Source organism: Magallana gigas, chromosome 7 (genome assembly GCF_963853765.1).
Source record: "Magallana gigas chromosome 7, xbMagGiga1.1, whole genome shotgun sequence".
Classification (NCBI taxonomy): domain Eukaryota; kingdom Metazoa; phylum Mollusca; class Bivalvia; order Ostreida; family Ostreidae; genus Magallana; species Magallana gigas.
Window position 1 is genome coordinate 52,779,023 of NC_088859.1, and position 243,793 is coordinate 53,022,815.

The window sequence follows — 243,793 nt, forward strand, 5'->3', positions numbered from 1 at the left end:
AACTTGAGGAAGTGGCACTTACAGGTCAAAATGGATTAGCTCTGGGTACAGTTTAGATGACATGGATAGGTATAAAATGCCATTTGAAGTACTGTCAAACATACAAGACTATAAATATGATAGAAATAAAGGAATCCATCACACCATCTTTGATACAGCAAGCAGAAAGTACTTACAGAAGTTATCAAAATGTTTCAGAAAAACCAAAGGCCATGGAACAAAGGGAGGGAACTCTGCCAAAGGAAGCCGCCCAGCAGGAGGTTTTTTCGGCAAGGTAATACTAACAGATCCAAGGCTTCATCAGAGGACCAAGAGACAACTCGTAAACGCTCCTTTGTCCGGCTATCCGCTGGGGACCATGCCCTGGTAACACGACCAAGTTTAGACTGCCAATCCTACATAACTCCCGACTGTGATGGGGAGAGTGGATCCTCGTGTATTCTTCGGCCACGGTCAGAAAGCTGCAGATACCTACAAAATGCTAACAGCAATGAATATGAAGGGGGACAACGTGTAGTGAGTGAGGAGAAAATGATAGATATGATGACGAGCACAGCCCATATTCATCAGACTACTTCAAGCACCTGCCCCATGCCAAATTTTGCTGTACTCGAGGCAAGAAAGCTAGGCATCTCTTGGAAGTACAAGATAAAATGCGCAAATTGTCCGTTTACCTCTCCGACATTCAACCTGTATCATGAGATTCATCAAGAGGGACCAGGCCGTAATCCATCAGCAACCAACATCGCTCTCGCATATGCCATTCAAGACACTGCCATCGGGGCCGAAAAGATAATTGAACTCCTCACCTGTTTGGACATACCTGCTCCCAGCAAATCATTCATGCAGACACTCCTGTGCAAAACAAGCAGAAAAATGACAGAACTTAACAAACTGGACATGAATGACAAGATACAAAAAGTCAAAGAGGTTAACGTTACTCGAGGACACCCTGAAAATATCATCAACATTTCAACAGATGCAAGGTACAACAGCAGCGTCATGTTTAGTCGGAAGACCCCCGGCCAGAATGCCAGTCAAGCCTTTTCTCTGGCAGTAGAAACAAATACAGATAGAAAGTACATACTTGCCTGTGCTGTACAGAACAAACTCTGCTGGACTGGTGCATGGCTGCGCGGCAAAGGCATGGAGGTGGACTGTCCTGGCGGTCATGCGGAATGTACTGCAAACCTGTCTCCGGCTGCTCCGTTCTCGGAATACGAGATGGGAAAGGATATCGGCACTCAGCTCGGCCTACAAGATGTTCTAGTCCGGTATGTTACCACAGACGGCGATGCCCAAAGGTAAAAATAGTGGTATGTGACCTATTGCTTATGTTCACCGCCGTTTTCTGAATAAACGTGTTGTGCTAATACTCCGGAGTTCGGTGTGTACTGATTGGCGTGGTGGCAGCGGATTCGTCCTACGTCTCAGAGAGGAAAATAAAATCCTGCACCCGAGGAACTAAGAGGTGTTCTTATATAACTCTGTGAAGAATTCAACAGGTCTAGGCAACCTCCGTTTTTGGAGGATAGCTCAATTTCAAGATGGCTGCTGATTTTTACCATATATGGAAAGTCACTTTGCATTGTGGGTGAAATTATCCTCCATTTTTGGAGGATAGCATGGGTATATTTCAAAGGCTTCGTGCATATCTTTAATGAGAAAATGCAAGCACCAGACCATATGGGAATTAAAGTTAAGGGAATAAACTAATGATTGTATGCGGCGATTTGAAATTCTATGTATAGTATTTTCACAATATGCTTTGAAAGTGTGTACTTCCTGTGTTCAGTTTTACAAATGACATAGACTATTTACATGTTTCATTTAACTGTTTAATAAAAATCACAAAATAGTGATGTTTATTACTCATTAAAACATTAATGAGTTCATTCACGTTTAGAGACACACAATAGATATCTTGATCTGCTATATTGTACATGTACAAAGTAAATGTTTGCATATACCTTAGGAACTTTGTAGCTCTTATTCTAATTAATTCACATGTTATTAAGTATCATTTAAATTTAATCCCTTCACACAAAAAGACATTGTTAAATTTTATTAATCAAAATGATACCATTTATAGATATCAATTATCCAGAATATTGAAAAAAAATGTGAGAGTCTTCACATAAGATATTTTTCTTTAAAATCAGCCCTGCAATTATTTAAACTTAAATATTTATTAAATATTATCAATAATCATAATTATTAATAGCTAAATAAGGTGATATTTTTATAGTATAATATTTATATTTTATTCATAGTTAACTCCCTTTGTAAAAACAGAGTTAATTGCCCTTCATCTGAAAAGATCCACCAGGGGGCGCATACATCTATCCTCCAAAAACGGAGGATAAAATCTATCCTCCAAAAACGGAGGTTGCCTAGACCTGTTCAACGCACAACGGTGAGGTAAATCATGACCACTGTTCGCGCGCCAAAACAATGGCCTCTCGGAAAAGACGAGACTATAAATACATTTCAAAATTGGAAGCAGAACATTTTATATACACTTTCCCTCGATCCAAACTTCGCCCCTTTCTTGGTAGGCAACTTCCAATGGCAAAAGAAATCAAAGAACGCTCCGTACCGCGGTTTTACCGACGATGGAGAAGATGTGGCCGAACGAAAGCGAAAAACAAAAGAACAAAAAGCAACTTTGTTAGAACTAATGTTAGGGCAGATAGCGAATTACTGCCCATTAATCTCTAGAAATTCCATAGTGGATAAATCGACCTCAATGGAAGAAGTCTGGCAAAAAATACGATTGCATTACGGTTTTCAGTCCACCGGTGCACATTTCATTGACTTCACCAACATCAAGTTAGAACCAGGAGAGAAGCCAGAAGACTTGTACCAAAGGTTAGTGTCATTCGTGGAAGACAGTCTACTGAAGCATGGAGGTGGTATCTCCCATAACGGTGACCCTATTGATGAAGATGAAGAACTTACACCTACACTTGAAAATTTCATCGTACTAACGTGGCTGAGGCTTCTCCACTCCGACCTGCCAAGACTCGTTAAACAACGATACGGCACGGAACTACGATCACGAACTCTCACTTCCATCAAGCCTGAAATTTCACAAGCCTTACATTCATTATTGGAAGAAATTCACACCATGAATGATGCAAAAGTGATGAGATCGCAACTCCAACCGTTCACCAATTCTCCCAGACACCGACAACCACGTCAGGTACAACTTACCTCTCGTCCGTCGCTACCTAAGAAGTGCCCTCTGTGTAAGGAAGCAGGAAGACCAGATAACCACTTCCTCAGTAAATGTAAATTCCTTCCAGAACGCGATAGAAACTACCTTGCTAAGGCCAGACAAATCATAGGCTCTGATTCAGATGATGAAGAGGACCCCTCGTATCAAGAAGATCTACAGTTGACGGTTTGCTGTTCTCAACAAAAACCGACTCAAGCCTTTCGGGTACAGATCAGACAGTCCCCCTACTTGGACACATTTCATAAACACCACCATGTACGCCTAACCATAGATTCAGGTGCTACGGGCAATATGATACGTTTGTCTACCGCCGTGTTACTCGATGTGAAAATCCAAAGCACATCTCAGTCAGCTCACCAGGCTGACGGTTCCTCTCCATTGAACGTTGTTGGTGAAACTAGACTGTTCTTCACTAGAGATGATCACTCATTGTACTTTGAAGGCTTGGTTGTTGACAACCTTGACGTTGACATACTAGCTGGAATTCCATTCATGGAGTACAACGACATATCAGTACGCCCAGCCAAGCGACAACTCGTAATTGGTGGACAACATACTTACCCATATGGTTCAAACTCCGCATCAGCTTCGCAACACTCGATCCGCCGTGCTATAACAGTGCGTGCTGCGTCTACCACCACCATATGGCCAGGAGAGTACATCGAAATTAACGTTCCAAGCGATTTGGCTTTGCCTGACCAATGCTACGCCATCGAACCTCATCATCCTTCGCCAAATCTTAAAACTAGTGACAGTACTAACATGTGGCCGTGTCCTGACATACTACACAGTGTTTCAAACAAAGTGAGGATTCCCAATCTCACTCCAGAACCACTTACAGTCAAGCGCCATGAACACCTTTGTCAGATCCGACCAGCCGTGATATCAGACAACATCACATCTGAAGTTGCCGAATCGTGCATTGGCTCCAAGAATAGTGAACAACAATTGCGCCCAAAGAAAACCCTGACAGCGAAGAACAGTGTACCTTACTCTTCTACAGTACAGTTGGACCCGCATAATGTTCTTACCAAAAATGACAGACAGGCGTTCCTTGACACTCTATCAGAATTTGACAATGTTTTTAGCCCGTCATTACCCGGTTACAACGGTAAAGCTGGACCGTTCCAAGCAACAGTTAACATGGGACCTGTATTACCTCCACAGCGCAAAGGAAGGCTTCCCCAATACTCGCGCAACCAACTCTCCGAACTCCAAGAACAATTCAATCTACTAGAGGAACAGGGCGTCTTTATACGTCCAGAGGAGATTGGAGTAACTGTAGAATATCTGAACCCATCATTCCTAGTCAAGAAACCAAATGGTGGATTTCGCTTGGTAACGGCCTTCGCAGATGTGGGTAGATACACAAAGCCACAACCATCCTTGATGCCCAATATAGACGGTATTTTGCGACACATAGCCCAGTGGAAATACATTGCGGTATTAGATCTAACAAAATCCTTCTACCAAATCCCATTGTCCAAATCATCTATGAAGTACTGTGGTGTTGTGACACCGTTTCGAGGAGTGCGCGTGTATACCAGATCGGCCATGGGCATGCCTGGATCAGAGACCGCGCTCGAAGAATTAATGTGCCGCGTACTCGGAGACTTACTAGAGGAAGGCGTTGTTGTGAAACTAGCTGACGACTTGTACTGCGGCGGCAACTCACCTGAGGACCTCCTAAATAATTGGACAAGAGTCCTTGCCGCCCTTCAAAAATGCAATCTGAAACTGTCACCAACCAAAACCATCATAGCTCCAAAAACAACCAACATTCTCGGATGGGTATGGGAAATGGGCAAACTCAAAGCAAGCCCTCACAGGATAGCAACATTATCTAGTTGCTGCCCTCCTGAGAAAGTCTCTGGACTGAAGTCATTCATAGGTGCTGTGAAGGTTCTTAGTCGAGTCGTCCCTGGCTGTGCTTCTCTCATTGCCCCATTAGATGATGCGATCGCTGGACAGGATTCAACAAATAATGTCAGGTGGACCGACGAATTACTAGCAAACTTCAAAACCGTACAAGACGCTGTTTCCTCCCATGAAACAATTCACCTACCACGCCCAAACGACATACTGTGGATTGTTACTGATGGTGCAGTTAAAAACCATGGAGTAGGTGCTACATTATATGCTACTAGAGATAACAAGCTACTTCTCTGTGGATTCTTCAGTGCGAAGCTCAGAGGAAGACAAGCCTCATGGATCCCCTGTGAAATAGAGGCACTTTCCATAGCCATTGCCGTAAAACACTTCAGTCCTTACATCATATAGTCCAGCAGCAGAGTGTGCATTCTAACAGACAGCAAACCATGTGTCATGGCATTTGAAAAACTGTGTCGAGGTGAATTCTCTGTCAGTCCTCGAGTTTCCACATTTCTCTCCGTGATCAGTCGGTATCAACTATCTATACGCCACGTGAAAGGTGCCGCAATCTTACCATCTGATTTTGCAAGTCGTAATGCTCCGGACTGTGTCGAAGCAAACTGCCAACTATGCGCATTCATTCGGGAATCCGAAGATAGTGTGGTGCGCCAAACTTCCATCGATGAAGTCCTTAATGGTACCTCCAAGCTCCCTTTTACTGGACGATCCACTTGGCTAGCTATTCAAACTGAATGCCCAGACTTGCGTCATGTTTGTGCTCACTTAAAGCAGGGTACCAGACCATCGAAGAAATTAAACAACATTCGCGACGTCAAACGATACCTACAAGTAGCCACTATTGCACATGATGGCCTCCTTGTTGTAAAAAGAGACTCGCCATTTTCTCCTACACGTGACTGTATTATTGTCCCAAGAAACGTCCTACATGGCATACTAACTTCATTACACGTTCAGCTGAACCACCCATCGTGTCACCAGCTCCGCACAGTGGTAAACAGATATTTCTTTGCCTTAGACATGGATAAAGCTGTTGAAATAGTCTCCGAAAACTGCTTCCATTGTGCTGCTTTACGTAAAGCGACACACACAGCAACAGAACAGACAACATCAGAGCCCCAAGTCGCCATAGGCGTCTCATTTGCTGCAGATGTAATGCGACGAGAAAGGCAATTCATCTTAGTCCTGCGTGAATGCGTTACTTCATATACATCTGCCATCATTATCGACAACGAAAGAAAAGATTCTCTCCGAGATGGCCTCCTTCGTCTGTGCATTGAACTCCGCCCCCTAGATGGCCCAAATGCTGTCGTTCGTACAGACCCCGCACCAGGATTCCAGTCTCTTGTTGATGACCCTCTGCTCAGGAAGCATCGCATAATGATTGAAATTGGTCGCATCAAAAATAAAAACAAGAATCCTGTCGCAGAAAGAGCCATTCAAGAACTACAAGAAGAAATCCTTCGCCAGGATCCTATGCCAGGCTTCATAACGCCATTGCTATTGACTCTTTCCGTTGCCACGCTCAACTCTCGCATACGAAACCGTGGTCTCTCTGCACGAGAAATGTTGACCCAGAGGGATCAGTTCAGCAATATGCAGCTACCAATAAAGGACAGACAACTCATCGAACAACAGCATTCAAACCGCATTGAAAACCATGCACACAGTGAAGCCAGTAAAGCTCCTTTATCTGGGTTCAGACCAGAACCAGAAATCCATGTCGGGGATCTGGTGTACTTATACAGTGATCGCAACAAAACACAAGGACGCGATAGATACCTCGTGGTTTCTTGTGACCAATCATGGTGTAACGTGCGCAAGTTTAAGGGTAATCAGCTGAGAAAAGCATCTTATCGTGTAAGAAAGAATGAATGTTACAAGGTTCCTTGTGCCATCTCTTCAAGCCTCTATTCCGAACATCTTGCTAACATTGCGTCATACTCCTCAGAGGAAGAGGATGAAAATCTTCCACGGACTCCTGAAGAGCCCCAACCTCCCAGCCTTCCAGATATACCTGATGAGATACGCTTACCCCCAGAGGAGGATATCTACCCAGAAGTAAGGGACGACGGAGTCACTCCTGATCTTCATTCTGACAACCACACTCCTGATGTACTTGATCAGCACACTCTCTCACAAACTCTCCCACATGTCGCTACCAAAGCAGTACCATCTCGTCCAGTCAGACAGAAAACCTTACCCTCATATTTACAGGACTATGAACTTTACTAGTTTTTTTGTATCAGTTTTTTTTGTAAGGGGCAGAATAATCCCCTATGGTTTGAAGGTAGTCTACCTTATGATAACCATTTATCTCTATGTCAAAAAAAAAAAAAAAAAAAAAAAAAAAGAGATCACGCCAGTATTTATGTTATGTTTATAAGTCGGGCTCGACATTCTATTATCCCCCTTTTGTGTATTGCTTATGTTCACCGCCGTTTTCTGAATAAACGTGTTGTGCTAATACTCCGGAGTTCGGTGTGTACTGATTGGCGTTAGATGAGATAAAGATATTTTACCTAACTATTAAAATTTTTAACCTTTAGTTGAGTGGTTCTGATTCTTTCTTTTTTAAACACTTATATATATTTAAATAATTTATGATTTACATGCTGGAAATGAAAGAACATTAACCCCCCTCATGACAAAATAAGTCAACTTACTCATATTGGTCATAATTCTCCCTTCTCCAGCCATTGAATAAAATCAAAGATTTTGAAAATTTTAGAATACCAAATCCATTATCTTCTTAATCATTTGTAATCCCATAAATCATGTAATCTTGTTTCTAAGCAAAATACTATTTTGTTTTAATAACTAAAAGAAAGCTGCGATTCTGTGAATCCTCTAGTGGATTTTATCTCATATTCAGGTGGACTTTAGGGCCCTTGGGCCTCTTGTTTGTTGTGGTATATATATAATGTCTTCCTAATTCTTACTTCTGAAGTGCCATAGAGGTGTTATATGCTTTTTAATTAACATATTTCATATGCAGGTATTGCTGTGACGGTCTGAGTGTCTACAACATTATAGATGTAATTGGAAGGACTATTTGCAGATGAAATACAAGTAAGTAATCAGGTAATAAAATTCATCAAAGAAACGGCAGTAACAGGTTATTAAATAATTTATTAAAACAAAGTCTGCATAGTAAGAATTATAAATATGCATTGAGTTATTATTTTAAAAATTAAAAAAATCAGCATAATTCATAATCACAATTTATTTGTATGTAATATCTTTAACAGTCTGTTTACTATATACTGTAGTATATTCATTTGCTTACATGCAGCAGTATACAATGAAGTATAAATTATCATGATTATAGAGATTGTTCACCTGTAATTTATACAGCCATGTTGTTTACATGTACATTTTCTGTTATTAATATACACACACTTTGTTTACATATAATACATACACATGGTTTGATTGTATATAATACATATACTGTATTTATATATAGTTCATATCAATGAAACATACCCACAGTATACATATTTGTTGGTAATACACACAGTTTGTTTATATATGTAGATATACACACAGTTTGTTTATATATGTAGGTATACACACAGTTTGTTTACATGTAATACTGGATTCTCTTCACTTTACCTGTGTTTAGTTCACCCACAAAGAGGTTGTCTCTGGTGTCCACACATAGACCCCATGGATTCTGTAAATGACAGTTGTCAATGTAGCGGAGGAACTGTCCGTCTTGATCCAGGATGTGGATACGGTCGTTGTTATAGTCTGCTGTCAGGATCCGACCCTGGCTGTCTGTTGTGATTCCGTATGGACTAAATGATCCCTTGGTAGTAGAGGGAGGACCAGTGTAGGTAAACCGGAGTTTCCCGGCCTGATTGACCACCACTACTGCACGGGCTTCATAGTCTGACACACAGATATCTAGGTTCCTGTTCTCACTGATGTATTTAGTGTACACACCAGATGAATAGAGAGGTTGTCCTTTGTCATCGTACTGAATACTTTGTTTCTCTGTGGAGCCAGAGTAACACACAACTTTTGTTTGTTTATAATCATCACTGACCATGACAACCAGGAGGTCACCAGAGGAGGTACTACAGACACCGTCAGGTCTCCACCCCCGTAGTCTGATCACTGTCTGTATCTGTGTATTCTTCACTATGTTCACAGTTCTATCATTGTAATCAGTATAAACTAGATCCCCACTCCTTGTCACTGCTATGTCTCGTGGTGTGTTCCCTGACTTGGTTTGGACTGACTTCACTAGTTCTCCCTCTAGGTTGTACAGTCTCATCTTGCTGTCATCACCACGCGTCCATAGTTCTTCATCCCTCAGACAGGACACATTGTATAATCCATTAGAGTCTCCATACTCGGTGTTTATCTGTGTGATGATCCGTGGTACATCAATGAGCGGTCTGTCCGGGGGAGAGGACTCAGCACCGGGGGAATCCATGGTGTAGACTTGTTCTTCTGTTTTGATAGATGACGCTGACAGAGAACCAAACTGTTGATAAAGCTGTTCTTTGTTGATCTTCTGAGGGGTAAAACTTGGTAAGGACACTGTGAGTTTATGAGGCAATCTTCTGAATTCAGCATTCCTGGATTTGTAGGCAGAGACAAGACTGACATCATTAGAGTCGACTAACTTCTTCAGTTCAGTAATGCTCTGTGTGATTTCATCAATGGTGCGTGTAATTTCATCTTCCTGTTTGTTGAGGACGGCCAGGTGTTTGGTGTCCATTTCATTGAGATCAGATTTCAGTTTGTGGATCCTGGTGTCTATTTCTCTGTGCAAGGCTTCTCCATGTTTGTCTATTACTGATGTCAATTTCTGGCTGTTTTTATTTAGAGCAGCTTTCTGAACTGGGATATTAGAGGCAATCTGTTGATATTTAGGATAAATGGAATTTTCTAATTCTTGCATTTCTCTCTGTAAAAGTTCTTTTTTGCTTTCAATATGTAAAACAATGTCGACTGGTTTATGTCCTAAATGTTCTCCAGAAATACAGAGTGCACAAATAGGAATGTCACATTGTTCACAGTGAAGTTCACATTGTTTTGTGGAATGTTTAGGACACTTAGGGTAATTTGGAGTAGATCCCCTCTTTTTAAATGGCAGCACTTTGTGTTCTTTGGAATCATCCAAGAGATGTTCCCCAACACATGCTTTACACAGATGTATGTGACAAATGTCACAATACAAAGGGGGGCCCGGGGTCTCACAGAGACGACACCGTAACACATCCTGGGCCCAAGTCCTAGGGTACATGGTCAGGCACACGATGTAAATTACTGGAGTACTAGATCCTGAAATCAAATATCTATGATTATTTATCTCTTAAAACTCCCAATGCTTTAGTGCCTATAAGAAATTTAATGTTTGTTATTATGACTACATACCTATTCTGTTATAAAGTAAACCGCCTGTGTGTATCATTCATATTTATCTTTAGTATATATATACTTTGACCTTTTCCTGTCCTTGCATGTTCTTTACAGTGTAATTGTTAAAATTGATATCATAATTATAATATAAATATCAAAACACTTTCTTGGTCTAATGAATAAAAAGATAATTTCAATATTTTTTATCCATTCAATGTAGAATGTATATCTGTTATTCCGATAGGTACAAACTGATTTACCTTAAACTTCTATCATGGCGGCTCCAGGTATTTACTCTTCCTGGTCTGGTTACCTGCCTAAAGTCACGTGATAGATTTAAATGTCAGGGACAGACTAAATAGATGACCTATTTCTTTTATTCCCCCTCTGTCTGTCCTGTGTTGGGGATCATGTGAAAACTTTTATTAAAACATTGTAGAAGTCTCTGAGTATGTCAGCCACATGATTATTTGTGACATATTCAAAGAATTTTCTGCCAACAAGTGAAAATTGAATTTAGAACGTTAATACATGTGTAGATGGCTGAAAGAGAATTAAAACCATATACAATTTCTTTATATCAAAACTGAACTCCATATACCTAATTAATGTCGTAGTTGAGGTATGAAATGATTTAGTTCCACAAAATCGGCGTTTTGGCATGAAAATTTGGGTATTTCCAATATTTTATTAGAGTGGGGGACATGAAAGGGTGTGTTTGCTTCAACACCATTATTTATTGTGAAGTGTGACAAAATAAAAAATAATGATGCGTGGGTTTGTGTACCGGTACATGAAGCTGAAACAACCTTGCGCTCTATTCTCGGGGAAGCCAAAAGTACATTCATAAATTAATAAAAAGAATGTCATAGGGGACAAGTGGTCTTTATGTTGGAGTCAAGTTCGTCTTGACTGGTGGGTGTTGTCCTGAATTGGGGGCAGGTTGTCTCTTAAATGGTGCATGTCTCTGTGGCGACATGTTTTGGGGAGAGCTTTTCTGACCTTCATATCAACCACCAAAGACAGCACTTTACTAAATGTAGTTACCTCTCTCTCTCTCTCTCTCTCTCTCTCTCTCTCTCTCTCTCTCTCTCTCTCTCTCTGTTATCCATTATTAGGGCCTCGATATACAGGTGACTTATAGTCATTAGTCTATTATTCCTTCTATCCATCATTCCATCCATCTGGATGTCCGATATCACTAGTACAGAGCATATAGTTTCTTTTCTCTTGGCCCAATCTGGGTCATACTTCACCCACAGAGTGTTTTGGGGTAAAGGATGTGCAGTGACTTTGAACAAAGTATGATGGTCACAGCGGTCATAGCAAACCTCTGTGTAAAGTCCCTGTCTTGAGACTTTGCCATATATAGTTTCTCCTTTCCCCCAAGTCTGACCTGAGTCTGTGCGCTGCTGTTGTTAAGTCAAATCATTCGCCATGGCATGAAGGCACATTAAGCCGGTGCTTATCCACAGCTTGCGTGGTGCTAAGCAGATGTGAGTCATTGACTCGATCCCTGAATGGGTCATCAGTCCATTGCAAGTAAACTCCTAGCGTAAACTGGTACAATTTCAGCTGGGTGGACTTAGAAAATGTAGAGCAAGTATTCCTTGACTATATGCACAACACATGACATCATGAGACCACAGAGGGATTTGAATCAGTGACCTTTTGTTTACTGGTCTAACGCCTCTGACCACTGAGCCACGTGCTCCACCCATGCAATGTAGAGGAAGTTTAAATCAATCACAGATTAATCAAAGCATAGTTCACTTCAAAGTTATAGAATAAACCTCAATTTAACAATGTAATCATTACTTTTATTAAATGTGTCATTTCATAGGCCAATCACTGCTTGATGATGCATTTGTAGGCTGTGGGTTTAAACATATTGTGTACAGTCATATGCAGACAAATTAGATTAATGATGATACGGCTTAATTTGTCAGTGGCTATACATGTAGTAACTCAAATTTCTATAAATAAAGAAAAAAGTAAGGGAGGAAATACTGGTTAGATGTTAATATCATGTTTTACCGAAAATCTTGGATTTCCTCTGTTTCTCATTTTTTTATTCCGTCTACTCTCTCCTATGTTTTAAGATGCTTAAATTACAACATTTGAGAATTCATTAGAAACTTTAATGCTTTGTCTTTTTTGGTTAATATGTATAGTTTGCAGTCTGAACTTTTAAAATTATTTTGTTCCCTTTCCTTCAGTCACATAAAAATGTGTTTGTTCTTGAAAAAGAAAATATAATATTTAATGCAGCTCAAAGGAATTAAATTAAAATCAGATTCATAAACAAATAATATAATAGGTCTATACTTTCTGGTAGGATAATTTGAATATTGGTATTACGGTGATCAATAAGAAAATAAAATGATAATTTAATGTTTTTCTCTTCCATTGCTAAAATTGAATTATGATGACTTATGATTATCTCCCTTGAGAAAATTCATTTTTCCCGCCATAACATCGTGAAATATTTTTTCCGGGTTAGCAGCGCCACCAACAGGAAGTTTTGGTAAAGTGGAAGTAGAAAGCGAAGGTGCTGTACTTCACAAAACAGCATGATGCTATGGACTTATATTTAGTGTAGAAGATATTAACTATGGAAGAATGATGCATTAGTTTCCGCCATATCATTTCAGCACGGCATTGATTGCGTTGGTCGAATCGTAAGTAGAGCATTAAAATGTGTTGCCCCTTGTTACACAGCTGTTATAAGAGAAGAGACTAAATATTCGGTTGTTGCGGCCTGTTGGTTAGCAATTCTCAGTTGTTGGTTGTTTTTGCTATTTACTTAATGTCTGTGATGCGAATACACGCATATTAGATTGACTGGAGTACGATTATCTCGTTGTAAAAATATCTCTCTCTCTCTCTCTCTCTCTCTCTCTCTCTCTCTCTCTCTCTCTCTCAACTAATGCTTTGGTAAGCAATGGAATGATATTGGACATTTTAAACTTTACCTTTCACTTGTCTGCATTAAGAGAGAAATCAGAGAGTGTAATTACATGCTAATGGACAAACTTGTTGAATTTGACCTTAAGGGCTGTAACTGATTGACCTATATAATAAATAGTATCACTGATCATTTACATTGTTTGAGTTGCTTTAATTTATTCAAACATGCAAATATTCTTGTCCCCATTAAACAATTTAAAATTAAGGTCATGTTGATAATACTTACCAATTGTTGACATATCTATGTCAGCTATACTGTATTGAATTTCATGGAAGAGAAAACTACACTGTACAAAATTATTTGTGTTATTGATTTACATTTGCACTGAGCAATGATTTTTTTTTGCGGGGGGGGGGGCTGTCTTTACAAAACTTGTTGTAGTCAAAAAATGCATCTGTTCCTAAGTTAACTTTCATGATTTTGTGGTGGGTACCGGTAGTTAGTCGCTGATACCAGTGTTGTATGATATGATGTACTGTGATGTAACAATATACAGAGGAAGGAGTATTCTACTTACTGATAAACAAGACAATGATACCAGTTCATTGAATGTCATTCTCCACCTTACAACACAAACATTATTACACACATTAGATCTATGGAGAAGGAATAGGGAACATCTGGGAAGCAGTGATTCGGCAAACAGTTAATGTCCCAATGTTGTTAAAACAAAGGATATATACACAAGTTGTTTGTGTTTTTGTATTCCTTGTTGTGCAGAGATTTAGTAAAACATCGCTTCTCTCTTTCTTCAAAACTCCTGTCTAGATTTTTTATTTATATTGGAAGAAAGAAAAATATAGATGTGTGTATTTTGATTTCTTATCAACCAGTCAGATCAAAACATCCTCAGCATTCAAGATTAAAAACTGCCATTCAGCGGAATTCTACAAGACATTTTGTAGATTCTCAGTGTGATTGGAACTCAGTAGTGATATGATAAAAACTGTGTGTTGACTCTGCTCCCAAGTATCTGGTGTTGATTACTTACTGGAGGGGGGTAGGAGTGAGATGTTTGGGGTACCAGGATGCCGTGTGTACGGTAGGGGGAGGGATTGACTGGCATGAGTCATGTGATCAGTTTGTTTTGGCAGCGGTAAGATAACGGGATGACAGCAGACTGACAGACTGGAGTCATCTTAGATATTGTCAGGTCATCGTAATAATCCAACTCCCATTGGAAGTGAATTCACTATATATATATAAACTCCTCTCTATCTTAAACCACCATAATCTGTTCATCTGTGAATCAGTTGAATCTGTCTTGTACCAAGAGAATTGAAATTACATACATCATGTAAAAGATATAAAACCGTTAAATCAGCAGTTCATTTGTTTTATTTAAATGTTGACCAATTAAGTCCATAATCTAAGGAAGAGGAAGAAAGAGTTAGAAACTTAGAATTAATTAATACAGAGAAATAGCTTTATTGTAACCAAATAGCTGACATCTGTGTAAGGTAATTTAAAGTATGTAGATAAACATGTATTTTGAAATTTTTAGGACAGAGACATTAAACGTAAAATACATATCAGTGATTTTTAGAATTGAAATCCTTTGTAAAGTTGTCTCTCACACTCTGAAAGTCTCAATGAACATTAATCTAACGGAGCGACCGTGAGGTAGAAAGCGTTACAACTGAAGTATGGCCAATGATTATTATGAGGAAGTTGTTTGTGAACACTCAAACATTCTTGAGTCTAGTAAAGTATTTATCAACATACTATTTCCTTGTGCATTTCTAAATCAGAGAAAACATAAAAATAGATCTATTGCCTTTAACTTACCCTGGATTCCATTTGATCTAGAGGTAATATGAGAGAAAGTCTGTAAACGTGGTAAAGTTTTGGTAAAAATGTAAAATGTGTAGTGAAATTTTCATTGTATTAATATTAAAGTAATAAAATTCATCATTTAAGGATTGCGTTAGTTTTTAAACCAGATGTATTGAATGAAATTTTAATATGAGTTTGAAAGGTTTTTTTTATAGGCAAATATTGTTCTCTTACAGTGTTATTTTTACTCTAACAAGTACAGTAATTATTTCATTGTAATGCTTTCAAATTAACGAAAATTCATCATTAAAACAAACTGTTAATTATGTTTGGTTTGTGGGTTACAGATCAGTAAGAGTCCACCATGTTGCAGCAGATTCTCCAGACGATGACGGTCGACCCTGACCTCCTGTCAGAGCTGTCGGATGAACAGAAGGCCATACTGTTTGTCAAGATACGGGAGGTGGGTGATGTACCTTAATCTGTACCACAAACAGATATACACATGCAGTTTTATATGTATATAATACTGAAGGTCATAATGTTTGTCAAGAATTGGGAGGTGGATGATGTACCTTAATATTGTGTATACCACATACAGTTATACACATAGAGTCATACATATACATCATACAGAAGGCCATAATGTTTGTCAAGATTTAGGAGGTGCGTACGCGCATAATTTTCGCGCATGTAACAATTTTTAATGTTACCCGTTGCTAACGCTGAGGGTAATAGAATGGATTATGAACTGCTTATTAACCAATCAGATTTCAGTATTTAACATGAAAGTATAACAATACAAATCGTTACATGCGCAAAAAATTATGCGCGTACGGTTCGCTGTAGAATTCACGTTATTCCTATATGAAAGCAGTAAAATTTTCTTAAAAATTAAGACATTCAGTATAACAAAATAAATAGTGCCTGTTTGGGAGGATAACAGTTGAAATTGACACCCCTCGAAAAACCATTGTCAACCTCCGCTTCAGGATGTCAATTTCAACTGTTACCCTCCCAAACAGGCACTATCTATATAGTGTTACTCATTGCCAAGTGTGTTGCTAACGCAATCAGATTTCGGTATTTAACATGAAAGTATAATAAACCTTAATATTATCTGCACCACATATAGTTATACATGTATATCATACAGAAGGCCATAGTCTGTCTAAAAACAGCAGGTTGGTGATGTTCCTTTAACATTTTATGTTCAATTGAAATCAATATACCAAATGTAAACATTCTATGTTCAATTGAAATTAATATATCATAAATGTATTACATTTGGCTGTGTATTTCATTAAATTAGACTAATTAGTGGTTTTAGTAGAGAGCAGCTTCTGCTAAATCAGGTACATTTCTAAATATAATGTATACAGATATTTGAATAAATGCATTCAGAAATGTACTTAATCAAATCTTTGTTAGCATGTAGAAAAGTGAATTTCTGCAAAATATCAATACTATAAAAGTGTAAAAGAATATATTTATGCCAGTTTTGCTTGAAGAATTTTATAGTATAACTGTTAACTTTTTATAAATATTGATAAATGCTGATCTAATTAATGGCTTATTATGTGAGTTGATTGAATCTGACAAATGTTGTCTTATCTTTTAACCCAGGAACAAGTCCGGAGGTACAATGAGTTTGAGAAGAAGAATCAAGATGACCGGATCCCAAGGAAACCCAAGAAAGGTATGCTGTAACACAACGGTTGTATGCTATATGTTGTACTGTTATCCAGGACGTTATACTGTTGTTAATTACTGAAATTACCGTTTTATTGTTTCGGTACAAACCAATGCCCTAAGTTTGTCATCATACTATTCTAAAGATTTCAATGTAGAAATTGTGAGATATGTTGATGATAAACTAAGAGTATTTCTTTCCACCCTAACAGAGAGGGTGGTCTGTTTTAATGGCTTCCTGCCCTAATTACAGGTTAATGTGGTGGTTCCCCGGGGTCAAGGTATTGACTTTAACACCTTGGTCTGAGTGTCACAGTGTAACTCTCATTTAATTAAACTGATTTCACTAACGTCAGTACTTCCTGATTTTAGACCATCAATGATCTTACAGATAATTAATGCTTTAAGTGTGTATGTGCAAGTAATTAGTGGCTGATTGGAGAACTCATAGCAATCTATCTTTAAGTGAATGAACTCTCTAACGATACTCAGGAAATTATATATCTGTATTAATAAGAATTAATTATGAAGTAAAATTTAATAAAGGAAGAGAAGCCATTTGATAAAGCAAAAAATATCATAATTTTGGCCAGGAGCTTACAATAACTTCATTTCAGTCAAGATAGCCAGTTTTGTAGGATTTATAATGTTTTAAAGGTTCATGAAGGTCAGCATTTCTAAATTTTCAAGTATAGATATAATTAATGAAGAAAGATTATGTTTCACAAGTTTTTAGCTCAAGTGAGCTATTCTGATCACATTTTGTCTGTCGAGCTATTCTGATCACATTTTGTCTGTCGTCCGTCTGTCTGTTTGTAAACTTTTCACATTTTCAACATCTTCTCAAGAGCCACTAGGCCAATTTCAACCAAACTTGGCACAAAGCATCCTTAGCCTAAGGGGATTCAAAGTTGTGAAAAATTAAGGACCACGCCCTTTTGCAAAGGGAGATAATTAGGAATTTATGAAACTTTTTGAGAATTTTTCAAAAATCTTCTTCTCACAAACCTTAAAACCAGGAAAGCTGAAACTTGTGTGAAAGCATCGTCAGGTAGTATAGATTCAAAGTTGTGAAAATCATGACCCCCGGGGGTAGGGTGGGGGCCACAATAGGGGGTCGAAGTTTTACATAGGAATATACAGAGTAAATCTTTAAAAACCTTCTTCTCAGAAACTAATCAGCCAGGAAAGCTGAAACTTGTGTGAAAGCATCCTCAGGTAGTGTAGATACAAAGTTATGAAAATCATGACCCCCGGGGGGTAGGGTGGGGCCACAATAGGGGGTTGAAGTTTTACATAGGAATATACAGAGTAAATCTTTAAAAATCTTCTCCTCAGAAACTAATCAGCCAGATGATTCTTTAAAATTGTTAAGACTTTGGCCCCAGGACAATTATTTGGCCTCACAAGAAGGTTCAGATTTTGATGTAGGTTTATATCCCATATATAAACTAGTGTTAAGGATCTTTTTGAGAACTGCAATACTCAACATGTGATATGACTATAAAATCATCCTGTTAGAAAAGGGACTAATGATTATAAACATAAGAATATTCAGGGGGGGGGGGGGAAATGGATTTTGTTTATACAGGATCTACATGTATTATTGTACATTGTCCAGATAGTTTGTATTGTGACTCCATTAAGCTGATTTTATCATACCTATTGTTCCTCAGGTGAGCAATGTGGCCCATGGGCCTCTTGTTTGCATTAAAATTGATGGTGAAGGGGTGCCATTAAAACTTAATGAAAATTGAGCTACCACAATCTTTAATGCTTTCACGGATTTATATGATCCAAATGATAGCTTTAAGTTCTTAGACACAGCACCGCTTAAAGATTAATTCATTTTTCCGCGTTTTTTTTTTATACACATGGTGTGGACTATGGAGCAATTGCAGATACAAACTTCCTTTCAGTTAGGTATTTGAAGGGAGACAACTTCAGGCCCCGTAATTGATCTAAACAATCAAGTCACTTAATAGTTCATTTATATGTCAGAGCTGAAATTCAAGGAACATGTACAGATGGTAGCTATCTTCCAAGTTCTCTGTGTATTTGTGCATCTTTTTTTGGTTTGTTTGAGGTGGCTATGATTCTGGTTGTCATACATGTATGTTTTATTCTGATCACTTTTCCCATTTATTTCATCATAGCTTTGTTATTAATGCATCTGATTTGTTGAGTAGGTAGAAAGAACGTGGACTTCCTGTTGGGCAAGAATGGCAGGGAGTTGGTCTGGGTGATGGGAGAACACAAAAACGACAGGTCTATAGAGTAAAAGATCGAGTTAGAGATCCAGGAGAGGGCACTCAAGGAGGCCGAGCGTGAGATCGAGGAGATCAGGTGAGATATAGGAAAATCAGTAATTACATATTGAGTCCTTGTAGTGGGAAAACACAAAATTGACAAATCTATAGAAGAAATAATCAAGTTAAAGATCCAGGAAAGTTAATCTAAGGAGGCCAAGTATGAGATCAAAAGATCAGTTGAGGTATAGTGAGATCTGTAATAAAATATAGGGTCTGGGTGATGGGGATCACAAAAACGACATCTCTATAGAAGAGATGATCGAGTTAGAGATCCAGGAGAGGGCACTCAAGGAGGCCGAGTGCGAGATCGAGGAGATCAGGTGAGATAAAGTGAGATCAATAATGACATGCTGAGTCTTGGTGATGGGGTTCGTAAAACATAAGTGTGTTTTTGTGATACAAAGACTCATCATCACCTTTGCTTTTGGGAGTGGCTTCAGAGTAGAAGTGTAAGAGATGTTTTTACCATTTGCAACCAAACCCTTTATGTTTTAATTTTAAAAGTATGAATTGTATTTTAGAAATGAAATGTGGTGATAATAAAAAATGTTCCAAAGTCCAAAGAAAAAATGCAAAACAGGAGCAGAGCAAACATGGACCTCTACAAAAATTAGAGGTAGGATCAGGTGGCATGAAGGAGTCAGCATTTTCTGCTGAACAGTCCTGACATTGTATGACGTTTGGAGTTTAGTGTTTGATTGTGTAATTAATGCAACAAATCTTGACTCCTTAATGATTTTATGCAAATGTCAACCGCTGCAAAAACAATTTACCTTGGAAAATTTGAATGCCTCGTAAACATCATACTAAGGTTTTTTTGGTCTAGAGTCAAAAGACCTACATATTATGTCATTTGTGTAGTTTTAATTCTTTGTTTAAAATGGGTTGTTTAAGATTTCATTGATATTTAAATGTTTATTTTAATTCTTATTTTGTAGTTTTAACTTGTTAAAAGTTTATCAATAACATGTACACTCATATGAAAAGTTACGGTGATGAAATTTTTGTTTTGAGTTGGTCAGACGAATCAGAAGTTTCATGTACTATTTGATTTTAGCCTATATTTAAGCTTTGGCTTTCTGATATATCATTAAGCAATGTCAATGTCATAGTTGGAGTCAAGGATTTCAAATGTCCATATCTTCAATAAGATTGAAAGTAAGGTCATAATCCTCATCCAAGTTAATAAGTCTACACTACATGAACATGTGTTATATTCGGTGTGTTTCAATTTTTTGCATTGAATCAAACTTAATATTTCATTTTTTATATTTCATTTTAACGAAAAAAATACACTTAATGTGAATATTTAACATTGAGTTTTGACTTTCTTTTGCAACCATAAATGTGTATTTTTCCACTTTGAAATACCCTCTAAGTAAATGCAGTGCCAGATGCCAACCTACCAAGTTTCATCTGAATCATATCAGGTATATATGTGTGTACATATCAGGAATCAATAAAAAACATGATTTATATGGTTGATATCTATTCTTTTTGGGAATGTATTACACCTTTTAAGAATACATCAATGCCATGGAAATAATTCAAATGTACACCATGGTCTAGCAATTGTAAAATGTTCCTATTGTTGATCTGTTTGCAACGTAGAAGAAAGTGATAAGTTTTACATGTAGAAATTTTACCTTTGTTGATATATTTTGTATTTTCAACGTACAGAAAAGATGTGATTGGTCACAATTTATGCATACAGTAAATTTGAAAATAAAAATAAGACGTTTAAACAATGGTTACATTTGAAATGTCTTTTTTGTGATAAAACACCAACTTAGATTTTGTTTTTATTTTTTAATAAATTCATTATCGGCACATTGCTTCTTCAACGAAGTCACATAGTGGTTTTTCTCAGCATGGAAACACAAAATCTGCGTTACTTGAAAAATTGATACGTATCAAATTACATACACTGTTGGGGCACAAAATGATGAAAATAATATAAAAATAGTACGAGAGAAAAATGACTCACTTTTATCAAAATATCATATAGCTGCATATTTCAATGGGTAAGTTTATTTCTATCCTGAAAATCTCCTGTAAAGAAGAAATTAATTCTTGTAGAATTCTAAAACAAACGTCATATCATGAAGCAAATTCAGAACGCTTGTTCAGAGTGGACTATACCTTTGTTAACTTGACCGCTTTGCTTCCTCTGTAGCACCACCAAATGTTGACCACCTCCTCATCTGATGGTTGTGTACAAGTTCACCAGCTGAGCTCAGGGGAGCCCATTCCTGTTTCATCCTTGAAAGTTCATAATAATGAGGCCTGGATCACAGTTTCAGTTACTGAGACACCAATGTTGTCTGCACAGGTTGGCATATTTACACAAATATCTAGAAATTTTAACAGTCCATAATCATCCGAACTTCAATAATTTTAAAGGAGGTTTTTATCTGTCTTAAATTGTTCTTGTCAAGATATCAACCTTCTTGATTAGCATGGAGTTGCATATTTACTGTTTTGAATCTAAGATATTGTACATTAACCGATTATTCTGCTGTGTATGTTTTGTTCAATACCATTACATAAGAAACCTTAATATATAAATTTGTAGGTTTGATGTTAACTAATGGGCTAGAATATGAAAAAGTCTTCTTCACTAATACTCTTCAGTAAAAGGTAGGTCTCTTAATAACCTAGCTATGAAGGAACATACTACACTACATGCAGATATCAGCAAAATAATTTAATGATTTACATATACTAGTTTTAATAAATACATGTATGACACAGTAAGTTTTGTAATTTTGCAAGATTTGGTAAAAATAAAAATCCATTTAAGGAAAATTTGTATTTAATTTTCAAACAAACAGAAAAATTATGTCTATTATAATGTTACTGATTTTAATGTCAATATTTTGCTAATATGAAGACATGAGATGGGCATGTGCAGTATTTAGTATTGTCCAGTCAGAGACCATCCACTTTATACAGGAAGGAAAGAATTATCCTTTATACATTATAAATATATACATAAATAAAATGTTTTTTATGTCCTAAATATGTGTATCACAAATTATCATTTGTATGTCTACAAATAGTTTTCTCTCTCCTTTTTAGCAACAATTCAAACATAAGACTGCATGCATTGTTGATGAGACATGTTAATATATAGAGGTGTGTTTGTGTTGTAGCTATGATGAGCACCTCCTTGCGTGGAACTGCAGACAGATGAAGCATCCACTGGCAGACACACATTTAGGCGGGACATCTGTAGGGTCAATTGGCACCCTGGTCACACACAGCCACGATGTACAATGGTTACCATGTGGTGGACACAAAATATATCTCAGGTAATAATACACCTGTAATTAGTGTCATGAGGGCCACAATGTACAATGGTTACCATGTGGTGGACACTGAACATATCTCAGGTAATAACACACCTGTAATTAGTGTTATGACGGCCACTATGTACAATAGTTACCATGTGGTGGATACTGAACATATCTCAGGTAATAACACACCTGTAATTAGTGTCATGGCGGCCACTATGTACAAGAGCTATGATGTAGTGTACACTATACATAATGTGGCCACTATGTACAATAGCTATGAGGTGGGGGAAACTATGCATATTTTAGGTCATAATGAACCTGTAACTAGTGTTCTGCTGGCCACAGTGTACAATAGTTACCATATGGTTGAACAATTTATTTTTTCTCATTGGTTGTAGTTTACAACATAGAAAATATTACAAACATATACACAATTTGTAAACACTTTATGAGTGAGAAGAGGAGAAATTATTCTGTACAAAATATATATGAAGTATAAATGTACATTTTTTATGGAGATAAATATATAGGAATTAATAGCCTTCATGTTAACAATACTGATAAGCTCACATTGTTTGAGGAAAAAAGCTCGTTAAATTGACAATATTTGGTCTATAAAGATAAACATTTTGATATATATTTTTTTTCGTTCGTTTTTCAACACGGTGCAACACAAAATAAAGTGGTGGACACTAAGCACACCTCAGGTAATAACACACCTGTAATTAGTGTTATGATGAGAACAATGTACAATGGTTACCATGTGGTGGACACTGAACACATCTCAGGTAAAAACACACCTGGAATAAGTGATCTCATAGCCACGATGTACAATGGTTACCATGTGGTGGATGATTCTGGTTCATAACATGCCCGTAGTTTATATCCAAACTGTCACCTTGTACGTAGGTTACCATGTGGTGGTCAATAAACATACCACAGGTAATAACACACCTGTTATTAGTAGTAATTGAAGGTACTTTCCTGAGAAAGTGAATATACAATAAAGAAAATCAAAAGATATAAAAACTGAAAATTTCCACATTTTTACCATTAGTTGTGTCTTTTTTGGAGGAAATTCAAAACAATTTTGATGTTTACATTGAATCAAAGTGCAGACTGATTATCTACTGTTTGTCAGTATATATTCAGAATATTCATTTGGTCACACATATATCGAGAAATTCTTTATTTACATTGCTTGACCCATATCTCATTAATATCTCTAGATACACGTTTTTGACAGTGATAAAGGTCATGGTTTAATATCACTTAGGGCAAATGTCTTCAGGGTTGCTAATAAAGCCTTGTCAATTGGTTGTAGAAAAGGAACTTATTTAAGATTTACAAACATATCTTGGGTTTTTTTTCATCAACTTTAACCTTTTTTTCTACAGATGGAAATATGGATGTAGTACAACACTATGACAGAGATGTTTCCCTTGGTTACGGTGCTGATTGGTGTCATAGCAACGTCTACAACAGCCTCGTAGCAACGTGATCATTTTATAATTATTCCTTGCAATTATGGAATTTTACAATGAAAAACTAGGATGTTGGATAAATAAAAGTAATTTTGGAAAAAAAGTGTATTCTTTTCTTTTGGTTGTTATTTTCTTTCAATTTTGCAATGTTAAAAAGATCACAGTTCCAATTTTGTTTGTTCCAAAGAAATTTTTCGTGAGGATAACTCCGTGGGTCCAATACATATTATATAACTTTATGTAAAGTTATGGAAATGTTTAATGATATTGAAATAGTATGTTTTAGGGTTATCTTTTTTAAAGATTTGGCTGAATTCACAATTGTATTACGTGTGTAATGTTGCATTAAAGGCATCTTTGTATTGCTAATAAAATATTAGGAACGCCCACTTAAATAATCTGACCAAAGAAACATTTAAATGTTATATTTACATTCCCCAGTGTCTTGTCTGTAATAGCAATAAAAATCAAATTTGTAATGTATAGTTCAATAATTTCATCAATGACGCAAATGACGTACTGTTGGGGCGCAAGCTGGAGTTTACATGCTGGTATATGAGATAAAAATAACGTAAACATGTCACTGATACATGTATATATATATATATAGGATCTCTCATGATTTGCGATGGTGTATGATTTTTATCCAACGAGTTGTGTGTTTTGTATCCCCGAGCCAAGACGTAACAACTTTACGCATGGAAAAAAGTTCCTTGAAGTTTAACAAACAAACATTTCGCTTTCGAACATTTTTTATGAATTCATGAAAAATAATTGAAACAACATTAAATGCTTCACATTTATAACTCAACACTTTTCAACTGAATATTATTATTTAGTTTTTTATTATACGTCAATCAACCGCTTAAACCTACGCAATGTTTAATTATGACGTCACGTCGCGTAAGAACACACAGTGTAATATCAAAAATTAATCTCATGAGTGATACCCAGCGTATATTGAGAAAAAACATTTAATAAATATTTAATCGTACAATTGCTTGAAATAAAAAGGAATCATTTCTGAGTACTAATATCGAGAGGCATTACGACCAAAATGATAACCTCATAATACTGTACTCAAAGAATGATTTCTGTTCCTTAGATATACATAAAGTAACCATTACAAGTATGAAATAAGACCCCATTTAACAATGTTAACTGTTTCTCCTTATCTAAGTCATCTTTGAGGTAAGCTTCAGACACATTTCCTGGGACTCGTAAAACTATCGTTTTCCGTCCTCAGATTATGATTGTAGGGGTAACCAGGGGTGATGCTACATTTCCAGACTGTATTTATACCTTGACAAATTTTGGCCATGAGAGCTACCGAACGCTGAGTACAGGAAGGGCACACCCAGGGGTATCCATTGTCAGCTTTGGCCAAGGTCTCTAGAACTGTAGGCAGTTATTTTACTCTAAATTTGTTCACAATTTTACAACAAGATATGAGATGAAATTTGGCCGTTAATCCTACATCATCATGTTGAGCATCCGACGATAGTTTTGGTAGACTGATTGATTTATCTAGGCATAGGATGTGTAATGGCAGTGCATTAAATTACATAAATGATGAAAGTCTATTAAATAATCGTGTATCCTTGAGTTTTAGTACCGTCTCTGTCAAACAAACTACAGAAAAATGCACGTGTTTTGAGAAGGGTTGCTTTATGAACGGGTCATGTTCAATGTCCTCACTCTCCTACTATTGTCTCCTTTGTATCTAAATTCATTGACATGTGGACGAAGATCTTGTAAACAATACTCATCGGACATTGATATCTATAGTGACATGAAGTCTTTAGCAGTTTACAAATGAAAAAACTCTGTATTATTTAACCGTCTGTAAAAGTAGACAGTGAAATGAATTTTCTTCGAGCCTAGATTGTTGTCGATCCCTTTTCTTTGGTTAGTTCTGCCCCTACATGCAAAATAAATTATGTCAACATGCAAGATATTTATGTTGACATAATTTAATTTATCTTGCATGTAGGGGTCAGCAATATGCCACCATATTTTTCATATGGGACACACAGTATGCTTTATCCAGGACATAGGCCAATGTCACGCTAAGAATATCCGTAAAATGTTCTTCGAATATATCATTTTGAATAACTTGGGACGATTTTTTCTTCAAATAATTAATGATAAGAGGGCTATTGTTTATTTAAAAAATTAAAAATGTTACAATGTATAACAGACTCTAATTATAATCTTAAGACAGCTTGTGTTTTATTGTAATTAAATACGACGTGTTCCTGGCTGTCTGAAATATATCTTATTTTTAGATTTGTGTTCCACAGGAGGAGAGAAAATTGTGTTCATCAACTACAATACGTTAATTTATTCCATGACAAACAAATGTATCTGAATGGACCTTTAACAACAAACAACAAAACCTTTTTATTTCATTTATAATACACAGAAAAATTGTTTTCAAAAACCAGATCGACAAGAAAGTGTTTTTTGGGGTTAAAAATAGATTTATTTAGGATATAGAGGAGGAAATAATCAGAGGATCCAGCAATGAAAAAGGTTTAAGATGGCCAACTTTATAGTTGCTTTTGATGATTCCTGTAAAAGTAGATGTATTTGCACCTTTTCAGAAATTATTATATTTTTTATATATTTTTTGATTTTTGAAAATTGGAACACAATTAACAAAATACACATACATAAAAAAATTTCGTTCTGAATTTTTTTATTTTTCCGTGGCGTCATTTGATGGGTGGGGGGGGGGGGGGTGAAGGGGTGTTGTCGTCGTGATTTTATGATGGAATGATAAAATGAAGCTTTCTAGATGAATTGACATAAAATAAAAAGTAGAAATAGTAAGCTTTAGAAATTATGAAAACAAAAATATTCTCTCCTTGTCATGCTTGTGGTTAATTTTTCTAATTTTCTAATGAATGAATTCATTGTACCAATCTACGTTTGCAATACACTCAAAATAAATTGCAAATTTCGTGCATTAATTTTTGATATCTTGAGATGACTCAATTTAATTACCAGATGGTGGAATTTATGTTGTAGACATAATCAAACAGAATGAATAAATCGATCATTTATAAACCTCACCCCCGAATTAGAATCGTGAGGATAGGAGGAGACGGAGTTTTTTGTTTTTGTTCTTTTTTTTGCTTTTTTGTCTTGTCAAGATTTCGGATAAGGCTAACCCCCCCCCCCCCCCACTTTCAATTTGCTTTCGACGTCTATGTATTGTAGCATTTTTTGATTTGAAGTGCAAAAAATTGCAACTTCCTATAAACGTATATCCCAATCGTAAATGTGCCCATATTTTAAGAGGACCCCTAAATAAAAACAGATGGTAGATTTTCCAGGATATTTGCAGGTACACTAGGGTTGGTGTACATTGCACAATGTTAAATTTTGAAGTTTTGGTGTTGTAGTTCTTACGCAAAAAAATTTAAAGTCGGCCTGCTTAATTACGTTGATTTTTTTTAGACGTTTCATTTTTATTTATTTTACATGATAAAGGTTTATTTGATAAAAAGATATGTTTCAGTTCCTCATAAAAATTAATCACCAATATAATTATATAATGTTCGTTTTAAATAACCATCAGGAATCAGAAAAACATTTATAAAATAAACATTTATAAAATAAACTTTAATAAAATAAACAACTGTGTGGAAGACCTTGAACAAGTGCCATCACATTTTGCAAGAACTTATGTGTATCAAAATACTGAGATTTTTATCTATTATTATTTGAATTACGAGCATTTTAATCTTTATCATTGAAATCTTTTAATGAATGCCATTAATATGCTGTGTCTCTTGTAGCAATTTAGCGTCACAGAAAAACGATCGGGATCGAGATACAACTTTTGTATAAGTAAAACAGACGATATTATTGATGTGAAGATTTATTGCTTTGAAACCCATTTCTGTGGTAAATAGGCTATCAATGCCAAATATATTCGTACTGAATGAATACAGTACATAAACTGAATGCAGTTTCGCTGTAGAGTATTGATGTCTAGTCATGTCTAAGTTTTGTAGCAATTTATTTTTTCTCAAAGAATTCAGTGGTTTTAAAATAAATTTCTTTAAAATATAACACGTTAATATATCACATTTTTTTCAGAAAACATGCAGGAGTGAAATGAAAAACTAATAATATTGTTAAGATACAAAACAATTAAATAATGCAAAAATTTAAACAAAAAATATTTATATGCTCCGAATATTTCAATGGGCTATTTGTTTATAATGTGTGACAGGGATGTGAAAACTAATCACCATGTTTATTATGACTAAAAAATTCAATGACAATTATAACATTTTAACATAACTGAATAAATTTTGTAAGTCTGAAACTCTTTATTCTTCTAAAGGATGTCATTTCTACAAGAAATCTACAGATACATTAAATACAGGGACAATTTAACATGACTGAATAAATTTTGTTACTCTAAAACTCTTTCTTCCTCTAAAGGATATCATTTCTACATGAATCTACAGATACGTTAAACTGGTCCTGTTAAATACAGAGACAAGTGCCAACCTACCAAGTTTCAAACAAAACAGATCAGGTAAACCTTTGTGTAGGTATCAGGAACATGGACAACTGTGTGTATTCATTTATATAGATTTATAACTGTTTAAACAAATTTGATCAATAATATTCTCAAGAATGTACCTCACCATTTAAGCATTCATCAATGCCATGGCAATGCTTCAATTGTTATTGATTTACACGTTTATTTAATTTTAATCTGTAGAAATTGTAAAATAAATGAATTTTACAGTATAATAAGGAGATAAACTATATACAAATACAACACAAACAGGCTAGTTATCTTATATGTACAAAACTGTATTAAACCCTAACAATGTATTAAAACAAGAGTGAATATTGTAGGGGAGAGAACTTTCGATACGCCGCTGCATTTGGACGGTTTCCTGTGAGGGGCAGAGAGAAGTTATAATTCTAACCAACGTGACCATGTGGAGGTTCGTACTTGTACAAAATCAGAATAATTATCATTGTAAAAAGCACTATAAGTAACCTCCCTTATTAGGTCACCTGAGTGACTTGGGTGACCTACATGTATTGCGATGCGTTTTCGTTCATCGTCGTGCAGTCGTCCTTCGTGCATTAGTACTCATTAATTTTAAAAATTTTCAGCGTTTTTTTAGCCTGCTAGCTAGGATTACCTATCCTGACTATATTTAATGTGTTAATGTGTCATATAATTTGGGTAAAAACTGTAAAAATAAATTCAATTTTGAAAAATTCCCTATGTTGTCGAACATTAAGCAGTGTACATGGTTATGATATGCATGGATGCCAACAAGAAAATTGTAAATTTTTGGCCGCTGGGTCCGGGGTTGTGTTAAGTTTGGTTTTTAGCGTCCATATACTAAATATGGATTCTTTGAGGAATTTCCTCTCTACTACTGAAGTATTAGCAGTCAAATTATGTACGTAATACAGATGGAGAAGGAAGTCTGTACCAAAATTGTGAAAATTTATACCCTCTCAATCAGTGGTTCTGGTGTTATGGTGGGACTCTTTTTGTAATATAGTAAACATATGGCAAATCATTGAAATTTTATATCATACTACCTAGCATCTTGCAGAAAACTAAGTTCTTGGTTTTGTTGATGACTTTACTGAGTCAATGTCGCTGGTGTTGTGCGGGATGAAAATATTTTTTTTTGTGGTGGGGGGGGGGGGGGGGTGACTGGTCATCTAAGTGCAGTATGAGGATCAACCAGAAGTGTAAAATGCATGACCCTTCGATTAAAGATTCGTGTGGGGGGAGGGGGGGGGACAACAACAAAAACTGAGCAGGTGGTTTAGATGAGATAAAGATATTTGACCTAAATAGTAAAATTTTTAACCTTTGGTTGAGTGGTTCTGTTTCTTTCTTTTTTAAATACATATATATACATATATATATATATATATATATATATATATATATATATATATATATATATATATATATATTTATATATATATATATATATATATATATATATATATATATATATATATATATATATATATATATATATAGATAATTTATGATTTACATGCTGCAAATAAAAGAACATTAACCTGCCTCATGACAAAATAAGTCAAATTACTCATATTGGTCATAATTCTCCCTTCTCCAGTCAATGAATAAAATCAAATATTTGAAAATTTCAGAATACCAAATCCATTATCCTCTTAATCATTTGAAATCCCATGAATCGTGTAATCTTGTTTCTAAGCAAAATACTATAGTCTATTTTGTTTTAATAATTATAATTAAGCTGCCATTCTGTGAATCCTCTCCTGGATTTTATCTCATACTCAGGTGTACTTTAGGGCCCTTGGGCCTGTTGTTTGTTGTGAGATAAATCTATTGTCTTCCTAAATCTTACTTCTGAAGTGCCATAGAGGCATTATATGCTTTTTAATTAATATATTTCATATGCAGGTACAGCTGTGACAGTCTAAGTGTCTACAACATTATACATGTAATTGGAAGGACTGTTTGCAGACGAAATACAAGTAAGTAATCAGGTAATTAAATTCATCATTACTCAATCAAAGAAACGGCAGTAACAGGTGATTCAATAATTTATTAAAACAAAGTTTGCATAGTAAGAAATATAGATATACATTGAGTTATTATTTTAAAAATAAAAAAAATCAGCATTATTCACAATCATAATTAATTTGTATGTAATATCTTTATCAGTTTGTTTACTATATACAGTAGTATATTCATTAATGCTTACATGCATCAGTATACAATGAAGTACATGTATAAAGTATCATGATTATAGAGATTGTTCACCTGTAATATAAACAGCCATGTTGTTTACGTGTACATTTTCTGTTATTTATACACACACTTTGTTTACATATAATATATACACATGGTTTGTTTGTAAATAATACATATACTGTATTTATATATAGTTCATATCAATGAAACATTCCCACAGCTTACATATTTGTTGGTAATACACACAGTTTGTTTACATGTAATACTGGATTTTCTTCACTTTACCTGTGCCGTGTTCAGCCACAAAGAGGTTGTCTCTGGTGTCCACACATAAACCATATGGACCCTGTAAATGACAGTTGTCAATGTAGCAGAGGAACTGTCCGTCCTGATCCAGGATGTGGATACGGTAGTTGTTATAGTCTGCTGTCAGGATCCGACCCTGGCTGTCTGTTGTGATGCCGTATGGATCAAATGATTCCTTGGTAGTAGAGGGAGGACCAGTGTAGGTAAACCGGAGTTTCCCGGCCTGATTGACCACCACTACTGCATGGGCTCTCCAGTCTGACACACAGATATCTAGGTTCCTGTTCTCACTGATGTATTTAGTGTATTTACCAGATGAATAGAGAGGTTGTCCTTTGTCGTCGTACTGAATACTTTGTTTCTCTGTGGAGCCAGAGTAACACACAACTTTTGTTTGTTTATCATCATCACTGTCCATGACAACCAGGAGGTCACCAGAGGAGGTACTACAGACATTGCGAGGTCTCCACCCCCGTAGTCTGATCACTGTCTGTATCTGTGTATTCTTCACTATGTTCACAGTTCTATCACTGTAATCAGTATAAACTAGATCCCCACTCCTTGTCACTGCTATGTCCAGTGGATCGTTCCCTGACTTGGTTTGGACTGACTTCCTTAGTTCTCCCTGCAGGTTGTACAGTCTCATCTTGTTGTCCCCACCACACGCCCATAGTTCTTCATCACTCAGACAGGACACACTGAATAATCCATTAGAGCCTTCATACTCGGTGTTTATCTGTGTGATGATCCGTGGTACATCAATGAGCGGTCTGTCCAGGGGAGAGGACTCAGCACCGGGGGAATCCATGGTGTAGACTTGTTCTTCTGTTTTAATAGATGACGCTGACAGAGAACCAAACTGTTGATAAAGCTGTTCTTTGTTGATCTTCTGAGGGGTAAAACTTGGTAAGGACACGGTGAGTTTAGGAGGCAAATATCTTCTGAATTCAGCATTCCTTGATTTGTAGGCAGAGACAAGACTGACATCATTGGAGTCCACTAACTTCTTCAGATCAGCAATGGTCTGTGTGATTTCATCAATGGTGCGTGTGATTTCATCTTCCTGTTTATTTAGGACGGCCAGGTGTTTGGTGTCCATTTCATTCAGATCAGATTTCAGTTTGTGGATCCTGGTGTCTATTTCTCTGTGCAAGGCTTCTCCATGTTTGTCTATTGCTGATGTCAATTTCTGTCTGTTTTTATTTAGAGCAGCTTTCTGGACTGGGATATTGGAGGCAATCTGTTGATATTTAGGAGAAATGGATTTCTCTAACTCTTGCATTTCTCTCTGTAAAAGTTCTTTTTTGCTTTCAATATGTTTAACAATGTCAACTGGTGTATGTCCTAAATGTTCTCCAGAAATACAGAGTGTGCAAATAGGAATGTCACATTGTTCACAGTGAAGTTCACATTGTTTTGTGGAATGTTTAGGACACTTTGGGTAATTTGGAGTAGATCCCCTCTTTTTAAATGGCACCACTTTGTGTTCTTTGGAATCATCCAAGAGATGTTCCCCCACACATGCTTTACACAGATGTATGTGACAAATGTCACAATACAAAGGGGGCCCCGGGGTCTCACAGAGACGACACCGTAACACATCCTGGGCCCAAGTCCTAGGGTACATGGTCAGGCACACGATGTAAATTACTGGAGTACTAGATCCTGAAATCAAATATCTATGATTATTTATCTCTTAAAACCCCCAATGCTTTAGTGCCTATAAGAAATTAAATGTTTGTTATTATGACTACATGTACATACCTATTCTGTTATAAAGTAAACCGCCTGTGTGTATCATTCATATTTATCTTTAGTATACATGTATATATACTGTACTTTGACCTTTTCCTGTCCTTGCATGTTTTTTACAGTGTAATTGTTAAAATTGATATCATAATTATAATATAAATATCAAAACACTTTCTTGGTCTGATGAATAAAAAGATATTTTCACTATTTTTTATCCATTCAAAGTAGAATATATCTGTTATTCCGATAGGTACAAACTGATTTACCTTAAACTTCTATCATGGCGGCTCCAGGTATTTACTCTTCCTGGTCTGGTTACCTGCCTAAAGTCACGTGATAGATTTAAATGTCAGGGACAGACTAAATAGATGACCTATTTCTTTTATTCCCCCCTCTGTCTGTCCTGTGTTGGGGATCATGTGGAAACTGTTATTGAAACATTGTAGAAGTCTCTGAGTATGTCAGCCACATGATTATTTGTGATATATTAAAAGAATTTTCTGCCAACAAGTTCAGAAAATTGAATTTAGAACGTTAACATGTGTAGAAGGCTGAAAGATAATTAAAACCATATACAATTTATTTATATCAAAAGTAAAGTCCATATACCTGATTGATGTCATAGTTGAGGTATGAAATGATTTAGTTCCACAAAATTGGTGTTTTGGCATGAAAAATTGGGTACTTCCCGGATTTAATTGGTTGGGGGGGGGGCATGAAGGGTGTGTTTGCTTCAATACCATTATTTATTGTGAAGTGTAACAAAATAGAAAATAATGATGCGTGGGCTTGAGTACATGAGGCTGAAACAACCTTGCACTCTATTCTCGGGGAAGCCAAAAGTACATTCATAAAAAATTAAAAAGAATATCATAGGGGACAAGTGGTCTTTATGTTGGAGTCAAGTTTGTCTTGACCGGTGGGTGTTGTCCTGAATTGGGGGCAGGTTGTCTCTTAATTGGTGTCTCTGTGGCGACATGTTTTGGGGAGAGTTGTTCTGACCTTCATATCAACCACCAAAGACAGGACTTTACTAGATATAGTTCTCTCTCTCTCTCTCTCTCTCTCTCTCTCTCTCTCTCTCTCTCTGTTATCCATTATTAGGGTCTCGATATACAGGTACCTTATAGTCATGAGTCTATTATTCCTTCTATCCATCATTCCATCCATCTGGATGTCCGATATCACATACTAGTACAGAGCATATAGTTTCTTTTTCTTGGCCCAATCTGGGTCATACTTCACCCACAGAGTGTTTTGGGGTAAAGGATGTGCAGTGACTTTGAACAAAGTATGATGGTCACAGGCCATAGTCAACCTCTGTGTAAAGTCCCTGTCTTGAGACTTTGCCATATATAGTTTCTCCTTTCCCCTAAGTCTGACCTGAGTCCGTGCGCTGCTGTTGTTAAGTCAAATCATTCTCCATGGCATGAAGGCGCATTAAGCCGGTGCTTATCCCCAGCTTCCGTGGTGCTAAGCGGATGTGAGTCATTGACTCCCCCTGAATGGGTCACCAGTCCATTGCAAATTGGTACTCAATTTCAGCTGGGTGGACTTAGAAAATGTAGAGAAAGTATTCCTTGACTATAATTTGCACAACACATAACATCATGAGACCACAGAGGGATTTGAATATGTGACCTTTTGTTTACTGGTCTAACACCTCTGACCACTGAGCCACGTGCTCCACCCATGCATTGTAGAGGAAGTTTAAATCAATCACAGATTAATCAAAGCATAGTTCACTTCAAAGTTATAGAATAAACCCCAATTTAACAATGTAATCATTACTTTTATTAAATGTGTCATTTCATAGGCCAATCACTGCTTGATGATGCATTTGTAGGCTGTGGGTTAAAACATATTGTTATACTTTCATGTTAAATACTGAAATCTGATTGGTTAAGACGCAGTTAATAATATTTACTATTACCCTCAGCGTTAGCAACGCACTTGGCAACGGGTAACATTAAAAAATGTTACATGCGCGAAAATTATGCGCGTACGGTTCGCTGTAGAATTCACGTTATTTCTATATAAAAGCAGTAAAATTTTCTTAAAAATTTTAAAAAAGACATTCAGTATAACAAAATAAATAGTGCCTGTTTGGGAGGATAACAGTTGAAATTGACACCCCTCGAAAACCATTGTCAACCTCCGCTTCGCGTCGGTTGACAATGGTTTTCTCGGGGTGTCAATTTCAACTGTTACCCTCCCAAACAGGCACTATTTATATATTGTGTACAGTCATAAGCAGACAAATTAGATTAATGATGATACGGCTTAATTTGTCAGTGGCTTTACATGTAGTAACTCAAATTTCTATAAATAAAGAAAAAAGTAAGGGAGGAAATACTGGATAGATGTTAATATCATGTTTTACCGAGAATCTTGGATTTCCTCTGTTTCTCATTTTTTTTATTCCGTCTACTCTCTCCTATGTTTTAAGATGCTTTTACAACATTTGAGAATTCATTAGAAACTTTAATGCTTTGTCTTTTTTGGTTAATATGTATAGTTTGCAGTCTGAACTTTTAAAATTATTTTGTTCAATTTCCTTCAGTCACATAAAAATGTGTTTGTTCTTGAAAAAGAAAATATAATATTTAATGCAGCTCAAAGGAATTAAATTAAAATCAGATTCATAAAAAATAGTATAATAGGTCTATACTTTCTGGTAGGATAATTTGAATATTGGTATTACGGTGATCAATAAGAAAATAAAATGATAATTTAATGTTTTTCTCTTCCATTGCTAAAATTGAATTATGATGACTTATGATTATCTCCCTTGAGAAAATTCATTTTTCCCGCCATAACATCGTGAAATATTTTTTCCGGGTTAGCAGCGCCACCAACAGGAAGTTTTGGTAAAGTGGAAGTAGAAAGCGAAGGTGCTGTACTTCACAAAACAGCATGATGCTATGGACTTATATTTAGTGTAGAAGATATTAACTATGGAAGAATGATGCATTAGTTTCCGCCATATCATTTCAGCACGGCATTGATTGCGTTGGTCGAATCGTAAGTAGAGCATTAAAATGTGTTGCCCCTTGTTACACAGCTGTTATAAGAGAAGAGACGAAATATTCGGTTGTTGCGGCCTGTTGGTTAGCAATTCTCAGTTGTTGGTTGTTTTTGCTATTTACTTAATGTCTGTGATGCGAATACACGCATATTAAATTGACTGGAGTACGATTATCTCGTTGTGAAAATCTCTCTCTCTCTCTCTCTCTCTCTCTCTCTCTCTCTCTCTCTCTCTCTCTCTCTCTCAACTAATGCTTTGGTAAGCAATGGAATGATATTGGACATTTTAAACTATACCTTTCACTTGTCTGCATTAAGAGAGAAATCAGAGAGTGTAATTACTTTCATTTTGATGACATTGTCAGAATGGGATGACTTGAAGATTGTCATTACAAGCTAATGGACAAACTTGTTTTGAATTTGACCTTAAGGGCTGTAACTGATTGACCTATATAATAAATAGTTTCACTGATCATTTACATTGTTTGAGTTGCTTTAATTTATTCAAACATGCAAATATTCTTGTCCCCATTAAACAATTTAAAATTGAGGTCATGTTGATAAAACTTACCAATTGTTGACATATCTATGTCAGCTATACTGTATTGAATTTCATGGAAGAGAAAACTACACTGTACAAAATCATGTGTGTTATTGATTTACATTTGCACTGAGCAATGATTTTTTTTGCGGGGGGGGGGGGGGGGGGGCTGTCTTTACAAAACTTGTTGTAGTCAAATAATGCATCTGTTCCTAAGTTAACTTTCATGATTTTGTGGTGGGTAGTTAGTCGCTGATACCAGTGTTGTATGATATGATGTACTGTGATGTAACAATATACAGAGGAAGGAGTATTCTACTTACTGATAAACAAGACAATGATACCAGTTCATTGAATGTCATTCTCCACCTTACAACACAAACATTATTACACACATTAGGTCTATGGAGAAGGAATAGGGAACATCTGGGAAGCAGTGATTCAGCAAACAGTTAATGTCCCAATGTTGTTAAAACAAAGGATATATACACAAGTTGTTTGTGTTTTTGTATTCCTTGTTGTGCAGAGATTTAGTAAAACATCGCTTCTCTCTTTCTTCAAAACTCCTGTCTAAATTTTTTTATTTATATTGGAAGAAAGAAAAATATAGATGTGTGTATTTTGATTTCTTATCAACCAGTCAGATCAAAACATCCTCAGCATTCAAGATTAAAAACTGCCATTCAGCGGAATTCTACAAGACATTTTGTAGATTCTCAGTGTGATTGGAACTCTGTAGTGATATGATAAAAACTGTGTGTTGACTCTGCTCCCAGGTATCTGGTGTTGATTACTTACTGGAGGGGGGTAGGAGTGAGATGTTTGGGGTACCAGGATGCCGTGTGTACGGTAGGGGGAGGGATTGACTGGCGTGAGTCATGTGATCAGCTTGTTTTTGGCAGCGGTAAGATAACGGGATGACAGCAGACTGGAGTCATCCTAGATATTGTCAGGTCATCGTATCAATCCAACTCCCAGCGGAAGTGAATTCACTATATATATATAAACTCCTCTCTATCTTAAACCACCATTATCTGTTCATCTGTGAATCAGTTGAATCTGTCTTGTACCAAGAGAATTGAAATTACATACAAACATCATGTAAAAGATATAAAACCGTTAAATCAGCGGTTCATTTGTTTTATTTAAATGTTGGCCAATTAAGTCCATAATCTAAGGAAGAGGAAGAAAGAGTTAGAAACTTAGAATTAATTAATACAGAGAAATAGCTTTATTGTAACCAAATAGCTGACATCTGTGTAAGGTAATTTAAAGTATGTAGATAAACATGTATTTTGAAATTTTTAGGACAGAGACATTAAACGTAAAATACATATCAGTGATTTTTAGAATTGAAATCCTTTGTAAAGTTGTCTCTCACACTCTGAAAGTCTCAATGAACATTAATCTAACGGAGCGACCGTGAGGTAGAAAGCATTACAACTGAAGTATGGCCAATGATTATTATGAGGAAGTTGTTTGTGAACACTCAAACATTCTTGAGTCTAGTAAAGTATTTATCAACATACTATTTCCTTGTGCATTTCTAAATTAGAGAAAACATAAAAATAGATCTATTGCCTTTAACATGTATACCCTGGATTCCATTTGATCTAGAGGTAATATGAGAGAAAGTCTGTAAACGTGGTAAAGTGTTAAATTTGTAGAGTTGGTAACAATGTAAAATATGTAGTGAAATTTTCATTGTACATGTATTAATATCAAAGTAATAAAATTCATCATTTAAGGATTGCGTTAGTTTTTAAACCAGATGTATTGAATGAAATTTTAATATGAGTTTGAAAGTTTCTTTTTATAGGCAAATATTGTTCTCTTACAGTGTTATTTTTACTCTAACAAGTACAGTAATTATTTCATTGTAATGCTTTCAAATTAACGAAAAATTCATCATTAAAACAAACTGTAAATTATGTTTGGTTTGTTTGTGGGTTACAGGTCAGTAAGAGTCCACCATGTTGCAGCAGATTCTCCAGACGATGACCGTCGACCCTGACCTCCTGTCAGAGCTGTCGGACGAACAGAAGGCCATACTGTTTGTCAAGATACGGGAGGTGGGTGATGTACCTTAATCTGTACCACAGATATACACATGCAGTTATATATGTATATAATACTGAAGGTCATAATGTTTGTCAGAATTTGGGAGGTGGGTGATGTACCTTAATATTGTCTAAATCACATACATGTAGAGTTATTCATGTATATTATACAAAAGGCCATACTGTTTATCAAGATATTGGAGGTGTTTGATATTATATAAATAGTGTCTGTTTGGGAGGGTAACTGTTGAAATTGACACCCTGAGAAAACCATTGTCAACCTCTGCTTCGCGTCAGTTGACAGTGGTTTTCGAGGGGTGTCAATTTCAACTGTAATCTTCCCAAACAGGCACTATTTATTTTATTATATTGAATGTCTAAATTTTAAAGAAAATTTTACTGCTTTTATATACATGAAGAAATGAAGTGAATTCTATGGGGAACCGTACGCGCATAATGTATAAGCATGTAACAATTTGTTGTGTTACCCATTGCCAAGTGTGTTGCTAACGCAATCAGATTTCAGTATTTAACTGTTTGGGAGGGTAACTGTTGAAATTGACACCCCGAGAAAACCATTGTCAACCGACGCAATCAGATTTCAGTATTTAACATAAAAGTATAATAAACCTTGATATTGTCAGTACCACATACAGTTATACATGTATATCATACAGAAGGCCATGGTTTGTCTGTAAACAGCAGGTTGGTGATGTCCCTTAAACATTTTATGTTCAATTGAAATCAATATACCGTAAATGTAAACATTCTATGTTCAATTGAAATTAATATACCATAAATGTATTACATTTGGCTGTGTATTTCATTAAATTAGACTAATTAGTGGTTTTAGCAGAGAGCAGCTTCTGCTAAATCAGGTACATTTCTAAATATAATGTATACAGATATTTGAATAAATGCATTCATAAATGCACCTAATTATGTAGAAAAGTCAATTTCTGCAAAATATCAACACTATAGATTTAAAAATGAATATTTTATGCCCATTTTGCTTGAATTAATTTAGTTTAACTGTTTATTTTTTATAAATCTTCAGAAACGCAGAATTAATTAATGGTTTTTAATGTGAGTTGATTGAATCTGACAAATGTTTTCCTATCTTTTAACCCAGGAACAAGTCCGGAGGTACAATGAGTTTGAGAAGAAGAATCAAGATGACCGGATTCCAAGGAAACCCAAGAAAGGTATGCTCTAACACATCGGTTGTATGCTATGTGTTGTACAGTTACGCTGGCCGTTATACTGTTGTTAATTACTGTTATTACTGTTTTATTGTTTCGGTACAAACCAATGCTCCAAGTTTGTTGTCATACTATTCTAAAGATTTCAATGTAGAAATTGTGAGATATGTTGATGATAAACTTTGAGTATTTCTTTCCACCCTAACAGAGAGGGTGGTCTGTTTTAATGGCTTCCTGCCCTAATTACAGGTTAATGTAGCGGTTCCCCGGGGTCAAGGTATCGACTTTAACACCTTGGTCTGAGTGTCACAGTGTAACTCTCATTTAATTAAACTGATTTCACTAACGTCAGTACTTCCTGATTTTAGACCATCAATGATCTTACAGATAATTAATGCTTTAAGTGTGTATGTGCAAGTAATTAGTGGCTGATTGGAGAACTCATAGCAATCTATCTTATTGAACTCTCTAATGATACTCAGGAAAATACTGTATATATTTGTATTGATAAGAATTAATTATTAAGTAAAATGTAATAAAGGAAGAGAAGCTATTTGATAAAGCAAAATATATCATAATTTTGGTCAGGAGCTTACAATAACTTCAAGATAGCCAGTTTTGTAGGATTTGTAATGTTTTAAAGTTTCATAAAGGTCATCATTTATAAATTTTCAAGTATAGCTATAATTAATGAAGAAAGATTATGTTTCACAGGTTTTTTGCATTAAAATTGACGGTGAAGGGGTACCATTAAAACTGAATGAAAATTGAGCTACCACAATCTTTAATGCTTTCACAGATTTATATGATCAATGATGGCTTTTAGTTTTTAGACACAGCACCGCTTAAAGATTAATTCAATTGTTCGCGGTTTTTTTAAAAATACTTATGGTGTGGACTATGGAGCGATTGCAGATACAAACTTCCTTACAGTTAGATATTTGAAGGGAGACAACTTCAGGCCCTCTTTTTACCCGTAATTGATCTAAATAATCATGTCACTTAAAAGTCCATTTATATGTCAGAGCTCATGTTCAAGGAACATGTACAGATGATAGCTATCTTCCAAGTTCTTTGTGTATTTGTGTGTCTTTTTTTGGATTTGTTTGAGGTGGCTATGATTCTGGATGTCATACATGTTTTATTCTGATCACTTTTCCCATTTATTTCATCATAGCTTTGTTATTAATGCGTTTGATTTGTTGAGTAGGTAGAAAGAACGTGGACTTCCTGTTGGGCAAGAACGGCAGGGAGTGGGTCTGGGTGATGGGAGAACACAAACACGACAGGTCTATAGAGGAGATGATTGAGTTAGAGATCCAGGAGAGGGCACTCAAGGAGGCCGAGCGCGAGATCGAGGAGATCAGGTGAGATATAGCAAAATCAGTAATGACATATTGAGTCTTGGTAATGGGAAAACCCAAAATTGACAAATCTATAGAAGAAATGATCAAGTTAGAGATCCAGGAGAGGGCACTCAAGGAGACCGAGCGCGAGATCGAGGAGATCAGATGAGATATAGTGAGATCAGTAATGACATATTGACTCTTGGTGATAAAGGAACACAAAAGGTATCATGAATGAGATATAGGGTGTTGGTAATGGGAAAACATAAAATGACAAATCTCTAGAGGAGGTATTCAGGTAAGTACATGTAAGGGGGGCACTTACAGAGTTTGATTGTGGGAGTGGGGAGATCAGTCAAGATAAAGTGAGATCCCTGATGAGATAAACTGACAGGTTGAGAAAAACAAGCTAGATAGAATATAGTAATTTCAGATCAAATGTGGAGCTGTTTTGAGAATTAGTTATATCAGATGGAATAATAGGACAGTCAGAGGAAATGCTGACAGGTAAAGTGATATCAGACGAGTTAAAGGAACAGTTTAAGAATTCCAGGTGAGATATAGTGAGATCAAGTATGAAACATAGGGACTGGTTGAGCGGATCAGGTGAGATACCTTAGATCAGAATTTCTGTTTGGACATCTTTAATATTGTGAGATTTTCAATGAGATAGGAGAAGATTAAACTTTATGAGATCAGTAATATGTTGTTCACTTGCATTATTTTATAAGGATGAACATCTAGTTTTAGGTTAAAAATGATTTATAAATATAGTTACAGAAGAGTGAATATATTTGAAGGAAAAGTATTTTACCTGTGAATGATTTTTTAGTCTCGCACATTGTATACTTAAAAAAAAGTAATTGCAAATTATAAAGAAATGGTTATTTTTTACTTATTTGAAATATAAATTCCGTATCATAATTCACATTCATTTTTTCACCTCTCTAAATGTTGTGTTTTGGCCATACACAGAAGGCAAGAAGAAGCAGAGCTGGCCAGGAAGTTAGAGGAGGAAAAAGAACGCATGGAGGGAGAGCAGCATCAGAAAGAGGAGGAGCTCAGGTTGTCAATCAAATATACATCTGATGTCAATCAAATATACATCTGATGTCAATCAAATATACATCTGATGTCAATCAAATATACATCTCATATCAATCAAATAATACATCTCATGTCAATTAAATATTTATCTCATGTCAATCATATATACATCATATGTCAATCAATTATACAACTCATATCAATCAAATATACATCTCATGTCAATCAAATAATATATATCATGTCAATCATATAATTCATCACATGTCAATCAAATATACATCTCATGTCAATCAAATATACATCTGATGTCAATCAAATATACATCTCATGTCAATCAAATATACATTTTATATCAATTAAATATACATCTCATGTCAATCAAAATATACATCTCATGTCAATCAAATATACATCACATGTAAATCAAATATACAACTCATGTCAATCAAATAATTCATCACATGTCAATCAATTATGCATCTAATGTCAATCAAATATACATATCATGTCAATCAAATATAGAATCAAATATACATCTGATGTCAATCAAATATACATATCATGTCAATCAAATATACATCTCTTGTCAATCAAATATACATCCCATGTCAATCAATTATACATCTCATTTTGATCAATTATATATCTCATGTCAATCAACTAATTTTCTGATGTCAATCAAATATGCACCTGATCTCAATGAAATAAAAAGTGTATACCAGATATACACCTTATGTTAAAAATTTTATATCGTATGTCAAATAAAAAACACACCATATGTCAATAAATTATACATCTTATGTCAAATAGCTTGAAAAATCAATTTTCTATCATAAAAAGATCTTGTATAAACCTTTGTAAATCAACATGATGTATACACTTTATGTCATCCACTTTGTGTTTACCTCAAATAAATCTTATGTCAATCAAGGGTGACATGTCATGTAGTGCAAGAGTTAATGTACCGTGTCAACTTATTCTGTTAACTGTAATTGTAAATGTGTATACAATCTGTTTGTAGGAAACAGAGGGAGGAGGCTGAACTGTACGCATCGCTAAAGCAAGCCAGGGAGATGGCGCGGAAGCTTGAGGAAGAAAAACAGAAGGCTGAGGAAGAGGAGAAAATCCGTGTTGAGCAGCTAAGGGTAAATATAAAACACTAGATATATATCACTGGGCTCAGGGTAAATATAGGTCACACTGTATCACTGGGCTCAGGGTAAATATAGGTCACACTGCATCACTGGGCTCAGGGTAAATACAGGACACACTGTATCACAGGGCTCAGGGTAAATACAGGACACACTGTATCACTGGGCTCAGGGTAAATACAGGACACACTGTATCACTGGGCTCACTGCATCACTGGGCTCAGGGTAAATACAGGACACACTGTATCACTGGGCTCACTGCATCACTGGGCTCAGGGTAAATACAGGACACACTGCATCACTGGGCTCAGGGTAAATACAGGACACACTGTATCACCGGGCTCATGGCAAATACAGGACACATTGTATCACTGAGATCGAGTAAATACAGGACACACTGTCTCACTGAGCTCATGGTAAATATAGGTCACACTGCATCACTGGGCTCAGGGTAAATATAGGTCACACTGCATCACTGGGCTCAGGGAAAATACAAGACACACTGTATCACTGGGCTCAGGGTAAATATAGTTCACACTGCATCACTGGGCTCAGGGTAAATACAGGACACATTGTATCACTGAGATCGAGTAAATACAGGACACATTGTATCACTGAGACCAGGGTAAATACAGGACACCCTGTATCACTGGGCTCAGGGTAAATATAGGTCACACTGCATCACTGGGCTCAGGGTAAATATAGGTCACACTGCATCACTGGGCTCAGGGTAAATATAGGGCACACTGTATCTCTGGGCTCAGGGTAAATACAGGGCACACTGTATCACTGGGCTTAGGGTAAATATAGGACACACTGTATCACTGGGCTTAGGGTAAATATAGGACACACTGCATCACTGGGCTCAGGGTAAATATAGGGCACACTGTATCACTAAGCTTGGGGTAGATATAGGATTCACTGTATAATTCAGCTTGGGTAAATAAAGGATACACTTTATCACTGAACTCAGGGTAAATATAGGATACACATTCACTGAGCTATATATTTTGTAAAGCATACAAAGAAGCCTCTTGTCTAATTTTATCTTTGTTGAAGCAGTATGTTCGTCTAATATTGTCAGTCTACTTTGCTGTAGCAATGTGCTACATGACATTATCAGCCATCTATGCTGTGGGCAGTATGCTTTCTGACACTGTCAGTTTTCTATGGTGTGGCAGTATGCTGTCTGATACTGTCATTCTTCTATGCTGTGGCAGTATGCTGTCCAAAACTGTCAGTTGTCTTTGCTTTGGCAGTAGGTTTTCTGATACTGTCAGTTTTCTATGCTGTGGCAGTATGCTCTCTGATACTGTCAGTCTTCTATGCTATGGCAGTATGCTGTCTGATACTGTCAGTCTTCTATGCTGTGGCAGTGTGCTGCCTGACATTATCAGCCATCTATGCTGTGGCAGTATGCTGTCTGATACTGTCAGTTTTTTATGCTGTGGCAGTATGCTGTCTGATACTGTCAGTCTTCTATGCTGTGGCAGTGTGCTGCCTGACATTATCAGCCATCTATGCTGTGGCAGTATGCTGTCTGATACTGTCAGTCTTCTATGCTGTGGCAGTGTGCTGCCTGACATTACCAGCTAACTATGCTGTGGCAGTATGCTGTCTGACATTGTCAGTCTTCTATGCTGTAGTAGCAGGCTGTCTGACATTGTTTTAATGTAAATAATATTATAGTTAAAAGTTTTGTAATGCAATTATTGACTGGGTATAAGGGCAATATATGATTTGTTGCACTGAAGTCAGAAATGTTGCTCAAGGACAAAGGCTGAGGATAACATTTCTGACTGAAGGTCCAACTAATCATATGTTACCCAACTTCCAGCCAATAACTATTTTGTTATACCCTTCGCTACAGATAGTATCATCTAGTAGCATCCAGCCATTCATGTTGCACAGCCCAGATCTGACAAATATTTTAAATTACTTGTAGCTGTGATGTAGCGATCTAACAATTTGGATGTTGCACTGGCAGACTTTTTGTTGATAAGAACTATATTGAAGGATATTTTAAGGGTATAACAAGATATTTTGTTTATCTATGCTGTAGCAATATACTTGACGTTTCGGTAATATCTTAAATTCTTTTTATTTATGATAAGATAGTTGATTTGTTTGTTATTCGGGAAAAGGAGAAATGTTGCACTGTTATAAATTCAATTAACTAGCTTTTATTTAAATAACACTGGTCAGAAGCTATAAGATGTTACTCACTGACAAATAATTTAATGCTGGTTGTAACACGCTTTCTGATTGGTTGAAAAATTTATTTTATATCGTATAAAGAATGTTGCCTACGTCATAGTAAGACAAACGTCAAAAACGTATCAATCCGCCTGACGTTACGTTTGAATTTTGTACAATTTGATGTCATTTTATAGATCAAATGACCGTTTTTATCAACAATTGATAGCAAATAAATTAGATTATAAGGAATGAATTCAATATTTTTAAGTTTTATACGATATAAAATGGTTTGGAACAGTTTACGCTTTTTTATAAACCGCTTCGCGGTTTATAAAGCGTAAACTGCCCCAAACCATTTTATATCGTATAAAACTAAAAAATATTGAATTCATTCCTTAAATAAAGAACTATTTTTGTATGTTATTTCCACATCTTACTGCTTCTCCGCCTTCTGTTTCACTGATATATTGACACTTTATCTATTGTAATGCAGCAGAAAGCGTGCCGGAGTTGTCAAGATTTAGATGCTGTGGAGGTACTGTCAATTTGGTGCATGTGTACTGAGATTCTAGAAGATACTACTGGCTTTGTCCTGTCCAGATTTAGTCATCTAAATGTGTCCAAAAGAGTTGTCTCCCATAACCTATTACACAATGTATACACGAATCTAACGGTCCTCAGTCTAACAAGACTTGATTATATTATTAATTTCTTATTCCTAGACTTAGATGACTAAGACTGTCTTTTAACGTAATGCATGCATCATTTGGTGAAGTTGTGTATTTTTTGTGTGCAAGTGTGTTTGTGTGTGTGAAAGAATTTACAAGTGGTAGATGCAGTGAACTAATGGTGCCCGTGTAGTGTTAGCATATGTTCGGTTCATTGAATAAATTAGTTCTACCGATTGAATGATCTAGTTCCCCCTACATGTAGCTAACACAAGGGCTTTTGCTGTGCACCAGATCATCTTAGAAGGCATTGGATCCATCATTTACAGCTGGTTGTAGTTCATTAAATGTCTTCACTTTTGGTGGTCACCTCCTCAATAATGATTTCAGTTTTGTGTGTTATTCGTGATTGCTTTGTAAGAAGCTGGTGATATAACATGGTGTGTTTGGCTGTAGACATGCATTGCCTGCTTTACAAATATTATGTGTTGTAAATGTCAAGTCATTTATTATTGATACCTAGGTGTATTTATAATTTATGAAGTAAACACCAAGTTTTACTTTCTGAGGTATTTATGATTCAATTAAAGCATTCACTTAAGCATAAACAAATTTGATCTATTTCTTGTATTTCTTTAAATTTTCAAAACACATGGTTTGATTTTGATGAGCAATGATTTTAACAAGAGGTCCTTTTGGTTTTTAGTGTGACTTTGGAATGATAGCATGGTGTTTACATGTGTTAATTGAATAAGGATATCTTAACTGTAATTGAAAAAAAAACATTTCTAAATGAGTACAGCTTTTTCTTGCACAAATCAATAAATCATTAATACTACAGGTGTAGGCTGTTGATACACCACTGGCCATAAGCACATCTGCACCAAAAAATTGCAACCTATTATCTGATGGTATTATTTGACGTATATACTATATTCAGAAATATCTTTTTATCAATCGTTTACAGCACAGGTTTGCTGAGGATCAGAGACGGTCTTTAGAAAGACTCGTAAAGGACAAAAATCGTCGCAGTTCGGAAATCTTCACCGAGTATATGTGTAAAAGAGAGGAGATGGAGAAGATAGCAGAGCAGAACCTACAGGAAGTGGAATTAAGCTGGCAGGAGCAAGGTGCTCTTCTGACATTTGTCACACCTAAGTTCTGTATACAGGCTTATTTTTGCCCTGTGTTATTTTCGCCTTTCTTCACTTGCAAATGATTTGCCCCATCTTGAATTCGCCCAGACAAAGTTGTGTTTAAAGAGAAATAATTTGAACACCTGCAATTCACCCAGTATTAAATTCATCCGCTGACAGCGAAGGCAAAAGGTGCGAAATTGAAATGGGGCAAATACCGGTACTTCCTTGTACATAGTATTCCTCGTATTGACATTACACACCTAAGTATTCTACTGACATTAGTCATACCCCAGTATTTTGTTGACGTTACAGGCCCCAGTACTGGCATTAGCCACTCGCTATCTTTCTACCTGCTGTGACATGCCCCAATATTCTTTGATTGACATTATCCGTGCTTACATATAATGTATAATCATTCTGTCTAAATTAGTTACACCTCTCTAATCTACCTTCATTAGCTTCACTCTACCCAACATTGTACGTAATTGTATGCATTAATTAATTGTTAATTTCAATGCAGAGAAGAAAGCGAAGAAGGCAGAGGAGGAGGTGAAGGAGTTGGCGAGGAGGGCCAGGATAGAGTACAAGAACTCGCTGCGACAAGGCATGAACGTCCTGAACGCTGTGTCAGCTTTCTCAGGGAACGGGACCAATCAGAAGCCACCGGTACCCCCAAAGTAGGTCACAACAAATATCTTCCAATAAAATCAGAAACCACCAGTACCCCCAAAGTAGGTCACAACAAATATCCTCCAATATAATAAGAAACCACCCATTCTCCCAAAGATGGTCACAACTCAATGCATCATCAAAAAAGCATGCAAGTTGTCCGTCGTCCGTCCGTCCGTCCGTCCGTCCGTCTGTCCGTCCGTCTGTAAACTTTTCACATTTTCAACTTCTTCTCAAAAACCACTGGGCCAAATTTAACCAAATTTGGTACAAAGCATCCTTATGGAAAGGGGATTATAAATTGTTAAAATAAAGGGCACAGCCCTTTTCAAAAGGGAGATAATTGCGAAACAGTAAGTTTAGGGTGCATGTCTTTAAAAATCTTCTTCTCAAGAACCACGGCACCAGAAATGCCAATATTTACACAAAAGCTTTTATATATAGTGAAGATTCTAAATTGTAAAAATCGTGACCCTCGGACCAAAACTGGGGCCCCAGGCGGGGTTCAAAGTTTAACATAGAAATACATAGGAAAATGTTTAAAAAATCTTCTTCTCAAGAACCACTGCACCAGAAATGCCAATATTTACACAAAAGCTTTTATATATAGTGAAGATTCTAAATTGTAAAAATCGTGACCCTCGGACCAAAACTGGGGCCCAAGGCGGGGTTCAAAGTTTAACATTGAACAACATATGGAACATGTTTAAAAAATGTTCTTCTCAAGAACCACTGCACCAGAAATGCCAATATTTACACAAAAACTTGTATATATAGTGAAGATTCTAAATTGTAAAAATCGTGACCCTCGGACCAAAACTGGGGCCCCAGGCGGGGTTCAAAGTTTAACATAGAAATACATAGGAATTTTTTTTAAAAATCTTCTTCTCAAGAACCACTGCACCAGAAATGCCAATATTTACACAAAAGCTTGTATATATAGTGAAGATTCTAAATTGTAAAAATCGTGACCCTCGGACCAAAACTGGGGCCCCAGGCGGGGTTCAAAGTTTAACATAGAAATACATAGGAAAATGTTTAAAAATCTTCTTCTCAAGAACCACTGCACCAGAAATGCCAATATTTACACAAAAGCTTGTATGTTTAGTGAAGATTTTAAATTGTAAAAATCGTGCCCCTCAGACCAAGACTGGGGCCCCAGGCGGGGTTCAAAGTTTAACATAGAAATACCTTAGGAAAATGTTTAAAAAATCTTCTTCTCAAGAACCACTGCACCAGAAATGCCAATATTTACACAGAAGCTTGTATGTATAATGAAGATTCTAAATTGTAGAAATCGTGCCCCTCGGGCCAAGACTGGGGCCCCAGGCGGGGTTCAAAGTTTAACATAGAACTACATATGAAAAATGTTTAAAAATTTTCTTCTCAAGAACCACTTCACCAAAAATGCCAATACATACACAAAAGGTTGTATACATAGTGAAGATTGTAAAAATCGTGACCCCCGAACAAAAAGTGGGGCCCCAGTAGGGGTTTAGATTTTAACATATGTAGGAAAATGTTTTAAAATCTTCTTCTCAAGAACTATAGTGCAACTGTTTGGGATATTACTATGCATACATGTACATCCTTAAATAATGTAGATTCAAAAAATTGTAACTCCCAGACAATTGATGGGCACCAAGAGGGGTTCAAAATTTAAACATTTTAAAAAACATAAAGGAAAAGTTTAAAAATTTTTTTCTCAAGAACTACAATGTTTTAGTTTGTGGAATTTCTATGCATGCATCCTTCGATTATGTAGATTCCTAATTGGTAAAATCGTGACCCCCGGACCAATACTGGGGCCCCAAGATGGGGTCAAAATTTATTAAAGAAATATAAAGGTAACATGTTAAAAAATCTTCTTCTCGAGAACTACAATGCTTCAATTTGTGAGATTACTATCATGCATACAACCTTGGATAATGAAGGTTCGACAGTTTTAAAATAGTGACCCCTGGACTAATACTAAAGACCCAAGATGGGTTTAAAGTTAAATGTAGAAGTACCGGTATATATGGAAAATGTTTAAAAATCTTCTTTTCGAGAACTACAATGCATCAATTTGTCAGATAACTACGTCAGCACCCTCAAATAGTGTAGATTCGAAATTATAAAAGCCGTGATCTCAATCTAATACTGGGGCCCCAAGAGGTGTTCAAAGTTTAGCATAGAAATATAGAGGGAAAATGTTGAAAAATCTTTTTCTAGGGAACTATAATGCTTCAGCTTGTGTGATAACTAGGCAAGCATCCTTAAATAATGTAGATTCCAAATAATTAAAACTTTAGCACTGGACTAATACTGTGGCCCCAAGAGGGGTTCAAAGTTTAACATAGAAAGATATATTGAAAATGTTTTTAAAAAGTTTTCTCAAGAACTATAATGCTACAGTTTGTGAGATTACTATGCAAGGATCCTCAAATTGTGTAAACTCTAATGTAGTGGAACCAAGAGTTATCTTTCTTGTGTTCTGTACAGTCTGAGAGTTATTCCTCTTGAAGTGGAACTCTGCTATGTTCAGTTTTTCAGGTTGTGTACGTGCGGTCCCACCGCAGTGCTTCACATTTTCATTCCTATGTTACTATTTATGTTGTTCAAGCCAACCATAAACCTCGGACCATAACTGGGTCCCCAGAAAGGGGTTCAATGTTTAAAATAGAAAAAGCATATGCTACGAAATGTAATGTTACAAGGAACTGCTGTTCATGTGAGCGATGTGGCCCATGGGCCTCTTGTATCTTCTTATACTGGAAGAATGGAAGATTAAAAAGGAGGATGTTTGCTCTTCTAATACTGGAAGACGAAGATTTTAAAAAGGACAGTGTTTGATCATAAAGAACATTCAAATGTATGAAACTTTAAAAATGTATGCAAGGCACATGGATCTGACACGAGGCAAATTGCAATGTGTGATTTTGTAACCAATGCAATGTTTACTAGATTATTTTAACTTTACTAATTCTATAATGTACAACAAAAAGAATGAAAGCAGATTTTCACATATTTTTCACTTCATGTTTAATAAGAAATGATGATTATTTTACTGGTATTAAGCCTTAACCTTTTATGTCTTCTATCATTCGTATATAACAGAAGTGACGAGTTAAGAAAGAGTGCAGCCAAAGTGATCAAGAAGAGGCCACCCCGACCCCCCAACAAACAGGCAGTGGTCAATTGGTTCCTGGAGGAAGAGAGACCCAAGGGGGTGGGGACTGACCCCTGCACTGGTAAAGTGGCCCAGTGGTTCCACGGTGAGTGTACCATGCTGTGGTTTGATTCCTTAAAGGAACAGAACTAATATTTTAGCCACTCATTTCATACAACTATAGATAAGGTCATCATTAAATTCATGCTCTGAGGATAAAAAAATCCATTAGCTACCCATTATATACAAGGACTGAAAAGGTCTTCACCAAATTCATGCAGCATTAATTTAAAGTTTTGATGTAATGTCAAGCATATGAATATGTTGTGCATTGGCATCATATTGCTAGAACATGTCGGCAAGTTGTGTATACAATACAGATATAATTGTTGAGCCAATCAAATAAGGTGTTACAATTAAAACTCAATAAACATGGTTTTTGATTAATTCATTTAAAGGAATTTTCTATACATAAGGATAGGTTGCCCTAATGAATGATAATTAATGGGCCAGAATTTTACCATTATGTCAAGCAGACTAAAATATTGTGGTCACAAGGCATAATATAGGCAAATCATATTACACAAACTTTTCAATTTGTACATTACAATTTAAGTATACATAAAGTTGTAAGATATAAGGAATCTTCGTAATCAAAATGTTAAAACTCAAACCAAAATAAATCATCTGTCTTGCCAGTTACCACAAAAGATTAGTTAAAATTCTACAGCTTTCATACAGTCATTTATTGATGCTGATGCTTTTTTGTGATTTCAGGTGTTATCTCTCGGCTAGAGGCGGAGAATTATTTACTCAACATGACGTTAGGCAGTTACCTGGTGCGAGTGAGTGAGCGAGTTTGGGGCTACACGATTTCCTATCGCGCTGAGGACCGCTGCAAACACTTCCTGGTCGATACCTCGGAACAAGGCTACCAGTTTTTTGGAGCTAATCAGCTTGTACATAGAAGTCTAGCCGACCTTATCAATTTTCATAAGGTAAAATTTGACACAACATTGCGACATGTTATTTAAAAGCTAATTTTGCTGTTTAAAATTACTAGTACATGTCAAGATACTGTGGAATCATCAATACTTGTGATGGTTGAATTTCCTTGGAGTTTGGTGGTAACCTTCTACATCATGAACAAATATAAAATTTGAACTCAATTTGTTTTTCATAAATATGAATTAAGTTTATAATGCATGAATTCGACAGTAATCAGCGAAGTTTGATTAAGTCAATGTCAGAATCGTTGAAATGACTGATGTGTAATTATTACAGTAGTCCTGTTGTTATAAAGAAAAGAAAAATTTATTAAGTTTCTGATGTAAAGTTTTCTGAATTCTTTTAAAAATCTCTGTTTGGCTTTTTCAAAAGATGGCAGCATTTTCTGTTTAAAAAGTTTGATGTTTGGAAAAGGAAATAATTTAGAGAAATTTGGAAATTTTCAGAGTAATCCAATCACAGTGACAGGGGGTGAGTTACTGCGTTCTGCGGTCGGCCAACTGAAGGACCCCCCGGACTACCATGAACTGATGAGGCCCCGCATAACGGAGAGCACAGCTTTATAAAAAAAAAACTACAGAAACTAGGCCACCGAATCTACTGACCAATCAGGAAAGACCTAACATCACAGGCTGATGGAGAGGGACTAGGATAGGTTCGACCGTGATATGCTGTAAGGAAAATCAGCAGGACTTGTCACCTTGTCTGATGCCTTGGTATCTGCAGTAAAGGAAGGTCACTCAATCCATACAGAGCAGGGCTTTGCTCCAGGTGTAATCCTGAAAGATATTAACTTCTTTTTCAAGTTTCCACCTACATATTTATCCATTTTTATTCCCTTGATTAGATTTTTTTGCGATACTTGCTCACATTTTCATACTTTTCAATTTTGACACCCCCCCCCCCCCCCCCAACCCCCCCCCCCCCCCAACCCCCCAAATTTGTTTTATTCCATTTGATATTTCCCTTAAATTTTTTATTTGTATGCATGTGGAGTTCATGGTTGTAGATGAACAACAGAGCTGTGTTCAAATATATTTATTGTTCTTAGATGACATAGTATCATTTTGATTACGTGTGACATATGTTAATTTTAGAAAAATGCTTTCTGATAACTTAAGATGAATGTTGCTTGTCAAAGCAGGTAATTATTGATTTGATCAATTGTTGAGTGAATAGTAAAGATCTGTGTCAAATTCTTGCTCACGAGCCCACCCAGTGGTTCCTGTAACTTGTTCAATACTATAAATTCCTAATTAAACGTGAGGAATTTATATCCGCGTAAAACTATAGAAAATATGGATAAATGTTCAGTGTTCGTGATTTGATACAAAACAGCTGGATCACGGATTTAAGTACCCGCGTATAATAAGGAATTTACAGTATCAATAGCGGTCTAGGGTAGATTTTGTGTAATCCTTCGTTATTTGTTGAGCAGCGAGACCTACTGTTTTATATTATACAATCCAGTTAACCGTCGTATCTTGTGATATGAGTTTGTGATTAATGTACCAAAATCACAAACTTTCGTGATATTGTACAAACCAGATTATTGTTTTGATAATCAAAATTGGAATGATCTTCCATTCTATGCACAAACCTACCGCTAGTGTTGAACCTGCTTATACATACATTTTCTGTAATTTGATCCTAAATTTCCTCTCTTTTTAAGCCTTCAATATGGAGACATTTTATGAATGTATTTGCAAAATAAGATTTAAATACTAATTACAATCCATTCTAAAAGCAATCTTAACAATTAGTATTTGTCAAAGTGTAGAAATAAAATTAGTATATGAACTGTTGGACAACTGATTTGCCACTAGGTGGCACTTAGAGAACTGATGTCAAACTGACATCAGCCTAGTGGCCTTATTTACTAGTTTATATTTCCTAAAATATTGCGACTGCTGTCATTCAGAACAAACCGTGATTCTGTATCAGTGGTTGTTATGGAGATGTCCACCATGTTATTTTTTTCACTTTTGTTATATTTTTTGTAGAGTACAAGTGCTGTTAAGCTGAGGTAAATGTGCGTCTATAGATTTTTACCAGGTTGTACCCAATCTTATTATCTCCATATCATTTTATATAGCATTGTGTCAATTTTAACAAGCCGAACTGCTTGACCTGAGCGCCCCTTGTAGAGAATGATATACCACAGTAAGGGAGGAGGAAGCGATGGCTCCGTATATCACTAAAACTGATTTACTAATAGGTGCAGATTCAGCTTCATGTGTTTTCTTTTTTATTGTTTCAAACAAATGTGAACAAGGGTTGTGAGGTTGCTAGTATGTGTTCACTGAAACTTGGTTCTTTCTGATAAGCTGAAGTAATTTTCTTTCATCTAACAGTTCAAAGTGTTTCATTGTTTTTTTTTCAGTCTGATTATAAAAACAAAGACTTTTATTTAATGCGAGGTCTGTGTGTTCACTGAAGAGTGTTTCTTTCTTTTTTATTTTTTTATAAGTAAAAGTAACTTTTCACTGATTTAACAGTTAAAAGTGTTCAATTAGCGGGGTTTTTTTCAGTCTGATCATAATTACAAGGACTTTTATTTGATAAACAGGAAGTATAGAAACGTTGAAAGGAGTGGTAATATCCTTGTTTTAGATTCAGATTGTATTAATTTTTTTCTAGTCATTTTTTTCTCATTTGCAATTTACTCTCTTCTTTTATATCTGTGCTATCAGATGAGAGTTGTAACAATCCATGCCCTGTGTATCGGCTGTATATCGGCTGTGTATCGGCTGTGTATCGGCTGTATATCGGCTGTATATCGGCTTGATTTCTTGGAGAGTTTTATCTGTTTATTTGAGTGGGAAAAAAGATCTTTGGAGTGTATGTGAATTTCTATTTTTATTATGCTAATGGGCATATTTAATATGAATATTATATATTTTTCACATTTGGTTCATATTTTGCTTATGTTTTGTAAAGTGAATCAGTTTTCACATTTTACAAGCAATAAATACATTATATTTATAACTAAACTCTGGTTTTCTGTCACCCTATGCGCAATCTTATTAAAATTAAAAACAAGAAATTCTACCACAAATGTAGTGTAATGTATATATTTGATAAAAATGTTTATACATTTTTAGAAAATCATCCACAGAAATTTCAGTTTATGGTACTGACTTATATACAGTTTTGTTTGACTCTACTGAATTGATGGGTTTTTTTACCCGTTCACATTATATTTTACCCCCTTTTAAATTCACCTTACTGTAACCAAATTTTGTTGAAAAAAGATCAGATTTTTTAAGGAGGGCTTAATCGTTGTGGCCATTTTTAGACCATATCAATCTTCTCAAGAAGAAGAGCTCTAAATATAGATATTGATAGTATAAAACATGGTGAGATTTTAAATCTAAAAACATTAGAAAAACACCAAAAAAAAAATTGCCAGCTGAAAATTAGACCAAACAATAAAATTTCTTTTAATGTTTGTGAAAAATTTATGCCCCCCTCCCTTGGAAACGCCCATGAAGAAAATGAACGGACACTGCAATGGGGATTTGTTCTAGGTCCAAGGGGCATAACTCTGTCAAAAATTGCACGATCCTACCCAAAATCGAACTTGACCTAGATATTATCATGATAAATCTTTATACCAAATTTCATTTTAATATGTGCAACCTCTGCGAAGAAAATGAATAGAAACTGCAAATCAGTGGAAGTTTTCTGATTTCAAGGGGCATAACTCTTGTCAAAAATTTGCTCGATTGTACCCAAAATCTAACTTGACCTAGATATTATCATTATAAATCGGTATACTTAATTTCTAATTTTAATATGTGCAACCTCTGCGAAGAAAATTAACAGTAACTATTGGTGAACCGACCGACAGAGAAACGGACAGCAGCAAAGAAAAACACCAAAAAAAAAATTGCCAGCTGAAAATTAGACCAAACAATAAAATTTCTTTTAATGTTTGTGAAAAATTTATGCCCCCCTCCCTTGGAAACGCCCACGAAGAAAATGAACGGACACTGCAATGGGGATTTGTTCTAGGTCCAAGGGGCATAACTCTGTCAAAAATTGCACGATCCTACCCAAAATCGAACTTGACCTAGATATTATCATGATAAATCTTTATACCAAATTTCATTTTAATATGTGCAACCTCTGCGAAGAAAATGAATAGAAACTGCAAATCAGTGGAAGTTTTCTGATTTCAAGGGGCATAACTCTTGTCAAAAATTTGCTCGATTGTACCCAAAATCTAACTTGACCTAGATATTATCATTATAAATCGGTATACTTAATTTCTAATTTTAATATGTGCAACCTCTGCGAAGAAAATTAACAGTAACTATTGGTGAACCGACCGACAGAGAAACGGACAGCAGCAAAGCAATTTGCCCTGCCTTCTTCGAAGGGGGGCATAATAAAACATTGTGGAGAAGATTACTGTGTAAAGGAATACAGTATTCTTATGGAGTCAAAGGTCATCTCTTTTTTCATTCATGAAAAAAAAATCATGCAAACAAATTTCCATATTTATTTCTTACTGAAGTATGATACAAGCACCCAAAGAGTGAAAAATACACATTAATATAACAAAACAACATCCTTTAACAATTATACAAGGTTCAAGTGTAAACAATATTTAAATAGGTTTCAATACTGAATAATCAATAATTATGCAAACAATACTGGATATGTGTATATAAATGCATTTATCATATGATCAGGAGAAGTTTGAGCAATTGGTGTGAAAATGAGGTTTAACACAGCAACTCTTGGTGCATTGATTCTTTTTGCATAGAGCAATGGTTTTCCCTATCAATTCAGTCTAAACTCTTTTTACAAAAAAGTAATCACCAGCTAGACTTTTGCTTGAATTTCCAGTAATTAATGGAAGTATGAAATTTTAAAAAACCATGAGTCATCTCCCTTTTCATTTCATAAAAAATAGTTTGCAAAAGTTGCTGATGTGCAATATTTTACATAGTACTGTAAAAATGGTTATTTATGCATGGGGGGGGGGGGGATTTACACAAGTTACGCTGTAAGCTTTAAACTGCAAAAAATACCCCCATACACATGTTTACAACAATTCAAACTTAACAGTGGTAAATAATGCAACCGCGTATTAGACACCTATCTGTATTGTTTGATGCATACTTAACTACCAGCATAAATAAGCACTTTAACAGTTAATCGACATTGCATTGCATTCAACTTGGTAGAAAAATAATATAATACCAGGTAGAAACTAATAAGGATTTTTTTCTGAACCAACATAGTAATGATGCTTGGTTTGGAACACATTGAACACTGAAAGAGATGAAGCTCTGTAAGAAAATAGAGAGAAGGCCCCTGATTGGTGCACTCTCGGAATGATCACACACAATAAATAGATAAATCATCAAATAAATCTCTCTCTCCCTTTCTCTCTCTCTCAAAGCACTGGAGTATATGTTTTGTACATAGCCATACATGTGCAATATGCCCCATCAATTTACATTTGATTTAAACTAATGGTTTTCTGATGATTTAGATTCACACTCATTGACTTCTACTGCATGTAAAGTATTTCACTGTTTAGGTTTCTTCTGCTGTGGATGAACAATTTCCTATTTCATTTTCTACACTATACTATTCCAGTCAATAGCTCTTTGAGCAAAACTTTCTATTTAGCTATTACTCTAGATGTTTAATTGCACACGGCATGCAGGTAAACTTTCCTGGGTTGCTATTAGTAATAATAAATGAAATCATTTGACACACACGATCAGTATGTGTTTTGACTAGATTTCATAGAAGAACTCCTATACACAAGCCTATACGAGACCAACTGTCTGGTTACTCCTATACACGAGCCTATACAAGACCAACTGTCTGGTTACTCCTATACACGAGCTTATATGAGACAACTGTCTGGTTACTCCTATACACGAGCCTATACAAGACCAACTGTCTGGTTACTCCTATACACAAGCCTATACAAGACCAACTGTCTGGTTACTGGATTACGAGCTGTATTGGTATGCTGTCATTTTCAGAACAGTAATTATTGCGTAGTTTATCATCAGATATTACTTATATTCTCCTTAATTCTTTAATACATTACGAGCAGTCCAACAGTATATTTCAAAATGAAGAATAATCTATGTAGAACTTTTTTTCAAATACAGGAAAGCCATAAAAAAAAAAAATAGCCGTAGTAAAGTCTCAACGAAACTCCTGGCATCAGTTGATATTTCCCGAGTCACCATAATGTTCATGGAATCACCTGTATAATTTTCCTGTAAATTCAAGATTCATGCAATTACAGTCACCTTTCAGTTCACTGTGATTTCATTGTCCAGTCAGTTTCACACATGATTTAAATTGTAGTCAGGTAGATTCACTATTATTGTCTCTGCACTGAATAAGTTCTAGAAGTTACGCACACATTTCTACAGTCACCTCAAGATTAGAAGAATCTCCATACAGTGTTGCCTCATTACAACGAACTCTCCAATCAGATTTAGGTCTGTGGTAATACTGATAATACTGATACATCGGAATTATATTAGATCACTGGTCGCCTAGCTACAGAATCGGTGAGTGAGTATTATTCATTGGGAAATAGAGAAGACCGTTAGCAGACTCTGCCATCACTGAGAATTTAGATAGCAACAGATTTTTAGTCAGCACCATTACAGCAGGATGACGTACAATTCTGCATCATCAATAAATTACTGGAATCCTAAATCTACTGACCCTGTACTAAATTATTCTAGACTTATATTTTATACCAAGTTCTTCACTTTTAGCATAATGTATAGGATACATCACATACAATAAATCTTGCTCTTGGAAGAAATATTTGGATACAAGTACATAAAACATGTACAGATAATTGTATGAGGAACATTAATTATATTATCATGAAAAATATAAATGATTGAACATCTTTGCACAAAACAATCAATTCCACTTCCAAATTTTGCTCAAGAAAATGCATTCAAAATGGCTTTGTTTTCTTGCTGGCAACAGTCGGACATTTACATACTTTGAACGACTGGATATGAAAATACAAGTACATGTAGTCAACACAAAGTCCACAGTCTACTTATTCCACATTCTCCTCCTGTGAACATCGTGTGTTGCTTTTGTAGAGGTAAGGCTCGGGAATCTGACAGACTCCTGGGATATATCCACGTCGTATTATCAAGACTCCAGGAATATATCTATGTTTATCAGACATTAGGGAGATTGCCCTCTTTCCCATCAGAACTCTGAGCGTCATTCTACAAGTAGTCAAATTTATCAACTCATAATTACAAGTAGTCAAATTTATCAACTCATAATTCAGAACAATCTACCGATTCAATGTAGCGAGGGATTATCACAAGAAACCTACGTCCTGTCTAACATATGCTTAGTAATACTGACCATGGGCCAACTCAATGAATATTTCTAGTTATTAATTGAACAATGCATGCCTTTTGTCCATTGGGCACTTCACATTTTTGTGAAGAAACACCAACCAATCACATCATTCCTTACTCTTGTTTCTGTTAATGACTGCTATTTTTATAAATTGATCTTCATAAATTGATCTTCGTTTTAATAGTGTATCTCCAAAAACTAGAGTTTTTGTTTCTCATTTGAGGATTTAGAATACCCGGTAATAAGTATTCGTGTAAACAAAAAAAGTTCAATGAGTTGGCTTAAGGTCAATAATTGTAAATGAGACTGACTGTAGGTTTCAAATGATGCTAGATAAAAGACAACTTGCTCAATTTTTCACAAATTTTTATTCTATCCAAGTATAATAGAAATACATTGAAAGGATTGAACAGCAGGCAATATATCTATATACATTTTCTGCTTGAGGACCCTGGACTTACTGGCGTTCCTGAGAATGGGTCGATGTTAGTGATGTGAGGTATGGTGGCTACAGAGGACCTCTGCAGGGAGTGGTTCTGCTTCAGTTTGGTTTTAGTCGGATGAGCTGCAACAAAACAAGAGATTGTTACAACAGCCCGCTCTATGTCAATGCATATAAATACAGATAAATAAAGATGTGTCCTTGACCTGACTGACCTTCAGCACCTTTGACCTCTGGTAGGGTTATGAACTCCTTCTCCCTTTTGTCGGGACTCTTGGCCTTCATCTTTTCCTGCACCTTATCATGGAGGAAGCTTCGCTCGGACTGAAGGGGCTGGGGACTGAGGGTGGTGCTGTGGTGACTGGTGATGGGGGTCTTCTTACTCAGATTGGGTGGCGGCTTCTTGACCATCTTATCACTAACCCTGAAAAGGGCATCAATGCATGCATTATCACTTGGTAGAAGAAATCAATATGCGGGGAAATTCACCAAGGAATATAACATTTATTTGACTGATAAAATAAGAAATATGATTTGACTCCAATTCACTTTAAGCTTTATAAGTGCAAAATTTTTATTTTATTAAATAGGTCATAAATTAAAATGTTTGATATAAGTATGGCCATTCAAATATTTTTTTTGTTCCAATTAATGACAAGATCAGTTTTTAAACACGGCAGTAAGTTTCAATGTAGATAGCATTTAAATTATTGCAGGGTCACATTCAACATAAGCACATGCTGAACTCGTCAATGGAGTTTTTAATATGCTGATCGAGTGAAGAATGCAGAGTTACAATGATTTTGTATTAAATTAAAACGGTAAACGTGATTCTGATCTTGATGACTGTGCCTATAAGGTTTAGACTATAACGACTCTACTGTGACATGATTCAGGCTGTTACTGAAGACTCAAACAGTTATATTCACAGACAGAGGACGGGTCTCCCTCTCTCATACTCACCAAGCCTGGGACCAGATATCCCTACATGACAGAGTCACAGCAGTCAACAAAATTATCATCATCTCCATCTCATTTAACATAGAAACAAAGCTAATCATGTCACCTACGAGCCACCTACATGTGGCCGAGATATATTGCTAAACGAGCCACCTACACGTGGCTGAGATATATCGCTAACTAAAAATAATAAAAATCTAGGAATACATCACTAAAAGTTAGTCAGAATGAGAGTGGTGAAAATCTGTGTCCACTGGGTATAGATGTTTTAGAAGACTGGAATTATTTATTCATAAAAAGGTAGACAATAGATATATGTATAGAAAGTGTGACAACAACTTCAATTTGTAATAAGGTGTGCAATTTACAACTGCTCCATGAAAAAAATACTAAATTTCAGCAACAAGAATATGTAAGCAGAGTTTGTCTCATAAACATGTAAAACTGAATTTTTGAGATTGAGTTTTACCCATGGTAAATTTCCCTACAAACATTTTAAAGGATTAAAATATGACTTTTACTGGAGATATAAGAAATGTAACTAATGATACTCAATTCGATAATTTCAACACATCTCAAATAGTCTATTTAAAAAATCAGATATTTCCAGCAAATCGATCACCTGTATCTCATTTACATAAGTAAATACAATGCTTAATTTGATTGGACAAGAGAGAATTTCTGCTGCAGCATGATTTGTTAGTTGAGCGTTAGTAGTCGAGTACACAGCGGCTGTTAGTGGCATGCAGAAGGAGAGAGTGAGTTAGTGAGCGGCCACTACTGAGATAATTGTCCCCTCACTACAGCTTACCTGAGCGGGGGAGGACCAGAGATGGAAGAACTCATTAAATTGGACAGACTTAGATTGTTTGCAGTATTGAAACCCATGGTTGGACTGCAAGAATATAATGGCAGCATGTCTTAATTCTGACTTTCAATTATTTCCCAAATGGAGCAATTCAGGATAACAGAGAGGGTATGGAGGAACAACATGTTTTCAGAAACTTACTGTATTACAATTCACTGTGTTCAAATATTTTATTCATCATATCAATAGTTTATTGAATTTTTTTTTAAATAAAGTTTATTCAATAAAAAAAATAATTTAATGCATGAATTGGTTTTGAGGTTTGATTAAATGTGGGTTATTTTGTGAAAATAATTTGTACCCATTTGAATTTGATAACATTACAAGAAAAAATGAAGCTCCACTATATATAATTTGGTAAATATTGTAAAAAAAAATATGGTATTTATGCATGCTGTGAGTTCAGTATAGGGTGTGTTACATTGCTTTCCATAAGAGACACCCTCTATAAGCTCCTCGTACGGTGTAGCCTCTACAGTCAAGATGATAAACCATGAGTTCTATATAACTAGCAGTGGTCTTAATCGTATCAACATGTTTACATCTATCCTAGGTACGGCTGTACTCACCCTGCTTCAGTGACCTCTACCCTCAGGTAGACACCACTACTTTATACGAGACGCCCGCTAAACGAGAGGACCTAGACCTATAGACAGAGGACAGACACCTACCCGCAGCTAATGTTTGTAGACATGATATACACCAGACTAACTAGGAGCTTGTCTAATGTCTAGATTGATATGCCTGTATACACTAAGTCCTAAGCCTACCATAGTTTGCTGATAGTTTACCTTATGGAGAGGGCTAGGGACAAAAAATTCACAATATATAAAGACAAGTCTGTATTGATCTTGACTCTTGACAAAAACAGCTTAATATATGGTAAAGAAAACAGCCAAGCTTACATGCTACATTATCACAATCAGTTATACATCCACATATAAATGTAATATAGAAAATATATCATGTCATATTAAGAGTATAAAAAGAAAAAAACTCTCAGTTGTTGGTACAATGTTAACATGCTATTCTATAGTGTTATTGGTTTTGACTAGAGTTATGATCTAATTTCTAGGAAGGGAAATCTGTGTACAAACCTGGCAAGACTTAAGTACTGGGATCTAATGACTAGAGGCTGTCTGTCAATAAAGGTCAAACAGAGGCTGATATCAGACGTCTTGTTATCATCAATAATTCACAGTGAAACAGAGGCTGATATCACTGACGTCTTGTTAACATCAACAATACAACTTAAACAGAGGCTGATATCTGACGTCAATCTAAATGTTAACATCAATAATTCACAGTGAAACAGAGGCTGATATCACTGACGACTTGTTAACATCAAATTTTCAAAGTGAAACAGAGGCTGATATCAGATGTCATGTTAACATCAACAATACAACTTTAAAAAAGGCTGATATCACCGACGTTTTGTTAATCAACAATTACCAATATTGAGACATAAAACCATGAATATAAAGATATGTGCTCAGTTAATCAGACAAACCTCAGAGTTAACAGCCCGCTTCTCATTATTTTTAATAAACTTGATAGATATTAGCCTGTTAATCGTGTCCAAAAGACCTCGTTAAGGAATATTATCATTATTACATGTATAGGATTTTCCTCAAGTGATTGGTGCATATCTTAATTCCTATTCAATTAAATGAGTACCAGTACATATACATCTTCTTCAATAAGATCTAATAAAATAAATCTTATACCATATAATACTAGTGGAGGATCAGAAACATTTCATCAATAGTGAACATTTGGCCTCTTTCATTTTATATCTCACAGCTAGTCCAGTCTGATAAACTTTCACACAAATGTTATTTTGAAAGTACCGTATACCAGGAAATATTCACCCCCGTTTTATTTTTGCCCCTTTTGCGCTCGTTGTCGAAGGGTGAATTTAAGACCGGGTGAATTCTATATTGCAAATAATATCGATGTTAACAAAACTGCATCTAGGTGAATTCAAGATGGGGCAAAACCATTTGCAATTGTTAATGGGTGAAAATAACACGGGGCAAAAATAACCCTGTATACAGTATCATTCAAAAAATCAAAAATTTATTACTAAAAAAGTCTCTATCTGACTTATATCCATAAAATCTCTCACATCACTCCCGAGTCCCGACCCCCTACTTCATATCAGAAAGCTAATCCTGTCTTGACCTTAAAATGGACTTAGATAAAAGCCTGTTTATAATCTAGAGCAGTGAAGACCTATGATACTTTCATTGATGCATGTATAACTGAATCTTGCATACAGCACTGTGCCGAGTTTGGTAGGTTTTTTTGTTTGACCTTTGACCTTTGGCATACAGAAATGGGCTGTCACAGAGAAGCCCTGGACATCTTGTCTGTTGAGGTGACTGTCAGACATGTCTGTACAGTAGGATTAGGGTCCATTACACCCTTTAATGACTCTATAATCAGAACTTAAACATACTAGATAAAGGCAGCATGTAATGTCTCACTAGATTAACTGTCTACCTACAGGTTGTCCTTTACCAGGCTGAGGTTGTGTGTAAACAGAGGACTGTCAGAGGGAATTCAAGGCTCCCCCAGACATCTTTGCAAGGGATAAAAAGCCAACAATTATGTGTCAATGACTTTCCTTCTTCATCAATATTAAAAACTAGTTATGTAGACTATTTGGCTCTATATTCTGTAGGAATCGGGCCGATATTGATCTGGCCGAGTTAAAGGTCTCTCGTCCTGCTTACCTGCTGATTGCGGGCATTGATGGGGGGGTGGATACATGAACGGTGTGTCCTGAACTGTTGATGGGGGGTATACTGGACGAGGAAACAGCAGACACAGTGCTGTCCTTGTTATTCTCCTTGTCTTTCTCGTTCTCTTTACACTCAGACTGTTTATCATCCGATTTTTCCACTTTATCGTCCGATTTCTTATGATCCTCTGCTTTTTTACCGTCTTTTTTCTCACTTGTCTCCTCAGACTTTCGTTTATTTTCCCCCGACTTCTTGTCGGATTTGTCATCTGGTTTGCGGTCATTTTTGTCCGATTTTTTGTCCTTAATGTCCACTTTGGCCTCGTTGACCGAGCTGTCTGACTTGTTTTTGGACTGATTACTAGGACCGGGTAGGGACACATTACCAGTTCCATTAACAGTGTTTGGATTTGCTGCTTTTTTCACAGTCTTTTCATTATCTTGCACCTTTTTCTTTTTATCTTCTGAAGCTTTGGAATCCTTTAGAAAAACAATCTAAATAATGGGTATGTACATTCATGTATCATAAACAAACGACATGTACAAAAAGTGGAAGATGAATTTCAATGATGTATTTACAGCTTTTGTATTTGTGAGGCAATGGGCCATTTTGGATATCCTCAAGAAACGTGTCCACACCAAAATAAGTATGATTTTACCTTATTGTTGTCTGCTTTCTTCTTCTTTTTGTTGCCCTTGCTGTCATCATCATCTTTGTCACTGGGAGTTTTCAGCGGGTTGCCTTGATTCTCCCGCTCTATCCTCTGTTTTAAATCGTTCTGAAAGCGTGTGGTGAAGTTGTCTTTGGAGAAGAAGTCGTGTTTGATTAGTTGAGAACATGTTGGCCTCTCATCGGGATCAAGTCGTAAACATTGCTAAAATCAAACAAAGCAATAAACAGTGGCAAGAAATAGCATTGATACACCTTTTATTAAATTGCACAAATTTTAATAAAGTGAAAATGTCTCTTATTTTAAAGGACCAAAGTAGCAAAGAAGTAAAGGAAACTGATGTCTTAGTGAGAGGGTTCTGGTCTACGATGAAAACAAGCCTGCCCCTGATGCTGGCTGCATTGTCAGGTGGTGCTTGTTATCTATACAAACCTTCATTAATTCTAATGACTGGGGTGATATCCTAGTAAATTTCTTTTCTAGTGGTGAAATTTCTCTAACTTCTGGTAGTCGCATCCCGACAAATAATGGGTTCCTGAGAAATACCTCCTTATGCCTGGGGGTCAAGTTACCTAAAAAAGACAAAAGGAAATGCCCATTTAATAATTCATATTGATGATGACTCAATTAATAAATGCTTCTTGATGTTAAAATCTTCCATAACTTACCGAAACATTTGACGATATGGTAGAGCTGGTCTATATCGGAGTCCCCGGGGAAGAGGGGTTCCCCGGTCAACATCTCCGCCACCAGACATCCTATTGCCCAGATATCTACAGCCCTACAACATCAAACCGAGGCTCTATAACCACTCATAACTACGTGTATACACACTCAGGTGTGGGCAAATCACAGTTACAGGTAAATGGATCAACTGTTAGCATTATGATAAAGAGATTTGGGGGTTATATATGACTGATGGGCAACTGTAGGGTAAATATACCCAGAGAGGAGTAGGTGTGATGAACCAAAGAGTCTGGCAGGGGGGCCATCAATGAATTGAAATTTAATCACAGAGTTATGAGAAGTAATATATAATTATGTGAAGTAGCATCAGAGATGATTTAATATACACCATTTATCAACAATAAGTACATAAGCAATTTGTACCTGAGGTACTGAAGATAAATTAGCTATCAGCTGATATCACAAACTTCAAACCAGTCAATGACAAATTGAATTCAGTTCTTGAGATATGATGTGGTAATTGTACTTAGTACTGTTTTCAGTGTGTTGATTTATAGGTGGATTAATTCATTAGGTGTCACCTTGTGATGGCTGGTAACCCTGATATCAGATAAGCTCCTGTGAAGGAACCAATCACTGATACGGTATCAATCACTGATCGAGATCAATCACCTACACAGAGCAGGTGCTCTTAGTGGACTCCTAGCTACTGGGTCATTACCTGCCATACTTGGTGTCCCCAACCAGACCAAGCTACTGGGTCATTACCTGCCATACTTGGTGTCCCCCACCAGACCAAGCTACTGGGTCATTACCTACCATACTTAGTGTCCCCATCCAGACCTAGCTACTGGGTCATTACCTGCCATACTTGGTGTCCCCAACCAGACCAAGCTACTGGGTCATTACCTGCCATACTTGGTGTCCCCAACCAGACCAAGCTACTGGGTCATTACCTACCATACTTGGTGTCCCCCACCAGACCAAGCTACTGGGTCATTACCTGCCTTACTTAGTGTCCCCCACCAGACCAAGCTACTGGGTCATTACCTGCCATACTTGGTGTCCCCCACCAGACCTAGCTACTGGGTCATTACCTGCCATACTTGGTGTCCCCCACCAGACCTAGCTACTGGGTCATTACCTGCCATACTTGATGTACCCCACCAGACCTAGCTACTGGGTCATTACCTGCCATACTTAGTGTCCCCCACCAGACCTAGCTACTGGGTCATTACCTACCATACTTAGTGTCCCCATCCAGACCTAGCTAGTGGGTCATTACCTGCCATACTTGGTGTCCCCCACCAAAAGTTCTGGGGCTCGATACCAACGGGTCGCCACATAGTCCGTGTACGTCTCCCCGGGCTGAGCGAGCGTCCGAGCAAATCCAAAGTCACACAGCTTTACAATGCCTGACTTGCTGACCAGTATATTCTCTGGCTTGATGTCTCTGTGGATAATCTGAAAGATAAATCTGTTCTCTCTAATGCTGCTTCACGTTTTCTGGTATTGGTTAAATTTCATAACAAACTTCATATTTGGCCCCAAGATCATAAACTGAGAACATGCTTACTTAAGTCAAATTTTAGCTTTTGAATCAGTTTATGGTTTAGGGGAAAGAAATTCTTTTTAAAAAAATAGAATTAACACTGCTGAGAAAATCTGTTCATCCAAAATGCTGCTTCAGTTATTGGGTAAAAGTCAAATTTGACTAAAGCTTTTAAAAATAAAAGAGAAAGATAAAACCACAGAGAGAATGTGAGAAGGTGAACTTGCATTGTGTAGATGGCAGAACTCTGTCCCCTTCAGGACCTGCCACAGGATTCTGCGCACTGTGTTTTCGTCCAGACCATTGGGACACTTCTCCAGCTCGTCCAGAACTGTGTGGTCCACAAACTCAAAGACCAGGTACAGCCTCTTCTTCCTCCGGAACACCTCAATCAGATTCACCAGGTGGTCGTGCCGCAGTTGCTGCAATACAATGGAGAAACTTTGCACATCTTTTTATTCAACTTGTGTAAAATTTTAAAAATTTCCCTTGGAAGTACATATCAAAATCGTCTAATTTCCAGTTATTCAAATATTTTCTTATCCTTTTAATTATTCATATCTTTGCAAAACAATAATCACATGGCATGATGTTTGCAGAAACTTCACAAATATGGTAAATTAAAACCATTTGTAATACTTTTCAGGGGGTTTTGAATTACCATATCTGCTTATCATTAAGTAAGATGGATATAGATGATGTGAACAAGGTAATTCAGTGTACAAACATAATTTGTGGCATAAAAACAAGATGAAATCCATAAATTATGTAAATTGTATCTTCTTTGTTGAATCACAAAACATACAACAAAATAAACTTCACAATCAGTTGAAGTTTAACAAACATAGACTAGGTACATCAATTGTGACATGTACCGGAACTCAGAGATTGAGATGTACCGGAACTCAGAGATTGAGATGTACCGGAACTCAGAGATTGAGATGTACCGGAACTCAGAGACTGACTTGTACCACAACTCAGAGACTGACTTGTACTACAACTCAGAGACTGACTTGTACCACAGCTCAGAGACTGACTTGTACCACAACTCAGAGACTGACTTGTACCACAACTCAGAGACTGACTTGTACCACAACTCAGAGACTGACTTGTACCACAACTCAGAGACTGACTTGTACCACAACTCAGAGACTGACTTGTACTACAACTCAGAGACTGACTTGTACTACAACTCAGAGACTGACTTGTACTACAACTCAGAGACTGACTTGTACTACAACCCAGAGACTGACTTGTACTACAACTCAGAGACTGACTTATACTACAACTCAGAGACTGACTTGTTCTACAACTCAGAGATTGGCTTGTTATACAACTCAGAGATTGACTTGTACTACAACTCAGAGATTGGTGTTTAAATCTATCAAATAAAAACAAATATAAACAACCCTGTAACTGGGATATAAATACAATATTAATTTGCATTAGGAGCAACTGCTTTTAAGCTACTTCATTTAGAAATGGTTCCTGTTAAAGAAGTCACACGATACAAGTATCATCCACTGGACTATTTCAGGTCAGATAGAAAGTATTCTCACTTAATAAGTGGGAAAGCATAGACTATCCTGTAATAATAAAGTACAGAGCACAAAACAGATCGGCCCTAGTCACTGCCAGGTGAGCGAACCAATCAGTGGGACAGAGAACCAATCGGTCACAGCACAGTATAATCCAGTTACATCTCTATGTAAGGAAAACTAATTGATAGATCAATTCTTAATGCCTGCACTATAGCCAGGAAAAAGTACATGTGGAGACTTAATCAATAGGTGGGAGAGTTACGCAACCACAAAATATTTCATTGTCTACGTAAATCCCTTAACTTACAAAGAAATTGGTAATCTTCAAATCTTTTCTTCATTAAGCCTAGAAATCCAGCTAAAGAAGAGACATTATAGGTACATGTGCTTCAGACCATTTTTGAGTAGGGTATACCTGTGGTATAGGGTATACCTGTGGTTAAAGATATACCTGTGGTATAGGGTATACCTGTGGTTAAGGGTATACCAGTGGTATAGGGTTTACCTTTGGGTTATGGTATACCTGTGGTATAGGGTATACCTGTGGTATAGGGTATACCTGTGGTATAGGGTATACCTGTGGTATAGGGTATACCTGTGGTTAAGGGTATACCTGTGGTATAGGGTATACCTGTGGTATATAGTATACCTGTGGTATAGGGTATACCTGTGGTATAGGGTATACCTGTGGTATAGGGTATACCTGTGGTTAAGGGTATACCTGTGGTATAGGGTATACCTGTGGTTAAGGGTATACCTGTGGTATAGGGTATACCTGTGGTTAAGGGTATACCTGTGGTATAGGGTATACCTGTGGTATATAGTATACCTGTGGTTTAGGGTATACCAGTGGTATAGGGTATACCTGTGGTATAGGGTATACCTGTGGTATATAGTATACCTGTGGTTTAGGGTATACCTGTGGTATAGGGTATACCTGTGGTATAGGGTATATCTGTGGTATATAGTATACCTGTGGTATATAGTATACCTGTGGTATATAGTATACCTGTGGTATAGGGTATACCTGTGGTATATAGTATACCTGTGGTATATAGTATACCTGTGGTATATAGTATACCTGTGGTTTAGGGTATACCTGTGGTATAGGGTATACCTGTGGTATAGGGTATACCTGTGGTATATAATATACCTGTGGTATATAGTATACCTGTGGTATAGGGTATACCTGTGGTATATAGTATACCTGTGGTATATAGTATACCTGTGGTATAGGGTATACCTGTGGTATAGGGTATACCTGTGGTATATAGTATACCTGTGGTATAGGGTATACCTGTGGTATAGGGTATACCTGTGGTATAGGGTATACCTGTGGTTTAGGGTATATCTGTGGTATATAGTATACCTGAGGTTTAGGGTATATCTGTGGTATAGGGTTTATTTGTGGATTAGGGTATATCTGGGGTTTAGGGTTTACCTGTAGTTTAGGGTACACCTGTGTTATAAAGTATACCTGTAGTTTAGAATTACACAGTTATGTAATCAATTTTCCTGCCCCATGTTTGTAATACACACTCTGTTAAATAGGAGACTTTGATTCTATGGTTTGAGTTTGACTCTCGGTCACTTGCTCCACAATCTCGCTGTCGAGTGATCCGTCATATCGACAACTTAATAGTTGTGTTTTAGTAACACCTAAGTTTGTAAATCTATCTATGTTTAGCCTATCTGTAATTCTCTGTATCTTCTAGTTCCCTTGCTAAACCACACAGAAATGAAGTGTTTGAAGAGAGTCTTATGTAAGATTAACATATCAAACAAAAGTAGAGGAACCACTTAGCAGGCTTAAACTTGGCGACACAGATACAGATATTTCTAGGACTGGAATGCTACTCTGTTCCTGGGTCCTCAAATAAATCTACTGATTGATTAAACAACACTCTAGGTATACCACTATAGAATCTCATTTGTCCCGAGGTGTCCTCCAAAATAAAACATCATGGAAACCAATATATAAATCTAGTTATACTGATATATATTTATAGAATCTCATTTGTCCCCTAAAAAATAAAATCATCATAGAAACCAACACTATGCATACCAATATATATATATATATTTATATATATATATATATATATATATATATATATATATATATATATATATATATATATATATATATATAATTAATTTTCTGATTGCCTAAAAAATTAGTCTATATTGTATAAAGAATGTTGCCTACATCAAAGTAAGACTAATGTCAAATGTATTAATCCTCTTGACATTACGTTTGAATTTTGTACAATTTGATGTCATTTTAAAGGTCAAATGACTGTTTTTATCTATAATAGAAAAAAATTAAATTATAAGCAATGAATTCAATATTTTTTAGTTTTATACGATATAAAATGGTTTGGGACAGTTTATGCTTTTTTATAAACCATGAAGTGGTTTATAAAGCGTAAACTGCCCCAAACCATTTTATATCGTATAAAACTAAAAAAATATATATAATCTCATTTGTCCCAAGGTCCTTCATGGAATCACCTCAATTATAAAATTAGACATTTTTTTTCTAAATATTCTATCCTATTTTAATGGGGAAAAAAATCAAAGCAAATTTATCAAAAAATCAAAATAGAGATTTTTTTTCTGCTAATATAGAACCCATAACCTATAGAAACCTCAAGCTTAATTGATGCCTGGGCTACCAAAAAGTCAAATGCACAGCTTTGTATCAGAGAAACCTTGTTGTCAAGGTCTGCATTTAGCGCTAATCTCTTCCCTGGTGTACATTTATATATACACCAAATCTGTCCCCTGGTCCACCAGGATAAGTAAGGTATAGATATATATACCCGAGTTAAAGGCCAGCTGTGCACCAACGCTGCTTTATTTGAATTTGAATGAACAATTGAATTAAGCAGACCCTTTAATGCCATCCTCCCCTTGTGGAGACAAACACATGAGCCACTCATAATGTCTGTGCATGGCTGGAGATGAATGTGCCGTAATGCATATTTAACCAACAACAATCCAAAATATTTATAGATATATTGGTGATTATTTTATAAAGGATTAAACAAACATCTATGTGTATGCCCCATCGAAGATATTGTTCTGACTCCAAGTGTAAACCTGTTCGGTTTAACATCCAATAAAAGATTGCAGAAACTTAAAACCTCGCCAACAGGCTGGGCTGACTGCACGAAGCTACTTACTACAATCCAAAACATGGCCGGCTGCGATAGAATTCAATTAACCTGAATGGACAAAAACTGCTCAGACAAACCATGTATACACATACCAATAATGAATAGCTTTATAACACCTTTGTGAAGTTAAAGAAATGAATTGAGATGAAGTCTGTTTTCTGTGTTTGAGATGAGTTCTATAAATGAATAAATCTCAGGGCAGACACGGCTACATTGACCATCTATTGACTTCCTGGGATTTATTAATTTCACAACTCATTGTCCCTCTGTCATGCACTGATGCCAGAGAGCACAATAACTAATTTTCAGGATTTTTCTACACTTTATTATTTGACGAAACCTAATTGAAAAAGAAAATCTGTTAGTATGAAATCTATCGTTTATGCAACAGACACAAGGTAATAAACTAATGTAAAATTAATTGTCTACAAAAAGCAGACAGGGTTCAAAGAAAATCATTCATCTCGTAATGAAAGCAACTATTCTTCATTGAATCAATGGTGTGTTTGAATTATTTTACTGTAATCAAATAATAATGGTAAAAATGCAAGCCCTTGGCAAAATAAACAAGTAAAGATACCAACCAATCATTAACTCTGCTAATGCACCAAGTACAACTAAGAGCCTTAACAATATATGGTGTACTTATACCAAGGTCATAATCATGTCTGTGAGGTCACGACCTTTACATTCCTATCAATGTATCGTTTTGTCACCGGTCGGGTATCCTCCTATATATGCTTACAGAAGCATGTCCCTAACTCATACAATTAATCAGACCAAGCCAACCAACACCTACACCGTTTTTTCTGACTTTCAACATGTGACCTTGACCTCTGGTCCCTGTTCTCTCTGCTTTAATCGTTTCTGATGCCTGTCTGCCATTTGTTAACAAGGTGACTTGTCCCCACACACACTCTGGTATGGTATCAACTCTTTACTGCTTCACACGGGCCGGCTAGACAGATACACAGTGTTTGAGTACGTTCACAAAGCACCAGTCGGTGAAAGGAATGAAATGCCAACTCTGCACACCGCCATGGCTACAGGTAACCAGCAGAGCCATGCTTATCAAGTGCACAGATTACAAAGCACATTCCCTCATCATTATTCACAAAAATTAATGACATAAAGGCTGTAATTTAAAAGGTAGTGCATGAAAAGAAAGTTTTCAGCAAACCCCACAGAGCCATTTAATAACATTAATCAACATAACAAAAGCAAAATAATTCAATGTAATAATTTTTTTTTTTTACCGCTGGACATTTTCTTCTCAATTCTTTGCCAATAGGTTCAGTTATTATGATAAAACTCTTCAGAGAACACTGCAGTAAAACTTATATATACATGTATTACACCTTTACATTGTATGACAATAAGTCAATAATCTGAGGCAGAGGGATACAGGGAGACCTACTGGATGATTGTGACAGTCACTTAGTATTTACCATGCAACCAACACAAATGTACAACTTTCATTATTACTTATAGTTGAACTATTACTAAATTCGGTAAAATTTCAATAAATGAGTGTAACTAAGCATGAACCAAATACTTCATATTGTTATTGTAACTTACAGTGTAACCTGTTATTGTAGCATAGCTGTGATTCTGACTATAACATGGGTTGACCTGTTATTGTAGCATAGCTGTGATTCTGACTGTAACATAGGGTGTAACCTGTTATTGTAGCATAGCTGTGATTCTGACTATAACATGGGATGTAACCTGTTATTGTAGCATAGCTGTGATTCTGACTCTAACATAGGGTGTCCCCTGTTATTGTAGCATAGCTGTGATTCTGACTGTAACGTGGGGTGTAACCTATTATTGTAGCATAGCTGTGATTCTGACTATAACATGGAATGTAACAAGCTTACAAAGCACCTACAACTTACTGGTCTTTGACTTTGACTCTAAATGTATAGTGTAACTTAATAATATTCTCTGTAATAGTAACCACAATTACAATGTGTTATGTAATAGAACCCACAATTACAATGTGTTATGTTATAGTCACCACAATTACAAGGCACTCTGTAATAGTCACCACAATTACAAGGCACTCTGTAATAGTCACCACAATTACAAGGCACTCTGTAATATAACAGACACCACAATTACTAGGCACTCTGTAATAGTCACCACAATTACAATGTACTCTGTAATAGATACCACAATTACAATGTTGTCTGTAATAGTCACCACAATTACAATGTACTCTGTAATAGTTACCACAATTACAAGGCACTCTGTAATAGTCACCACAATTACAATTTACTCTGTAATAATAACCACAATTACAATGTACTTTGTAATAGTAAGCATAATTGCAATGTACTCTGTCATAGTAACCATAATTACAAGGTACTTTGTAATAGTAACCATAATTACAAGATACTCTGTGATAGTATCTTTAATTACAACTTACGAGGTACTCTGTTATTGTAATCTATTACAATGTACTGTATTACTAACAGATCCACTTTATACTAATTACCTTCATTAATAAGCTTACAAATAAATGTATTCTGTAACTGGTATTGTATAAAGAAACACTTTAGAATGTAACTTGCATATTCTGTTTCTTTATAGACTAGTATATATGTTCATGTATTTTATAAGGGATTCTATAACTGATGTTTCTAGGTTACATATTTGCACCCGTTCAATTATGTGCCCATTCTCACGATAATTAAACTTTCACTATACTCTTTTTCCTATAGCTTGATTTTTCTTACTTTAAAATGCCTTAACTGCAGTACCATATTCAGAACTTCCGGATAGATATCTTAGCATTTTAAATAATTCATCAAATTTATTTAATGTGTATTAGAACTTTGGCTGATTATAACAGAAGGCCCAGAGATCATTACATTCAATAGTTCAACACTGTACACTCTCACTGAAAGCAATAGTTCTAATAGCATTAAACTACAAGCCTTAATCCCCTTATTACATATCAATATTGACTATATTTATTTCATACGCAACCAGTGTTATGCAAATTGTCAAGAACAACATGCATACATTCAAGGTTATATACTTGGCTTGATCAAACATCAGGGGAGAATTGTGTATTTTATCCAAGACAAGAAAATGTCATTAAGTTTTAAACTGGTACTTCAACACTTAAAATAGGAGAGAGTAGACAGTTGTAGATGATATCTGTAACAAGAATGAAATGCCTAACAAGTTTTAAAGTCTCTGTATTTATTGCTACAATGACTGAAGTCAAGTCTTTTTACACTATGTTTTCTCCATACTGACATCTTATGACAATAGACAGAGCTTTTGCAATCAACCATCTCTTTATAAGAATTTCCCTAAACATTTGTCCCCATCTTCCCTACAAATCACCCAAGATCAGGCATAGGATCATTTACAGAAATATTTAATTAAGTTTCAGGTGAAACTCTGTTACAATTACATCATCATGTACCTCATTCTTTCATTTGGATAATATAGTTGTTTGTGATGTAAATGAGCCTTTGCAATTACTGTTTCTCTGGAAAGCATATTAAGTCCCACAGATCAGATAGAAGTGTATGGCTGGAAACATCACTAAATAAACTAGTAGGCTAATTGTTCGAGAACAATTAGAGGTCTTTCCACCTAATATTTTAATGAATTGCTAGATTGCTCTATAAGATTTACAAAACATTACTATACCTATGATATATGTTGTACTATAAAATGGGAAAACCACAAGGCCATTAATTGATAAATGGTTTTAAAAGAGATTTTTTATTTTTATTATTATCAAGCCATTTTTTTTTTAAATTCCATGTTGTATATATCGGTAAAGATTTATCTAATTACTTTTCTGAATTTTTTTCCACTTACTATGAACAAAACTGAGCCAAGTGAATATTCTTTACACAATCGTATAAACAGTAAAGCTAACAATAGAAGAGAGTGTTCTACAGGCTAGCTGTCTTTGTACAAAATGAATAACAAGTTCCACTTGAGTAGCCACAGGACTTTATGTGATACCTGGCTGACCCAATTGAATACCTTATTGCGCAATCCAGCAAGCTATTGAAACCCTTACTATAATTCTGTATTTCAAATGATATGAAAATTCATTAATTAAAAGACTTCTAAATGACGTTGACCTTTGACCTTTATGTCATTTTGTTTGGCCAAGGTAGACGCTTCTATTCCAAGTGGTCCGAAGTCTGTACGACAAATAATAAAAAAGGTGGAAATGATTTTATAGAAAATTAAAAACTTTCATGGGGAATAACTACTAGAAGAGGGCCTCAGATCCTTTCGGTATGAATAGATTGAAGAACCCTCCAAGTATACTGAATACATTGGTAAAAGTTCCAAGTCTTTATCTCTTATAGTTTCAAAGGAGTAGCGATAACAAGCATTTCGTACAATAGGGGCTATAACTCTGTAATTATTCAAAGGTATGAGCCAAGGGGCTATATTTTAAAATGTCTTAAGATGTCCTACTACATCCATAAAAATGTTTTTCTCTACCACCCTAAACAAAAGAGATATAAAAACTCGTTAATTAACAGCTTCTCAAATGACCTTGACCTTTGACCTTTATGTCATTTTGTTCGGCCAAGGTAGACTCTTCCATCCCAAGTGGTTAGAAGTCTCTATGATAAATAATAAAAAAGTTGGAAGTGATTTTATGGAAATTTAAATACTTTCAGGGGCAATAACTACTACAAGGGGGCCTCAAATCCTTTTGGTATGAATAGATTGAAGAACCATCTAAGTGTAATGAAGACATTGGTAAAAGTTCCAAATCCGTATCTCTTATGGTTTCAGAGGAGTAGCGATAACAAGCATTTTCTTCTCAAAGGGCAATAACTCTGTAAGTTCTGGGAGTTCTTTGACACAGGGTCAATTGGTACCATAACTTTTAATGAGCAATTACATAAAGTTTAAGTTGTTTGGATAACTCTAATAATAAAAAAGTCACCCCGAGCTAAATAGAAAAAAAGAAGAAGAAGAAAAAACATAAAGAAAACAAGAGGTCTTTCACCTGAAAGGTGGAAAGACCTAATGACAAACTTAATAGTGTATTACAGTTGTATTTTGGGTTCAAATCCCAACACAGAAAGTGGTGATCAATCAATTTGGTTAAAAAAGTAAGGTTTGGTCTTGAAGAAGGCGCTTGTTCAATTACAATCATCTAAAGCCTCTATTACTAGAATTGGTATTTACAAGATAGTAGTATTCTCTAAGGGACACACAAATACAAAGACAGATATGACTTTTGACACAAGAAACATCTTTCTTTTCATTGGCAAACAAATTGAATGCTTTGTATTCAATTCATTAGAAGTTGCATACTAACAAAATACTGTAAACATATTATATTTGGCATGTACAATATTTGGCGGAAACTAGATTTTGATCAAGTTGGCATGGATCTAAATTGGCGTAGCATTCCTGAATAAGACTATTCTTATACATATATGCATGACATTTAGCGATGTACTCGATTTAGCGGAAGCCACATTCGGCCAAATACGCTAAATAGAATACATAGCCAAACGTAATACATTTACAGTAAGTGATAACAATAGCTGCATACAAAGAGATTCACAGATTCCAAACACAAGGCATGGACACAGAAAATGAGGGAGAGGTTTTGTGGATAAGAGGCTCGATGATCTGCTCTAACCCATCAGTCAGCCTGATACCTTCACAAATGACAACAGAACTCTCCATAACTGGTCACAACAATGCTTTTTGTTTAATTATTTGCTTATGTAAGGGTTACCACCAAACTTTTTGATATCTTAAAAGTTGACATTCAGCTTTTCAGACCCCATCCTCTTGGTTGTTGCCCCCACCTACCTTAAGCATCCTGACTTCGCGGAGAGCGATTTTCTTGACCATCTTATCATCCTCGCTCTCCAGGAACTTTTTGATGGCCACCAGTTGACCGGTCTCTTTGTGGCGACACTTGAGCACCATCCCATAGCTGCCCTCCCCCACCAGACCCAGGTTCTCATACTTCTCCATCGCACGTAGCAGCGACGCCCCTCTCACTTGAAGAGTCTACAAAACAAGGCCAACCTGTACAAGTGAAGTCACACTGCTTTGTGTGGCTCAGCATTGGAGACTTGTTCAACTGCACTGACAAGTGTTTGAATGATCTCTTTATAAATGACATTGGTCTGTGTACTATTCTTAATTAATGAAAACTGTCAGTTTCATTGTATGCCATTTCCATACCCTGAAGATAGGATCTTTATAGAGCCCTGTATGTGATTGAATTCCCATGCTCAGCATTCATGGATTACTAGTGTCTGTAGTGGGTGCTTTCATTTACCAAGTTGATATGACATTGTACAATATGAATACCTGACAATGTTAGCATACATTTAGATTTCAATATTACTTTATACACAAAATATGAGCATAGCCTAGATATAATTAAAGATTGAGCTATATTAACATATACCTATATTCAAATTTTGAATTCAGTAGAGTACATACAAACATGACAGTAAAGTAAAATCTAATGTCTGTAATACATACCACATCAACATTTGAAATTCACGTTTTGGTTTTAAATTGATTAAATTTTACAGTTAATTAACTCTGAATTGATAATTAAAGGGAACATTTCACTGTCAACTGGTTCTAAAGAAATAGTCGTTTAAATTATGCAGAATTTGGTAAGGTCAGCATGTATGAATCCAATAAGATCTCTATTACTCGATCACAATATTTGATCATATCTAAAGGTTTAAGCACTTACATTGTATTAATCACTAGCAGAAAATAATCTTTCACATATTTTAAAGGAACTTTTGGAAACAACTTTATAAGTCTGTTGTGCTCTGTGCACATGAATTGTGCTGTTTGACGTGAAACATTCTGTACGGCTTATTCCTGGATAATGCCCAAGTTATTATTACAGTATTATACCTGTATAAATTACTTACAGATTAAAACCCATGTCTACACAGGCATTGAACATTTGAACAAGATGTGTGACCAAATATTCCTACTTCGATCTCTTATGAAATTCTCTAATAATTTTAATTGATGTTTTATAAAGATTCATACGTTTGTTTTTTGAGAAATGAATAATGACCAAAAAAAAGTCCACATGTAAAAAATCAAACCAAGTTGTTTAATTTTGAAAGAGAAAAAATGACCGAGAAAATTTCAAGAAATGCATGACCTTATTAAACTCTGCCTTCTAGTAAATGACCTCCAAGTCAAAAAACTTTTATTCAATAGTATATTGAAAGGGTGTTGGTTTGAGGCTTAATTAGACTGAAATTTTCCAGCTGAGAAGGTACCTGTGGGGATTTGAAGCCTTTTTTTTTTTCCTTATTTCATTTTTTTTCATTTGTTTTATTTGTTAATTTTGTTTCACATAATAGGAACATAAAGTAATGTTTTCATTAGTGGACGAAGGTATAATTCAAATACCCAAGTCTGCATGACTGTGACAAACTTGAACTGACAACTTCTTACATCTTATATATATGTATATACATGGTACATGGACTTACACAATCAACTTGACAAAGTTCACAACATACAACTATATAGTGCCATTATTTTATGGAGTTCATAAAAACTGACAATCATGATTAATGACACTGTGGCACAATCATCTACAGATTCTTCAGCTATTCAAATACCAAAATACTTTTTTAAAATAATTTTTTTTTAATTATTAATTTTTTAGCATGTTTTCCACATCTGCTATTTATCATTTTTGTTTTTGGGTTAAATACAGTAAGCAAAGATTTTCTCTATGCCTGCATGTGTACACATGTATATATATGTGCATATATATAAAGAGCGATGCTGATGGATGCATGCACCATTTGTTCCATGCATTACAACAAAGCTACAAACATGTCAAGAAACACGACAGTGTAATTCGCCTTACTCACTTTAGACATTTTCTTCATGTGTATCAATTCTCAATGGGGCTCTACTGCACTTGAAATTAATTTCAATATAAGTACAAAATAAAATCAAAAATCTAATGAATGTAAGTAATCAATTAAATTTTCTTCAGATTGTATTATCTAAACTATTAAAGGAAGGGTTTTTTCAGCAAAAATTCTGTTAAAACATAAGATTTTATGACACTAAAATAGTTACTTAGCTTTGAAACTAATCAAATATGGTGTTCTTAATTTTTCTAATTTAAAATATCTTAATGTAGAAATGATAGAAAGTCTATTGCATGTAATATTTAATTTGCAGATATATTTTACTAAACAATGCTAGATTTTGGCATTGAAAAACCTATTTGATAATAAAACGATTGGATTACATATACAGACTGTACATAGCTAGATAATGGCTTGCATGTTTCTTCATGTATGTATACAGTATGCTTATTTTTTTTCTAATTAACTAGTACATTGTAACTTTATAATATCTAACCTCAATTCATGCCTTAATTTATGGAAAAATACAACCGAATATTTTCAACTCACCTGAACATAAAAGAACACTCCAACTATCGAACCATCTTGGAACCAATTAGTTTAACTTTTTTTTCTTAATCTGCGTTTCACTATGTTGAAAACAGATCGTCTGCTACAAGTGCATAAAATATCGCTTGCATTTAATTTCGTTGCTTCTTCTGTGTTGATTTCACTCTCCAGATATATTATGGTCAACCACTAAAGCCATTAAAGGATATGAAAACCGTATGCCACTATTTGTTAAGTCATCACAACGGTGAAAAAAAATCCACAACTAGGGATGTTGAACAAACTCGAACTAACGGTTTGGAAAAAATTCCAAAGAAAATAGTGTTACCTTAACGTATAACTTTAGGCAAGGTAAAACGTCAAAGACACTAACATTGATTACCTCTAATCAATAAATTTAAGGAATATTACAACGATTATCAACGGTAAATCGTCTTCATCATTAAATGCATATCCGATCGCATGTATCTACTGACAACAAATACTGACCTCGCTGTTCCTGGAGTGAAAAGCAAGTGTTGGATGGTCGTACGACTCGGCGTTTTAGTACTTGAATAGTTCATTGTTGATATGAAAGCTGAATAAAGTAAAACATGCATAAACCGAAATTAATTTTGCATTTATATTGATTTTTTTTGTTTAAACTACGCCAAAATTGCCACATATATTGTTAATTTTACTTTTTAAATTCTGTTTACACAATTAATGGAACAGCCGAACGGGGAACAACTTGCTATCACTTCCGGTTTTAAAGGCGCGAAATATAAAAAGTCTAAGAACAAACTCAGAATTTTTCAAGTGTAAATCATATTCAAATCACAATGTTTTCCTAGTGCAGAGTAAAATGGTTTTAATGGAAAGGGGTCAAGGGTTCAATTACTAAGAAGAGATTATCCCTTCCCTAAAATTAATTAATTAATTAACAACCTCTGACTTTCTCACATCAATTATTAATATTAATATTAATATAGTTGCATGCACAGAAAAAATGTTCAACTGAAAGGGGGGTGGGGGTCCAAAGGATAACTTTGTTTGACAGGGGAGGTCTGAGGCCTATTTTCTGTGACTTAAAAATATTATAAATTTAAGGAATGAATTCATTTATTTGTTTTAAACGATATAAAATTGTTTGGGGCCAGTTTACGCTTTATAAACCGTGAAGCGGTTTATAAAAAAGTGTAAACTGTTTCAAACCATTTTATATCGTATAAAACTAATAAGTATTGAATTCATTGCTTATAATTTCATTTTTTTACTCTTCATTGTAGATAAAAAAAAACCGTCATTTGACCTTTAAAATGAAGTAGAATTGTACAAAATTCAAACGTAACATCAGGCGTATTGATATGTTTTTGACGTAAGTCTTACTATGACGTAGGCAACATTCTTTATAAGATATAAAATAATTTTTTAGCCAATCAGAAAGCACATTACAACCAGAATTAAATTATACTAAGTTAATTTAATAAGTTTGTGTAAAAGTCACAGCAGTTTGAATACCTAAGCACTAGTAGTTTTAAGCTTAAGGTCAGTTGGTAGAGCAACTAGACTAGAGATTCCAGGGACCCAAGTTCAAATCCCCAATGGAATTTTCCTCTCATCCCGTTATATTTAGCAAACCCCTGGAACTGACAGCTAGGTTTATAATTCTAGCCAGGATAAAGAGTGTGAGGAGTGTCATATTTTCAAGGGAAGATCATTTAAGGAGGAAGTAAAATAATAACAATAACTTTCACCAAAAAAAATCAATTAGTTCAATACATTGATATTCTATTCCGAAACACCAAAAAATGAGTAGAAATACCTTTTTGCATATTTTATTAAATACAATATGCAATACATGTAGTAAACAACAATACACATATAAATTAAAGTTTGATCCCCAATATACTTAACCTCATACATCTCAAACAAAAACCCCGACCATTAAGTTCATTCTCACCGAATCATTAATTCTGGTGCTGAACAAATGTATACATCGAACACTTCCTAATCAACCTCTTATTTCAGTATGGAAAGACAGAGTACAACTTATACACAATCATTCTAAGGGATACATATGAACAGTATTAAAAATCTCCTCTTTTGGCATATTTCATGTTTTGTATATAAGCACAACACTGAGATTTCAACCGAGACATAATACTTTGCCACTGTTGTCTCAAATATGGTGGAACCATACTTAAAAGACTATGGGGTAAGTACTTTGTGGCCCCTATACTCACAATTGGTACCAATACTTTGGTCCCATTTATTAAAGCTTCTGAATCAATAAAACTGGACTTCATAAACCAGCCAAGACATGGTTGTCTCTTATTCTTTGACAAGTACAAAAAGATCATCTTAACTGTCACCATGTTTTTACATCAATATTTCCAAGATTAACAGATACATAAACTGATGTTCCATGTAATCCATCTTACATAAAGGAATGGTAAAAGTCTGGACCAAGAAACAAGGATATGTCTTTTGAAATCTCTTAAGCTTGAAAACATACAATGTAGTATCTCACTGCTTTCACACAATATTTTACTTATAAAAACCAACTGTACAGTTACAATTTTTCCAAGGAGGAATAACAAAGAGAGTGCTAATCAGTCACCCATAGTATCAACACAGGGTGTACTGGGTCTATATCTTAATCTACATAGAAGCACTGCACTGATTGTATCAAAGTACCAGCACTTCACACATCAACACACACAGGTTATAATAAGCATCAGTGAGTTACAGTAGAACCAAATCACCTCATAGGCTAAATACATGTAATACATGTACAGAAACAAAACACAGAAACTCATGCCATTGTAAATATTGCACATCATTTTCTTCAGATTGCTATCACAGATAAAAGGATTTTTCCTAATGCCAGTCAAAAATGCTTTGAAGATCTGAAGAGTTGTGGTCCTTGAATTAGAGAGCACTATTTATTGACTGGTGCCCGGCCTAGAGTTCCAGCACTGGTTGTTAATGAACGATACCAGTCTACATTTCTCACAGGTTTGTCCATGACTTTGACCCCAGCATGTCGCTCCAGCACTGGTTTATCTATGACCTTGACCACTGTTTAAATCTCTAGCACAGGTTTGTCAATGACCGTGACCCCAGCATAACTGCGACCGGTCATCATGCTGGAGGGTAAGAGTGTCCATTGGTTGGTTTTATAATCGAAACATTCCACAGAGCCCAGGTTTGATGATCCATCATCCCCTCCCACCACGTACAGAAATCCACCATTAGCCACCACACCTACATATAATAAGTCATAGCTATATACCTCTCTACTACAAATCATATAAAACGGATTAAAATTGATTAAAGGTCAATTGAGATCAGGAAGCAGTTTCAGAACCAAGGACCTACCTGCGTTTCTGCGACACAGGTGCATGTCACTGACTTGTGACCAGCTGTTGGTGTCTGGATTGTAGACCTCCACACTCTTCCTGACCAACGGTCCATCATGGCCGCCCACCGCGTACAGTAACCCATCCACTACTCCCACACCTGTAAACAAGATCAAGGTACATGGGTGAAATTCCTCATCTGAGCAACAATTTGCCTAAAGACTGTGTTAGTGTATTTGTATTCCACTCCATATAATCCTTTACATAGCCCTAAATTTCCTTTATTTGCATTACAAATATCATTTAGCATTCTTTGGATGAAAATTCTTAATGATTTTTCCTCCATCCTGGAGCCCCACAGCAAAGGTCAAGGTTTTAATAAAAATCTTTAGTATCTAAGGATGTTTCTACAGTGATATAATTGCAACATGTTCCCGTTAACTTATGAAAAAAGAATTTGGAAAGTTTTTTTTCTTCATATTCATACATAGAAATCCCCTCTTTAAACACAGGAAATTACACTAAATCACAATGTCTTTAGAGTAAAATTACAAGTGTAGCATTGTAGTACTTGAGAAGATTTTTAAGACTTTTACTTTTTAATGCTAAACCTCACACCCCTCCTAATTCCTGTATTTGATTAAGGGGTCAAAGGTTGAATAAACCTGAATCGCACTAAGTGACAAAGCTTTGACATAAGGTTTATCTTTACTGGCCAAGTGGTTCATGCAAAGATGTCATTTTGACAAGTGGTTCATCAAAAGATGTCATTTTGACAAGTGGTTCATCAAAAGATGGCATTTTGACATATTTCTTTATTATCTACCCTTGAAAAAAGGTATTATCCTTATATCCTTTTTTTAATACAAATATGCTTTGTGGCAAGTTTCACAAGTGGTTTCAAAGAAGGAGTTAAAAATGTTCATAAAAAGTTGACGTCAACAGAGACGCTGGATATGTACCTGCACCACTCCTCCTACACGACATTTCAGCGACCGGGGACCACATGTCTGTCATTGGGTTGTAGCACTCTACAGAACTCAAGCACTGTCTGGACGCTCCATCATACCCCCCTACAGCAAACAGCATACCTAGAGGGAGAGAGAGAGGTATCAATTTATTGGCAAGACAAAACATTTGTGTAGTCATCCTATAATGTCAATCACTCAAGACTTTGAGATTCTCAACAATCACCACACAGAGTTTTCTTAACATTCATGAATCTAAAATTTTCTTAGCATCCATATTTCAAAAGGATTTAATTCCTTTCATGAGTCAAAAGTTTGCTTTTTTATTAGCCTAGAGTTATTGCATCACTGAGTCAAAAAGTTTTCATTCCATTCATAATTTAACAGGATTTTTTTTCAAACAACTACAAGTCAAGAGTTTGCTACATGTTCAAGGGTCCTGAGGTAGGAGTTTCTAACTTTTCATGAAGTGTGATATTTACTTACCGTTAACTACTCCTACCCCCACACTGCTTCTACGGGTACTCATGGGTGAGATCATCCTCCACTCTCCACAGCGGACATCGTAACACTCGGCAGTGTCAAGTCCTACAACACAGGCACTTACAGACGATGCCAGAACACTTGTTTTGATATCTTCTTGCAAATACGTTCAACTTATACACATAATGTGTTATTTTGTGAAAATATGACCTAGACATAAGTTTATTTTAATAACTGGTTATAAACACATCTTTTAAAAAATTCATTTGAGATCAGGTCCAGTGGCCATACTTCTCAATTTCATAAAACTTAAAACAGCTTAATTTGATCAAAGTCAGTCTCCTTTTTCTATATATATTCTTTTTGTTAAAGTGAAACTAAGATTAAAGGTGAACTTCTCTAAGTTCTATGCCCCCAGACCCTAGAATGAACATACATTCAAGTATAAAAAAACCCACTGCTAATTCTCCATTCTTTTGAATGCTAATAATTAATTAACCGTTATAACAACCTGATGACCCATCAAAGCCTCCAACAGCATAGATATTTCCATGTAATACGGCCACCCCCAGGGTGCTCCGCCTGGCCTCCATGCTGGGACAGGACGTCCACATGTCCTTGACTGGGTCATACACGTCCACTGTCCTGACCCTCAGGGAACCGTTAAATCCCCCGACTGCATACACAAGTCCATTTATCACTGCAACCCCTGAATATAACAAAAATCCATCTTTGAGTTATATGTTGTGCATAAATTTGAGATAAAAACTTAAGACTTGAGGCTGAGTATTGACATGAGGAAAGTTTGTATTACATTGGGACCAGTATTTCTTTGACTCTATAATACCCCCAACATGGTCATCAGTGGATATAATTTTTAACACACTGACTTCTAATTCCTTTAGATTATACACACCTAAAGGGTTAACAATGGATATACATGTATTTCTTACCCCTACTGATTTCTAATTCATCATTTCTTTGATCCCTTAACAATACCTTTAGTATTACCAAAGGATATAATTTTTTAGTTCTGTAAAACAAACTTACAAGAACATCAAAGTGATAAAATGCCCTTCACTTCAATGGAAAAAGAAGATCAGTGGATGAAATTCTTACCACATCGACATCTCCGTGACGGCATCTCAGCCAGCTGGTGCCACTTCTCTTCCTTAAAGTCGTAACTTTCCACACTTCTGATGGCCTTTGGAGCTTGTCCACCAATCACCAACAAAACCTAGGTATGTATTACAACATACACCTTTACTTGAAATAGATAAACTGAACCCTGCCATCCATCATTACAATACAAACAATGAACCTTAGAAAAATATAAACTGTTACCAATATTATAATTCAGTATTTTCAATGAAAAGAAATTAAAACACTCATTTTTCCATGAAAATAAATATACCCTTATTTATTTATGTACATATTATTTGAAAAATTAAATAAAATATATACAGACAAATACATATCCTTTTATTTGTAGATCAAATTATAGCTAGAAATATCCTTCAATGAGAAGTTTCAAGGACTACATAAGTCCTATCCCAGTGATACAGCCCTTGACTCTACTGAACGGTACCTTGGGTAGTCCGAGCGGAGTGCGGGGGAGGGTTCTGGGGGTCTTATACACTGCCTTCTGGTCGGTCTTCAGCAGGTGGTACTTGAGGGCCTCGATCAGGAAGTCCTTACACCGACTGCTGGTCTTCACCAGCGGCTCCTCCTCCACCTTCTGTACAAGGTATTCCTGGGCAATCAGAGGCAAGCGGACATGTTCGAGCAGCTGGTCAATTTCTTGTTGCCGATTGGTCAAATCATGCTGTACCCATGACAACACCGCCTCATAAACCTACACATGTAATCACAGAAATATTAAAAAAGAAACATTTTCCATCGGGAAAAAATTAATATTTAACAAAATGCTTTCTACATCAAGAGTCTCAGACAAGCTTTCAGAAGAATGAAGTGAGTTATCCCCCTTTACCTGTTCCTCTGTAACAACTGTCAACCTGTCACTAGAGATCAGTTTACATATCTGGTCCACATTCAGCGAGAGGAATTCATCAAAATGGACCACATCTCTGAAAGTTAAACAGCCGCGTAAGCTACAGGTGTATGCTGGGAAGTTCGCATATACCAGGTATTATATCAAACATCATGTGTTAAAAATTTTCAATCTGTTTTCATATAAAGTAATTCACATAAAGGCTATGGCAGACTTTTAAATTCATTTAAGCCTTATAAACATGTCACCTTTTGTTCAACATCTCTATTATCAGTTCATATTTGAATTTCAATTTAACCTCTCCATGTTTTACACTTCTTCCAGTTATTAGTAGAAGTGTGGCGGACTGGATTCTTTTTCAGTACCAGTGATTGTAAACACAGTCTGATTAAAATCAGCTGTTCTGATAGGCTACCACTCCAACATCTGAAACAACCCACTTTTGGGTCAAGTCTAAACGACCCAAAAATCTAAATATTTAAAAATAAGGTCATAACCTTTTTCAACCAATCAAAATTTGTGTTTCTTAAATACTGTTGGGTGAAGTAACAGCAAGTACCCATGTCGTTAAATGCACTCCAAGCCTTTTCAGTGAGATTTCGAATGTCTGCAGAAAAGAAAAACCAAACAATACGCACATACTGCATAGTTATACATTTTCTTAACAAAACGGCCACCTTGAATGAATGCTCAAATTTTTCTGGTGGCTAGAGTTTTGCCCACCAACGACTGGTTTATCATAATGTCATTTGGATGTTTCAGATGTTTGAGAGTGAAAGCGTATCAGAAGAGCTGATTTTAATCAGACACAACTTTTATTCACGATAATTTAATTTTACGATTTCTGGAGATGAACTTATTAATTGAATATACTTTTCATGATCAAGTCTCGTCTATAACATGTTAATACAATCACATGGCGAAGATTGCTTAGCAGCAAAAAATCTCTGCGATGTAGAGGCTCTTGCAAACCTCGCAAAAATTTCTCACACAAGATTAAAAGTTGGTTAGCAGTAACATTTTGGAGATCACTGAGTGAAAAGCTTGCTCAAGTCTTACACAAAATGCTGCTCTGTGTATGTCTGGGCATAGTTCAGAAGCTCCGTACAGGCGTGAAGGTCGGCGAAGGCCCGGATTCCAATACAGTTTGAGGGATGAAGCTGGGACTGTAGAAAATCACAGCAGGCATCTCGGACCTCCGTGATCTGAAGGATGTTGGCAACTGGCAGCAAAGTCTGCAAAGTCACATAAAAGGCAACGTTATTTCAATTATGCAATATAAACTCAGAAGTCATAAGTATACTATGCATCTGAAGGTACCCCAAAAGTCTTACATGGATATAGATGCAACTAGATATCATTGAGATGGTGGTTATTTCAAAGGGTCTTGCTAGCAGATAATAAGAATCACACGCTTTGCTTGCTGGTACTCTGTGGTTAAAGTATAAGGAAAATATGCACACACAAGAGGTTTAAAGAGTAACTGATTTGACCTTGACTTTTGACCCTCACTTTACCCACTGGCATACTTCAAGTAAATCACGTGCCAGATTCAGCCAAGAGAAAGAAAAATATGCTCAAGACCAGTATTTTAAATAGATATAATTTTACCTTGACCTGTCACCTACAAATGTGTTTCAAGGTCAATGCATACCTATATGTTTCAGATAGAGAACATTGGTGATGATTTATGCAAGGGACAAAGATTTTTTTACCTTGACCTTTAATCTAGAAAAAAAGCCAAGGTCACTGTAACACATTTACAAGCACTTCAAAGATGCACTAACTGCATGGCATGGCCCTAACTAATGACCTGTTATCACATATTCACAACTCAGCATTTACAGAAACAAAAATTCCTTTTTCATGAAACTCCTAAATGTTTTAAGTGGTTCTGTAAAATTATAAACAAAAAGCATTTCTGTTCATACTTTTTCTGTTAATACTTTTTCTTTCTCTGTGTTTCTACTAGAGAGGTACTTGAGAAAACTACAACACCATTTCCAAACCCAACTATTTTTATTTTCATGTGAAGTACAGAGCACTCCAGCAATGTTAGGTAACAACCAGCTGTATACTACCCATCCTTCATCAGGCATAACATTCTTGCTAGAATTATGTGATTCTGTTCTATTAAGTGCACGGGTTTTCCAGGCTTAATTATTTTTTGGGTCCATTTACAGAACCCATTACCAGTCAGAATATCATCAATAGTTTTCTAATTCAACACCTACACATTTTTCCAAATCAAGTGTCCATAATTTTTTTAAATTCATTTCAAGAATCCATTAGCTTGTTTTGCTAATAATTAATTTAATCAAAATGGCTTAATGCAACACAACACTCTTTTTCCACTCTTGGTAATTATTGAACATAAAAAAGTAAACCAGTACTTTTGGAAATTTGAAAACATTATGTTTCAAATATTCCAATTCTACGGACCCTGGACAAAGTAATAGCTCACCTGGACTTTCTCCTCTGTGACGTGGATTTCTGGACAAAATAATAGCTCACCTGGACATTCTCCTCTGTGACGTGGATTTCTGGACAAAATAATAGCTCACCTGGACATTCCCCTCTGTGACGTGGATTTCTGGACAAAATAATAGCTCACCTGGACATTCTCCTCTGTGATGTGGATTTCTGGACAAAATAATAGCTCACCTGGACATTCTCCTCTGTGACGTGGATTTCTGGACAAAATAATAGCTCACCTGGACATTCTCCTCTGTGACGTGGATTTCTGGACAAAATAATAGCTCACCTGGACATTCTCCTCTGTGACGTGGATTTCTGGACAAAATAATAACTTATCTGGACATTCTCCTCTGTGACGTGGATTTCTGGACAAAATAATAGCTCACCTGGACATTCTCCTCTGTGACGTGGATTTCTGGACAAAATAATAGCTCACCTGGACATTCTCCTCTGTGACGTGGATTTCTGGACAAAATAATAACTTATCTGGACATTCTCCTCTGTGACGTGGATTTCTGGACAAAATAATAGCTCACCTGGACATTCTCCTCTGTGACATGGATTTCTGGACAAAATAATAGCTCACCTGGACATTCTCCTCTGTGACGTGGATTTCTGGACAAAATAATAACTTATCTGGACATTCTCCTCTGTGACGTGGATTTCTGGACAAAATAATAGCTCACCTGGACATTCTCCTCTGTGACATGGATTTCTGGACAAAATAATAGCTCACCTGGACATTCTCCTCTGTGACGTGGATTTCTGAAGTGTACACAAAGTCAATCAGCTGTATGAGGGCCTTTGGATCTATTTCTTGTAGAGTGATTCGGTCTGACTTGGCCTCGGCTAGATCTCCGGTAAACATGGCGTAGAAATACTGACTACAGGAGGAGAGGACTACTTTGTGGGCAGGGATCTCAGTAGTGTCCACCACTATTGTCACATCACACAGCAGATTCTGCCTGAAAAACACAGCATTAACATTCAGCTATACTGCTTAATATTAAATCAAAAACTATCCATGTTTGTACATGAGATTCTTCATAGTCATAGCACAAAGATGATTTGCATATCATAACTGTTGTATTTGGCAAGGCTCATAGCTGTGACTTTATAGGATGCAGTTGTGACTTTAACTTATAATAGGTTTGGAAGTTATATTAAAGCAGACTTGTCAAAATACATGTTTGGCTCTTTATAGGATTCAAAGGTTTTTGTGTGAATGAATTTGTCGAAATTTTAAAAAGTTTAAAAAGTCTGATTGGCAAACTGCATAAGGATTACATGTTTAGTTCTGTTTGTAATTCAATAACATAACAAGAAGGTAAAAATGATTTTCTTTAGCTGATGTGATAGAACTTCAAAAAAGTCCCTGGTTTACTGGTATACAACATAAAATGTTGAATAATGAGTTGTGTCTGCCAAAAAATCAGAGTATATAAAAAGGAAATTCCCAGTACCATGATATAAATGATCAATATGATTGAATGGATTAGAATTTATTTTTTTTTGCCAGACATAAAAAATGCAATACCCCAAAACAAAAATTTACCCCCAAAAATAATAAGCAAAAAAGTATAATTACTTTAAAATTATAATTTTTGCTGAAAAGATTGGTGCATAGAAAGGAAATGAATTTTACATTCTTAACAAATAACATCTCATTCTTATCCATTGTTTTCTTTTAACTGGAGGAGACTTTATTTAATAGATGATTCAACTTGAAACTCAGACAGAAGGAAAGATCTGTGCCCAATTCTCAAAAATAACATAAGTTTGGGTTTTTAAAAATACATGTATAAAGTACTGTACATAATAAATATTCTTTAGGGTGAGCGTGCAATGTTTGGATGCTGTTAATCCAGATTGAAGAAAATAAAGCCAAGCATGCCATATATAATTTTGAAGGTTATTTTTGATAGAAGACAATGTTAAAGCAAATATGTTTGCAACTCACAGTTCCAAAAGGGGTACTCTATGGAATTCAGAGATACATACTTTGTGTTATTATTATAATAGGGGGTAAACTTTATCGCAGAAACAAGTGCCTGGGTAGCAACAGTAACAAAATTTACTGCTGGCATATCTCACAGCCCTGTAAATTAGAAGAATCTCTGGTTGACCCCTACCTTCTCATGTGGTTGAGGACCTCGAAGGCTTTCTGTGTGTGCTGGGGGTGCTTGTAAGCTGGACGATCCCTGATGTTGTGCATCTTGGGACGGACATCCATGGTTGTCATGGTAGACATGCCTTAGGCTTATTGCTTCACTCCATCAGCTAAGAAGTTGTTGGCTTATTTTTGTGCAAGTACTACAAAATTCAAATCAAAATTTATCAGGAATCAGCAAAGTGACTCATCTATCTTGTTTTCCTGTATACCTATGACAATAACCAGTATAAATGATACACAACAGTAATCACTGACTGTTCCAGTCTGCATAAATTCATTTGGTATCAATCATTTAAAAGCAAGGATTTAGAGAATATGGTAACATTTGTCAACCTAAGCAGTAGTTAAAAGACAAAGAGTTGCATTATAGTTTCCAATATGCAGTTCTTCCAGACGATTATTAATATGCATATCAATATGATATATATTTATTATTTAGCATGAGCAAAGATTAAGTCCAATAGTCTTATAAATTCCCCACAATTCTTGAAAAAATGAGGGTCCCTTGATTTTTAAACAAAGAATAAATATATCCTTGAAACTTGGGAATGGAGGACTTAATCAGTTATAAAATGTCATCATTTGTTGCGATAGGAAAATACATCAGCATCACCATAGATATCATTTTATCATACATGCAACCCATGTCAACAAAAGATTAAACCAACAGAAAACTATTACCAGCACGCATGGTAAAACAATTATATCGTTATATCAAACATTGATAATTAAAATCATCGAATACGTACCCTTTAAAATCCAAAACTGCCTGCAACATTAAGCAAATGAGGACTTTAGGCCCTTATTCTCCTCTTTTTTTCATGCTGATGTTTAACCGGAAAAGGAAAGCAGACGAGCACCTGTCACGCATGCGCAATATATATTCACACAGAAGTTTGTTTACACATGGCGACTAAGTGGTTGCACTTTCGCCGCTAGTCACTTTCACTAATATTTAAACGCGATGTTGGGATAGATAGCAAAACAAATCCTGAAATATGTCGGTTCTACAGGTAAATTTATTTGCATTTTATGGTTTAGATTTAAACCTTCATTTTCTCTGAAATTTTATTTTCTGTTATATTACAGTATATATTATTTAAATGCACAATGAACGGTTTTGCAGGTTTAAACGTGTTGTTGATTTTTGTGCATACTTAAGGCATTTAAAAGTAAGAATATTTTATTTGTTTAAGACGCGGTTAAAAGGATTTTCTTTAATACAATTTAAAAATATATTTTTATAAGATATACAGAAAATTAATTCATTTCCAATGTTGTGCTTTTGCAAAACACAATTTTATATGCAGTTAAAACATAACGTTCAACACTGTTTTATTTCAAAGAGCTCTCACCCAAAATCATTTTTTTTTCATACTGATTATTGCATTTGCACTTATTCCAGGTGGAATTCAGTTATGAAATCATATCTTGGTATATTTGAACATAAAATAGTTTAATTTTGCACATGATTATGCCTGTATAGATAGATTTAATTGGTATCATGGTTATTTGTTAATTTGATGAAATAAAAATAAAGCTCATTTGAAAAGGTTCTTATTTAGGCGTACTTGACTAAACATGCAGCTAATTCATTTTGCAATCAATGTATGTATATGTAACACACAAAATTGGTATAGGGATTTCACTTTTTAACAATCCTAAATTATTAAACTAATTGTGAGTTTTGCAGCAATTGATGAAATTAGTTCTTTTAATTTTTTCTACTATAAAGACTTAGTTCCTATTATTTTATTATAATTTTTCAATGTTTAACATTAAAAAAATGTTAATTATTCACAATGTCCAAACCAGGTCTAGAAAACAGGGTGAACGATGAGCAAAAGGAAGGTAAATATGGAGTATACAACAACAGAATATTGTCTTGCCTAGACTCCTGAGCCTGCATGCCTTTTTTGTTAAGTAATCATTACAGCAAAGTCAGTTCTATATTAAGATCTCTTCCTCACAAAAACACTAAAAAAAACTATCCCTCAAGTTTCCTTTGAACTTTAAACTCTTGATCATTATGTTAACTTCAGTAATACAAATTAATTGTTTCATTTTATTATTAATATCCTCAAAAATTACGTAGATCTACACTCATATTGTTCATATATGTAGCTATAATGTTTGTAGAGCTGGTCAAAAAACAAGCAGCTAAATAGATTTTGCTAACTTTAAACCGGGGTTTATATATTGACCAAAAATTTGTAAAAGTCAGCAGTAATAGTGGCCTTTGTAATCAAAGAAAAAAGAAGTAATGTTCTTATGTTGGTTTTCTTCCAAGTCCTTGGAAACCTGAACAAACTTTAGGCACAAAATAAGAAAAGGGGCCTTTTTATTCAGCACACATGGTTTCACAGACACTACTTGAATCTATATACAGCTAGTTTCTTGTTTTCATGAATGCTATGCATTGCTGGGTATTCGTAAGAATTTGTATACACTTATTAAAAGAATTCATGGATAACATTGATTTTAAAAGGAAAGAACCATTTGCTATGCATTCAGAGCTATAACAAAAACACAGTGCAGAGTAGCTATAAAATAGAATGGTTATTAATAACAGAATTGTAGCTATAGCAGAATAGCGGTTCCTTTATAGCTCATGTGTATGTTGCTAACTGTTTTGTATTTTTAATGAAATCAATATTACAAGGAAGTCAGTGTAAATTTGAGATGATGTGCATTGAATGAACTTTTGAAGAATTCATGCATGATATTAGTACTATGTAAATAATTAATGTTCATGGCAAACTCAAGGGCCAAAAAAGGTGATGGGTATCTCTTGATTTCAGAACAAGATTGTTTTATCAGCATTTTATAATTATTCTACATTTGTATTTATTGTGTATGCTACAATTACATTTACTAACATATAATTTAGAACAATGTTACTGAAAGTAGTCTGTGTTTAGATTTGCATTTATACAGGAATCTCTTCTTTTCAGAGGCTTTTTTATTAAACTTATTCAAAGCATGTGCCAATTTATTGTGAATGCACTCATAACAGTATCTGTAATTTCGCAGATGAAAATCAACAAAATGTTTTGTTTTATATTTTTTTTAATGAACAAGATATATTTGGTTTCAAGGATTTCTTTTGTTACATGCATGCGTACAGAAGTGCAAGCATCATCTTGTATTAATTCAGATGAAGCTGTGTAATTTTGTGTACTGGTAATTATGTTACTGGCACGTTATGAGAACAAAAATTCTGAAATGTTTTACTAGGTGTACATATCCTGGGTAAACTCCATCTTGATTGAGGTTGGACTGGAAATCGAGGGAATTTCCGACATCCAGGATGGGAAAGCCCTGTGTCAGGTCATTGACCTGTTGACTGGGACCACGGAACTCCTCAAGGCCGCTCAGGTATCTCAGAACTCTGCACACCTGGAACCTACAGGTGGATGATGGACACCTATAGTTATATATAAATTATAGTAAACTCAGTAACATTTCAGTTTTCAAGTTAAATGCCTGTACTCAAAGACATTGATTGTTAAAAGTTGAAAGAATTTGTTTTCATAAAACAACTGAATTTGGAAGTCCTTCATTGGTATCGGGTATTATTTGTAAAAGGAATTCTTATAGCCCTCTTTGGAGGACTACACTATTTTCACAGGCTTATCAATCTAAAAAAAATCACCTCTAGAATACGCAAAACTTCCTTATACACATAAAGTGAAATAATTGATATCTTATTCTGTGATATTTATTACGTATACTAAGAGATGAAATGTATTAACTTTGATTGCAGGAGGAACGTTCCAGCGACCCATTGCGCTACCTCCGAGCCTTAACCAGTCACATGACCAAGAACAGAATAAGATCCACCTTCAAAGCACAAGGTAGGACAATCATATGAACGTATACTAGAGTGATGTATTGCATGATTTAGATTAAGACCTACTAACTATGGAGTACCTTATTTATTTGTGAATGGCTGGTTTAGAAATATATAGCATTAATTAATTTCCGTGAGCATGTATCATTTTATGCATAAACGATATATATCATTGGATTGCTTGTGTATCTCCTGAATATTCATTGTAAAAGTATGCAGGTATAAATATTTGATTTATATTAATTTGTTTGGAAAGTGGACTCTATAGAAATCATGGAAGTGTCTGGTCTCTGGGCCCAAAACGCAGACCAGTTTTAAAATCTTTGTACAGAGCTTACGATAATAGAACTGTGTACGCGGCTTATCTCAGACTCCTATACCCGCTGATACAGCACTTTCTCCTGTTTACTGAAGTCAATGGAGCCCTTGATAACATATTTAGGCATTTTTTTTTCCTATCAATACTTAACTGTACTTTATTTCTGAACAGTCGAGTTTCTATACATGATAAATTAGGTGTATCAGTGTTTCAGTGACCCTGAGATAAAGGAAGGACTCACAATACTCACAATACACACAAGCATACGCTCTCTTTAAAATCTGATATTTAACACATTCTTTTTAAAAACTGATTAAAAGCCACAGTTATTCATTCTCATATTTGGGATTATTTGATTCATCTGGTGTTTTCATGGGAGAAATCTGAGAATCAAATTATAGGAAATACTAGCCAAAGATTAAACAGAAGATTTAAAAGTGCGTCTCTTTTACCTTTCATATCTTCCTAAAATTTTAAAACCAAATGTCACTTTAGGTGCCAAATGTTTATGTAGGTTAGAAATTGATTCTTATCTATAATCTGGAAAGTGATTTATAAGTTGTGATTGCATGAATTTCTAAGTAAATAACTTTTCATAGATCAGAAATTTTTATCAAAGAATTAGGGCACAATATAAAAGATATGAGATGTGAAAGAGGTCTATTTTGTAATTTTATTTGATAGAGAGACCATTGGTGGGTAGGAGAATATACCTTAATTAACCACCCCCACCCCCACCCCCACCCACCAAACCCCCTCCCCCTCACTGAGGTAGCCATGTAGGTGAACTGGTTTATTGTAATTTAATGTCTCCTATATATTGAATTTACTGAAAACAATTTGAAGCAGTTTAATGTGTGTTTTAGAAACAAAATTAAGACTACTTATAGCTGATTGTTTGGAATATTTTTTGCCGTATGAAAACCAAGGGGTGCAGTGGCGTCGGAAGCAAGTTGAAAGTTGGAGGGTGGGGGGCGGTTGGAGCTAAACTAATCAGAAATCTTGACAAGCCACCAAAAAAAAGGTAGTTTACCTTTGACTCCAATTTTCAATACAGTGTATCACTATTTATATTTCCATTTTTTTAAAGATAAATTTAGGAACAACTTTTGTTTGCTGCGAGAAAAAGGGGGTGCTGGCCCCTCCCTGGTGCTATGTGCCTGATGGTTAGGTCTAACTTTGCAAAAAAAGTAGGGGGTGGGGGGGCTAAAATTGAATTTTATAAAGTGCCATACAGAAATGATTGGACAAACCTAAGTGTGAAGGTCAGATCATTTCAATACTGCCAGATTGCTCAGTTATTAGAGCACCTTACTAGAGATTCAGTGGGTCCTGGTTCAAATTTCTGTCTGGTCCTTCATTAATTCTCCCATCCCATTACATAAGCATACCTTGTAGTAAGAAGCTGGCCGAGTGGACAGGAGGCGGTCGGTTACAGAGTCTTGGGTCAGGCACCAGGAAATGAGTTCATTACTGATCAGCAATCTACATTCTGAAATATTATATGGCATATTCAAATTGATCTTAAAGTAAACTTAAAAGAATGGGCTGAAATGAGTGGGATTTTTTATTGGAATTCTATCTCTAGTTTAAAAACAGGCCTTCATTAATTAGGCTAGAGTGTCACCCTTGCTTTGTGCATGAATTTAAAAGATTTGCAATGATAAAACAGCAAGGCTGTTGATATCTTTATCACAGTCGTGGATACAAAATCATTTGAATCGTAGAAATCCGGTATCCTGTGTCGAAGGCACGTTACTCCACTCAGTTAGAACGGCAGATTATGAGAGATTCACAGTCCCACGACTTTGTCTACAGTGACTTAGAGACACTAATGTCAATTACTTTATGGGCTGGTCTTTAAATTTAATATAAACCTGGTAAATATGCCTGGATCATCTCTGGCGGACACTCAAGCGTAAGGGGTTCCCCGCGCCCATTGACAAGGTTACGTGCCGACCCAACACAGTGGGAAATACGTGCAGGTACTTGCTGCAGAGGAAGTTTTATGATTCTTTTACTTTTATTTCTGTGAATTGGATGTAATAACAGTGCAAGCTTACTGAATAGGCCATTAATTCTTCGGGATTTACTCTATTAGTTTCTAATGTAAGTTTTTACCTTCTTAAGTAAACAGTATTATGTGGCTTTAATTCCTGGGTAAAAATGTTTCGTGGCTTTGGTGGAATGGGGCTAGTCAATTTAATTTAGTTATTAGCACTCTGATCCATTCTATGAATTATTTATAAATTCCTTGATAATCAGAATTAATTTGTACATGCTTTGATTTTTTGTAATTTTCAATTCCACTTTTGGGTACATGTAGTTTAAAGAATATACAAGTGAAATCTTCGATTACACTGGACATGAATACCTTTACTCCAAATGATTACAAAGGAATCATTGACACTTTAAATGATTAATGAAAGCTATAATAGATTCTGCTGATACTGCAAAGTAGTCAGCAGGTGTCGAATTCATTGCTCAATATAACAGGTACATGCACTAGTAGTTTTGCCTGGTGTCTGGTTGACAGAATTTATCAGACACAGAGAATCAATGGAGCCTCTATAATAATGTATAAAATACTGACATTTAGTTAGACATTTTGAGATCAGTTTGAGATCTGTTGACGCGCTGTCTGGTACAAATTTAGCAAAGGCGTTGTGACACAAAACTCACCCGGAAGATTTGAAAACATAAGTAGATGTCATTCAATGCTGTGTGCTTTGTATCTTCTGTTTTGTGGGTAAATTGACAGTTTACAGATTAAGGTTGTGTATCTGAGCATTCTCCCTTATGTATGGGATATCCACCCAGACATTTGCTGTAGTTCTGAAATAGGCTGACGGTCGCTGTATTTTAAGGTAGTACATGAACATATTGACAATTTTTGTGGGTTTTTTTTTTAATTTAGATTCTTAGGATGGTAATTGGTTGGAAATAAGACTACATAAGAATTACATTATTAATTTATAGACCCCTAAATTCAGTACAAGGGTTTAACCTTACCTGCTGCTTTCGGGGGTTTGTATTTAGAGATTTTTGATAGACTGTTTATTTAGTGTTAACCAAACTCTCTCATCCCCTGTTTGTCTTTTTTGTTTTACAGATATACTTGATGGAGACATTAAGTCCATTCTGGATATTTTATGGCTGACCATTCTGAATTACGGAATACACAACATTGGTAAGCACCTTCCTATCTGAGAACAAACAGACCTCAATGGGCCTGGAGTGTCTGAGAGATTTACACTGTTAGTAGGGTCATTCACTAGTCATACACGCAGAACCAAGAAACGGACAAGAAACGGTCGCATTCATCGTATGATAATTTTATGGGTGTAGTGTTATTTAGATGCTAATATACCCAATAATAAGTCCAGGAGTGATATCGAGAGTAACGCAGCCCTTTAACATGTTAATAGATGGTGATAAATACGTGACTGTCGGATTGTATTTTGATGAGATTTAATAAGTAAACCAGGATATTGGGCAAAGGTAGGGCTTTATTATATATCAAAGAGTTCAGTCAGAACAAAGAGTTCAATTATTTACATTTTTATAAAGAGAACCAAAAATGCACAACTTAATTATGTTTATTAGAAGAATTTATTTTTATTGTGCTCCGTTTATTTCTGAGCATTGAAGTTCATATCCGTGCGAACGTTGATCCATGTAGGGCTCTAAACTGTCGTAACTACACCCCTCTGTAAAACGGTGTCACAATATTGTTCCAGATAACAAAAATAACGGACATCAGAAGATAAATAACTTCAATATTTTTCTATCTTTTATGAGAGGACTTGAATACAAACAATATTTCAAAAGGATTTTGCTTTTTACCCCAAGGGTGGAAAATAGTTATTTTTTCTGGTAATATAAATATGTACCCCCGTGTCTAAGTGAGTTAAAGTTATTGGTCAGGCCTGGGGTGGATTTATTGGAGACTTACGTTCTGGACGAAAATGTCAACATACCAATGGAATCAGAGTACTTGAAGGCAATCTCCATTATAAGAACCTGTCAGAGTGAAAGATCAAACTTTAATGAAAGACTGGACCCAGCCTTAGATCTCTTGTTATTGTTAAAATATTGACACTGCAGGGCTTAAATAGGTGCCGCTTTGTTTGCCAATTTATCGGTGGTGACTTTTGGTAGTTTTTTTTTCACTTGAACCAAGGTAATAATCTAGACAGACTGCGCTACCCTCTTCCATTAATGGGATAGGTTAAAATCAGGGCAAGTTTACGAAGTTCATATTATGTTTACATTAAGCTTATTATAAACGAAATATTTTAATTGGTGCCAGAGTGCAGTGTACATTAGATTTCAATCAAAGTTCTTTGGAATAACCATTTCCTTGCTAAAGGTAGGTAAAAGAAGCTGTCACTTGTAACAATTTGGACCAAAACAAACTCATCTGTAACTGCTTATGAAGGAATTTTGATTGATTTTGTGTTGGTCATTCATGCATTATCCTAAATTGACCTCCATAGGGGATTTGTTTACCACCATATTCAGGCAAAAGCTACTACGATCCTGAAATGATTACATTCTTTGATAGCGGTATAAATAAGGATAAGATGGGGAGATAAGGCTCTGATTGTATGGGGGACAAAGCGGTGTGCTGAGGCTTAATTCCACACTGGGAGACTTGTGCCGGGGGTGCATTCATTGTCAACAATCAATCATGCCAAGGAACTCCGTTATTACGTGTAGCGGAGGTTTGGCACGGCCTGAGGGTACTGTCGATGGAGGGAACCCTGACCTAGCAGACAAATTCTCTAACTTTTTATTGGGTCCTGTGGATGGAGGGAACCCTGACCTAGCGGACCAATTCTATGACTTTTTATTGGATCCTCTGGATAAAGGGAACCCTGACTTAGCTGACTGATTGTATGAGTTTTTAGGGTACTGTCGATGGGGGAAAACATTAACCTAGCCGACCGATTTTCTGACCATTTAGGGAACTGTCAATGGGGGGAACCCAACCTAGCGACTGATTCTTTTATAACTTTTTAGGGTACTGTCGATAAAGGGGACTAATTCTCTGACCTTTTTCTATTTTAGAACAACCCCCCCAGGAGAGAAGTGTGGGCGTTGCCAAGAAGCACCTGTTGGAGTGGTGTCAGAAGGAACTCAACACCGAGTTTGACTCGCGCAACACACTCGCTCACAAGTAAGTTTATTGTAAACAGAGATTACAAGTAACTCTCTTAAGCAAGTGTAAACTGAGTTGACCCACAGACATACGCTGACAATTAATTATAAACGGAGCTTGACTCCCACAACACATTTACTTCCAAGTAAGTCTAAACTGAGTTTAAATATTGCAGCGTTTGCATTGAATGGTAGTAGCCTATTTTACTGTATGTATAGGGATACCATGTGATATACAAATCAGATGACAAGATCATAACAGGAGGTTTCTTGGACATATTTGACATGTCCTGGAAGTTTTGTAAGATTCTGTTTCTTGAACTAGGTTGTTATTTGCATGCTGCAAGTAAGTCTCCATATTGGTTTCCACTTATTCGGTTTTATGAGTGTGCAGTTGTTCTACGTACCCGCTAAAATGTCAACAATCTGAATTTTGAGACAAATTCCAATGAGCTTCAATCCAAAGCATTTACAGCAACAAAATGTATGATATAAGAGAGGGATCTATAATGCATTCATTTAAAGTTCTCCATAGAATTTGTATGGTTTCATTATAATCTTTTGCCATTTTAGAATTTCTAACATAATGGTAGAGTATTTTATTGAGATATCATTAATTCCATATGCAATGCCTTGTGCACACAGAAATTGAATGTCAGAAGAACTCATTTTATGTAAAAATTGAATAGTTTGGTTCAGTATGAATGGCTGATTTCATGAATATTGATGTGTTCAGACATGTTTTTGATGGCAACTGATGAAGATCTAGCTAATAGAACAAGTCTATCAAAATGGCTTCACTGAAAATTTACCGCATTCTTTTCAAAATTGAATCATTGGGCTTAGAGGTACCTGTCCATGGATAGTTCAGAGAAGCTTTATTTAAATATTTAACTGTTTTACATACAATACTCTGGCTTTTTCGGTTTAAAGGTATTAGATGTAAATATTTCCATTACAGATCAGAGCCCCTTCTTTAATGTTTGGCTATTATTCACACTTCACTAGTACTTCAACACTTTTATCCAGTAAAGGACCTCTCTATTTCCAAATGTAAGCATTTAATGGTCCTCAGTAAAATATGGTATTCCACGTCTCCTGGGCTCTCCGTATGTATGAGTGGAGGGACCATGGATTCTAATTGTTGGTCAAATGGAGTCTAATGGGTTATGTCTCCCTCAAAGCCAACCACACAGTGAAAGTCAGATATTAAAACTAACTTATGATGGTTTGAAACCAATTGAAAGCAGTTCAGCTTATTTTATTGTTTATTTCAAAACTTTTAAAATTGTTTTTACAGTCATTAGTTGAAATTCCGCACCTATGGTGAATTACTTTTAATGATCAAGAAGTGCTTTTTCCAGTGGTTATTGAACTCAATGAACAAAGGTGCAAAGGAAAACATACATTTCTTCTCCATATTTTAACCTTGACAATGCTAAATTTTCAAATTACTAAATGAAATGAGGAAGACGTATGTTAGGCCATTGCAAGTTTTTTCTTTGTTTAGCCTCCACCCAAAACTCAAAAACCTATCTTTCTATCAGGAAAAAAAACACAAACCTTAGAAAAAAAACACAACTTTAAAAGTTCAACAAAATAAAATTTGTTATATATTTTGAAGTTTTTTCTTCATTTTGTAACAAAAATACAAAAATAACAAATACCTACTATATGATTTCCATTTTGAATGTTGTTATATTTGATTTCTGATCCGGATTTTAAAATGCAATCCTGAGCCCGACATATGAAAAAGCGATCTTATTTTATGAACAACAATTGGTTTCTTTTTAAAGTTTTTACATCTCAAAACCAATCCGTCCGCGGACGCTAAACAGAAAAAACTTGGAATGGCCTTATTCTGTGGAATATCATTTTAGAAAGTCTGACAAATCGTTCATTCAAAAGAACTGTGGTTTCATTAATATTCAATGGTATCAATTTTCGTGGATAAAGTGAAAATCACAGTTTCAAGGATACGTAAATTCATGGTCAATGACACTATCAATACAAAATGTTAATAGAAATTGCATTTCAATGAACATTTAATTTCATGGATCAACTTAAAAACAAAATCCACGAAAATTGGTGAAACCACAGTAATTGGAATATCTGTCAATGAAAAGATACAAATAAGAGAGCTTTTGAATCTATTTATCAAATGCAGATCCTTAATCTTTAAAGTCTCCTGTATTAAACCACCCCTTCTGAAATTGAAGAACAAAATTACAGCTTTTAATAGAATTTAATTACAATTCTGGAGTGTAAATGACATTGTAATTGTATATACCTGGCTCGTTTATCTACATTAACTTGGGGCCTTTCGAGTAAGAAATATAATTCTCAGAAGGATTAACTGGTAATAGTACAGCTGAAATATAGTTTGTAAGGTTCTTCAATTAGTATGAGAGGTATGTTGGATTTCTGTCATTTACAGAAGTGATTGACTGTCAAGTCTTGTAAATTCTTTTGTACTAGCAGCATTCGTACACCGGTGTGTGTTCACCAGTATAGTGTATAAATCTGATGTAACTGGGTTAAATTCGGGAAGGATTAGTGAGGGTGTTAAAACCTTTGCAATCATATAATCTTCAGGTTTAAACAGACTTTTTAATTAATTCATGTGTCAATGTTATTGGGGTTATTTGAGTTGTACAAGCAATACTGACGGCTGACTAGTACAATATTTATGTGATATTGATAGCTTGATTTAAGTTGGTAGCTCTTCATTGTAAGAGTGGTATTGGAGGAAAAAAAAAGATCTTCGTGCTTCTTGCAGCAGAGCAAACAAATTATCGAGATTGGAAATGTCCCAATTAAATGCCTCGTTAAAAAACTCCAAATTAAAGGAAATGATAATATGGCGGTTCAAATTATCAAGAATTAATTTTCTTTTTAAGTTTGCATAAAAAGTGTTGTTAGTTTAGCAAAAATGTATAAGGCAACATGAAAAATCAATATTTTTACTTAAGCACCCCCGATTCCTATGCTTCAGCCTGAATAAATTGTTCTTGATCAAAGTTATCTCGTATTTAAGTTAAAGACTTAGATTAGCTAGTATATACTTGACTGCAATCAGTGTTTGCCTTTTCCCTTTTAGAATGGCTTAACACACACTGACATATCGCCATTCTATTTTATAACTGGCTGTTTAACTTTGTCTCATTTTTTTCATTGAATTTCAGTCTATGTTACTCTGGGGATTGGTTCATCAAACTTTTACAGAAATTTGCTGATAGAAGCAGCGATATTCAGGTAAGATTCTCTCTTGTTATTCAACCAAACACACAAAACCCAATGTCAGCAAACTATCATTATTCTAGTTTCAAAAACCTTTGCAATTTTTTTTTTCACCTTTAAATTTCAACCCACCAAGAAGAACCCATAAAAAGTTTTGATATTTGTTGAGATATGTAGATATAATTTATTAATTTATTGGGTAAGGATCTAGAACGTACGTGAACTTATCCCTGTGATGGCAGGGACCCATGTTTACCCATTCCCCTAAGCTCTTCTATTAAGTGTTTACACATTATCTACATGTTTGCACATTTGATCAATATTTCAATGTTAAATATTTTGTTTGCTGTTCATAGCCTGTATATTGATGGGGACTGTTTGAATATTGAACTCGTTCTGCAGGATTAAAAGTGGATCCAATTTTCTTTAGTCCTAAACTCTAATGAAAAGGACATATTTATAGGGGATGCTTCATCTTGCCGCATTGATTTATTTATTGTGACATGAGCCATAAGGAAGTAATGATGTGTGTCCATAATCTGTACTTTATCCCATCACTTGATATAACCAGCCATTCATTGATAGTTTGTCAGAATGAATCAAGTCTTAGCCTGGTCTCAGAGTTAATAAAGTCTTAGCCTGGTCTCAGAGTGTGCGTGAAGTCTTAGACTGGTCTCAATTTTATCCCATCACTTGATATAACCAGCCATTCATTGATAGTTTGTCAGAATTAATGAAGTCTTAGCCTGGTCTCAGAGTTAATAAAGTCTTAGCCTGGTCTCAGAGTGTGCGTGAAGTCTTAGACTGGTCTCAATTTTATCCCATCATTTGATATAACCAGCTATTCATTCATAGTTTGTCAAAATTAATGAAGTCTTAGCCTGGTCTCAGAATGAGTGAAGTCTTAGACTGGTCTCAATTTTATCTTATCATTTGATATAACCAGCCATTCATTAATAGTTTGTCAGAGTTAATGAAGTCTTGGCCTAGTTCCAGGGTTAATGAAGTCTTAGCCTGGTCCCAGACCCGAGGGGTTAATGAAGTTTTAGTCCGGTCTCAGGGTTAATGAAGTCTTAGCCTGGTCTCAGGGTTAATGAAGTCTTAGCCTGGTCCCAGGGTTAATGAAGTCTTAGCCTGGTCTCAGGGTTAATGAAGTCTTAGCCTGGTCTCAGGGTTAATGAAGTCTTAGCCTGGTCTCAGAGTTAACGAAGTCTTAGCCTGGTCCCAGGGTTAATGAAGTTTTAGTCCGGTCTCAGGGTTAATGAAGTCTTAGTCTGGTCCCAGGGTTAATGAAGTCTTAGTCTGGTCCCAGGGTTAATGAAGTTTTAGTCCGGTCTCAGGGTTAATGAAGTCTTAGTCTGGTCCCAGGGTTAATGAAGTCTTAGCCTGGTCTCAGGGTTAATGAAGTCTTAGCCTGGTCTCAATGCAAAAAAAAAAAATATTTAAAAGTAGGGAGCAGCCATACCTTGAAAATTATTTGAAAAGAATATATTATGATTTATTCATTAGTTTGATAAGAACATACATTTCTAAAGAATAGTGTTGATAAAAGAAAGAAAAATTAATATGTGAAGTGAATGAAACAATTTTTCATACAAACTAATACACAGTATGAGTCATTGGGAACTTACTCTGACAGATAAAACAGAACCATAACCAGTAGATTGTGTTTCATTCAGATGAAACCATCTCCATTCCAAGTAAGGGACTACTTATTTTGACCTATGTCTTATAATTAGCAGTGAGGGTTCTTTATATTTCATTGACTGTGACTTTGGACCTTAGGTTTTGTCTCATTTAAGGACCATTACTAATGTAGTAGCCTTCTTCAAACTGCATAGGGGTGCTTTGAGGACCAAGAGATGCAATGCTGTTGATAAGAAGTGAAATAACTAAAACATAGCGTTACTTCCTCGACTTGTGTTGCCAAATTTTGTCGTTAGAAATGTCATGATGCATGCTCGAAATATTCTAAAGATCGATATCTCCTGAATAAACATTCCAATTATAGATCACGAGACATAGAAATGTACAGTACGCCTGTGTTGTAGTCTTTATCAAACATTGGTCATGCCTAGATATGCACATTTTGTACAGAGTAGTCTTAAAATGATCCACTGAAGCCCATCTGTTTGTCTTGGATGGCTGTTGTATGTAGCTCACGGATATGGAAGTCAGAATGGCCATTCTTGAGATCTGTGCAGATCCCCAGCTAATTTGATTTCCTCCCTTTTCTTCTTCTTCTAATCACATCCTAATAGCTGCATGATTCATCAAAGCTTTACAAGTTGGTACCAATATGTCCTTATTCTGACAAGAAAAAATTATAGATAAGACTCAGATAAAAAAGAATTAAAAAGACATTTTACATATATCATGTCAAATCATATATTGTTTTGTCAACCTAGGGTGATATAGAGTACTTGTGTATAGGTCTGACCTTATTGTTAATATTTGAATTTGCACAATAAATCTGAATGCATTGATCACACATTCATGGAGAAAAGAATTTATGATAAAATTAAATACACATTATTCCTGTAGAATACCCTGTGTATATTTACACCAGAGTCTCCCCAGACATCTGACCCGGCGTCTATAGACAGATAATGACAGGTATTGATTGGTGTACACCTGAGATAATTGATCAACATTTACCTTTGTCAGGTGGGCAGTAAGGAGAAGGAACTAAGTGGTCTGCTGCAGCAGTTGGAGACACAGCTAGGAATCCGCCACGACATCGTCAGGTAAGTCAATGAAGTCATCGTCCAGGTATTCATTGCTTATAGTGGTCAGGTAAAGCTAGGAATCTGCCACAACATCAGGTAAGTCAGTGGCAAGGTATGCTATTCTTCAGGTATTTACCTCTAATATAGCCCAGGTAAGGCTGATTATCCTCCACTACATCATCAGGTAAGTCACTTAAGTCATCATCCAGGTGCTCATTTCTTATAGTGCCCAGGTAAGGCTAGGAATCCCCCACCACATCATCAGGTAAGTCATTATCCAGGTATGCTATCCTACAGGTACTCACTGCTGATTCTGCCCAGGTAAGGCTAGGCATCGGCCTTGGCTTCGTCAGGTAAGCTATTGTGGAGGAAGCCCACTGCCAGTACCGCCCAGGTGTAAACCACAGGTAAACAAGAAGACATGCCTCCTATTGATGCATTGCTGTGTTTCCTATTTGCTCAGTTGTCATTATCCCCAGGTGTGCAGTTTGTGATCAGACATGGAATTACCGAGCTGAGCCGAGATTGGCCAGTAATTGTACAGTGATTTATGTCTCCGTGTGTAATGTCATTGAAGCCAGGACAAAGTGACAGCTCAATATTTAAATAAACAGGGAAGAAATGTTGGACATTTTGGCAATTCCAATGGAATGCTTTGTTCAGAACCATTGGAAATCTGGATTACTCTACAGGAGCTATAGTGAGCACTGCTCACTGATTCCACGTGTAGATAGTGGTAATATTCTGATGCTAAACTTGTAATGTAAACAGAATTGTTTAAATGAAAGGTTCAGACTAAGATTATTATGATTACTAATCTTAACATGGAGGGGTAATTGATTATTTGTTTACCACAAATTGTTTTGATTGACAAAGAACATGGCATACCTGTAGTGGCTTTTGTATTTTTGTGGATTTTTTTTTTTTTTTTGCATGACTCTGTTGACCCAGTGTCTAGAGATTTTTATTTCATTGGGAATAATTGGCAAATCATTAAGTTGTAATGTACTATTGTTGCAAAGAGAGATTATATCATCAGCCTGTTTTTATCCTTGAATGGTTTTTGATCATTGGACAAAACCGGCCGGGTTGTGCTACCCTGTTTAAACGTACATGCTGAATAGTCAATACCTTTATGAAAGATGTCTGGCCACTTTTTATCTTCCACAGTTATTTATTCTTTAATCTATCTTTTTGTGCTACCTGAATGGTGTCTTTACTTATATTTTGTATGAGAACCCTTCAATGCACAGATCAAATCGTGAACGTAACCCGTGAGACACCGTACAATTTATAGACCATCATGGGGCGAACTTAACGACGGCATAAAAAAGTGGTTTTCCAAACTTAACATGAAATATCAGTACTTTAGTCAAGGAAGAAATTGAAGAGTTGGCTGATGTATTTAAGAGTAAGACTGAATGGATAAGCCTCTACCAAGAGATTGGAAATCTGTCTTAACTTGTTTAGAGAATGCTGGCTTTTTAATTTTTTAGCTGTGCCTTTTATAACTGATGTTTTTATCTTGCCTCTCTTTAGCCCAGCAGATGTCATTGAAAGCATCATAGATGAGCACACGTTGATGATCTACATTTCTCTGCTGAAAAGAAAGGTAGGATTCATTAGACTTAAAAAAAGAAATTAAGACCATTTAATAGTTTTATTCTTCAAAAGAGCAGTCACACAGAAATAAACTTGGCTATAAAATTGAAGGCTTAACAAGATGAAGGTTTTATTTGATGGTGTTTTTATTGTCGTACAGTGATATCTTGACAGCGGTGTAAGTAAAACCAAGTGTCTGTAACATTACTTACCTATTACATCTATATATATAACATATTGCATGAGCTTTCTCTCTCATTACGCAGTGTCGGATGTAATCATTCTGTATAACGAGGTGGAAAGTGTCCTTTGTTAATGCATATAAATGTCTTCTTGATTTTCAATCTCATAACCGTGCGATTTTAGTGATAGTTTAAACAAATAATCAGCATGTGTTTGGGATTTAGTTTAATTTTATTGATGTATTCAACAAATACCAAGTATATCTCTTTACCTTATGCCTGATTCATCAGGAATGTATCTTTTTCTGATTTTATTCTTAGACTGTCATAACTATTCTGGAATCTGTCAGTACAACTTATTTCTTCTATCAGTTTTCGCCTCTCTCTGAGTTACCATGGTGATGAATGAGATTTTTGTTGCAGGTTACAACCAACTCCCTGTACCAACCTGAGGTCAGCTCAGAAGATAAAGGAAAGGTAACTAATGCCTGAACAAAGATTCACCTTTCCACCTTAGCTGTAAATATTGTAGCAGTTTGTTATTTATAGATAGTGCCTGTTTGGGAGGGTAACAGTTGAAATTGACAGCCCGAGAAAACCATTGTCAACCAACGCAAAGCGGAGGGTGACATTCCTTTTCGAGGGGTGTCAATTTCGACTGCTACCCTCCCAAACAGGCACTATTTTTTTATTATATTGAATGTCTTGATGTCAAAGAAACTTGTAGGAGTGACGTGAATTCTACGGTGAACCGTACGTGCATAATGTATGTGCATGTAACAATTAGTTGTGTTACCAGTTGTCAAGTGTGTTGCTATCACTGAGGGTAATAGAACGGATTATAAACTTCATTTAAACCAATCAGATTTCAGTATTTAACATGAAAGTATAATAATATTAGTTCTTCTCTTATTTTGTTTAGCTCTCCACAGAAGACATCAAAGGAGCCGTGACTGGTTATCCTGAGAGAAGAAGAACAACATCAGCTGACGCAGCAGACGACAATTCTGATTGGTTCTCTTCCTCTAATGGATCCGTGAGGTCCGGGGACCCGGATGTTACCCCAGAAGGCGAGAATCTGATTATCAAAACTATCTCAGAGCAAGTATCAGAACATTTGGAGGGTAATGAAGCTGACGATGATGAAAGTCTGAGTGTGTTATCAGGGTCCGCATCATTGCTTAGTGACAAGAAAGACAGGCTGCCGACAGCGAAAATCCAAACAAGTGAAAGTGACACGGAGGACACCGCCCAGAAAGAAAACAGAAAGGAAACTAAACCTTCAGAAAGCGGTGATAAGGACGATGTCCTACAGATTAACATAGATGAAACAGTTTTAAAAGAAGTACGTAGGGAACCATTTAGGACAGAGACCAATGTCAGAGAACCACTGCCGATCGTGTCTCGGACAGTGAAGCGACCCAGGACTACTGACTCTATTATGGCGGAAGCCAAACAAAAGTTTGAAAACCGAAAACAAGAATGGCAAAAAATGGAAGAAGCTCGCAAATCTCTTGAACATCAGCCAGAGGGTGACAATTTTTCTATTACTTCAAGTGATTTGGACAAGTCGAGCATGAAGGAGGGAGATTCAAAGTCTCAGGAGGAGCTGGAGGATATCAACACAGAAGCAGGGTATCAGGGGACCTTCGGTACAGCGCCCCCTTACTACTACCCAGGGATAGGGCGGGGCATGCCAATCTTTATCATGCCTGGACAGGGGAACGACAGCCCTGAAATGCAGTTCTTTATCCAGGCCCTGAGACAAGCCAGACACGAGGCAAATTTTCATGACCAGGAAACAAACAGGCCGCCAGGCCATTCTCAGGGTCTCCATCACCTGCTGGATCTGAATGCTGTGGATGATATTGCTCCAACAGTTGATCCAGGGAGCCAGAAAAACAAAGCGCGAGCACCAGAGTCAGAAGCCAAGGTTACATTTGCACCAAAGGCTACGCCTGTTTCAAAGCCAGGTAGCAGCTCTCATGTACCATCTATGTCTACCAATAAACGTGGAATACTGGAAGTTGTGGGTGATAGATTTGAGACAAGTCATAACTTGTTGGATTCATCAAAACCGTATAGGGATGCAAAGGGGGCAACGAGTAGCGAAAGTGATGGAGAGCAACGAAAGTTTCCTAGAGTGGACATCGTAGAACCGCTTAAAGAAAAGATACAGAAGGATTTAGAGATAGGAAGAGACAGGAGAGGGGAAAGGAGATCCCCCGAACGGTCAGGATACAGGGTTCGTTCATTGACCCCTGGGTCAGGATTAGACGAGGAGACTTTCCCAAAGTCAATCCTAAAAGACAGATCATCTAGCCGATCCAAGTCGCCCAGTCTAGAGAGAACGAGTCCGGAAAGATCAATCAACAGGGAAAGGCTCTCCAGGTCTGTCGATTTCACCCAGGAACGATCGCCAAGGTCGAGTTTAGAACGGTCCCCAAGGTCGAGTCTTGAAAGGTCCCCTCGATCTAGTCTTGAAAGGGGATCAGCTAAAGGGGACCAATCTCCGAAATCTCCCAGGTCCAAATCCCCAGCAGATCAGAACCAAGGGAAAGACGTGACGTCACCAGGGCGACACAGCAGGGAAATCGATCCAAACAGACGCCTGGTGAGAGTCCTCAACCGAGAACTCGAACTTCTGAAACTAAAAATGGATGTTTTAGAAAAGTCAAATTTATCAGACGATACGGAGTTGGAAGACATTGATAGACTCACAAAGGAACTATCAGAACAAGTGCAGGAGAAGATTTCTAAGAGCCCGGAGTCGAGATCCCCGCGCGTTTCTCCGGTGAGGTCGCCTCGGAGATCGTCCAGGTCACCAGACTTCTCGCGAGGCAGGATGTTCAGGCAGCGAGCAGACGACACCAGTCCTGTGAGATCGAAGTCTGAAACGAGGCTTTACTCCTGTGCCTCCCCTGAAAATCTCACGCCGGACTCATACACATCAAGAAGTTTACAGGATTTGTCAATCTCTGACGCCCCGGATGGGAATCTGACCTTTGCCCCGACACGAAGAGGACGACCTATTAACCTTGGGTATTCTAGTCCAATAAGGAAAGTGTCGGAAGAAATATGGGGGATTGACACCGCAGATAATCTTGGATACGATCCCAAGAAAATAGAAAAATGGAAAAAGCTGACAAATAAAACACGTATATCTGACCAAGATTTGATAGAACTGAAACAAGCTCTTGCCACCGCCATCACTGAAAATGACATACTGCAGGCAAAGTTAAAGAACTCGAACGTTGAAATGACCGAGAAAATGGAGAAAACTAACGATGTTCTGAACGACTGCAGAGCTCATCTCGCGAGGTCTCAGGCAGAAAATATGGAGATTAGAACGCAGTTAGAGAAAGAGAAAACAAGGAACGAGAGCACAGAGGCGCGGCTACGTGAGACGGAGAAACAGCTGCAGGCCTCCAAGACAAGCATCGATGACTTGGAGACCGAACTGGAGCAGACTAGGAATCTACTGGCGGGCAGCAGTAAGAAGGACATACCCACGCTACAGTCCCTCACGGAGGAAAGAGACAACTTCAAGAACGTCCTGGCAAATACGCAGAGGGAAAATGACGAACTCAAAGAGGTAAGTACAACTAGTTCATTACGTATGAATCTGTACATGTGTCTGGACTTGTTAGTGGTAAGCAACAGTGTAGAATATTAATGTAATAATTCAACAGTGTAGAATATTAATGTAATAATTCAACAGTGTAGAATATTAATGTAATAATTCAACAGTGTAGAATATTAATGTAATAATTCAATAGTGTAGATTATTAATGTAATAATTAAACAGTGTAGAATGTTAATGTAATAATTAAACATTTCTTTTTTTAGGATCTGGCTAGAGAGAAGAAATTGACCGGCAAGCAGCAGAGTATCATTGGTGATCTGAAGAGCATCCTGGACGACGCCAGACGGGAGAGAAAACAACTGTTTTATGAACTGTCCAAATTCCAGAAGCAGGGTCATATATCGAAAGTGAGTGGGATAATCGGGAAATATATGGAAAACGGTCTTTACGACGATGATGATGATGACGAAGACTTTGAAGAACCATTAAATGGTTACACCATCAAAAGTCAACCAAATGGCTTCCCCAAAGATTCCTTTGTGACGCCAAGACGACGAGAAATCCCGACTGACGTCAAGATGACATCAACACCGACATACCGGTCCCGTTCGGAATCTCTCGGCAGCTCCCGGCGTATGTATGACGATTCATTCTCATCTACCCCGCATAACCCGAGTTCCTTCACTTCCGGACGATCTACCCCGGTCTCTGTCGGACGCGAGAGTGGATACGACGAGATGTCGCCGCCAAACTCTGCACGCCACGAAATCTATCCACACAGAAGAACGCCCTCTTATAAAACAGCCTTCAATTCATCTCTCGGTGACGCAGACGATGATTCAGTGGATGATTTAGAAGTTCAACGATACCTCACTAAGCGACCACCTGGAAGATATGACGAGGACAAAGACGAGCAGGAGAACTACGGCCGACGAACTCCGAGGAAGGAGAATTTAAGAGCGAACAGTCCCATTCGCAGCAAGAGTCCGAAAGGAAGAGATCGTGAATTGGCTGATCTACAGGACGAAAAATCAACAAAGAGACAGTTAGTGTATAGTCCTTACTTAATGAATTCCAATGATGCAGTTCGACCTCAACGAAATTACGTGATATCTCCCAGAAACACGCGCTATGAAAACACCAAAGAAACAATAGAGTGCATCGTGGAGTCGCCCATTGATAACCGATACAAGGAGGAGTACCAAAGGGCCAGTCGGTACGATACCCGCAGTCCCAGTGGCGACAAGACGTTCATCAAGGCTTTGGAGTACGCCGTACAACAGGAGAGCTGTAACCGCTACTACAACACGGACGACTACGGGCCGCCCTTCCGGTCCTCCAGCTACGGACCTACACGGTCGGCGTACGGCTCCTCCTCCTCCTCACCGTCAAGGAATAATCCTAACATCAGAAGCATTCTCAAAAATGCTAAAAGCGAAACCAACCTTAGTATTAAGGAAGGAATCAACAGCGCTCACCGGCGGTCGTTTAATTCTCAGTCCACGTCACCCTCTCGTAGTCCGGCTAGGACGCCCACGAAAGAGATTGGATCCGTGCACGTACCCCCATACACGTACAAACCATATGACGGCAGCAATACGTGTTCAACCCCCACCAAACCCATTTACTCCTCCCCGGGACTTAAACGAACCAGCTCCCTCCGCGCGCCCCGGGATATGTACGAGGACGAGTTATCTCCCGTCCGCCCCGTGACCCCTGTACGATACCAGCACCAGCCTTTGTAAGTATTTGTCCGACCTTGTTTTCGTTCTTCGGTATGTTTAGGGGGAAATAGTAGTAAATAAAACTGTTTTATAGAATTAGGTACTGAAAATGGTATTTGTTTATTAACAGTCAAATTATTTGGGATAAAGGTTTAGTGATTAAAATGTAAACATTTTAGCGGCAAATTTTGGTTAATGTTTGAATTTTTATTGTGATGCTATCATTTTCAATCATCCCTCATTTAATGGAATACTTTACATACGCATGTTGATAATTTCAGATGATACTAGTAAATACAAGGTGAAAATTGGTTACTCTAGTTCACCATTATATAGTTCATTTATTTTTGGAATATATCTTCACTCCCTTGATAGTCAACCCATAATTATTCATTTCAAACGACGCTTTCTTGACCAAACCATTTCCTCGACGATGCAGAAATACAGATGTATCATTATTAAGGCGGTGGTCAAGAAAGGGTTGTTTTCACTTTCGTAACTTTCTACATATAAGTCATGTACTTGGGTTTTCTACTAATCTGCATGTGCTGACGCTGCTGTGCCGTTCATCATTTAATCGCATTGACACAGAATGTGGACTAATCACGCTCTCATACATTTTGTTCGTTTTAACCATGATTTTATTTGAATATTTTTATTTTCGTTTTCTTCACGTGAATTTTAGTGCACTTATGCAAAATTCTATAAACGGTGTTTTGTTTTGGGTATTTTTAAAATCTTGGTAAAGAAATAAGTCCCGACTTCAAACTATGAACTTGAGGTTCGCTAGCAATTCTGTGTTAAATGCGCGAATATTGAACTGCATATCTCTGAGGACCTCCCGAAACCATTTAATCTAACATTGAAAACTTGCAAAAGTAAATGCAATTCATTTGATTTTAATCAAAAAAGTAAATTAAAATCCGTAATTACGGACAATATATCGATGCTGGTTTAAAATGATAAAACAAAGTATTGATTTCGTTGTATAAACCTAAATGGTTTCTAAGGCCCTATTCCTCCCTCATATAACCAAGAAAGTAGTTCCTAGCTGAATTCCTCTATATATATTCGGGATGACGATTATTCTCTTCCAACAGTGGAAATCCGCCATTGTTAACTGAAGAAGAGAGGAGATATGCAGATATTCTTGTAGCAAAATACACCAAACAACACGGCTTCGGAAGAACTGTGACCATATAACGTATACACAATATAGCCATACCCCTAGGTTTGTAGCGTTAGGGCATCTCTATGATTCGGCTGCTGCAATGCTCAAATAATCAAGAATGTTTCGCTGAAAATGTTTGAACAGCTTCTTTATAAAATGTTTTCCTTTTCTTGGAAGATACAAGGAACGCATTGAAACTGTTGTGGAATAATGGAATAAAATTGGGGAAAAGTAAGGACTGTAAAAACTCGTGCGGCCGGGGCATAATAATACTAAAATAGTTAACAAAATTAATCGTAATATATGTATATTTAAGGTGATGGAAAATTTGTTTTTGATTTTATTTAATTTTAATGTTTTTTTTTTATTTGAAATGTGCAAAGTAACGATTGCAAGGTGAATGGGGTTGTCAAACAAGGCTTTACTAAAATTGAGGGGGAATTTGCCAGATCCGCTTGTCACTAAAAAATGGTGGGTAATTCAAAAAGCTCGTTATTTCATTTAATATTTCGAACAAGACGGCGATCGATTTCAGGTGAAAAACGAGTTGTTTGGATACCGATTGTGGGGTTTGAGGGAGGTTTGTTCTTCAATAAAATTGACGAATTCTTGTTGGCAGAAAAACTATTCGCTTTGACATGGAAGAGTGCGTTGATTGTGACGTCTGTCGGGCGAGGTATAACACTCTCCGTAAACGTCAACAGGGGACACGACTCAAGGTACAAGAGTTATCGAACCTTGATCCAGTAAAGGATTATCAGGAGATTAAAGAAACAGTCTTGTTTGGCAATCTTTTCACCTTTCTTTGTTTTAATTCAGTATTTAGCAGTAAAATTCCGTTAAACATTTTCAGTTTCTTCTACCTTATGTTGCATGTAAATTTATTAATCTGTTGCATGATATTCTCTGTAGTAACTCTCTGCATGAATGTATGAACATAAAAAAAGATTCTATATCGATGACAATGTTTCTTCTTTTTGAATAGGTCTCCAAGTTTCAAGCTGATATGTGCCGCAGCTGCGAAAAAGAATGCCGGATTTAACGTACGACGACTTTCTTTTGCAAATACTAGTAGATAGGGTCAGACAGCAATTTAGAAGGTTCCGAATTATAGAGACTGTTTGCATCGCGAGCCTTTGGATATCTCATGGAGTTCAACAAAAGTTATTTTGAAATTTATTGTCATTTTACGAGAAGTTTCTTAGTTGAGTGCGAGATTATGGCACAATTTAGAGAGACTTAGTCCTTAATGTTAATTTATTTGACTTTTAATAACTGAGAGAGCTGTGATATTAGCCATTTTATTTATCAGTATGTGTATATTTATATAGAGTCCGTCCTTTTTTCTTTTTTCACCTGTATTTATGTTGCACTGTGATATTTATAGAAACGGTAACTTGCCAGAATATTTTGAGAATTCATTTTGTGTCGTCATTGCTTGTTTTGTTGCCGATGTTCTGTTTGATTTTCTATTGATATAAATGTATTTTATCTATATATTTCTTTTATTTAAGAATTTTAAAAGAAAAATTTACGTCCCAAATGAACTTTTTAAATGATTTATAATATTCATTTTAAGATTTATATCTATCTTTTATGATCTTGCGCCTTTTGTGATAGAACATGCATAATCTCTACAAATATGACCAAACTTTACATTTAGTTTTGCCGATATCTCCCCGCTATGACACGGATACTGAGTATTTCGCTATCAATACCAGATCGGGCTAGGCTCTTGTGTACATTATTCATCTGTTATGTACTATATACATTTTATTCACTAGGCCTACGTCATAATGCATGTAGGTCTACATATTGTCACTCAAACTTTGCAAAATCATGCAGCATTTCCTCAGTAGAATTTAATGGCTTGAGGTTTTCCTCCGGCTTTTTCATCATTATGACATTTACGTGGTTTGGGGTTCGGTCAAGTTTTTGGCTAGTACGGTTTTACTAAATTTATTATTTTTAGCAAAAAAATAATTCATTGTGGATATTGGGGAAACTGCTGCACAGTAAAATATGTAGTATAATATTCTAGATATCATTTTTAAAGTTAAGTAGGTGGCTTTTTGGAACAGTATTATATCATATTATTATTATATTATATATTATGTCATGGTAACATGTATTTCTTCGGTGCACGGATAACAACGACTTCCATCTTACCTGGCCGTTACCAGGTGTACCTGGTCGGTATTGACTGAGTGCACGTGCATGCACCAGGGTTCGCCATATTTATAATGGCGACGCTATGTGAACTTGCTCATTATTTGTAAATTTTAATTACAATGTTAGATAAGAATAAGTATTGTGAATGTTGTTTGTTGGATTTTTGATCGTAGAGAGAATATGAGAGTATAGCTAACTGTTATTCAAAATAAAAGTAACTGAGGAAATAATAATCGGTTTTTTGTTTGTCGGTGTTTTAACTAGATGTGTTGAAAAGAGCTAGATGGCCGTGGCTATTTTACACTATATTCACCTCCTTTGACAGAAGAGCGTTGTATGACAATATTAAAAAAAATTCCCGATTATAAAGCAGAAATATTTGGAATTTTTCTTTGATAAATATTATTAACCGGGTTTTCCAACGGAAAAATCCGGTTATTAAAATGGTGAAAATGGCGGGCGGGCGGCTGCCAAAAGGGTACCCTCATTGTACGGATAACTCCTCCTACAGTTTTCAAGATAGGAAGTTGTTCTTTTGCAGATCAATTGTACATATATCAGAGGTGTGCATATTGCTAGGATTTTGTTTTCCGATAATTTATCGACAAAATACCAGCTTTTGAACTAAGTCATTTTTTGGCAAAATATTGCATATAGGGAACCCTCATTGTACGGATAACTCCTCCTACAGTTCTCAAGATAGGAAGTTGTTCTTTTGCAGATCAATGGTACATATATCAGAGGTGTGCATATTGCTAGGATTTTGATTTCCGATAATTTACGAAAAAAATACCAGCTTTTGAACTTAGTCATTTTTTGGCAAAATATTGCATATAGGGTACCCTCATTGTACGGATAACTCCTCCTACAGTTCTCAAGATAGGAAGTTGTTCTTTTGCAGATCAATTGTACATATATCAGAGGTGTGCATATTGCTAGGATTTTGATTTCCGATAATTTATCGACAAAATACCAGCTTTTGAACTTAGTCATTTTTTGGCAAAATATTGCATATAGGGAACCCTCATTGTACGGATAACTGCTCCTACAGTTCTCAAGATAGGAAGTTGTTCTTTTGCAGATCAATGGTACATATATCAGAGGTGTGCATATTGCTAGGATTTTGATTTCCGATAATTTACGAAAAAAATACCAGCTTTTGAACTAATCATTTTTTGGCAAAATATTGCATATAGGGTACCCTCATTGTACGGATAACTCCTCCTACAGTTCTCAAGATAGGAAGTTGTTCTTTTGCAGATCAATTGTACATATATCAGAGGTGTGCATATTGCTAGGATTTTGATTTCCGATAATTTATCGACAAAATACCAGCTTTTGAACTTAGTCATTTTTTGGCAAAATATTGCATATAGGGAACCCTCATTGTACGGATAACTGCTCCTACAGTTCTCAAGATAGGAAGTTGTTCTTTTGCAGATCAATTGTACATATATCAGAGGTGTGCATATTGCTAGGATTTTGATTTCCGATAATTTATCGACAAAATACCAGCTTTTGAACTTAGTCATTTTTTGGCAAACTTTTGCATATAGGGAAGCCTCATTGTACGGATAACTCCTCCTACAGTTCTCAAGATAGGAAGTTGTTCTTTTGCAGATCAATTGTACATATATCAGAGGTGTGCATATTGCTAGGATTTTGATTTCCGATAATTTATGAAAAAAATACTAGCTTTTGAACTTAGTCATTTTTTGGCAAAATGTTGCATATACATGTAGGGTACTCCATTTCACTGGATAAGGGTTGACATGGATTATGGATACAGTTTACATAAAAGAAAACCCGGTTTGCTGTCACATTGACAGCTTTTCACTTGTTTTAAAGCTTAAAACACACCGTAATTGATGCAGTTGTGTTGGAAACCAGACCCAAATTAAGTTTGTCTGAGATCAAGAGTAATGATCTGTGTAGAGGAAAACATTGTTACATTACGCCACGTTATTTACTAGTATTGGTATTAATTGAATGCTACAGTTATTTTATTTTTTTAATGCTTTAGAAATAAACTGTATAACTATACCATGCACGCGCAACGAAGTTGCGAAGGATATATTGGTTTTAATGTTTTTGAATGGTCCGTCAGTCAGTCAGTCCGTCAGTCCTGTATTTAGTACACTATTTCGATGTGCAGATTACCGATTACATTATTCTATGGGGAATTTTCTGAAATTTAGTGTAACGTTGTAAGCATTTCAGACACAAAGCATAAGTGTATATTGCCAGGAAATGCTGATTCCATTATTTTTCTGAGAATTTCGGCCCTTTTGAACTTTTGTAGGTATTTAGGCCACAATGTAAATGTGCATATTGCTTGGAAAGGCTGATTCCATTATTTTCCTGGGAATTTTTGCCCTTTTGAACTTTTTTTAGTTGTTAAAGACAAAGGGATTGATGTGCTTATTTGCAGAAAGTTTTTGTTAGTTATGCACTTTATCAAATTATTTGAGTATTTAATGCATACCTTGCTATTCATTATGTGTATCATGGCCAAGTAATGGGGGAGCACGGTTTATGTGAGCTTGTTTATTTTTTTTTTCATTTGCAGAAAGTTTCTAACTTGTGTAAAGCTTTATGAAAGCAATTCTTTGAAAACATCATTAAACACGACATAAATGATTTAACTATTACAAAGATGTGACAGCAGAAAGTGGAGATAAAGTGTCAGTTAACATTATATCGAGTTATTCCCTTAAGTGACTCAGCAGGTGTTTAAATCAATTGCCTTTAATATTGTAACAAACAGAATCATTCGCAAAACATCAAATTTTCTTACCCGATTATTTACAGGAATAATTTTGTGACGGCCATAAATGACGACAAGTTATGATTTTGATGGGTTTATTACATATGCTTAAAACAAGGACAAAAATACATGAATAAGATTGTAAAGATCTTTGGTTTTCTTGTGATCCATGTGTAGAATGGCTGAAATCTGGACTAGCAAACTTTCTTCTCACAGCTGACCTGGAAATGAAGGGAGAACATATGAGATAATAAATAGACCATGAATCAAGCTACAACTGTATCGAATTCTGTTTTCTGACTGAAAACGGAACAAAGCTGTAATAAAACTTACTGTTCCGTACAAAGACAAACAAGAGCACTTGCTTCCACACTGATCCACCGCCACCGTGTTACCGAGGGCAATAAACAGGTCGCCATGGCGGCACCCTGTTTAACACCAAAGAGTTAGCACTATGTTCTTATAGACTTGTTACAGGGTTAAAAAAGGAGGGGCGTAGATGGAATTGTAATAATCAGGTTCACTGTTAATTCTGTTAGATTGTGGATTAATTACTGTGATTAGAACTACTTAGTCTTGGGACGGTAGTATTATGTTATATAAAACAATATTTACCTGGCTGACAGGTACACGATATGGCGGAAGCGGAGGGACACAGGAAGTTGTTTCCAACCGACTGATCCACGTACATACACACCTCACCCATCGCACAGTTGTTACTCCTTGGAAAAAAATATGGATGTTATGATATCGATAATACATCAAAAAATGAATCAGTCATAATAAAAGTAGACGCTATTCGGGATTTTTAGTATTTTGTTTACTTACATGGAGTTGCAAGGTTTGCCGATCTTTGGTGGTGGTCCAATATCTCGTCCCGGTGCCAGATCCCCGCGGAGCGGTCCGGAATCGTCAATTACCGGATCCACCGGATTAATTATTACTGGTCCGGAATTATCCGGAATGATCGGTTTAGTCTCTATCGGCGGCTGAGGCTGAGGGAACAGCGGCAAGTTCTGACCAGGGTCAACAATAGGCTGTTCTATGTTTTCAAAAAACGTCAGGTCCATGGGGGAAGGAGCAGGTATATTCCACTGCGGCCATCGAGGAAAAGGCATCGGCTGGGGGAGAGGAAACTGCGGTCTATAATAGTGGACAGTAGGAGGGAAAGGCATAGGTCGTTTCACGCAGTTTTTCCTCCTTTTGTAAGAATAAGCGTAAGTTAATGAGAATAGACACAGAACCAAAATAGTAATTTGCAACTTCATTGTCCTTGCTTATCAAAATACAATATGCAGTTGTTTGCGGCCTTGTTAGTCTATATAAGTGACTGATGACGTTTCTGATGTGGGACCGAAACTAATTGGACGTCAGTGTGTAGTCGGAGTTCTAAATTATGACCATCCATCAAATATTGACGGCACACGTAACGCCATGCACGCTTCTCTCTACACGAGAGAAAGGACACGTCTCATTGGCTTAATGTTCATGACCGTCCAATCAAAGAGATGGTTACAGGGGCTTGTTCGGTGACGGGGTCTTGAGGAATGTCTTGCAATACATCGATGTTTTCTACACCCTGGGGGAGTATATTTACCGAAGGAAATGATTCAACTGTTTGTAACGTGGGTGAATTTAGGTATGGCCAGATGACCACTTGCGTACTCTGACGACAGTTTGAAAAAAACTTCCCCAAACTCAGCAGTTTTATGTCCTTTGTTCTCTCAACATGGATTTAATTAATATTAATCACCGCATGATATGCACCCACCGTCTTTAATTTAACAGGTGTTATCTGCAAATAAGTTTTAATTTATAGGTGACAAAGTTGAAAATGATAAACTCAGCTGCTCATAGGATAAAACACTCATAGTACAGGGACAAGCCTATAATTATATACACATAAACATCATTTGAAAAAGAGACACAACTCGCTTAGTAAATTACAAAAACATACATTATTTTTTAAATATTTTATTTTATTTGTGTTATACATTTGCATGAAAATATATGTATGGTACATGATCTTTGGAATGCATTAAATAGTTCTTTGTAAAAGATACGGATATATTCTGTCAGATTTCATGGTGTAAAATCGAATAGTTTTCCGTTGAGGTTCATGTAACCCTCATACTATCAGTGCAGCCATATACATCTAGCAACTATCGAATTCACACTCCACCTACAAAAACGACGATAGAACAACACTGAGATGTCATGATAGAAAGGTGAAACAAAAAAATTCGGTACAGATAGGTGTGACTTGATGACAGTTAAGGTAATAGCAATCTCACCTCGCCTTTCAGATTATTGCAGTAACACCGGTTTCCGCACTTATCCACCATAACGGACGTCCCATACGGAATAAAGAAGTTTTTATGTCGACAGCCTGCAGAGAGAAGAAGATAAATGGTCACAAAGAATTCCCTATATTTATGGCCGTGGTGTTATAATTTTCTGTTTAATGTGAGCAGTACGATGAGAGCATGCAGTACCTGTTTGACATCGACAAAGCGGGTGAGGGGGGTTGTTCATTGGACAGATGGAAGACACAGCATCCCCGTCCACGGCCGGCGGCGTGTACACGTACTGTTGACCCGTGGGACAGTAAGGAGAGCTATAAAACAGAGGGAGGTGGTAACATGTAAAGCTATGGCCGGGTAACTAAAACAGCAAAATATCCAAGACTCTACCAACATTAAAAACATCAAAAACAACATACTTCACCTACATGTAAATTATTATAGCTGTTTAAAAACACAAAATGAAAGATGTTGTGTATAAAAACCAGTACTGTTCAAACCACAATAACAGATACTGCTTGTACAATTTTTAGAGGAGATAATAGTAACTATAAGCTGTTACCTTACATAAGGAGAAATGTACTTCATGGTATTTGAAGGGGATACCATTTCTCGCCTTTGCGGGTACTGACTGTTCGGAAGAATTCGTCTTTGCGGGGTTCTCCTTTGTGTGAACGTGGGTGGGGGTCTCCTCATTCTATTGTCCACGGTGCCCCGGGGTCGGTCATTCATGAACGGCGTGTAGAAGTTTTCCGGTTCATCGTTACTTACATCATCTAAAACGATGACAGCCCAAGGACTCCAAAGAAACGAGGTGACAGAAGCAGCACAGAGATAGCAACATAGCAACCTTAATACCAACTCCATTGTTTGTCAACACTCTTTGTTGGAAGGTGCATTAAATCCAGATTAATTAAGAAGAGGGAAATATTCCTGTTTTCAAACATCTACCAGGACCGCGATCGCTGACCGGGGTGCGCTGCTGTTTGTTTACTGGAAGGCTGATGGATTGGCGGGTATTTTTATCCTTGTCGTGTTTTACCACACACCACTGAATAATGGAGGTACGGGAATGTCTCCCCGACCCATGCCGCGCCGGGGAAATCCCGCGGGAAACTACGCAGCTACCCCGGTGACTGTTGCGGATTTCATCAGGTATTATTGGTGACCATCGTCCGGAGACAGACGAAGTGGCGCCCTGTCTGAATCCTGACCCAGGTTATTCAGCCTCTTACAATCCATATTTACTACTCACTATAAGTATTTACTACACATAAGGGTGTGGGAATTCTCAAGGTATTTATGTTAATATAACCATAGGTAGGCTATTGCTAACACCGCAGAAACTGGGTGGTATATTCGGAATTGTTTGTTTTTCTGATGTTTCCATTCATGAATCACGAAAGCCCAACCCATATGTGTATGTTATAAATATTATGTGTTTATAGCTTTCCGTTAAAGCAAAGTTAATGTAACACGTAACCCAAATTTTCATGCAGTAAGTCACGCGGGCTGCATACAGACAAAATTATAGGAACTATTGTAGTTCAAAAATAGTATCATTTCGGGTAGACCTCTAAATGAATGATAATGTAATTTTTTGTTTCAAATACTGTAGTTATGCAATTGATTATTCAATACATTCAACGGTGGTAGACTAAGATTTTTTTTTACAAACAACTTGATTTTCACAATTAAGGAGGCTGTAGGGTAAATAATTGGTCCGAGCAATCGTATCGTGTCCAAAATAATTTTTTCTAATAATCACAATTGACATCTCGACAAAGTAAAATTTAATGGCAATCAGACTCAAATAGATTGATATATTGATTTGATTCCACATCATAAATAAAAAAAATTCATATATAATTCATATATAAAATTCATCAAATCTTCTTGTCCGGATTTAAAGAATATAAAACGCGACCATCGACCCTCGTAAAACGTACAGAGAAGGTAGAAAGTTATTTACCAACAACCACACAAATAACGCATGTGAATAATTTTATTTCAATGGATTTCATATGAAAGCACAAAAACATTCGATTAAGACGGATTTCTCTTGATAAAGATAAATAAATATTCAAGATAAGTTGAGCATCTAATTGGCTGCCGCTGGAGCTGTTGAGGATATAGGGATGACGGGAAAGTTCATTTGAATGCTGTTCTTTGGTTGGTTGATCTTGAGATGGCCTGTTGTTGTAATGTCCAATGACATCTGGGTCGGTAATGGCGTCTGTTTGGTAGGCATGGTAACTCCTTCCGGTGTTTGACTTGTAGATGGTAGCTTCTGGATGTTTTCGGTGCAAGATTTCTTAGAACAAGACGCCTAACAAGATAAAAGGGGAAAACATTAATCTGACTGAACAAGGATTTTTTATTGCTAGATATACGAGTACTTATATTTTAAATTTTTAAATGATATAAACTTGAATATGAATTTTTACTTACAGCTCCATACATGTTGAAACAAGAACAGGTGTTTCCACAGGTATCCATGGTAACTGTTGTTCCGTATGGTATAAAGGTGTAATCCACTCTACAACCTGCTCTGCATTTACAGTCCACTTCCGGTATATAAATGGGACAGATGTAAGAGTTTGAAAAGACACATTCGTGGCCAGTGAGACATCCTCTGGGGAAAAAAGTAATGCAATTTGTTACCTTTTCTGCAATATTTCGAGTACTAGTACCTCCGTCTATATAAATTAATATGTATATTTTCTTTCACTAATTCAAATTTTTCAATTATTAACGAATAAAAAATGCCATGTATATTGTACTCACGTTTTATGACATGATGGCTCTCGTGTCGTTTTCTCTACAATAATTACTGTTTTGTCTGTGGAGGGGGGAGATCCTGGGTTATTCCAGCCCTTATTCACGTTCGTCGAGTTGTCTGTCCCGTTTGTTTTGGGTACTATCGAGTCATTAGTGTTTCCTTTTACAATTGGTGTAAGAGGTCTTGTAATGGCGGGTTCCCCACGTTTGTTTGACGTAGGGAGAAACTCCGATGTTATCATTGGGACCTCGACATCTGACGGAACGATGCTATCCGGAAACATGGCACCGTCGTTTGACGTCATGACGTCAGGGATGTTGTAGGGGATGTTGTCGGGTTGGTAGACAGGAACTTCGTCATCTTGGACAAAAACAGAGTCCGGATTGACCTTGTCAAATATGGCCCACGTGTTTGAATCCCTGAAAAATTCGGGAATATCCCACCCAACTCCGTGTTCCGGGTAGATTCCTGCGGGAAACCCAAAGTTGTGTCCGTGAGCGACGTCACCATTGGCATGGGTGTGTTCGAACTGTCGGCCATTGAAGGGGACATGGATGTGGGTCCTCGGTCTGATCGTGGGACGCGGTCTTCTGAAACCCGCGCCGGCTAACGGAACGAACCTCATGGGAAATGGACCAAGTGGCGGCCTTCGCATCCTGACTTGACCTCTGACCCGAGCGGGTCGGACCTTGATCACCAAAGCGCTTGTAATTTGTAGAAATGCGAAAAATACAATGACTAACTGCATCTTCTGTTGTAGAACTGCCGGGTTTGTATTAAGGTTGTGACTGATTGTCTTACGAGTCGGATTGTTTGTCTGGTATAAGACGTTGTTTTCTTTTATACCCTAGCTGACCATAAAGTGGCGTGCTTGTTTACGTACATTTGCGTATTTCACACCTCTATACCGTACACATCATCGAGTGCCCACATTTTATGAATGGAATCCTTCCCCATGAATGAAATTCACAACTTTTGACATTCGCGGGATGTTCTACCAGCAATGTAATTGTTATTTGATGCCTGGAGTGACCGTGAGACCGCCGTGACGTAAGGACACGCATCAGTGACTCCTCTGGACGATGCATGGCAGCAAAGGACGCACAAGCAAAGAAATAAAGGTGACAATGAATAATGCAATTTGTCACGGTTCTCTATGAAGAGGAAATGACCAGTCTTGAGGTGGATTTCCTGCATTGCTGCATGGTTACTGTTTAATTTTATTATGTTTTATGTTTAAATGGCGAGAGCAGCTACTATATTGAGAGTTCCATCTGCATATTTGGACATCATAGAAACGTGAATTGTTCTTTCTTTCTGTCTTTCTTTATTTCTTTATTTATTTAATATTTTCCCGTAGTTTTTTTTTCTATTTCTGTATTCTTCTACTTATTGATAATTTTCCTACCTCTAATTTTCCTACCTCTAATTTTCCTATCTCTAATTTTCCTACCTCTAATTTTCCTACTTTTACGGTTTGGCAGATAATTTATATGTTCGCTCAACATTTCAATACATGTAAAACATAATTTTTTTGGCAACTTGATACAATTATATACTAGAGAAATTTATCACTTTCTATTGATCAGCTAAATGATATAAAGCATGTACACAGCCAATAGTCTTTGACAAGTATTTCACGTGGAAAAAAAACCATACGCATGAGTTGCACATGAAATGCATGAGGTAAACTGTTATTTTACACAACAACGAATGTTAATTGGCGAGATTTAACCGAGCATATGATTATTGCTGTCGATCAGAGTAACAGACAGAAGGTCATAACACAATTCAGAGGATAAACATATTGACTGTAATATATGTATGGGGTGATAGGTTTTATGATTTTGTTTTAGGCATCCATGTCATTTATATGCGAAAATAAATTATGCGAAATATCGCAATGTTTTCCTATTATTATTCAGATAATAAATACAAACAAACGTTGTCTTCGTTTTACCTTGCAACAGATTTTCATAAAGTTAGTAGTTGTTACACGACTATAAAGTATTTAATCAATTTGAAAGCATTTTTTATTCAAAATTTTAAAGACAATTCATTTTAATTCATTTTACTTTTTTCCAAAAGGTGTCAATGTATTTAGCATTCAAAACAATAACATGCTAACGCGGGTTATGCATTTTTATTGTCGCTACATGTACCTTCATATTCCGCATGAATCACCACAATTGGTCGTAAAAAGTAAGTAAAGGAAACTAAATTATTGTTAGTGTACATCAGTACGTTAGGTAAAAGAAATATCCAAATCGCCTGATACTGTAGTATGTAAATTTGAGTTTGACATCATCATGATTATTTTATGCAGTCTGTGACTTTCTTAGGTTGTCGAGGGTTTCGACTGATCAATAAACTGGTTAGAACTGAATATGTCGATTTTATAGAAATGTGAATAACAATCATTTTCCGTAAAAATAAGGGAGGTATCTTACTTGATGGAATGAAATAAGTGATCATGTGGTATGAAAATTGAGTCTTTTTAGCTTAAAAAGCTTTTGAATTCAGGAGGTATTTTTATGGTGATTATATTGCAGTGTTTTTAAACAAAGGAAAAACGGATGGTAATAAAAACAAAAACTAAAACTGTATGTCAATCACGTTTTACCAGGAAACTACTTTTTGCTTACTATGTCCTTTCATTGTCGCCTCCTTGCGGTCAATAATAAGATTATTCATCCCCTGACAACGGTCGTCAACTTTCTGGTACTTTACTGTTGGAATAGTTTACTGTTAAAATAGTTTACTGTTAGAATAGTTTACTGTTAGAATAGTTGAATAGTTTACTGTTTGAATAGTTTACTGTTTGAATAGTTTACTGTTAGAATAGTTTACTGTTAGAATAGTTTACTGTTTGAATAGTTTACTGTTAGAATAGTTTACTGTTATAATAGTTGAATAGTTTACTGTTGGAATAGTTGAATAGTTTACTGTTAGAATAGTTTACTGTTAGAATAGTTGAATAGTTTACTGTTAGAATAGTTTACTACCATTAACATAAAGTATACACACAAATGCTAATGAAAATGAATCCAACAATAAAGCCTCAATTTTTATTGTTTCTTGTAATCAATTTTTTGACATTATTCTTAACTCTTTTTTTTTATTTTTGAAATTGCTTAATTATATTTTCTTGAGATAATTGAGATAATTTAAAGATCGAATGTTCATGTTGATTTAATTCACTCTGATCCCATACTTGCAATCAGCGATACAGATATATAGACATTTAGCTGTAAAAATGTCACTTTCAAGTTTATTATATAAGGAATAAGGAATCATTCTTTGAGTATTATGAGGTGATAATTTCGATCGAGGCGTGGTCAAATTCAATAAAGCCCGAAGGGCTTTATGATAGATTTGATCTATTTTGAATCGATACGTAGTGTTATCACAGGCGCAGACACTGAAGAATGTAAATATTTTCAATTAATTTCGCACCGTCTATTGTTCTAATCAGATTTTTATATACGCCACTGTTTAAACATCATTTTACAGTGATAAAGTTAGTATTAAATGATGAATCAAACGTTTTACCACAATGTAAAATTCATAGTAACTTATAGGATGAACAAAATATCACTTTATGAGAAATTTATGTTTGTTACAAAGTGGTAACTAAGGTAGCCATCTTGAATTCGATGCTTAGCATTAAAACTATAGGCTACAAATATTTACGTAGCGGCTAGGCTAGTTTGACGTTTAGCCGAGTGTGTGCTAGGTTCTTGAACGCATCCCAATTATTTTATAAAATATGGCAAAGGTAAAATCTTCACGTTTACCGTTGATCAATAACAAACTATCAATGATTGAACGACGATTACAAAATGATCATAACACCGTGATTTTTTTTCTGTTTATTTTTTAAAAGTTTTATTCAGTATATTGTATATTGAATATAGCAGATACCAGGATTGAATTACTTGCTATGGATCTGTTGAATGCATAGGCAAACAAAAAAAAATGGTAGAGATAGCTGCAAAACATAAAATATTAAGCTTGTCAAGTGTAATGATTGAGGTGGAAACAAACCCGATCAACGACAGAATAAGTTATGGATATATCTATATAGGTAAATAAAACCAACCGATGACAGACGATACGTCACTTATAGAATAAAATGATAGTGACCTCTGTAATTATGTATTTAATGACTCCAAAAACAGCGTCGGTGGAGCGAGAGCGGACCGTTTGTACAGACCATTGTACAGTGACTCATTACGGATTTGATTTGAGGTTAGTAAAACCTTGACCTCTTGCCATCACAAGGTTATATCACATTTAACGCAATTTCGATAAATTGCATATCAAAAAATGGAAGCTACATTTCGTATTGATAATGTTTTATTACAAAAGGATTTCAAAAGAGCATGATAAAAACATGAATGATAATATCACATACAAATAAATAACACACAAAATGGGACTGTGCCAGCATAGTGAAGTTTGTAGCATTGAAGAAAATATACAGTTGGGTTTAACCAAGATCTCAACCAAAAGCAGGGTCCATCTTCTTGATTTTGAGAGATTTGATTGAGGAGCGTTTGGCCACTGGCACGTTTATGATGCCCCCGATGTGTATACCGGAAGTTCGGGTCAAATAAGGGGTGCCATTTTTCTTGTCGGGTTCTGTTTTTACTTCGGGTATTTTATAGACCGGGTTTTCTTGAACTTGCTTGCGCTGACGGACCGGCACATAAATGATTCCACCAATAGAAATGCCATTGGACCAGCCTAGTGGGTACTCCACTTTTACAGGAGAAGTCTCGTTCTTTGCGTCCTTACTATTAGGTTGTACTTCACCGAGAAACTGAACAGATTCCGTGTTTTTCTGCTTCGGTATGTAAATAACACCGCCTATAGTGATGCCCCTTGTGGTACCGTACGGCGACTCTACAGTAATTACACCGGCACCGGCAAACTTCGTCTTATCGTATATCTTCTCAAACTCTTTATTCTTTTCTTGAAAAGTCTTTTTCCTTTTATGCACTGGTACATAAATGATTCCACCGATAGAAATTCCCTTAGTCCAGCTGGAATTTCCGTCTATCATGTTTTCATTGTTAGAATGACCATCCTGTCCATTCGTGTGTTCTCGGGATGGTACGTAAATGACACCGCCGAGAGATATTCCGGAGGTCCAGTCGCTGTTTTTATCCAGGGGATCGTTCGTGTGGTTTCTCTTTGGTATATATATGACGCCTCCGATGGAAATTCCGTATGTAAATCCATCATCGGAGGGTGTTTCCTTGTTTTTGTTGGGAATCCTAACTCGCTGCACGGGGATGTAGATGACCCCGCCGATGGAAATCCCCGTGTAGTTCGACGGCTTCCCCACAGGGTCATCAGCAGTTTTGTTTACGCATGTAAGTTTCTGACATTCGGCCTGGAAAAGAAATCATCATTTAAAAATTAATTAAAAATACAATTTAAACACACTTGCAACATAGCAAAAATCATTTTAAAAAACGGATATTAAGATAAATCAAAATATAAGCAAACAAGAACAAAAATATTTAAATAAACAAGAAATCTCACCTTCCCATAAAGATTAAAACAGGAGCAGAAGCTGCCACACTCGTCTAGGTAGTAGGATTCTCCCAGCGGTATAAACATCTGCCCTACTCTACAGCCCTGGCTGCACTGACAGTTAGCTTCCGGTTCATCACGTGGACAAAGCCACGTGCTCTTCTCCGTACATTCATATCCGATTTTGCAGTAACTGAAAAATTAAACAATGTCATTAACATTAGCAATTTAATGAAGCGAGAGCTGTTTTGTTGTTGACATAAAGTATGGCTATTACCTAGCTTAGTTGATCAAAAAAATGCTTACGTTTGTTGACAAATTTTCGGTCCCTCGGTAGTACTGGGTCCCTCTGTTGATGCTGTGGTTTTGATTCCAGGAGTGCTCGAGGTTTCCGTTGATGAAATAGTTGTACTCGGAGATGATTCTTGTTGTTGAGTAGTTGTTGTCATTGTGGTAGTTGTCTGCGTTGTTTGAGTTTCTGACTCGGGCGTTGTCGTCTGTTTCGTACTTTTGGATTCCATCATGGATGTAGTGGGTTTAGATGAAAACTCCAGGGACTCCATGATCGGTGAGGACTGTGTTGTTGTCGGTGTTTCCTCACTTGGTTCGTTAATCAGTGTTGTTGTTGTTGTTGTTGTAGTCTCAGCCATTGTCTGTGTTGTCTGCTGTGTTGTATTGCTAATGTCCTCATAAACAAAGGTAACATTATCAAGCCACTCGTACGGATGCGTAACATAGTCGTACACCGGTGTTTCAGTCTCAACGTAATAGTCCCCTGTTGTGGTGCTAGGGGTTGGTTGTGTGGTCGGAGACTGAGTGGTTGATGTGGCGGCTACGGTCATCTCCGCTAGCTCTGGAGTAGAAGGAATCCTCGCTGTTGTTGCCGACAAACTGGTCGTTGCTTCTGCTGTTGTGCTTGTTGTTCTAATGGTTGTTGTTGTTGTTGGTTTGAGGCTTGTAAGAATTCGTGTTGTAGTAGGTGTAGCTGTTGTTGATGTTACTTGATCTGCGGTTGTCGTCAAACCGGAAGTAGAAGAAGTCGTTCTTGGCGAGGTGACTTGTTGTGTTTGTGTTGTTGTGTCTCTATCTGGAGTCGAGTAATCAAGAACTACGTCAGCTCTAGAAGATTGGGGATATTTATCTGTCATAAAATCCAAAACGATCTCCTCATTTACCTGATTGTTAATTACAGGTGTAGGTATTGTTGTCGTAAATAGCCGTACACCTGGAATTGTTTTTGTTTTCTCTGGGGTCGTGATAATAATAGTTTTAGGCGTTGTTGTCTCCTTCTCAAACTGAGATTCTTTGGGTGATTGCCCAGAGTTTGGTCCATGTAAAATCAAATACGGGAATGAAATGTTATACTCATGAGGTTTATATTTGAAGAACGCTGTATTGTTCGCCTGCTCCCTTTCTATGATTTGGTCCACCATGTCTAGGTTGTGTTGTCCGTCTCCTTTCGTGCCGTTGAAGAGAATTCCAGGATCTGGTAGCGGGACATCAGAGGAGGGTGGTAGTGGTGACTCCGTGCTCTGTGGGGTCGTTGTTGTCGGTTCAGGTGAGACGGCCAGGTGTTCGAACTCTCTGATCTCCATGACAGGGAGCTGCGGCAGGGTTAGAGTTGTTGTCCGGTACCGAGCTGTCGTTGTCGTGGGCTGTGTTTGAGATACGGTTGTCGATATCGTGTCTGATTCAGCCGAGCTGTCCTTGATTATGTAAGAGGGTTCCGTGTCGTTTAGTGCGGGCTTGGGGACAAATATTGTTTCATTCTTACGTTTTACTCGATCTCTACCGATGATTTTTATGATTGGTTCAAGTGGTTTCATTACATATGGTTCTTTTTCCTTATTGGAACTCCGTGGAATGACTTCCGGTGGAAACGGAATCTCAGATGCGTCCCATGGGAATGGTTGAATGTCCAACGGAAGTCTCGCCGGCGGCACGGGGCCTACAGGCTCTATGATCAGGGGCTCGTTACTCAGATCTAATTTTGGAAAGTGGGACAAATCAGCGACGTCTGTTAATAATTCGTTCAGATTTCCGGGCAATGGAACAATGCTATTCAACGTTGGTTCTTTTGGTATTCCATCCACCAGTATATTCGGTGGGGTTGCAGGGTGTGGTCCGAATGACTCGGGGGTCAAATCAATGGGGAGCCCAACATCTATCATATCCCCTCCTCCGACAATGCCAGGGGTGGGATCATTAACAATATCAATCGGCGGTGGTAGGGCGCGTTGGCCCTGGTCACCGATTACATTGATACCAAACGGTGGTCCAATGTTGTCAAGATTTATAGGAATTCCCACAACTGGAGCTGTAGGCTGCAGTTCCATATTCTGCAGTTTCGGAGTTTCCAGTATACTGTTGGTTATCAGTGTTTTGGGTTTTTCCGACACGGGAATTCCAAGACCAGCTGGTTCCTCGCTTTTCCTGACGAACGGAGGCTTTACAACCACAAAGTTGGCAATGATACCCTTGTTTTGTTTCTTTGTTCTTGGCTTTTGAATGATGGGCTTCTGAACAGCAAAGGGAACATTGTTGTGTATTGTATTAACGACCCGCCTGTTGTTCACATTCTGAGGAACCCCCTTTGCAGTATTCTTGTTCCTCAACATCCACTCATTAATTTTCCGCAACCACAGTTCATATTTATTAATTCCAGGTTTCTTTGAGGGTACGAATGTAGAAGGGGGTAAAATTCCTGTAGGCAAAAACATATTTGTTTGCGGTTGCATAACTGAACCGGGCATGCGCGGAATTTTCCCTCTTGTTCCGTATGATAACCCCTTAGGATACTTCCCGTACCCTCCGGAGTATGGTAATTTTGGTTTGAATACTTTTTTCATTTTTCTTTTTTTCAAATACATCGGTTTGTCAGCATAGTGAGTATGCGGTTTGAATGGACCGTGCGCATGTCCATACATTTTCTTATTCAGAGGTATATGCACATGAAAGTTGGGGGGCAGACTGTATTTCCGCATAAGAAAGGTTTTGTACATCACTGGTTTTGGAAGAGGCAGGATTTTGGGATAAATAATCGTCTTCACGTGCTTAAATCCGTGGAACTTGTGGAAGGGTCCATGTTCCTCCACTCCGTGGGGGTGAGGATGGTGGTGGAAATGGGGATGAGGGTGAGGGTGCGGATGCGCGTGAGGAAAATGATGAATCGGCGGCAAAATATGTTTCTTATGTTTGAAAAAATAAGTTCCGTCACAAACAGAGATTAACACAGCGATAAACACAATATTTCTTACAGCATCCATATTTTCTCCACAGTGGCAGATACTTTTTGACAAGATTCAAAACTATCTGTGCATTTCACTTGCGCATTCTAAACAGTCCATTGTTTTAATAAGCTCAGAGGACACCTGCTTGTGTATTTGATATGTATATGTCATCGCTTTTTCCAAACCTCCGTTTTGATTGGCTTGCTAGTGGACATCTTTATGCTTTTATACCAATAGTCATGTTGGTTATAATGACGGTGTGCCATACACAGGGTTTGATAGCCTACTTGTTGGTTTTGATGGCCGTACACAACCGTTAAAAATGTCACCTCTCGAAGCGAGAGGACGAGCCATGGAACAAAGAGAAATACACTAGTTTTCTTCTGAGTGAGTAACTCTCGAGAAAAAAGATATGAAATCGTCATAAAGTCCATCTAAGCGTGATACGGGCAAAAGAAACAGATTTGGTAAAATTAGTGAAGACGGTTAGTGCTGGGCAGAAGCCGATCTTCTTGATTGCGAATGTTGTTAAAACTGACAGCCAGGTAAAGGGGAACAATTTTATGATGTAATCGTGTTCGAGAGTTTGAGAATTAAAGGAAATCTCACACTGACTCATGCAAAAATGAAAGGTGCTGTAAATTGAAATGCTTCCGCCAAAATTCCTTAAAATATTGCTGAAAAGAGATTAACTGTTTAGATTTTGTACTAGTTATAAATACTAATATTATTTCTGTATCTCATAGCATAACAAAAACATTTATAAGGATAAAATTATTCTTTTTTTTCCTTTTTTGTGTTTACACGCGGAAGAAAATGGTAGAACACTAGCAATCTGTACAATTAATTAATCACAATGTACTTGAAATTCTGATTAGTTTTGAAATTTCAAATGGGTGTTCATATAAGCAAATAAATTTTGTGTTAAATATTATCTTGAAAAACTTGTGATCTTTCAGAAAAAAAATGAAGCGTGCCTCTCCAGTTATAGTACAATAAAAGAATGATAAGATCCAAGTTAATGGCGGTGGTTTATCAGTAATTATCGGTTTATACGTAACACGCGAACACAGAGATAAAATGATGGCTTTGCACGTCACCCACGCATTGTATAGGGTCAGGAGATGATTGTTTTCTCTTCGGAGGGAACCACAAACTGGTGCTGTCAACCTAGAGAACCAGACCACGGCAGCTGACCGGTTGTCCTATTTTCATAGGGTTTTTTTTTCCAAAAGACATACATTCTCCAAAACCAGGCAACTTGAGCTAAATATTAGTTTAATTATCTTAGCTCCATTCTTTTATTCCGAGGAAATACATTGGAATTAATATGATATAAATTTACATAATAATATGAATTCAAACATGTTTACTATACTTAATATTATGATACCACTTGTTATTTAATTTAAGCTAGATTACTTACTTGTAAATGCAAAAGTTTTTTTTTAAACTTTCTTCTCTTTAATCAAAATGCAATTAACCATAACCGATATTTTTGTTTCAGCTGGCATTTCAAATTAACCAATTGTCTTCAGTTTATTTAGCATGATATGCACTGGGTATATTTACCTCATATAGTTCGATATGAAAAAATGTCAGACAATTTCAGGCGGCTAAAACTGTCTAAATGTTTTACAAAACTGATATTTTTGAATTCTGTTTGAGGTGTGTATCCGGAACAGTCTGTTACCAACTCGTTGCCCCCTTTCGCTGATTGTGACGTTAATGCAGCTGTACGTCAATTGCCTTTGTATTACCAGTGTAATATTAAATAACCTTGAAATAAACATTTCACTTATATCGAACTGTTGCTTTCTTTTTTATATATATATATATATATATATATATATATATATATATATATATATATATATATATATATATATATAATATATATATATATATATATATATATATATATATATATATATATATATATATATATATATATATATATATATATATATATTTATATATTTACAGTCGAATATTAATGACGAAACAGCAATGATTTGACGCAATTTTTATATTTTATTTTTTATTTGAAAAGTTTATGGGTAAATCGCATTAGAAATGCATTCCAAAATATAACAGAGACATTGAGCAAAGGAAAAATGAAAACAAAAGGGAAAATTATGTCCTTTTATATACAATGTATACATGTTTACCTCTTTTGTTCAATAACGATCTTGGTACACTAAATTATAAGATGTCGTTTAATTATCAATCACACGACAACATATCGGGAGTATATTTTGAAAACAAATGTTTTTCTATTCCTGTTTGCGTTTTATTGATATGTAATTAGTCTAGAGGCAATTCGGCCCGCGGGCATGTTCAGGTGAGAAATCGTATAACGTTGCGGTCAACACATTAATCATCGTGATGTGTCCGGTAATGGAGAAGTGTGCATAAACGGCCCTGTAAACTCAAGGAAGTGACCGCTTATATTCTCAACAACATGATTTATTAAATAAACTGACCAATATTCTTTTTGATAATGATTTTCATAATATACCTTATATAATGTTATTGATTGGAATCAAAATTATAATTAGCTTTAAGGTGGTATGAGACACATCCATATTATGACGTACTTCCTATCGAAGTAAACAATAAAATCAGGTATAATTCCACCTTCGAAGAATAAAGTATACTCAAGAAATAGACAGCTTATATTCTCAAGAACATGATAAATTTTATTGAATAAACTGTCCAATTTTCTTTGTAATATTTTTTTTCATAATTTAAGTAATACACTGTTATCAAATGGAATCAAAGTTATGATTAGAATTAAAAGAATTCAGTATGCTCAATAAAGTCACCGGTTATATTCTCAAAAACATGATTTATCAAATAAACTGTTCAATATTCTTTGTGATAATGATTTTCATAATATAAGTAATACGATGATGTTGAATCAAAATTATACTAGTAACTAGATTTAAAAGAATTCAGTATGCTTATTGAAGTCACTGCTTATGTTCTTGAACATGATGTATCAATAATAACACTGTCAAATTATCTTATATTAATGGCCTTATCAATATAAGTAAAATAAAGACAATGGTCTAGAAAGGAAACAAGATTTTTCAAAACATTCTATCTAAAGGATTTTATTCTAAATTGGATGACTGGACATCTCCAAGCCGCCCCCCCCCCCCCCCCCCCCCCGCGTCTATTTGATAGTGCGCATGCACCGTCCCCTGGTACTCTGTTTATTGCATGGCCACCTTTTTGTAATTATTTAAGTTTTTATTTACTATTTATCCCCAATTGCCTTATTTTATATTGTACCCCAATTCTTATTATAAGTTTCATTTTGTTTTTACAATACTTCTGACCATTGCGAAATGTTTAAAGTGTTATGTTAAAAGTGGTGTATAATGCGTAAATATCACATTACCATTTATTTCTTAAACCAGACTTTCCTTTTTCAAAAGATAGATTTGTAGTTCGGAAAGTTACTTTGATGAAATATATTGTTATCGTTATTGCTCTTCTTTTTATATTTCTAATTATCTGATATATGTAAATATGCAATGTATAACAAGTATTGTCATATAAGTTTTTGTAGAGTGTGCCGATTCGTCAAATCCATGGCACTTTTGCCGTAAAACGATCATACATATAATGTATCTTATATTATTATTATCATAAAATTCTGATGGTAGGCCATACAGCAGGAGGACTGACTTTCTATTTTGACTGTAGTATTGCAGCGCTAGTTCAAAAGAATTGATGACGTTTCATTTGCGTTTTTTTAATAATTGGAAACGTGAATTCAATTTGTAATGAGCGGTAAGATGGTGCAAGTACAGGTGGGGACTTCCTGGCCGCGGACATTGATTTGTTTGTAGATAGAGACCCCAGAGTCCGATGTACGGCGTAACGCGGACATAACGATGACGTCACACGATTGATCACCTTCTACATTAAATAACTCCGTGACGATTCACCTACATGCCGAACTTCCATTGGTTGATGGCTTTTTCCATCGCACGTATAAATTCAATTAAATGAATTACAGGTTTACTTGTTAAAATGATGAAGATTCGACTTGGTTGCATGCTCTTGTGTTTTGTGGGGGCGGCCTTCGGCCAAAGCAATACGCTAAGCCTTACCCCGAACACCGGAAGTAGTTTGGACTTATTTTCTTTCCCCTCACAGAATTTCGGAACTGGACAAACTCAGGGCACTGATTCAGCTGTTAATTCCGGACTACAGCCTGTGAATTCCGGACTACCAGGTTCCAATACCAACAACCTAGGGACTCAGTCCGCAGGGTCCCCCGGGTCGTCAAATATTGGGTCATTACCAGGGTTTTCCTCAATTGGCGGCACAACAGGAACACAAAATAATGCTTTTGCTTCACAGGCAGGTACCCCCACACAAACAAACACATTTGGTCAGGGTCAGTCAGGATTTACCAATGGAATGCAGGGAGCAAACGGATTCCCGCCAAATCAAGGTATTCCTGGTCCTATGAATCAGGGATTCCCAAACCAGTTTAGACCACAAGGGGTGTTACCTGGACAACCAGGATTTAATGGACAACCTGGTTTAAATGGACAGCCAGGATTCAATGGTCAACCCGGATTTAACGGACAACCCGGATTTAATGGACAACCTGGTTTAAATGGACAGCCAGGATTTAATGGTCAACCCGGATTTAACGGACAACCCGGATTTAATGGACAACCTGGTTTAAATGGACAGCCAGGATTTAATGGTCAACCTGGATTTAACGGACAACCCGGATTTAATGGACAACCTGGTTTAAATGGACAGCCAGGATTTAATGGTCAACCTGGATTTAACGGACAGCCTGGATTTAACGGACAACCTGGATTTAACGGACAACCTGGATTTAACGGACAGCCAGGTTTTCCTGGATTTAATGGCGGTCAAGGGGGATTCCCCGGTGGTCCGCCAGGTTTCGGACAAATGGGTTTTAACGGTGGACAACAAGGTTTCAATGGCGGATTTCCCGGACAACCAGGAATGCCCGGTCAACCAGGGATGCCAGGACAACCAGGGATGCCAGGTCAGCAAGGGTTACCAGGACAACCAGGGGGTTTTCCCGGCCAGCTTCAGCCCTCATTAATCCCTGGGGGTCAGGGAACAAATCAGGCTCAGTGCCATCAAACGTAAGTTTAAAAGCTGACTTTCAAATTAATGGCTTATGATTGACTTATCGTTTAAAAAAATAAAATAGCTTTATCATATAGAGAGATATACATGTATAAGCATAAATATTACTTCTTTTTCACATATAGAGATTGCCCTGCTGGCCAGCAATGTGCCTTCACCCCAGTGGGCCCCGCCCAAGCCCAGTACATGTGTCCTAAGTGGATTCCTATGCTTAGATGTCAATGCGTTGCAGGTAGGAACTCGTTTTACAACATAACTTCTTAATTTTTGTGGGGAGGGGGTCGAGAATACATTTGGGAACATGTATTAGCAATGTTTCCTGCTTTTTTCTGCTACTAGTATAATATTGTGCCATTTTCTGTTCGTGAACAGGTTGTAGAGCACAGAACACCTTCATCCCCTTCGGACAGTCCCGGCAGATCGACCAGTGTGGCAATGTATGCACGTGTAACAACAGTCAATCTGGAGAGGTAAGACTTCTTACTTACACTTCTTAGTAACATCAGCCAGCTCATAGAAATGACTGAGTCATTGACAAGGCCGGTATTAACCCCAGTCAAATTGATGTTGGGCATGACAAATTCAATCACACATTCGCTTCCTGATTCGTCCGCGCGCGACGAGTTGTTACTATACGCGCCTGGAACTGCAGTATGGGTTTATTGCAAAGGGAAACTGCGTTCCGTACAAAAAGTCCCTCGGGCCTGAGAACCGGAGTTTGCTATTGCCTGGCGTGGTAAAATTGTCCTAACTTGATTCCCCTTCTGTTACAGGCCGCCTGCACTATGAGAGCGTGCCCAGACCTCTCCGGAAAGAAGTGAAGAAATCCAGAGGCGTGATTCTGTCCCGTTAAGATTCTATATTATTTTGGGCCAGTCCCGTGCTGTTTATTTCCATCCGTTTGTGATTTGTTTTTTACCGATGTATTTTATAATAAATATACTGTTTTTATATTTATTGTTTTTGTTCAATATACCGGGTCGACAATGATAAATTTTGATGTACATGTGCTACTGCAACGATTTGATTAGCTATAAATTCTCACCGGAAAGTTCAAATATTTCAAACAGTTCGTGTTCCAGTTTAAGGTTTATTTTCAAAGTCCGTTAGTGTAATATCATGTTAAGGTAGACCATCCATAACTGAGGTGAATTTAACAACTTTGGTTGATATGAACGATATTGAATATCTATTTTGAAATTATTATGAGGCCGACATAAACCAAACTCGGGAATATGTATGCAGTCCATTAAGTGAACTTTTTGCACTTGGAACTTTTTTAAAGAGTTATCTGCCCCTTGCATAAAATAATAAAATTTTATTATTAAAGATATGTACGGTAAATGATTAATTTTGTTAACATTATCAAAGAAAAGGAAAGCTTTTGCAACTTTTTACCAAGAGATTTGTGAGAAAATTATTTGTACTATAAAGATATATTTAAAAACGCATTTTTCCCATAGACTGCAGTGTTAACTTGAAGATGGGATAAATTTGTTAATATTCAATTTTTTTTAAAATTTTAAAGATGAATCTTTATTATTAAATAAAGCCTTTGAAATCACACTAAGATTTTAGTAATCAAACTTGCAATTCATTAGATATGAAATATGACAGTTAAGGATGGACTACCTTAAATTACTAATGGGGAAAACTTGACGTTGAAAGGCGCCCATTTATATATACATTTTATTCTTCTTTCATCTATAGATAGTTCTTAAACACATTTCGTAATGATCAATTAACGAATGAAAAAAATTAATTGATGTGTCATTCCAAAGACTCAAGCAATATATTCCAAAGACTCAAGCAATATATGCTATATCAGCATTTTACGCAGAGTGACAAATTTGCAGTTTAGGGGCAGGTAATGTAATAAATCATAATGTATGATCAATATAAAATTGATTACTACTTTCAAACTAACTTCATTCGATGCACGTGATTAATTGGGTAAGTTTACTGTCATCGGAATATTTCAAAAGCTTTTAGAAACAATAAAGCTTTGCAGGACAAAGTCAGTATTTATGATGATCATTAACAGAACTAAGTCAGTCACGTGACACATTGTAGCTGACCATATAGACGTCACATTAATCATATACAGGCTATGGTCCACTGTGAACTTCATACAGTTCACGCATAGACGAAATTCCAACAAGCATACATCAGCAATTCTATTTAAACAATGACAATATTTTCCGTTACACATCACGCAAATGCCTATCTACCGTGGAGGAAGTTCCAGACCCCACCCCTCATTTCCGCATTGGAATTTCATGATTAATCAAAGATTGAATATATGTTTGATGGAAATGGTTGGAAAATTTTCTTGATCCGCTCCTTAATAATCCACGTGATCCTCCACGCTTGTATATTTAATTTTAAATATTAGATATATATAGACGTTTGAGCCTGTTTGGGCACACAAATCAAAGAACAGTAACAAGAAATGTTTTCAGCTTTTTCTGGAATCTTTTAATGTACAAAGAAATTCATACTCGAATTTTTTATGCAGAAATGTAACACAATGCCTATATCTTATGTATTACTGTACCTCTCTGCCAATATTCCACGTCAGGAAACATATATAACACTATGAGTGATGGACATTAGTTTCGTAATTTCTGAGTAAGGCGTATGTCTGCAGGGTAAACCATGCACTACACGACCAGAGCGTGCAGAAGTACATCTGTTAGTCGCCGCTAACTGTTTCATAAAACAGTCTCATTCTTTATTGCATCAGTGTGTTTATTTACAGAAAAGAAATTGGGATACATGAAACTGAACATTTTATTTTTAAAAATCCATTAATCAATGTGTTTTTGAACACTCATTTTTTTTAGCATTGTCATGTTGCAAATTTTGAATTTACAGGGTGGGTGTAAATACAAAATTTACAACATGACATGTTATAAATTTTGTATTTACACCCAACCAGTAAATTCAAAATTTACAACACGACAGCATTCTTGAAAAATAAAACTCGGCCAGTTCTAAATGAACTGGTCCTGTAATCTTTGTTTAACAACATTTCTTATCTAATTTTCATCTACATTTTCATCTTCATAAAAATAATAGGTAGTACACAAACATTAAAAACGTTTTGATCGCATTTAAACTATGGATATTAAAATACCATAAATGACGTTTTGGGCTTTTAATTCATCGATGCGTTTTATAATTTGTAAATTTCCTTATATATCCCCACACTTCGCAATCGTATAATAAGACAGGTCAAATCATTTTGTCAAACAGTTTAAGTTGAATCTTAATTGGTAAGTCGAATTGTTTTAATTTTTCTTGACACCGTACATGGGTTTCTGGGCTTGTTCCCAAAGATGTTTGGGGTTTTTTGGCTTTACAAAAAAAACCTGATCTGGAAAATATAATACCCAGATATTTTTCCTATACCTTTCCTATAGCCCCTCCATTATGATAAAACAACTGTTCGGCATAAGATTCAACATTCAATTTTCATTTTCTATAGTAAACAGAAAATTCATCCAGTGTATTTTGTAGATCACGAGCAAATTCAGACATAATAACTGTGTCATGTGATGTAACACATTGAAAGTTTCAAATACATTTAATTATTCCTCCTCAATTGACTTAAAAACACTTAGTAAATCTTTCTCTCGTAAAAAACTTATCCAGATTGATCTACAATGAGAAAAGAAATGGAGATAGATCGCTCCCTTGTCTAACTTTACATGCATGTAAAGAAACCAGTCACCACGCCATTTATCTTAATCATTGATCTATATAATAGTCTGTCCTCCATTATTATACTTGTTCCTATCTTCTTTGTATATATTGTATATTTATGCTTATTTACTATTTATCTACTACTTATCTATCATTTATTAAATGTACCTCTGACTTTTGAACTGTATATAATGATTGACCTCATGTACCATTTCATGGTTTGAGCGAATAAACTGAATAGATCTAGTTTCCATTTACATATTTTCATATAATTAAAATGTATAAAGCACAAAATATTTTAATGAACTTTTTTAAAAGTTTCAATTGTAATAAGCATAACTAATTACAATTACTTTAATGTTTTGTCATATTGTAAATTTTGAATATACCGGATGGAAGTAAAAACACAATTTACAACAATCCAACCTGGTAAATTCTGAAGTCACAACATGACAGTTTAATTGATATGCCCGTTATTTCTATCTTATTGAATCAATTATATTGTCTTTCCACAAATTTATTTAAAAATTAAATTTGTTGTTATGACTACAAATTAAATTTTTAAATAAATTTGTACAAAGACAATATTATCAATTCATTGGAATGTTTTTTTTCCAGCTAATTCTATATAAGTTGTGTCACGTCGTTTAGTTTAAATCTATCGGGTGTACAATCCAGACTATAATGTATAGAGATAAAACAAAACAAAATCATTTTGTTGTTGGCTGACCTTCTAACTGTTATGCTGTTTGCGGTCAATGAAAACGTTTGACCATGCAGTAATTATGTGCCAAGCCTCTCTCTCTCTCTCTCTCTCTCTCTCTCTCTCTCTCTCTCTCTCTCTCTCTCTCTCTCTCTCTCTCTCAGTTGTGTGACAAGGCCACAATAAATCAGTAAATCTTACACAATGACCCCGTCTATCCCACAAACGCCATTATTAATTGTTGTTTTCCTCGTGACCCCGGCGACCGAGTTATACCCAAGTAACGAAATAAAGTAAAGGACAGAGAGACTTTTCTCTTGAAAAATATTGCGGAGAATCTTCAGACCGACATACGTCCCAGAGTAAGGCACGTCGAGATTTCAGGGACGGGGCCTTAATATAGGAGGTAGAAATTGGTCATTTTTTGTAATTATACGCAGATAAAATAATTAGTAGGTTTTGATACGGAGGGCACCTGTCATTTATTAACAAAAACAGTGCACGTGTGAGGTCTTCCATTGTTAGCCGTGGAAAGGGACACGGCAAGGAGAAGTGTTATGTCCACTACTGTTTCTTTTGATATCGTAACTATAAGTATTGTTTATTAGATAGATGATTGGGATTTGATCTATAGAGGATCCGGTATGCCGCTGAATAAGGAATATCTATAAAGTGCTGCTAACACCTAGTTTACATCAAAGGCGTCTGTGTTCAATACACGCTCTGCAATAAAGCTGTCCATTAAATCGCACTTTGCATCGCCATTGACAGCCGCTGTTTAGGGGGATCATTATATCCTTTAACACATAGATCAGTAAATACTGTCATAAAACATCTCAGGGCAACATATCGACACATTCCAGGACTCTTTCACAAGCTGCTCGTCCCCGACACCATGGAGCGTCTAAAAACCACGCGACTCAGTCTCCCTTTAGTGATTTTCGTTTTGTTTGTTAAATCTTCATTACAACAGGGATTTACTCCTTTCGGACTCCGTGGTTTTGGGCGCCCGCCCTTATTTCGGGGATTTGGACCCCCGCCACCTGGATTACCGAGACTGCTACCTCCCCCTCTTGGTCTACCCGGTTTTCTTGGTGCCGGACCACCCCTCCCTATTGTATCACCCCCTCTGACCACTTTAACAGAAGGAGGGGCGGGCAGTTTTTCTCTGTCTGGAGATACAGTGCCGTCGACTTTGGATTTAAGTGGATTTTCCGGTTCCGTCCAGACACTACCCACGGGAACAGGAACTAGTATCGCGGGGCAGTCTGGGTTTGGAGGCGATTTGTTCTCTCTAAGTGATCCCACCAATTCTTTGAACACTCAAAATTTAATAACCACATTGACGGGCGGCGATGCTCTTCTCGGGGGCAGCACCTCATCATTAACGAACAGCCTGGCAACAGGCATGATAACTTCAGATGCCGGCGTACCGGAAGGAGTGGATCCGGCGTCCGCCGCAGAATCTTCCTTCGTTTCGCGCTTCAGTAACGGAAACATAAATGATGGCGGGTCGACAACATTTACTCTACCCGGACAGCTTAATTCTTTTGATTCGGTGCCAGTATCAAGTTCCCGATCATTTGACCCAACGGCCATTTTGAACAGTGTATTTAGAAGTCCTGGTGCGACCCCAAGTACCAGCACAGTAACTGTTGGAGACAATTCACCCAATCAAATCATCTTTACCAGCGGTGTATCTAACAATGCCGCTCCAAGTAATCTTGTACAACGACAAACGATGACAGCAGAAAACACCGGAGAACGAATTCCGACCATTAACGAACTACAGCAGATGTTTACACCCACCGAATTGTCCAGAAATGGAGGAAACACCGTCATCGTGTCCTCGGCAGATCCCAGATCGGGGGGTAACACAAGAGGGAGTGAAACAAGGATTACAAATATGAACTCTGTGACCACCGTCAATAGGGTTGATGATCCAAGGAGATCCCAGGCCAGCAACCCTTCAGATGAGCTAAACATGGAATTTAGAAACTTTATTCGGGCCGATGGAGGACAGACTGATCCAAACGATATTCTGTATAGATTTCCTTCGTCGACTTCCAGTTTAAATACAGCATCAAGCATTTCAAGTGAGAGGATGTCGCTTCCGTCTAATTCCATACTCGGCGAAACTGCTGATCCAAGAGCAGGGTCCAGAACAACGATTACAGAAATTCGTAGCAATACGAATATAGGCAGCGATCCCTTAAACTCTCAAATGACGTCATCATTTGCCACAGATCCAAGATTGGTTCTTGATCCCGCTACAAGCTCCATAAGTAGTACCCGCGACACAGGTCCTGTAAACCGTCCCTTATCCTCTGTAAACTCCTCAGAGAACAAGTCGAATGTGATCATAAATGGCAACAGCAATATAGTGGGCTCCAATGTGGACATGAACAGATTTATCCGAAATAACGAAGTCCAGATACCACAAACCATTAACCTACAGCGTTCAGATTTTGAAAACAGCGTGTCTAACAGAAGAAGTCGTGTAGAATCGCCTATTTCTCCAGTGAATTCTTTCAATGAACGATTTGATGTTAGGGCAGACCCTTTAAATGCTAGAGCCGACCCTTCGAATATTAGAACAGACCCTCTAAATTTTAGGACAGATCCATTGAATATTAGGAGAGACCCTTCAACTTTAAGGACAGATCCTTTGGATATTAGGAGAGACCCTTCAAATTTAAGGACAGATCCTTTGGATATTAGGAGAGACCCTTCAACTTTAAGGACAGATCCTTTGGATATTAGGAGAGACCCTTCAACTGTAAGGACAGATCCTTTGGATATTAGGAGAGATCCTTTGGATATTAGGACAGATCCTTGGGATATTAGGAGAGACCCTTCAACTGTAAGGACAGATCCTTTGGATATTAGGACAGATCCTTGGGATATTAGGAGAGACCCTTCAACTGTAAGGACAGATCCTTTGGATATTAGGAGAGACCCTTCAACTGTAAGGACAGATCCTTTGGATATCAGGACAGATCCTTGGGATATTAGGAGAGACCCTTCAACTGTAAGGACAGATCCTTTGAATGTTAGGTCAGACACTCTGAACGTTAGAACAGACCCTTTGAACGACTCATTAAGAACACAGCAGACCACCAGATCCCAAGACCCTGGTAACGACCCCCAGAGAGGAAGCAAAATCGTGTTTGTTGATGGTCAAAACACAGAAGACGATAGAGGCGCCACTCGGGGGGTGGTTTTTCCCGCCAATGAAATTGCCGCCAACACTAGGATGGCGACTGATGCAGGGAATTCCGATACTCAACCACGAGTAAACATTAACTTCAATTTTCCGGCCAACCAACTGGCATTTAACACTAACCGTCCTACGGTTTCTAGCAATAGCTCAGGTGGCGTCGATCCTTTGACAGCATCACAGCAAGTACCTGATATTAGATTATTCCAACGTCCTAGCGAGTTATGGGGTAGTGAAGCAGGTGCTTCTGATCCAGGCAGACCAAGAATGGTGGATTCTAGGACAGGAAGTTTACCAACGGCATCAATGGTACAAAGATTTGAGACCACAAATCAAGTACCGAGGGGAAACTCAAATGGAGACGATCCCAGTATATTCCAACAAACTGATCCTAACAGAGGTAACGGCGGTATGACTTTGCAAGATGCTACCATCAACATGCAACCATCTTCTTTCCAAAGATTCCAAAGTACTGATGGGATCCCAAGAACAAATGCTGATGTGCTAGATCCGAATAATTTCGGCACGATGGGTTCAAATCGTGCCCGCGGTGGTACTACTTCTCAGAATGATCCGGGTTCTACAATGCAGAGATTTACAACTACAAATCAGGCAACGGGAGGGAACGATGAGGAGACAGATCCTAGGATAACGGGCAACGTGAGGGATCCCAATAGTAATCGTATGGATTCACAGACAGCCCAATCTGGATTCAATGTGCGAAATCCAGAAGTAAGCGTCAACCCACAGCCATCCGTCGCTCCCACTACTAGACGGTTCATAAAGAAAACAACAACAATCAGGAGGTTTATTGTAGATCCGAATGAAAACCAGACCGCCAACTCGTCACAAACTGCTACTGCACAAGGTTCTGACCCCAATGCTAGCCTTTTTGCAAGAATGAATTTCGGTTTCAGCAACATAAACACGTCTTCAAACACCAACACTGGTGCCTCAACAAACATGGCGGATACAAGCGGTATGCCTAGAATTATGGGAAATCAAAACTCTCTTCAAACAAGTCGATTTTCTCAGAGCGTTCTACCTGGAAATATCGGAGGTACTAATTCGTTTGTTAATGCAGCAGACTCCACAAATAATGAAAACAGACAACCTATAAGGACAAGATTTGCAACGGCTTCTGATCCACAAAGTCAAAGCAGTAGAACTATAGCCGGGCAAGCTCCAAACAGTATAGCAATGGATCCGTCTTTCGCCTCCAATATGGATCCCTCAGTGAATCAAGATACAATAAATAGATTTGTTTCAACATCGAACATGGCGGATTCTGGCAGAACGCCTCAAATAATGGGCGTTCAAAATTCCCTTCAAACTAGTCGATTTTCGCAGAGCGTTCTACCTGGAAATACCGGGAATATTGGGGGCTCAAATTCGTTTGTAACAACAAGAGGCTTCAATAATGACGAAGATGGTCGGCCATCGATGACAAGATTTGTGACTTCTTCAGATCCACAAAGCCAAGGAACCGGAACCAGGCAAACTTCAAATAGTATCTCCACCAACTCAGCAATTAGTCCTTCTTCAATAGAGACTCGATTTGCGCCCTCAAGCACTGGGAACTTGTTTAGATCTCTGCCAAGTGTTGAAGGCTCTGGCTTCACTAATAGTGGATTTCCAAGCGCTTCCGGTCAAAACATTGGAATTGGTGGTTTTGTAAGCACCAATGCAGGCGGATCCCCGGGAACCCAGAACTCAGAGAGTTCTATTTTTGAGAGATTCGGTGGTACATCGGCTGGTTCTGGGTTCCAGACATTGAGATCAACAGGAGACAATTTTGCAGTACGATCGCGACAGGCGTCTAATAGCTCTGTCGTGAGAAACAGTGCTGGGTCAAGGAATGGTAACTCAAACGATGTCACGATTATAGAAACATCGAGAAGAAATGTGGTTCTATCATCAGAAAATCCTGGTGGCAACCCCGGCGGAGAGAGGAACGGCGAAGTTGCCCGGGGATCCACACTCCCGCCGATAGTTCCTGTGAATGACACACAATCCTGTCTAAGGTCAGTGCTAGAGCACTCAAATCTATCCAACCCAGTAGAAACTTGCACATTATCATTTACGTGATCTTAATTTCAATCACATGCTTACACAAACCTTATATTGCCAGTAATAGAGTATGTACATATGTGGCTAGCTGCATAATTCATCTTATGAAGTTAAAAAATATGCACAAACATTATCCTTGGATACTAATCCTGCCAAAGTAACGGGACTTATCAAGATAGCAAAATATCAGTTTATCAATAGTTTATATATATAATTTTTTTTAAACACAGTATCGGTTGTCCGACGGGTGAGCAGTGTACATTCAACCAGAATTTCCTCTGTCCTGAGTGGGCCGAGGCCTCTGCTTGTCAGTGTCGACAAGGTGAGTACCGCTTTCTCTTCTTTGAGTTTGTCGTGATTCTGGTGGAATTTCTTTTCTACTTTTGTCTTACATTTCAGGATGCCAGGCGTACAACCGATTCATACCACTCGGAACAAGACTGAGCGTCGATACCTGTGGCAATGTTTGTGTGTGCAACAACAATGACGGAATCGTAAGTGTTTGTTCTTAGTTGGGGGAGGGGTGTTTGTGTTTGAAGCTACCATAATAAATTTTTTTTGGGGGTAGGGTTGGGGTTGTTGTTATTGCTGTTGTTTTTGGGGGGATTTCTCTAGAATATTGACTGGAAACACCCCCCCCCTCTCTCTCTCTCTCTCTCTGAGACTGATATAAATGATGTCGGAATATATAAGAATTGTCAACATAAAAACTCCTTATTTGTTCCAGGCGGACTGTACACAGACACCTTGCAATTAAAGCACTCGTTGATTTTCCCGCGCTGTCTACAAGCAGACGTTCTTAATGGCTATGTGGGATAAAGGCAGTTATAAACAATCGAGCTCTGGATGTCCAACAAATTGCAGAAATGAAGGAATGAACTTTTCCTGATCAGACCTGAGTTGCTTTGTCATAAGATGGGACTGAGGGACTACAAATTTGTATAACGTTGTGAAAGACGTTTCATTGATGGCATTTGTTGTTTGTTTACAAATCTATACTTTGTAAAAAGTATCATATATTATTATACCACATGATTTGGTCGTTTTTCTTGTATTTGATCGTTATCGTGTTGATTTTTCTTCAATTTATTATAAACAACATGGAATACATTGAATTCAATATGATTGTTTTCTATTCCAATACTAGGTATTTAATGCTAAATTGCATGTGTGTATACTGAAATAAAATGATATCGTCGACAGTCCGTTACTAAAATGCAAATGATGATGTGATGGTAAAGTGTACATTATTACAGACCCACCTCGATGGACTATAAGGTGATTTTATCAGTAATAATCACAACCCGTATATAGCCATAGAGACGACACTTTATGATTATATCAAAATATTTACATTTTCAACTGTCTTTGTCTGTGATAACATTACGAATCAATTTTGAACCCTAAAACCCAATAACTTCATAAAACATGAGTGACCCAAAATGGGCGTGTCTTATAGCATAACAGAAAAAAAACCCTATTGGCTGCGCCGCGTAGTAATACATAGCATGTGCTATATAAAAAAATACATGTAGTGGTTTTAAAATACTGTTGTTTTAAAGTGTTCAAATGGGAAATAATATAAGTTTAAGTAAGAAGGAATCATTCTTTGAGTATTATGAGGTGAGAAATTATCACCTCATAATACTCAAAGAATGATTCCTTATTCCTTAAATAATAAAAATTTCTTTAATTTTCCATATAGTGTGGAAGAAGTGCGCAATCAAATGAAACTTGCAAATGCGATTTACCGATCTGGTTGTGAAATTGCTGGAAGGGAGAGTGCACATTTATTCTTGACATTTTTCCATATTTACTCATAAGACAATATCAATAGTTCTCCGAGTAGTCTCATTCATGCAATAAATCTAAATATTGACGCAAGTACGTATTTTTGGACCTAAAAATTCAACTTCCGTAAGTTTCATTTGTCAAAACTACAATACACTTTATTGTATTTATCAGTGCGATTATTCTCATGTGAAGATTCATTTTTTAGAAAGTATTTTCTTTCTTTGCATTGTTAAAAACGTATTTTCTTTAAATCAAATAACAGGTTACTGATAATTTACCCCTCAAAGACCTCATTTTTTTAAAACAAGAATTATCATAATATTACTTATTAGGTTTGTTACTGACTGTTTAAAGAAATTTGTGGGGTCGGTAAAGTCCATAGAAGGCGAGGCTCCTCCGCCTCGCCTTCTATGGACTTTACCGACCCCACAAATTTCTTTAAACAGTCAGTAACAAACCTAATAAGTGTTTTGTTTTGTCGAGGACCTAAAGTTTGATATGTAAACAAACGTTTGTGTAGAAAATCCGTTCAAATAACGTTAAGTCCGCCATGTTGCGCTATAAATTTTGACGTTTGCCTTTTAAAGAAATTTGTAAGGCAGCCACGTGACGCGTTTCATCCAATGACGTCGCGACATTCTAGTCCGAGGCAAAACAAATGATTTTATACGATTAGTTATTCGAGTTTCTTATTTTAGTACATGTAATTATCATTATTTAATTATCAATAAGATTACATGTATATAAGAAAAAACTTTCAGTAAAGTTTGATAAACTGATGTGAATAGTTATATCAAGGACAGTTTTAGACGCAAATGCACCTAAAATTATGTAAATTTTTCTCATTATATAAAAAATACACCCGGCCCTACCTAATAATACACGTGTATCATTATAGGCAGGGGATGCATTTTTTATTATAACAAGAAATATAACGTCAGGTGAATGAATGTATTTGTGTTACATACTAAAATTTGCGCCTTGCATTGCTACCAGTATATCAAATAAAGATTTGAGATTTCATTACCTTTCTTTTGACATTTCCTTGGACAACAAGTAGGTCCTTTGCCATATCCATGGACATTACATTGTAAGCGTGCCGCAAACACCATTTAAGATCGTGTCATATCCTTTTAATAGTTTTGTTTTCACCAAATTTTCGACCACTCAGAAATGCATTCAGGAAAAAAGGAAATATCCCTCTGTTTATGCGTGGATCCAGGAATTCGGGAATTTCCCAGATGGCTGATGAGTGCATGCCGATAAAGTGCAGTGAAGTTAAAAAATTATTAATATCATCATATATTTCAATTATTATATTTTCACCTTGCTATATGAAACTATAAACCTTAATTTAATACCAATCAGCAGTAGTGTTAATGGGTATAAAATGATAAAGACCCTTGTTGACCGACAAAACTGTGTTCAACTTATCTAATCATAAATAGCTCTTCAATTTGAAGATAAGAAAATGTTTAGCGGGAAAATTGGTTCGTAAACGTAAACAAAAAATGTTGAGATTTTCGAAGTTTTCGTAAGTTGTCAAGAATGACATTTTTTTATTATGTATAGGTCACTTGCTGTATGACAAATAATAAGTTCTTGTAATAACCTTGTATAAATGAGGCACTATCACAACTTTGTCATTTGATCATTGAATTGTAGGTACATGCGTGCATTTGAGATTGTTTAATTTTTTGTGTAATTAAACTGGTAAAAGATTATCTGCTGTTAGTGTTAGGATTGGACATTTCTAGTTTAAGTTTCAACATATTGGAACATGATAACTGTAAACTTTCCACAAAATTGATTAATCAACCAGTGTCAAGTACTTTAGAAAGCAATTTTTGTGTTTCAAAAATCCTTTGAATTCATCGGTGTACAATTTCCAGCATTTTAAATCAATGCCCGTAAAGAGATGCTTGAATTTTAGACTAAGAGAGAGAGAGGCCAGGAAGTGGACATTTGTTCGTGACTGGGAGAAGGAACCGACCCCATCTGAGCGAGACTTTAGAACTTCAGTAAGTGATGTCACCTGGTCAGTCTGTATGACCCTGACATTGATGAACTGTCCTTGACAAGAACAGGACTCAATGACCCGTGAAGAAAGGACATAGAATATGATAAAGTTTAAAATTGGACTATTTAGATACACATGCATTTTTGCCTATAAATTGCTAACTATTGTGGTTATTGAACTTGTACTTATAATAGATTATAATGATAAAGGAGAGAGAAATGTGAGCTGACAAATAAGTAATTTGATATGCTAGTATCAGATATGTTTGGTTAGGTTAGTCCCCAGGCTGAGATTATAACATCACCCCCACCAGAAGTGGTCAGTTTGCCGGGAGGGAGGCAGATTGTCAGAGGGAGTCCTGTCCCAGTCCTTATAAACACAAGTAACAGTCTGAACTCCTTACTTTTCTTGATATTGATACTTTTAAGATTAATTAAGTTATAGTGTATAATTCTTAAAATATATTACTAGCATTTTTTTAATTTGATAGTTGCATGAAAATAATATGAATGATAGATCTGAAACCAGATGGATTTTTGTTTTCTTTTGAAGGTATATCCTCTGATCACAAGTCACCCAAAAAATCTCATCTTCAAGTGAGACAACTAAATGAGAGTTCTCACTATAGAGACAGTCCACACAGATCAGTTCATGAACTCGGTGGCCGTCACAGCGAGTCATTAACGCAGAGTAAGAGAGACAACTCCGGGGAGGAGCAGGAGGATCTTCCAGCTGACAATGACAGCACCCAGAACAACCCAAGCTCTAACAGCGATGTTGTGTCTGAGGACGGGGCATCTGTTGTGTTGGGGAGGAACCAGTCAATGGAGGAGGAGGAGGGTGTGGGGAGAGGGGGACTGGTAGGGGTGAGGGAGTATCGTGAAATGTCACTGAGAGCAAAGAGCACAGAGATTCAGAGGGGAGAACGGTCAGTGTCTAGTCATAACAATCACAGCCTATCTTCAGTTAGGAATAGAAGGGATGAGTCACAAACCAGAAACTCTTTGTACTCTGGTGCTGAGGAGGATAATGAAATGGTGCCAAGCTACAGCACATCTCCTGGGGAAGGAGGAGACTTAAGTAGGGCAAAGAAGCAACCTACTCCTCACAAACAGCCTACTCCTCACAAACAGCCTACTCCTCACAAACAGTCCAATTCTCATGAAGAAGATATTATTCATAGCCCAGAAAAGAAAGTAAAGCAGTCTAAACAACAGAGTGACATACCAAACCAGTCAGTGGTTCAGGTACGTGTTATGGTACAAGTACCTAACGAGAGAGTGAAAAAGATAAAGTAAAAAAGAAGTGTAGCCTTCACAATTCTGTAGACCTCAGCATCCCTTTATGATTTCTCTTAACTCCTTCCCAGGCGGTTTGATTGTTTTACAGTTGGCCATAGAAACTCCAGTACAACATGTCAAAAGGAAGCTTGTGAAGCCCAGGGTCATCTTGGTAGGCAGCAATGAGGGAGAAGAAAAGAAAAAGAAGAAAGTGAGGATCAGGGACAAAAACTCAGGTAGAATTAGTCCTCCTACTTACCAGTCAAAACTTAAAGTATGCATTTGTGAAACTGACAAACTTTTAATACAATGTATCAGCTATGTCATGTGGTTCTTGTGTCCACTAAGTAGTTTGGTATTAATTTGTTCTTTACCTTGTTGTATTACGTGTATTAAGACATTGTCTGTAAATACTTTAGTCTGTCAACTTTCAGAGCTAGCCATTCAGATGTGGGTTGGTAAAGATTGCGACCGTCGTAAGAAAGATGTGATGGACCTGGACATCATCATGCACAACATCATGGAGACATTAAACAAATGCAGGTAAGGAAGCAGGTGTGATTAAAATGACATCATTCTTTTAAATAAAATTGTTTAGAAGATATCATACTGGGCAGCAGGTAAAAATTGATGAAAGAAACTCATAGGTCAAGCTGATATCATAGGGACACTAGTATCAGCCTAGTATCAGGAGATGTAAAACAAATGCAGGTAAGGAGTACAGGTGTGACAAGAACATAGTACACAGTAGAATCCTGTATCAGTTGTTTGTGCTTTATTTGTAGAGAAGAATTCAGTGAGAGGCTCCAGCAGAGAGCACTTGACAAATTCCTCTCTCACATTCATACTGACATTGTCTCTCAGGTAAGAGGAAAACATGTATGGTTACAGGTAAACGGCACATAAATAATATTTCCTATATGATGTTTTATTTGAAGTTTTGATTATGATATGATATTTTCTATCCCCTAGCCTCTGTAGTGAGTAAAACATATGCCATTACAAATCAGGGAAAATTGAGTTCATCACATTTTTAACCTATTCATATCTAAAAATCTTTAAGTAGAAGTCTTTTTTATAGTATATTGTAATAAAGATTCTATCCGTCAGTCAATTTTATTTCACCAGTGTAATCTAAATTTGTCTTTACAGATTGAAAGTAAAGAAAATGTTGCCGAGTTGAATTCTAATGTTAAAAAGGTTGGTATATAAATTGGTATATACATGTTTATCAATATTATAAATATTATTCTAATGTTAAAAAGGTTGGTATATAAATTGGTATATACATGTTTATCAATATTATAAATATTATTCTAATGTTAAAAAGGTTGGTATATAAATTGGTATATACATGTTTATCAATATTATAAATAAGAGACATTTTTAGCTCTCTGAGACGAAGTCAAGGGGAGCTTATGCTATACCCCCGGCGTCGGCGTCCACACCTGGTTAAAGTTTTTGTTGCATGTCCTGTATCTAAGATCTTTACCAAACTTGCATTGATGATGCATCTGGACCTACTTATGGACTTGAGAGACTTGGATGCTGAATCTGGGTCCTAAATTTCAGATGCTGGAGGAGGTTAAGGTTTTTAGAGCTTGTTAAAGTTTTTGTAGCAGGTGCCCTCTGATGATGATATCTTAGTTACTACTGCTCCTAACTTCACCAAACTTGCAAAGATGATACCTCTTATGATACTGATGCACCTGACAGGCTTAAAAGCTGAATCTGAGCCATAGGTTTGGATGCTGGATGAGGTTTATTTTTTTGTAACAGGTCACATGTTTTATAGATAATAAAATAATTTAATAGCTTGCATAGTTGATTTAACTATATTATAAATGAAACACAGAGTTAGCTTCAGATGCAGAGCCTGAACTCCATTATCAAGGATGCTAAAAAATTTCCTACCTCACTCAAACTTGCTTGATAGATAAATGTGTAGGTTGTTAAATGAAATGACATGATTCCTATGATATAGTATTATATGATATGATATACTATTGTTTAATATGATGTAATATCATGTTATATTGTAAAAAGTAATATGAGATGATATTGTATCAATTTTTTTTAAATTTTATTTTTTATATTTATGATATTATATCATGATATTGTTATGTATAGTATTGTATAATTATAATGATTCAGTATTGTGTAATATGATACTGTATTGTTAATTTATTATTTTATCACATGATATTGATACATATGATATTGCAATATATAATATTATATCATATGATACAATATTGTAAAATATCACATGATATTGTATCATTTGATTTGATTCAATGTTGTGTCAAATTATATGATACAATATTTCATATTATGTATCAAAATACAATAAAGTATCATACAATACAGTATCATTCTATATTATACAATATAAATTCATATGTTTCAATATTGTGATGTTGTATGTACATTGTAATATGATATTGCATCATATAATACTATATTGTATAATATATTATGATATTGCATGATGTGATCAAATACAATAATGTATAACACAATACAATGTCATATCATATGTTACAATATCATATATCATCATTGTTTATTACAGTATTCTATTGTATTATATGATACATATTGTAAGTATGATTGGATGCAATATTGTATTTTATATTATTGTATTGTTAACATTTTATCTTATTATACCATATGAAATTAACATATGATTATCATACAATTTTTTAACAGATGATATACGATATTGTGTCAAAACAGTATCCATGAATATCCAAGATCATAAAGTATGATTTTCATATAATATAATAACGGTGGTCTCAAAAAGGTGATGCCTCATAAGGGTGATGCCTCGTCTCTGTGAGCTTTGTAATATATGCTTTCATGTTTATTTTGATTTGAGAGGTGTCAGTAGACTCAAACTTGTATGCAGCATGTTAGAGCTCAGATAAAGTGATGTTGGTGTGGAGAGAGAGAGGAGAGAGAGAGAGAGAGGGGGAGGAAAGAGAGAAAGAGGAAGGGACAAGAGTAAAGAATAATTGAAGGATGAAGATGCATATGAATAAAATGTGAAAAAAATCAAGTAATGCAATTCTCTCTTTCCAGAGCAAGAAAAATGTTCAGACTCTCAGGAAAGAATTACAGGGCCTTCAGAACAAGAAAGACAGGTGATTATAAGAGGCATGAACAGCAAAGGAAAACAAGTAGATTGAAAAGATTCTAGGAATTAAACAACCCCATTATTATTACAGAAATCAATATTCTTTTTCGTGTAGATGTTTCTGTATACCAGAGATAACCGGTCGGGATGCATGTATAGGAATGAATTCATCAAATCAGTGTAATAAATCTTGGTGAAAAAAATTCATAATTTCGGATTTCCATGTGTGTCAATTTCAATTTGGATTATTTTGAAATTAAAATACATTTGAAAAGGGTGACCACCTCATACATGAATGCTGTTTCATCTCTTGTATGGAAAATTATTTGACATATCAGGGATTTACTCCACGTATGGTATTTATACACGAAAGAAATGTTCCTCAATCATAACATTTATATTTTAAGCTTACTGGAGAAGATTGAGAAAGCTGAGAGTCAATCTGTGACGTGTGACATTAGCCGCTGGATGTATGGGTTTCAGAAGCTTGTTAAGAGGAACAGAACTCTGGTAAAGACACTGTCAACCATTGAAGAAAAGGTGGGTAGGGGGTTATAATACTGAAATACATGCAAAACAATTTAAAGCAAAATTCTCTCTCTCATTGTGCTGTATTCTCCCATATACCTCAATAACAGTGGATTCATGTAAAGGACTATGAATAAAATATATTTGTAGGACTTCGTCGAAATAATCTGAGAGAGAGAGATTATACAGAGTTCTATAAATAGGTAAGTTTTGGTTTCGAGACAGATTAATTCTTGGCACTATTTTTTGAGTTTTCTGATAAAAATATAAAATGTTTTCCTTTAAGATAGTTTATGTTTTGTTGTAAATGATTTCATTTGTGTGAAGTAATCTATTTCCTTTTCAATTGTAAAGTTACTCTTGTATTTATATTTCATAAGCAGAAATTAAATTTATTTAATTTCTAATACAAAGATATATGATTTAAAAATGGTTTTTGCTTATTTAAAACAAACATCTTAACGTATCATTTTTCAGGAACACTACAGAGAGCCCACTGAACATAAAGCTCCACCCACAGCACCAGGTGGTCTTGGAAAAGGAAGGGGGAGACAAGAGTCCAGAGCCCGCCCCTGAAACACAAAAACTGCGTAGTAAATAATTATATGTACCAGGGAACAGTTGTCTATTTAATTACTCATTGTATTCTTATCTTAATCTCTGCAAATGTCAATTATTTATAAACGTTAATTGTTCTGTTAGTTTTTTGATAATTCAAATTAAATTGGCCCGGGATGGCATCAACTTCCTTGTTCGGTGATTTATCCGATTGTTCACTTGATGGTAGCTCCAATAAGGGCTGTAATTGGTAGATAAACAAAGAATGAGATACCAATCCTCAAAACAGGCACAGTCTACATATAGAGAGAGGCAGCCTTTTAAATTTTAATGAACAGAATTTTTGGCCACCATTTTGTCTGATTAACTTGAAAGATGTTGTCTATACAGGTCTTTGGAATATTTATCTGTGTAATAGTTTCATGTCAACTTTTACATTCTGTGAAAGCAGAAAATGAGCGTAATTGGAATTCATTTCATTCCATACTAGTTAACAAAGAAAGGAGTTTGGAGAGGAAAACTCGTGAGCTAAGTTTAGAGGATGTGACAAAATTTAAAAGTTTATTAAATCGATTGTTAAGGGAGAGGAAGCCAAAGCCACACAGTGTAGAGGAACAGAAGGTTTGGATTCCCAATGGTTATAAATCAGGTGAAAAATTAAAGTACGAGGACCTAGTGAGAATGGTGGACCATCATGGAGGAAAAACATTCAGGGAGGCGGACACTGAAAACCCGAGAACCAGGCAAACAGCGGAGGCCCTGTTGGAGGAAGACACGCACGATGTCCACCGTAAACCGATACAGACAGCGGACAATGGCAGGCGAAGCTTTCTGAAGGGGGAAAGCCTCTTATGGAACAACGGCATTATTCCTTTCAAAATCAATAAAAACGTTGATGATGCTTGTCGAGAAGAAATATCTAGGGCCATTGCTGTATTCAATGATAATACGTGTCTCAAGTGGGAACCTTACTCGGGCAGTGGCAAGGACCACGTGGAGTTTTTCACGGGTGGGATAAGTTCATCTTATGTTGGAAACATACAAGTGTCCAAATATGGACACCTGTACGAGCCAAAACTGACCAACCAGCCAATCAACATAGACTCTCGTCACTGCACGCTGCACGTGGTTCTTCATGAGATGGGACACACTGTGGGAATGACGCATGAGCAAAGCCGCAGCGACAGGGACCAGTACGTCACGGTTCACTGGGAACACGTGCTGGAGGGGGAAGACAACCAAAACCTGGCCAAAGAAGACACCGAGAACCACAACATCCCCTACGACTATTCTTCCCTCATGCATTATTCGGTCTACGCTTTCTCTAAGGATGGCGAAAAGACACTGGAATACACGAACACAGACTACGAATTTCTCGGGTTAAGGGAAAACACGCTATCATTTTACGACATAGAGGACATAACCAAGGCTTATAATTGTACCCGGAAGTGTGCCGGGAAAGAGTGTCAGAACGCGGGCTATTTGGACCACACCTGTTCCTGCAGGTGCCCGGAGTACCTTGAAGGTCCCACGTGCGATAAAGTCAAAACAGAAAACTGTGGTGGAATTGTAACCCTACAAGATCAAAACGACCAGCAATCAATTGTTTCCCCAAATTATCCCCAGTCGTATTCAGCGGGGCAAAACTGTATCTGGTTAGTAAAAGCCCCGAAAGGCCACGGCATAGAACTCTCTAGCCCTGATTTTGATCTTCCAGATAACAGTCTAAAACGATGTAATCATTGGCTAGAAGTAAGGTTCAATTTGATTGGTCAACCAGGTCCTCTATATTGTGGTGACTCACTTCCGGTGATTGAAACGTCATTGGGAGGAGAGTCTCACTTGCTTCTTTTGAGGTTTGACTCAACCAACCAGTTTGTTGATTCTGGGAAAGGCTTCCACTTGAACGTACGAATCAAAGCTCAGTTTAACCATTCCAATGGTCTGGTCACCGATACATCCGACGATTCCGTTTTCGTGGATGACGTAATCAATCACTGCGAGGTGGACCCAGACTGGTGTTATAACGAGGGAACCTGTGTGTTCCGCAATGGAGAGGTCAGCTGTTTGTGCTCAGATGGATATTCCGGAGATTTTTGCGAACATTCTGATAATTCAAAAGAAGCGACAGATAAATCCACGCAGTACCTTGCTGTACTAGGGACATATTCCTGTCACCCGTCGACAGCATGCTCCATCATTAACCTATACTCAGGTTTCACCTGGAGGATGGAAGAACAAGGCCTTGTGGTTTCCCCTCAGACAGGCCCAAAGGGATCCCAAGCCGGCTTCTCTATTCCCTTCAAAGTCACGGAGAATCGCGACATGTGCTTGGAGATCCACTTCAGACGTTTGAGAGCTGGCACGCCGTGCGGTATGTTGGAGGTCACTAAGCACGTGGAGGGAGCGGACTTTGGGTATGGCGGCTACCAGTATGACCTGCCCCTGTACCGCGGGGGGTGCGGCGAGGGCGGGAAAACCGTGTCCAGCCCCATCTCGTCGTTTGTCGGTGAGACTACTTCTGTTTCCCTCAAAGTTTCTCTTGAAGAAGACGGCGAATTCAATATTGCCATTGAAAACATTTCTATTATTGATGGATATTGCTAATTGGATAAACATTAATTCGATTTGTTGAGGTGAAGTCTGGCAGTACTTAATGACGTATGGTAACGGAAACTCATGATTATAGCTGGTCCGTCCCCATTATGTTTTCTTCCCTTGTGTCCTATGATATGGGAAATCTGATAAGTCTCACGAATTTTGCCTACATCACCTCAAACCTACCATTTTAACCTCCAAAGAGTGGAGTGTGAAATGGAATAGTCATTGTTATAATTTGCTTTGCCAAAAAGGTTCTTTTAAAGATATACAAATGTTTTTGCTGCTATTTATACAGGAGTCCTTTTATGTTTCTTATATATACTGAAAAGTACTCTTACTTGTAACAAATTTAAAAATAAATTATGATTTAATATAATGTAAGAATCAGGTCTTTCCACTAAAATAAACCAAAAGTTACATACTGGGCTGAATTGCTTAAAGGTCAAAATGAACACCTATCGAATATAGGTATCGAATTTATCAAAATACGCTCTGCCTTGATTTTTATCCGCCTGGAGTAAATAAGGATTTGTATTTTTTTCTTAAGATAATGGATTGAAATTAACTTTTTACAAAATATTAAGCCCTTATTTTGTGCATTTGAGAAAACATTTGAATTGATTAATTTCACGGATATTTTGTACTTGGTGCACAATAAAGTGATGGTTTTACCAGATCATTAATGTCACAACAATCGGCTGTACTTAAATGAAAATTTCAAATGTCTGTCGATTTTTAATTCAGCTTGTGTTGACTTAAATCTGAACTTCTTACAAAGCCGCCTTATATGTTGAGGAGAACAAATGTCGGGTTTTACTGTTTACTTTACTATCCGTCCTATGAGCACTCTACACCCTTATTGGCTCGGGATCTTAACACTATTTTTTTTATCAAACAATAATATTCAAAATATGTGCATATATTTTGTATGTAAGGTAAAGGTGAAGGCAATGAGGACATAACACGGGAGCATCGCGCGTTTTATTTGTTGTTAATTATTTGTGACATAATTTTGATTTCTCAGAAATATTAGTTTTATCGTTATTTTGATTACGAACGTTTTGCAATGTCAGAGAATTTTACAACGCTAGAGGAGACTTGCATTTCATATAGGGGTTATGCTTGGAAAGCTGTTTTTTTTAACATATGTTAGGTTTTTGTAATCTATTGATTGAATTATCAAAACTGTTAAAGGGACGTTGCCTCCAATAAACATATCACTAAACTTTTTGTAACCCCCCCCCCCCCCCCCCCCCACCGGCAATCATATCAATAAATGTGGTTTGTAAAACTCATGACTGTGTTATAATTTAGCGTAATTGTTGTATGTAAAAGTTACGATGGCCAACCTCCCAGACACGTGGGCTCTCTTCGGCTTCCTCCCACGTCAATGATCCCCTCGCCTTAACAACAGTGCCAGCAAGAAGTACCAATTTGTATGTTGTAGAACTTGTGTTTCAATCATTGTAAAATGATTGGAGTTAAGTTTAAAACAAAATAACTCAACAAACAATTCTGTGCCATTGCATGGTTGTAACAGATGGATGTAACAAAAATCCTATCCCTGTATATACCGGTACGTAACAAATAATGCCACTGAATCTGATAAATACAGGGTAATTCTATACAAGAGCAGGATAAAACAATCTGCACATATTTATTGGTTTCAATCATGATAAAAAAAATCATAACGACACAGTGAACAAATACAAAATATTGTATGTAGAGAACATGGGCAAATGGAATGGACCACAGTGAGATAAAAATATGAAAATCAACGTATTTAATATTTCTTTAAGATATCCGTTTTCAGTTATGTATTTAACATTATCTAGAATTTTTTTTTAAAAATTAATTCAGTACTGAAAACATTAATATGAACTCCTTTGTGCTTACCAAAATCTTCAAAGGAGTGGATCTGAGCTCAACATTTTGTCATGGTAATGAAGTATATTTTTAAACGTGGAATGCTTTGCTCAGTCTGCCAGTGGTTTGCAAAAAAGTCGGATTCTGTGTCTAATTAGTAAAACAATGGGACGGGTCAAGAAATAGAAATTATGCTCAGTCAATACAAGCGTGTCCGTCTATCATTATACACATTATTAAACGCAAACAAGTAAGTGCCTTTTTAACGCTTGTTCTCAAATGCTTGATATGAAACAGGGTGAAATTGATGCGTTTTTTTGGCCTTTGGTTAGCTATAGTTATCGGGGGTGGGGGTTATGTCTTTTGGTAGTGATGACAAAATATCAGACCATGCAACGTTTCCGACCCTTTTGGACAGCTATATATTAATAGTCATTAGTCAACACGTGTCACGCACACTGTACACGAACCGTTACAGATTGCATGGGTGTACGTTACAGGCAGTAATTTAAAACCGCTGGTGCATGCTTTAATTATAAAAGATTAATTTAAAAGATATTTGAAATTGTTTTTTGTCTTAGCCATGTGTTGGTTGTTTCGAAACAAGGCATTACCACGCGCGTTATGATCGCCCTTGACGGGGCTATATAGACCCGCTTAGCCTTGTTCTGACACCTAAAGCTAACAGTAGGAGAACAAGGAATAGCTTGATTTGTAAAACAATCATGATAAGGGGCTTTAAAAGGCTGATTTAATGACGCAATACCTCTCTTTAATTAAATCAGCGCGACAGATCTGCCACCAATATTGGCAAGCCAGTTAAAACAAAGCGAGAACTGTATGATCCCTGAACCGCCATGACTCCTGCAATTGGAGACCTCTCAGTGACTCTAACAATGTTTGATCTTGACAATTTTATCTGTTAATGTAATACACTAAAAGATGAAATGATACATTTGGAAGACATATTTGCGTTGTTTAAGATTCTTAATTTCTTCGTCCAAAGATACCAAGGGTTATCCGAGTAGCATGTCCCCTGACCCGGATGATTGCAATGTAACCGTGTCCTTGTCAACGTCCCTGGCCATAAACTCTACCTCATCCTCCGATACACCGCCCACAGCAGCATCAGCTAAAAGTCCGGGGGATTCCGAACAGGACGAGCGGTCACTACTGCTTACCAAAGTAACTTCAGTTAAAGCCGAGGCCGTAGTGTCCACCGATTTCAGAATTTTTATTTCCTTTCTCCTGTCTGCAATTTCTGATAATTTTGGGGGCCGTTTCTTTGTAATTTTAGGGACCAGAGGGTCCTCCTCACTCACGCACTCGGTCGCATCATCAGTACCATTGGTGTCGATAGAATCCATATAATGTAACTGTTTAATGCACGTGTCCTTATTTTCTTTAGGCATTGGCTTTTTATGTGGAATAAACGTGTTTTTAGAGTGACCTTTTTCAGCAACTGAAATGTTCGATGGTTGGTTGTGCGTTCTCCCAATCTGTGCAAAGAGCTTAATCCCAGTTTTATTTGCGTAGTAACTCTGTAGTCCCTGCTCAATCATGAATACGACGACGGATAGTCCCGTACTGACGCCACCCACCGCGGTCAGTACCCCTCTGTTGACATAGAACCAGTCTCCTAGTCCCAGGAACCGGACGTTGGAAGCTATTATCAGAAAAGCGCCGGTCACTAGGAGGACGGAAGCAGGAACCAGCAACAATCGGATCTTCCACATCTTCTGGTTTCGATGGACCCGTTCTTTTCTCCATTTCCGACGCCTTTTGATGTATTCTTCTTGTTTGAATTTATCTACCTCCGCAAACCAAATACTAAACTGCTTAATCCGCTCTTTCTCACGCGCGATTTTGAGTTCTCTCTGAAATAAGCAGCCGCACGTTCTTTCATTATTTTGTCGAGGTCTGCAAGTAAACAATGAAACTGATTGGTTTATTGTGTACCTAATTACGTCTATATTTTGCAAAAAAACAAAACAAATTTGTACGCACCTTCTAGGGACATGGTCGACATCATCATACTGTATAGAAAGTCGCGAGTCGTGAATCGGGCTCCTTACCACGTTGAGCATTCTGGCCCTTGGTCTCCTTCATACCTTCTGCTACGTCTCCCTGCTAGATCCCCCTGCTCGCCAGTCCTGATATGTCCACATGCATTGGTCCGCTATTGTTTTCCGCGCTCTGATTCCTGCCAACACCACCATGAATGTTTATATCCAGATATATTTCATGAAAGAATCAGATACCATAACAGTGTGACGTGAGATTAAAGATTAATGAGCATTGCAGGACGTTGTTTAACCATATCTCTTGCTCTGACGGTCTGCATGTGATAGAACTTAAAGTCATAGCCAGAATAAATCCCTCTCTTGTTTTAGCTTTTTTCACAATTTGTAATGTGGTTTTATCGAAAAAGACCCCCTCCTCCTGAAAATTACCAAATAAATCTAGCAACTATATTAGAGATATTAGTTTGTACAGTGAAGCTCCCACACCAGTATCATATTGCACACTGCACAGAGACGGTGCTTTTGGTGCCATTGATTTTAAACTGAAACTTAATACGCTTTTGAATTTTAAAATTACCTTCATAATTCGTGAATGGAAAAACCACTATCAATTTTCTTTTCGTTGCTTTAGAGCTTCTTTCCTTTCGCTTGGAAAGTTTTTACAGCGTATTCTGCTTTTGTTGTTTATTTGGTTGTTGACAGGTGTTTTATGCTGGATGTTAACAAACAACTTCATTCTCGGTTTCTTCAGTTTTTGTATCTTTATGGTCTTCAGGAGGGTGAATTATAACATGAATTTCATTACACTGGTGGACCTCATATCTATCAGAGTCGTTGTTTTTCTGTAAGGGAGGTTGTAACGAGAAGTATACTGGAGAGCGGGTCACGTGATTATCCCCTTCCGTGACATTTTTATTGTCTGTATAAATGCAAGGAAACTGTGGTTCTGTCATGGATAAAGGGTTGTTTTGAATCTCACTTCCTGCAGCATAATTTTGTTCCAAGGAACAGAGATGTTTGCTTTGCAGTGGAAGGTTTTCTTCAGAAGGAATTTCTGTCGTCTGCACGCCTCCACTTTGAAGAACTCTTAAAATTCGTAACTTGCTCATCGCTCTCTGTGCTGCTGCCTTTGAGTTGGATGACACTTTTCTTTGGTGCCTAGGGTTCAGCTGAAGAACAAACTCCCGAGAGGAGAAAACAGTAGGTTTTACATGAAGCTGATCTTTATATTTCCCTAGCGTTCTATTGCCATTTTTGATAGACTTCTGTGCCCTAAGGACGCCCTCCAATACACGATAAGATACACTTTCTGATTTATAGGGCAAACTTGTGTCAACCAGGGATCGGGGATATTCTGGCAATAAATGTTCTTCTTCTTCCTTTTCTTTTTCAACTCTCTCAGTGTCAGTTTGAATTTTGTGGACACGAACTGTTTCAGAAAAAGACACTTGTGAGTTACTTAGGGAGAGTTTCCGGTCGGTAGCATTGGCGTTTGCTGAGAGGAAAGATGTGAGGGACTGATCGCACACCGTGTCCAGGTCCTCCAGAGAGTGACACATTTTGTCGGACGAGCCGATTGACGACGGAAGGGAAACAAACGAACTCCGGCGACTAGAGAGAGTTTTCAACGACTTCCTTAGAGCAATAAATCGCCCCACTTCTTTTCTGCGATGGGTTATCAAGGCGATGGACACAAATAGCAATACAACCCCTAGAGTGAGAAATATTGGCCCAATGATACAGAAAATCTCCCGATACCTCCAAAGGAAGGTTTTCTCGCTGAGTCCACGTAGGGTACCCCCGAAAGAAAAGACTGTGCCAAGTAGCAGGCAGATGAGGGTGGGGACGTATAGTCTACGGTAAAGCGCCAGTTGTCTGTCCGTGTCGATTTCCTGTTTCCGCTTCTGCTTGCTGCTCCGCCTCTTGCTGAACTCCTCGTGTTGGATGATGGTGTTCAGGTCGTTTTCTTCGTTAAACTTGTCCACTGCTCTGCGCATACTTTTTCGCTTGCTCTGTTTCTTCTCCATCTTGACTGTCTGTGCGTCTCCTACAAGGGAATAAGTCGGAATGTTAATCCCCCCGCTGCAGTGTGCAGTAGGCTGTTAAGCAGTCTAGACCTTTTGCCCGCGTTAGTTAATCAGGTAACTGTAAAATGATGCGTAACTAATGCCTTAAGAAGATTTTCCGGGCAATATTCGCTTCAAAGCGAGTAGATAGATGTAGTTAGAGACGCACACACGCGTTAAATGCTAGCTCTTAACCGGGCCATCACTGACAAAGAACTTTAGTTTGTTTTTTTTGTTATTTTTGCACTTACCATGTTTTATTTGAGCCGCGCAGAAGTTGACGACCAAACCCGAACAGAGGGCAAATCAGATTATAAAAATACTTACCACTTCACAATTTAAGCTATGTTTGCTTCCATTTCGTTACAGAAAGAGATAGGAGGGGGCAGCCATTGTGAGCGCACTTGAATGCATCAACGCATGGTTGTTCATCTTGTTAACGGGGGCGTTCCAGCAAACATCTTCTGGCTCCGGCGTCCCACGCCCCTTCTTGTCCTTTGCTATTGCGGCAGTCTCCAGTATTCAATAATTACAAGGCAAATTAAAAGGTAATCATTTAAGCTGTGCAGATTACCGTGTGTTAGTCGAGAGTACTTTGCCTAACAGCTGTATAGAGAGTTTAATCTCTGACACATTTTAATTGTGGAAATCACTTCCATTGTGCCTGGGTGTAAATCTACGTAACACAGATCAAAAGGAAACAACGGATTTCTACGGAACAAACGGTACAGCCGCCCGTGGCATTTATCGTTCCAATACAAAACGATAATATTTACTGAATTGTGTATTGAATAAAACGGTATTTTAAACTAATGAACGAACATTGAGATTTTCGCGTTAGATTTTACGTAACGTCATCTTATAATCATTTACAGTGCACCGCGCGGTGGTGGGGGTAAAGGGGTGGGGATGGATGGTCAGTGGTACGAACCCGCTGGTGGCATATCAATACGAATGAAGGGTTTTGACCAACGTGTCAATGAAACAGAGAACGGGGGGGGGGGGGGGCGAGTAGGAAGGGGTAAGAGAGACCGGGATGACAGTTAAAAATCCAATCTGGAGTGTTTCGTTCATCAATCTCTTATTTTGGTTTGTCAACATCGAAATTTTTAACTAAAGAGCACACTTTTAAAAAATGTTTAGGGAGTTTAAGAGCATGCGCATGGTGAAATTTGTAGTTTACCTTTACAGAGGCATATTGAAAAACCTTGTATGTTAACAAAAATTCTAGCTAGCTTTTATGTGACTTGTGACTTGTTAACATTCATCACCTTTGTAAGGAGTTTATAAGTACAACTGTTACCAGAATGTATAGTTTATTTTTATCATACCTTAAGATACTTCAATACACCGAGACTTATACTTTTTAAGACACTACGTCACAAGATGGCGATTTAAATGTTTTGTTAAACTGTTTGTATCAATCGATGTAGATGTATATCGTAATAGCTCAGTGGTTAAAGTATCAGGCTTGTCAACCGCAGGTCATGAGTTCGAATCCACCTGGGGCTTTTGTTTATGTTTAATGAATGACATTTTTGAAAACATCTTTTTTTTTTTATCTAAAATTGCACATTTTTTCGCCTATTTGACATGTATACTAGTCTTCTTATCCATCATGCTTTCTGTCATAATCAAGTAATTTTCTGCTGATTTGAGAAACTATTTCATGGTGTATTGAGGCTTAAACTGTAAATTATCATAATCTCTATAAATAACCATGCATTTGTCAAGAGTAAGTCGTTGTTATATCTCTAACTGGTTTATATTTGTAAATAGTAAACATAGTTAAATGTCGTCATCTCTCAAGTAGGGGAAAGTTACCATTAACAACAAGAGGCCAAGGGGCCACACCGCGCACTGTACCATTGTAACTCTGATTAAAAAAAAAAAGCTCTAAGATATCAAATACAAAATATCTAGACAATTGAGAAGAGTAGACCTTAAAAAGATTTTCACGATTTTAACCACGTTTTTTGATGAAAAACACCGAGCCCCATTGGTCATTTCAGGTTTTGAGAAGATTAAAATGATTTTTCTCTAATTTTTTCATACGTAAAAATTTAACCCCCGTTGTAGCCTCATCCTACCCTATCTGAGAAAATTCCACATTACTTTCAGTCTTTCTGGCCAAATGGTTATAAAGAAGATTTTTGTTTATTCATTCATATGTGAAACTTCAACCTTGTTGCAGCTATCCCTTGAAAATCAAGCCCGGGCCTTTTCACCCCCCCCCCCCTCCGGTAACAACAGGCATAAAAAATTCAAATGACCTTGCATTTTTATAAAACTGTGATAGTTAGACCTCTTACACATTGTTTTTCATTTCATAAAAAAAAATCAGCTCCTGTCGCGTGCGGGAACGCCCCAAAGTCAAAGAGCAATTTGGGAATTATTTTGCCTCAGCATACTGTTATGACACCTCTTGAATCCCCTTCACCGAAATATGTTTACCAAGTTTCGTTGAAATTGGTCCCCTGGTTCTGGAGATGAAGATGAAAATGTGAAATGTGAAAAGTTTATGATGATGACAACAATGATTGCTACAAAGACAGACCAACAAACTTTGAGAAAAGTTCATGTGAGCCTTTGGCTCAGGTGAGCTAAAAAGATTCAAAGGTCATAGTCAAAGATTACAAGAACAACATTAACAATTTAATTAAATCATGTAAACCAGCAATGGCCGTCTCTATGACTTAGCTAAGCAAGTGTACATTTGTTTTTTTAACAGTCATAATTTATTCACAGAAGAAATGAAAATATACAATTTCAATATTGAATTGTAAATTTATGAAGTTTGTGGTATCGAAACACAAATTTTCATTATGTACTAGTGTGTTAATCAATTTTTCAGTACAACTATCCTTGTTATAAAGAATTTTAAAAATGTACAAAGAAAAACTGAAATCAATTAATAATGTACATGTATAAATAAATTTACAAACCCCAGAATCTTAACCTATAAAATTCTAAACCAATAACAACAGACTAGATTTGATGATTTTATGCTTTATTCAATTAAGAATTCATTTACAAACAATATCAACAACTTTTTTTTTTAATTTTTAAAAACTACCCCACCCCCTATTCCTTTTTATTGTGCCTGCATTTGAACATTATTTCAAAATAAATTATTTATGAAGTACATGTATGAGTAAGTCCTTTAACAAGTATTTCTTATCAAATATAATATAGCTAAAATTAATGTAATGTTATCAACTACATCTTTAATTTAAAGAATAGCAAATGTATTTTTACATGGATAACTTTGTACACTTAAATTCACAATAATCCATACAGTGGGTTGTGGATTTCTACAATGGAATCATTTTTCTCTCTGAAGATGATGATATAATTTTAGTATAAAGCTGTACACTCGTTAGATGATGTAGTTCATACTCCTATGATGACGTCTTTAATCAGCAGGTGCTTGCAATGATCTGCTGAAGCCTATCCTAGTAATGCCAGTAATAAGTGACTGATGATGCTTCATTTGAACATGATGAAAAATTATATAATACAGAAAATACAGGCCGTCAACCTTTCAGAAACAAATAATATAGATTACCTTGAGTACAATATTCACTACACCTGGATTTATTTCACAGTGGGTCAACCTGGAACCCTGGGGCTCTGACAATGACTATCATAGGTCACAGTTAAAACAAAAACAGTAGCATATATTAGTACCTCTAAAGTTCAAACAACATATAAAGGGACTGTAATAGAATTAGGTTCCTTCTTACAATACAAAAACCAACAGAAAATACACCAATAGACATCTGGCTGTTTCAGAGAGTTGAAAGATGATTTAGCACCAAATGATATTTACTTCAATAGTTTACACACAGGTATACAGACTTATTTTGGAAAATGCTGGTGAAATGATCTTTGTTGGAAGTGAAGGAGTTAACATGTACATCCAAATCCTGAATCCTCCCCCCCCTAAAAAGTTCAAATTAAGTATATACAATTCCCGTCCCCCCAAAAAGAGTTCTGAATCTGGTCCTAAAATAACCTTCACCAGAAGTACATGAACTTGGCCATCATTTGACCTTCCATCCATCATTCCAAAACATCTTTAGACAGACAGACAAACAGACTAAGAGACAGACAAAACTAACAATAATTTGTTCATACCTCACTAAGGGACATAATCCACTAAACTTGTTCATAAAGCACACAATCAAACAAAATATAGTACATCAAACATGGTCAATACAATCAGAGGAGGAATTCTAATTAACTGACTTAAATATTACAATAAATTAAATATAACCACAGTCACAACAAATCAAAGTACAATGGACATTAACTATCGACTTTCACACCCAGAAATCCTACTTCCAAGTTGTTTGGCACAGTGTAAAGCATGCAAAAAAAAGAACAACCAAGAATCCATTAAGGCAGGGAAAAAGATAACAAAATGAAAGATTCTGTAAATGATATGTAAAGATCAAGGACTAGTCAATTCTACAACATAATGTTGATAGACCTGTTACATAACTATATCAAGTGATATACATGTATATATATCAGGTGCATTTCAATTTATCAAGTTAAACAGGTTCCTTTATAATCACCCAGTACACTATGAAGGGTGCAAGTTTAACAGGTTCCATTCAGTCACAACAAAATCAACTGAAAAGCACTTAGTTTTGTATCACTAACTTTGTAATAAAAAAAAATCAAAGGAATTTCATAAAGTCTGTGGGATTCATAAAAAAAATAAATTTCAGGCTTAATTCAAGTGTAGAAAATTTGTGTAATTTTATTCTGTTGATGATGGTTTCGATTTAAATGTGGAATGTAATTAATAATTAAATAACATATTTATACAATATACAGAAATTCCCAGTATTGACAACTACAAATATATAGGTAGATAGTCACTACAACAGTTCAGAATCGGTAGTCAAGCTCTCGTTGATTATTCCCCCTTCCCGCTCTTCCTGCGCAATCTTTGCTTTCTCAGGGGACGTATACGTCGCTATGGCCTTCACCCTCACTTCATCCGGCACATTTTCCACTGTGATCATTCGGTTGTATGCCTTCCATTTACGACAGAGTCTGACATACATTTTGCACTGGACGTACATGAAAACGAGGCCCCCAGTAAAGCCGATGGCGACCACGATAAGTTTGGTCCAGAACGGCCAGTCTAATGCCCCTTGTTCTACCTCCTCCGTGGTTCTGTCGATTAGCACATACAGCGACCAGATGACACACGTGATGGCGATCACATGGAATGTCACAGAACACGTTATCTTGCGTCTCTCCACGGCGGACATCTGAAGTCTCTCCCACTGAAATATCAACATTCAGATCTGTTACTCATTTCAACCAATGTGTACACACATTTAATAAATTTTTCACTCCAAAATTGTTCACAAGAGCCCTGAAAATACTGGAACTTGGTAAAAAAAAAGTTAACTACACTGCCTATCAAAAACTGTACAAAATATTGACAAAATTAATCAAGCAAAGTTCACTTTATCACAAAGTACTTTAAAAAAAAAAAATTGTAAATTTTATTATGTTGACTTTCTGATTTAAACAGCTGTTTCATAAAATGTTTGTGAATAAACATCTATTTACCATCAAAGAACAAAATATGATATCTCCACATTATTTTAATCCATGTAGATACTGATTTACAATGACAGTTTTAAAAGAACCAAAATATCACATGCGTACCTTTCTGAATGGTTTGACTTTGGACGTCATCTTGTACTCGTATTTACAGAGCTCGCAGCATTCTTTGTCGGAGCTTTTGATCCACTTCTGTAGACACTCCTGGTGTACAAATTTCATGCTGCCGTCACAGAGGCAGGGCGCAATGAGGGGCGAGTCATCCTCAATCTCGCACACCTCACACTGACAAATCCGACAGCAGTCCTGGCCTGAGGACAGCATGGACAGACTGGTCTCACATCGCTCCGACAGCTTGGGGGTGGGGGAGTTCACATGGAGGGTCTCCTACAAAGCACACACTCAAATTAATTACAATATTTATAAATGAATAGTTAGGGAAGTTAACCAAGAGAGTTTCCTCACAAATCATACACACATTTTCTTTTGGGTGGGGAGGGGGGGGGGGGGGGGGAGGAGGGGGGAGCTCACAGAGAGGGTTTCCTAAAAATCATGCACAGATTAGTAACACTGGTTTGGGGCGAGGGATTTCACCTTTGTTATACAGAGTTTCCTGCAAATCCTTCTTACATATATTACAACCATTGATGCAAGTATCAAAACATTATATATACACTGTGAACAGCAGGAATGATCAACATATGATAACTGGTCATTGTTTTCAAGGATCCAGCTATAAAATGCCTTATTTTTATAATTACCATTTGAATATTCCGTCTAACTACCGGTAATCATATCACGTATGAGTTCCAAATTAAAGCATGACAATGACTTGGACAGAGTACAGATCATATGTAAGCTTCACTCTCCGACGAATATCTTTATAACTGTGAAATACCCACAGAAGTTTTTACTAGTTAAATTGCCTTTTAAATCACATTGGTTAAAACATGTCAAAACAAAATAATATGTATATACAAATATAAACAAAACCCTGGGGGATTAGACTCACGACCCCAAAAATTAAGCTGAAGATTTAATTACAGCTTTCTTTACATTCTGTGCTGTATGGGCATGATTTAACTACAATTCACAAAGTTTAAACCCCCAGAGAATGTGGCCTTAATTATTCAAGTTCCAGGATATATTTACTCAAACAAAAAAACAAAACAAAACAGCTAATGGCCGTTAGTAAAGTCCAATAAAGGAATGAATCTTGGTGATAATTCAGCCGAGAGTTTGATCATCAGAGTTTAATACTTACTATTGGAGAATAATGTAATCTTTCATCAAGAAGAATGCGATTAGAAGTCAAAGAAAACTGCATATAATAGACAGACATCACTGGCTTACAAATTACAAAGTTAATACGTATTAATATTCTCAAGCTCACTGGCTTCAACAAAAAGGAACATTTGATCACAGTCGAAATGGTCTAGAAATCTTTGTAAGACTTCCACAGCTATAAATCACAGACAATATACATGCACCCTCTACCACTCTCCACAGAATACTACATCAAAGGGGAGGAAGAGAGCGGAGGGAAGACTTCAGATTTAGGAGGCTTTTGAATGATTTTAATTTATGACTCCTCAATCAGAAAATATGATTAATTTTGCCACAAGTGGGTCAGTATAGATAACTCTTCAATGCAACTCTCAAACCAGACTGTTTGTGCATTGTGTTAATCTGCAGTCTTGTGTTGCATGAAGTCTTAATAACTTAATTATTCTGTGGTAATCGATATCAAACAACCATAGTATATGATTAATTGACAAATATGCAACCAAGTAAAAACTAGACAAAATACTAACATACAATTATACTCAATGATTTGTGTATCATATACACAAGCTGTGCTATGATGTGACCATATATTAATAATTTTGACATGAAACATTCACCACTGGAATTGGATGAAAGGTGAGATACCTAGCGTTGTCGCAATCAACACTGACCGACAGATCGTAAAACCATCCAAAAATAACAACAAAACAACTTTACCAAAACACTCCATGTCAGTCTATTTATAGCACAGCCTATACTTGACAGAATACAGCTCCAGAATTAATGTCTTCCATTTATCTCTGTAAACTGATATATATATTATTTAATTTCATAACTAGAAATTATCTAAAAATAAAGAATTATAATTATTACAGATGATAAAAGAAGAATAATTATTTACATTCAATTAAAATAAAACTAAAAAATAACAATTACATGTACTTGATAAATATATCAAAGTTATCACTATGAGTATTCTATCTTAACTGTTAAAATTTTTATTTTTTTTAAATTGGACCTATTTATTTTACTCGAAACTTCTCTTGAGTAATACTATACATATAGTTTAACTACATAAACTTGTTCTGTACATACAGTAAAAAGGATTTAATTTTTATGTCAGGAGTATTTGTGATAATAAAAGTCTTACCCCTTGTGTATACATAGAAATGTTACAATAAAAGATTTACCCCTGATGTGTACACAGGTACATAACAGTAAGTCTTACCCCAGGTGTGTACACAGGTACATAACAGTAAGTCTTACCCCACGTGTGTACACAGGTACATAACAGTAAGTCTTACCCAAGGTGTGTACACAAGTAAATAACAGTAAGTCTTACCCCAGGTGTGTAAACAGGTACATAACAGTAAGTCTTACCCCCAGGTGTATAAACAGGTACATAACGGTAAGTCTTACCCCAGGTGTGTAAACAGGTACATAACAGTAAGTCTTACCCCACGTGTGTAAACAGGTACATAACAGTAAGTCTTACCCCAGGTGTGTAAACAGGTACATAACAGTAAGTCTTACCCCTAGTGTGTACACAGGTACATAACAGTAAGTCTTACCCAAGGTGTGTACACAAGTAAATAACAGTAAGTCTTACCCCAGGTGTGTAAACAGGTACATAACAGTAAGTCTTACCCCAGGTGTGTACACAGGTACATAACAGTAAGTCTTACCCCAGGTGTGTAAACAGGTACATAACAGTAAGTCTTACCCCACGTGTGTAAACAGGTACATAACAGTAAGTCTTACCCCACGTGTGTAAACAGGTACATAACAGTAAGTCTTACCCCACGTGTGTAAACAGGTACATAACAGTAAGTCTTACCCCCAGGTGTGTAAACAGGTACATAACAGTAAGTCTTACCCCAGGTGTGTACACAGGTACATAACAGTAAAAGTCTTACCCCAGGTATGTACACAGGTACATACCAGCAAGTCTTACCACAGGTGTGTACACAGGTAGATCATAAAAGAAGTCTTACCCCAGGTGTGTACACAGGTACATAACAGTAAGTCTTACCCCAGGTGTGTAAACAGGTACATAACAGTAAAAGTCTTACCCCAGGTATGTACACAGGTACAAAAAAGTAAAAACTTTACACCAGGTGTGTTCACAGGTACATAACAGTAAAAGTCTTACCTAAGTGTGAACATAGATACATTACAGTCTTACTTAAGATTTGTACACAGGTACATACCAGCAAGTCTTACCACAGGTGTGTACACAGGTAGATCATAAAAGAAGTCTTACCCCAGGAGTGTCTATCACAATTTAAGCCTTATCCCAGGTGTGCACTCAGGTAGATGCAATGATTGGACAGTGAGTGAAGTTTTGTACCTGCTATAACCACTGACCACTGCCTGACAGAAGATATCAAAGTGCTCCATGCTTCCCCGATCACAGCCATTGTCGTCAGCTGAATGATGACACAGTCAGAAATTGAGAGAGGGTGTCAAGCCATTACTGATCTGACAGTGCAGGGTCACTACAGAGAGCATGAATCAACAGGATGGGGAAATATTACCACAGTTCACATCTGACAATGTCAATCCTCCGAGTCGTCTTAAATCAGGGGACCGCCAGATCTGTGTCCCTCAGACGCCCTGAAAGTCTCTCACTAATAGCATGTATCACGATGAACAAATGGACCAGCAGAAAGACAAATCCATGTCCTTGGAAGATTCTAACTACATGCAATATCACAATGAACAGACAGATAGACAAACAAGATTGAGAAATCCATGTCATGGGGATATTCTTACTTATCGCTTGCATTCCAGTGAACAGATAGACAGACAGACAGACAGACAAATCCATGTCACGGGAATATTCTTATTTATAGCTTGTATTCCAGTGAACAGATAGACGTACAGACATACAGACAAATCCATGTCACGGGAATATTCTTACTTATAGCTTGTATTCCAGTGAACAGATAGACGTACAGACAGACAGACAAATCCATGTCAAGGGAATATTCTTACTTATAGCTTGTATTCCAGTGAACAGATAGACGTACAGACAGACAGACAAATCCATGTATCAGGAAGATTCTTACTGTTAGCTTGTTTCATAGTAAATACACAGACAAAACAACAGACAGACAGACAGACAGACGGACAAACAGACAGACAGCTGGTTTGGGTTTTCATATGAGATGAGTTTTGGAGAATGATTTTCAAGTGATCTACCTGTACCCAGGTGAGACTGAGAACTACTAATAGGTGTAATGACCTTGACCTTAGAGGAGAAAACCACTGTCCAATGAGAAGCTAGGGCTGCCATATAATCAAAATGATCTTGAAGTTAGATATTCTCTTGATGTACAGTTAACAGGGGTAAATCTCCTGGACATGAATATTGTTTATATCATCCATGTTCTCAAAAAATAGAAAAAATTAACAGAATAAAACAAAATAAATAATACATCTCCCCTCACCCTAAAAACCCTCCAATAAAACAACAAAACAAAAAATCAGCAGAATATAAATTCTATGATTTAGAACAATTCTCAATAAGATCACATCAATCCTGCACATAAAGCAAAGGGACAACAAAAGGAATATTCAACATTCAATACCAGTATTAAACGGGAAAGTCTAGACAACAACACAAGGAATATTCAACATTCAATACCAGTATTAAACGGGAAAGTCCAGAGGCATTTCATTAGCATTATGAGCATTATGAGCACTACACATAAAACTGAAATTAAGAAGGCTGAATGGTTGTGGTCAGTTTAAGACCATATCTATCTCCTTTAGATGAAGAGCTCTGTATAAATATATAAAAAGCTTACAAAATTTAAATTTTACTGATTTTAATTTTTTATTTTTTCTTTGCTATTTTTTTTCACCATGAACTAGTATACCTCATAGTATTATTTTGTTATTAAAACTATTAATAATAGTATATAGCTTTTATATATTAAATAGTTTATGGTCAAAAATACCATTTTTAAAAATTTTAAGATAAATTTGCTAAATTTATTATAGTTCACCCAGCCTCCTTAATTAACGGTAAATGAACAATTACTGCTTTTCAATTAAGTTCACTGTTCATAAATTAAAAAAATTCTGATCTTAGAATTACAAAGTCTGAAAAGACAACAAGAGAGAACTAAGTACTTGAGGACTAAATATTCAGAATTGTCCATGTTGCTGTTACCTGCTTTGGCTGATTAGATATATCCATGTTTCTCTGTCAGAAATCACTTATCTCAATGACCACTAATCAAACTCTACACCACAGATGATAATCTTATTGTGTGTCTTCTAGACAAAGGATTACACCTTTATGGCCGAGTCTGTGGATGCTGACCATAGTGAACCTCAACCCTGCAGGCTCCCCGATACCTGGCATTATATACCTGGATATAAAAGGTAAACAGCTCCGGCTCCCTGATACCTGGCATTATAAATGTAAAGGTAAACAGCTCAGGTGTCAGAGCGCCAGGTAACACACCCTCCGTTACTGACCATACATCTCAGCCATCATCTTGTATGGATTGCATCATCACCAGGACTAGTCTGATGGTCTATGATTTCACATGTTATTCTATAGCACAATGGATTCATATTTAGAAACTTTTTTTTAGGTGGAGGGGAGGGGTAAGTGATTATTCCACATTAGAACAAATTCATTATCTCTCTCTCTCTCTCTCTCTCTCTCTCTCTCTCTCTCTCTCTCTCTCTCTCTCGGGGGGGGGGGGGGTGATAGACTTCATGATCTTTGTATCTTAACAAGAAAAAGCTTTCTGTTTCATTAAATCATTACTTAGTTAATGAATAAATTGGTTTTGATGCACTAGTTGCTGACATATAGAGTCATATTTAAGGTAATAGAATCATTTGACATTTCAAGTTGCGTCCACTTCACAGTGTACATTATTAACAAACAACTGAATTACATTACTTATACTGGAACATGAAGTATTCATTTAATCTGCATCACCTTGCATATTAATCTTCAAAAAGTGATCCTTTTATGCCAGTGTTAATGGGATGCACATTTTCTGTTTGTAAGTATAGTGTATACCTGAGTTCCTATTTATCAACTGAAATTGCAGGTAAATTGCACATAAACATGAATATATTGCTTTGAAATTTCATTGATATGTTTTTTTAAATAACAATTTCACAAAAACAATGCCAGCACTCGACTGATCAGAGAAGTCAGAGAACCCACTGAGAGTATACCTGAATAAAAAACCCACTCCACAATTATTTTAGCAAGCTCCAAAAATATCTTCTTTTTTAGATTGTTAACAAAATAGACAATTTTGTTGTATAAAGAGCATTGTAGCAGTAATACTAAAATGAACTTAATTACAATCATATTTCTGCCTAATGGCATTGACGTAAATAATACTACACTTCATGTGGAAGAAAAAATCTATAAAGCAAATTCTGTTAGATGAAATATTATAAGAACTGAGGGCTTTAAAATGACAATATAATACAAAAGATTGAAACATTGGTTACGTCCTACGCTATGAAATTTCTGAATTTTCTGAAATTAGTCATCAACCCATAGATTAGCATTGAACTATGCTTATTTAATGGACTATGCTTAATATCTACGGTAATAAAGAGCCCAGAATACTGGTAATTTATTTCAAGAGGCTGAGCTTGATCCTTAGGTTTAGAGCTGATTGTCTCAGAACATTGTCAGAATGCCAGTTTGTATTCAAGTCAAAATTGAGAAAAAAAACTTAAGCTTAGCAGGTTAAAATTCAAAAAGTGTGAGTGTGATCATTGATTCTTTTTACCCGAGCATTTCATTGCAAAAGGAGTGTACCAGTAAATCTTTGTTTAAATCAATAGTTGGACCCTGACAGACCGTCCAATCAAAGTTCTTATCTACCAGTGTGTACCCCCCAAAACATACAGAAGTGAGCCAGGGTTCAGACCAAGACATTTAAGTTCATTCAAATAAATCCTGCTACCCGGCCATTAGGGGCTATTGTCAGAGAGAAAAATTCCCCCCTACAGGGTTTATACAATCCCTCCAGACGGATGATTCTCAGTGAAATGAACAGGTCAAATTCATGAGAGGTTTCATGTAGACATCACGCAGATGCATGACAATGTTACTGAATCTCTGACAGAATTCATGTTCAAATCAATTGACATCAGACCTACTTGTCTACAATGTGGCTGCTGAGAGAAGTCTCAATTGATTAGGCAATCATTTGAACTGGAGATGACCAAGCTATAAAGTCACCAGAACTTATCTGAGCATTTTGATGTGTGATTGTAGTTGCCATGTTGACCAAATTATAAAACTATCTAACTTATACCCCCTTCCCTCACCCCACCCCCATCAATTATTTCCTATCAATGCAAATATTCAAAAGCAATGCTTCAAATCATGATCTATTTTTGTCCCATGGATTATTTCTAATTCAGAGCTTGGTTCACAGTGACAAGCCTAACCCACAAACTACCACATGTCTATATGTCCCCCATTACCGATCACCAATATCTCTATAAACTACTCCCCCCCCCCATTCACTACCTAATCTCTTAATGCCATTGCCACATCTCTAAAAGACACCCCCCCCCCCCATCACTACCACACCTGTATATGCCACTCCCTTTAAATCATTGCCACCTCCGTAAATGCAACCTCCATTTACTATCGATCACATCTCTAACTGCCCTCCCCCCGCCGTCCCCCCCCCCCCAAAAAAAAAATCACTCCCCCATTTCTATATGCCACCCAAATCACTTCCACATCTCTATAGGCCATACCCACACACACACACACACACATTTACATTTGACAATCATCTCATACCACCCCCTTCCCCCAATCACTTCCACATCTCTATTTGCGATAGCCACAGCTTTCATTTCTAAATACTTCTAAGCAATTTTTTCCTATTTTTACATACAAAATGAACCTTTTTTATTTGGTCCCTTGATAGATTACGAAACTGGTTATAGTCTTAGAACAATGAATACCATTCTGCTCCTAGAACATTCTTACAAAGCCACAGGCAGTTGATTTATGGGTAGGATTGAACATGCTTGCACACAAAACAATAAAGTGATAGCAGACAGTGGCCTGGGAATACCACATCCTCCTTGTTGATGCTTAAATTTAACAGACATCTAACAACTACTTGGAAACTCAGCATCTTCCTTTCTTTTAATGTCAACCAGTGAGTAGTATTCCAAAGCTAGGGCCAAAATAAAATTATTGTTTGTTCGGAATTGCCTTCCACCTCATTGAAATACCCCTGTTGATAAAATTTTATTTGCAAAAAATAAAGAATTTTTTTATATGGAGTTTTTTTTTCTTTTTTCTTTTAAACAAATTTTTAATTAGCTAAACTTCAAGTTGAAAAAATAAAAAAAATCCCCCCTCCCTCCTGGGTCTAGAGACCTCCAGTTGGTAATTCCAAATGAAATTTTTTTTAAAAAAATGGCCTAAGTTGAGTCTGTTTAAGATTTATAATCTCCACCTTATAACCTTATAGTCATATGTTACAAAAATTTATGTTTGGGAGGTTTGCCTGACTGGGGGGGCATTTGTTATATTTACCTTGGCGGAGTCCTTCTTTTTGATTGGTGTGGGCTGGGGTTTTTTGGGAGGTTTGCCTGACTGTGGGACATTGTCCGAGGGATGGACAGCAATCTGTGTCAGGGGCATGGTGTTTATTCCACCATGCATGTCATCTCAGCATCTGTAATCAAGAAAAAAACAATTTGGACATAAATTTTATGTTTGCAGTAGGAAAGAGGTAAAAAGACTAGACTTTGAATCATACCCAGGACCCTTATTCACTAATATGGAGCTCTACAACCTGTCTATACCTTATGGTGCAGCAACCATCTGACAAGAAAGGTAACTCTTACTAGTATCAAGGACTGTGCTAAGGTTTTCCTCTCAATTTATATCAAAGTTTGCCAGGCAATGAAATTGTTTGCATTTTTGAATATTTTTAAACATTTTTTATAAAAAAAATATTGTCACTACGGCAAAGTTTATGCAGTAGTTTAAGTTGATGAGGAAATTTATAACATTAAAAAACAATTTTATCTAGATAAACTCCAGGTGAGATGACAGAGGAACAGGTAAAAGCACTGTGACCACCTAGCTCACATTGACCAGGGACTTCTGACTGAGAGGAGAATGCTACTCACACAAAGGCACATTTATGATATCATTGTCACAAGTAGAGTTCAATCTTATTATGGAAACAAATTATATATTCCAATCAGGATAAAGCAATTACCAGTCATTGCAAAACTTGTATCATCTTCTACACAAACAAGAAATGTTTGTGAAACACTTATGCCCCTCTCCATTGAAGACCTCTGGGAAGAAAATGAAAGGAAACCACAAATAATTGGAATTTTTTGAAGTCAAAGGGGCATAACTTTGTCAAAACTTCCTCAATCAGTATAAAAAATTGTACGTGACCTAGATATTTACATGATATATATGTATATCAAATTTCATTTCAGTATGACAACCTCTGCAAAGAAAAGTATGAATGTAAACTGCAAATAATTGGAATTTTTTGAAGTCCAAAGGACATAACTCTGTCAAAACTGACTTAATCATACCCAAAATAGTACTTGACCTAGATATTCTCATGATAAATCTGTATATTAAATTTCATTTCAATAGATGCAACCTCTGCGAAGAAAATGAACGGAACATGAGGATGGACAGCAGCAAACCAATATGCCCTCCCTTCTTTGAAGGTTGGCATAAAAAATTTAATCAACATTTAATTTACATTTACAGCTATATTTTGCACAAAAAAAAATTCATTTTAAACAAAGAGATAAAAATTGCTTTAAATTAATTAAAACTAGGCTTTATCTTAAGCCATTGGTTCAAATTGTGTTTATTAACTTAAAAAAAATTCCGGATATTAGACAAAAACTGCACATTTGCCACAAAATTTTGGTTCTAAATTAAAAGAAATTTATAGCATTAAATGATTTTTAAAAAATCAATATCATGGTGGCTAAAAAGAAAAAATATTCCAAAACTGTAAAATGTGTGACAACCAAGTTTACTTTTGTTCATAATTAAAAGAAAATCAGAAAACAAAACGTTTTTTTTTTTTGTATACTTACAATATGATGAAGTTTTATTCCTTTCTAAGGTAAAATATCCTTAACGTCATTTTCTAAACTTTTTCACTTCCTTATCGGAGATAAAAATTCTAAGCCGAATAAATACAGTTCATAAAACTTCAATCTGTCGGAGATAATTTATGCTAAATATCGACCAACCTTTACCAAGACAGGAGCAATATCTAGTGATTTAACATTTAAAGTACACAACATAAAAATGTAAGGCAATAAAAAAATGTGTTTGGCTCCAAATCATGAACTTTTACTGCCAATAAACCTGAAGGGAGACTGGTGCATTTTAAGTCATGTTAATATGTCTTTAATTCAGCAAGAATTAGGACCACAACATATAGATAAGTCTGACGGGTCAGATTCCGAGCTTTTTAAAAACAGGACGATGGCAGAGGATAACACCGTTAACGCCAGGGAAACTGAGAATTAATACTTCAATTTTGAATCTCAAATTTCCCAGGTATATTTAATACATTTAATATTGAAAATGATAACCTGTGTAATAGTGTACAAATAACCTTTGTCTGACAGCAATTCAATACCTTGGATTAATTAGAAAAAAGATTGCTTTGTAGAACATTGACCCACATCTTTGGTTTTTTGTCTTACAGTATACCAGTAGATATTTCTGCAGACTTTTTCACAGGATGAGGCCGAATATAACAAATCGAAATATCATGACTCTCTACTGTTGAAATCTTATTTCATCAAAATAATACAAGGGAAAACAAATACCGCTTGAAATACATTATACTTTGTTGACACTGAGAAAACAGTTCAGTGTAGAATACCCCTTCCAACAAGTTATGCAAGTGCAGTTATTTACCTGCATAAATTTCTTTAAATGATCCCAGCATTAAAATATTTCAATGAATTCTGTCCCTGCCCCAAAGATAATGTCTCTGGATCAATATTATGATATAGATTTTCATAAGACACCTTTATAAATGGCTGAATCAAAATCTTTAGATGAACCAGGAGAAAGGGCAGACTGAAGTGTTACAAAACACAAACGATTATACATAATTCAAGCACATGAAATTGAATTTCATCAAAATCATTTTTACCATCAACCTGTCGATCAAGCATGGGTTTTAATGGAATAGTAACAATTTGCTTTTTTAATAATTCAAAACCTTCAGAACATTCTTTTTTTCATTATTTATTCTCCTTGTTTTAGACTGATCATTGGGACTGTGTGTACGTACAAAAGAAATTTCAAATAACAATCAAATTTATCAATTAGCTACCCAATGTTTTAACTTAATGGATTCCAGCAATAGTAATTAATACACAGTTACGCATAAATCTTTCACTTTGAAGATCATTCCATGAGACTGAAATATTTATAACTTTGTTTAACCCCAAGTTCTCTTCTCTGCATGGATAGGAATGAACTTACTACATGGTTTGTAAGAAAATTAAACAATATCAACTACTTATTCGAGAGCTTTTTTCGACAGAACCTTCCCCATGATTCAAATTTAGATTATATAACACATAGAGGATGATTTGAAACACTCGGATACTTAAGTAGCTTAAGGTCAGACGACACGTTCCTCGAGAATCTTTTTTGTATCTCCTCATAATAAAGAGTTCCAACAAAAAATTTTTATTTTATAATTACTTTTAAAATGATCAAAATTTACTTGTATTTGGTTATATGCCTATAGATGGTCAAGTGGTTAGAACCGTGGCCGCTCACTTCCAGTAGCGTATAGGTTCTAGAGGTCGTGAGTTCAAAGCCCCGCCCCGGCGGAAATATAGTTCTATTTTAGAGAATTTAGCTTTGCTGTAGATGTATTTATTTTCATATCAGCAATTCAAGTGTATCTTCAAGAAGATTATATAGGAAATTGCATATTCTAGTATTTTGCAGAAATGCCTGGTAAGGTACCCTAATTTTTTGCAAGAAAGCTTGTCAAAGTAGTTGTAAACCATTAACAAATTCCTGGAAAAAGTTATTTAAAATTGAGGAACGTGTCGTCTGACCTTAAACGACCTCAGATATATAGGACAGATCATCAGCTATCTGATGAAAAAAAAATCAAGGTCCAATGAAGTTTGGATTCCAACTACAAGACCAGCTTAACTTTTAGACCCGTTTCCTTTAATTCTTGTAGAGTCTGCTTCTGTCAAAGATGAACCTACACGACCAGGTCCCATTCATCAGACTTTCCCAGGTAATAAAGATAAATATCCTACTGAGAATAAAGCTCATTTTGTACTATTTACAGAATTCTTTCCTCTCAGATAGGTTGTGAAAATCTTTTTCAACATTTATTGTTCCTTTCATAGCAATCCAAATAACCACTTCCCATCTTAACAAATCAACATAATTTTCCTCCACTTGAAAAAATGTTTTCAACCAGAAAAGTTGACCCTCCTTCTGAGCAATGCTAACATGCAGTTTCAATCTTTGCAAAGTTACATTTATAATGCTGCTCTCTCAAAGACTGATAGCGTTGAAAACTTTTTACCCCTGATTATATCGTTAAACTACATGTACTATGAATTTTGATAAAACTTGAATGTAACAATATAGCATGCCATAATTTGGGAAATACGCGTCAAATGCAGCATCCAATTTAGTTCATTAAGAGCAAATGCATTGGTTATAATGTTCCCAAATGTTTAATGTCAAACATGTTTTAACTTTTAAGTTAAAACCCATTTAACTTTTGCCTCAATTTGCCTTCAATGTTATAAATTTTTCATCTTCATATATTGAAATGGTGCATGGATTTAAAAAGTGTGAAATATTTGAATTCAAAAATGTAGCTATGGAAAATTATAATACAGATGTCAATAACCCTGTTTACAGGGGAAATTAACAAAGGGTTACATGTTGAAGTCCATAAAATTTATAAGGATTACAGCTTCAGGTGAAACGTGAAAGAAAACTAGCTTTGGAAACAGTTGATTTTGAAACATGGATCTTATAAAAAAAAAAGATTCGGTCTCCCTATCCTGAGGTTTGCTTACTTGGGAGGCTCCTGTGTCTCCACCCCATTTAACTTTCAGAGACTTCCGATGAATCAAAATAGTTTCTTTATGTCAAAAACAGCTCAGAGATAATGACTGGGTTTTTTTCCAGCTTGGAAACATTTAAAGATTATGATAGTTTCTTCTAACACTGGTGCGTTAAGGTCCCATTCATGGATTGAACTACTTCTTTAGTCAGAAACTGCAGCCATTGTGAAATTGTTTTTTCCTTCTGAAGTCATTCATGGATTGAGAATCCTCGATTTTGTCTTCCATTTAGGTTAGTTGTTTTCTATGAGCATCATAAAACAGTGGCAGTAATTACAGCTTGTACTGTAGACGGGGAGATCTACGAACAACCACTGGTATCACTGCCTGTGATCGTAAAAACCTTCAGTTTACACACGGACACACCAACAGAATCCAACTGTTCACATCATGTAATATCAAGGCATCTCTCTTTGATCAATAGGAAACAGTGGGCTGTTCATCAATTCCCGATACAATACAATATCATACTGTTATAATCATCATAGGCCAAACTCAGTAAAGAAAATCAATACACAAGCAAACTTGGGTTATATATCATTATTCAAAACTGTATACAGTCAACTAATCAGACGGTTTCTTCCAATTCTGCTGGGGTTACTACACATGCAATTGCATTCATTCTGTCTGGGTTTTTTTACAGTGTCAGTTAAGATTTAGTAAATAGCCTGTAAAATGGTTTGACTATGGTCTAAACCTGTGGTGTCTCGTACACTGTCTAATTCCAGTGTCTAGTAAACTAGCACCTATAAATGTTTTGTAGTGTCAATCAGAGTCTATTGCAATGTATAGGTGTGTCTGTTAGTGTCTATAAATAAAGCATCTATTGCATGGTCTAGTTGTGTTTTTGTGTCTAGTGTGCCTGCTATCGATCATTTAATGTCTATTAATACAATGGCTCCTGTCTATTGCAGTGTCTAACTGTATCTAATGCAGTAAAAAATAGTGTGTATTACATTGTATAGTATTGTATCTTACACTTTTAATTTGTGCAGTAGTCTAATAGCATCTTGTAGGGTCTGTGACAATGACTTGTAGGGTCTGTGACAATGACTTGTAGTGTCTGTTACAATGACTTGTAATGTCTGTTACAATGACTTGTAGTGTCTGTTACAATGACTTGTAGTGTCTGTTACAATGTTTTGGTGTGTCTGTTCAATGACTTGTAGGGTCTGTGACAGTGACCTGTAGGGTCTGTTACAATGACTTGTAGTGTCTGTTACAATGACTTGTAGTGTCTGTTACAATGACTTGTAGTGTCTGTTACAATGACTTTTTGGGTCTGTTACAATGACTTTTTGGGTCTGTTACAATAACTTGTAGTGTGTGTTTCAATGACTTGTAGGGTCTTTGACAATGACTTGTAGTGTCTGTTACAATGACTTGTAGTGTCTGTGACAATGACTTGTAGGGTTTATAACAATGACTTGCATGGTCTGTTACAATGATTTGTGGCATTTGTTACTTCTTGTATCTGTTACAGTTTCCAGTATGCAGCAGTGTCTTTTATAAAAGTTCAGTATCTGTTGTATGCCATAGTGAGTAATGCATGAAAATTAAGACCACAGACTAAGGTCACAAACTATTGCTTCAGACTATAGCAGCAGACTAATGCTACAAAAAATGCCACAAATCATTTTGACCAGAGAAAATTCACCATAAAACCTGACTGACAAATACCACAGAGAAAATCCACAAACTAATTCCATAGATTCCCTGTGACCACAGACTAATATCATAGACTCACTGTGACCACAGACTAATTCCATAGACTCCCTGTGACCAGACTAATTCCATAGACTCCCCGTGACCACAGACTAATTCCATAGACTCACTGTGCCCACAGACTAATTCCATAGACTCACTGTGACTACAGACTAATTCCATAGACTCACTGTGACCACAGACTAATTCCATAGACTCACAGTGACCACAGACTAATATCATAGACTCACTGTGACCACAGACTAATTCATAGACTCATTGTGACCACAGACTAATTCCATACACTCACTGTGACCACAGACTAATTCCATAGATTCCCTGTGACCACAGACTAATTCCATAGACTCACTGTGACCACAGACTAATTCCATAGACTCCCCGTGACCACAGACTAATTCCATAGACTCACTGTGACCACAGACTAATTCCATAGACTCACTGTGACCACAGACTAATTCCATAGACTCGCTGTAACCAAAGACTAATTCCATACACTAACTGTGACCACAGACTAATTCCATAGATTCCCAGTGACCACAGACTAATTCCACAGACTCACTGTGACCACAGACTAATACCATAGATTCACTGTGACCACAGACTAATTCCATACACTCACTGTGACCACAGACTAATACTACAGACTCACTGTGACCACAGACTAATACCATAGACTCACTGTGACCACAGACTAATTCCATAGATTCCCTGTGACCACAGACTAATTCCATATATTCACTGTAACCACAGACTCATTCCATAGACTCACTGTGACCACAGACTCATTCCATAGACTCATTGTGACCACAGACTAATTCCATACACTCACTGTGACCACAGACTAATTCCATAGATTCCCAGTGACCACAGACTAATTCCACAGACTCACTGTGACCACAGACTAATACCATAGATTCACTGTGACCACAGACTAATTCCATACACTCACTGTGACCACAGACTAATACTACAGACTCACTGTGACCACAGACTAATACCATAGACTCACTGTGACCACAGACTAATTCCATAGATTCCCCGTGACCAAAGACTAATTCCATATATTCACTGTAACCACAGACTCATTCCATAGACTCACTGTGACCACAGACTCATTCCATAGATTCACTGTGACCACAGACTAATTCCATACACTCACTGTGACCACAGACTAATACTACAGACTCACTATGACCACAGACTAATACCATAGATTCACTGTGACCACAGACTAATTTCATACACTCACTGTGACCACAGACTAATTCCATACACTCACTGTGACCACAGACTAATTCCATAGACTCACTGTGACCACAGACTAATACCATAGATTCACTGTGACCACAGACTAATTTCATACACTCACTGTGACCACAGACTCATTCCATAGACTCACTGTGACCACAGACTCATTCCATAGACTCACTGTGACCACAGACTAATTCCATAGATTCCCAGTGACCACAGACTAATTCCACAGACTCACTGTGACCACAGACTAATTCCACAGACTCACTGTGACCACAGACTAATACCATAGATTCACTGTGACCACAGACTAATTCCATACACTCACTGTGACCACAGACTAATACTACAGACTCACTGTGACCACAGACTAATACCATAGACTCACTGTGACCACAGACTAATTCCATAGATTCCCCGTGACCAAAGACTAATTCCATATATTCACTGTAACCACAGACTCATTCCATAGACTCACTGTGACCACAGACTCATTCCATAGACTCACTGTGACCACAGACTAATTCCATACACTCACTGTGACCACAGACTAATACTACAGACTCACTATGACCACAGACTAATACCATAGATTCACTGTGACCACAGACTAATTTCATACACTCACTGTGACCACAGACTAATTCTATACACTCACTATGACCACAGACTAATTCCATAGACTCACTGTGACCACAGACTAATATCATACACTCACTGTGACCACAGACTAATTTCATACACTCACTGTGACCACAGACTAATACTACAGACTCACTATGACCACAGACTAATACCATAGATTCACTGTGACCACAGACTAATTTCATACACTCACTGTGACCACAGACTAATTCCATACACTCACTGTGACCACAGACTAATTCCATAGACTCACTGTGACCACAGACTAATTCCATAGACTCACTGTGACCACAGACTAAATCCATACACTCACTGTAACCACAGACTAATACCACAGATTCACAGATTCACTGTGAGCACAGACTAATTCCATACAGACTAATTCCATACACTCACTGTGACCACAGACTAATTCCATAGATTCCCAGTGACCACAGACTAATTCCATAGACTCACTGTGACCACAGACTCATTCCATACACTCACTGTGACCACAGACTAATTCCATAGATTCCCAGTGACCACAGACTAATTCCATAGACTCACTGTGACCACAGACTTATTCCATAGACTCACTGTGACCACAGACTAATTCCATAGACTCACTGTGACCAAAGACTAATTCCATATATTCACTGTAACCACAGACTAATTCTATAGACTCACTGTGACCACAGACTAATACCATAGACTCACTGTGACCACAGACTAATACTACAGACTCACTGTGACCACAGACTAATTCCATAGACTGATACACCAGAGTTTTATAACCACCCACTAATTCCACAGAGTTAACCACAAATTAATACCACTGAGTAAAACCACAGTCTTATACTATAGACTACTTATGACAAGGGCTAATACATGTAGTTTTTAATATTAGTGACTTACACAGCAATGAGAAGTTGACTTGTTGGACAGACATACACTTACGCTTTAACTATCAATGAATTTTGAAAGCAGCATACTTATACATCATTTTGCTTTATGCTTTACATCTTAAACTTACTTAGAACTGGATAGAATGTTCTATCGTTATTAAAATGACAGATATCCTACAGACCCTGTCTAACGATAGAATTTTGTCCCCTAGGCTCACTTTGCAGCAAATGAAAATAAATACATTGCATTGTATCTCGCATTCATTTTCTGATGATTGGTCTAAAATACCTATATATGTTGCTATTTCATAGTCCCATTTTACCACATTCATTGTTTTTGCAATGAAATCACTACTACGGTTTTAACATCTGGTTTGAAAATTTGCTGTTTACATCGCCATGTAAGTGATTAAATCCAAGACATTTCGTGAGATTTCCAGCAAAAAGGCAGGCATATTCAAATGCAGAAAAAAAAGTGTGTTACCAAAATGCCCTGATAAGGTCCACTTAATTAATATTTTGTGGACTTAACTAGTAATAACTACATAATAAAATCATATAAATGTTCAAAAACGGTTTGTAATGTATATTTATGCATTTTTTGATGCGAAGCAGATCCATTTCGCAGCTGCTACATTGCGAGTATTTGGGACAAATTCTAACTGTGACCTGAGTGTAGCCTTTCTAATTTAGATCATGAAACATATTAAATTTCCTGTTATAATGTCAAATTCACTTTGATTAGTCAGGGAGCTAGCTCTCTAGAATTTCAAAATCTAAAATTTAAATCTCAGGGTTTCTTGAATAATTATATCTATTTCATTATTCCCTTTTGTATTAGAAATATAAATATATAGGCCCCAATTCCTTTGTCTCTCCTTGAATTTATGGTGTAAAGACCAGTTAACTCTTAAATAGATATCATTGAATTTTGAATTTGGTAGGGGATTAAAAAAAAAATTATTTTAGATATTGTCAATAAAGTACTTAATATGAATAATAAAACAGTTCATTAATATGTAATAACAAGTCATTTACTGGGCTTAGGATGAAACATTTACACCTGTTTTGTGTTCTCGATAGACTCCCTATTGTACCTGTGCCTGTATAACATCAATACATCTTACTCTTAAACTTAAAATAATCTATACATTGAGTCTAATTCTATTTAACTTTTAGAATGAAACATCGATTTATTACTGGTAAATTCTTAATACACTGAACATTCAAATAAGATTGGTTGCCGTGACTATAATGTTTTAGTCATACAATACATAACATCCTAACACGACTCCCCCGTGTTGAACACTCGTATAAACAAAGCAATACATGCATAATGAAATCCGACATTTGTTTTCTTCAATTTTCAGCAACTTTTCTTCCGAAACGAGATCTGATATTTAACACGTCATGGTTCAATGAGTTTCTTACCGTTTTCACCGATTATCTGTGGTTGTTAGGTAACGCATACTAATTTGTAAGAATGTGGCCAGGATCTCATCTTTATTCACCTGTCTACATTTTATCTACCTGTGCTCGACTGTCAAGGCCATCTTCTGACGTCAAAACAAAAACAGCGCTACCTAGAAAGAACTGCAACTCTTCGCAATTTTTAAACCAAGGAACAGTAACTCTTAATACACAAAAAAAGGGGGGGGGTATTAAAACTTAAAAGTCAATGTACACTTAAAATGACCCATTTAAGTGGACAAACGTTCAATTTCAACTTATTGCGATTTGCAAAATAATTGACAAACAGGCATTTTCGTAGCATCGCAAAAAATCTCAAATAACCAACAACAACAAAAAAGGGGGAGAGAAAGAAACACTCGTATTTTTTCAATCAGAATTTTAAACAGAAGGGATGGATGATTTTCTTTCAATGCATATAATGGTACATGTATTTATTATTTTTTAAAGCAGTTTTAAGAGAAAAATGCCAATGCCATAAAATGTGGGGGAACTTACCGGGAGATCGATATGTAATAGATGTAGATGTAATTCTAACAGTATAGAAGATGAAACTCATTTTTGAAAAAAAAATGATTACCAAGGAAAATAAAAATTTCGGTTGATTAAAAGCAAATTTCCAAATTTTTCAGCTTTCGATAATGAACAAAAGCTTTTTTGGTTACTGAATATTGATGACAAGGAAAATCTCCAGGAAATTTTTCAGCTTTCAATAATGAACAGAAGCTTTTTTGGTTACAGAATATTGACGACAAGGAAATTCTTAATGTTGTGGGCTTTATAAATGATATCATGCTATAGTAGTCATACATGCACTGTATTCCTGTTAATGAAATGGTACAATATTGTTGGAATTAACAATGTCATTTTCATTGGCATATCATTCTCTTGTGATTGTAAATTGTAAATGGACTCTAAATTAGAATTGAAATAAATGTTCTGTTCTGCACTGTAGGTCTATATAATTTGTTGCTCGAAATAAAAAAAAAAGTGTGAATCTAAAAGGTCTTGATAATCGTATGCAGAATATGCGCAGAAATGCACACTATACGCTGTAATTTCCGTACGTATCAACCCATATATAAGCACGGTAAGCTAGTACGTATACACTTCTCTCTGTACAGCCAATATCAATAACCCACGGATGATCGTCATTCACATTGATTCTCTCTAAGAAGCTTGGGTTTTAACGATGCTGTGCGGTAAAAAAAAAATAAACTTACTCTAATTCATCGCGCATTTCGAATTTAACGGAAAATGTTTTCAACAACATCCTTCTCAATAGATATATAAAGTGATGCTCATTGCTGCTTGTGTAGACTTCAATCAGAAATTTGATAAGTAGATTTTAAAACTGTTGGACAGTCAGCTTAATTTGTTCAATGTGTCTACAGCAGGTGTACGTCAAATTAGTACACGCGGATGCATTCATATGGATGTGTATTTATATATACAGACAAACACTGTCTATTATTGACCATTTACCGGTAGACGAACCACCAGTACACGCCATTAAACGCATTGATGTTCAAATAACTGAACTTTAAGATAAATAAATAAATCAAATAGATTATAGAGATTTTTATTCATAAAAAGAATCACAGAATTATTTCAGTTCTGTTGCGTTTTACTCCGTGTCCGGTGATATCTGTAGAACTGACTGGAGTTGGATTCTCCTGAATCTACCATGCGCCTCGCTGACCAAGCTTTGTCTTCCTGCTGTCTGTACACCTTTGTCCAATAGAAGTCACTGGAAAATTCATATACATTGTATGTTTGAAATACATGTAGTGGATCTTTGATTCATTTCACCCGTACATGTACAACGTATTTATTTATATAACAGGCACGCTATGACCCCCCCCCCCCAACCGTAGCATTTTCAAGGTTTTTGAAAAGTTGTAAATATTTTTGTTTGTGCTTGTCAAGATTTTTAGAATGAGTCTGCCCCCCCCCCCCCCACACACACACACACATTAAAAACGATGCTACGTGCCTGTATAGAATTTTAAAAGGCAATTAATTCAAACAACACGTTTATTTCAAGTTTTTTTTTTAAATTTTACCATTACTAGTATATTATTTTTTTGTCGACTAATTACAAAAGTTAAATCGATGTCATTGTAAGTACTGTCTCTCAAATTAATGTACTTAAATAAATATAAATCTTTACTCACCCTTTGGTTTTTGATGGGGATTTAATGCTTTTCTTCGGCTCCTGACACCCTGTGTGTGAAATGTTTGCTGTACGTGAAAAGCTACTGTTTAACAACCTGTCTCTTGAGATCATATGAATCTGTTTGCAAACGTAACACTCAAAACCCAGAAACATGTTGACATCACCGCTCTCTGGCGAGCCTGAAGGATGGCTTTGCCATTTACGTTCACGTAAATGGTTTACCAGGAAAGAGTTTGTTATCCCTCCACTTAATTTATGCTTCAAGAACTCTTCATACTTCTTATCATTTTCATTTAAGAAGTGAATGTAGTTTGCTAAATCTTCTGGAGACTCGAAATCTTGAGCCACAATGACACTGTTATTATTTGGCATCCAGTCCTGAACAACTGGTGAGCCGAGATAAATCGGAATGGATCCCACATGCAGAGCTCGCATCAATTTTTCTGTCATGTAATCTCTGCAGATTGCATTTTCAAAGGCAATGTGAAATTTATAATGAGCGATGAAATCTAGGAATTCCTCGGCTTCAAATGAATCTTCCGCTGTCCTCATAGACTCTGGGAGGTCTTTGTTATGAAGACATTTTCCATAAGAATCAACAGCGACGTACTTCATCAACTGTTGGACATATGTGTCCCTGTCAGATGCTACATTGGAGTGGGATTGTATGTACAGGACAGGTGCATATCCTTGCTCTCTTATTTTCCTATTTTTGTCTTCAGTAGACACAGGTTTTCTGTCGGTCAAATAATTTAGAGAATATATATTTTGACTTGTCAGGGGATAGTCTGACTCCCTCCTGAACGTAGCAGTGAAATTAAACAACTCCACAAAAGCAGCGTGAGACAACATGTAGTTATTCATAGGTGATTCTTCGTAAATCAAATTCCACAGATGATCCACTTTCCTTGGCAATGGAAGATCATCTGGATAAACACTAGATCCATAAAATATGATTGCTTTGGTTCTTGGATCATCTAGATGATATCTCTCAGAGGATGCCAGGCACATGCTCCCTCCACCGCAATTAATGTAATGTAAAGTGGGCGTGTCATCATGTGGGCATACGTTTTTCCACCACCAGAGTATGACTGGGAAATCATAAGTAGACGGGTCGGTGAAGATCAAATGAAATAAAACAATGATGTATCCCAGTAAATTAAAAACGTGCAAAAAAGACACATCGTCCAGAGATCCTTTTGCTGTTATAAAATTCATTATTTTGCCCAGATCATTCTTCTTTGAAGTAAAATTACCATAAAATCCAAAGAAAACACAAATTCCGTATATTTACTGTTCCGTACGACATTTAGTTTTGTTTTTAAAGGAGCAAAACAGTGATTGTTCGTATATTTTCTTTCGTCTTCGAACTCTGCGTAATTTCATTGTTGACGGAAGCAACAGGTTTCTCCCACAATGCATTAGAAAATGTACGTGGCATGAGTGCGCATGTGTTTCACCGGATGTCATTCTTCTGTACGTGGCAAACATTTCGTATGTTTTGACTCGTGTTAAAACAGTACCTACAGTATTTCAGTTGACGCAAAATTTGTTAAATTCATAATCAATTTAGACAGATTCTTGAGAAGTATTCAGGTAAAGCTACCATCTTAAGTTCTTTTAATGTCGTATATCCTGGTCATACCGGTGTGCAGTTTTGCCATTGAGATTGACAGACTGGTGAATGACTGGGATGTGTAGAATCTAGGTTTTGTGAATGAGTTTATCTGATAAAATTCAACTTTATGGTATATTTGGAACATTGGGGTTGATACTTTAACAAGTAATTATAACGTGGATGTATGGGATATTATCCTGCATTGATGAGTGTCGGGTAATTCGATATTGATGACTGATGGGGCTAAGGAACTCTTTGATGAAAGAATCTGAGTAAAAACATTATGATAGGGAATTGTTAGAAAAATGAAATGTAATAAGGGCTAAATCACAACTCCTATTTCTGTTTCCCAATTTTTGTCATGGAGACAGCTGTTTGGAAACAGAAATCCAGTCGGAAACCTTTTGAGTGATGTGTGAACTCACTGAATTGATATGCAGATGTAATACGGGATGCTCATTTGTTGTTTCCTTTAATTCACAGACTAGCAAGAAGACAATGACACAATGAATCCAAACTATCCCGGAAGTACTCAAGGACAGATGCCGCCCACAGGGTATGGAGCTCCCGGGATGAATCCCGGACAGATGCGACCCCCGGGACCAGGACCAATGAATAACCCAGGTAAGACATTCAGGTTATATTTCATACATATACAAACTAGGCCCAGTGAATCACCCTGGAGGTAAGACATTCAGCAACTTATTATATAGGCCAAATAATGATCTAGGAGTTAAAACATTCAGTATACAACTTTAAGGCCCGATTAATAATTTAGCAGGTAATGCATTCAGTATTTATCTCATACATATACAAACCAGGCCCATGAATTACTGGGAAATGAAACGTTTAGTGTATTGAAGAACCCCCACCCACACCACTCTACAATGAAACCCCAAATGTCAAAAATTGATGCTCAACAAATAATAACATAGTTAGTATCCGACTGTGTTTGAAAAATGCTGAAAGAAAATAATTGCATACAAGTTATTAAGTTCCTTTATAAATATTGTTAAGCATTTCCTGTTAATGATGTACTGTATTTCCACAGGTTATGGTGCACCACCTAAGCCCGGACCAGGCCAGTATGGGATGCCACCTGCATCCAACGGACCCCAGTATCCAAACATGGGCCCACCTGGGTAAGGAGAAATAATTTGAGTTCTGCTGTCAGGAAAATGCATAATATGTTGAATATCTGTTTATACATGAATGTCAGTTCAAGTGCATGTCCAAGTAGCACAGTGGAAAATGCACAAGCTAATCACTGCTTCAACCTGAGTTTCCAGCTTTCTCCCACATCAATGACCCCATTGTGCTAACATCCATGCCAATTATTAATATAAATTGTAGAATTTGTTTATCAATGATTGTAAAATAAATACAGTGTAGTTAGTTAATTCAGTGCTAGTTTTGTCTGATTTGAGTTTGTTGTCTATGTGACAGGAATGTTCCTGGTAAGCCACCAGTCAGCATGCACAACAACATGGCTCCTGGACTCCCTCCCCAGGCCCGGCCCTCCCCAATGATGCCCCCTTCATCGTCAAGTCAGGTACGCACTTTGATTGAATATGTCATTGACAATAAACAATTTCAAATTTCTAGAAAGCTGCTTCATATAAAGCTGTTGTTATTTTGTAGTTTACATTCAGTTTACTTTTTCCAGATTTCAAATGGGATGAATGCTATGCATATATCACAGCCAAGAGGACCTGCTCCAAATGTGAGTGACTTGAATATTGTAGCTTTTGTTTTATCACAATAAACCATCTGATGAATTGTTTTACATACTATACACTTGACACTCATATTTCAGCAGCCAAACATTGGTTCCCCAGGGCAACCTCGCATGGGTCCCCCCAGTGGGTTGCCACCAACAAGTCAAATGGGAGGCATTCCCAGACAACCAACAAATAATATGGGAGGTCCAATGTCTGGTCCCCCAACAAATCAGTTTGGAGGCCCCCCAACGAGCCAATATGGAGGTGCCCCACCGACAAGTCAATATGGAGGTGCTCCACCTACAAGTCAATATGGAGGTGCTCCACCTACAAGTCAATATGGAGGTGCCCCACCCACAAGTCAGTATGGAGGTGCCCCACCCACAAGTCAATATGGAGGTGCCCCACCCACAAGTCAGTTTGGAGGTGCTCCACCTACAAGTCAATATGGAGGTGCCCCACCCACAAGTCAGTATGGGGGTGCCCCACCCACAACTCATACAGGAGGAATGTCTGGTCCTATGCCAAGACAAGGAATGCCTCCACCTACATCTTCCAGCACTGGCATGCCTCCTCAAAGCAGACAAGGCTTCCCTCCTGCACCATCCACAGGGGCCCATCAGAGTCCTCCTTCAGGAATGACAATGACAGACCGATATGGACAGGGACCACCAAGTGGACCTCCATCAGGGCCAAGCATGATGTCTCCATCTGGTCCTGGATCGTTTCCTCCACCACCAGGACCTGGCAACTTTCCCCAGGGGAATCAGGCTGGACCCGGGCAGTTTCCCCCTCAACCAGGCCAAACTCCTCCAGGGCAGTTCCCCCCTCAACCAGGTCAAGCTCCCCCAGGGCAGATGCCCCCTCAACCAGGACAGCCCCGGTATCCCGGGGGAACAATGCCTGGACAGTCCTTCCCGCCCAACTATCCAGGGGGCCAGCCTATGTCAGGCCCTGGAGGAATGCAGCAGCCCGCTGGGCCAAAGAAGCTGGACCCTGATCAGATGCCCAGCCCAGTAAGTATATTTTGTAGGTGTTCACCATATCTACTGTATATGATTCTATTTAGCCCTGTAGATATATCCTGGTGTTTAATGTTTAACTATTGTTAGTGAGAGAATTGCACCTTTTCCAGCAATTAGCATGTAATGTTTTTTCTCTGTAGATTCAAGTGATAGATGATGACAGAGCCAACAGAAGTGGGAATTTCCAAACAACCAAAGGAGCTGTGCCACCATTGGTCACAACAGATTTTGTGGTGCAAGATCAAGGTAGAGAAATATTTACATATACAGTCAAAACTGCCGAAGCGGCCACCCCTATTAAGCAGTCACTTTTCTTATGCGGCCATTTTATTTCCTCCTGATGAAAAATCCTATATAATTGCCTCTAAAAAGCGGTCACCTGTCTAACGCGGTTAGCAGTCATCATATTTTGATCTGAAACTGTACAATCGACATGCATGCGGTCTTTTTGGCCGGTCACATGATTTACACCCGGGGATTTTAAACATGGCCTCCGAATGTCGGGTAATAGATGTAAACAATAATTATACACTTGAGGGGAGAGAAACCAAATTAATCGATGTATTTATAATACATAATTGGCAGATCAGATACGAATGGGAATCAAGTGAATTGTTTAAAAATATATTAACAATGTTTGTTTTATAAACATGAATGAAATAGGTGTCAAAAATGTCCGCGGCGAGGCAAGAGAAAATTGCTTGATTTAACAATATGATTTTGAGTTCAGATATGGTAGGTTAAAATCTGAATTGTTTATTTGTATTAAAAATGTTTGTTTTCTATATATAGGGTATTCATGAAAATAGATAGTGTTATAATTGTGAAAATGTCAGCGACAAGGTTTTACCACGTAATGACTTTTTTCAATATTCAATAATTTAAAAAAAAATTGCATGCACGATTCATTGTTATGTATTTGTACTTATTTGTAAATATACTATAAATAAACATTTAATCAGTTACTTTATCTATCATTTTGATAAATTATTGTTTTATTATGATAATTGTTTTAATAAGGTATTTGATGTTGGCAAATTCAAAAGTCTCTATTCAAAGGTCACCTCTGTTAAGAGGTCACTTTGGGTGCCTCCCGCAGGTGACTGCTTAATACAAGTTTGACTGTACATGAAATCAATGTTTGTTGTATTTCATGTATTGTAGGGAACTGTTACCCTCGTTTTATGAGTGCCACTCTATATAAGTACCCTGTTGTATTTCATGTATTGTAGGGAACTGTAACCCTCGTTTTATGAGGTCCACTCTATATAATGTGCCCTGTACCTCGGATATGCTAAAGAGTTGTCACATACCTTTTGCACTCAGCATTAGTCCATTTGCCAAGCTTCCAGAAGAAGAGGTTTGTATTTTTTTATGACCTTGCACACAATAAGAAAATTTCCTGATGAATTTAACTCTTAATCATACTCGCCATGATGGCCCCTCCCCTGAACATTATGTGAATGGCTTGAAAAGCTTAATTTTATTTCTAACCATGAGCCATAAATTACAGACCCCCCCCCCCCCTGCCCCATTGAGGTACTGATAATATAATGAGCCATTTATTACAGTACAATCCGCCCATTGTGAACCTCGGGGAGACAGGTCCGGTGCGGTGCAAGAGATGCAAGGCCTACATGAACCCCAACATGATGTTTATTGACGGTGGGCGTCGGTTCCAGTGTGTGTTCTGTGGCGCCGCCACTGACGGTGAGAGCTTTACCTTTAGATCTTGATTTGACCCACAAAATACATGCAATTCACTTCATACAATAAGGTAAAGTGTGTCATTTTTTTGGGATGCTTGTTAAGGCTATTATTGCCAAACTGCCAAAAAATAGCTAATAAATACCTGTTATACATATTAGTAAATTATGAAGTTGCTGAAATTATGCTAGTCAAAATGAGCGACATATCCCAGTTTTTGATAATCAATAAGGTTTACACCTGTCAAAATAACCTGCTTTACGGTATTAGATGTGGGTCTGCTTTGCGTTATAGTGCCAGCGGAGTACTTTGCCCATTTAGACCACACAGGAAAGAGAATTGACACGTATGACAGACCAGAGCTTTGCCTTGGCTCGTACGAGTTTGTAGCCACAAAAGATTATTGTAAGGTATGATATCAGTAAAATCTCTCAGTACACTATACTCCATGTCTCGTAAAATATGTTGTAATATTTCAGTATTTGTCAGCTATGAGTTATCAAAAGTTCTGTGACTGCTTCATACATGGCACATGAATTGTGTGTATTTTGTCAATGTTTTGTGATATTTTGTAGAATGGAGCATTGCCAAACGCGCCAGCATTTATTTTCATGATTGATGTCTCATACAACAGTATAAAAAGTGGGCTTGTCCATCTAATATGTGAAAGGTTAAAAGAAGATATCTTGGTGAATTTGCCAAAGTAAGTCATGAAACAGAACTCAATATGTTTATTAATCCCTGCATATATTCATTAAATACATGTATTGTTTGAGATTGGCAATTATTTATTATTAGTAATTCAAAACTTTTTCCCTTTATTGTTTTAGAAATAAACCTAACTATAAGCAATTAGTAAAAATGTTTTATTTTATCATTTTTTAGAGAGGTTGGACAGGAAGAATCCGAGGTCAGAGTCGGCTTTGTGACGTACGCTAAAGAGATTCACTTCTACAATGTCAAGGTCAGTATCAAAACGTGGATCTTAGATTCTCTTTCACAATATAAATGGGAGTGTCAGACCTGTGGTTCAGATTCATTTTTACTGTGTTAAAGTTTGAGATTTCACTTCCTTGTCTGTACATGTTACCCATTTATGTGTTGTGGTTGTAGGGAAACCTTGCTCAGCCTCAGATGTTGGTTGTCTCCGACTTGAACGATGTGTTTGTGCCGTTACTGGACGGATTCTTGGTAAAACTTTCTGAATCAGAGGCGGTCATTGACAGCTTGTTGTCCCAGATTCCAGAGATGTTCGCGGAGTCACGGGAGACGGAAACGGTGCTTGGACCAGTCATACAGGCTGGACTGGACGCGCTTAAGTCGGCAGACCGTAGCGGGAAGCTGTACATATTCCACACCTCACTGCCCATCGCTGAGGCACCTGGAAAACTAAAAAACAGGGACGATAGGAAACTGCTAGGAACCGAAAAAGAAAAGGTGAGACATATGCAAATTCATAGATTTAAATAACTTGTTATTCAGGTCAAAGATATTTTAATTGTGATTAACTATTAAATCAGATTTAAATTGATTAAAACAAATATAGTTTATTTCAAAATCTGTTGATTGTAGGTACATGTATGACCCTATAGGTTTATATTGCAGACAATTTTGACCCCCCAGAACAACTTCTACACAAAGCTTGGTCAGGATTGTGTGGGCGTGGGATGTAGTGTGGACTTGTTCCTGTTTCCCAATGCCTATGTGGATGTCGCCACGATATCAGAAGTGTGTAGACTGACGGGAGGAAACCTGTACAAATACAGCTACTTCCAGGTGAGTGAAACTAAAGGTTAATAGCACAGAAATAAACAGGGGAGCACAGGTACAGGTACACACAGGTGCTTGGAGATATGTTCACTCACACATAATGTAGACAAATACATGTATGCATTTATCCTATTCTCTTGGACCTTGTTGCTCACAGACATAAAGCTGGTGTTGTCTTGCTTTCCTAGGTGAATCCTGAAGAGAGAGTAAGTTTCTGTTTGTGGAGTAGTGCTCACCCTGTGTGTATTAATTTGATCAATGACCCAGTGTTGTGGTTTTCTCGGGTTGGGCACTAGATGTAATAGTCTAACTCTCCCTCTGTGTGTCTGATATTTTTGTCCGGTGTTTAAAGCTGTCATTGACAACAAATAATGCCAATATCTGTAAATAGCTTATGATTTGGCCTTCATTTTTAGGCTGATCTGGATGGGGAACGATTCCTTGAAGACCTGAAGTACAATGTGATGAACCAATCGGCGTTTGACGCTATTTTACGTGTTCGGGCCAGCACAGGTACGCAAGCACACAATTCTCTCTCATTGCAAGGATAATCATGATATCCCTTTCAATTTCTATAAAGGTTTGGTATATGAAATGGTTGTTTTGTAATAAAGAAGTACAATTTTCTTCACATTGCTTGCAGGCATCCGAGCTGTGGACTTCCTTGGTAACTTTTACATGTCCAACACGACGGATGTTGAAATGGCGGCCGTAGACCGAGAGCAGTCTATGAACGTGGAGATTAAGCATGATGACAAACTAAATGAGGCGGACGGTGCTTTTATTCAGGTAAAACACTCACCTTGTACCCAATTATTTGGTATCATTCAATATAATTACACGTCAGGAGTTTGCCGCTGCTCTGGCATAGCCGCATTTCTAGTGAAATGAGGAATTTAGTCAAACTTTATTGGGAAAAATATGTTGATAAAGGCTTAAGCTGCTGACAGTAGATATATAGGGACTGGTGTTGGCTGTTTGTAGGTGGCGGTGCTGTACACCAGTGTCGGGGGACAGAGGAGGTTACGCATCCACAACCTGGCCCTGAACTGCTGCACTCAGATGGCTGACCTCTTCAGGAACACCGAACTAGATACTCTCATCAACTACATGGCCAAACACGGTAAGCTGTGGCTGAAACTGCCAATAATCATCCAATTATAGAACAAGTGTCCAGTGGTTGTTCAAGTTTAGTAGTGAATAATTCTTTGTAGAGAACTCCTGTAGAAAAACTATTGTTCTGTTGTGTTGGTAGCCAGTATGTATTGCATCCTGGGATTGTACTGGTAATGTCGTTACATTTTTAGATTGTAATGTCAATTCTTTCTTTGTAGCTGTCAGGACCAGTTTGAACTCTAACCCCAAACAGGTGAGGGAGGGAATCATGAGTCAGGTGGCCCAGATTCTGGCCTGTTACAGGAAGAACTGCTCCACCCCCGCCCCCATGGGTCAGCTGATTCTCCCCGAGTCCATGAAGCTCCTACCACTCTACTCTAATTGTGTCGTCAAGAGTGATGCTCTACAGGGCGGTGAGTACCTGGCCCAAGTCCTTGTTGTTTTATCTCAGTAGATACTGTCTTTTAGTGTGATTGAGCTCCATGAAGATTTTTATCTTAAGAATGTTCCTGTATGTGTCATAAACAGTTATATGTTTGATTTCCAGGGTCTGAAATCTCGACAGATGACAGAAGTTTCCTAATGCTCAAACTCAACTCCATGGATGTGTCTTCAACTCAAGTCTTCTTCTATCCCAGATTGATACCATTGGTGAGGTTTATTTTTGTTTCCATGACAACATAAAATATGCACATTAGAAATATACATATATATTTTGAATTGTAAATAAATTTCAAATAACTTGTAAATGTTAATGTAAAAACCTTATTTTACGTGAGTATCCACTGTTTTATATTAAATCATGAGAACATGAGACTGACCTTTGAACCTTTGCTGTTAATTATATGGTTAACAGAAAAATAAAAACAATATATTTAATAATTATTTCTGTCTGGTTTTTAGCATGACTTGGAATCCCACGGTGACCGTATTCCTGCAGCCATTCGATGCTCGGTAGAGCGACTCAGGGATAACGGAGTGTACCTCCTAGGTATGGTATACATGTCAAATCAGTACTTGTACCCTGTTATAGTTAATCTAAATATCTCTGTAACTGAATGCTTGCCTACCCAGTATCACATTATGGCATGTTACACAGACTTGTTACAATTACAGAGAATGGTCTGTCCATGTTCTTTAGTTTGTAACTTTGAATGCTCAGCTATCATATTGTTACATAAATTTGTTAAAGTTGATTACATAAACTTGTTGAAGTTGATTACATAAACTCGTTAAAGTTGATTACATAAACTCGTTAAGGTTGATTACATAAACTTGTTACAGTTGATTACATAAACTTGTTACAATTGATTATATAAACTTGTTACAATTGATTACATAAACTTGTTATGATTACAGAGAACGGCCTGTCCATGTTCCTGTGGATCGGACACAATGTGGAGCCTCAGTGGGTCCAGAAGGTGTTCTCGGTACAGAGCGCCGCCCAAATAGACATTGATAAGGTAAGCTACAGCCCGTTCTTGATTCTGTAGAAAACTTTAGATTTATTCATGCTGCATTCCATATTAAAAATTCAATGTATTAACAGTAAAACATGCTTATAACAAAGTGTCAGGGTTAGGCGATTTTGTTATAAGCGTAATTTGTTATATATGTCCGTTTTAATGCACGACTGTAATAAAGTCACAGGGAATGAAAATAACTTCTCTGTAAGCGTCAATTCATTATAAGCATGTTCACTATAACTTGTTTTACTGTACAACAATCTACATTCCATGTTACAGATTTAGTTCCATTGTTGTTATTCCATGTGTTTGGAAATTTCTGTTTTTCAGTGTAAATTGAATGACCTTGATAATCCAGTATCACAGAAATTAAGAGACGCCATTAATTCAATACGAGGCGAACGCTGTAGATACATGAAGGTGAGTTCTACTTTCTTCTGTTGCTCTGAATTTTGTTCATTTGGAAGAGATAAATTATTATATAGAATTGAAATGTACAACAGAACTGTTTTCTGATTGCAGTTAACAATTGTGCGACAGAGAGACAAGCTAGAGCCTTGGTTTAACCACTTTCTTGTCGAAGACAAGGGAAATAACGGCAGTGCATCTTATGTAGACTTCTTGCGTCACATTTATGGTGAAATTCGGAACTTACTGAGCTAAAATAAAACGTGCGGAGAATGAGATTCTGATAATATATTGAACCTGCAATTCATGAAGGGAGAGCTGTGAATCGGGGGATGCCGGATGTGTATATTTTTGATAGATTATGAGATGTGTAAACTTTGGCGAACATCTCCAGATGTGTGATCAATAAGCTATGATTTGATTGGCTGTGACTAAGAGCTCTGTGATAGGAGATAAACTGGTTCTCTAGTCAGAGCCAGTACCCACACCACGAGCTGCCGAAATCATAACAAAATCAACAATGTTCTAATCCATTGCCATTCGAGGTTACCTAACCTTAATACAAACATTCTGATGCTGTAGATTACTGATTGAGACATTGTCTAAAACCATGTACATTTCTCTCGTACACTGCAGGAGTTTTACGAACGCTTTAAACAAAATTATTTATTCCTGACTTGTTTTGTTATGCATTATATTTAACCATTATTGATGATAGGTGAATGTTGTGGATGGGAATTTTATTGTCATTGAATTTTTATTTCCTAATTTATGTCATACTTCTTTCATTGTTTACTCCTCTCTGTCAGAAGTGAGAGTGAAATAGTTACAAACAGGTAGTAAATAGGGGGGCTGAGAGCAGCCGTTGTCCGCTTGTGATGACTGAGATTGTGATATTGTATGTGTTTCTGATCACTACTTGTCAGCGTTGTCAGCGTGTGATGACTGAGATTGTGATATTGTATGTGTTTCTGATCACTACTCGGATTGAATGAAAGGTCTAACTTGTTATTCTAGTCCAGAGGCAGAGCTCTCCCTGTATAGTAGGTTGTTAACACTATAGACACTGTGGATTGAGAGCTTCACACCATAAAATTACAATTGGCAATTAAATATGTCGAAGAACAAATGGTCTTTTGTTTTCCTTTTGGTAAAAAGGTATTACTGTAACAGTATCCAATTTTCTCCACTATAATCTATATTTCATGATCGTATTTAAATTGCAAAAATGAATTCAAACAGAAAATTGAGGTTAATTCAAAAACATGGGGCATACACAATACAAATTAGGCTAAACAGCATTTATATGTGATCTTTGGTATTGTCAGCACTTGTATAAATTGTGCATGCCAATACAATGTACATTGGCGATGAAGATCTGGTAGGGAACATCAATATAAAGGACCCAAACCATTATTTATAGCTGAAGATCTAAATAGTAATTCCAATCAACAAAAGAATGCACTAGTTCTTATCGAACTGAATGTTTCATGACACACTGAGGCTAAACTGAACATATTAATGGTTTCAACCAATCAAAGAGGAACAAATTAGTACATGCAGTGATGTCGTTTTTATTGCTCTAAATTTAACCACAATAAAAATACATGTGGAACTTGTCAGAAGTGTTTGGAATTATCATTAATATTTCTGCTTTAGTGGCTGAGAGAACTATTCTATATGAATATATTTAACATTTTACGATTAACAATGACTCGAGGCTCTATCAATCTGCATGACGTTACAGTTGCAAACTTTGTACAACATTTTCTATTAAGTTGTATACCGGTACGAGTAGGAGTCAGTGCAAATTAGTTAATTTTCATACTCATTGATTTAAACAATAAAATGCTGTCTTTGGCGATTCATGCGGGAAATTTGAGGCCGACATCATCATAATTATTTCGTGCGGTCCGTGATATTTCTTCGTCGCTGTAGGTTTCAACCAATCGATAAACAGGGCATGTAGATTTCATTTTGGCTGTTTCAATATTGACTATAATTTTCCTTAAGAAATAGAGGGAATCGTACATGGTAAATGTAAATATTACATTATGAAGAACACATACAATGAACATAGCAGTAAATATTTCAAGGAATGAATACGGAAGGCATTACATTTATTCCTTGAAAATTTTGACAACTGTCTGTCAAAAGTCTTGTAGAGGGTGAACAATACACAAACACGGTCTTCATGGCTCAGGTTCAGGGCAACTGTACAATAGACCACAAACACTTCAATTTGTTTTTCTAATTTATATAAGAATCATTATTGTTCACATATTGGATACATGTATAAAAAGTAAAAATTGTTATGTACATTTGTAATTTCATAATGCTTAATCATCAACAAAATCGAGGTAATATAAAGAATTTTCACAGCATTGCACATTTATACACATACTTCGATCTAATTACAAAAACTATGCCATCTGATGGCTTATAATAAAATAATTTATGCTGATTTATCTAAGAAAGTCAGATTTGTTGTCTCCCTGTCCAGAATTCAGGAGAGAGACAAGTTTAAAATTTCCAGCGTCTGGTCTTTAAGAGAAAGTCCGATCTGATCAAAGTAGTGGTGGAATCTGTCAACAAAGAAAAGAACAGTGAATGATTAAAAATGATCATATATATAAAGAGAGAGAGAGAGAGAGACACACACACACACACACACACACACACACACACGTAACTCACTGCTTAGCAGTTCTCAAATCTCATGAATTTGGAGACCACAACTTGCAAATTCTTTTAGAGAAAAATTTTCATGAAAGATTGAACTCGATTCTTACAAATAAAGCACATGTACAGATTATCTGATTTTGAATGACTAGAGATTTAATGCTCCTTGCCAATGATGAGAGTGTCTCTACTTTCAAAGATGCTTAACACATTACATACCACTGACCTTGGGTCACTACAGAAAACATAACCCTGACCTTGGGTCACTAAAGAAAACATAACCCTGACCTTGGGTCACTAAAGATCCTGACCTTGGGTCACTAAAGAAAACATAACCCTGACCTTGGGTTGCTAAAGAAACATAACCCTGACCTTAGGTTGCTAAAGAAACATAACCCTGACCTTGGGTCACTGAAGAAACATAACCCCGACCTTGGGTCACTAAAGAAACATAACTCTGACCTTCTCTTGAGTTTGGCGGCCTGTCGGATCTGTTCGTCTCGAGTGATGGATCTGAGGTAGGGGAGATAATCACACATGGCCGCTGCTCTTGGGACCGATAGAGGTAAACTAGACATCACATTGCTGTACGCCTTGTCGATCGTACTCTGAGACCTGCAAACAGTCCAAGTTTTATTTGTACACTGGTTGTTTCATACTACATTTACATGTATCAAATTGTTGAACAATCTGGCATTCTACTAAGCAACGTATTTAGACATCAGATAACATGCTTAAATAAAAAATAATTCATTCATTCTCATTCTTGGTTATAAAGCAATCCTTGACATCAAGAACTAAAATCCACAGCAATGTACTTTAAACATAAATTCACTGATAAAAAATACTGGTACATAATGCTTGTACCATTACAATTACGAATGATGGAAAAAAAACTTCAAACACTAAACAGCAATAAAAGGACAACCAACCTAGTATCTGGACAGGCTATTCCCTGAGTTAATGTTGAGGTCCTTCCCTTGAGGACAGGGATTGTAAACCGTTCATCCTGGACCAGCCCTCGAGTGACCTGTCTCAGCCTGTGATTGAGTGTACTCAGACTCGCCCACTGGACGCTTGCACACACCTCACTCAGATGGTCCTGCATCCACAGTTCTGAGTGCTCGTGAATCAGCGGATCCTCCGTCATCCCGTTTACACTGTTCCGATCTCCCACAATCCTCTCTTCCAGTGACCTCATTGTGTCTGTGAATGAGATACTGTCATAGAAGTCAGCAAACCCACTCAGAGCCCCAACCAGCTCAGGTGAATTCTCCTCTCTTTGTTTGTGTTTGGGAGTTTCCTCCACAATGGCACTGGTCTGGGCGACATCTGTGGACTCGCTGTCCGATCCCTCACTGTCGTACAAATCGGACGTCATTTTGATGCGCCTCCTTTTGGTTTTAACGGGAGACGGGACTTCCTTTTTTGGTCCTAGATTTTCTACAGTGACTTTGTTTAAAGGAAGCATGTCTAGATGATGTCCATAAAGAAGATCAACCTTCAGCTTCAGGTATTGTTGACAAGCCAGAATAGCCAGTTCTTCCTCTCTGCTACCACCATCCTGTTAGAAAATACAAACACATTAAAAATACAAATACACCGTATATGTAACATGTGTCAATACAATCAATACAGCCAAGCAATCAGGACATTGGAAGATTGTCAATCTCAATAAATAGAATACCTGCTCACACATACCTGTAGAGTTTTGTTAAGGAAGCCAAGAATGCCATTTTCATTCTTGATGGGCAGGCCTAGCATGCTTTCCAGACAGGAAATGTTCACAGGGGGACATTTCTGGGCTTCCATCAGAACTTTCTCTCCGGTAGGGGGTGCCAGGTTGGAGCTCTCGTCGTCACTGATCAGCTGTTTTCGTTTACAGGCGATAGGTTTGATTGACACAAAGTCGTCGTCATCGTCATCATTGATCGTACCAACACCCGTCCTGGTTGCTTTCTTTGACACGGCCAACATGTCCTGGGAGCACGAGTTTTCATCAATCACGGCAAGGTTTGTTACCATTTCCTGAGGGGTCTCCCTCTCCTTGATTGACCTCCTGACCTTTTGACCTCCACCAGAGTTCACCCAGAGCTGCAGTGTCAGAAGAACTCGTCTGATGTCCGAGTTAAAAATAGAAACAAGATTGACGATTTCATCCCAGTCCATTCTTATGTTCTCTGTTAGGGCAACCAGCCGTAAATAACAGGAGGTTGGAATCTGAAATTCAAAGAACATACAAATCAATTATTATACCTTCATGTTAAATACTGAAATCTTATTGTCTAAGACACAGTTTAAAATCTGTTGTATTACCCTTAGCAATACACTTGGCAATGGGTAACACTATATAAAAAGTGCCTGTTCAGGAGGGTAACAGTTGAAAATGACACCCCTCGAAAACCACTGTTAACTGAGGTGCAGCAGAGTTTCGAGGGGTTTCAATTTCAACTGTTATTCTTCCAAATTGGCACTATTTATTCTATTTTACTGCAAATGAATGTCTTAATTTTAAAGAAAACTTTTCTGCTTTTATATAAGAATGACGTGAATTCTACTGCAAACCGTATGCACATAATTTACGTGCATATAATAATTTGTTGTGTTACCCGTTGCCAAGTGTGTTGCTAACGCTGAGGGTAATAGAACAGATTATAAACTGCATCTAAACCAATCAGATTTCAGTATTTAACATGAAGGTATAATAAAGCAAATTGTTACATGCGCATAAATTATGTGACAGTGTGTATGGTTTGCTGTAGAATTCACATCTGCAGTAAAGTTTTTATTAAAATTAAGACATACAGCATAATAAAATAAATAGTACCTAATTTGGGGGGCAACATTTGAAATTGACATCCCTCGAAAACCATTGTTAAACTCTGCTTCGCGTTGGTTGACAATGGTTTTCTCGGGGGTGTCAATTTCAACTGTTTCCCTCCCAAACAGGCACTATTTATATAATGTCATAGTTCTGTGAAATTTATGCTTTTCATCTGAATAAAATTAAATCATCTGATGTTCTTAGCTGTGATCATTTAAACAGTTTATAAACAAAACATTTGTAGAATCTTTAGTTGCAAGTCCTATCTTTAACTCTTTACCCCTTAATGCCACCTTTTGACGCATAGGCCATATCCTTAACACTCTACCCTGGGCTACCCTTAGACTGTTTTCAGATTAACTGAAAACAGCTGGTGTGTGTTTTTGAATAGACTTATTACAGGTCTTAGCAAAACATCCGTATACATGGCCAGGTGTATACCGGTCAATGTTTATAATAAACAACAGGTGTTGAGGGGTCTAATTAAGAGCTGTATATAGGGTGCGTCAAAAGTCGTCATTAAGGATATGGCCAGGGTCGTCAAAACGCGTCATTAAGGGTTAAAGGATAGAAACCTCTAAGGGGAAAAGAGTTAATAGGGTAAAAAATATGTACATATACTGATCACTCCTGACAAAAGGAAATGGGCCTAATTACACTAAAATAAATTTCAGTATTTGTAGATTTATAAATATTTATTTGCTTCAATGATTTCTCAAACATATATAAAGTACATGTAGCTAGCTGCATAAAACAGGAAAACTTCTTGATTTCTTACCATGGGAGGGACTCGGAACTTGTATTGTTCAAACCGTCCATCAAACTTTTGTGGTAGAGAGCTGTCGTTGCTGGTCAGAATGATGGGTATCTTCGTGGAATCCATGAAGTTCTTGACCGCTGCCCAGAAACCTTTGTCAAACGCTTCAAACACTATGTCAACCTGCAACACGTAAACAAACATCTCAAACATGTCACACACAAATGTATGTGTTAGATTATAAAATATATATGAAGTCTTGTCAACGCTTCACACACTAGGTGAACAAATAACCTTTAAACAAAAAATAAATCTCTCCAAACTGCAATTTTACAAAACTTTTTTTCCACAATGTACATTTGTCAGAGATATTTGTCTTTGATTATAAAAATATAGAGACAATCATTTGGAATTTTCGTGAAGTTAAAAAAGGGTTATGAAAATGTGTTTATCAGTGTTTTGAGCTGCTGAGCAAGGTTTGTTTATAAATTCATAAATTAAGTTCTATGTACATCTGTAATAGACAGTATATAATGGTGTATTTACTGGGGGTTTTTTTGACATCTTATGAGCAAATTTTTAGACATCTTATGAACAAAAATATGGCTCAGTGGTAAAACAAAAAATAGAAATTTTTATGTTTGTTTGAATGACTTATGTCATGGGTTTGACCCTCCAATCTGCTGTCTTATTATCTGACACCAATCTCCAATTTGCTTACATTTCACTGACATGATAAAATTTGAATGGTAATTTTTTTTTCAATTTGTAAACAACCTTGATGATTTTGCAATTTTTTTCCCCAATTTTCTTCAGTATAGACACAGTATGAAGACAACTTTTAAGGGAGATAACACACTTTAAATGGAGTTTAGCAGGCTGAGTATTGGACATACTAATCAGAGAGAGAGAGAGAGAGAGAGAGAGAGAGAGAGAGAGAGAGAGAGAGAGAGAGAGAGAGAGCTTTTCACATGGCAAACACAAAACAAACAAGTAAACAGCTAGTTAATAAATCATTGATAAATTCTAATAAATAAAGTTACCTCATCAAACAGAATTGAATCTAATTAATAAGTTACAACTTCAACAAACAAGATGAATAAATCAAGTTACCTCATCAAACAAAATGAATAAATCAAGTTACCTCATCAAACAAGATGAATAAAATCAAGTTATCTCATCAAACAAGAGGAATAAATCAAGTTACCTCATCAAACAAGAGGAATAAATCAAGTTACCTCATCAGAGGAATAAATCAAGTTACCTCATCAAACAAGAGGAATAAATCAAGTTACCTCATCAAACAAGAGGAATAAATCAAGTTACCTCATCAAACAAGATGTTACCTCATCAAACAAGATGAATAAATCAAGTTACCTCATCAAACAAGATAAATAAATCAAGTTACCTCATCAAACAAGATAAATAAATCAACTAACCTCTTCAAACAAGATAAATAATTAAGTTACCTCATCAAACAAGATGAGCGAGGTACAGGAGAGGTTCAGACTCTTCTTCTTCTCTAGAGGAGGATCCGTCTTCGCTCCATCATCCACCTTCTTCCTCTTCTTTGGCTCTTTTTCCGCCTTGTATTCAGTGTCTTCCTCCAGCTTCCTCTTCTTCCTGCCCACTTTCTCTTTTACCTCAGTACTGTGTGAAGTGGCAGATGGCTGATTCCCTGCCTTCTTGAACAAATTGGTGAAGAATGTCGGTTTTGGTTTGGAAGGAACATCTGCATTAGTATCTGGTGAAGATGAAAGTAAAATACAAATTTAAGAAACAAGATTTATCAGTTTGGTCTAATAAAAATAATGGTTTCTTTATATGTACATAGTGAAATCACGAAATAGCAAAGTGACAAATTAACAAGATTTTGAGTATTAATTTTCCATGATTACACATAAATGAAGTGCATTTTTTGGTACGTACTGTTTTTGTGTTTTTTGGGCGTGCCGGCTCCACTGAAGTGGTGCTTGGACACCTGCTGGGACTGAGTGGCCTCTTGAAGCTGAGCCAGGATTCTCTTTCCATTCCGACTGGATGACGCATTCACCTCAAACACCTACAAAACCACAACAAAAATAATTAATGTGGTAGGTCAATATCTCAATTCAAAATTCAAAAATTAAATTTGATAGACCAAAAATTTTAACTCATGAAAAATATTCATTTTTCAACAAAACTAGAAAACTGACCAGTCAGGAAGGGCCCCGCTATGACAATTAATATAGAGAAGTGAAAAAAACTTTGAATTCCATCCTCTTTATATTAACAATGATGAAAAATAAATGCCCGGCAGAAGATGTAAAGAACTGGAATATATAGGATCTCGTGATTTGTAGTTGGATATGATTTTCATCCAACAATTAAAGTGTTTTTTTCTTGAGCCTTAGTGAGGGGATAAAACACACAAGTTGGATAAAAATCATATTATACTACAAATCATGAGATTCTATTTATCCCATATTTTATACATCGCAATCAATGTTTACACTGTTTATAAAACTCTACATTATTTTTACTTCATTATGCCTAGGCAAATCCCATTGTAAAGTCACAACTGTGGGATATCAAAAAAATATCAAATGAGTCATATCCACGGGATAAAGTGGGTTAACATGGGATGAAATAAAATTTGTTAAAAAAACAAAGAATTGATACCAATGCAATGATACCTAGGCTTTGCCTCTATTCAATAAAATTATCATAAATCATTGTGTACGGTATTTTAACCAAAAAAATATGAATATTATATTTCAAATCCATATTTCAAAGAATGTACACAATACTACACATCATTCAAAATTGACCTTAACTTCAAAACAAAGTTCATTTGCAGACACAGGCAGTGCAGTAATTAATCTCATTGTGACAGATAAAGATAAAGCTTAGGATTTTCTTCCTGTGGAAGGTTAATTAATCCCAAAGGACAAATATTGCACAGCCTTCCATGTATACAATGGTAACATTCTCAGCAGTTATCTCTCTTTGCCCATTCTTCTTATGCATAGTTAGGAATCTACCCCACCACCCCAGCTCCAAACCAGAAGACATAGAGAAGCAAACTTAGCATCAAAATATGTATTTCTGCCTACTGAACTACCATACCAAATTTGAACTTGATTGGGCAACCATAAAAAAAGTTATTAGAAAAAAACAGGAAATTTGTGGACGGAAGAGTGACAGACGGACGGACAGAAGGACGGACGGACAGAGTGATTACTATAGGGCACCCGCAAATCCTTGCGGGGCCCTAATTATTCCTTTACAAAATACCCCCCCCCCAAAAAAAAAAGAAATAAAAAATGAATAAAAAAAAATACAAAAAAACATTAGAGACCTTTACTTTCACAGACAACATTCTCTAGAACTGCAAGTTTCATTTGACAGAAAATTAGATCTTTCTAAATAGAGAAGTTGATTTATTACTTTAAATCCCAGTTCTTGGGCCAGAGCATAAACAGAGGCAGTTTTCCCGACCCCGAGGGGCCCGGTCAGCATGGCGGTGTTACAGAGCCTGTCCCCTTCCCCCTCCGAGTCGCTATCTAGGTCAAAGTCACTGGCATCGTCCGCCCACCACTCCTCCTCTAGCTCTGGAAACAAAGACATGTAATCTGGAGTCGGTACAAACTCATTGTAAATAAGCAATGATTACACATGTACACAAATAAAGAGTAGACTTTTTGAAATACACCCTTATACTGTTTAACTGGTTGGATTTGCAGCATTGCATAAAAATAGTGTTAAATATTATTCTTTATCAATTAAGAAGTCGGACACATAAAATGTATCTAATTTAAAACCAAATTTTCATCTGCAGAAAACCCAGCTACTGAATAATCTGTTTGAACATTTACCTTCCTCTTTGTGGGACTTCTTCTTCTCCTTCATCATCATCAGCTTGGCTCGCTTGGCCTCCTTATCCAGACACTGCTTCCACTCGAGCAGCCATGCCCTCAGCCGCTTGATGACCGCCGAGTTCCCGATGATCTCGGACGAGTGGAGGGGCTGGTACTTCTCCGGCCAGGACAGAGCAGGCAGCACTTGAAGAGAGAACAATACAGTAAACGACAATGATAAATAAAACAAAATTGGAGAAAAATACAAAGGATAGAGCAGGCAGCACTGGAACAGAAGATGACATTGACAAAACAGTAAACACAGAAACAGAGGTCATTCAAATTCAGAAGTTCAGGCAGACACACACTGATTGGTCCAGTAATTGGACTTCTGTAGGGATGTATAAAAACATTCATCATTAAGTCATCCATGTAAGATTACAAGATGTTATACAATAATCATCAGTCTCGCACCATTTTCCAGTTTGTCCTCTTTCTTGTCCGGGTCGACTTTGGATTCCGGGCTCCCTCCCACATCTATAATCTCAATCATTTCCTTCCTTCTCCTCAAGCTTCGCCGGGGTTTTTCTTTCTCTGTTTTCCCTTTCATTTCTTTTCCCTTTGATTTCCCTTCTGTGAATCATTAAGAATAATTTACTACGACACCCTCATACTTAATAAAATTGAGTCACAGGGGTCTAACTATATCTGATCAATCTATCTTAGCATACTTTTAATCATAAATTAGATCTATCTCAGATTTATAGGTTAAACAAGCACCTGTTTCTTCAATGACCTCCTCATCCTGTTTCTCCTTCAGAATGGTGTACATCTTCTGGGTGGGGAATGAGGGACAGGCCTGGCTTATCTCTTTCAGTAAACAGCTGACTACATTCTCCTTGAATTTCTCACTCTGTAATGGTATCTGTAAATCAGAAACAGCTCAAGATTAAATAATGTTTCTATGTCAAAGACAATTCTTAATCTATCAGTATTTAAGAAATAGCAATGCAATGTTTAAGTAAAAAGTGAAAATTATCATAAGTACATCATAATTAATCTTCATTGTTGTTTTGTATGATCTATTCCTATTTATAGACAAGATTTGCCATCAGACTGAAGCTTACTGGACTTTTTTTCTGACAGTTCATCAATGGCTGTCCTGCTTTCAGATTAAGACTCCACATCTGTGTGATCTTTGAACAGAACTCCACTCCAGCCACTGTTTTAAGAATGACGTTCTCCACACTCCACATCTTGGAGCAGGATCTCTGTTGAACATGGTTGTCCCGGGGGAATGGTGGATACAGAGCTACCGCAGTTGATGCCGCGACGGTGGCAGACTGCTTTAACTCCGCCGGAATTCCACTCATCAAGAATGCCCGCTTTAATTTCTCCGCCTCTGGATCCAACTCCCTCTTGACTGGACTGTTGACAACATTGGATTTCTTTTTCAAAAATATTGGTGCGATGTTCTTCACTTCTGTTACAAAGAAGGATATATAGAGTCAATGTATCGCACTCGTTTCAATAAAAGAACTGCAGTAATCTTTGTAAAGAAAACAAACTGTAATCAACAAACAAAACTGTAATGAAGACAAAGTTCTACAGGCACTCTGTGCCGGACACTGGTCAGTGACAGAGATAACTGACCTGGTTTTTTGGCAGCCCCCTGTTTCTGACTCCCAGCCCTCCTGTTGGGTTTGGTGGGGGTGTAACAGGAATCATTGGTGTCTTCATCGTCCAACTCCACAACCTCTAGTTCCTTCATACTCTTCTGTCTGTCTGACAACCTACAGTTGACAAGTAATGAACTACATGTATTTAAAACATACTAAAAAACAGTTTATTTCAAAGCCCTTCAAACTTCTACTTCTTTTGTAAAGTTGCACATGTGCTTTAGAGATTACCTATCAATTAAAACTCATTGTTATGTGTAGCCATTAATTAACCTTTTTGATCTTTTTACAACCTTCAACCTCATAAATATGTTTTACAACAATACTCAAAACATCCATGAACGTAATAATATATAAATAGTGCCTGTTTGGGAGGGTAACAGTTGAAATTGACACCCCGAGAAAACCATTGTCAACCTCCGCTTCGCGTCGGTTGACAATGGTTTTCTCGGGGTGTCAATTTCAACTGTTATCCTCCCAAACAGGCACTATTTATTTTGTTATACTGAATGTCTTTTTTAAAATTTTTAAGAAAATTTTACTGCTTTTATATAGGAATAACGTGAATTCAACAGCGAACCGTACGCGCATAATTTTTGCGCATGTAACATTTTTTAATGTTACCCGTTGCCAAGTGCGTTGCTAACGCTGAGGGTAATAGTAAATATTATTAACTGCATCTTAACCAATCAGATTTCAGTATTTAACATGAAAGTATAACAAATGTTGTTGATATACAAAAGGCACAAGAAACTGGCATGTTATAACATGCTAAAAAATAAAAAGAATTTTTCCATTTTGTCTCCAACATAGATTTGCAGATCTTTGTTTTACCTGGAGCTGCGCCTGCGACCCCTGGAATCCCCAGTCTCCGAGTCAGATTTGACCTCTATCACCTCATTGTCAGCTGTTTCTCTGCCCTTGATTGGTTTTCTCCGAGACCCTTTGGTTTTTTGGTCAGCTGATTTTTGATGTGTTTTGCCCTGACTCTTTTTCTTGGTCTCCTGAATCCTCTTGGCTTTCTCTAACAACTGCTGAGCCTTACTCTGTCTCTGTAATTGATGAAAATGGTAAAATCATCTTAAAAAGCCCCTCCAATAAACAAACCTAATAAGGTTAAGAACAAGGACCCTGTACCTTGGCCTTCTCCTTTGACTTGGGGGTCAGAGACTCATCCTGACTGCTTCCACTGCTGCTCTTTAAGCACCTTGGGATGAAAATGTTTTAATTACTTAAAAAGAATTTAACAGTTGTTTGTTTAAGTTCATATATTTATCGACATATTTTCGCTGTTAAATATCATAAAACCTTGATAGGGTACCTGATGAATTTCATCCTAATGGGGGATTCGGGCTCCTGGTTCTGTAGAAGTTTGACTTTATACTTCTGTCTGAGGGACTTTCTTCTCTCCGCAAGACTCGGGGTGGATTTCTCCACCTTGTTTGTTGCTATTCCATCCTCAAACACCTGACTTGAGTTGGGACTGGACAGACTGGGGCTCTCCGGGGTCGTCTCCTTGATTCCAGTTTTAAATGATCCCTTTGGACGGCCCCTTTTTCTCCTCTCTGGTTCTGGAGTGCCGGTACTTTCTGCAGTTGATTTTTCTGAGGACTTCTCTACAGGTTCCTTCACAGCCTTACTCATCTGCAGGCCCCCCTTAGAGAAGCTGAGAGTGGCCTGGGATGTCTTCTGCTTGACAGACGTGTCTTGTGTGTTAATACCATGAAGGAACAAGTTTTTCTTCTCCTCTTCTTCTTTCTCCTCTTCTGTTAGTACTTTGGTCTCTGATTTTGGTTTCAGTTCCTCTGATTGTTTTTCTCTTTTAGTTTTTTTGCCATTCTGACCTTTGACATCAACTGGACTATCATCCAATACAATAATCTCTGAACTGAGAACTTCAATGATCTCCTCACTATGGTGTTTCTTCAGCGACCTGTTTGCCTTTTTAGCCACTTGTTTTGTTTCCATTTTCTCCTTTCCTCTTCTCTCACTTGGGGGTTCAATAGGTTCGTGAATGATAGCTTTGATATATGAAACATTATTTCTTGTCTTGGGAGGAGCAGGCTGCCATTTTTTATCACTGCCAACTTTTGAGAAGAAGTTTGTGATGGAGGGGTAATGTTTGGGCATTGGAATATCAGTCCCATCTTCCACACCTGGTGTGGACACCACCTCCACTGTGCGTGACTGAGAATCCCCACCCTGCGAGTCTTTGTGTGCAATCGTCCCCGTCTCTGGTGAATTGATTGTGTTCAGATAATCCAGATAGCTGACTTCCTTCACATTCTCCATCTCCTCTGGTTTGTCGTTCACTACATGATTCCCACTCACTGCCTCCTTTTGATCAGCAGCAGCAGAAGACTGATTGGATTTTCTATGTCGACCTCTCGTCTTTGTCCCTGGTCCTTCCTTGCTGTTATCAGTAAACTCACTCCTTTGCTGGTCCTCCTTCATACAATGACTGGTTTTCTGCCCCTGCTTATTCCAATTGCCATCTGTTTCATCCAAATCATCCTCCTTGTCGTCTTCAATATGAGCTGCCTTGCTGAGAAAATCTTGGTAGCTAACTTCTGTTACATTAGTTTCTTCCTTTTTATCAATTTCCTTATTAATAAGATCAATGCCTATGTCTACATCACCATTCAGTATGTGACTGGTGTTCATTCCACCATCACTGAGGATAGAAACATCTGCCATGTTTGTACAAATGTCTGATAAATTCAAGGACTTACTCACAGTTTTCCCAGCATCGGGTTCCTTCTTCTTCTTTTTCAGCTTATTTTTCTTTTTTGTACTTTTGTCTAGGGTCTTCTCTTTAGGTGTCCTACATTTTTCAATGTCTATCCTTTTATTCCATTCAAGGTTCTTTGGTGTGCCCTGTGTCATCTTCTGTCCCTCACCTTCCTCCCCTCTCTCTGTGGACCCTTTAGGAGGAGTAGACAAGCCTGTAGCCGACGTATTCTCTACTTTATTCACCTGATCTGGCACACAACTATCTGGAATTTCCTCACCATTGATCTTAAGTGTGGCTTTGCTGAATCTATCCTCTTTAATCCCTTTCTCCTTATTTGAAGTCTCTGAGACATTTTCTTCTACTTCTTCACAATGAAGGTCTGCTTTCTTTTTTGTTTCACATGCTTTGTTTCCCTCAACCTTTTCCTGACTAACTTTTGTTCCAGTGGTTTCGCCTTTCTTTCTTTTCAGCAAGTTCTTCCTTGGAGCAGTTTTCTTATTCTCTCCATCATCTTCGTCTGACTCCTGGTCCTTTGATATTGTCCTCTTTCTTTTCTTCAGAGTTTTTCCTTCATTTTTGATTGAGGTTTTCTTTGATACATTTTCTTTAGTGCTGGTATCCTGAAAAAGTTTAGTTTAAGTCCTTTATGTATCACAAATATTATAGTATATACAGTAGTAGCTTTTCTACGAGATAAACAAAAGAAATATGTACCTTTCCATTGCAAGATATTCCCAAGGTCTGAGCATTGTTTTCTTTTTTACAGAAGAAGCCCAGCAGGTCTTTTGGTTTTGTTGTCAGATTTTTTGGAGGCGTTTTGAAGAAGTCTAAAATTGACCGCTGAGGTGTGTTGGTTTCTTCAGACATCTTGAGTATCTAACAACATTATAACAGAGTAATATTTAATAAATGAAAATAACTTGGACTTAAACAAAACCATTCTAACCAAATTAAACGTTCAACCATTCAGTCAGTTTGTTTGTATCTGGAAACCCTGAGTGTATTGGTTTAAAAATTTTGCTAAAAAAATCAATGATATATTTGATTAAGATTAATCAGTAAACAATATTTTTTTATTTACTATATCGGTACATGTACTGTCAAAATTCTCTTTTTTTCAAGCAAATATTATACAAAGCACACGTCATATTCCTGTTTAGTATTGTTTACACATTTACCTGACTATTCTCCCTAGCCACCTCATAATCTGTCATATCAACATCTACCGGTATATGTGTCTTTAGTTTTTAGCTCTTACCCTGAAAACATGAATGTATCAGTTATTTACAGAATTAACAAGTAAATCAGCATATAATCTGAATACACATATAAAGGAAAAACCTTGCAGCCTAATTAAAATATGGGATATCTGTGCTAAATAACATACGACGGATATAATCGTAAATTCTACTGCTTTTGATAATTAGAGTCTTCAAAGATGTTTGAAAAAAACTTCGAAATATTAAGATCAAGGAAATATTCCCTGAAATAACAAAGCTGTCCTCTACAAATCTAACGAAGATAGCAGAATTTCTTGCTACATTTTTAAGCACTTCTTTATACAAGGAACTATCGAATGGAGTTCTTAAACCAACTATAACCCAGCTGTTGTTAACAGCTTTTCTTTGCAACTGTAAGCCACAAAGAAGAAAGAAAGTCTTTGTTGTTAAATCACACAGAAAACAAAGAAGAAGTTGGTGATATTTTACATAATGCAATACACAAAATCAAACGAATAAGTGATCAATCGCATTTCTTTAATATATTCACAAAACCAACTTACCGCTTACTCTATCGAACTTGGCGCGAATCGAAAATGAATGCAGTGACCTTCACCTTTTGCATAATATTAAGTCGTACTTCAGCTGTTTCCTATAAATATTATAGGAATCTGTTGATTATTATATTAAACCTATAAGACTTACTTTATCGAAAATATAATTGTGTAGCAAATGAGTCTCATTGAGACAAATAATACAATTTATTGATTACTGCATAATCCATTCTAACATATTTCATAGTGTTTCATAATTTAACCCATTATCGTGTTAATATAACGTTAACTGAACAAGTTTCATTGTTCGGTTCGTTTTCTTTTTTCACAGGACTCGAAAAAAATGAAAGTTGTATTGGCTGCTGATGCGAATGTATGAAAAAAATCTTCCGAAAATTAAATAGTTTCCCATTGGATGTTTTACAGTAGCATATAGATCATTAAATTACCCTTGCGGGTATTTTCAAAACATTTGATTTTTATTCATGCTTGCAGATGAAAGTGGAAGTATGCCTTTTCATTTGTCAATGAAGACTAAAATAAATTGATTCAGCTGTAGAATATTTACAACAAAATTGATAATCATTTTTTGTGATAATTTATGTAGCTTTTAACCGATTTAGTAATTTAATGATTGCATGTAAAATCAATTTAGGTATGTTCTAATGCAAATACTTAATATATTGTATGTTTTTTTAAAATATTCTTTAGAATTATGAATGAATAGTGGCTCAATTACCGTGGTATTCTTGGGTAGCCTTCCCCCACGAATTCATAGTAGTGACAAATGAACTTAATTGGACAGCCGATCACAACAAGGTACAACAAAATATATAATATATAAGTTATTTAGATACCGATGCAATTTATTTCAGTCATTGTAAGAATTCTTTTTGGAGAAAACATGCATCTTAATTACAACCCGAAAGATGGCTTAGTTAATAGACTGCTAATATCATTGGCCTTACTTGCTGTTTTCCTTATTTCAACAATTCGACAATTCAAGCGCTTTCTTTGCTTGTTCATACGGGATATGAAGGCAGCGGGCATTGCTGAAAAAATAAGAAACTGCGCGCGTCTGCAGGTCATGCATTTTTTCTGTAATTATCATAACTCGTTTAAAATACTAAATGAGATTTAACGCTAGCCGGTTTATTTCTCTTCGCGTATTTTTAATTATCAGAAATAATTAAATTTTAGTATTTGTCGATCTGTACATTACATAGTATGAACAGCCAACATCATTGTCCCGCACACATAAAGATAAATTTTTTTGTAAGTTTGTCGCTAGTTCGTGCAGTATGTTGTTCTCGATACTTGCTAAAACAATATTAATTAATCTCTAAAAAGTTCATCAAAAATAAAACTTTTAATCGGCCATTTTCTATCATCATCCAAAAAAAGTTTTGAATTATATATGTATACCGGTTAATATATATTGAGCTGATTTTCGCAAGTAAAAAATAAGTTTCAAGGAGTCGCGAAGTAACGCGAAGCTTTTGCAACCAACGCGTAATTACGCGAATATACTTGAAACTTAATTAAACGGAACTTTCAAGAGTAAACGCAAAACAACATTTAACATCGTGTAATTTCCGAGAATAAACGCGCGAAGTTCCGCGATAGCGTTATATATATTTTCTATAGTTTCGTGCAAAAATGAGCTCCATTGGTTTTCGTCTGATTAAACTAAGAACAACAGGCAACAACAAAAACAAAAATCTAAAAGGATTTAAAGTTTTTAATTTTAATTGGCCTTGTTATTATGGGGGTTTGTCGGTATTTGGATCTGTTTTTATAAGCGGCAATTTTTGCCATTGATTAAACTGTTTAGAACCAGTTTGTCATGACGAATTTACTGTGATATAATAGAAATGACCATATTTAACAGTTCAAGGGAAAAAATCACAATCTTTGATTGATTTTGTATGGTATATCCTTGACATATATTTATATTTTTGAGGTCAAGGTCATTGTTTGTTACTGCTGTTTGTTAATCTGGTATGTCTAAATGTTTTATATAAAAAAACCAGAAATACATGCAGTGACTGTCTTAAACCTAGTGTCCATCCCACACATACAGAAAAATGTTATATATATGTTTTCTCTCTCTGTTCCCAGCATGGACACTTTAAATGCCCGACCCAGCCAAGTTTCACATACAAGGAGGCTGGGCGGTCAACTAATTACCCACCAGATTCACCTCATTTAATTACACCAAAACTATTATTTACTTCTAGAATTTGGTAAAGAAGAAATATGACCTGAAATGCTCAAATTTAGAGCTCTTTTTTTCAGGAGAATAGAATAGTCTTAAATGTCAACTGGAATGCAGTCTTTTTATCAGAAGTAAGATTTTTTGTAAGAGATGCAACCACAGGGGCCAAGCCCGTTTTAACATTAATTTCAATGTAACCATAAATAAAGATTGAAATTAATGTTAAAACGGGCTTGGCCCCTGTGGATGCATGTACTTTGATTATTAAAAATAAGCAACAAAGCAATAAATAGAATAAGATTACCATAAATTATTTTATTAACAAAATATAACATTCGATTCAATAACACGCAGACCTCACTTACACACACTTTCTCACAACGAGCACTTCTCAGATTACATTATATATCTTATCATACCACTTCTCAGATTACATTATATCCTATATTTTATCATACCACTTCTCAGATTACATTATATCCTATATTTTATCATATAACTTCTCAGATTACATTATTTCCTATATTTTATCATACCACTTCTCAGATTACATTATATCCTATATTTTATCATACCACTTCTCAGATTACATTATCTCCTATATTTTATCATATATAACTTCTCAGATTACATTATATCCTATATTTTATCATACCATTTCTCAGATTACATTATATCCTATATTTTATCATACCACTTCTCAGATTACATTATATCCTATATTTTATCAGACAGTTCACAGGATTAGTACAGTAATCAGGTCAAGGTCAGCCTACAGGTTCTGGATGGGTACTTTCTACAATCATGCTTACAACACAATATGAATGGAAAAATTAATGTTCACTATTAATCTGCAACATTTTTTATATTATTAATATTATTAAAGAACATAAAGCTATGATTAGTTGATTACTGCTTGATAATCTCTTCATCAACATCTGGTGTTTACCAAACTTTACTCATGTCTACAGAAAGGTTCATTCAATGTTTGTTTGATGTGTGCACAATGGAAGTTTATCATACAGCCTTGAACACTGGGGCAATCTCTAATAATCACTGATGGATCTATATATAGGACCCTCAATACACTCTGAGAGTGGTTAACAAGTGTCACGTTAAATACAGCTGTGGTAATGCAACAAGTCCGTTGCCAAGGAGACATCTGATTGTAAACAACACTGTTGATAAAGATTGCACTTTTTGCCCTGGTCCAATGTGTGCAGCGGTGGCCCAGCGTCTAGGAGGCAGGCACTACACGCTGGAGGTCACTCAGTAAATCTCCCATATCGGTCTCCAAATTAAGCAGCAAGCCTGAAATAGAGGAGAAAACAATGGTCTCTACATCAATAGCCTCAGATAGTGGCCATCATTTCCTATTTCATCACAGGTTTTTATTTAGACAGGCTTGACCCTGTGTTCCATTTATCTGGTTGTCTGCCAATTATAATAGACAGACGTAAACATCTCGCACCGTGGAGGTAGATCAACAAGTTTTACCACCATCAGAACAGATCTAAAATGAAAATCAAAAGCAGAGCTTTGATTTTCTGTGTAGATACCAGAAATCACGCCTGGTGTTCCTTTGCCCTGATCGTATACATAATACAAACTACTTGAGACCCTGTCTAAAACATCACAAAACCAATTACCCATCAGAGTAAAAACTTTCAGCCTTGTCCATATCATAAACATATAAAACAAATATTCCTCAGTGGGGTCTATAAAAATGAATTGAGTTGCCTCCCTTCCATTACTTACTCTACACGATGGTCACTGAATCAAGACTGACCTGTTTATCTGACCTCAATCTGAGAGAAATATAGGTCAAGCTGGCACATGAACCCAAGTGACCTCTAGTATAAATAAACATGCTATGCTACTTCTGACAGAAACTGATTAAAACATACAGATTTACCTGTAAAAACATGAGCATAAAAATCAGATGGCATTTCTTCTCCAGACTCCATGTAATAAGTACATGTAGATTTGGATAATTTATACGCTATACATTTTTTGCAAGAGATGAAAGAATCCCCACAGAGCATGCTAAGTAACAAATTAACTGATTACCATTTACATCCATTTTTTACACAAAACGTGGGTTTTTAACCGACTGTGCAACCCTAATTTGTTAATTTCGGAGAAACAATCCACCCACTTTAGCCAGATAGAACATCAGCTGTGATGTGGTAAGACTGTGTCAAATACGTAATTGATTACCAAAAAATTTCAACGTTATGAAGTGGAGCAAAGCTGTTCATTGTGGAGCATCAATGAGCAGCACAGGTAGGGTAATTAAACCAATACACCTAGCCCAGACTCAGCTTCCTTTAACATCCCCTTTCTCTTCTCTATTCAACCAATGCAGGGTTGAGGTTGGTGTATATCAAACATGTTTATGAAGTTGTAAAACGAATGATGTAACGACTAAATAACTTTTTTTCAATGATTCGTGTATTTTGGCACAAACATCTACACGGATACCGTCATTTTTTGCTTCTTCCAGGATTTTTCTACAAACTAGAGCTGACTTTATATCGACCTTTTCCTATTTTGGGCTGCCATGAAATCAAAATAGTTTTGTTTACTGGGAATTAAACTTTAAAAATTACTTATAAACAAGTCACAAAAAAACCTCTATGGAGAAGATTTTTGCATTTTTTTTTTTCCTAAATAACTCACCAGTATTTGCACTGCTTTCAGCAATAAACGTTACAATCAGCGGATATTTGTTGATTTGCACAACCTGAAAATAAAAGACCACAAAACTATTATTCAGTTATTGGTTCATAGGGTTTCTTATTTGTCCTGTTAGAAATTGTTTACAACAAAAATTATTTTTTTTAAATTTCATTTCAAAGAAATTTTAAAGAAGACCAAAGCAACAAAATTTTAATTCAATAATTAAAATCAAGGCAGGGAACAGCAGCCCTATATCATCTGGTCATAAAACTCGGTAGAGCGTTCAATCATGCTAATTATCACCAATTATGAAAGCATATTACCTGATAATTTTTAAACATGGAGATTACAGATTGTGTCTGCTTGAGTCCGAGCTTGTTAGCTTGTTCTGTGGCTGATCCAAAAGTACTCAAGAAGCTGTGACGTAGGGCTTGCTCTGGTACGTGGTCCATTGCAACTGAAAGTTAGGCAATGGTTTTTTATTATTCAAACTTCATACATCAACTTTATTAATTTTTCTGACATTTCCCATTACATGATATAAATATTCAGAACAGTGCATCCTCCTTGTTGCCTATGAGTGATAAATTAAAGCAAGGTTGAAAATGGCTGGCCAAAAAAAAACTCGTCCAAGGTCTTTTGCAATTTTATCAAACTTTGCTGTTTTAATTTTAAATGTCTTTGTTATTTCAACTTTCCTCTCTTTGACAAATACAAACCGTACTTAACCACTAGTCAATCCAGAATTGAAGAACCAATCTTTGAGGAAATATTTCTCACTCACATGGTAAACTGATCAAATTTCAACTAACTTCAGCCAAGAAAACCCTGAGTGACAATCATAACATCAAATTGCTAAATCTTCATTCATCATCTTTCAAAAACATGTTCATCAAAACATAATACAGATGTCTGCAAAAACTGAGCCAGACATACACCGTAATAAAAAGCTTGGGGATTGATTACAAAAACTGCCGGTAGAATTGGATGTCTTGTAACAGTCGTGTCCGTATTACACAAGGCAGTGGCTTATCCGACAGGTGGGTAAAAAAACCTCGGATTGACTACTCCAGCGATTAAAAACTGGGCCCCACATATCATGTGCTGTTGATTAATGCTATCCTGGTTATCCGACTAGCAACAGCCTTACCAGGATAAAAATACAGCTAACATTAAACCCAGTAGTTTACACTCAGCATCTAAAAATGCATTGACCAGAATAATTTTTTTTATGAATAACTTTTGGTACTAATCAATATAGATCATACTTATAGCAATATACACCTTTCTGAAGTCAGTACATCTCATTATTTGATCTGTTTATGGGTTGAGAACAGTCCATCTGTCCAAAGTTTGAAGCATGACAATCACCTTTATAAGAGCTCAGAATTCGTGGTCTCTGTAAGGAACACTGCAATTCCCAGCTGTTAAGTGGACACCCGGAATCCAACAAAGGGGCAGTTTTCACAACATTAACCCCTCATTAAACTATAAATGACCTTGTAACCTGAGATGACCTTGAAGGACAACACTTATATCTGGCATAGTCCCTGTACAATCTCTCTCTCTCTCTCTCTCTCTCTCTGCCAATCCACATCAATACAATGTTAAATCATAAACAGTCCTAATTATCTGTTATCTGCTACACTACACAGCAAGGGCAGCTGAACTCAACATGATTCTGCAAACTGGGATAACAAGCTGGTTTTCCCCAATATATCCATTACCACTAGTTCCCTACCATTCAGCAGTGGTAAAAAAGGTGCCCTCATAATAATCAACTTGCCTGAAGGTCATCTGCATTAATTACATGTTAATTACTGATGTTATCAGTGAGGTTTGACATTGTTTGTCCCAGAATCTGTAATCCAGCTAATGCTTTCATTTTCTTTTTCTTCAGATAAATCTTATGGAAAGTTTTAGATCAATATCATAAATAAAAATGTCATCAGGTGTAAATTGATACAGCACAAAGCCAAAGAGATTAAATAATCCGATATCTTATGGCAAACCACGAAGACAGGAAATGACGGGACAAATTGGCAGGACTTGATTATTCCGCTGAGTAAATGACTCTTCATATAACTAGTTCCTTCTCATTGTTTTAAATATTCAGTTTTTACATACATTTTCCTGACTGATAGTATCTGTTTGAAGTGTGATGTTTTAAGGTATGACATCATGTAAGAACACATTAATGAAACGATTCTGTGAACGGCTGAGATAACGATGGCCTCCAAACAATACTCGGAACTGATACAGGCTATCTTTCTGTTTTATGGTGTACATGTGCGTGTGCATGCATAGCCCAGGGCCGCAGAATCACATCCAGGACTAAAACATCACTTCAAAGATTGTATCAAATATGCAAAACCATTAGGAAAAACCTCCTTAAATCTGGACAATTCTGTTGATTTCATCTACAGACGACCATAAAGCCTGAAGCGGGTAGTGTGGGAAGCAAACGGTTGCAAATGCTCACCGCAACAATGCACAGCGAACTGCAGTATGCTGCACAGCGAACCGCAATAGGCTGCACATTTCTTGTACTTAAAATTTGTTAAAATCCGTGATACATATCCCAACACAACAGCTTAATCCGATGGTGTAACTCAACACAACGGATTAATCCAAGTATTACTCAATACAACAGATTAACTCGTCTATCACACTTGTGACCATTGGTTGTACATGCAGCTACTGTACCTTTTATTAGAGGAATGCCGTCTCTGTCTGTCACCACTATAGCCAGCAGGCCTTCCACCCTGTCAGGTATACAAACATATAGATCTATACAAGTTATAACAATAGCCAGCAGGCCTTCCACCCTGTCAGGTATACAAACATATAGATCTATACAAGTTATAACAAAATCAGGTATACAACATACACTAGTAGATCTTCACAAGATATAACAAAATCAGGTATACAACATACACTAGTAGATCTCCACAAGATATAACAAAATCAAAAACGATATAACAACTTAACACTGCCAAAATCAGGTATACAACAAATAGATCTATATATAATATAACACCTCAACACTGTCAAAATCAGGTATATAACATATAGGTCTATAAACGATATAACAACTCAACACTGTCAAAATCAGGTATACAACAAATAGATTTATATATAATATAACACCTCAACACTGTCAAAATCAGGTATATAACATATAGGTCTATAAACGATATAACAACTCAACCCTGTCAAAATCAGGTATATAACATATAGGTCTATAAACGATATAACAACTCAACACTGTCAAAATCAGGAATACTAAATACAGATCTAGTTTACTTACTGTAACATCTAATGTTACTTTTAGATAATAGTTAAAGTCAGTAAGCTATAGTTCATGATTTTACAATCTTCTAAGCCCCCCCCCCCCCAAAAAATCTCTCTTTCCCTCCATTTTTACATTTTTTATTATTAAATTACATTGTCTTTACACAAACAGAAAATGAATTTACATTCTTTTAAGACCCTCTTTCTCCTAATCAAATGATATTGTCTTTGAACAAAAAAATATAGGTAATCAGATTTAAATCTTGGAAAATATAGGGTTTAACTCTGGGCTCTTACAAGGAAAATATAAACTGATGTCCTGTAACAAGCAATGAATGAAATCTTTATCCAGAAACAAATGTTGGGTAATGTGTTAGGCCCAAGGATGAGTACTGTGGTTACTTATCACATCAACGAATTCCTCCTTATTTACAAGGAGACACATTTCATTTACTTTTTTCCTAATCTTATCAGAAAAAAGTGTTAAAAGATGAGTAAGAATTCTGTAATTTTGAGGGATTCACTAGCTACCATCCCTGTTACCATCAAACTAAAATTCTGAATCTTATACCCCACCCCCTTAGAAGAAATAAATATGTACTTTGTAATAATTATGAAAAATATATTGATACACTTATTCATATACCAAACACTGTGAATTAGAATTTAACTTGATATATAACTTTAAAGAAATTGATGACCAATAAATTGATTTAAAAAAAAAATAATTCTCTTTTCTAGCTTACTTTTTTATTCTATGAAAATGTGTGTACAATTTAATCATATTAAATAAAACATACAATCATTAACAGCCTCAGTTCTCACTAAAATTCACTATACACCTATACCCTTTAATTGTAGCATTGGCAACTTCCATGAAACACCCAGATAAAATTATGCAAAGATTAAAAAATTTACAACCACCTTGTGATAAAGCTTAAGAAATACAACATAAATTCAAGATAAGGATTTTTCGAATTGCTATAGAACATTGAGGCAGGCAGGGACTGCTTGGGAGAACAGAACAAATGTCTGAAGGTAAAAACTCGGAGACAAGGCAACATCTAATCAGAATCAGACAAAAATCAACTTACGTGCTGCTCAATTTTGATAGATAATTTTTCGCTTCCTGCAAATTAGAAAAAAAAAATCTGTCAGTATATAGGGGGGATTGCAACTGGATGTGAAGATGAGCTGATAGAGAGGAAAGCTTTCCACAGATCTGGTGTTGACACCATGGACATTATGCCAAATATTTGCAAACGCGATAAAATGCAGGAAATGAATGTGCACCAAATGAGCATAGGATTTCATCTTATCTGTACATCAGACCTCTGTGTGTAAACTGTCTTCTAAAAACAGTCTACCACAAAGATGGCTATCTGTCTGAAGGAATTCCTCTTCAACATCTGTCCAGACTTTTAATAGATCTTTTGTTATGGAATCACTATAATTAAGCAAGCTAAATCGGCCCAATGCATGCATGAAATGTAAACTTTATTCAATAACAATCAGGCAAAAAATTTCCTGTCTATTTTAGTTTTTCTTGATCATGAAATAGGAGACCTAGTGGGGGTGTAGAAGAAAGCAAAATTAGAAAATCAGAAGAGTCTTCATTGTCATTTTATCCCCCAGATCTAGTGGGGGTGTAAAGGAAAGCAAAAACAACAAACCCAAGAGACTTCAAGGTCATTTTATCCCCAATCATTCATATTTGTGCACTGTGCATGTAAGAAACATAACAAGGCTTTATACAGTTATACACGTCTCTTCGCTTCCCCCCTTTAAAAAAATAATAAGTCTTGGATGTTTTTGTTGACATGTGATAGTCAATACATATAACGATTCAGAATTTTTATATCTTTGCTTGAAATTAAAAGCAGTAAACAAGTTATTGTCTCTCCCAGTGATGCTCCATGAACACTGGTCAAAAGTAACAGGTCATTTGTCAGACGGAAACAAACGACTGGATGAATGCTGATACTTTAATTCTGCATTGTCTAAAGAATGGTCTAGGAGGAAAATGGTTTGACCAACCCTTTAAATGTTCAATATTGATATTAGTGTTTATATTAGTGTGATATGGTAGGATTATTCCTTTAAAGGACTGTTTATGTTGGTGATATGGTAGGACTGTTTATCTAAAGGATCATTATGTTAGTGTGATATGGTAGGATTGTTTCTCTAAAGGATCATTATGTTAGTGTGATATGGTAGGACTGTTTATCTAAAGGATCATTATGTTAGTGTGATATGGTAGGACTGTTTCTCTAAAGGATCATTATGTTAGTGTGATATGGTAGGACTGTTTATCTAAAGGATCATTATGTTAGTGTGATATGGTAGGATTGTTTCTCTAAAGGATCATTATGTTGGTGTGTTATGGTAGGATTGTTTCTCTAAAGGATCATTATGTTAGTGTGATATTGTAGGACTGTTTCTCTAAAGGATCATTAATGTTGGTGTGATATGGTAGGACTGTTTCTCTAAAGGATCATTATGTTAGTGTGATATGGTAGGATTGTTTCTCTAAAGGACTGTCTATGTTGGTGTGATATGGTAGGATTGTTTCTCTAAAGGATCATTATGTTAGTGTGATATTGTAGGACTGTTTCTCTAAAGGATCATTAATGTTGGTGTGATATGGTAGGACTGTTTCTCTAAAGGATCATTATGTTGGTGATATGGTAGGATTGTTTCTCTAAAGGATCATTATGTAAGTGTGATATGGTAGGATTGTTTCTCTAAAGGATCATTAGTGTTGGTGTGTTATGGTAGGATTGTTTCTCTAAAGGATCATTATGTTAGTGTGATATTGTAGGACTGTTTCTCTAAAGGATCATTAATGTTGGTGTGATATGGTAGGACTGTTTCTCTAAAGGATCATTATGTTAGTGTGATATGGTAGGATTGTTTCTCTAAAGGACTGTCTATGTTGGTGTGATATGGTAGGATTGTTTCTCTAAAGGATCATTATGTTAGTGTGATATTGTAGGACTGTTTCTCTAAAGGATCATTAATGTTGGTGTGATATGGTAGGACTGTTTCTCTAAAGGATCATTATGTTAGTGTGATATGGTAGGATTGTTTCTCTAAAGGATCATTAGTGTTGGTGTGTTATGGTAGGATTGTTTCTCTAAAGGATCATTATGTTAGTGTGATATGGTAGGACTGTTTCTCTAAAGGATCATTTTGTTGGTGTGTTATGGTAGGACTGTTTCTCCAAAGGATCATTAGTGTTGGTGTGATACGGTAGGATTGTTTCTGTAAAGGACTGTTTATGTTATTGATATAGTAGTATTGTTTTTTAAAGGACTGTTTATGTTGGTGTGTTATCGTAGGATTGTTTCTCTAAAGGATCATTAGTGTTGGTGTGATATGGTAGGACTGTTTCTCTATAGGACTGTTTATGTTGATGATATGGTAGTATTGTTTTTTTAAAAGGACTGTTTATGCTGGTGATATGGTAGGATTGGTTCTCAAAAGAACTGTTTAAGTTGATGTGATATTATAGGATTGTTTATCTAAAGGATTGATTATGTTGTTGTGATATGGGAGGATTGTTCCTTTTAAGGACTGTTTATGTTGGTGATATTGTAGGATTGTTTCTCTAAAGGACTGTTCATTTTGGTATGATATGGCAGGACTGTTTCTCTAAAGGACTGTCTATTTTGGTGCGATATGGTAGGATTATTTCTTTATCCCATTTGATCATTGTTCTTCTGCTCAATTCTTTAAATAATACATAATTGCTAAACACTTAAAAATACAAATTTTTAATAGAAAACTGTCCCCAAAAGTTTGGTCCTATTGCCCAAATGGTATATAATGGGCTGCTAAGTATATGATATTTCTAATGGAATATAAATTACACTGCAAAAAATTTAAACATTTCATTTTATAAAATATATAGTAGACCTTCATTACAATATAGATTGAATCAATTATTGTATTGTATCAATTATTGTATTCCTAATGTTTAAAAGACTGACACCATAGTAGATTAAAAACTTCATGGGGATCAATCTCCCAACTGTCAAACTGCAAATTTTGCTAGTGACTAGCTAAATCAACCAGCCAACCAAACAGTTATTAAGTACGCTGCAGTTTTGGAACAGCACATGTGATTCTGTCCCAGAACAGCGCTTATGCTCTTGTCATTGACAGTGCTTGCAATATAGAGAATCACAGGATATCAATGGTACATATTTTCAACTAATATCAGCAGTTGAGAGAACTGTTTTAAAAATTTTTGATTTGCACAACAGGCAGAGAAGCCAAAGCCCATACCAAACTCAAAGTATTACAAAATCGTAGTCATATCAAATGGCATGTATATGTAACTCAAGATTATTCATCATCCTAGAAAGCAGGGTTGGCAAAAAAGCGGGAAATACTCATATTTCCCAGGACGGTGGGAAATACTGGTAATTCCCGGGAATTACTGGTATTTCCCGGGAAATACTGGGAAATAAAGTACAACTACATATTATAGTACTTCATACTTAAGACATTAGTCTTAATTAAATCTGTAGGGATGTAGACAATAGTACACCTTGTCAGCAATGACATTTTATAATGTTCTTTGATTTTAACAAGTTTTGACTGGTCAGTAATGCATTGGTTATCTTCTATGAATACTCAAAACATGGTTCATTCATATACCATTGTAATTTGTTTTTAAGGCTTTAATCAGGTATAGGTGCATCTACACAGTTATCATAAACATAATATCAAAGGTTCCATTTTCTGGTTATTTTGTGAATATGAAAATGGGACAAAAACATTGTGAAAAATAAATTGTGACTGTGTCACTACCTCAGTATGCAACACACCTAAGAAGAAGCCAATTAGCCCCACTCATAGTATATATCTTCCCAAAACAGGAGCACAAAACTGTCAAGTGTAATTATTTATTAAAACAACATGTGTGATTATTGAATTTTTACTTGCAACACCTACACTAATTATAACAGTTTATTTTGTGCTTTGAATTATAAATCTGTAAAACACAAAACTTGAAGTTAAAAAAAAACTGGACTAAAATTTGTACATTAGCAGCTATAGAAGTCTTTTGGAATAGGTGATCTGGTGAATTTAAGATTTATAAACTGACAGTGAAATGGGGAAGTATAATAAATTGGTTTTTGATGCTTACTGTTAATATCTTTTAGCATAAACATAAGTTTTACATTGAACAAACTATAAAAGAAATAAAGGTTATAAATTTGTATTTCCCAGTATTTTCCAGTTTAGTGGAAAACAGTAGTATTTACCGGGACGGGAAATACCGGTATTTACCACCGGTAATTCCCAGCACTGGTATTTCCCGGCCAACCCTGCTAGAAAGTGTATTCAGTTGGTAACATGCTTTGATATCATTTAGTGAAGGAACCCCCTCACAAATAAACAGTGAATATATTTCTTCTTCAATCGAGTAAATATTTTTTATTTCAATTCGTTCCTTTTGCAAACAAGACTGATGTAACCCTGTTCTATTACCAACACACTGTCTTGATGTGATGATAAAACAGGTTGTATCAGAATTGCACAAATATGTTAAGATCACATGACAACGTAAAATTTAACTAGAATTTCCTCAATTGCAAATTGTTTTAAGAGAATTTACGATCTCCTTGAACTTTTCGTTCCCCCTATCAAAATAAACCTTGATCAAACATGTAATTAAACTCCCATTAAGTTTATGACAATATAAAAAAACACAGTTAACCTCAATTAAAAGATCGAAAGGGAGGGTTCACTTACTTCCATTTTTCTTTTGGTTTGGGTGTAACCGATTTTCACTAGTCGTACGTTTAATTATTCGTAAACGCCATCAACACAAGCATACTGTCATAATGTGTGTGATTTATGATCCGGAAAAAATAAAGAGTTGCATCAATTGATTTTGATTGAATACAATGCTGTTATGACATTAAATATTTACATAAGCCACACACGAACTTCGCTCTAATTATTCCTCCCTCGCCGTAGAATATTTTTTTTTGTTTTACACCTGTTAATGTCAAAACCGCAATGAAGTTTCCAAACCAAATGAGAGGTATGCTATGTATGTATTACTATCGAATCGCACATGAGTGAATTTTTTTTCAATTATCTTTTTTTATATATGGATCTGTATGGAGCTACGCCCCTTAAAGATCCATATATTTAATTAGACGGGCGTAAGCGTTTTACAGGTCAAATGAGGATATCACTAATCAATTATAAAAGACAATTTTATTCATAGTCAATTTCATCATCTATAATATGACATTGGTTCTCGACCGTTTGAGGTGCGAAACTTAACATATACAAATGTATTATACATACATATATATAGTTATATTACATGCCATTCAATTTTTCTGACTATACATGTTTCTGATTCAGATTAAATTTTATCCATATTCCGGATTCAAACCAGCTTACAGACCATTCAAGTTAAAGAACGTATGGAAGTGAGAAGTATTAGCAAAAAAAGGGGGGATTAGGATTTTATCAGGGAGAACTGAAGTGAGATATCACTTTAATCTTACACAGACCGTCAGTGAAAAAAAATGATCTGAGAGTGTCGTTTAAAACAAACCAAACAAACAAACAAAACAAAACAAACAAAAACAATAAACCCCTCAAAAAACGAAAAAACTTGCACCTTGTATATATGCATGTAGGTAACTGATGAAGCGTCTCCTCAAAGTAGATTAGAAAACAACAAATACTGATCACCAACACTAGAATTTTTGAATTGTTTAATTTTTCGAAATGATATATATCGTAACTGTATATATTTATGATTTTAAAAAGAATTAAATTCAAGTCCCCACAAAATTATATAATTATCAATTATTTTATTTATATCTTATATACATGTTCTACAGTATATGTGAAAGTGCAATTTCCTTAGGAACTTTAGTCTAGTACTAATATATCCCCATTTGTACTTTATCTATCTATAAATAAAAAGTACTATTCTGTTAAATAATCAGATAACCAATGGCGGTTTTTTCTACGTGCTGTGGAAAATAATTCGCAAGGCGAGCATACATTAGAGGAAATTAAAATAAGATATTTTCATATTTAGCTTTTCTTAAGGCAGTACAGCGAGTCATATAATATAACAACTGCATGATACTTAATAAAATCTTGGCGACTTTTCTAATAAACCATAAACGCCGATCCGAATTCTTACATTTTTATAAAATTACACGTCAACGTGAACACAATGCCATCAATGGTACATCGATATGCTTACGTCATAGGCACGTGACCTAGCCGCCGGGATTAATACGTGCCGTCTTGTCTTCTATGATCAGTTAATCAAAAATAAAGTAAAAAAATATCTCTATTAAAACTGATAAGTACATATCATATTTCATACACTTTTTACACGTCGTTAAAGCTCATACATCTTTAATGCGACTATAGGAGAAAGATAATTTGTGACCGCAGGGTTAAGAGAAAAATCATATGAACGATTTACATATATATCCCTCCACGATCTCAGGTTAACCGGTCCCACCTTAATCCTTGTAGGTATTGAGTAATCTGCCAAAGTAGGAAAAGTACAGTAGTAAAACACGATTTTTTATTGGTTTTTGCCCATTTCCCGTGTTATGACTCTCGGGGCCGGTCTGTTGCAGGATTGACAACATCCGGGCAAAACCTAGCCGGGAAATTCCACATCCATTGTCTGCAACATGCGACCACACCGGCGGCGACCAACTAGAGGATATTTCTTCATCAAATGTTAGTACATTACACGGAAAAAACCCGATATCTTTCTTATTTCTGTTTGACACTAATGAGCAAAAATAGCGAATTCTAAACAATGTCTTGAGGAAGCACAAGCTTATCTTTATATCTTTGATATTTGGGTCAACAAGAAATAATACAATTAAGAAACAGATGGCCAATTACTGACTGCCATTGTTTATAGCTTAATCTCAAGAAGTTAGTTTTTGGAATTCAAGGTTATTCATTATTGTCAAACTATGCAGCCTTTCTATCTTTAATCTGACTTACTAAACTAATTCTAAAAATTAGTAATCAGAAATACATTCTCTCCATCAAAAAATGTCAAAAAATGAGGGAAAAACCAAAATGAGTCTCTGGTTATTTCATCGTTACTGATCGGAAATTTCTTTGCATTGAATTCACCAATATTTCTTTAAATGAGCCAATTCTTAACAAAAGAAACCTATGCAAAAATACTAAAGAAAAAACAAACCGTCAGGCGTAGGAATTTTCAGCGTTCAGAATTACGATAGTGATGTTCTACCACTTCAAAGCCTTTTTTTGATCATACTTGATTATCTGATAAAATTTTTGGAGGAGAGAGTTAAAATAAAAAGCGTGTCTGACGCTGTATTACAGTATTAAAACAATGCTAATACAATCTCCATTTCGTTTGGCCCGGGGAGCGCGCCTGAAGATCAGATTACGGAGTGAACAGTTCTTGGTGATTGTTGAGAGCGCACAGATGATAGAGCTGAGATCAGATCGACTCTAATCCAAGGTTGTTTCAGGTTTTGACAATGCATACAGTCATGTACTTGTGGATTTGTACCTTACAATAAAATATTGATACGTCTAGTAGTTGTAGCTAGACCTCACGATATCTTCTCTCTCTCTCTCTCTCTCTCTCTCTCTCTCTCTCTCTCTCTCTCTCTCTCTCTCTCTCTCTCTCTTATTTGGTGCAGAAAAGGTACTCAACTTGGACCTAGACTAGAGACATGTTTTCTTTTCGATTAATTGGAGTCTGTTAATGAGAACAATGAAAACTAGATTATGCAGAGAATATTGATGAACAGCAAAACAAAAGTACATACTTCAAATGAACGTACATACCCGAAGGTTTCTTAATCGGAGAGATAAGCTACAAAAAGTCAGTCAATGTTTTTCGATCAAGGTCTATTGGTGCATTATGGAGGTTGTCTTGTTTTTCAGCTGTGTCGAGACTACAGGAAAAAATATGTTATCTTACGTAAAACAAAAAAAAAATAGGGACAATGTAATCCAAAGGGATAGGATATCTCACTGTCCAAACGAACAAGGAAGGAAGGAAGGATAAGACAGGGGAGATAACCCAATCCAAGATTACCAGGAATTTGACGTTATAATTGTTTTATGGGTAATTAGTCTGTCGTGCGTTGAAAATACTGAGCACGTGATCGATGTCTTTCCGTCAGATTGTTTTTGTACATCCTGATCACCACTGACCATATTCTGCCCAGGAGAAAAATAGGTAGATCAATTTCTGACGCCCATTATTGATTCAACATTGGAAGAAAAAGGATGGAGGATGGGGAGGGAGGGGTTCACTAGAGAAGTTTAGCAGCGCAAATTGAAACCAAGCTAAATCAATTTCAATATTTGGTATTATTATTGAATGCCCGTTAAGTTAAATCTTAATACGACAAGTAAATCAAGGACTTGGATACCATTTACAACGAGAAGTAGGTCGTTATTCTTTGAAATAGTAACATGTTTTATTCATATTGGTAGTTTTCGCGACAATTATTCAGCATGCACAAAATTTGTACGGATGGGCTGCGTAAGTGATGAGTAGACTTCTCTCTTCAAAGACCAGCATCCGCTTCTACGACCGAGGGTTTCAGGGGTTGATCAGAAACTCATAGACTATGTCGACAGAAGCGGAGGGTCACGATTCCTGTGTTTAACTACATGAGCGTGATCACCCGTTCACGACCATCCATCTTGAGGGGGGCTTCCTGCTAAAATTTACAATCGTCGCTTCCTTCAGAATCCGTAGTAAATTAACCAAAGATGAAGAAAGGGGTTATCCTGAAGGCCAAGTCTTACCATGCCGACCGAGATAACGACCCTCATTGCAGATTCCAATGCCTCTACAGCGGGCCATATTAATGTAGCTTGAATATTTAATTGTTCAACAAAACTACTCACATTGACAGATTCTTTAAGTACCTCCGACTTTTTGGTACATAATTGGGTCCCCTCGACCCTCCGATGATAGTGACAATTAATAAACACATTATCTCCCCACATTGGAACAGCTTGTGTATTGTTATCACCTTCATACTATTGTAAATTTTCAATCTTTAGAATTCCCAGCCCGACCGGCGACGCATAAAGTCGCCCTCAATGTCGCTTCATTTCATATATCCATATTTCAGGAATTATATGGCCCTGATGTGTCGTGCATTTGTTAAAGTAGACATATCTGTAACCATTTTATAGACTGATAAATTTCTGATACAATGTTCAAGTATAAAATGTAAAATTATTTCAAATAAGACACACTGGCTCGAATTTATTTCATGCAGTAATATATCAAATGTATTGTTCATATTCATATTCTTTAATATTATTTTATCGCTGTTGTAGGTATTTGAAACACAAGATCAAATTATGTACGAAAATAGGTTATGAAAAACAAATATATCATTGAAAACTCAAATAATTCTATTTCATACTTGACTTCAACACTGATGACGTTTATCTCATTCAATGACGGTAGTCTGTTGTATATAGGTACGTGTATCACTAATGACGGTAGTCTGTTGTATAGGTACGTGTATCACAAATGACGGTAGTCTGTTGTATAGGTACGTGTATCACTAATGACGGTAGTCTGTTGTATATAGGTACGTGTATCACAAATAACAGTAGTTTGTTGTATATAGGTACGTGTATCACTAATGACTGTAGTATGTTGTGTAGGTACGTGTATCACTAATGACTATAGTCTGTTGTATAGGTACGTGAATCACTAATGACTGTAGTCTATTGTATAGGAACGTGTATTACTAATGACTGTAGTCTGTTGTATAGGAACGTGTATCACTAATGACTGTAGTCTGTTGTATAGGTACGTGTATCACTAATGACTGTAGTCTGTTGTTTTGGTACGTGTATCACTAATGACGGTAGTCTGTTGTTTTGGTACGTGTATCACTAATGACGGTAGTCTGTTGTATAGGAACATGTATCACTAATGACAGTAGTCTGTTGTATAGGTACGTGTATAACTAATGACGGTAGTCTGTTGTATAGGTACATGTATCACTAATGGCGGTAGTCTGTTGGATATAGGTACGTGTATCACTAATGACGGTAGTCTGTTGTATAGGTACCTGTATCACTAATGACGGTTGTCTGTTGTTAAGGTACGTGTATCACTAATGACGGTAGTCTGTTGTATATGTACGTGTATCACTAATGACGGTAGTCTGTTGTATAGGTAGGTGTATCACTAATGACGGTTGTCTGTTGTTAAGGTACGTGTATCACTAATGACGGTAGTCTGTTGTATATGTACGTGTATCACTAATGACGGTTGTCTGTTGTATAGGTACGTGTATCACTAATGACGGTAGTCTGTTGTATATGTACGTCTATCACTAATAACGGTAGTCTGTTGTATTGGTACGTGTATCACTAATGACGGTAGTCTGTTAAATAGGTACGTGTATCACTAATGACGGTAGTCTGTTGTATAGGTACGTGTATCACAAATGATGGTAGTCTGTTGTACAGGTACGTGTATCAATAATGACTGTAGTCTGTTGTATATAGGTACGTGTATCACAAATGACGGCAGTCTGTTGTATAGGTACGTTGATCACTAATGACAGTAGTCTGTTGTATAGGTACGTGTATCACTAATGTAAGTAGTCTGTTGTATAGGTACGTGTATCACTAATGTAAATAGTATATTGTATAGGTACTTGTATCACTAATGACTGAAGTCTGTTGTATAGGTACGTGTCTCACTAATGACTGTAGTCTGTTGTATAGGTACGTGTATCACATATTACTGTAGTCTGCTGTATATAGGTACGTGTATCACTAATGACGGTAGTCTGTTGTATATAGGTACGTGTATCACTAATGACTGTAGTCTGTTGTATAGGTACGTAAATCACTAAAGAGTGTAGTCTGTTGTATAAGTACGTGTATCACAAATTACGGTAGTCTGTTGTATAGGTACGTGTATCACTAATGTAAGTAGTCTGTTGTATAGGTACGTGTATCACTGATGACAGTTGTCTGTTGTATAGGTACGTGTATCACCAATGTCGGTAGTCTGTTGTATTTAAGAACGTGTATCACTAATGTAAGTAGTCTGTCGTATATAGGTATGTGTATCACTAATGACGGTAGTCTGTTGTATATAGGTACGTGTATAACTAATGACTGTAGTCTATTGTATAGGTACGTGTATCACAAATGACGGTTGTCTGTTGTTTAGGTACGTGTATCGCAAATGAGGGTAGTCTGTACGTGTATCACTAATAACAGTAGTATTGTATAAGTACGTGTCTCACTAATGACTGTAATCTGTTGTATAGGTACGTGTAACACTAATGACTACTCTGTTGTATATAAGTACGTGTATCACTAGAGACGTTAGTCTGTTGTATAGGTAGGTGTATCACTAATAACGGTAGTCTGTTGGATATAGTTACGTGTATCACTAATGTAAGTAGATTGTCGTATAAAGATATGTGTATCACTAATGACGGTTGTCTGTTGTTAAGGTACGTGTATCACTAAAGACGGTAGTCTGTTGTATAGGTATGTGTATCACAAATGACGGTTGTCTGTTGTATAGGTACGTGTATCGCAAATGAGGGTAGTCTGTTCGTGTATCACTAATAACGGTAGTCTGTTGTATAGGTACGTGTATCACTAAAGACGGTAGTCTGTTGTATAGGTATGTGTATCACTAATGTAAGTAGTATGATGTATATAGGTACGTGTATCACTAATGACTGTAGTCTGTTATATAGGTACGTGTTTCACTAAAGATGGTAGTCTGTTGTATATACGTAACGTGTATCACAAATGACTGTAGTCTGTTGTATAGGTACGTGAATCACTAAAGACAGTAGTTTGTTGTATTGGTACGTGTATCACTAAGTACGGTAGTCTGTTGTATAGGTACATATCTCATTAAGGACAGTAGTCTGTTGTATAGGTACGTGTATCGCTAGTGTAAGTAGTCTGTTGTATATGTACGTGTATTACTAATGTGATTAGTCTGTTGTATAGGTACGTGTATCACTAATGACGGTAGTCTGTTGTATATACGTAACGTGTATCACAAATGACTGTAGTCTGTTGTATAGGTACGTGAATCATTAAAGACAGTAGTCTGTTGTATAAGTACGTGTATCGCTAATGACTGTAGTCTGTTGTATAGGTACGTGTATCACTTATGTAAGTAGACTGTTGTTAAGGTACGTGTATCACAAATATCGGTTGTCTGTTGTATAGGTAAGTGTCTCACTAAAGACGATAGTTTGTATGTTGAAAAGGTACGTGTATTACAAATGACGGTAGTCTGTTGTATAGGTACGTGTATCACTAAAGATGAAAGTCTGTATGTTAAATAGGTACGTGTATCGCAAATGACTGTAGTCTGTTGTATAGGTACGTGTATCACTAATGTAAGTAGTCTGTTGTTAAGGTACGTGTTTCACTAAAGACGGAAGCCTGTATATATGTACGTGTATCACTAAAGACGATAGTTTGTATGTTGAATAGGTACGTGTATCACACATGACGGCAGTCTGTTGTATATGTACGTGTATCATTAATGACGGTAGTCTGTTGTATATAGGTACGTGTATCACTAATGACAGTAGACTGTTGTATGGGTACGTATATCACTAATGACAGTAGACTGTTGTATGGGTACGTGTATTACTAATGACATTAGTCTGTTGTATAAGTACGTGTATCACTAAAGACGGTAGTCTGTTGTATAGGTACGTTTATTACTAATGACGGTAGTCTGTAGTATAGGTACGTGTATCACTAAAGACGGTAGTCTGTTGATTATAGGTATGTGTATCACTAATGACAGTAGACTGTTGTATGGGTACGTGTATCACTAATGACAGTAGTCTGTACGTTGTATAGGTATAGGTATTACTTAAAACAGTAATTTGGTTTATGAATTAATTAGTAGATGACGACTGTCAAGTCAATCGAACTCTCGGATGTTGCTTGCATGTTTCTCAAATCTTCGTCTCCCTTTCACTGTCGTGTTTTTGTGGCAATAAAACAACTTTAGCGTTTACAATTACAAAGGAACCATTTTGATATTAAGATAATAGATGAGAGTGTGTATAGATTGCAGAGTTAAGATTGTATAAACACATTTACTTTTCACATGTGTTAAC

The 243,793-nt window shown here is 36.5% G+C and overlaps 20 protein-coding genes across 55 annotated transcripts; 8 read left to right on the top strand and 12 right to left on the bottom strand.

Moving 5' to 3' along the window:
• Positions 1-8,248: 8,248 nt before the first annotated feature.
• Positions 8,249-10,923, bottom strand: LOC117684591 (tripartite motif-containing protein 3-like). 2 transcript variants are annotated; one of them, XM_066066802.1, is made up of 2 exons: positions 10,771-10,923; positions 8,249-10,432 (listed from the first exon to the last, which is right to left on the bottom strand). In XM_066066802.1, exon 2 carries the CDS (start codon positions 10,392-10,394, stop codon positions 8,718-8,720), a length of 1,677 nt encoding a protein of 558 aa, XP_065922874.1. In that variant the 5' UTR covers positions 10,395-10,432; positions 10,771-10,923; the 3' UTR covers positions 8,249-8,717. The 2 variants fall into 2 exon arrangements, with proteins under 2 accessions (XP_065922874.1, XP_034313235.2); XM_034457344.2 differs by lacking the exon at positions 10,771-10,923 and adding an exon at positions 10,526-10,577.
• A 2,019-nt stretch (positions 10,924-12,942) lies between these two features.
• Positions 12,943-24,535, top strand: LOC117684599 (uncharacterized). The gene is made up of 7 exons (XM_066065743.1): positions 12,943-13,191; positions 15,605-15,720; positions 16,884-16,956; positions 19,783-19,877; positions 21,438-21,593; positions 22,417-22,575; positions 23,958-24,535. The coding sequence occupies exons 2-6, from the start codon at positions 15,622-15,624 to the stop codon at positions 22,420-22,422; spliced, it is 429 nt and encodes a 142-aa protein (XP_065921815.1). The 5' UTR covers positions 12,943-13,191; positions 15,605-15,621; the 3' UTR covers positions 22,423-22,575; positions 23,958-24,535.
• On the top strand, positions 19,502-52,956 carry LOC117684596 (SH2 domain-containing protein 4B). 4 transcript variants are annotated; one of them, XM_066065736.1, is made up of 12 exons: positions 35,700-35,880; positions 38,381-38,496; positions 39,617-39,689; positions 40,897-41,053; positions 42,008-42,097; positions 43,104-43,227; positions 45,926-45,967; positions 47,068-47,230; positions 47,760-47,916; positions 51,008-51,165; positions 51,837-52,057; positions 52,514-52,956. In XM_066065736.1, exons 2-12 carry the CDS (start codon positions 38,398-38,400, stop codon positions 52,631-52,633), a joined length of 1,404 nt encoding a protein of 467 aa, XP_065921808.1. In that variant the 5' UTR covers positions 35,700-35,880; positions 38,381-38,397; the 3' UTR covers positions 52,634-52,956. The 4 variants fall into 4 exon arrangements, with proteins under 4 accessions (XP_065921811.1, XP_065921808.1, XP_065921809.1 ...); XM_066065737.1 differs by lacking the exon at positions 45,926-45,967; XM_066065739.1 differs by lacking the exons at positions 35,700-35,880; positions 38,381-38,496; positions 39,617-39,689; positions 40,897-41,053 and adding an exon at positions 19,502-19,581.
• Positions 30,649-33,223, bottom strand: LOC117684593 (tripartite motif-containing protein 2-like). The gene is made up of 2 exons (XM_066066870.1): positions 33,123-33,223; positions 30,649-32,769 (listed from the first exon to the last, which is right to left on the bottom strand). Exon 2 carries the CDS (start codon positions 32,729-32,731, stop codon positions 31,052-31,054), a length of 1,680 nt encoding a protein of 559 aa, XP_065922942.1. The 5' UTR covers positions 32,732-32,769; positions 33,123-33,223; the 3' UTR covers positions 30,649-31,051.
• A 3,604-nt stretch (positions 52,957-56,560) lies between the features above and the next one.
• LOC105341206 (cyclin-dependent kinase-like 4) lies at positions 56,561-81,064 on the bottom strand. Of its 16 annotated transcripts, XM_066065677.1 has the most exons (15): positions 80,556-81,038; positions 80,001-80,044; positions 77,935-78,138; positions 67,610-67,804; positions 67,116-67,294; positions 65,812-65,924; positions 65,576-65,715; positions 65,132-65,347; positions 64,465-64,952; positions 62,824-62,865; positions 61,670-61,753; positions 60,862-60,882; positions 60,114-60,322; positions 59,918-60,021; positions 56,561-59,314 (listed from the first exon to the last, which is right to left on the bottom strand). In XM_066065677.1, exons 2-15 carry the CDS (start codon positions 80,016-80,018, stop codon positions 59,264-59,266), a joined length of 2,064 nt encoding a protein of 687 aa, XP_065921749.1. In that variant the 5' UTR covers positions 80,019-80,044; positions 80,556-81,038; the 3' UTR covers positions 56,561-59,263. The 16 variants fall into 16 exon arrangements, with proteins under 16 accessions (XP_065921749.1, XP_065921754.1, XP_065921753.1 ...); XM_066065682.1 differs by lacking the exons at positions 80,001-80,044; positions 80,556-81,038 and adding an exon at positions 81,045-81,064; XM_066065681.1 differs by lacking the exon at positions 80,001-80,044.
• A 1,292-nt stretch (positions 81,065-82,356) lies between these two features.
• Positions 82,357-92,887, bottom strand: LOC105341267 (kelch-like protein 2). The gene is made up of 12 exons (XM_034459168.2): positions 92,762-92,887; positions 91,972-92,152; positions 90,576-90,804; positions 88,421-88,596; positions 87,341-87,437; positions 86,939-87,205; positions 86,470-86,587; positions 85,862-86,059; positions 85,354-85,455; positions 84,862-84,990; positions 83,919-84,059; positions 82,357-83,804 (listed from the first exon to the last, which is right to left on the bottom strand). The coding sequence occupies exons 2-12, from the start codon at positions 92,088-92,090 to the stop codon at positions 83,623-83,625; spliced, it is 1,758 nt and encodes a 585-aa protein (XP_034315059.1). The 5' UTR covers positions 92,091-92,152; positions 92,762-92,887; the 3' UTR covers positions 82,357-83,622.
• Positions 92,888-92,898: 11 nt separating this feature from the next.
• LOC105341208 (microtubule-associated protein futsch) lies at positions 92,899-117,986 on the top strand. 8 transcript variants are annotated; one of them, XR_010707953.1, is made up of 16 exons: positions 92,906-93,025; positions 93,828-93,863; positions 95,250-95,390; positions 95,779-95,869; positions 99,297-99,374; positions 101,258-101,366; positions 104,533-104,602; positions 107,255-107,334; positions 108,856-108,928; positions 109,524-109,577; positions 110,023-112,695; positions 112,950-114,427; positions 115,511-115,641; positions 115,759-115,812; positions 116,201-116,300; positions 116,567-116,593. XR_010707953.1 is itself a non-coding variant. In XM_011447588.4 (14 exons), the coding sequence occupies exons 2-13, from the start codon at positions 93,849-93,851 to the stop codon at positions 114,693-114,695; spliced, it is 4,866 nt and encodes a 1,621-aa protein (XP_011445890.3). In that variant the 5' UTR covers positions 92,906-93,025; positions 93,828-93,848; the 3' UTR covers positions 114,696-114,711; positions 116,567-117,986. The 8 variants fall into 8 exon arrangements, 6 of the variants coding, with proteins under 6 accessions (XP_011445882.3, XP_011445890.3, XP_011445887.3 ...); XR_002201035.3 differs by lacking the exon at positions 116,201-116,300 and having other exon boundaries at positions 116,567-117,986; XM_011447588.4 differs by lacking the exons at positions 115,511-115,641; positions 115,759-115,812; positions 116,201-116,300 and adding an exon at positions 114,692-114,711 and having other exon boundaries at positions 116,567-117,986.
• A 2,612-nt stretch (positions 117,987-120,598) lies between these two features.
• On the bottom strand, positions 120,599-124,010 carry LOC109620350 (uncharacterized). Of its 3 annotated transcripts, XR_010707954.1 has the most exons (6): positions 123,386-124,010; positions 123,016-123,137; positions 122,815-122,909; positions 121,349-122,702; positions 121,136-121,242; positions 120,599-120,741 (listed from the first exon to the last, which is right to left on the bottom strand). XR_010707954.1 is itself a non-coding variant. In XM_020072556.3 (4 exons), the coding sequence occupies exons 1-4, from the start codon at positions 121,786-121,788 to the stop codon at positions 120,715-120,717; spliced, it is 669 nt and encodes a 222-aa protein (XP_019928115.1). In that variant the 5' UTR covers positions 121,789-121,916; the 3' UTR covers positions 120,599-120,714. The 3 variants fall into 3 exon arrangements, 2 of the variants coding, with proteins under 2 accessions (XP_019928115.1, XP_019928116.1); XM_020072556.3 differs by lacking the exons at positions 122,815-122,909; positions 123,016-123,137; positions 123,386-124,010 and adding an exon at positions 120,854-120,948 and having other exon boundaries at positions 121,349-121,916; XM_020072557.3 differs by lacking the exons at positions 122,815-122,909; positions 123,016-123,137; positions 123,386-124,010 and having other exon boundaries at positions 121,349-121,910.
• An 816-nt stretch (positions 124,011-124,826) lies between these two features.
• LOC105341211 (uncharacterized) lies at positions 124,827-126,500 on the bottom strand. The gene is made up of 3 exons (XM_011447592.4): positions 125,611-126,500; positions 125,275-125,458; positions 124,827-125,152 (listed from the first exon to the last, which is right to left on the bottom strand). The coding sequence occupies exons 1-3, from the start codon at positions 126,351-126,353 to the stop codon at positions 124,925-124,927; spliced, it is 1,155 nt and encodes a 384-aa protein (XP_011445894.4). The 5' UTR covers positions 126,354-126,500; the 3' UTR covers positions 124,827-124,924.
• Positions 126,501-129,949: 3,449 nt separating this feature from the next.
• LOC105341212 (uncharacterized) lies at positions 129,950-134,586 on the bottom strand. Its single transcript, XM_011447593.3, has 3 exons — positions 131,456-134,586; positions 131,159-131,342; positions 129,950-131,006 (listed from the first exon to the last, which is right to left on the bottom strand). The coding sequence occupies exons 1-3, from the start codon at positions 134,413-134,415 to the stop codon at positions 130,110-130,112; spliced, it is 4,041 nt and encodes a 1,346-aa protein (XP_011445895.3). The 5' UTR covers positions 134,416-134,586; the 3' UTR covers positions 129,950-130,109.
• A 3,818-nt stretch (positions 134,587-138,404) lies between these two features.
• On the top strand, positions 138,405-140,489 carry LOC105341213 (collagen alpha-2(IV) chain). Its single transcript, XM_011447594.4, has 4 exons — positions 138,405-139,532; positions 139,662-139,768; positions 139,909-140,006; positions 140,310-140,489. Exons 1-4 carry the CDS (start codon positions 138,427-138,429, stop codon positions 140,355-140,357), a joined length of 1,359 nt encoding a protein of 452 aa, XP_011445896.3. The 5' UTR covers positions 138,405-138,426; the 3' UTR covers positions 140,358-140,489.
• Positions 140,490-144,842: 4,353 nt separating this feature from the next.
• On the top strand, positions 144,843-150,442 carry LOC105341214 (serine-rich adhesin for platelets). The gene is made up of 4 exons (XM_011447596.4): positions 144,843-149,191; positions 149,468-149,559; positions 149,637-149,731; positions 149,965-150,442. The coding sequence occupies exons 1-4, from the start codon at positions 144,843-144,845 to the stop codon at positions 149,992-149,994; spliced, it is 4,566 nt and encodes a 1,521-aa protein (XP_011445898.3). The 3' UTR covers positions 149,995-150,442.
• A 2,018-nt stretch (positions 150,443-152,460) lies between these two features.
• On the top strand, positions 152,461-158,740 carry LOC105341269 (uncharacterized). Its single transcript, XM_034459171.2, has 12 exons — positions 152,461-152,565; positions 152,965-153,052; positions 153,325-153,433; positions 153,604-154,298; positions 154,441-154,567; positions 154,766-154,874; positions 155,117-155,195; positions 155,484-155,531; positions 157,416-157,477; positions 157,878-158,010; positions 158,149-158,201; positions 158,476-158,740. The coding sequence occupies exons 1-11, from the start codon at positions 152,543-152,545 to the stop codon at positions 158,167-158,169; spliced, it is 1,494 nt and encodes a 497-aa protein (XP_034315062.2). The 5' UTR covers positions 152,461-152,542; the 3' UTR covers positions 158,170-158,201; positions 158,476-158,740.
• A 57-nt stretch (positions 158,741-158,797) lies between these two features.
• Positions 158,798-161,833, top strand: LOC136269452 (zinc metalloproteinase nas-28-like). Its single transcript, XM_066065449.1, has one exon. The coding sequence runs from the start codon at positions 158,932-158,934 to the stop codon at positions 161,161-161,163; it is 2,232 nt and encodes a 743-aa protein (XP_065921521.1). The 5' UTR covers positions 158,798-158,931; the 3' UTR covers positions 161,164-161,833.
• Positions 161,834-163,922: 2,089 nt separating this feature from the next.
• On the bottom strand, positions 163,923-167,865 carry LOC105341218 (uncharacterized). 2 transcript variants are annotated; one of them, XR_902313.4, is made up of 4 exons: positions 167,441-167,865; positions 165,625-167,094; positions 165,031-165,226; positions 163,923-164,943 (listed from the first exon to the last, which is right to left on the bottom strand). XR_902313.4 is itself a non-coding variant. In XM_020072534.3 (3 exons), exons 2-3 carry the CDS (start codon positions 165,108-165,110, stop codon positions 164,040-164,042), a joined length of 984 nt encoding a protein of 327 aa, XP_019928093.3. In that variant the 5' UTR covers positions 165,111-165,226; positions 165,625-165,767; the 3' UTR covers positions 163,923-164,039. The 2 variants fall into 2 exon arrangements, 1 of the variants encoding a protein (XP_019928093.3); XM_020072534.3 differs by lacking the exon at positions 167,441-167,865 and having other exon boundaries at positions 165,625-165,767.
• A 2,241-nt stretch (positions 167,866-170,106) lies between these two features.
• On the bottom strand, positions 170,107-192,247 carry LOC105341219 (E3 ubiquitin-protein ligase MARCHF1). Of its 5 annotated transcripts, none has more exons than XM_011447605.4 (4): positions 192,088-192,247; positions 181,557-181,698; positions 172,811-173,092; positions 170,107-172,419 (listed from the first exon to the last, which is right to left on the bottom strand). In XM_011447605.4, the coding sequence occupies exons 2-4, from the start codon at positions 181,683-181,685 to the stop codon at positions 172,006-172,008; spliced, it is 825 nt and encodes a 274-aa protein (XP_011445907.1). In that variant the 5' UTR covers positions 181,686-181,698; positions 192,088-192,247; the 3' UTR covers positions 170,107-172,005. The 5 variants fall into 5 exon arrangements, with proteins under 5 accessions (XP_011445907.1, XP_011445910.1, XP_011445908.1 ...); XM_011447608.4 differs by lacking the exon at positions 192,088-192,247 and adding an exon at positions 186,104-186,590; XM_011447606.4 differs by lacking the exon at positions 192,088-192,247 and adding an exon at positions 183,107-183,255.
• Positions 192,248-193,694: 1,447 nt separating this feature from the next.
• On the bottom strand, positions 193,695-195,737 carry LOC105341220 (alpha-(1,3)-fucosyltransferase 11). Its single transcript, XM_011447610.4, has 2 exons — positions 194,304-195,737; positions 193,695-193,876 (listed from the first exon to the last, which is right to left on the bottom strand). Exons 1-2 carry the CDS (start codon positions 195,521-195,523, stop codon positions 193,738-193,740), a joined length of 1,359 nt encoding a protein of 452 aa, XP_011445912.3. The 5' UTR covers positions 195,524-195,737; the 3' UTR covers positions 193,695-193,737.
• Positions 195,738-195,748: 11 nt separating this feature from the next.
• On the top strand, positions 195,749-206,265 carry LOC105341221 (protein transport protein Sec24C). 3 transcript variants are annotated; one of them, XM_034459173.2, is made up of 24 exons: positions 195,749-195,901; positions 196,407-196,547; positions 196,975-197,065; positions 197,370-197,475; positions 197,590-197,646; positions 197,740-198,660; positions 198,810-198,915; positions 199,902-200,029; positions 200,241-200,379; positions 200,671-200,786; positions 200,952-201,079; positions 201,262-201,340; positions 201,490-201,813; positions 201,982-202,152; positions 202,335-202,352; positions 202,563-202,659; positions 202,790-202,935; positions 203,131-203,269; positions 203,481-203,675; positions 203,810-203,913; positions 204,166-204,253; positions 204,622-204,725; positions 205,059-205,148; positions 205,251-206,265. In XM_034459173.2, exons 2-24 carry the CDS (start codon positions 196,430-196,432, stop codon positions 205,389-205,391), a joined length of 3,606 nt encoding a protein of 1,201 aa, XP_034315064.2. In that variant the 5' UTR covers positions 195,749-195,901; positions 196,407-196,429; the 3' UTR covers positions 205,392-206,265. The 3 variants fall into 3 exon arrangements, with proteins under 3 accessions (XP_034315064.2, XP_034315065.2, XP_034315066.2); XM_034459174.2 differs by having other exon boundaries at positions 197,743-198,660; XM_034459175.2 differs by lacking the exon at positions 202,335-202,352.
• Positions 206,266-207,378: 1,113 nt separating this feature from the next.
• Positions 207,379-221,557, bottom strand: LOC105341223 (ATPase family AAA domain-containing protein 5). The gene is made up of 19 exons (XM_034459172.2): positions 221,435-221,557; positions 220,830-220,910; positions 220,366-220,527; positions 218,239-220,271; positions 218,055-218,124; positions 217,752-217,969; positions 216,892-217,031; positions 216,366-216,721; positions 216,019-216,163; positions 215,713-215,871; positions 215,257-215,442; positions 214,829-214,992; positions 213,329-213,461; positions 212,869-213,143; positions 211,421-211,582; positions 209,520-210,038; positions 208,751-209,382; positions 208,281-208,433; positions 207,379-207,721 (listed from the first exon to the last, which is right to left on the bottom strand). The coding sequence occupies exons 2-19, from the start codon at positions 220,863-220,865 to the stop codon at positions 207,643-207,645; spliced, it is 5,622 nt and encodes a 1,873-aa protein (XP_034315063.2). The 5' UTR covers positions 220,866-220,910; positions 221,435-221,557; the 3' UTR covers positions 207,379-207,642.
• Positions 221,558-223,933: 2,376 nt separating this feature from the next.
• LOC105341224 (ragulator complex protein LAMTOR3-A) lies at positions 223,934-235,499 on the bottom strand. Its single transcript, XM_011447617.4, has 6 exons — positions 235,386-235,499; positions 230,714-230,748; positions 229,032-229,090; positions 226,649-226,782; positions 226,326-226,389; positions 223,934-224,954 (listed from the first exon to the last, which is right to left on the bottom strand). The coding sequence occupies exons 1-6, from the start codon at positions 235,389-235,391 to the stop codon at positions 224,881-224,883; spliced, it is 372 nt and encodes a 123-aa protein (XP_011445919.1). The 5' UTR covers positions 235,392-235,499; the 3' UTR covers positions 223,934-224,880.
• Positions 235,500-243,793: the final 8,294 nt, after the last annotated feature.

Excerpts from the sequence above, each read along its gene's own strand:
- LOC105341214 (XM_011447596.4), top strand. The coding sequence starts at position 144,843 with ATGGAGCGTCTAAAAACCACGCGACTCAGTCTCCCTTTAGTGATTTTC. Across the intron at positions 149,192-149,467 it reads GACACACAATCCTGTCTAAG|TATCGGTTGTCCGACGGGTG; the intron begins GTCAGTGCTAGA and ends TTTTAAACACAG. Across the intron at positions 149,732-149,964 it reads GCAACAACAATGACGGAATC|GCGGACTGTACACAGACACC; the intron begins GTAAGTGTTTGT and ends TATTTGTTCCAG.
- LOC105341208 (XM_011447580.4), top strand. Across the intron at positions 101,367-104,532 it reads CGCAACACACTCGCTCACAA|TCTATGTTACTCTGGGGATT; the intron begins GTAAGTTTATTG and ends ATTGAATTTCAG. Across the intron at positions 107,335-108,855 it reads ATCCGCCACGACATCGTCAG|CCCAGCAGATGTCATTGAAA; the intron begins GTAAGTCAATGA and ends GCCTCTCTTTAG.
- LOC105341223 (XM_034459172.2), bottom strand. The coding sequence starts at position 220,865 with ATGACAGATTATGAGGTGGCTAGGGAGAATAGTCAG. Across the intron at positions 217,970-218,054 it reads AGTCAAAGGAGAAGGCCAAG|AGACAGAGTAAGGCTCAGCA; the intron begins GTACAGGGTCCT and ends CATCAATTACAG. Across the intron at positions 209,383-209,519 it reads TCCTTAACAAAACTCTACAG|GATGGTGGTAGCAGAGAGGA; the intron begins GTATGTGTGAGC and ends ATTTTCTAACAG.
- LOC105341211 (XM_011447592.4), bottom strand. The coding sequence starts at position 126,353 with ATGCAGTTAGTCATTGTATTTTTCGCATTTCTACAAATTACAAGCGCT. Across the intron at positions 125,459-125,610 it reads GAGCCATCATGTCATAAAAC|AGGATGTCTCACTGGCCACG; the intron begins GTGAGTACAATA and ends TTTTTTCCCCAG. Across the intron at positions 125,153-125,274 it reads GTTTCAACATGTATGGAGCT|GCGTCTTGTTCTAAGAAATC; the intron begins GTAAGTAAAAAT and ends TTATCTTGTTAG.
- LOC105341220 (XM_011447610.4), bottom strand. The coding sequence starts at position 195,523 with ATGAATTTTATAACAGCAAAAGGATCTCTGGACGATGTGTCTTTTTTG. Across the intron at positions 193,877-194,303 it reads TCCCCATCAAAAACCAAAGG|TGACTTCTATTGGACAAAGG; the intron begins GTGAGTAAAGAT and ends TGAATTTTCCAG.
- LOC105341224 (XM_011447617.4), bottom strand. Across the intron at positions 226,783-229,031 it reads CGGCATTCCTCTAATAAAAG|TTGCAATGGACCACGTACCA; the intron begins GTACAGTAGCTG and ends CCTAACTTTCAG. Across the intron at positions 226,390-226,648 it reads CCATGTTTAAAAATTATCAG|GTTGTGCAAATCAACAAATA; the intron begins GTAATATGCTTT and ends TTTTATTTTCAG.
- LOC105341206 (XM_066065675.1), bottom strand. The coding sequence starts at position 78,372 with ATGCTGAGCATGGGAATTCAATCACATACAGGGCTCTATAAAGATCCT. Across the intron at positions 67,805-77,934 it reads GCGAAGTCAGGATGCTTAAG|CAACTGCGGCACGACCACCT; the intron begins GTAGGTGGGGGC and ends ATTGTATTGCAG. Across the intron at positions 60,883-61,669 it reads TCTGGTCCTCCCCCGCTCAG|GGATATCTGGTCCCAGGCTT; the intron begins GTAAGCTGTAGT and ends TCTGTCATGTAG.
- LOC105341267 (XM_034459168.2), bottom strand. The coding sequence starts at position 92,090 with ATGTCTACCATGACAACCATGGATGTCCGTCCCAAGATGCACAACATC. Across the intron at positions 86,060-86,469 it reads GTCACGGAGATGTCGATGTG|GGGTTGCAGTGATAAATGGA; the intron begins GTAAGAATTTCA and ends TGTTATATTCAG. Across the intron at positions 84,060-84,861 it reads GTGTAGGAGGAGTGGTGCAG|GTGTGGGAGTAGTGGATGGG; the intron begins GTACATATCCAG and ends TCTTGTTTACAG.
- LOC105341269 (XM_034459171.2), top strand. The coding sequence starts at position 152,543 with ATGTTGAGATTTTCGAAGTTTTC. Across the intron at positions 153,434-153,603 it reads CCCAGTCCTTATAAACACAA|GTATATCCTCTGATCACAAG; the intron begins GTAACAGTCTGA and ends TTTCTTTTGAAG. Across the intron at positions 158,011-158,148 it reads TGTCAACCATTGAAGAAAAG|GACTTCGTCGAAATAATCTG; the intron begins GTGGGTAGGGGG and ends ATATATTTGTAG.
- LOC136269452 (XM_066065449.1), top strand. The coding sequence starts at position 158,932 with ATGTTGTCTATACAGGTCTTTGGAATATTTATCTGTGTAATAGTTTCA.
- LOC117684591 (XM_034457344.2), bottom strand. The coding sequence starts at position 10,562 with ATGATACACACAGGCGGTTTACTTTATAACAGAATAG. Across the intron at positions 10,433-10,525 it reads TTTACTTTATAACAGAATAG|GATCTAGTACTCCAGTAATT; the intron begins GTATGTAGTCAT and ends ATTTGATTTCAG.
- LOC105341213 (XM_011447594.4), top strand. The coding sequence starts at position 138,427 with ATGATGAAGATTCGACTTGGTTGCATGCTCTTGTGTTTTGTGGGGGCG. Across the intron at positions 139,533-139,661 it reads CAGGCTCAGTGCCATCAAAC|AGATTGCCCTGCTGGCCAGC; the intron begins GTAAGTTTAAAA and ends TTTCACATATAG. Across the intron at positions 140,007-140,309 it reads ACAACAGTCAATCTGGAGAG|GCCGCCTGCACTATGAGAGC; the intron begins GTAAGACTTCTT and ends CTTCTGTTACAG.
- LOC117684596 (XM_066065736.1), top strand. The coding sequence starts at position 38,398 with ATGTTGCAGCAGATTCTCCAGACGATGACCGTCGACCCTGACCTCCTG. Across the intron at positions 38,497-39,616 it reads TGTTTGTCAAGATACGGGAG|GAACAAGTCCGGAGGTACAA; the intron begins GTGGGTGATGTA and ends CTTTTAACCCAG. Across the intron at positions 43,228-45,925 it reads TCCGTGTTGAGCAGCTAAGG|CAGAAAGCGTGCCGGAGTTG; the intron begins GTAAATATAAAA and ends ATTGTAATGCAG.
- LOC109620350 (XM_020072556.3), bottom strand. The coding sequence starts at position 121,788 with ATGAAGTTGCAAATTACTATTTTGGTTCTGTGTCTATTCTCATTAACT. Across the intron at positions 121,243-121,348 it reads GGCAAACCTTGCAACTCCAT|GAGTAACAACTGTGCGATGG; the intron begins GTAAGTAAACAA and ends TTTTTTTCCAAG. Across the intron at positions 120,742-120,853 it reads GTTTGTCTTTGTACGGAACA|GTCAGCTGTGAGAAGAAAGT; the intron begins GTAAGTTTTATT and ends CTTCATTTCCAG.
- LOC105341219 (XM_011447605.4), bottom strand. The coding sequence starts at position 181,685 with ATGCATGGTGGAATAAACACCATGCCCCTGACACAGATTGCTGTCCAT. Across the intron at positions 173,093-181,556 it reads AAAAGAAGGACTCCGCCAAG|GAGACCCTCCATGTGAACTC; the intron begins GTAAATATAACA and ends TGTGCTTTGTAG. Across the intron at positions 172,420-172,810 it reads AAGTCAAACCATTCAGAAAG|TGGGAGAGACTTCAGATGTC; the intron begins GTACGCATGTGA and ends TTGATATTTCAG.
- LOC105341218 (XM_020072534.3), bottom strand. The coding sequence starts at position 165,110 with ATGCTCAACGTGGTAAGGAGCCCGATTCACGACTCGCGACTTTCTATA. Across the intron at positions 164,944-165,030 it reads GTCGACCATGTCCCTAGAAG|ACCTCGACAAAATAATGAAA; the intron begins GTGCGTACAAAT and ends GTTTACTTGCAG.
- LOC105341212 (XM_011447593.3), bottom strand. The coding sequence starts at position 134,415 with ATGGATGCTGTAAGAAATATTGTGTTTATCGCTGTGTTAATCTCTGTT. Across the intron at positions 131,343-131,455 it reads CCGAAAATTTGTCAACAAAC|TTACTGCAAAATCGGATATG; the intron begins GTAAGCATTTTT and ends TTAATTTTTCAG. Across the intron at positions 131,007-131,158 it reads GTTTTAATCTTTATGGGAAG|GCCGAATGTCAGAAACTTAC; the intron begins GTGAGATTTCTT and ends TTTCTTTTCCAG.
- LOC117684593 (XM_066066870.1), bottom strand. The coding sequence starts at position 32,731 with ATGTACCCTAGGACTTGGGCCCAGGATGTGTTACGGTGTCGTCTCTGT.
- LOC117684599 (XM_066065743.1), top strand. The coding sequence starts at position 15,622 with ATGTTGCAGCAGATTCTCCAGACGATGACGGTCGACCCTGACCTCCTG. Across the intron at positions 15,721-16,883 it reads TGTTTGTCAAGATACGGGAG|GAACAAGTCCGGAGGTACAA; the intron begins GTGGGTGATGTA and ends CTTTTAACCCAG. Across the intron at positions 16,957-19,782 it reads CCCAAGGAAACCCAAGAAAG|AAATGAAATGTGGTGATAAT; the intron begins GTATGCTGTAAC and ends ATTGTATTTTAG.
- LOC105341221 (XM_034459173.2), top strand. The coding sequence starts at position 196,430 with ATGAATCCAAACTATCCCGGAAGTACTCAAGGACAGATGCCGCCCACA. Across the intron at positions 198,661-198,809 it reads CTGATCAGATGCCCAGCCCA|ATTCAAGTGATAGATGATGA; the intron begins GTAAGTATATTT and ends TTTTCTCTGTAG. Across the intron at positions 200,380-200,670 it reads CTGTGGCGCCGCCACTGACG|TGCCAGCGGAGTACTTTGCC; the intron begins GTGAGAGCTTTA and ends TTTGCGTTATAG.